The 288,358-nt window shown below is 37.2% G+C and overlaps 2 protein-coding genes and 1 long non-coding RNA gene across 5 annotated transcripts; all 3 read left to right on the forward strand.

Moving 5' to 3' along the window:
• The first annotated feature begins 26,406 nt into the window (after positions 1-26,406).
• On the forward strand, positions 26,407-79,695 carry LOC105483744 (epiphycan). 2 transcript variants are annotated; one of them, XM_011744723.2, is made up of 6 exons: positions 26,407-26,584; positions 65,044-65,218; positions 70,417-70,575; positions 71,381-71,583; positions 73,196-73,291; positions 79,051-79,695. In XM_011744723.2, exons 1-6 carry the CDS (start codon positions 26,420-26,422, stop codon positions 79,219-79,221), a joined length of 969 nt encoding a protein of 322 aa, XP_011743025.2. In that variant the 5' UTR covers positions 26,407-26,419; the 3' UTR covers positions 79,222-79,695. The 2 variants fall into 2 exon arrangements, with proteins under 2 accessions (XP_011743025.2, XP_070926785.1); XM_071070684.1 differs by lacking the exon at positions 26,407-26,584 and adding an exon at positions 37,109-37,222 and having other exon boundaries at positions 79,051-79,622.
• A 24,946-nt stretch (positions 79,696-104,641) lies between these two features.
• On the forward strand, positions 104,642-142,767 carry LOC105483746 (uncharacterized). 2 transcript variants are annotated; one of them, XR_011608982.1, is made up of 3 exons: positions 104,643-104,812; positions 107,061-107,201; positions 141,053-142,767. It is a non-coding gene; the product is annotated as an uncharacterized lncRNA (long non-coding RNA). The 2 variants fall into 2 exon arrangements; XR_988543.2 differs by lacking the exon at positions 141,053-142,767 and having other exon boundaries at positions 104,642-104,812; positions 107,061-107,757.
• On the forward strand, positions 104,766-106,578 carry LOC105483745 (coiled-coil glutamate rich protein 1). Its single transcript, XM_011744724.2, has one exon. It carries the CDS (start codon positions 105,193-105,195, stop codon positions 106,459-106,461), a length of 1,269 nt encoding a protein of 422 aa, XP_011743026.2. The 5' UTR covers positions 104,766-105,192; the 3' UTR covers positions 106,462-106,578.
• Positions 142,768-288,358: the final 145,591 nt, after the last annotated feature.

The raw sequence follows: 288,358 nt of genomic DNA on the forward strand, positions 1-288,358 counted from the left end.
ATATATAATAACTATATATTGATGTTATATATTAGACTCTTATCTATAGGGTATTTTTCCTTTTGTTATAAAGTCTGCATACAATGAAATATGTAAACGTTTAGTTTGCATTTGCTGAATTTTAACATACATATACATCTGTGTATCAAATTATTACTAGGATATAGAATATTAACAACAACCCAGAAATGTCCTTCATTGGTCTTCTCAGTCTCTTGCACTCAATTTCCTATAAACACCCACTCTTCTACTTTTCTTCTATTATAGATTTATTTGTGGTATAGTCTGAATGTGTCCTCCAAAATTTGTATGTTAAAACTCAATTGTCAATGTGATACAGGCTGAGCATCCTTGACGTGATAACTTGAAATTTGAAGTACTCCAAAATCTGAAACTTTTTGAGTACTGACGCATTGCCACAAGTAAAAAATTCGACGCCTAACCTCAAGTGATGGATCACAGTCAACACTGTTTCATACACAAAATTATTAAAAGTATTATATAAAATTGCTGTCTTAGTCCGTTTGCATTTCTATAAATGAATAGTTGAGACTGAATAATTTATGAAGAAAAAGGGTTTATTTGTCTCCCAGTTCTGCAGGCTGTAGAAGAAGCATGACACCAGCATCTGTTTCTGGTGGAGGTCTCAAGGTGCTTCTACTTACAGTGGAAGGGAAAGAGAAGCAGGCATTTTAGTCATCCAACATTTTCTGTTGTATTATTAGGGGTTGCTCTAAGGATTAGAATAGGTAGCCTGGAATTTTTAGAGTTTGTATTGTTGCTGGCTCCATTGTGATAACTCATGTTTGAATAACATATTTTTCTGCTAGCTTGATTATTTGAAGGAGATTTTTCTGAAGGATGCACCAGTGGTATATTTCAGGCTAGTTGGAAATGATTTTTATTCCCTAGGCTGGTGTTTGTGAAACATTTATCAGCTTTTACTTCTCCGAAAATATTGAGGTTAACAAGCGGCAGGCGTCTTACAATGATGTGAAGAATCTCTCAACCCCCCTGGACTAACCTGCCTGTGTGTTGTCTGAAAGATTTTCCACTCCTCATTCTGCATCTTTTCATTCTCAAAACTAAGCCAGCCCTAGAGAAGCACCCCCACTCCCATCAGTCCAGGCACCCTATTGCCAATTTTGCAAACAAGAAACTGTTGCTTTTGAATCTTAGGATTGTGCCAGTTACTTAACAATAAGCCATGCTTATGGCTTTTTAATTAAGTTGTGTAACCACAAGGATGCTTTCTCTATACCCCTATTGGTATGCACTATTTGGACAATCCTTTCTTCTCTTTAATATATTAGAGTTTTTGCTAATACATCTATGCTTTTGTTAATTCATTTTTATAGAAGCGACTTAATGTTTCTATTTCTTATCCCTCATGTCGCCTCTGAATGATTTTCAAGAAGGGAATATTGATTTTACCCAGCCACATTAAATATAAAAATTCACCCTCTCAGTAACTTACTTTCCTCAACCTGTTTTATTTTCTATAGACTATTTCATTATTTAAAATATTCTTTTGTGTATATTATCCCAACTTGAAAAGTAAACTCAATTAAAACAGGAATTTTGACTGCCTCAGTTGTTCTGCACTTACAGTGCATAGGAAAACTAATAACATTATAATTGACAGATATTTATTGAGACAGAATTTAGGAAATATCTGTTTAAAACCTAAATTTTCACTTAAATAAAACTAATGTTTTATCAAAAGTATGGTATACTCCCAATTCATTGTATGAGATACAGATTTAGGTAGTTTACATATATAAGTTTAAAATTTATGTTTTAATGTGATGCCTACACTCACAACATCACCCATGATTTCACATAAATTGTTAGACAGTATGAGGCTAACTTTTCAAAGGAATCAAATTGTATTTGATTTTATAAAAGATTAAGTGATAGAACTGATTTATATGGATATGATGAAAATCACTAAAGTGGTCTGGAAATAGTGAACTTTGGAAAATATTGCATTGATTCACATATTTAAACAAGGCATTACTAAGCCACACTAGTCTGTAACTATAAAATGAGATTACCTTTCTTTATTACTCAGATTGCAACTACCCCAATCTCTTACCTTCCCAAACAGTCTTTTCCCATGGCTTCTCTCTCCAAATATCCTGTAAGACCCCTATCCCTGCCACTGTTTACCTACTATCTTCACCTAAGAAAATAGAAACTCGAATTAATTTTCGTATAAGGAGTAAGGAAAGGATCCAGTTTCAGCTTTCTATTTATGGCTAGCCAATTTTCCCAGCACCATTTATTAAATAGGGAATCCTTTCCCCATTTCTTGTTTCTCTCAGGTTTGTCAAAGATCAGATGGCTGTAGATGTGTGGTATTATTTCTGAGGACTCTGTTCTGTTCCATTGGTCTATATCTCTGTTTTGGTACCAGTACCATGCTGTTTTGGTTACTGTAGCCTTGTAGTATAGTTTGAAGTCAGGTAGCGTGATGCCTCCAGCTTTGTTCTTTTGACTTAGGATTGTCTTGGAGATGCGGGCTCTTTTTTGGTTCCATATGAACTTTAAAGCAGTTTTTTCCAATTCTGTGAAGAAACTCATAGGTAGCTTGATGGGGATGGCATTGAATCTATAAATTACCTTGGGCAGTATGGCCATTTTCACGATATTGATTCTTCCTATCCATGAGCATGGTATGTTCTTCCATTTGTTTGTGTCCTCTTTGATTTCACTGAGCAGTGGTTTGTAGTTCTCCTTGAAGAGGTCCTTTACATCCCTTGTAAGTTGGATTCCTAGGTATTTTATACTCCTTATACGAAAATTAATTCAAGATGGATTAGAGACTTAAATGTTAGACCTAATACCATAAAAATCCTAGAGGAAAACCTAGGTAGTACCATTCAGGACATAGGCATGGGCAAAGACTTCATGTCTAAAACACCAAAAGCAACAGCAGCAAAAGCCAAAATTGACAAATGGGATCTAATTAAACTAAAGAGCTTCTGCACAGCAAAAGAAACTGCCATCAGAGTGAACAGGCAACCTACAGAATGGGAGAAAATTTTTGCAATCTACACATCTGACAAAGGGCTAATATCCAGAACCTACAAAGAACTCAAACAAATTTACAAGAAAAAAACAAACAACCCCATCAAAAAGTGGGCAAAGGATATGAACAGACATTTCTCAAAAGAAGACATTCATACAGCCAACAGACACATGAAAAAATGCTCATCATCACTGGCCATCAGAGAAATGCAAATCAAAACCACAATGAGATACCATCTCACACCAGTTAGAATGGCGATCATTAAAAAGTCAGGAAACAACAGGTGCTGGAGAGGATGTGGAGAAATAGGAACGCTTTTACACTGTTGGTGGGATTGTAAACTAGTTCAACCATTATGGAAAACAGTATGGCAATTCCTCAAGGATCTAGAACTAGATGTACCATATGACCCAGCCATCCCATTACTGGGTATATACCCAAAGGATTATAAATTATGCTGCTATAAAGACACATGCACACGTATGTTTATTGCGGCACTATTCACAATAGCAAAGACTTGGAATCAACCCAAATGTCCATCAGTGACAGATTGGATTAAGAAAATGTGGCACATATACACCATGGAATACTATGCAGCCATAAAAAAGGATGAGTTTGTGTCCTTTGTAGGGACATGGATGCAGCTGGAAACCATCATTCTTAGCAAACTATCACAAGAACAGAAAACCAAACACCGCATGTTCTCACTCATAGGTGGGAACTGAACAATGAGATCACTCGGACTCAGGAAGGGGAACATCACACACTGGGGCCTATCATGGGGAGGGGGGAGGGGGGAGGGATTGCACTGGGAGTTATACCTGATGTAAATGACGAGTTGATGGGTGCAGCACACCAACATGGCACAAGTATACATATGTAACAAACCCGCACGTTATGCACATGTACCCTACAACTTAAAGTATAATAATAATAAATAAATTAAAAAAAAAAAAAAAGAAAATAGGAACTCAGGCCCTCAGCAAGGCAGCTCCACACTGCTGACTTAAAAGAGGGTCTGCAGGAGGAAAAAGGTAAGGATTCTATATGTTAGCTTGTTTTAATTGGATTTAGGGTCTTACAAAAGGAGTGGCCTGTTTGAGGAAGGCAGTGATGAGTTGGGTTTTGAATACATTCTAATTTTACTTATATTCTGCAACTCCTACAGGAACAGGTTGTCTCCTCGTAAGGCTGCTCACAGACATCTCTGCTAAAGGCATGCATCTGAAGCTTCTCCCACACTTTCTTCCATATCTTCTTCTAGCCCTTCCACCCCAAAAGGGTAAATGACCATTCTTCTGAATGGTCACATTTTAGGATGATGACTGAGATTATCCAAAAACCTTACCAAAGATATCAGGAAGCATACAGGCTAATAATAATGCTGTATTTAACTTCTTTCTTCTTGATATTCCTCATATGTGGAACTCCCTGGGAAAATCTACCAGAAAGAGGAATAGTGGTCAAGGCAGGATGTCAGCATCTAGTTTGGTGTAATGGTTAATATTATGTGTCAAATTAACTAGGCTATAAATGTCCAGTAGTTTGGGCAAACACTAGTCTAGATATTGCCAAGGTATTTTGTAAATGTAATTAACATCTACAATCAGTTGACTTTACATAAAGGAGATTAGTCTCGATAACGTAGGTTAGGTTTATCCAATCAGTTGAAGGCCTTGAATGGGAAAACCGAGGTTTGGCGGAGAAGAAGGAATTCTGCCTTAAGACTGTAATCTAGAAATTCTGCCTGAGCTTCCAGCGTGACATCCTGCCCTACAAATTTCAGACTCAAAGCTACATCAACTCCTGCCTGTTTCCAGTTTATTGGCCTGTCCTAGAAATTTGGAATTTGCCAGCCCCCACAATTCTGTGAGCCAATTTCTTAAAATAAATCTCTATGAGATATATGCATACATTCTAATGGTTCTGTTTCTTAGGAGAACCCTGATATAAGGGACATTGACACTTACCCTGAGTTATATCGTATACCTAGCTAACTCTTACAGGAGGATGTTGGTCACAGATCTGCTTAAAATAGACTTTGCTATAACAGAACCCACAAATACCTTATTATGTTACATACTGACTCATACTAGCCGCTGTAAACCACAGAAAATTCTTTACACATACTTTACAGAAATCCTAGGCTCTGCTATGCTTAAAACACATGCCTTTAAGATTTCAGGCTACTTCAAGGATATCACATTAGATTTCAAAGGATTAAAAGGGAGATTTCAAAGGTCAGGGGAGTGGGTCCCTTGACCCACTCCCACTACTCCAAGACTCTACACATATGCTCCCAAATTCTCCTTGATTAAGTTAGATTCAGTTACCTTCAATGAAACTTCATTTGAATTCCCCATGAGAGGTATTAAGTATTGTACATTTGCTTTTGTCAATGAACTTTATGTTCCATGCCATTCTAGAAATTCCAAGATTTGCAAGCTTCTACGAGCAATCTTTTTAGTGAATTGTTAGGGTGTGAAAAAATTTATTTTTCCTCTTTCCTATTCAAGTGCTGAACTAATTAGAGTTGACAGCGAAATGAAGCATGCTCAGTTAATTTGAATTTTAGGTAAGCAATGTGTAATTTTTTTAGTACAAATACATTCCAAATATATCACAGAACATACTTATAATAAAAAAATTGTCATTTATTCAAAATTCAAATTTCACTGGGTATACTGTATTTTTATTTGGTAAGCCTGGTAATACTCAATAGTAACTGAGAAGTACAATTACAGGGTAAATCAGACAAGAGAGTAAAATATTACATTTGCTGTTGATATAAGAATCAACAGCTAGGCATGGTGGCTCATGACTATAATCTCAGCACTTTGGGAGGCTGAAGCAGGTAGACTGAGCCCAGAAGTTCAAGACAAACTTGGGCAACACGGCAAAATGCCATCTCTACCAAAAATAAAAAAATTAGCTGGGCATGGTGGTGCACGCTTGTTGTCCCAGCTACTTGGGAGGCTGAGGCCAGAGGATCAGCTGGGCCTGGGAAGTTGAGGCTGCAGTGAGCCATAATTGCACCACTGCACTCCAGCCTGGGCGACAAAGTGAGGGTCTGTTTCTTAATAATCATCATCATAATCATGAAAAATATTCATAAAATAATTAATACATTCCAGAGATTTTTGACTTTAATACTGATCTGAATACTATAATAAATTATAACCATGAAAACTTCCAGAGCTTTGAATTTTCCAGGTAACATAGTTCAGTAATTTGCTCAGATCTAAAAAGGGTTTAAGGCAGATAACATGTTTTTTTTTAATTTAGGAACTAAAATCTTTGAAAAGTGGAAATTGTATAAAAAATAACTTTTAACATATATCATTTTAATTGTAATTTTAGCACATATAGATAAACATTATTAACCTCTGGGTGTATTTCTCTGTGTGTGTGTGTGTGTGTGTGTGTGTGTGTGTGTGTGCAGGCACGCGTGTATGTATGTACATCTGTACCGAATTTTATATATACATATATATACACATATATGTATATATGTGTGTGTGTTTATATATACATATATATGTACATATGTGTGTGTATATATACATATATAGAATGATGAATTGATATATTCTCTCTTCTGCCTTCTTCCAACCTCTCCAGCTCTGAACTTTTATATTTTCTTATTCATTTTAGATTTCATAATACTGATCAATGACTTATATGTCAACATTCAATAACACTTCTTAAAGGAATAAAGGAAAGGCTATTATAAAAATGATAAATGGGAGAAAAGTTAGGAAAACTAAAAGTGTTTCTCACTGAGTGGCTAGAATGGTACGTCATAAAAACAAGCGTTCAGTAAGTGGTACCAGCTCAAGTGTTCACAAGATGACAAGAAGTGTATCAAATAGTCACCAGTACCAAGTACTGTTTCTAGTCATAGAAGCTGTGAATGTTGGAGGAAACAGGTGATTTGGAAGGTCTTTGCTTGGATCTGATGTACTTCTGCACTAATTCCACTAAATGAAATTGAGTTGAAGCTGATCAGTCTTCTTTCAACAAACACTGATTGGAGCCTTTCCTTGCTCCAGAGACAGAGATGGGAAAGTAAAAACGATTGTTGTCACCATAGAATTCCACTTTGGGGAAATTAAATTAGACAATAAATACCAAATATTCAACAAGTAGTATGTAAAATAAAGCAGGATACTACGGAGGAAAAAACAACAGGAAACATATTTGAGTGGGGAGCAGCTATGAAGGCCTCTCTGAGACATAAATGATCAGTGGTGGTATTTTGAAAGGTGGAAAAGCACATAGAAAACAAAGGGAACAACCTAGACAGGGAAATGGTAGTGAGAAATAATTTGCCTTATTGGAGGAAGTGAAAGACTAGTGTGATTCCACACATGGAAAGTGAGGCAAGTGACATTGTAGCATGAGGTTGGAAAGGCAGGAGGCCATGTTGCAAAATATTTTTTAGGCTACATAAAGGATTCATTATTTAATTCTAAGCACAAGCAAGAGTTATTGGTGCGTCATAAATGACCAACAATATCAATAGAGAAAGTTTAAAAAATAACGGCAGTATAAAATGATGCACTGCAGACAGTTTAAAGAAGCTCAGACTAGACATAATGCATTAAGGAGAAATAAAATTCTGTAGTCTTTACTTGGAAAAATTCCCTGGTTGTCACAAACAAAACATCTAAAATTTCTTTTGCAAAAGAAAAGCATTTCTGATTTTTTTTTGATGTGTTTATTTGGTATCTAAGTTACCTGAGCCATGACATAGTCACTTTTTCAAATATTTAGATAACTATTAATAAACCCACTAAAATCCTACTCTTAATTCTTAGGTATATGTATTTATATTACCTAAGTATTCCTTTTGGTAACAACAATGACAATAATATTTTTTAAAAAGCTAAAGCTTGAGAGAGGAAAAACTTAGTAGCAGCTTGTAAAAACTATACCGAATTCTATCTCAAGTGCAAACGCCAGAGCAAAATCCACAGTTGAGGTGTAGAAAGAGTGAAAGCTGGATGATGTTTTGGAATCAGAATCAAGCTTAAAGCAAAAACCCTATTCACCTACACCAGCTGTGAAAACCAAGATGAAAAACATATCATTTTGTAAACAAGTACATGAATTAGCCTATTTAATTTAGAACGAGTGATTTAACTATGTTAGACAACACAAAGAAACTTCAGCCCAAGAAAGACTAGATACTAATCATAACAGAGCCAACAAATGTCAGAGTTAGAAAACTTGAGAGAAAAGTGTTAAGACTGCTGACATTTATATGCATGTGTAGACCTCAAAAGTTGGAAGCCGGGGAATATGCTGTAGTAAGAACACCATTAATGCAGTGTGTGATACAGTTTCCTGCTCTGGTAAAAGCCTCTTTTGATTTCAAATGTTTTCCTTAACAAAAAATGTTTGCTAAAGGAGACAAAATTTATTGAGTCTATGTAAAATGTACATAGTGTGTGGTTACCCTTGCAGATGAATGTGGCAACCCATCCATAACTAGATGTAGTAACAGTGGGACTGATAGTACACCTAAGAATAATCACTTCATGTTAAGATGTGGTCTATCTTTAATTCAGTATGATATTATATTAGTCTGTGTTTTCATGACACTATTTCCTAAGGGCTTGTGCCCCAAGTACAGTGTCTGAGATATAGCAGGTACTTAACAATTAAGGCAAATTACTGAGTAAATGAATATATTAATCTTTGTTATTGATATAAAATACAAATAGTGAAGTGTTTCAGAAGAATTTTATAGTTGTAGAAAAACAGAAATGGAAGTACAGAGATTCTCAAAATACCCTCCCCCTTCCTGCATAGGCTTCCCTTTTTGTTAGTATTTTGCATTAGTTTGAGACATTGTTTACAACTAATGAACCAATATTAGTACATTACTATTAATGAAAGTCCATAGTTTATATTAAAGTTCACTACTTTTGTTGTACACTTATATGAGCTTTGGCAAATGCATTATGTCATGCGTTCACCACTGCAGTATCAAACACAACAGTTTCATGGTCCTAAAAATGCATAGTGCTTCACTATTCATCCCTACCCACCCCTTCCCAACCACTGGCAACCAGTGATCTCTTTACTGTCTCTAGATTTTTGACTTTTTCAGAATGTCATATGTTTGAAATCATACCATATGTAGGCTTTTCAGATGACTTTCTTTCATTTAGCAATAAGCATTAAATTTTCCTTTGTCTTTTCATGACTTAATAGTTCAGTTATCTTAAATTTCTGAAAAATACTATATTGTATCGATATACTACTACGTGTTTATCCTTCATCCATTGAAGAACATGTTTATTGTTTCCAGTTTTGGACAATAATGAATAAAACTGCTATAAACAAAGTATTCCTGATTCCTCTCCCCCATTCTTTATAGCATTGCCATTTATTTCATTCGTCTATATACAATAATCTCCCAATATGTTGTGACTATTACTATTTTAAAAAACCTGAGAGGAGGAGCTTGCAGTGGGCTGAGATCCGGCCACTGCACTCCAGCCTGGGTGACAGAGCAAGACTCCGTCTCAAAAAAAAAAAAAAAAAAAAAAAAAAAAAAAAAAAAAAAAAAACTATTATTAGATTAATTAAGAATAAGAGAAATAAGACATTTTATTTTCTCTCAATTTATTGCTTCTCCTCTGCTCTTCCATTTTTTATGTGGATCCACATTTCTGACTTATATCATTCTCCTTCCCTCAAAAGAACTTTTAGCGTTTCTTGCAAGCAGACCTGATGGTGACAAATTTCCTCCATTTATGTTTGACTGAATGAGTCTTTATTCCTCCTTCATTTTTGAAAGCTAATCTCAATGAACACATAATTCTAGAATTTGGGTTTCTTTTTTTCAAAACTCAATACTTCACTTTACTGTCTTCTCACTTGCGTGCTTTCTGAGAAATTCAGTGCAATTCTTACATTTATTCCTCTAAAGATAAGGCTCCCACCCATTGGCCTGGATTTTTTCAGACTTTTCTCTTTGTCTTTGGTTTCCTGAAGTTTGCATACAATATTCACAGGTATAGGTTTTTGGTATTTATTCTACTTAGTGTTCTGAGTTTCCTGAATGTGTAGTTTGGTATCTGTTATTAATTTTGAAAAATACTGTATTATTATTTCAAATGTTTCTTCTCTTCCTATCTTTCTTATACTTCTGGTATTTCCACTATGCATATTTTACGTCTTTTGTAATTGTCTTACACTTCTTAGATAATCTGTTCCTTTAAAAAAAAGTTTTATCTTTATATCTCACTTTTGGAAGTTTCCATTGACATATCCTCAAGCTCACTGGTTCTTCCCTTGGCCATGTTCTGTTTACTACAGAGCCCAACAAAAGCATTTTTTATTTATATTATAGTGTCTTTGATTTCTAGAATTTCCTATTGATTCTGTCTTAGAATTTCCATCTTTCTGCTTAAATTACTTATCTGTTTTTGCATTTTGTCTACATTTCATTAATTACTAGCAAATTAGTTGTAATTATTTTAAATTCTCTATCTGATAATTCCAAAATCTGTGTCACACCTGAGTCATTCTGATGCTTGCTTTATCTCTTCAAACTTTTTATCTTGCCTTTTAAAATGCCATATAATTTTTTTGTTGAAAACTTCACATGATGTATTATTTAACAGGCACTAAAGTAAACAGGTATTTGATGTAAAGTTTTATGCTAATCTGGCAGCGTTGGGCTGTGTTGAATGTTTGCAGTAGCTACAGGTGCCAGCACCTTCTGTTTCCAGTAATTTCTTTGTTGGACTTTTTCTTCCTCTTGTCTTTGGGTTTTTCTAAAAACTCCTTATTAAATAGAGTCTGTGTCTTGAACCTCTCTTAGTTGTGAGACATTGATTTTATACAGAAGCCCTGTTGATATAGTGGTAAGGTGCCGGGAGGGTAACCATTCTATAGTCTTATGATTAAATCAATGATTTCAGTATACTTGAGTTCCTGGGCTATGACATTCAGAAGCAATCCTTAGCCCCCTTTTTTCCTTTCCTTATATGAGACAGGAAGTTTAGATGGGGCTAGAGTTGGCTGATTGCCCTTAGTTCACACCAGATAGGGCCCTGTTAGAGTAAGTTTCCATGAAAGGCAGGCCTTTTTTATGCTTTCTTTGGGCATATTTCAAAATATTTGTTAAAATCAGTAGTAGAAAGGCAGGATTCATAAAATGCTAAAACAATAAAACTGACTAGAGAGAAAAATGATAGTGATGGGAAAAAAGCAAAGTAGTTTTTTGCCATAATTGTCTTGTGAATTTCAACACAATATAATTATTATCTCAGAAAATAGATCACAGTGAATTCAGCAGAAATAAAAATTCAAAGGTAAAGTAGAAGAGGTCTGTGTTGAAATTAAACATAACAAACTGAAAACTTTTTAAAAAAGGATATTTTTCTCCAGAAAACATTGGAAACATAAAGTCCCAGTCATCATTTTGTGACGTTACTAAGGTTCAAGGTCTACTAAACATCTTACTAGCCTCCAGAGAGAAACAGCAAGTGACTTAAACAGTGAAAAATAATTAGGCTGGCTTCAGACTTTTCCACTGTAACTGTTAGTGCCAGAAGAAAATGAAGCAATGTCTCAGTGTCCTAAGAAAAATGTTGTCCAACAGTATTCCATTAAACAATTTGTCCCTAGAATAAAATGTTCACAGATATTTTCAAACATGCAAGGACTCAAAGAACATAGTACATATAAGACTTTTTGGAAAAAAATTGTCTGAAAACGAATATAGCTGAAAAGGAAAATTGTATCAAAATCGTGCATTTCAAAAATGAGGCAGAGACAAAAAAATATATATTATTTGTATTAAATAATCCATTTAAATAAACCATTGTTTTATTTATCTAAGGTCAAACAACAGTGTGCATGTATCAAAGGTAAAAAATACAGTGCTGTATAACTGGACAGAGAGAATAGCCTGGATCCACAATTCTGTATTATAATTTCAGCTCTAAAACATTTTAGCTGTATAATCTTGGGCAGGTTAATAGTAGAATTATTTCACAGATTTTTGTGAAGATTAAATGTGCTATAATATATAAATAAAAGTGCAGGAGACATAACTCTTCAAAATATACTAGCTGAAGCAAGCAAACGGTGTGCTTTGAGATATAGGAAAATTTTTGTCAATCTCTGTAAAGTAAAAACATAACAAAAATTGTAGAGTAAAATGTAAATGTAAATATAAGTAAGTGCATTTAACTTGGAAATATTTAAAAAATAATTTTACTCTTAATATTAATCTTTGAATGGATAATTTTTCAAATTATATTTCCTGTAATGAAACATCTATATGACTCTCATCTATTCCTTCAATTACAGTATTTTTCTAATATGAAATATAAGTAGAATTAAATATTTTAAATCAGATATCTTACATTTTGTAATATTATTTACATGTAGCTATATATACCACCTCTGTTTTATCTGTAGATATGCAGAGACAATAATACTTAAGGTGGTAAATAATACTTAAGATGGATTATTTTTCCTTTTACTCAAAATAATTATAGTTCTTGAAATTTTATTTTTACTTACAACTTTTATTTTAGGATTGAGAGGACATACATGTGTAGGTTTGTTACATGAGTAAGTTGTATGTTACTGGGGTTTGGTATACAAATTTCATCCCCCAGCTAGTGAGCAGAGTACCCAATAGGTAGTTTTTCAATCCTCACCCCTCTCCCAAGCTCCACTGTCAAGTAGGCCCTACTGTCTGTTGTTTCCTTCTTTATGTTCATGTGTACTCATTGTTTAGCTCCCATTTATGAGTGATAACATGTGGTATTTGTTTTTCTCTTCCTTCATTTATTATTTAGGATAATGGCCTCTAGCACTATCTGCATTCCTGTAAAGAACGTGATCTCATTCTTCTTTACGACTGCATACTATTCCATCATTTACAGGTACCATTTTCATTATCCATTATCTAGCCCACTGTTTATGGGTTTCTAGGTGGATTCCATGTTTCTGCCTCTGTGAATATTGTTGCAATGAACATATGAGAGTATGTCAATTTATATTTAATTTGGTGTTTACCCAGTAAAGGGATTGTTAGTCAACTGATAGTTCTAAGTTTGGGAGTCTCCAAACTGCTTTTCACAGAGGCTGCACTACTTAGATTCCCACCAGCATTGTATAAGCATTCTCTTTTCTCTACAGCCTTGCTAACATCTGTTATTTTCTGACTTTAATAATACCTATTCTGACTGATATAAGATAGTATCTCATTGTGGTTTTAACTGGAATTTCTGTAATGATTAGTGTTGTGGTGCATCTTATCATAAGCTTGTTGATCATGTGTATGTCTTTTCAAAAGTGTCTATTGATGTACTTTGCCCATTTAATGGGGTTGTCCCTTTTTGCTGTTTAATTTGTTTAAATTCCGTATAGATTCAGATTAGTTTTGTCAGACGCATAGTTTTCAAATATTTTCTCCCATTCTGTAGGTTGTCTGTTTACTCTGTTGATAGTTTACTTTGTTGTGCAGAAGTTCTTCAGTTTAACTAGGTCCTGCTTGTCAATTTTGCTTTTGTTGCAATTGCTTTTGGAGTTTTCATCATGAAATGTTGGCTAGGGTCTGTGTCAAGAATGGTATTTTCTAGGTTTTCTTCTAGAGTTTTTGTAGTTTCAGGTTTTGCATTTAAGTCTTTAGTCCATCTTGAGTTGATTTTTGTGTATGATGAAAGAAAGGGGTTCAGTCTTCTGCATATGGTTTCAGTCTTCTGCATATGGTTAGCCAGTTATCTCAGCACCACTTATTAAATATGAAGTCCTTTCTTCATTATTTGTTTTTTCAGTTTTTTGAAGATCAGATGGTTGTAGGTGTGCACCTTTATTTCTCGGTTCTCTAACCTGTTCCATTGGTCTATGTGTCTGTTTTTGTACCAGTTTCATGCTGTTTTGATTACTGTAGACTTTTATTATAATTTGAAGTTGGCTAGTGTGCTATGCCCAGCTCTGTTATTTTTGCTTAGAATTGCTTTATGTATTCAGGCACTTTCTTGGTTCCATATGAATTTTAGAATAGTTTTGTTTTTTTTTTTCTAATTTTATGAAAAAATATTGTTGGTAGTTTGTGGAAATATAATTAAATCTGTAAATTCCTCTGGGCAATATAGCCACTTAACAATATTGATTCTTCCTATCCATGAGCATGGAATGTTTTTCCATTTGTTAATGTTATCTCTGATTTCTTTCAGCAACGTCTTGTAATTCTCATAGTAGATATATTCTATATCACACACAAAACAATTAGAAAAATTCAAATGATCAACCTAACATCACACCTAGAGGAACGAGAAAATCAAGAGAAAACCAACACCAAAGCTAGCAGGAAAAAAATTAGAGCTGAACTGAATGAAATGGAGATGTGAAAACCCATACAAAAGATAACAAAACTCAAAGCTGGATATTTGAAATAATAAATATGATGGATAGACTGCTAGCTAGACTAATAAAAAAGGGAGAAGATTCAAACAACACAATCAGAAATGGCAGAGGGTACATTATCACTGACCAAATAGAAATACAAAAAACAAAAAAACAAAAAAACACTCAGAGACAATTATAATCACCACTATGTACACAAACTAGAAAATTCAGAATAAATGGATAAATTCCTGGAAACAAAGAACTTCCCATGATGGAACCAAGAAGAAATTAAAACTATGCACAGACCAACAACAACTTCTGAAATTGAAGCAGCAATAAAAAACAACAACAACAAAACAAACAAAACAACAACGACAACAACAACAACCAGAAAAAGTCCTGGACAAGATGGATTCACTGCCAAATTCCACAAGATTTATAAAGAAGAGCTGGTATAAATCCTACTGAAACTATTCCAAAAAAATCAAGGAGGAGGAACTCCTTCCTAACTCATTCTATGAGGTGAGCATCATTCTGATGCCAAAACTTGCAGAGACACAACAACAACAAAAGAAAACTTCAGGCCAATATTGATGACCAACATAGATGCAAAAATCCTCAGCAACCTACTAGCAAACCAAATGTAGCAGCACACCAAAAGTCTAATCCATCACAATCAAGAAGGCCTTATCCATGGGATGCAAGGTTGGTTCAACACATGAAAGTCAATAAATGTGATTCATCACATAAAACTAAAAAACAAAAACCACATGATCATTCCAATAGATGCAGAAAAGCCTTTTAATAAAATTCAACATCCCTTCATATTAAAAATGCTTAACAAACTAGGCATTAAAGGAACATATCTCAAAGTAATAAGCGCCATCTATGAAAAAACCCACAGCCAACATCATACTGAACAGGCAAAAGCTGGATACATTCCCCTTAAGAACTGGAACAACACAAGGATGCCCACTTTCCCCAGTCCATTCAACATAGTTCTGGAAGTCCTAACCAGAGCAATCAGACAGGAGAAAGAAATATAAGAAAAGGCATCCAAATAGAAAGAGAGGATATTAAACTCTCTTTTCAGGTGATATAGTTCTATACCTAGAAAACCGCATAGTCTCTGCACTCTTGCCAAAGGCTCCTAGATGGGATAAAAAGCTTCAGCAAAGTTTCAGGATATAAAATTAATACATAAAAATCGGTGGCACTTCTATACACCAATAACATCCAGGCTGAGGGCCAAATCAAAAATGGAATCCTATTCAAAATAGTCATAAAGAGAATAACATATCTAGTTATTATTCTTTTTATAATGATAAAAGATGTGATGCATACCAAAACTATAAGCTTTTTTTAAAAAATGAAATATAAAAAAGGCAAGTAAAAGAGAAGAATCTGAAGTCCAAATTATAATGATAAAATGAGTATTCATAGTGGTTGACTATAACTAGGATTTTAATTATTACTGATAAAGTATGTGTATTGTGAAAAGTGATATGATATAGTATACCACAAGCTATTCATGAAGCAGAGATTTAATATTACTATAACATATTGTTTATCAATTGAACTATGAATATCTTGCATTCAATTCATTTGGAATGCAGACAAGACTGAGAAATGCACACAAGAGACTTTAGCTTAGCCAAAACAGGTGTCAGAAAGGCCATATGCTTAGGTTCAAAGACTACTGCTACTCATGATCTATTTGCTATTCTTTTGCTAGTCCCTGCTGAGAACCACTCCACCCTTTCTTTAGTTGTCTGAAAACTAAGGGGTGAAAGCATTTGTCCTAAGGTCTAAGTCAGTTCATGTATTTACTTGACAAATACTTGCTGAATGCCTGTTATGTATTATAGGCTGGGAATACAGCAGTAGATAAAATTGATAACCTGTGTTTTCATGGAGATAACATTCTAGTAGATGATATAAATAAACTAATAATTTATGTAATCATGTCATATAGTTTTAAGTGTTATAATGAAGTTGGATCTATGTTAAATGAAGTGGTGAGGGAAGAAGCAACTGAAGAAGTAACATCTGACATTTGAGTAAAGCTTTGAATGACATTAGGATTCAGCAAATTAGGACTTTTAATTCCCCCAACTCCCCCCAGCTTTTTTCTTTCTTTTTTTTTTTTTTTTTTTTTTTTTAGTGATAAGTATGTAGCTTGATCAGAATCGAGTACACAAAGAAAATATTTTGGAGGGCTTTCTAGAATAAATAATTTCTCAATTCTGGATTTCAACATGAAAAAATTATAAGATACAGAGCAGCTGTAGCCATATCTTCCATTTGGAAACCCATCTGAGAATGGTGCTTACCAAAGGAAGCTCTCTGGAAAAAGAGAAACTTGTACTTTTCTGTTACTTGGGCAAATCAATTATCTTTTCCTAAGCCAGTTTGATTTTTGGTTTTCTTAACTTTTAGCCAGTAAGAGTCTTAAGTGCTACAGAAACTCTTTCAGATTCTCATCAAAAGTCCATGCCATGTATCTTTATAGGTGACATAAGAAAGTCTTAGCAGCAAATAAAAGTAAAACCTCACTTCAAGAGGCCCATGGATAGCAGCTTGAAAAGTGTCACTGAACAGTTTGGTCGTTTGCCTAGAAAGAACAGAAAAAAAGTAATTAAAAAAAAAACAGGAAAAGGAATGAATTTAACATGTTGGCCAAGAACCTGTTATCATTGTCATAAATACAAGCAACCTCCTATATATTAGAATAGCTCAAGCAAATCATAATGGTTATTCATTGATTATTTATTAATTCACAATTTCATTAATTGATTAATTCATTCAAAAATACTGAGCATAATCTTTGAGCCAAGGACTATTTTAGACACTGAGAATACAACTGCAAATCTGACCAGTAAAGTATGTTTATTCATAGAGTTTCTACTCACCTTGGACAGACATATTTAAGAATAGAAAAATGTAACAGAATATGGCAAGGGCTATGAAGAAACAAATGTGGAGGGCAGGTAGACTGTAATGGGAAGGAAGAGGGTCTACCCTGGTGTGGAGGGGGTCAGGGAAACCCTCTTTTGAGGGGATATTTATGCAGAAGTTTAAAAAGTGAAGCAGCCATTCTAAAGTGTGGAAACAAATATTAAATGCAGTATTTTGAGGATGCACTGATTTGGCTTCATTCCAGAATAGAAAGGTCATCCATATAACTGAAGTGGAGTGACTGAGGAACAGGTGCTTGACCTAAGCTTGGAAAAGTAGGAAGGATCTAGCTGACAGGGAGCTTTGCAGGCCATGGCTTAAGAGTTTTGATTTTACTCAAAGAGAAATGTGAAGCTATTCAAGTTTGCAAAGAAAAAAAAATGTGGGCGAACGATATGAACAGACACTTCTCAAAAGAAGACATCTATGAGGCCAATAAACCTGTGAAAAAAAGCTCATCATCACTGGTCGTTAGAGAAATGCAAATAGAAACCACAATGTGATACCATCTCACGCCAGTTAGAATTGCAGTCATTGAAAAGTCAGGAAACAACAGATGCTGGAGAGCATGTGAAGAAATAAGAATGCTTTCACACTGTTGGTGGGAGTGTAAATTAGTTCAACCACTGTGGAAGACAGTGTGGCAATTCCTCAAGGATCTAGAACCAGAAATACCATTCGACCCAGCAATCCCATTACTGGGTATAAACCCAAAGAATTATAAATCATACTATTATAAAGACACAGGCACATGTATGTTTATTGCAGCACTGCTTACAATAACAAAGACTTGGAACCCACCCAAATGCCCATCAATGATAGACTGGATAAAGAAAACGTGGCACGTATACACCATGGAATATTATGCAGCCATAAAATGTTCATGTCCTTTGTAGAGACATGAATGAGGCTGGAAACCATCGTTCTCAGCAAACTAACACAGGAACAGAAGACCAAACACCGCATATTCTCACTCATAAGTGGGAATTGAACAACAAGAACACATGGGCACAGGGAGAGGAACATCATAAACCAGGGCCTGTCAGTGGGTCAGGGGCTAGGGGAGGGATAGCATTAGGAGAAATACCTAATGTAGATGACAGGTTGATGGATGCAGCAAACCACCATGGCACGTGTATACCTATGTAACAAACCTGCACGTTCTGCACATGTAACCCAGAACTTAAAGTATAATGAAAAAAAATCAAACAATATAATTTAAAAATAAAATAAAGTAGATAAAACACACAGACAAAAATGTGGAGTTTTATGTATTTTTTTCATTATCTCGCTGGCTCGTGTTTGATGAGTGAATGATAGAAACAGAAAAAAAAGGAAGCAGGAAGACTTGATAATATGCTTTTCTGGTAGTAGAGGAGAGAGATGATTGTGAAATGAGACACTTTTGTAGTAGAATTAATTTCTTTTGGTAGATTGGATGGAGGGGAAACATTAGGAAATATAAGAAATCAATAGCAATTTTACGGCTTTGGGCTGGAGCCAACTAGGGTGATGTGACACCACCTGATCCCTGTGAAGAGGAGACGATCAAAGCTTAGAGTGAGTCTAAAAGCTTTCATATCAGGCGTATTGTGATCTTCTAATTAGACATCCAAGTGAAGATGTCAAGTTCTAAGTAGTCAACGGCATATATGAATCTTTGGCTCAGAATAAAACATGGGGGCTGAGGATGTAAACCTGGACGATTTGCACATAAAATGTTAGTTCAGTGTTGCGGTTAAGAACTTGGGCTTTGCTGCCATGCCAGAGTGCTTCAGTTTTGATTTTGGCTCTGCTTCTTATTTGTTGAAGTCACTTAACCTCCCTGGACCTAGTTTCCTCTTCCATAAATGAGGATAATAAGCAATGTCAGGCTCATAGCATGTATTCAAAACTAGTTACTGTTAACATATTATTGTCTTTGTTGTAATTATAGCATGGAAACAGATGAGGTCACCCACAGAGAAAAGATCACTAGAGAAAAGTTGAATCATATGACTAAAACCTGAGGCATTCTGAAAGTTAGAGGCTGGCTTGAGAAAAAGAAGGCAAACAAAGAAACTGAGAAAGCATAGCTCATGTGGTCAGAGAAAAACCACATCAAGGCCAAGGTAGGCTGCTGGGACACTAACTAAGACGAAACCAGAAAACTATTCACACAGAACCCAACTGCAGTGGAATGATGAGTGAATGGGAACAGAGCAAGCAGAAACAGTCAATGCATACTGTTTATTTGGGAATTTATTTTTCTGAAAAAGGGCACATGAAAAAAAGGACTGTAGCAGATGAAAATGTAGACTTCAAGGGCCATTATTTTGTAAAAAAAAAAAAAAAAAAAGAAAAGAAAAAAAAAGCATAATTGCAGAAACCAAATTTGAAGGATTTATAGACTGAATTAAATCTGCAGATACACTTTTGGATTCTATAGTAATTTTAAATCATTTGATTTTGAATTCCTTTAGACTTAGCACGTTCTCTCTAATTTTCTCCTGTATGTACCACTTTTGATTGACTTTAATTCAGTTCATTTGGTTTATATCGAATACCTGCCTGACCCTGTGCTCAGAGAATGTGTGCATCTACATAGAATGGATCAGCAGAAGCGTGGGATACTTTACTTAGAAGGAGGAGACAACTGAATAAACACAAACCTTGAGAAGAGAAAATGGAATAGGAGCCTAGGAATGGGAATGTATTTTGAACTTCTTGCACTGTTGTAACAGGGAAGTCAAAGAAGATACGAGGACGTGCAGGTGAATTTGATAGTGGAAAGTTAACTATTTCTCTGATGACCTATCTTTTCAGTGCAGAGAAATGGAATATAGGATCTTTGAGGACAGAAGTTATGTTATAAAATATTCATCCTAATGTTGGAAAGGGAATCAATGTCAGAAACACACTAGATCTGCCAACCAAGGTTGAAGCTTATCTGAAAGAACTTGAAGTGAAACCAATTATCATTGTGTGTGATCTTCACTAGTAATATACAGCTTCTCAGATGCAGAATGGGAGACACTTGGAAGTTGTGCTAAACCAAAGTTGAGGTTTTCCCAGGTGAGTATAATAGAAGGGAAAAGAGAAACAGCAAAAGTGTCTGAAAGGAAGTAATTATGATAATGGCCCACGGAATCCAAGGATAAGGAGACAGTGAAGATAGAAGTTTTAATAGATGGTAAAAAAGTGATGAGGTCTACGGAATGAAAGTCTTCTGAGGCAAAAAGACAAATGATGACAATACTCTACTGGTAGGTTATATAATGCCTGGTGATCACAGGCTGATGGGTTCAACAATGATGGTGAGAGGCTGGGTAGGAATGTGGTAATTTCTATATGTGAGAAGACAAAGCAACCACCAGGCCCCCATGATAGATGGATCACACACGGAGGTTCATGGAATTGTGAATGATGATGTGCATGTGTGGAGGGAATGAATGAACCAGTCACAAAAGTAATCAACCATAAAAGAGCTTGACAAGGATGTCTAGCGGTTGATGACAGGGAGGATGCTGTGGGTAACTAAGCCACATGTTATGAGTTTCAGAATGAATAATGTTTTTGAAAAAGTAAAGAGATCATTTAGGAGAGAAAATGTGGAGCCAAAAAAAAAAAAAAACCTCTCCATTCTTGAATTATGCGAGGGAGGAAGAAGAGCCAACCAACCACCACTTTGAAAAGACTGCAGAGGAAAAGCTTTGTCAGGAGACAGCCAGATTCTTTTAAGGTAATGGAAATAAAGGGCCATTTTCTGAAAGAAGCTGAGACAAAGATTGCAGAGAAGGCTTGAAAGATACTGGGAGGAGAAGATTGGATAAAATTAGCATGGTACATACGGGTTTATGGTGATACGACGGCCTGGGGCTTTGGATTTCTGCTGAGTAGGAGGCTTCTGAGACAACATGAGGTTTATCTTAATAGTTCTTTTTTGGAAGATAAGGTAATCACTGCAGTGAATTTCTGTGGCTGTTGTTTTTGTTTTCCCTTATAATTGGTGAGGTGGAATATCTACACCCTCTCATAGCTCTTAATAATGTCACCTTTTGAAGCCAGGGGCAAGAGCAGGCAGCAGGGGGCTGTCCTCACAGCGTCTGCTCACCTTTGCTGCAGAACAAAGAGAAAGTAATCACTGGGAAAAGACTGTGTTTGGTTTAAAATTAATTCTGTTTAAGCAAGTAGGATGATGTTAATTAATTTTGCAAAGAGTTACAGTGAAAAGGTTTTGTAAAGTGCTTTGGGGCTTAAAGGGATAAAGCCGCAAAGCCTCGGTTTCTAGATAACTCCAGGAGTCATAATAACTGATCACCCAAGGGTTTCTAATAACCAAGCTTGGGCACTATTAAGAAAATTGTCATGAGACCAGAAGATATTCACCAAGGATAAGAAAGGCTAGAGCTGGTAACGTATCCTTCCTCACTGCTCAGTGTCGATTAGGTCCTTGAGTAATTGTAACCAATTTGAGTGCTCAGCCTTCAAAATAGATTTTGAAATATTGGAGAGGGTCCCAATAAGATGAAGAGAAATGATTTAAGAAATTAATTATTATAAGGACATGTAAAAATCATATTTATTTGGAGAAAGAAAGGTTCAAGAATGATCATTTCTGCTTTCAACGCTATACAAAGACAAATAGTTTGGCCTTTAAATTGTCATGAAAATCAGACTTCAACTACACAGTGTTCTGAAGCCTAAGGAAGACACAATTCAAACACCAACAGTTCAACAAAGGATAGCATCGAAACAGTATTTCTGGAAATAGTTTTGTAAGTTTAACCAGAGCCCTCCAGAAGGCAAGGGGCTAGGCAGCTCCCACCTCTCTGTCACCTAACAAGGTGCACAGAGTACTAGATCAAATATTGAGGGAAAAGGAAGAAAGTTAGGTATTTTCATAGAGACTCAAGGAATCAGTTGTTTCTTCTAAAACATTCAGCAGAGCCTGAAGCTAGTGACCGGTAAATAGGCTGTGAATCAGAAATCTGTGGAACTGAGCGCTAACACTGCCTTTTTGTGTATACGCATATCCCTCAGACAGGCTCAATCATGTCCAGGGACCCGACACAGAGAAAAGCCAATTTGATTTCCTCTTTCTTTGTGTCACACATGGTGCTGTATCATTTAACATCTGAGTCTCAGTAGTCCCATCTGTGAATATGAATAGTGGTAAGCACTCTGCTTAAGAATGTGTTGAGGCGATTAACAATCATATATGAAATCACCTGACACCCCACATAGACCTTGCTGCTAAAGAGGGCCAGCCTAGAAACTCAGATTCAGGCATCTTTCCAGCACTGCTTCTAAAAGCGGCCTTTATAAGATGGGGTGACACTTTACAGATACCAGAAAGAAGTCCCTGTCTCCAAGATGGCCTCTTCATTTTTTGAGAGGTCTTAGTAGACTTCATACATTATCCATTATCACTGCTTCTGTTCCAAATAAAATGGTTGTTGAGAAAAACAATGCATACTAAGAACAAATCATTTGGAAACAATGATTTTGGAAACAATTTTTTTGGAAAAAAAATTCCAAACAATGATGATGGGGATGACAAATGAGAATGCCCTGAATAGATGGGCAAAGACATTTTGAGGGCAGGGAAGGTGGGAGCAGAGGCAGGAAGGGGAGTGAGAGAATCCTAAAGACAAACCACCTTCTCTCCCATCACTTTGCCCAGGAGTAATCCCGCTTTCAAAATTCAATACATCTATTCACTTGCAGACATGAAGGAAAAGATTCCTGAAGCGTAAGTGAGAACCAAATTCCTAGATTTATCTAAAGCACACCAGAATACAAGAAGCAATTTTCATCTTTCTCTAAGACTTACACAATGTAAAATTGAGGTATGGAAATTTAAAGCATGTTTTTTTCTCTTCATATTTGTATTAAAGTTCAATTTTACAAACCATGGAAGTTAACAAGAGCTTAAAATAAAGCTTCTATTCTAAGGAAAAAAATGTGAAATTTGATTATTTGTCTACGATAGATAAAATAACTTTTTTTAAAAAAAGAGTCCCTTTTCTCCTCAAAACACTCAGATCATATTTATGCGTTACTTCTGGACGTAATTTTTTTAAGTTATGCAAAAGTTTCATTGTTCCCTACTTTGCTATCAAAGCATTCCATGCAATCAAAATAATTGGGATATCTTTTTTTACTTACCCAATATTAAACAGGTAAGATTTCTGCAACATTTACCAAATTTCACTTAACACTAATGAAAAGTGTAGAAAGCAATTCAAGACTTCAAGTTTTGGGAAAATTATTTCTTATTAGAGCCAAAATATCCATCTATAGTATCACTGTATACATGAACTTCATTTCTTAATTGGTAAATTTGTTATAGATGAGGTATGTTAAATCCAACTTTTTCCATTAAAAAATTTTAAGGTGTTACTTTGGCAATTATAACTCCATTAACATAATTTCAAGAATTATATAATATGTGATTTGGATCCCACTGCTTAGTTTGGGTGACTATAAAATAATTTGGGTTTTTTAAAGACTGAGAAGCATTTCTCAATGTTAAGTTTTGCAAACAGAAAGTTGAGTGTTATAAATTCCACCTCCCACAGACCAGAATTCACATCCATTGGTCAGGGGCAAATACCACTAGCTCTGCATCCTCAGTCACTTTGTGCCATTTCATCACGTCAGAGCCAAAGGTAAGTTTTTATACTTGCTTTCTTCTTGGATCAGACTTTTTCCCCTACTATAACAACCTTTAAAAAATAATTCAACTTGCCTTAATATCTTCTGGTGAACTTTGATTCAATGGATTTGGTTTATTTTTGTTATTGACTTTGTATTTGTATTATTCTTGGAAAATCCAAAATTTTGAATTAGCTTAAGAATTAATAACATACAGCAAATAGTTAATCTCAATAGTCACGACAGATGCCAATAAAATTATAGTAGTTTCCAATATATGCCTTAAGTAAAATGTCCTGACACAGACCACATTCTTTGCCAGTATAGACAGGCACTATTGATTGATATTAATTGAAATTTTATGCAAAGGGAGGAAATGGTGAAATTTCAGGAGATTAAAAGTATTGTAATGATGACATGACATTATGCATTTAGAATGTTTTTGAGCTATATATTGAAAGTTTTAAACACATAAATTTAAAAATATTAAGAAATGGTATAAAGTGAACACAAAGTTTTAATTAAGAAACTACATTAAATGCTATTATAATTACTTGCAGAAAGGAATATAAATTTTTAAACCAAACATAGATAGATGCTGTTTATATTTTTACGATTCACACAGACTGCCTTATAGCTGATAGCTCTAGGAGTGATGCAAAATGCAAGTAAATTCTGAGATGTAGCCATATGTAATCAAATATAGTATGAAGTGAGGGAAAAAAAAGGCCAGCAAGTGTATAATTTCTTTGAACAATGGAAGTTGCCAGAAACATATAAGGAAAATATTGTTTTAAGTTGGTAGTGGCTTCGGTTAATGTTTCCAACTTGATTATGGGAGAATGGTTCTTGGAAGATTTGCAAATCCACTGCTTTATTAAGTAGGACTTTGTTGGTAATTGCCTAAAACAGTTCCAAATCTGCAATCCTGCAAAGATTTCTGCAAAGGAAACTGAAAGAGAGGCTTAGTTTATCCAATGTGAACAAGAAATTTATTTGAAGAAAGCATAGGAGAGCTAAGAAGGAGCTCCTTGTACTGCTTCTTATTCTCAGAGGAATTTCATATCCTTCTGCCTAAACCTGGTTCATAAAGACTGTCTTTCAAGTAACTGAAGGTCATTTTGTCTGCCAGTGCATTCAAGTTTAAAAGTAGTATTTATCATGAATTCCCTTTTATATGTATGCATAGGTACTAACACCACAGGTACTGTTCTTAAAGTAAACCCAGGCAGTGTGTCCAAAATATAAAAGCTTCTAAAATTAGATATGGTTGATAAAGAATTTTACAATACTTTGCCTCCTCAATAAAGAATCACCAGTTAACATTTTGATAAGACTAACTTAAATGCTTAAAATTAAACATGAAGATTCTTTTTCTAAACCAAAATGTATTCAAATGAGTATATACAGAACTAAAAAAATTATTTAAATTATAGGATCTTGATTGAATCCTCAAAAAGCATAATAAAAGTTATAATGGAAAATAAGAATTGTGCTTATTAAGGAATTAAAAAAAAAAAGATGGCTATAATCCCATAGGCATACAAGGGAATCATGCTAAATAGTGCCTTTTAAACACGTATTCCTATTGGTTCTGAGTTCAAATCTTAGATAGCTATTAAGAATTAAATAAAATACTGAGGACTAAAGGAAAATTTTTTTTTCTATTCTATTTCATTAGGAACATTTTGGACAATATTGCATGGAATACTGATATACATATTAAATAATGTATGTATTTATATATCCAGACGCTACAAAAAAGTAACAGAAAAAACAAACAAAACTTTGTTACTTTGTTCTGAAAAAGGCCTTAGGCTGCAATGTACAAGAAACAGTTATGAGTCCTATTTTCTTTAAATTATTTTTAAAACCCCAATGCCTAAGCCACACCATGGATCACTAAAATTGGAATTATTTGTGGATGTCCTAGTTGTATTACCAGTCAATTCTGTCTCAGTCTCTTCACCTATAAAATGGTATGACAGTTGCAGTCATCATCACCATCATCATCATTATCCTCATCATCTTCAACTTCATATCCCAGAGTGGATGAAGGATCTTAATGTTTAATAAATGGTAAAACCATTAGATGATGAAAAAGCTTTTGTGAATAAGCTCTGTTGTTTTCTATAAAATAAAATTTTACTGTAATTAAAATATCCACTGTAAAATCAGAGACAGGTTTGTGAATTAATTTGAACATCTGGCGGCAATGGTCCTAGGAAATCAGATGATTTCATGTGTTATGTTTATAAATTATCCATGGAAGGAAAGCTCCCAGCTTGAGTTCTTTGATAATGACACTAATTTATCATTTCTATTTAGTGCAAACTATTCATAAACTATTAATTAAATATTTATGCATTTTAATATTTTATAATTAGGAAAGTTTGAATAATGAAGACATTAGCAATACTTATTCTGGGACTTGTCATCTTTGATGCTGCTGTGACTGCCCCAACTCTAGAGTCCATCAACTATGACTCAGAAACCTATGATGCCACCTTGGAAGACCTGGATAATTTGTACAACTATGAAAACATACCTGTTGATCAAGTTGAGGTAATCGATTCTCCTACTGTTGAACCTTTTAAATGCATGGGATGAGGAATGACTGCGGTCTGTTCTCTTCAAATAGATGGTTGGTTTTTTAATAAGTAGAAAGATTTTTTGTTAATAATTTCATATTAACCTTTTCTCCAAAACATGTTCAATCTTTTGGAGGTTAATACCGGAACAGTCTTTTGCTTTTTTTTTTTTTTTTTGATACAGAGTCTCACTCTGTCTCCCAGGCTGGAGTGCAGTGGTGCAATCTCGGCTCACTGCAACCTCCACCTCCCAGGTTCAAGCAATTCTCCTGCCTCAGCCTCCCAAGTATCTGGGACTACAGGCACGTGCCACCACATGCAGCTAATTTTTGTATTTTTAGTAGAGACGGGGTTTCACCATGTTGGCCAGGATGGTCTTGATCTCTTGACCTCATGATCCACCCCCCTCAGCTTCCCGAAGTGCTGAATTACAGGCGTGAGCCACTGTGCCTGGCCAATCTTTTTCTTTTTTAAAGTTCATGTTATTTCCTTCAAATTTTATTGCCAAATTGAACATAAAGATGCATTTCTGTGAAGTTAGAACAGAGAAAATTAGAAAAAGTTAAGCAAGGAAGAGAGTTAAAATGGTATGCATGCAATGATGAGGAAAATTTGGGGTAAAGGAGAAAGATGTGAGATTGAAATAAACTAGAAGAAACTAGAAGAAAATAAAAATACAGAGAAAGAACAATAGTTTGGAACTCCATTGTAGCTCAAGAGTGAATGTGCTTCCCTAAATAACTGATTGTCTCTCCAGCAGTAATGTAGAAATTGGCAAGGTTGTAGCCCATTCCATAAATTTGACATGACATGTTCCTAATTAAATACAAGGCTTTTAATATAACTAAAGGATACAGGTTAATTTTTATGAATCAGAAAGCAAACAGACCTTGAAATGCTGGAGTGTAACTAATGTGCAACACTGACAAAGACTAATTAGCTATAAATAAACAAAAAGGGAAATTACTTCACCTTTAAAGGATCATAACATATTTTGGGCCGTCTTTAAAGTGCAAATCTTCTTAGAATAACTACTTTTGATAACCAAAGTTAGGAAATATTTAGATGAATTCATATATTTAACTTGTCTTGAACTTAGATATATCTTTACTAAGATACTAAAATTTTTCAATATTGTTTATGTTGCCTTATGAATACAACAGTCAGATTTTCACAATGTGATAGTTTTTAAAAATCTACTCCCCTCTCTCCCTTCTCTCTCTTTCTCTCTTACTTTCACTCTCACCCTCTTTTCACCCTCATTTCATCTTTCCCTCCCATTTTTCCTCTCTTTAATAAAGTTTAGGCTTAATAGCAGATCATTTTTCTTCTGCAAGTTTGATTGTGACTTTATTTTCTAAGTCTTTAATAATATTCACTGTTTGCTTTATTTCACTGTATGGATTCTGTTTGTTAACAGGATTTTCTGTTGAGAATTTATGGTTGTTAACACTGATCTTGCCCTATGTGACTTCTACAGCTCCAATGTGATGCATCAACATAGAATATAAGATGAAAGTTTTTCAGTGGTTAACTCGTCTGCTTTGCTTCTTTTTTCATCTTGCATAAAAACACATTTGTTAAAAAAAAAAAAAAAACCTGTAGTGCATTTCTGAATTTATCTATCAAGTTAAACATTTTAGTTCAAACTTATTTGTCATTTCCCCCCAAACTATTACAGAGGATCAAAGAGACTTGATGATTGCCATAAGTGAATCTTCTATTTTGAGTAGGTTTTGGGAATGGTTTCAAGGGTGCTGTTTATTCCTTTCACAAGACCAAATACACAGTAGAAAAAAAAAAAGCTGTTTGGGATCATGGCTTCTCTAGGCAAAAATGAAAAAAAAATGACTATATCTGCAGAACTCTTTTAACCCATTCCTTACCATCAGGATCATTTTCACTGCCCGTAAAGCTCTAGGCATTCTCATGAGGTTCAGACATTTTTCAGGATATCAAGAAATTTAAGCTAAAAACATATCTATAAAAAGATGATTTAATATACAATATCTCCTTAGTATCTGTGTTTTCTGGAATAACAACTTCCTGTGAAATGCCAAATATAATGTGAAATACCAAATATAAAGCATTGCATCTTTACAAACTTCAGCCTTTAACACATACAAACAACTCTAACTTCACACGGTCCTTTCTGAGCAATTTTACTTGTAACTAAACTTAGAATCCTCAGTGACTGAGGGACCCAGAGAGCCACTAACAATCCCTTGTGGTTGATTGAAATATATTAGTTATCCCTTACTTAACATTCCTTGATGATGAGCTAATCATCAGAAAAACCAGTTTGTAGGTAGATGGTATAGATTTAAATAGGCATATACGTATGCTATAATAACTATAATGCACTTAAAACCTGTAAATAGTTTTTAAAAATATTTATAGGGTAGATCTAGCAACAAGAAATCAACCAACTCAGTCATCCATTACCTAAGAAACAAAGAAATACAAAAAGGAAAATGTATGATAAAGTAAGTAAGATGACATGAGGAACAAAATTTAGAAGAACTTTAGCTCAGATATTAACAAATTAAAATGAATTACTTTTCAAACAAGTGAAAAAACAGTGCATAAGTTCTTATGGGGTGATGTGACGTAAAGATGATAGATCCAGCCATGTGACTAGATTAACTAATAGAGTTACTCATGACATGAATTTCTTCATGCAGTCCTGGAAGTCCAGATTTCAGTCACTCGTGGTAAGCTTATTTATCTCATTTTTGTATATTAAGGTGAGTTGTTCCAAATGTTCTTAATTTCCTATGAAACATTCTGACTAAATACTACTAACATAACCCATATAGGGTACAGTTAAAGAAAAAAATCCATGGTAAATAAAACAATGGAAAATGATAGGATGAAATTCTTCATATTTTTTTTAATCTCCAATGGCGAGGGTAGGGTTCTGCCTGTTTTAGCCTATAATTTATCTCATCTGTAGAACAGAAAACCTTTATCCTAAAATTATAAATGTATAGGATAACTGAACAATGCCTTTAACATATATGCCAGTTTCTTACAAATTATAAGACCTGGCATTTTGTACCAGTGTAATGGACCCTTGGTTTAGGCTTTGGCAGATTAATTCTTAAGGCTTGTGATGTATATTGTGGGCAGAATTCTAAGATGTTCCCTAAAAGGCCCATTCCTAGTATGCCCATGCCCTCTACAATCCTTACTATCATGGGCATTTGGGGATATCACTTCTATAATCGGGCTATGCTACATGGCACAGTTGAATTTAAGAAAGGGAGATTATCTAAAAGGGCCTGACCTAAACTGATGAGCTCTTTAAATCAGCATCTTGATGTCAGAGTCAAAATGTGAAGCATGAGAGAGATTCAAAGCAAAGTGAAGTGTCTGTTGATGACTTAAAAGACAGAAAGACCAATTTGGCAAGGAATGTAGAAGGCCTGTAAATGGTGAGAGAAGCTGATGGCCAGTAAGCATATGTGGTCCTCAGGCCTATAGACACAAGCAACTCTGAGCTCTGCATGAGACCACAGGCCTGGTCATCACCTTGACTTTGACCTTGTGAGACCCTTTGAAGAGAAGCCAGTCAGGTCAGGCCTGAACTTCTGACCTACAGAAACTGTAGGCTAAAAAACTGGGTATGGGTTTACTGAGTTTACGACAATTTGTTATGCAGCAGTAAAAAAAATAATAATAATAAAACAAGATGGAACAACTTAAAAGTTTTTTATCTGAAAATCAAATTTGAATTATTCCACTGTAAGTGTTGCATTTGTGAGTCTGGTGATTTAGGTGGTCAATAAGTCAAACTGCCCCCAAAACCCAGAGGAAGAATCTCAATTGAACTTTCTTGGTTTCTACTGATGGTGGTAGATTTGTTGGCTCCTGAGTTGTTGAGAAAGGGTCATTCAACTATTTGTGTTTGAAAATTGTATTCAGTAATATCATTCCAAACTGATGATTTGTGTGATTTCTTATGATCTAGACTATCTATAGAAGCAAGTTTTAGACCCAACAATGCCATCAGAGTGCTATGTATTACCCAGTACGTAAATGTATTGGTGTGACATAAAATGGTTGCAGCTTTTACTGCACTTTCATTTTACTCTAGTGCTGTGAATAGGAATTGGTTATAGGCTATGTGATCAAAAGGTAGACTTTTGGCTTTCTGATAAACTACAGCTAACCTTAAGTGAGCATTTATTATGTGCTAGGTACTGTTGTAGTCATATTACATATATTACCTCATTTATTTCTCACAACAAAAACTATAAATTACTATTGTTATTCCTATTGAATAGATGAGGATTTTCAGACAAAGAGCAGTTAGGTAAGTAACTTGACTAAGATTAAACAGTTAGTAATTATATATCATAATAGTGATGCTGTCTTCTCATATCACAGAATAATTTCCAAAAGGGTAATAAAAGACTGTTATTCTGCCCCCATTTTCTGTCAAGCTCTACATTGTTCTTTTAACTTGATATTTATTTTAGTTGAACTGAATGCCAAGTACTCCGCAACTCCTAAAAGGAAAAGAAAAGCCTTTTTCTATGGGTAATGTGAACTAGAGGTACCCTTTATAGATAACTGACTCTGTTATCTAGTTCTTGTAAGAAAGAATGGTATGAGACTACTTCTAATTGTAAATATGCATTCTTCAACGTATATCTAAGTTCTGGACTATAATTTTATATTTATCACATATTTACTAGTCTAGGAAAACGTTTTTCTATTTGCCTTAAAGGGTTCATCAGAAAACTGCATTGTTCAAAAGTTGATATTATTTGAGTGGTTTAAATTGAGATAGACTTTTTGATGAAGGTGGTTATTTGATGTCTCCATTTTCATGTTATAAAGTTATTGATATTTCATTTTGCTTAGGTTGGAGGGGGCTTCAACTTGTTTTCTAAGAACAACATGAGCCCTACCTATGAGTAAAGCATTTTTCCAGCAAAGTGCTTGGTAGCAATGTTAAGATTTATAGAGGCTCTATAGAAGGATGTCAGCATCCATTCCTCCAGTAAAATTTTCTTGGCTTCATCCAGATTAATAAACTCCTCCTCACCTGTACTACATTAATTAATGTAGCCTTATATAATTACTTTTACTTTTCCTGTACTATCCCTGTGTATTCAGTAAACACCAAGAAATGTTATACTACAAAGTGCTATAGAGCTGTTAATTGTATTTGCTGTACGATGACCTGGAGGGCATTTACAATGGCACTATGCAATGGGCTTTGTGGGGATGTGTAAGAAAAATTTCTCTCAGGTCTCAGTGTCAGAATGGGTTACTTCTAAAAACAGTTGCTTACTTTCGGGGTTCTGTATTGGTAACTGAGTGTGTTTGTCATTATGGCTTGCCTGCTCAGCAACCTGGGGCCCAATTTTTGTCTCAGTCTTCCCTGGTTTCATATAACTTTGCCTACCTTTATTTTCTTGTCACCTCAACTACGTATGTAGATTTTTTAAAAGTATTACCATATGTTGTTTTAAAACTGTCTCGTATCCTTTGTGGAATGATATGGTATATGCATCCATCAGTAAATAACAGTAGCAATGAAAAAGGAATATCAGTAAAAACTGGTCATAGAAAATTTCTTGCTTGAGAGATGCTTTCCTCGATATTACCCTCCAATGATCTTAAAATTGAGGCAAATTCTCCTCCAAGAACAGATAAAGTGGCTAGATTGTTTAAAATCATTCTTGTAAAGAAAGGCACCATAAAGTATAGTAGTTACAGATGATGAATTCTTTAAAACTCTGGAAGATATTTCAAAGGGATGAAATTATAGTTAGCAAAGTTGTAGGAATGGTAGAGAACTCAATAAAGGCAGTTGCATTAATTAAAACTTGAGGAATTGTTTCTTTTTATTTGTCTTTATTATAGTATGGTGCAATGCAAACTAACCAAGCCTCAGCACCAAGCAATATACCCCTGTGATAAACCTGCACATGTATCCCCTGAACTTGATAAAAATAAAATTTAAAAAAGAGATAATAACTTTAGAATATATGTTGATGCTCTGTAACACCAGAAATTGCTTAAGGAGAATCAAGCTAATTCTGGACAACTTCCAGAAATCAAAGTACATTTTAGATAATGATATATAAAAAGTATCTTAACATTAGTTTTTGTAACCATAATAAATTTGTATAGGACTGCATTAATGTTAAAGGGTAATTAGTCTAGGAAATTGTCTCTGTATTTAGTGAACACAAAGTACTTATATTAGCAATATTTATACTATTCTGGTGGCAAAAGATATGCAATACTTGTCATTATATTTAAAAATATATCCTACTGTGGCCAATTTATACAGTGTATTTGAAAGTTTCATACATATGAAACTTTATGTTGGAAGAAGAAACTTTAACACAATCAGCCTGAATTAAATATCTTTTTCCAGAGTATGTGAAAAATAAAAGCTAATCTCTCTCTTTACTGAAGATGATTTGGAGGAAGGGAGGAAAGAATTTTGCTGATGAGATTTTAATATGGTTGTCTCATTGACTTTCCATAAGACTATTTTAAAAACAGTGTTAAACTATTTAATTCTCATCCTAAGCTATAGTATTTAAGAACCTTAAAAACTTAAGCAACAAAAAATATACAATCATGTAGACTCATTGGGAAAACAAATACTGATAGTCCTTGCCAGTGACTTCTTTATATTTGTATTATATATTATTTATGAGACCACAAACATAAGATAACTCAAATAACTAACCCTAGAAATAAGGTATTATTGTAACCATTAAATAAGGATAGCTGCGGAACAGAATTTTGTCCAGAGTTTTCATCTAGTAAGTTTCTGAGTAAAATTAAATCCAGTCTTTTAATGCCAAAGGAGAGAGACCGTGGCCCTAAAAGTCCCCATTCTTTTTCTGCTTCTTCTGTTTAATCTTTACTTCTTTGAGCTGTGCCCAATATTGAGGTTTATTTTCTCTGAAATTAAGTGATTTGATTATTAAGAATCAGAAAAACAACCATTTTCAAGTGATTACAATTAACACAATATTTCTGTTAAGCTGTCAAAGTGTTTAAAGGGGCAAGAGGTAATATGATCCTTCTGAACTGAAAGATGCTTTGTCAGAAATATGAGGATTGAGCAACCTTTGCCAAATACATTTCTTCCTCATCTATTTTCAAGATAAAATAGAAAGTAAGATACAGCTTCATTGCCAGGTATTCATGATTACAGTCTTTTAGATAATTAATGTAGATCACGGAAACAAATGTGAGCACCAGGCTCATGTTTAAAGCAGAATTCCACTGTGCTTAACGTGTCTACATGTCAGTATGTTAAACCCATAAAAATACATCTTTAGTAACTCAGGCCAAACAGTGCAGGGCCTTTTAAAGCTTTTAGAAGTCAATGGTTGCCATAGCGGTAATACAGAGGAGTTGCTTCAAGATTAATTTATTCAACCGTGTAGAACAAATTAAGAGATAGTTAAATTCAAAATTTAATTTCGTTTAATGAAAACCTTAATTCTGTGCTTGAGTAAAAGTCCAAATATTCTGGATTTCAAATGCATTTTTTTTTTTAAACAAAACAAGGAAGATCAGTCATTTAAATATTATCAGCTGAATATTATCTGCTCTAGGTCTGGGCTTTCTCATTAGTAATTGACTGGTGCAATGGGTATTCTAAATTAAGTGAATAAATAGGTACAAATATTTTCTTTCCAATTTGGCTCTGCTTGAGCACATAACCATTAACACACACACTATAAAGAATAATGGGAGAAACCACTGGTGTTGGGTGTTGCTCATTTCTACACCCATTTCCTCACTGGGAGGCAGCCTTGTCATAATGCTGAATAACACAGGACTTAAAGTCAGACTTCTAGATGTAAGTGCCAGGTCTGTCACACAAACTGTGTAAGCTCGGGCAAGTCATACAACCTCTCTGGGCCTCAGTTTTCTATTTAGAATATAGTTTTGAGGATTAAGTAAGATAAACATGTTAGCTGTTTAATATAGAGGCTGGTACGTAGCAAATGCTTAATAAATGCAACTAACTTTACCATTGGATCACTCACTCAATTAAAAGCCACTGAAGCTTATGTACTGATGATCACAGATGTGTTAAAGGAAGGGATGGGATTTGGGCTATGATGAAGGCTAACTCCCATTGTGCTTGGGTTCACATTAGATCCACTTACCAATCTTTTGCTGAGAGTCAAGAATTGGGGAAGGCAAATTAGACCAAATCTCTTCCTGTGCCTCGACAGTCTCAGGCTAGTAGTCTTACAGTTTCAGTACATTAGAGGAAGTTTAAAAAGATACATATAAGATATATGTATACAAGATCTATAGCTATCTATTGGAATGTAAGTTTTTATGAGTTCACTCACAAAACGCATATGCTGAGAAATTATGTTATTGAATCTGTCATTAGTTTTAAACCTGGCAGCTAATCTGAGATATAAAGTATTTACTTGTTTATCCAACACCTTTTCTTAACAGTATTTAAGTTTACTTACATGAATAAATGCTATAATGTACACACAAATTAACATACAAAGATGAAAACATAAATCTTAGTACAATAACTTTATCTCAAAATATTATATATGTATTATAAGTATATAATTTTCTATTATATTACCTGCTATATCATACCTTGTATTATATATACTACTGATCATGTGTTATGAGGTGACAAATACAAACTAAGAAAGTGAGACAAAGAAAAAATAATAGTTGTGAACATAATACAAAGCCAGGAGTTGGGTAGATATATCAAAATTCACACCTTTTTGTATTAAACTCATAGAGATACATAAAAATAGTAAAGTTTTTCTGGGCAGTAATGCTAAGTTTTAGGGGACTTCTATACTTGCTCCCATTATGTCCTATCTAAATTCAGGATCAGGTGAGAAGGAGAAATGGGATTCACACAAAAATAGAGCTCAAAATGTTCTATTTTATATTGATAAAGGCGAGGTGTACCCCCTGAATTTAATGCATTACTTCAGTGTGAAGCAAGTAAGAGCTCCCTAATACAAAACTCCAGAAATAAACTATGCCATCAGTCACAGGCAGTGCTGGCCAGCCACAAGCCTCAGTACAGAATCTACCCCTGTAAATCTTTTTTCATGGAGGGGCAAAATGAAATGTATGCAATTGACAGTCAGTTCTCCCCAAAAGGGAAAGGGAACCACCTGGTACCAGTTCCTTCTCTCAATCATCAATTACCTTAGGAGTGAGAAAAGGGATCAACAGAGGATCTAAGAAGACTTTTGATTGTTCCTGGAGAGAGTCATAAGATGGAAAACATCTTGGTTTAGCCTCATCCAGATGTTGGTCAGTTTATGTCCCTTGACTCTGGTCTGTAATCTATGTACTCAAACACAATTTGGAGAAATGCCCCACCAAGAGTTAAATTATGACACCACATTTGACTAATATTAGAGCTCTTCTTCTCTAAATGTGGTCCCTGAACTGGCAGCATCAGCATCACCTGGGAGCTAGTCACGAATGCAAATACTCGAGTCCCCCTCCAGACCTAAGGAATCAGAAGCTATATGGAAGGAGTTCAGTGAACAAGCCAGATCATTCTGATGAGCCTATGATTTAAGAAGAATTGAAATCGGAAAATTCTCCCTAATATAATGTTCCTTCTCTCAGAGTAACATTTGAGATCTTTCTGTTTTCTGGCACAGTCTGTAAATATGCAATGGTGGCAGAATCAGTCGTCCAGTCTTACCTGAAGTTTCTCTTTCTTTCTGAAAACTTGAAGGCTTTGAGTTACCCCTTTTTGTGCTAAGACCTGTCTTTCTGGCACCTGATGCTGCATTGCATAGGTGGTCTGTCCTATGACAGACTCTTTAGTGAGCAAGAACCCTCTGGGTTCTCCAGCCTGGATGTTATATGCCCAGTGGCTTCACCCATTCCTCCTGCTATGGATTTCAAGAAGTCTACCTCTCAGAGAGTTTTCTCCATTCCCCATGCTTTTGTCACCTGAAGCAGGAATTTCTAATCCCCTGGCTGTGCAGTTCTTAACAAGCTATGAGGTCTGTCAGGAACCAGGCCACACAGCAGGAGGTGAGCGGCAGGCCAGCCAGCATTACCGCCTGAGCTCCGCCTCCTGTCAGATCAGCAGTGGCATTAGATTCTCATAGGAATGCAAATACTATTGTGAACTGCGCATTCAGGGGATCTGAGTTGCCTGTTCTTACAAGAATCTAATGTCTGATGATCTGAGGTGGAACAGTTTCATCCTGAAACCATCCCCAGTGGATAAACTGTCTTCCACAAAACCAGTCCCTGGCACCAGAAAGGTTGGGGACAGCTGATCTGAAGAATCAACCTCAGCATATTTTTGAACTGAAGTTGCTATTGATATTTTTGAAGTCTATGCCCCCCGGGAACCTAGTAAAAAACAATCCCTTTACCACATTCTCCTCAAGACTTTGTTCAATAGTTCAATGTTCTAGAACTTAGTGTTTCTGTCTCCTACATCCTAGTCTGCATCATAAGTCACTTCTCTGGTGCAGTGATTCTCAACCTTGGTCACATATTTGAATCAGCTCTAGAGCTTTTAAAAATCCCGATGCCTAAGCCATATCTAGGACTACTGAAATTGGAATGATTTGTGGATGACACCCAGGTTTGGTGTTTGACTTTCCTCATCTATACTTTCAGTGTCACATGTAGTTGTTTCTAAAAAATTAATATACTTCTTAATTTTATCTCTTTACTTCTCTAGTACTGTGTTCTTTGGAAAAAGAGCCTTCTTTTTTAGTTAATTTTTATTTTCTTTCTGTTCCACACCTTCGTTTTCTGGCATAGTCCTCTACATTCTGTAAATCAGTAACTTATGAATCTGCTAAAAGTAACACTGTCCAAAACATTTTGGAAATCCTCAGATTCCTGAGTTGGATATTTTTAATTCGATATGTTGTCCCATCAGACTAATTTCTAAGCCAGAATTGGGACTTCACTTGTTATTGTCCTCCCTAGCCCTCCATTAATACGCCCAAGCTTCACTGGATTTTCCCTAATTCCACATTTCTCATTCTCCCTCTTAGGGCAAATTCTAGTAGGCCTTGTCTTGAGTTTTCTAGGGACAGAGAAACTTACCCTTTGTTGGTTAATGTGTACACATATAGGCATGAAAATCCCCTTGCTAATATTCAATGTGGGCTTTAAAGAGTTAAATAACATGTATGTAAATGTATATTATATGCTCCATTCCTTGACATGTTTGAGAAGAACAAAGAAATAGATCTAAAAAATATTGAGACAGGATAAAATCTTTTTGTCAGTGTGTTCTCTCTAGAGTTATAATATCAAAACTCTGATTAAAAACATAAAATTGAAAGAAATTAAATCTAGGCCATTTAAGATAAAATAATTTATTCTACTATAACTACACTAATTCTGTAATGTATAAGAGGATAGAATGAACATTGAAGAGGATCAGTAAATTTTGGAAGTAGAGAGAAAAAAAGAAGATCCCAGAGGCTAATGTTGTCAAGGCCAATAAATCACTATTCGGCAGTCGTCTTTTGGCAGGGTGTTTTTTTATCATGCTAACGACTGCAAAAACTTATGAGAGTTAAGACATTTAAAGAGTTTGATCCCTTGGAAAAGAGTTCTTCTTTTGCCTCATGTTATTATGGAGCTGATTTATCCAGAGTCCTTTGTACTGGTTCTGTGGTCATCAACAATCTTTTGACTATAATTAGCTTCCCAAGTGGGACTACCTACAGAGAATGTGGTGGCACTAAGAGGATGAAGGTTAGCCTTCAGGTTTAATGTGGTCTTTGAACTTGTTTAAGATAATTTTGCCCCAAGAGATAAAGTCAGGTTTCTAAGTTTGTAAAATTTGCAAGAATTTGCCAGTGATAGCGGACAGTAATAAAACATTAACATGTAACGATTATCCCTTTCAAAGGCAGTTGGTGGTTAGCTGGTCCTCTCTGGGATATCCTCTGTAAATACACACTTTTTTTCTTATACGAAATGTCTATAGTTACCCTGTGATAATATATGCATCATTATTATCATCATTGTCATTATGTATAAATAGTAGTTTTATTCAAAAAAGTTCTCCAAATTAAAAGGCATGGATTTATGCCTCAATAAAGGCTGTGTTAGAAGAAACAATTTGCTTTGTGTTACACTGAGAAAGATTGAAACTGAATAAAAAATACTAAATTACTCCATCAGAAATAAAGAGCTAGAGTTTTGAAGGTTCCAAATATCTTGGTTTTCAGTCCAACTTCTTTGTTTTCAATTACTGTGACTGACTTGCTCCCCTCCTCCCATCCTCATGAGATTACTGATTTCAGCCTACATTAAATTGTCTAAATTGTCTTTCTGGCATCCTTACACAGGGAACTAGGGCAATAAGGGGGAAGGGAATATGAACTGACTTTGCTGTTAGATAATGTGTCTAACGTGTTTGCCAAAGTTCCCTACCAATATTATTTGGAGACATTTAATTAGAACTAGATGACACATTTTAAAAACTTATTAAGTTTCTGGAGACTAAGGAGACGATGGTGAATGGAGTCTTGAATAAACTGGGATAAAGCTGAAGTAGAAACTCTTTCTGGTGACTAAAAATGGAATATTGCCATTTTCAGACAATAAGAAAAGGAAATAAGAAGAGAAGTATGTGAGCAAAGAAAAAAATACTAAAGTCCCCAAAGAGACAAAGACTAGAGGGTATGATTAAATGAAACTTTAAAATCAGCTCTTGTTTCTTTGGCATGGAATTTTTCACTTAAACATTGCAATGTGTACGAATAAGCATTATCTTTTAGAGATATGAATCTGTGAAAACTAACTATATATTGGGATAGATTTTTTAAAAAAGCATGTGCATGTTCTAAACTTGATATCCTAGCAAGTCAATACCAAATATAATGATTTTATGATATTTGGTGTAATGAAAAGGCCATTAACTATTTTGATATTTGACTTGCAAATATTCATTCATTACATAACTTTATTAATTTTGACTTCAGTTAGTAAAATACTGAGATTTAACAATAAATAAATGGAAATAATGGTGAATTTACACAAATTTGGTGATATTATATTTCAGTAAGTGCTACAACAAATAAGATCTAAGAACAGTTGTTTATAAAAAAGAAATCAGAGGATAAAGAGACAAAAATATGCTTTTATTTCTTCTAATGTCAATGATATGTACTAGATAAATAAACCTATAATTAGTCATCCCTTAAAATTGACAAGTATGAAAACTTCTATTTAACATTGATATAGGGGGTTTGTAAACTACAATCAGTGTTTGTTATAATTTTTCTTACTTTTATGAGAAGTAAGTATTGTGTCAGACTGAAACTTTAACCTATGTCTACATGATGGGTGAGACAATTCCATGTATTCACCTGTTTCATTTTCCTTCTGGGCATTCAGATAAAACACATTGTTTACTTTTTCTGATTCTATGTTGGCTCATGTGGCTAGTTCTCTTCCCTTAATCTGTCAATGGATAGACAATACCTGTGGACCTTGAAGTCTGAAGCTGAAAATGGTGAAGTCCTAGCAAGAAAGAAATTTGGATCTCTGAGTAATTACATAGAGGAATGTCATAAACTTGTTTACCTGCATTAGAGAGTCATATCAGCAAGATAGAATATTTTATTGTGCTAAACCACTGGGATTTTGGACTAGTTTGTTACAGCTACTAATGTAACTTGCCATAATATAGACATTTTCAACTTTTGCTTTATTATCCATTTCCCAGTTGTATAACGGGAGAAATTTTTAGCATTTTTATAGATGATTTAAGCAGAAATATACGTGGCTGAGTATACAATTTATGCTAGTTATATTCATAATTGCAGAATATTTCATCTGGCCCATGATGAGGTCCAATTAAACCTTTCTTCTCCATGTCGGATATAATCTCTTTAGTGGACTGAATTGTTTGTTTTCAACAAATTCAATATTTCCCTCCTCCAAACAGTGCTGACCATAATAACAAACCATTCTTCTCTGAACCCAGTTTTTCTAGGCTGCCTCCTTAGCTTACTTTCTTTTCTTTAGCTATATCATCATCACTAATCAGCTAGAGTCGAGAATAAAGAAGCTGCTCCTAATGGCTTCAGAAGAATCATTTCCTCTTGTTGGGCATTTTTAATATCACTTTTCTATGATGAGAAAAACTGAAAGTAACTTTAATTGCTTGGCATGGGGACCTTAATGTGACTATCTCTGGCCTTAGGTGTATCTACACTAAAATATGCCTTGTTTTTCCTATTTTAATAGGAACAATGGTATCCTCATAAATATCAATGAATCAATAAGGATCTCAGTGTATACATGTTTTTACTTTCTTCAGGGATTTCCTGGACTCTCTTTATTTACCATTTGCACATACAGGCAAAGGAAAGATTAATAAAACATTATCCTTCCCTGACTAAATTGGGGTTTTGAGTCAAAATTGTAAGGAGTATGATTGAGATAAAGAGGCTATAGAAAAAGAAAAGAGAAACCTAGGTGTGAAGACTGGTTAACTGATCACTTAAGAGTTAATATGTACTCAGGTAAGGCTATTACACTGTACACATCTAGGAAGCACCATTCACATAGAACACCACATAGATAGTGCTTCTCAGAGTTGTGCAATGGAGTGGTTCTACCACTAGATGTATAATTTTTCCATCTTTCCTTCAAATATAGAGCATATATAGCTAAAATTCTTGGCTCAGCAATAGATTCAAAGCTAGTTTCATCTAAAGAAGTTGAAGCACATCTTCTTTAGTTTCCTTTCATAATATGTTAACACATATAATGAATGTCTGTAGGCAGACATGGAGATATCTGAGCCATAACTACTTATTTTCATACTTGCTCTCGCTATGAGATAAATAAGAAAGACACATGAAATGTGGCTTAACAATCAAAGGCAGGTTTATTTTAGAGAAATAAACCTGAGAGGGGCTTCTGACCAATTTTGGTCAGGAGTATTCTTGCTCACAGACTAAGAGTATATATTGGTTTTAGGGTGACGGGGCCCATCGCAATCTTGGAATGTTTCTGCGTAGGGGAAAAGTTTTTGATGGGGTTGGAATGTCTCTGGGTGGAGGGGAGGTTATCTTGGGGCTGACATCTTTCTGGCTGGAGGGGAGGTTATCTCGGGGCTAGCTTGTCTGTGGTCAGGGAGGGGTTTGGAATGTTTCTGGCTGGAGATGTTATTTGTGGTTTATGGGTATGCTGACCTTCGCCATTAGGTTGATGCCCTTTGAATTTAGGCAGTTTTTGATCAAGGTAAATTTTAAAATGGCAGTGCTTGTCCAAGGTGGTGATAATCCTGCTCTGTCACTCTCATGCAACTTTAACCATGTTATATTTTCTTACTCTTATACACAAAACGATCATTTAATGTATCAAAAATTGCCATGATTTACCTGTACTGATTCAACTGTATTTTTCAGAAGGCCTAATAATTGCTAGGCATACTGGAGTAGCAGCTGGGAGTATAATGGGGAAAAAAAAGAAATATGTAGAATTTATCCTCACGGGGAGAGATAGATTAATCAAATACCCACAGATACAATATAAAAATCTGTATCAGCTAGTTTTTGCTGTGTAACAATCAATTCCAAATTTTGGTAACTTAAAACAACAATTTATTTAGCTTACAATTCTGTAGTTCAGATATATGGTCTCTGATGTGCTGCTGGTTCACACTGGGTTGACTCACACTGGGTATATGCTAGGTTGGTACACTGCTGGCTGGACTAGCTTGGCCTCAGTTGAAGTGGCTTTCCTCTCCACCATGTGCTCTCTCATCTTCCAACAGGCTGGCCCAAGCTTGTTTATATGGTTATTAAACAGGGTTCATAGAGGACAAATGAAAGTTTGCAATGTTTCTGGACAACTATCCTCAAAATTAACATGAAATCAGCATATTCTGTTGACTAAACCAAATTAGGGGGCCATTCTAAATTCAATAATCAAAGATAAGGAATTAGGCTCTAAATTGTGATTACAGGAACTGGAAAGTCATATTGCAAAGGGGCATGGATCCAAGGAAGGGAGTAACTGCAACAATTTAAAGAATTGGACACAAATGCAATAGTTGATGTGCCAACAAGAAGTACACAATGCTCTGGGAACAACCAAACATACTTGTCTAAGTCAAGTAGATCACAAAAAATTTTCCTGAGGAAGTGACCCTTGTTCTAAATATGAAGAATACATAAACAGTTGATTAGAAAAGCTGGAGAGAGAAGGGATTTCCAGGCAGAAGACCTAGTGCACACAAATGTTCTACAGGAGAAGGAACATTGAGAGCATAAGAAATTAAAAGTGGCCAGTGTAGCTTAATCAGATAGCAGAAGAGCTCAACTGGTGAGATGGAAGATGATAACACTTAGAAGGGTGAAACTGTCCTATAAGTCAAAAGATTTTGAATTTATTCTAATAATGATAACAACCACTTCTGGGTCACTTACTATATACCTGTCATTATTCTAAATGTTTTATATATATTAGATTTTAATCCTAAAATCATCTGTACTATTTATCCCAGGGTTTTGCAAATAAAAAAAACTGAGGCACACAGTATTGGGAACAGTCCCCCAAATCTGACCATAAACTGGCCCCAAAACTGGCCAGAAACAAAATCTCTGCAGCACTGTGACATGTTTGTGATGGCCATGATGCCTACGCTGAAGGTTGTGTGTTTACTGGAATGAGGGCAAGAAACACCTGGCCCACTGAGGGTGGAAAACCATTTAAAGATATTCCTAAACCACAAACAATGGCATGAGCAATTTGTGCCTTAAGTACATGTTCCTGCTGCAGATAACTAACCAGAGCTCATCCCTTTGTTTTGGCCCATCCCTGTTTCCTATAAGGAATACTTTCAGTTAATCTATAATCTATAGAAATAATGCTTGTCACTGGCTTGCTGTCAATAAATATGTGGGTAAATCTCTGTTTGAGGCTGTCAGCTCTGAAGGTTGTGAGTTCCCTGATTTCCCATTCCACATTCCATATTTCTGTGTGTGTGTCTTTAATTCCTCTAGCGCTGCTGGGTTAGGGTCTCCATGACTGAGCTCAGCACAAGGTCTCAGCACAAGGAGGTAAAGTAACTTGTCCAAGTCTCACAATCAGGCTAGATTCAAACCCACCTAGTCCAAATCCTTCTTTTTAACCAATTTGTAATAGTGTTTCTGCAAGGCCATTATTCTTGTGGTTATTATGAACAAAGTTTTAAAAAAAATTGAAGAATTTTAAACAACTTTCATCTTGTTAAGAGTTCATTTTCCATTAATCATCAAAACATGCAAATCAAAACCACAATGAGATATCACCTCATACCTCTTAGTGTGTCCAGAGTTAGTTCCTTCCAGTGGGTTCTTGGTCTTGCTGACTTCTAAAATGAAGCCGCAGACCTTTGCAGTGATTGTTACAGCTCTCAAAGGTGGCATGGGTCCAAAGAGTGAGCAACAGCAAGGTTTATTGTGAAGAGCCAAAGAACAAAGCTTCCACAGGTGGAAGGGGACCCGAGTGGGCTGCCGTTCCTGGTTGGGGGTGGCCAGCTTTAATTCCTTTATTTGTCCCCACTCACGTCCTGCTGATTGGTCCATTTTACAGAGTGCTGATTGGACCGTTTTACTGAGTGCTGATTGGTCCACTTTACAGAGCACTGATTGGTCCATTTTACAAACCTCTAGCTAGCCACAGAGCACTGATTGGTGCATTTTTACAGAGAACTGATTGGTGCATTTTACAATCCTCTTATAAGACAAAAAAGTTCTCCAAGTCCCCACTCAACCCAGGAAGTCTAGCTGGCTTCACCTCTCAATCCCCACTCTAAACAGGATACCCCAACTGCTGTTGGAAATTGGGCAATGACCACTGTAGCTACTTCCTGCTGGAAAGGGGCAAAGAAGGGGCCCTGCAGTGGCAGTGTGCTCAAGAGGGGAATTCTCTTGACCAGCCAAAGGGTTGGTCCAGGGGTTCTCAGTAGAAATTGTTAGTTGAGCTCATTTGGGGTTCCATTTGTAAGACTATCTGTAGCATGATGGCGTTGATCCTGGAGGAAACAAATTTGACAAAGATGTTAAAAACACAGGGCCTGGAGGCAAGTAATAGCAACATGGCTGTTACGGGACCTAGAAAGGGGAGAAGCAATGTTGCCCAACTCCAGAGGTTGGTATAAGAGTTTGAAAGGCATTGTCTGATTTCAGAAGTATTTTCCTGTAAACACTGGGTGACATCTCATACTATCCCTGACTGGTTAGTGTAAAAGCGACAGTCTTCTCAAGAAGGTACAAAGTCCTCCTTTCTCAGCAGTGAGGAGGTCTAGGCCTCAGCAGTTCTGGAGAGTCACTGCTGCCAAAGAGTCTATTTGGGATTGTAGAGTAAGGATAGATTTTGTTATTTCTTGCAAACTGTATGAGAAATCCGTTGAGAGTGTGTGATAGTAGGATAATATGTTTCACTGCTAACTTCTAGTAAACTTTACTTCTTTTGAAAACCTTGTAAGTTTGGGATTTCAATTATTCTTCACTATTAATAAGACCTCATTCAGTCCATATTAACTGAGAATTGGTATAGATGGCTCCTTCCTGATTCTGTAAGTACATTAAGGTTTGGCTGAGTGCAAACAGTTCACATGTTTGAGCAGACCAATTATTAGGCAATTTTCCTAACTCTTTTTCTGCAAGAGTTTCCTTATCACTTACTGAATACCCATTGTGTCTTTTCCCCTTAATTGCCTTGGAGGAACCATTTATTGTCCTATCATGAAGGGAGTTCCTCCTAGATCTGGTCAGACTTTTGTATGGTAATTAATTAAGATTTAGATCCCCTGTTAGGAAACCTGCTGGGTTAAGGACTTTTGATAGGAAAACTACAGGTTGTCAGTGGCCTCAGTGCTTTCGGGCTACGCCGTTGTTTACACTGACAACAAGGTGGTATTGGAGTGTTATAGGATCATGGAGAAGACCTATAATTATCAATTATAGATTTTAAATTTACCCTGACTTTTAAAGGAATAGGGTACACTGTTTTTTATTTACTATTTCTCTCTTTCTCTTTCTTTCTCTTTGACTTTCTGCTTCTTTCTCTCTCTTTGACTCCTTCTTTGTCTCTGTCTCTTGCTCTCTCTCTTTCCTTCTCTTTGGCTTTCTGTCCCTGTGTCTTCCCCTCTCTCTTTGACTTTCTGTCTTTCTTCTCTACTGGTCTTTCCCCACCTCTGCCAGCCACTTACGCTGCTGTTCTTCCCTATCCTTCCTCCTTTTGATGGCTTCGGCATCCTCTTTGGGTTTTTGCACTGTGTGAAATAACTCCATGATTTCCTTGTGGTATTTAATGTGGGTTCCCCCAGAGGTTAGGAACTCCCTTTGTTTCCACATTGCAGCATGGGCATGTAGGTTTAGATAAGCATACTTGCTATCTGTATACACATTTATTCTTTTTCCCTTTCCCAGTTCTAAGGCTTGGGTAAGTGCCACTAGTTCTGCTAAGTGGGCACTGGTCCCTGGGGAAAGAGGCTTATTTTCAACTGTTACATCACTAACTATGGCATAACCTGCCCTTTGTATCCCATTAATGAACAAATGAACTTTGAAGTCCACAAATGAACTTCCATCGGTATATAGGTTAAGGTCAGGATTAGCTGAGGGGACTTCTAAGAGATCCTCTAGGGCAGTGTAAGTCTCGACTATAATTTGTTTGATAATGGCAGTCATGATGGATTGGTTCCCCATCCTCTGGGAGAAAAGTGGCAGGGTTGGGGGCTGCACACATGCATATCTGAAGCACTGGTCCCTCAAGGAGTAGCACCTCATATCTCAGCAGGCAGTTGTCTGATAGCCATAAACTTCCTTTGGCACCTAGTATGCCATTTGCATCATGAGTGGTACAGACACTGAGATCATTTCCTTGTATTATTTTGATAGCCTCTGATACTAAGGCGGCCACCACCACAAACACCCATAAACAGTGAGGCCAGCCTTTGGCTACTACATCAATTTCCTTACTTAGGTATGCCACTGGTTGTGGGGTTGTCCCATGAGTCTGAGTAAGGACTCCAAGAGCTATTCCTTATCTCTCTGTGAAGTATAAAGAGAAGTTTGGTCCTGTGGGAAGGTTGAAGGCTGGAGCTTGCACTAGAGCCTGCTTTAAGGTTTTGAAGGCTGTTTCTGCCTCTGGTTCCCATTCTACTAGATGAGTATTTGCCCTCTGGGTCTCCTTGATTAGAGTACAGAAGGGCCTGGCTATCTCGCTGTATCCAGGGATTCACAGTCGGCAAAAGTTGGTGATTCCAAGGAACCCCCACAACCGTGTTAACATCTTAGGGCAAGGATAAGCCAGTATAGGCTGTATTAATTCCTTGCTGAGGGTCCTGGTTCCTCTGGCTAAGTTTAGGCCAAGATATTTGCCTTGTTGTAGGCAGAGTAGGGCTTTCAATTTAGATGCCTTGTACCTTTGATTACCTAGACAGTTTAAGAGATCTAGAGTAGTCTGCTGGCATGAGACTTCCAAACTGGTAGCCAAAAGTAAATCATCCACATGTTGAAGGACCAGAGTGCTTGGACTTGAGAAGTGGCCTAGATCTTGGGCCAGTGCCTGACCAAACAGGTGAGGGCTATCCCTAAACCCTTGGGGCAAGACCATCCATGTAAGTTGGGATGTATGGTCTGTGGGATCCTCAAAGGCAAAGAGAAACTGGGAGTCAGATGGCATGGGAATGCAGAAGAAGGCATCCTTGAGGTCCAGAACAGTGAACCATTATGCTTCCTCTGGTATTTGAGAGCAGGGTATAGGGGTTGGGTACAACTGGATATAGAGGAATTACTGGCTCATTGATGAGTCTAAAATCTTTCACTAGTCTACATTGACCATTTGGTTTTTGTACTCCTAGGATTGGGGTTTTGCAGGGACTGCTGCATTTTCTTACTAAGCCTTGAGCTTTTAAATGTCTAACAATATCCTGTAATCCTTTATGAGCTTCAGGCCTTAAGGATATTGCCTTTGATAAGAAAAGTGGTGGGGTCTTTTAGCCTGATTTGGACTGGGCAGGCATTTTTTGCCCTTCTGAATTGTCCTTCCAAAGACCAGACTTCAGGGTTGATTCCCTCTTCAAGCAGGGGACAACAAATGGGTAACTTGTTCCCCATATTCATATAGATAATAGCTTCAGCTTTGGCTAATATATCCCTCCCTAATAAGGGTGTGGGACTTTCAGGCATAACAAGAAAGTCATGTGAAAAGAGTAAAGTCTCCCAATTACAACTGAGGAGGTGGGAGAAATACCTGGTTACAGGCTGTCCCAGGATTCCTCAGATGGTAATGGACCTTGAGGACAGCTGTCCGGGACAGGAGATTAACACTGAGAAAGCCACACCAGTGTCCAGGAGGAAGTCATTTTCCTGGCATTCAATGGTTAAACTTGCCGGGGGCTTGGTGAGTGTGATGACATGAGCTGGCGCTTCCCTCAGGGACCCTCAGTCCTGTTGTTGGATCATCTGGTTAGGGTCTTCTGGCCCAGAGAACCTTTGTCCTCTGGGGCAATGCGTCTTCCAGTGATTGCCTCGGCATAATGGACATGGGTGAGGGGGCAGCTTGTTTCTCATTGGACAATGTTTTTTAAAGTGTCCTTGCAAATGACACAGATAACAAATCCTACCTGGTGATTGGCCTGCTCCATTTTCTGTCCTCTGAACCACCAAGGTTTGTTTGTCTGAGGGCCATGACTAAGGCTGTGACCTTTCTCTGATCTTGCTTTTCCTTTTCAGCCTGTTCCTCTTGGTCCCTATTATAGAACTCCAAGGTTGCCAGGTTTAATAATGCCTCCAGATCTTGTTCAGGGTCCAGGGCTCACTTTTGGAGCTTTCTCCTGATATCTGTGGCTGATTGGGTAATAAACTTTTAGGATCTTTTAGGATCAATTGACCCTTGAGGAAGTCAGGTGACAGGGAAGTATATTTTCTTAAGGCCTCGCATAGTCGCTTGAGGAAGGCAGAAGCATTTTCTTACTTTCCTTGAGTTATGGTGAACATCATTGAATAATTGATGAGCTTTTTCCTAATTCTCCTTAGTCCTTCTGTAAAACAGGTCAGCAGATGTTTACGACTCCAGTCCCCATGATCTGAGTCGAGGTCCTAGTGGGTATCCATACTGGGGACGGCTTGTTGACCAGTAGGAAATTTGTCCCTTTCCAGGTATCTCCAAACTCTCAGGCTGCAGCCAAAGCCACATTCTTTTCAATAAAGGTCAGGGTTTGATCTAACAATAGCATGATATCTCTCCAAGTGAAGTTGAAGGTTTGCCCTAGACTCTGTAGGACATCTATATACCTATGAGGATCATCTGAAAACGTATCCAGGTCTACTTTGATCTCCTTTAAATCAGAGAGGGAGAAGGGGACATGTACCTGGGTTGGGCCAAATTCCCCTCCCCCTACAGCTTGAAGGGGACGTAACTGATAGCCCGGGGTTTTTTTTGTGGTCTCTTGGAGATTTCTTTGCTTGTTTCCTTCTGGTCGTGGGAGATTAGAGGAGGCTTATCATTAATAGGAACAGGAGCTGTAGGAAGGTTAGAATATGGGGGTAAGCTGAGAGGTCTTCCTGTGTGATGTAAATTGCAAGTTTGCATAGTTGCATATTCTCCTTCAATGAAAATAAAGATTGAATATAAGGTATTTCACTCCATTTGCCTTCCGTCTTACAGAAAAGGTCAAGCTGCAGGATAGTATTAAAATTTATACTTCCCTCAGGTGGCCATTTTTCCCCATCAGAGAGAGAATATTGGGACCAGGTCATAGTGCAGAAAAAAATGAGCCGCCTCCTTTTCAGAGTTTGTGGGTCAAATTGGTCTCAATAGCTTAGGATGCGTTTTAAGGGTGAGCCTGTTGATGCCTGAATGTTTTCCATTTGAAAGACAAAACTGCCTACAGTTTTGCTTTGTTTGTCCCCCGCACCCTGGCTGCCCAAGAACCTACAACAGTCCCTGGACCCTGCTGATCAGAATAGTCATGCTCACCGACACAGCAGCAGAAACACTACTTTTCCTCTTAGACCACAAAGAGGATCAAAGAAGGCCGGATTTAGTGGTCCTTACCAATGCATTCTCAAAAACCTGTTAGAGTCCTAAGCGTTTTCCTGTTAGTATTGGGACCTTACCCCTGTCCTATGAAGATGTTATGCCCCAAAAATGAAGTGGAGGGCCATAACCTGAGGGAGGGAAGGGATCTCCAGGGTTGGAAGAGTGATGCCTTTTATCCTCACTTCTCATCATATGAATAGGAAGGATATCATTTCTGGGGCTCTCCATATCTTAGCTTCAGGAACAGCTTTTGTTAGGTCTGCTTGTCTGAAGAGGGATCCTAAAATTCTAGATAGTAACCCCCACAATGGGGCTTTGGGCAAAAATTTTGTCTTTCTGATTAGTGAGTCTGGGTGCCTAAAGAAAGGAACAGAGTCCCGAAATTTATACTAGAAAACATTCTTATAGGAAAAACTAGAAAAGCACCAGAGACAGGGAGTGGTTTTTAGAAGCAGGACTAGAATCAGAGAAGAGAGGTTGGAGGAAGTTTGTCTGACAGGCATTAGGACCCAGGAGCCAAGGGTCAGGATAGATAGGATAGATGGGTGAGTCTTGCTTGGGGGACATGACTTTGAGAGTTCCACTCATGACTGCAGGGTCAACCAACGTTTTTATTTTATTTTTTTAATTATACTTTATGTTCTAGGGTACATGTGCACAACGTGCAGGTTTGTTACATATGTATACACGTGTCATGTTGGTGTGCTGCACCCATTAACTCATCATTTACATTAGGTATATCTCCTAATGCTATCTTACCCCTTCCCCCCACCTCCCAACAGGCCCCGGTGTGTGATGTTCCCTTTCCTGTGTCCAAGTGTTCTCATTGTTCAGTTCCCACCTAAGAGTGAGAACATGCGGTGTTTGGTTTTCTGTTCTTGCAATAGTTTGCTGAGAATGATGGTTTCCAGCTGCATCCGTGTCCCTACAAAGGACATGGCTGCATAGTATTCCATGATGCATATGTGCCACATTTTCTTAATCCAGTCTGTCATTGAACATTTGGGTTGGTTCCAAGTCTTTGCTATTATGAATAGTGCCGCAATAAACATACGTGTGCATGTGTGTTTATAGCAGCATGATTTATAATCCTTTGGATATATACCCAGTAGTGGGATGGCTGGGTCAAATTGTATTTCTAGTTCTAGATCCTTGAGGAATCGCTGCACTGTCTTCCACAATGGTTGAACTAGTTTGCAGTCCCACCAACAGTGTAAAAGTGTTCCTATTTCTCCACATCCTCTCCAGCACCTGTTGTTTCCTTACTTTTTAATGATCACCATTCTAACTGGTGTGAGATGGTATCTCATTGTGGTTTTGATTTGCATTTCTCTGATGACTAGTGATGATGAGCACTTTTTCATGTGTCTGTTGGCTGCATAAATGTCTTCTTTTGAGAAGTATCTGTTCATATCCTTTGTCCACTTTTTGATGGGGTTGTTTGTTTTTTTCTTGTAAATTTGTTTATTTGTATGTTCTGGATATTAGCCCTTTGTCAGACGAGTAGATGGCAAAAAAAATTTTCTCATTCTGTAGGCTGCCTGTTCACTCTGATGGTAGTTTCTTTTGCTGTGCAGAAGCTCTTTAGTTTAATTAGATCCCATTTGTCTAGTTTGGCTTTTGTTGCCATTGCTTTTGGTGTTTTAGACATGAAGTCCTTGCCCATGCCTATGTCCTGAATGGTATTACTTAGGTTTTCTTCTAGGGTTTTTATGGTTTTAGGTCTAACATTTAAGTCTCTAATCCATCTTGAATTTATTTTTGTATAAGGTGTAAGGAAGGGATCCAGTTTCAGCTTTCTACTTATGGCTAGTCAGTTTTCTTAGCAACATTTATTAAATAGGGAATCCTTTCCCCATTTCTTGTTTTTGTCAGGTTTGTCAAAGATCAGATGTTTGTAGATGTGTGGTATTATTTCTGAGGGCTCTGTTCTGTTCCATTGGTCTATATCTCTGTTTTGGTACCAGTAGCATGCTGTTTTGGTTACTGTAGCCTTGTAGTATAGTTTGAAGTCAAGTAGCATGATGCCTCTAGCTTTATTCTTTTGGTTTAGGACTGTCTTGGCAATGTGGGCTCTTTTTTGATTCCATATAAACTTTAAAGTATTTTTTTTTTCCAATTCTGTGAAGAAAGTCATTGGTAGCTTAACGGGGATGGCATTGAATCTATAAATTACCTTGGGCAGTATGACCATTTTCACAATATTGATTCTTCCTATTCACAAGCATGGAATGTTCTTCCATTTGTTTGTATCCTCTTTTATTTCATTGAGCAGTGGTTTGTAGTTCTCCTTGAAAAGGTCCTTCACATCCCTTGTAAGTTGGATTCCTAGGTATTTTATTCTCTTTGAAGCAAGTGTGAATGGGAGTCCATGCATGATTTGGCTCTCTGTTTGTCTGTTATTGGTGTATAAGAATGCTAGTGATTTTTGCACATTGATTTTGTATCCTGAGACTTTGCTGAAGTTGCTTATTAGCTTAAGGAGATTTTGGGCTGAGACAATGGGGTTTTCTAAATAGTCAATCATGTCATCTGCAAACCAAGACAATTTGAATTCCTATTTTCCTAATTGAATACCATTTCTTTCTTTCTCTTGCCTGATTCCCTAGCCAGAACTTCCAACACTACGTTGAATAGGAGTGGTGTGAGAGGGCATCCCTGTCTTGTGCCAGTTTTCAAGGTGAATGTTTCCAGTTTTGGCCCATTCAGTATGATATTGGCTGTGGGTTTGTCATAAATAGCTCTTATTATTTTGAGATACATTCCATCAATACTGAATTTATTGAGAGTTTTTAGCATGAAGGGCTGTTGCATTTTGTCAAAGGCCTTTTCTGCATCTATTGAGATAATCATGTGGTTTTTGTCTTTGGTTCTGTTTATATGCTGGATTATATTTATTGATTTGCATATGTTGAACCAGCCTTGCATCCCAGGGATGAAGCCCACTTGATCATGGTGGATAAGCTTTTTGACGTGCTGCTGGATTCAGTTTGCCAGTATTTTATTGAATATTTTTGCATTGATGTTCATCAGGGATATTGGTATAAAATTCTATTTTTGTTGTTGTTGTTGTTGTTGTTGTGTCTTTGCCAGGCTTTAGTATCAGAATGATGTTTTTGTCGGGACCCCAGAGTTGAATGGCTCTCCTCTCTGTCAACCATCAGCTCAGTCTGGAAGTACACGAAAACCAGAAGCTGGTTCCAGGCAAACAAATGCTCCCAAGTCTGAAGAGTCAGGGCTTGTCAGAGAGCCCTTTCACAGAAAGCCTGACACCCATGTCTTTAGTCTGGCAGTCATGCTAGTTGCTTTTGACTGGCTGACAGGTGCCTGGTGTTTAGCCCCCAAATTCTAAGGAAAAATAGGACAGAATAGCAAGTGAAAGGGGTCCAGTGGTACTCCCTGCTTGACGATATTAGAACTGTTAGCAGTTAGAACTGTAGATAACTTATCTCATGGTAGCCTTTGCTTAGGGAGTATATTATGTGTCCGTGAAACAGTACATCTATTCCAGAGATGAAAAATGCATACCTCACATTGACTACATGGCTACTAAAAGATAAAATGTGTTGGTGAGTTTGTGGAAAAAAGGGAACTCTTGCATACTGTTGTTGGAAACGTAAATCAGTACAACCACTATGAAAAACAGTGTGAAGATTCCTTAAAAAATTACAAATAGAACTACCATAAGATCCAGCAAGCCCACTACTGGGTATATATTCAAAAGAAATGTATCAGTATGTTAAAGATATATCTGTATTCCCATGTTTATTGCAGCACTATTCACAAAGACCAAGACAAGGAATAAACCTCAGTGTCCATCAATGGATGGAAAGATAAATACAATGTGGTTTATACACACAATGGAATTTTATTCAGACATGAAAAGAATGAACTCCTGTCACTTGAGATAGCATGGATGAACTTGGAGAATACTATGTTAGGTGAAATAAGCAAGGCATAGAAAGATAAATACCATATGATCTCAGTGTATGTGGAATCTAAAATAGTTAATTCCCTAGGATAGAGTGGAATGGTGGTTACCAGAGGCTTAGGTAGTTAGGGAAAAGAAGGAAATGGGGAAAGGTTGGTTGGAAGAGACATAATTACGGTTAAAGAGGAGGGAAAAGAAAAGTCCGGAATAGGCAAATATGGAAACAGATTAGGCAAAAGTACAACCACAGAAAGTTGGTAAGTGATTGCCTGGGGCCAGGAGGTTGGAGGGGGGAAGGAGAGAGGATGAGAAGAGAGAAGTTGGAAATGGCTGTTAATAGCTGCAGAGTTTTTTTTTCTGGGTGATGAAAATGCCATAAAATTGATTGGGTGATAGTTGCATAACTGTTACTAAAAAAAATTAGACTATATACTTTAAATGGATGAACTGTATAATATATGAATTGTATCTCCATAAAGTTGTTTTTAAAAGAGTCCATTCTTAGTACATCTACACTAGAGGACAACCTAACTTTATACAAGTAGTCTATTGCTGTATTCCAGCTAAGAGAGGATAGTAATTTAGATAATGGTGATGATGGCAGATAGGGAACAAAAATAATGATATTGATAGATGTTTAGAAAACAGTATTGACAAATCAAGTGAACAGTTGATCATAACTTAAGCATAATGTTTGACATAGACATTTTAGATAAAGATTGGCAAACCTTCCACCATTTACAAATTCACACATTCACCTGGTGATTCTTTTATTTATTCATAAAGGTAGGAATCAAATCTAGTTTATTTGAATTCCTTAACAGCATTTTTTCCAGAACATATATATTACATTATCACTGATTTCCTTATTAGAAACTTAGCTGTAGATTAACTAAAATTAAAAAAATTAAAATACAAAAAAAACCCCACAATATTGAATGGCAGCGAATGGTTTATGATCCCCATAAACAGGTATAATTTATATGTTCAACAAGAAATCTGCACTAAAAGGACTCAGTGGATAATGAAGCAATCAGGAAGATGTATGATTGCTGTTTCTGAACACACCAGTTTTTCATATTTTTACCCTGAAATTAAGACAAAAAAGTAGGCTTAGTGGCAGCAATATAATTATATAGATCATTTAGATGCACTTTTTGCTAAGGGGCAAATGAATTTCATCAAAATTATTGTTAACCAAATCTTATTGTCACTTAAAATGGTTCTGAATGTTTTTCTAGAGATAATCTTCTGTTGACAACAATGGTGATTATTAGAAAATGAAAGCTTTTAATCTTTTGTCATATTTTTAATAATAACACAAATATTGCTAGTAAAAGTCTCAGTTCAATCTGAAACAATAAATGTAATTGGATTATTTTCTTTTTTTTTTTTTTTTTTTTTTTTTTTTTTTTTTTTTTTTTTTGAGACAGAGTCTCGCTCTGTCGCCCAGGCTGGAGTGCAGTGGCACGATCTCGGCTCACTGCAAGCTCCGCCTCCCGGGTTCACGCCATTCTCCTGCCTCAGCCTCCCGAGTAGCTGGGACTACAGGCGCCCACAACCGCGCCCGGCTAATTTTTTTTTTTTGTATTTTTAGTAGAGACGGGGTTTCACCGTGGTCTCGATCTCCTGACCTTGTGATCCGCCCGCCTCGGCCTCCCAAAGTGCTGGGATTACAGGCGTGAGCCACCGCGCCCGGCAATTGGATTATTTTCTATGGAGAGTCTTTATTTCTCCAGGGAGCAGAAACTTAGCCTGAGACACTCCAGGGTCACTTCAACCGCTTTTACCCTGAGATTGGGTTGAGGTGATACATTGCTTACATGGAGTCACGGCTGTGCAGGGTGCAGAGACTGGGACAGGCCTAAGGACTTCTTCTCTTGGTAGTTATCTCTTCATACTGACATCTGCTGATATCTCACTCAGCCTAGGTCACTGTGAACTATCCATTTGTCATCTCTGGAATAGATGTACTGTTTTGTGGATGCAGAATGTACTCCCTAAGCAAAAGCTACCATAATATAAGTTATCTATGTTGGAACCAAACTGTCGATTCCCTCCTGGGCAGGGGTCGCCGCGAAGGATCACCGACACGAGATTCACAGCAGAGAGTTATTTATTACTAGCGCGCTAGGGTCCCAAGCTCTAAGTTGGCCCTGGGACCCCGACTGCTTGTTACAGGCTGTTTATATAGGCAAACACAAGTTCAAACACAGCTTAGGGCGCGAAATTCAAACAAAGCTTTAGGCGCGTGGTAATTGGGTCTGTCTATGGCCTGAGCAAGGTGTCTTGTTCTAATTGGTTAGAGCAGGACCTTATGAGGTTTTTTTCCTGGAGTTGTTGATTCCGGGAACTTCGAGGCAGGGTGGGACCCCCGGAATTGGCAGGGTGGGACCCCATGAGGTTGTTTCCCGGAATTGGCAGGGTGGGACCCTATCAGGGTGGGACCCTATCGAGGCAGGGTGGGACCCTATCCAGAGCCACCTGGTGTTAATTTTTTTTAAGTTCTTTTTTTATGAGGCCTAGTTTCTAAGTTTTATGCGGCCTAGTTTCATTTCCTCCTCTTTTTGTGTCAGAGGCTCAATCTTGAGCCTCTTCTTCAGTCCTGAGGGTCTGGTATTGTTGGGTCAGAACCATAGCATGTACTATGTTTAATCTATTTTTAATAAGGGTGAGTAAGCGGTTGAGTATGCATGGTCCGAAAGTCAGGATGAGCGTGAGCAGGATGAGGGGTCCTAAGATGGTGGAGATTAGGGTGCTAAGCCAAGGGGATTGGTTGTACCAATTTTTAAACTAACTTTGTTGAGATTTTTTTTTTTTTCTCTTGTCTAATCTTTTTCTTAGTTTTGCCATAGAATCTTTAACTACTCCTGAATGATCTGCATAAAAACCACATTGCTCTTTCAGGGCTGCACAGAGCCCGCCCTCTTTTAGAAAGACAATTTCTAGTCCTTGTCGGTCTTGTAATACAACTTCAGACAGAGAAGTCAAGGACTCTTCAAGTTTTGTGATAGATTGTTTTATGGCTCTAAGGTCTTTATCTATGGCTACTCTAAGTTGTTGCAGATGATGGTTACCATGCACTAGGGCTGCTGTCCCGGTCTCAACTCTAGCCGCTACCTTAATTCTTAACATGTCGGGGAGGGTGAGGGAGATTAAGGGCGGGGAGGTGCTTTGAGGAGCTTTTAGTTGGGGCTTCTCCGATATGGAAACCGGGGGCTTCCTAGCTTCTAATAAAACCTGGTTTGGCCTAACTGAAACAGGGGCAGTGTCTGGATTGACTAATAGTCTGATTTGGAGGGGAATTTTAGGCGGGTTGTGCTGGTATAAATAGAGACCTTATATTAACCTTGTTGTTATCTATCTGTTATCAGATTTTGCCGCATTTTCAAACTTGATGCGAACCAGGTTGCAATTTTCCGAATATCGGGTTGTGGTACAGGGCTGGACAAAGGACATGGTTATATACCAAGGTTTTGTGGCCTATTTTTACTTTCCATTATTAGTAGTCACACAGGACCAGCTTTTGCAATACAAGTGAGTCAGATTTTCACAAGTTTTTCTTATTTGTCCTGTCCTGAATCCGGGACAGGCATAAAACCTGTTCCGGCTGATGGACACCTTTCTAGCCTGTCCTTTCCATTCTTGTCCATCCTGAGGAGTCCTTAATAGGACTCCTGTGGGACCAGTAAACCAGGGGCCTGTGTTTTTTATCTTTCCTGCTATTTTTTTTTTTTTAGGTTGAAATAGAGGTCTGGAAACCAAGTCTTTATAGGAGCATTCTCGGAGGTCTTATTTAAGACCTCTTGATTATTAAAATTAATTATCTGTCAGGTCAGGCTAAATGGCCGGTGGGGGTTAGCGTCAAAAACTACACTAGAGACGGCGCAGGGAAGAAGGGCAAACAATAAGCAAGGAGTTAGATACGAGAGAGTCTTATCTTGAGCGGGTCCGCGGAGCGTCGAACTTTCCATGTCTCAAGTGGTGTTGGTCCGGACGTCTCTGGAGCAGCCTTGGCGTGGGATGCGTGGATCCAAGTGGAGATTCCGTCAACCTTTATGGCTGTGGGCGTGGTCAGGAGAACAATGTAGGGTCCTTTCCACCGAGGGTCTAGTCCTTGAGTGCGGTGCCGTCTAACGTAGACAGAGTCTCCCACCTGGAAGGGGTGACTGGTCTGTGGATGTCCTGGTTGGTACAGTTCTGCCAAGGGGGCCCAGATTTGGGCCTGTACTGCTTGGAGTCCTTTTAGCCAAGCCTGTAGGTTAGTTTTAGGATCGGAGGGGGAGAAGGAGTTAAGCAAGGTTGACAAAGGGGGAGGTCCTCCGTAGAGGATTTCATATGGAGTGAGCCTAAAACGGTTAGGCGTATTTCGGGCCCTTAACAGAGCTAAGGATAGGAGGTGTCTCCAATCTTTTAAACCAGTCTCTAAGGTCAATTTAGTAAGGGTCTCTTTTATTGTTTTATTTATTTTTTTTACCTGTCCTGAGCTCTGGGGTCTATAGGCACAATGTAATTTTCAATTAATTCCCAATATCCTGGCGAGCCCCTGACTTACCTGAGAAACGGAGGCTGGCCCGTTATCTGACCTAATTACCTTGGGAAGTCTGAATCTAGGAAAGATTTCTTCCAGAATTTTCTTGGCTACTATGTGTGCCGTTTCTTGCCGGGTGGGGTAGGCTTCTACCCATCCTGAAAAGATATCTATAAACACTAGTAAGTACTTATATCCAGCATAGTGAGGTTTTACTTCAGTGAAGTCTATTTCCTAATAGACTCCTGGGCGATTACCACGAGTTCGTTTCCTTTCTGGCACTCGGGTAGCCCCAGCGTTTACCTGCTGACAGACCTTACAGGCAGATGTCACTTGTTCTACGAGGGTACTTGCCTTTGGGATTAGAAAGTCAGTTTTTTTCAATCAGTAATTTTAGCTTTTCGACTACTCAAGTGTGTCCAGGCATGCATCTGCTGGATCATTGCCAGGGCCTCCTTTTGGGGAAGGACTATTTTTCCTCCTTTTTCTCAGTTTTTAGTGTCTTTGTTCTCTATAGCCCCTATGGCTTTTGCTTCTTCCTGGTCTCCCGGGGTTTAAGTATGTTTAATAGTTATGTGGCTGGTTTCGTCAGGTTCTGTGGCTAGGGTTAGTACTTCCGCCATGGCGGCTTGCCTGGCCACTTGGTCGGCCTGTCTGTTTCTTACTGCGACTGGATCTTGTCCTTTTTGATGCCCGGGGCAGTGAATTATAGCCACTTCTTGAGGAAGAAAAAGGGCTTTTAATAAGGCAATTATTTCAACTTTGTTCTTGATTTCCTTTCCTTCTGAGGTTAGGAGACCTCTTCTTTCATAGATACTTCCATGAGTATGAGCCGTTGCAAAGGCATACCGGCTATCAGTATAAATGTTAGCTTTCTTTCCCTTGGACAGCTCTAGGGCCTTGGTTAGTGCTATTAACTCAGCCTTCTGTGCAGACGTGCCAGGAGGTAGTGATTGTGCTTAAATGGTGTTGTGGCCATCTACTACCGCCGCTCCTGCCCTCCGGGTACCTGAGTCAAGGTAACTGCTGCCGTCTGTGTACCAGGTGTGATCCGTGTCTGGGAGTTCTCAGCCAGTACTTGCCGACAATCGTGTGGGCTTGGTTGGTCTTCTGGTACCGGCAGCAGCGTAGCAGGGTTTAGGGTGACCGGAGGGCCAAACTGGACGCGGTCCGTGTCCAGTAGGAGGGCCTGGTAGTGGGTTAGGCGTGCGTTGGTTATCCACCGGTCCGGGGGCTGCCACACTATGGCCTCTAGAGCATGTGGGGTAATAATAGTTAGTGGCTGCCCAAGGGTTAACTTAGCAGAGTCCTTGACCAGCATAGCAGTGGCTGCCATGATGCGAAGACACGGGGGCCAGCCGGCCGCCTCTGCTTCTCTCCCTCTCTCCCTGGTCCTTTTTCTCTCACAACTGCCGCCAGGATTTTTGTTAAATGCTTATCCCTCACTCGGTCCTTACGATCCTCTCGCTCCATCTCTTCCTTCGCTAACCTGGCTTCCCTTTCCTCAGAGGTTTCTCTCTTATTATACACTTTTTCTGCCTCCTTAACCAATTCCTGTAATCCATAGGTTTGGATTCCATCTAGTCTTTGGAGTTTTCCTTTGATATCTAATGCAGCTTGGTCTATGAATGCCATAGCTATGGTAGCCTTATGTTCTAGGGCCTCTGGGTCTAATGGGGTATACATTTGGAACCCTTCCAGAAGCCTTTCCATGAAGGCTGCCGGGCTTTCATCCCTTTCTTGAGTTATGGTCCTTACCTTGGCCAAATTTGTGCGGCGCTTTCCTGCCCCTTTGAGACCCGCCAACAGAGCCTGGCGATAGATTTGGAGACTCTCCTTACCTGGTGCCGTTTCATAGTCCCAGTCTGGGTGGGTGAGGGGAAATCCCTCGTCTATTTTATTGGGAAGTTGGGTTGGGAGGCCTCCTGGTCCTGGCACATTTTTCCGGGCCTCCAGGAGGACTTGCTGCCTTTCTTCAGTGGTTAGGAGGACCTGCAAGAGTTGCTGGCAATCATCCCAAGTGGGCTGGTGAGTGAGGAGAATGGATTTTATTAACGAGGTTAGGGCCTTGGGGTCTTGGGAAAAGGAAGGGTTATGGGTTTTCTAGTTGTAGAGGTCAGAGGCAGAGAAGGGCCAGTACTGGACCGTGCAATTGACGGTACAGAGGGGAAAAAGGGAGGATTGCCAAGTGGAAGGGCCATCTGGGTCCTCAGTCCGCCGCAAGCGGAGATGAGGAGGTGTCGGTGGCGGCGTCCGAGGGGTGAGTTTGGGCGGGGCTGGAGAAGGAGACGGGGTGGAGGGAGGGGCCGAGGGAGAAGTTGGAGAAAGGGTAGGGGCCGAGGTGGTAGAGGAAAGAGCTGGGGACAAGACAGGGGGCAAGGGTGAAGCGTAAGGTGGAGGTCTCAGAAGGGGGTTTTGAGGTGGAGGAGGCAGGGGGTCAAGAAGGAGGAGATCCCTCTGGGGTTCATCTGGGAGGACTGGCTTATGCGGGTCCGGGTTCTGATTTTTTTGGGGCTTCTAAGGCAAGAAGGGTAGACTGGGGTGGGGAAGGGGAATGGAGGAAGGGTTTCACCCAAGAGGGAGGGTTTCAGACCAGATCCTCCCAAGTAATTATGTAGGCCACCTGGTCTGGGTGTCCGTGTGGCCCAGGATCCATCACTGTTGCTTTAACCTGTAAGATAATTGGGAGGTCAAATGTTCCGTCCCGGGGCCACCCAACATGGAGGGTAGGCCACTCGGACGAGCAGAATTTTTGCCATCGTCCCTTACGGACTTCTATGGAGAGGTTGTGGGCTCGAGCCCGAACGTCAGGGAAGTGAGTCAGGGTCAGAGACAAAGGAGTCATCAACGTCTGTCTTATTTCATCCACGTATAACAAGGACAAAACGAAAGTAACAAAAACAAAGACCAGACAAGTAAGGAGAAGCCGCGCGGCCAGAGAGTGGCGCCACCAGATCATAAAATACTCAGACGGCAGGGGCGACCTGCCTACAGATTTAAGGAGGCTGACTGAGTCGTCAGCCTTCTCCCAGACTACCGCCAGGGCGTCCCCCGGGGCGTAAGTGGGAAGGTGCCGGACACATCTGTCCCCCTTCCCGACTTAATTCAGAAGGAGTACTCCCCAGAGTTCAGAGTTAGCCGGCAAGACAGACAGAACAAAACGAAAGTACCTGGTAGGTCCGTTCAGTCAGCAGTCCGTGGCCCGGGCCAGATGGGTCTCCGCCGGATGGGTCAGGGGTCCTCGGACGACCCCACTTCCCGGCCAACGCACCAAATGTTGGAACCAAACTGTCGATTCCCTCCTGGGCAGGGGTCGCCGCGAAGGATCACCGACACGAGATTCACAGCAGAGAGTTATTTATTACTAGCGCGCTAGGGTCCCAAGCTCTAAGTTGGCCCTGGGACCCCGACTGCTTGTTACAGGCTGTTTATATAGGCAAACACAAGTTCAAACACAGCTTAGGGCGCGAAATTCAAACAAAGCTTTAGGCGCGTGGTAATTGGGTCTGTCTATGGCCTGAGCAAGGTGTCTTGTTCTAATTGGTTAGAGCAGGACCTTATGAGGTTTTTTTCCTGGAGTTGTTGATTCCGGGAACTTCGAGGCAGGGTGGGACCCCCGGAATTGGCAGGGTGGGACCCCATGAGGTTGTTTCCCGGAATTGGCAGGGTGGGACCCTATCAGGGTGGGACCCTATCGAGGCAGGGTGGGACCCTATCCAGAGCCACCTGGTGTTAATTTTTTTTTAAGTTCTTTTTTTATGAGGCCTAGTTTCTAAGTTTGATGCGGCCTAGTTTCATCTACAGTTCTAAGACCAGGTACACAAGAAAATAGAAATAGATAACTTACTGCAAACTGTCAACTCAAAGATGTACCCTGCTGGTACTATGTTAAGAAGACACACAAGTGCAGTGCCTTTGACAGAAATCGAAGTCATATGTAGTAATGACCATTTGTATTATATTTTTAAACTTTAGGGAAATATAATGAACAGATTAAAAAGTTAAAACAGGGCTGGGCGCGGTGGCTCAAGCCTGTAATCCCAGCACTTTGGGAGGCCAAGACGGGTGGATCACGAGGTCAGGAGATCGAGACCATCCTGGCTAACACGGTGAAACCCCGTCTCTACTAAAAAAATACAAAAAACTAGCCGGGCGAGGTGGCGGACGCCTGTAGTCCCAGCTACTCAGGAGGCTGAGGCAGGAGAATGGCGTGAACCCGGGAGGCGGAGCTTGCAGTGAGCTGAGATCCCGCCACTGCACTCCAGCCTGGGCGACAGAGCGAGACTCCGTCTCAAAAAAAAAAAAACAAAAAAAAACAAAACAGGAAGAAGCAATTCAAGTAAAACAAGAGGCCAAAGAAAAACAAATAGAGGAAAACACTGAAAGAATTTATGAGTATTTGTAGAAGAGGCTCAATTATGTTTGCATTCAAGTGTTACCAATTGTAGCTTGAAAAAAAGGGCAGGGATTTTTTTCTGGACATTTGTGTTTATGTTCAAATTTAGTTTTCTGCAACAGAAGCATACAAGTCTGCCACACGGAAGGCCCGGTGGTCTTGTTTCCCTGGACTCATTTTTTTTTTTTTGTATGCATTGCCTCACAACTTCATATCACAGCATGAAGATTGTTGAAGAGGGGGAAAAGATGCCTAAATCACTTCTACTTAATAGTGAAAATAAATGTGTCTACAAAACAAAAGTCTCTCCAGCCACAGTACTTTGAGGTTCTGCAATTTTGCTGATGTGAAAAGGCATTCCTTTTTCTTGGTTTTCAAAGTTGTATTGCATTTATGTTTTATTAGCAAGGAAGCATGAACAAAGCAATTTTTGATAAACGCAAAAAGCTGTTTTGCCTCATTATATTGGATGACAAGTGAGATCTTACAGCTTCACATCAAATCAGTGGAAAAACAATTATCTGTAAAAAGTATGTGCAAACATTTTTCTTACAAAGCTAAGATTCAAGGCAACGTGTCTGGAATTTGTTTCTCCCTTTAGGCTGTCTCCATTCCATGAAACATCTGTCTCAATTTCCGCTCTTCCTGGAGCCTCCTTTTGGTCTCTCTACAAATCCATTCCCTCTGAATCTGCCTCATTCTGACCTACAGATGGAAACCGTATGTCTTTCTGTTTAAGAAAATGTGCCCCATCTTCTCAGCTGGAGTTTTCTGGCCAAGCTTTATTGTATCTTCATGTATTGCTCCTAATGTATCAAAGACAGTATAATCTGTTTTTGTTTTGATTTCATGCTTTAAATAATTTAAAGTAAGTATTAGCACATTCACTGATTCGTCTCAGAAAATCTCTAAACGTAGAGCTGTGAATGAGAGATATTTTGGACAAGCAAAGTTTGAAAAAATTATACTTCAATAAGTACTTGCTGATTGCCTATTATGCTTACAGCCTAGAGGTACACAGATGAAAGAGATGACACGCTTTACCATCCAGCAGGCTTGGATATGCAGAAAACAAATGGAACCAATGCAATACAGCACAGAAAAAGCTGAAAGAGAGAGACTAAGGAAGCACTGAAGGATGCACAATTCAGAAATATAAACTGATAAAATAAAGTTTAGGGTTTCTTCAAAAGAATAATTTTCATTTGTGATTTGCAATGCATTTAAATATATTAAAAATGATATCAAATCATAAGTGTATCTTTAAAATTTTTTGGTTATTCAAACATCTAGAAAATATTTGGTCTGAAAATACACCTGTGTTATAGATGAAAGGAATAGTTTGCACATCATTTGTTATTAAGTAATACAGAAATAATTTATGTGTTTCCTTACTTCTTTAATGAAAGCAAATAAAGGGTGGAAAAAACCAAAAGGCCATATTGGTGTGGTGAAGGGAAAATCTGGGATTTCTGGGGATATCACAAGGACACTGGGCCACAAAGGGTGGGTCCTGGAAGTCGCCATCCCAATTGCCTGGGGCAAATTTTCAACCCAAGATTACAAGGCCATCAGAGAAGTAGATATTTACTAAGTACCACAAAGAAATATACATTCAGACAAAGGAAGAAATCTGAAAGGAAGGTTTCTCCTAAATACAAACAGTATTCTTAAAAGCAATGACTCCATTACTTACAATGTACAAGTTAGATAAGAGCAAAACAGGTATAATCTAAAATACAATATATAAAAAATAATCTTTGAATAATTTTGTAATTTTATAACTGCCTCTTCCTGTCAAAGCTCTCAAAAAAGTCCATTTTAAGATACCTAGATATCATTGGAATATTTGTTATTTTAATAATATTGAAAACACATAAGAAATGGCATATCATCATCAAATCATAGTTTTTATGTCACTATATATTTTATTTTAGTATAAAGGATACTTTTCAGTAAAACGCCATTAGAGAAAGTATAAGTCACTGGTAAGGAACAGAATATTTGAACCTCGGAAATCAAGGATTGAAAGGACAGGATAATATGTATCAATTTCTGCTCAGTTATTACCTTCAAGGGGAGTAGAATGAGGGCTGAATGGTGATGGGGACTTTTCCATTTTACTCTGTACACTTCTGAATTAATGTGAAGCTTTCACAACATTGATACACTCTTGTAATGCTACTTATTATTGGAAAACAATAAATGAGCTTTTTTAAAGAAACTATGAAATGAACAAACATATAAAATGTTAAAGAACAAGAAGACCAAAAAAAAAAAAAAAAAAAAAAAAAGGAAGAATTGGAAACAACTTCTAAGATTTGAGAAACAAAACTAATTAAAAACAACAACAGTTACTAGAACCATGTGTGTTCCTCCAAGCAAGCAGGATGGTCACATTGTTGAACTTTAGAACATGAGTGTCCTCTTGTGGCAAAGATGGGTACATTTTAAATTTGTGTCACTGCCACACAGAGTGACTGAGAAGTTTGCCTGAAGAAATTCTCTCTCTTTTATTTTTTTCAGATTGAAATAGCCACAGTGATGCCCTCAGGGAACCGAGAGCTCCTCACTCCACCCCCACAGCCTGAGGAGGCCCAGGAAGAGGAAGAGGAGGAAGAATCCACTCCCAGGCTGATTGATGGCTCTTCCCCGCAGGAGCCTGAATTCACAGGGGTTCTGGGGCCACACACAAATGAAGGTCAGATACATCAAAGCAGAATTACAACTGAGTCCACATTAACTGCAAAGCTTCAACTCTATAGAGAAACCACATGACATGACCCAAGAAAAAAAGTTTTGGAATAGGCCAGGTTTGAAGTAGATTTATACATAGATTTTACATTCAAATATAAAGCAGTTTTAATAATTCAGCTTTGGTCTCGCTAAAATGATCAAATAACCAAAGATTTGGGATGAAAATATTGTACATCATTACTCAAAACCTGTGTAGTGGAATGTATTTGTAGAACAGAGAGTATTTGATAAGCAGGAAAAAATCTTTGCCTCTGAGATCAGGCCACAGCATTTCAAGGGGATAAGAGATGATGAGGATGAAGATGATGGTAATAGTAATAATATTTTGCACTAATTGAGCATATACTATCTGTGGCCCCTATGCTCAGCACTTCACATTATCTCATTGGATTATTAAAACCTCCCTGTGAGAGTGTTAATATTACTCTTTTCATTATCATGGAAACAACTATAATTCAAAGGGGATAGTAACTTGCCAGATATCACAAAGCTGTTACATAGTGGGTTTGAAGCCAGCCTGTTCAGATTCTTGGCTGTTTATTTATTTAAAAACAGGCTTCTTCTCACTCACTCCTAAGAAGTAACAGAGAGAGGAAATTTGTTGCACAACATCAGACACTATGTTGCCTGGCCTGCAGATGAAACCAGGGCCTTTTAGTTAATGAGAAGGAATTCTTGGTGCTACATGTGATTCTATTATATGTCTATATTTCTTGCTTGAATGTGTCACTATCAACCTTGGGGGTACTCAAGAAGACTCACACTGGAATACTTTTATATATACAGAGAATGGCATAGTTAGGGAGTGTAGAAAAAAAGTAAGGAGAGTTCCCACTGCAAGAGTCAAGTGAGTATAGTGTCTCTGTATTCTAAGTTCTGTAGACACAAAACTTTAAGTAACCACTGTTTTCATGAATATTTCTGCCTAGCACAGGAAGATAGACATACAAACAAATTTAGAGGCAATACTGTATGTATTAATCCATGTTCACACTGCTGATAAAGACATATCCAAGATTGGGTAATTTACAGAGAAAAAAGGGTTTGATGGATTCCCAATTCCACGTGGCTGGGGAGGCCCCAAAATCATGGTGAAAGGCAAAAGGCACATCTTACATGGCAGCAGGAAAGACAGAAAGAGAGCCAAGTGAAAGGTGAAACGCCTTATAAAACCATCAGATCTCGTGAGACTTACTCACTACCACGAGAACAGTATGAAGGAAGCTGCCCCCATGATTCAGTTATCTCCCACCAGGTCCCTCCCACAACATGTGGGAATTATGGGAGCTACAATTCAAGATGAGATTTGGGTGGGGACACAGCCAAACTGTATCACTGTATTACAAGTCTTATGAGAAAAGTGTCCAGAACACACTGGGAGACAAAAAGAGTGGGAGGAGCAATATTACCTAAGGCAAGACTAAAAGCAAAGTACAGGAATCAAAACTGAGAGTTTCTTGGAGAGACAGAGGAGGCAAAATGTATGTATTCAAATCCCAGCACTGTGACTTGTTGGGTTTTTATAGTCTTGAGCAAGGCATTCAATATTTTTGTGCCTTAGTTTTCTCATCTAAAAAACATGGGATAATAAATAATAGAACTTACCTTACAGAGATGCTGTCAGCATTAAATGAATACGTGTAGTTACTGGCCCATAGTAAACATAGTGTTAGTTACGAAAATTCTAATATTGATAAAGGAGTTCATGCACTGTTTTCTCTCTTAACATTTTTAGTGTACAATACATTATTATTAACTATGAATACTATGGTATAGCAGACCTCTAGTACTTATTCATCCTATATAACTGAAATTTTATACCCCTTGAACAACTCCCCATTTCCTGAGGCTCTGGTAATGACCATTTTACTCTTTGCTTCTTTGAGTTTTTAGCTGTTCTTCAATAAGTAATATGAAAAGTTGCCCTTTCATCCAATGCCTTCTATATGCCAGACACTCGAATTGTTTTATCTACATTAACTTTTGGAAGAGTCATAACACTATGTACTGGACACTGATCACTCATTTTTAAAAATAAGAAAACTAAAACTCCAACATACTATAAAATGTGTCCAGTATCACAGAGGTGGTATGTGGAATGCAACATAGACCAATAAATGTTGTCAGTGTCATTAATGAATATATTATATTCTTTCTGTGTAGTTAAATTTCTGTGTAGTAGAACACTCTGCAAGTAGAAAAAAGAAGAGACATAATGAGAAGGAAATGTAAATATCCAGCATAAAGCACCCAAAATAGGAAAATTAAATATCCCTAGAACATTACTTATGTTTAAGTGATTTCAGATCCTTCAAAAGTTGACCAACCTGGTATCAATACCTGTACTCTGGATCTCTCAGCTGAGCCAGTAACCACGGAGGAGCAGAATGCCCAATCCTTTCAAAAGCTTGAGTCAAGTAATGCTTCACTAATGTCAATTTAGAAACATAAAAAAAACTAAGACTTTTAAAGAAAATTTTTGTCTCTAAAGTACTCTGAGGATAAATAATGAAGTTAAAAACTCAAACTCACATTTTAATTTCAAAGAAGAAGCACAGATTCATCAACATTAAATAGTTTAGAAATATTTAGAATAGTAAAAATAAAAATACCATATTTTTACTACTAAAACAAATTTCTAAAACTAACATTCTAAAACCATGTAATGTAGCCTTGAGTTAGGTGTAGAAAAACTTAGAATTAAATTATAACTACTGTGAATATGTAAAAATTACCCTAAGCAATCGTTGCTTAATTATCAAGGTGATAAATATATAGAAGAATCAAATGTCTTAACTCTTAAAATTTTTATGACGAGTATAAAATATTAATTTACAATGATTGGAGAAATTAGCACATATTAAATATTTTACAGCTCCCGCTTAAATATTTTTTCCTGGCTTTCCATTCTTAAAATGGAAATGACTTTTGTATTTAATGATAGTAATAAGACCTTAATAGGTACATTATTAGTTCATGATTACAAACCACAAATGGACCTTTCAACTAGGGTGATCAAATCTCCTGGTGCGTCTGGGTGTGAGGAGTTCCCAAAGCAAGTGTCTTTGAATGTTATAAACAGGAAAGTCTCAGGTAAACCAAGACAAATTGATCATTGAGCAATTTCAGGACATTTCTTCCACCACTTTTCTCTTCTAGTTTATGTCATAGAGATTTCACTTTCTCCATTCATTTCACATCTTACAACCCTTATTTACCTCATCCCTAGACTCCTCAAGCCTGTCAGATAACTTAACTTCCTACTTCACAAAGAAAATGCAATTTCTTAGTCAGCAGATCCTTGGTCTTCCTGTTTCCAGACAAATAATCTACCTACATCTATATCAATGTGCTCTTCTATCTCCCTCTCCTTCTAGCACAACAAAGACACTCTGTCCTTCCACAGGTGGGATGAAAATCTTTCCATGTTCTTTGAGTTCTATTTCCTATTGTCCTTTCATGATCCTTTTTATATTCAACTTCACCTCCTCTGGATCTTTTTCTCCAAATATCTTCCACATTAATCACCCCCTTCATCATACAAACCACAAGCATATTTTATTATAGTTATCACTATGTCTCATCCCTTGCTCTTGACAAACCTCTCTGCATTTTCTACATTTGTGGCAACTTTTCCCTTACTTCCAACTTCTCCCTTAATGGACTGTAATCTGCCTTTCAGCTCCCTCACTTTGCATATCTTGTAACTCTCTGATAACCACTGCAATAACTAATCCAAGAACATTTTTCAGTCCTTAATTTACCTGACATCTCAGGAGGCTTAGGTTGTTGATTATTTCCTTTCCCTTAAAACCCTTTTGTCTAAAACCATCTTTTGTCTACACTACGATTCACTTCCACTTTTTCCAGTTGCCCTGCTTCAGTCTTCCATTACACCTTCCAGCAGACTTAACTCTTACCATGCAAACTGCATCGTATGATACCTCTGTCCATCCTCATGGGAAGAAATAAAAGCTGTAGCACAGCCTACAAGGCCCCTGCATGTTATGTCCCATACATTTCAATGTTCTCTGAGTTTTCACCATATGGACTATCTTTCAGTCCCTCCAAAGTGAAGGCACACGCTGCTTCCTTTGCCTGGCATACTATTCCTTCCTACCTGCATAGTCAATTATTCCTCTTCTGCTGATCTCAGCTCAGCTTTCCCTTCAGAGTTGCCTTCTATGATTTCCAGACTAGGTCAAATCCCCCTATGTTATGTTCAGATGACACTTCATGACATTTGTCGCATTCATAATTTTACTTGTGTGATTAACATTCATGTCACATAGCAGATCATAAAGCACAACTGTGTCTCTTTGTGCTCACCACTGTTTCACCAGCTAGCATGGTGCCATTTACACAGAAAGGATTCAATGATATGTATTGAGCAACTGAATATTAATAATTATTATCTTTTATTTTTCTTGAAGCAGGTGTTTTTTCAGTGAGATGTTTCACTATTAAACCAAAGACTTAATGAAAAATATTACATGTGCTATTTTAACTTTATGAAAAGCACAATAATAATGTTTAAATTTTGAATATAGAATTTCTAATAAATAGAAAAGTACTCAGTAATTTTAAATTATTTTTAAAATGTTACATTGAATATACTAATTGTTCAGACTATTTTTTTTTTTGTTTGTTTGTTTTGTTTTGTTTTGTTTTGTTTTTTGAGACGGAGTCTCGCTCTGTCGCCCAGGCTGGAGTGCAGTGGCTGGATCTCAGCTCACCGCAAGCTCCGCCTCCCGGGTTCACGCCATTCTCCTGCCTCAGCCTCCCGAGTAGCTGGGACTACAGGCGCCCGCCACCTCGCCCGGCTAGTTTTTTGTATATTTTAGTAGAGACGGGGTTTCACCATGTTAGCCAGGATGGTCTCGATCTCCTGACCTCGTGATCCACCCGTCTCGGCCTCTCAAAGTGCTGGGATCACAGGCTTGAGCCACCGTACCTGGCCTGTTGAGACAATTTTAATTGGTATGTTTGACTTGAATATTCTATTTACAGAAAACATTATGAGAAAATATAAAATCTCCTTGGTTAGTGGGAGAGTCTAATCTTGTTTATCAAACATTCCACATTATTTCTTAGAAATTGATTTGGTACTTACAAATAATTTCATTTTCCTTTATCTTTTAGACTTTCCAACCTGTCTTCTGTGTACTTGTATAAGTACCACCGTGTACTGTGATGACCATGAACTTGATGCTATTCCTCCGCTGCCCAAGAACACCGCTTATTTCTATTCCCGCTTTAACAGAATTAAAAAGATCAACAAAAATGACTTTGCAAGCCTAAGTATGGATGACAGCAGTAACAGCGGTTTTCACTGCTTTACAGAATTCCCTAAAATTTTTACATTGTCAAATGTTGGCTGAGAATGCAGCTTGAATGCCAAAGCCTGGTTCATGAATCAATAGTTTTTTGTTATTTAAAAATTTGACAATTTGCTTTAATAATTATAAGAAAAAACAACAAACAAGCAATAGTCATCTCAAAACCACATAGGTGATGTTTTCAAATGAGCAATTTACACTAAATATGCATGATAAACAATTATATTTTACATGCTGGAATGTTTTCTCATGTTCTTATGAGTAAAATGTCATGGTCATATTTATGAGGAGTTGGCTTTTTAAAAATAAACTTCCACTAAAGCATAGTTGCTTTATGATGGATGAATTCTGGCTTTATAGTTGTTGCCAACTTAAAAGAATTTTGGTATGTGTCATAAAATGTTTTAATCATTTGAAGATTTCTTTCTAATGCCTGTATCTTTGACTGTTAGAAAACACAACACTCTTTATCACTGAGGGAAACATTTTAAATGATAAAATCCAGACAAACTTTATGAAGATTATGGAGAGAAGACCAGTTATTTTAAATGTGGTATACCAATTTCTTTGCTAAAGTTATACTCCTAAGTACATAAATATGAATAGTATTTGGGGAAATAATTTTTATAAAAAGAAAGATAATCATTTCATTAACTGTGCATTGCTAAATTCATATTTATATTTGCAAAATAAAGGAAAATTACATTCATATTTTTGTGTGAGCAAAACAAGAATATTTAACTACTTCCTTTATTTTTTTCCTCTAGGTGATTTAAGAAGGATTGATCTGACATCAAATGTAATATCTGAGATTGATGAAGATGCATTCCGAAAACTGCCTCAACTTCGAGAGCTTGTCCTGCGTGACAACAAAATAAGGCAACTCCCAGAATTGCCAACCACTTTGACATTTATTGATATTAGCAACAATAGACTTGGAAGGAAAGGGATAAAGCAAGAAGCATTTAAAGTAAGTTTTAAGTTTGATGTGCGGATTTTTATCTTCCAATTTTATTTGCTGTCATTGACTAGCCTTTTTATTCGTATGGGGAAATTGATTGATTGATTGATTGATTGAGATATGGTCTCACTCTGTCACTCAGGCTTGAGTGCAGTGGTGTGATCACAGCCCACTGCAGCTTCAACCTCCCTGGCCTCAGATGATCCTCCTACCTCAGCCTCCCCAGTAGCTGGGACTACAAGACACGTGTCACCATGCCTGGCTAAATTTTGTATATTTTTGTAGAGACATGGTTTCGCCATATTTCCCAGGCTGGTCTCAAACTCCTGGGCTCCAGTGATCCTCCCGCTTTGATCTCCCAAAGTACTGGGATTATAGGTGTGAGCCACTATGCTCAACTTCTATAAGGGGATTTAATTTAGTGAGACTTTTAACTTTCAAAATAAACTTATCAACTGCATCTATCGTGCTTTTGAGAAATACTATGTTCCAGTACATTGTGAGGGTGATCAATCACCAAGAACAGAAAGCAGGGCTAGAATAAGAAGTTGGTGGCTACCTGAAGCACCGTCTACAGTCTACAGGAGCACCTGGAAGTGACGCAAGCCAGAGAATCTGTATTGATCAGACCCTCCACTCAGAAAGACTATCTGGCTAAAAGGATAGCTACTTGGCAGGAAATGGGCAATATCTTGAAGACAGCAGGCTACTAAATGACCTTATAAAGAGGATGGATTCAGTTAACCTTAGAGATTTTGTTTTCTAAGTGAAGCAAGCAGGTTTGGGGCTACAGGACTTGCTTGGAAAAACAGCATAGGGTCTGAGAACAGCAACGAACTGGCTTTCTTGCCCCCTCTTAGGGCATTCAAGCAGCCCCTCCCAGTGCACATTGAACACATAATTTTAAAATACTCTTTAGAGAGACACCACATTATTCTCAGGAATGGCACAGGGAATAGTGTGGCCTCATTACCACTGAGTGGTGGTGAATACCCTGTCTCTCTACTAGGCCTCCTATGATACCATCAATGGTAGCTACGGGAGTTAGGGCATCTCACTATAGCCAGGCAAGGGTCATAGTTTAGTCTGCCCACTCTGCCTCTGTTGGCACAGGTGGTGATCAGTCACAGTTTATTCTAGGGTGTTTGGCTACAGTAGAACAGCTATTGTCTAAATGTTTTCTGTCTTGCTAGGCTGCCCCTTTCCTGGTACTTGGGCTACCAGGCCATTGCTAGGGAGGAACTATTTGTTCCCATGCCTATAAAATAAAGGAAATGCTTGTTATGTCTCATCAAAATCCTCAAAATCCCACTGCACAATGTCTTTCATAAGAGGAAGCAGCCTTGCTTAAATTGAGAAAATTAGACTGAACAAAACATGGTTCTTCCTAGAGACTGAGAAACACATTGTATTTTCATAAAGAAATATTTGCTTGCAGCCAATTTTTCCAAAACTCATTTGAATTGTCTAATAACTCAGAAAACTAAGCTGCCTCAACTTTACAAAACAAGACCTGAACTGGAACACATTATTTTACAAATATTTGCATGGAGAGGGAATGGGAAACACAACTGTGGCACCTCGAGTTTTTATTGAGTTCCCACATTTGGAATGTTTACAGGACATGTATGACCTCCATCATCTGTACCTCACTGATAACAACTTGGACCACATCCCTCTGCCACTGCCAGAAAATCTACGAGCCCTTCACCTCCAGGTAGGAGTCTACCAGTAAGGTGTGTCCAAGAGCTTCAGAGAAAGCAAAGCCAAGAAGGACATCAGGACACAAGAATTTGTCTGTAATGGCATGTTGACACACTGTGACAACTTTTCTTCTTTTTCTCTTTTCTCATTTATTCTCTCTCTTTATCTGAATATAAAGCTATCTTTATACATTCAACACTCTATTCTAATTGAATTCTGATAACTTTACTCTTTTACTTATTTTCTGAAGCAAAATACACCCTTTTGGTACACAAATCTCTTTAGGAAAAAAACGAAAAACAAAAAACAAACAAACAAAAAACACTGAAAGTTTCACCTGTTGAAGAAAATGTAAAGATTAGAAGTGGAAAAGTAAAGGGAGAAATAAAAATCTAAGTTGATGTTTAGTTGTCAGAGAAAAAAAAATCAATTTTAGCCTGTGATTTTAGGTTTTATGTATTGAATTAAATTCAATCCGAAGGCATTCCTATGTGCTGAGAGATGGCAAGCTCCATCTCTCTGGATAAAGAAAGTGCAGCATTTTTGTTTGTTTGTTTTGTTTTGTTTAAATAAAAAACATATTTGAAAGTTTTGGTGATTTTAAATCCCATTAAGCTACATGTTATCTTTGAAGTATTCAGTTTGATTAGTTTAATGAATGAATAATATTTTATTTTCACCTATGTGATTAAAAAATTTTTCAATCATAATGAATATTTTTGGTTGTTAAACAAATATAAATTATTTCTTATTTCAGTTGTAAATTTTAGCCTGTAGTTATAATCAACATTCTCTAACAAATTGATCTGTTCTGTGGAATAAATAGAGAAAACACCCATTTCATGCTCAAAGCAACAAGGAAACAAAGAAACAACGTCATAGTTTAGCATTATATTTTATGGCAGAAATGTACAAAAAGCGATTTTGCTATGTAAGAGCAGGACATGAATTCCTGTAGTTCCCCTTGTGGATTTTGTGAATATTTACCTTTGTGCCTTTTCTTTTTTCCTATCAATATAAACATTTTCATATTTTCAGTGTCTACATATGTATAAATATATATCTCTATATATACATATATGTATATACACACTATGTATATATGTGTGTATATACATACATGTATGTGTCTTGGATATCTGTCTCTTTTGTGGGTTTGTCTGATTTGTTTACTTGCCTATTGTATATGTATTTTCTAGCCATTTGGCTTGATTTCTGGATGGCTCTCTCTTTTTTTCTGGGGGTGAATTTCTATACATATAAAGATTTCTTTCCTTGTTTATGACTGAAGGAAAGATTTCCAAGGGAGTACTTAAAGAGATTTTGGAATGTGTTTTCCAATTATGAATTAAATTTTATTACTATTATCTGAGATGATACTGATCCTACCAAGAAAGAAGTCTTTGATGTTATATTTAAACATAATTTGTTTGTATATATAACATGAGGGAATTTTTTAAAGTAACTGCTTTTGCATTCCCATTCTAAGCTTTGAAAGTCGGTAAGTGCAACTTAAAAATATTTTCTCCATCACTGTCACCTCACAACATCCAATATACATATATCTGTTTTTCGCTTACATTGTCTTCAATTTCTATATTTTTTAATACGTAAATAAATCCCCTTTTTTATTCATTTGAAAAATATTTGCGTATAGCAATTAAAACTGAAGGCTCTGGCAAAAGCGTATGCCCTGGGCTGAAATTCTAGACCCAAAACTATCTGAAACTCCCTGAATTTCTGTTTTCTCATGTGGATTAAAAGGTGATCTACTATACAGGATGGCTGGGAGGATGAATAAAACAATGTTTATAAAGCATTTAATATAGCTACTGATATATGATAAATACTTAAATATAAGTCACAGTTATTAACAACACATATCTATCACACATCAAAGGGAAGAGCAGAGATAATAGGCACAAAATATGCATTATTCCTCACTGACACTTTATAATGATAAGAGGGTTAATATATCAGGGTCAATACATAGATGATTATAAACATGAGGCAAAAACTGTCAGAAATGAAAGGAGAAATAGGCAGTTCAATAGTAATGAAATATTCCAACTTCTTGTTTTCATTTTTAAATTTACTTTTTTTTTTTTTTTTTTTTACAGAAAGGGTCTTGCTCTGTCACCCAGGCTAGAATGCAGTAGTATGATCATAGCTTACCACAGCCTCAAACACCTGGGCTCAAGCAATTGTCCTACCCCAGTCTCCTGAGTAGCTAGAACTTTAGGGTGTGAACCATTATGCCTGGCTACTTTTTAAATTTTTTATAGAGACCAGGTCTCACTATATTGCCCAGGCTGGTCTTGAACTCCTGGCCTCAAGTGATCCTCCTGAATCAGCCTCCCAAAGTGCTGGGATTACTGGCATGAGCCACTGCACCTGGCCCCGCTTCAATAGTGGATAGAACAACTATCTATAAGATCACTAAGTAAATAGAAAACTTGGACAACACTGAAAACCAATTTGGTGTAACAGTCATCAACAGAACATTCCACCCAACAATTTCAAAATACACATTTTTCTCAAGTGCACAAAGAACATTTCCCAGGTAGACCACATACTAGACCACAAATCAAGTATTAGTAAATTGAAAATAATTAAAATTATACAAAGTATGTTTTCTGATTCCAATGAAATTGCATTAGAAATCAACAAAAAATAAAATTTAAGAAATTCACAAATATGTGGATATGAAATGAAATTTTTCTTAATCACCAATGGGCCAAAATAGAGATCTCAAGAAAGTTAAAAAAAAAAATCAGAGATAAATAAAAACAAAAATAAAACATATTGAAATGTATGGATGGAGCTAAAGCAGCACTTAATGGGAAATTTCAGCTGTAAACACATATATTCAAAAAGAAGATCTCAAATCTATAACCTAGCCTTTCACCTTAAGATAATAGAAAAAGTAGAGGAAACTAACCCAAAGTGAGCAGGATAGAAATAATAAAATTTAAAGCAGAATAAGTAAAATATATAATAGAAAAATAATAGAGAAACAAAACTAAAATTTGGTTTTCTAAAAGATCAACAAATTGACGTATTTTTAGCTGAAGTGACCTAGGAAAAAAGTCACAAATTACTAAAATCAGCAATAAGAAAGGGGACATTACTACCAACCTTATAGGAATAAGAAGGATCATAAGGGATTACTATGAACAAATGTAAACCAACAAATTAAATGAACAAATTTCTAGAAAAATGCAAGCTATTGAAATTGACTAAAGAATGGATAATCTGCATAGAGCTATAATAAGCAAATATATTAACTTAGCAATTTAATATCTTCCAAAAAAGACAACCCACTCCCACATGGATTTACTGGTTGACTTTATCAAACATTTAAAAAAGAATTAATAACAATCTTTCACAAACTATTTCAAATAACAACAAAAAAAAGAGAACATTTCCTTCCTAACCCATTCTGTGAAGCCAATGTTACCCAATAACAATACTCGACAAATAGATCACCAGAAAAGGAAACTACAGGCCAATACCCTTTATAAATATTGATGCGAATAGCCTCAACAAAACACAACAAACTGAATTCAACAACATATAGAAAAGATTACACATCACGACCAAGTGAGATTGCAGAAATATAAGAATAGTTTAACATTTAAAAAGCAACCAATGTAATATATTAATAGAATAAAGGGTTAAAAAACATATGATTCTTTCAATAGATGTCAAAAAAGCATTTGACAAAATCCAACACCATTTTATTATAATATTACTAGAAATATAAAACTAGGAATAGAAGGAACTTCTTCAATCCAATAAAGAACATCTATAAATAACTCAGGCTAACATCATCTTCAATGCAGAAAGACTGAACGCTTTCTTCCTAAGAACGGAAACAAGACTAAAATTGTTTGTCTCACCACTTATATTCAGTATTGAGCCTGGCAGTTACAGCTAGGACTATTAGGAAAAATAAATACATAAAATATAATAAATAAATAAATGGTTTCCAAATTGGAAATGAAGTCATTTTTCTATTTTCAGATGACATGATCTTGCATACGAAAAATCTTAAGGAATCCACTAAAAACTAGTTGAACTAATAAATGAGTTCAGCAATGTGGCAGGTTACAAAATCAATATACAAATATCAATTGTATACAGGATATCTATACACTAGCAATGAACAATCTGAAAAAAAGTTAAGAAAACAATCCTGTTTATAATAGTCACAAAATTTTAAAAGTACCTAAAATAAATTTAACAAAGGCAGTATAAGCTTTGTATACTTAAAGCTACAATACATTGTTGAAATTAAGATCTAAATAAAGAAAAGATAATTCCATATTCATGCATCAGAAGACTTACAACTAAGGTGGAAATGGTCCCCAAATTAATCTATAAATCTTAGGTATAGAAAATCCAAAGGAATCCACTAAAGTATTTGAACTAATAAAAAAGTTCAGCAATGTTACAGGGTATAAAATCAATATAAAATATCAATTATGTTTCAATACACTAACAATGAACAAAAACACAGTGAGATACCAACTCATACTCACTTATTTGGCTAAAATAAAAGATATAATTAGAAGCGTTGCTTAAGATGCAGACAAAATCGTAACCCTCATCCATTATTGGTGGAAGTGTAAAATGGTGCACCTACTTTGGAAAACAGTCTGACAGTTCCTCAAAATATTAGAACATGAAGTTACTATATGACTCAGCAATTCAATGTCTAAGTATATACCCAAGAGAACTGAAAGCATATATACATACAAAATTTGTACACAAATGTTAACAGAAGCATATTCATAAAAGGCATAATTTGCATTTGGAAATAATTCAAATTTCCATTAATTGATGAATAAACAAAAATGTGGTATATCAATACAATGAAATACTATTGGACAATAAAAAAGAATGAAATACCAATACATCCTACAACATGTATGAATTTTGAAAACAATACTAAGTGAAAGAACTCAGTACCAATATATATACATATAATTCCACTTATGTGAAATGTCCAGATAGGAAAATCTATAGAAAAAGAAAACAGATTAGCAGTTGCCAGGGTGGGTGGAGGGGAATGTGTGGTTTTCTTTTGGAAGTGTTGAAAATGCTTTAAAATTAGACAGATGGTTGCAAAGTTCTGTTAATACACTACAAACACTGCACTGTACCATTTAAGTGGGTGAATTTTATGGTATGTGAGATACAGTAAATAAACCTAGGTTTAAAAATCCAGTCCAGGGTCCTGCTTACCTTCTGGATATTTGCTCCCTCCTTCCTTCCCCTCCTTTCAGCCACATTGACTTGAATGTTGAATGCTGAGGGAGGAGCATTCCATGCTAATTCCTCAGGGCTCTAAACCTGATGTTATCTTTGCCTAGAATGTTCTTTCCTTGTTTGTTTGTTTTTTTCCCCACACCTTTTTCTTCTTGTCAATCCAATCTCAGTTCAATTGTTACCTCTAACGATAACTTTTCAGTCATCCTATTTTCTTCACAATACTCATCATTTTTGGAAATAACTTTTCTTTTAGTAGTTTTCTCACCTCAATTTGTATTTCTCTTACTCCTTAAAGATATAAACTCCTTAAAGATAGGAGCATGTCTATTTCCTAATTTATCCCCATTGCTTAGAAAGTGCTTGGCATATACATTAAGTAATTTTGATTGTGGAAAAGAACAAAAGAATAAAAACAAGGGTGAAGCACAATGGACTGTGCTATCAATCAACAAGGATGTGTTGTATCTTGTCATAATTTATTTTCATCTTTTTTAGAATAACAACATTCTGGAGATGCACGAAGATACGTTCTGCAATGTTAAAAATTTGACTTATATTCGTAAGGCACTAGAGGACATTCGATTGGATGGAAACCCTATTAATCTCAGCAAAACTCCTCAAGCATACATGTGTCTGCCTCGTCTGCCTGTTGGGAGCCTTGTCTAATTTCAGATAATGGTTGGCATTAAGATGCCTACTATAAATAAACCATTCTTACTGCTCTCTTCCAAAACAAAACTCAGCATGATACTTTGAGATTGTGTTCTGAGAGATGATATGAGTACATAAAATACAATTTAAAATGCTATAATATAATGAAAATGTAGTAATTTAAGAAAACACCAGAGGAGTTAGGAATAAACCTATAAGATTTACAAAAAGAGCAAAACTAAGTGATAGAAAATATTTCACACATGTTCTTATAGATTGTGTATCACTTGCAAGTTTTAGGAGTTCATATCCTATATAATTTCAAATTAAGCACATAATAAAGTAAAATTTTGAAATGAACACTTTAGGTATTTTTGCCAACATGTAGGTGTTTTTAATTAAACTTTTCTCTTCCTTTTTTTTCCACTAAGGTATGTTTATTCCCCTAATCCACTAAAGAGCATGAAGAATAAAAGTATTAGAAAATTATAATGGCCTTGTGAAATAATCATTATAATCACACCATGCAAATAATCATATTCAACAATAATACACATAACCTCCAGTTGCTGAAATATAACCTTTCATCATCTTAAAAGAGCTGACAACTCATTTTAGATCTTTGATAAACTGGTTAATTATGTAGTGTATTTCTGTGCCTATAAGAAAAATAAAATATAGAAAATGGAAAATATAGAAGATGATATGATAATCATACTAGGGAAGAAGTTAAGTAATACTTTCTAAGGAGAGTTCATCTTTCTAAAATGTATAATCATAATACAGGAACATACATGGTTCAAAACTGAAAGACAATGAAAGAGTATCCAATGAAAGGTAAGTTTCCTTCCAGCTGCAACACCTCCAGGTCTGCTCCCCAGAAATAATGTTTTCTTGATAATTTTATAAAGATTTCCACAAGAAACAAAAACTTGCATATAAGTAACTTTTTCTTTTTTACACAAACACATATGTGCACATGCTACATGTGCATTTCACCAGAATGTGTGTATTATACATAAAATACACATTTTTAAGTACAGAAAATAAACACTATTCTGAACTTTGCTTGTTATTTTAAAATTATTGCTGGATGATCATTCCATATCAGCACATATAGCTGTGGTGATTCTGGAAACCACATATCAGTCCATCACATGGATGCACATTTTTTTCATTTACACCAAACTGCAAAGAATACCCTTGCTTGAACATGAATAAGTTTGTGTACATGTGAGAGTACATGTACTGATAAAATCATGAAAGTAGAATTCTGGGTCAAAGATTATTATTTTAAATTTTAATAAATATTACTAAATTGACCTTCAAAGACAGTGTAACCACTTACACTTTCACCAACAGTGTGGGAAAGTACATAATTCTCTAGAACTTCACTAAGATGGTTTAGTAGCAAATCTTTTCATCACTTCATAGTCTATTTCTGAATTAACATATTAAAAAATGAGACAATTAATTGGCAATATACTTCCTCCAGCATTGAAAAACACTAAATATATTTTTCAACTGTATCTTTCAATCAAATATATTTCTGTCTAAATTATTTGAATTTTTCCCCATTGCTCTACACCATTCCTTGTATGTTGCTAAATATAGATACTACAGTTAAATCAAAAATTTTCAAAATGTAATGACTAGAGAGCATTGCTCTAATATCTTCCACTTTAGGTGCATTAACGTTCCTCTGGTTCAGTTAAAAAGTATAAACACCTCCATGTCTTTAATAACAAAAAAGATCCGTTAATTTGCTTGAGATCTATGGAGAAAAATTAATCATTAATCAAATTTGTATACCCCAAAAGTTGAAAACTTGCAAATAGAATGACCATCTAACCATCAAATGCCACAAACCAGTGACAATTAAAAATTTATTTAGAAGCTTTTCTTTTGGCTTTTTAGATACACTTTGTAATAACTATATGACCATGCACCAGACTAAAAGTAGAATTGTATCTAATGTTGTACATATATATTAGATTTCTACTGTGGCCTGACAAAAATTTCCATAAAATTAGCAACTCAAACAACACCTATTTATTATGTCATATTTGTTCTAAGTTAGAAGTTCCACAAGACTCACCTAGGTTTTCTACTTAGGATTTCAAAAGACCAAAATCCAGTTGTTCTTCCCCAGGTTCTTGCATGAAAGACATAAAAAGCCCACTTCTGGGCTTATCTGGCTTTTTGGAAGAATTTTTTTTCCTTGCAGTTGTAGGTCCCCAATACCTAGCTGTCAGCCAGAGGCTCCCCACATCTTCTGGATGACGCCCACACTCCTCATTACAAGGCCTCCTCCATTTTCAAAGACATGTCAAATGTCTTTGAAATGGCATGTCAAATCCTCCTTCTACTTTCAATCTCTCTGATTTCCTCATCTCCTACTATCCAGATAAAATTCTCCTCTTTTAAAGTACTCTTTCGGTAGGGGCAAGCCCACTCAGGTAACCTCCATATGAACTTAGAAAAGGCCAACTGGTTTGGGGCTTTAATTATATCTGCTTTTTTTTTTTTTTTTTTTTGAGACGGACTCTCGCTCTGTTGACAGGCTGGAGTGCAGTGGCATGGTTTCGGCTCACTGCAACCTCTGCCTCCCGGGTTCAAGCAATTCTCCTGCCTCAGCCTCTCTAGTAGCTGGGACTACAAGTGTGTGCCACTGAAAGGACACAAAGATAGATGTGTACCCGCCCCCCACCCGCTACACCCTTGTTCTGCTCTCTAATCTTTGCACATACCAGAGATTTCGTAAGTTCTGTGAGTACCTGGTTTTCTGCACGTACCAGAGATTTTGTTTTGCACATACCAGAGATTTTGTAAGTTCTGAGGCAAGGTCACAAGACGTGTTTAAGTAAGATAAACTCTTGCTGCCATAAACCTGCTCTCCCGCCTCAAAGTTTGAACCAAAATATCAGAAATGGCGGGAACCAATCATAGTTAGCCAAATCGCCTTGTTCAAACACTAGCCAATCATATATCTGATTTGTATAATAACTCTATGCCCACTTTTCTTAGACTATATAACACTGCTCGGAGCTCAGTGGGGGAGCTCTCCTGCCCATCTCGTTTCACGAGCGAGGGAGAGTTCCAGGTTCGAACCTGTAATAAAGATCCTTGCTGCTTAGCTTTGACTCTGGACTCTGGTGGTCTTCTTCGGGGAATAAACGGTCTGGGCATAACACTACCACATCCAGCTATTTTTTTTTTTCTTGTATTTTTAGTAGGGGGTTTCAGTATGTTGGCCAGGATAGTCTATATCTCCTGAAGTGATCTGCGTGCCTCCCAAAGTGTTGGGATTAAAGGTGTGACCCACCACACCCGGCCCTGTAATTGTTTTTTAACAATACCTAGAAGAATGTTTGAATAACCAGAAGGCAGGAATCTCAGAGACCTATCTTTAAAATTCTACCTAACACAATCTGCAAATCCTAGTAGTATAAGCAAGTGGTGATTCACCACAGATAATGCCCTTCTTTCTCTACTCTTAAATCCTCCTAGAAAGACATAAAAAATAGTGATGATAGCAGTGGGAATAATAAGGAAATATTAGTAACATTTAATGAAAGCTTTTTATTATTGTATCTCTGGGATGGAATAGCTACCCTTTGATGATGTCTCTATGTGGACAAAGAAATACACAATGTCACTGACTTTTCAATTTCTGCTATGCCAGTGAGGTAGCCAAGTGGATGATTTGGTTTTGATTCATTTGTTATAGTTTAACAAAAAGAATTGCAATGATTCTTTGAAAAGTTCAGTTATTTTAAACATATAGACATATTTTTAGATAAAACTACATTCTAATGTTACTTTTGCTTGCATTTGTGGGAAATATAAATGAAAGTAATAAGAGAGAAAGAAAAATCATTTGCTATATCTTATTGTGTATGCATTTTAATGAGGTTAAATGATTAACATTGTCAGTAGACAAACTTGTAGCTCCCAGAGTGTCCATACAGCCACAGGACAACTTTGCTCAACTCTTATTAAAAAAGAAATAAGAGCTACACAACATCACTGCTATGAAATAGAAGAAGCCATATAAGAGTACACCTTAGAGGATAGTGTCAGAACATCATTTTTAGGCCTGGTGTTTAACTTTGAAGCATATTAAATGTAGTTTTAAAGTTAATTCATGTATACACATGTTGTTATAATAGCAACCAACTAAAGGATACAAACTATATGCCAGGCATCCACTAAGGTGTTCAGCATGTATTAATTCACAATATCCTAGGAGCTGGAGACAATCACTATTCCAAGTCACAAATCAGAGAAGAGAGATTAAATAACTTGGCCTGGATCAACAGCCGACTCCTAAATCCTGTGCTATTTGACTCCATTGTTGCACCTCAAGTACTGTTGGAACCGAACTGTCGATTCCCTCCTGGGCAGGGGTCGCCGCGAAGGACCACCGACACGAAATTCACAGCAGAGAGTTATTTATTACTAGCGCGCTAGGGTCCCAAGCTCTAAGTTGGCCCTGGGACCCCGACTGCTTGTTACAGGCTGTTTATATAGGCAAATACAAGTTCAAACACAGCTTAGGGCGCGAAATTCAAACAAAGCTTTAGGCGCGTGGTAATTGGGTCTAGCTATGGCCTGAGCAAGGTGTTTTGTTCTAATTGGTTAGAGCAGGACCTTATGAGGTTTTTTTCTTGGAGTTGCTGATTCCGGGAACTTCGAGGCAGGGTGGGACCCCTGGAATTGGCAGGGTGGGACCCCATGGGGTTGTTTCCCGGAATTGGCAGGGTGGGACCCTATCAGGGTGGGACCCTATCGAGGCAGGGTGGGACCCTATCCAGAGCCACCTGGTGTTAACTTTTTTCTATGTGAGGCCTAGTTTCTAAGTTTTATGAGGCCTAGTTTCATTCCCTCCTCTTTTTGTGTCAGAGGCTCAATCTTGAGCCTCTTCTTCAGTCCTGAGGGTCTGGTATTGTTGGGTCAGAACCATAGCATGTACTATGTTTAATCTATTTTTAATAAGGGTGAGTAAGCGGTTGAGTATGCATGGCCTGAAAGTCAGGATGAGCGTGAGCAGGATGAGGGGTCCTAAGATGGTGGAGATTAGGGTGCTAAGCCAAGGGGATTGGTTGTACCAATTTTCAAACCAATTTTGCTGAGATTCTCTCTCTTTTTTCCTCTTGTCTAATCTTTCTCTCAGTTTTGCCATAGAATCTTTAACTACTCCTGAATGATCTGCATAAAAACAACATTGCTCTTTCAGGGCTGCACAGAGCCCTCCCTCTTTCAGAAAGACAATTTCTAGTCCTCGTCGGTTCTGTAATACAACTTCAGACAGAGAAGTCAAGGACTCTTCAAGTTTTGTGATAGATTGTTCTATGGCTTTAAGGTCTTCATCTATGGTTATTCTAAGTTGTTGCAGATGATGGTTACCATGCACTAGGGCTGCTGTCCCGGTCTTAACTCCAGCCGCTACCCCAATTCTTAACATTACGGCGAGGGTGAGGGAGATAGGTTCTCTCTTTGGTCTAGTATGAGTTTTTTGCTCATACCGGAGATCAAAGGAGTCTCCAGAGTGATAGTATACTCGGGGAACAACTTGTACCAACACGCAATAGTGGGTGCCACTGCTAAAAACGGCTGTGGATATACAGGGGGTGAGCCCAGTGTTGCAAGCCTACCAGTCCGTCTCGGAGGGGACCAGATAGTGATTGGAGCTGGGTACTGTCAAGGTTACATTACAAAGATGCTGATGACTAGGGGGCACCTGGCCTATGCAGGTTCCTGACCCAGAAACTTCAGCCAGGGTTAGTTTTCTTTGTTGTTCCTACGCACATCCAGTAGGATTGGCGGAGTTAGTGAAATTATTAGTGGAGGCGATGCCTTCATAGTAAGGGGGGCCTGTTGCCAGACATAGCCAGCAAGAGGAGGTAAATTCTGGCTTTGTCTGGTTTAAAGCGAAGTAGGAGCCTTTTATGAGATTTAGGAGCCTGTCACCTATTCCTAGGTCAAGGGGCCCGTGGGTGACGTTTTGGGCTGAAGGTGTGTATTTAGAGGAGGTGGAGATTGGAGGCGGGGAAGTGCTTTTAGGAGCTCTTGGTTGGGGCTCTCTCGATGCAGGAACCAGGGGCTTCCCTGTTTCTGATAAAACTTGGTTTGGTCCTACTGCGACAGGGGCTGTGATAGGGTTGACTATTAATTTGATTTGGATGGGGATTCCATACAGTGGCTTTTGGTATAAATATAGGCCCCATATTAACCTGGATATCCAACGGTTATCAGATTTTGCTGCATCTTCAAACTTGATGCGGACCAGATTACAAGTTTTTGAATATCGGGTTCTGGTGCAGCGCTGGACAAAGGACATGGTTATGTACCAGGGTTTCGTGGCCCATTTCCATTCTCCATCATTAGTAGTTATACAGGACCAACTAGCGCAAAACAGGGCATCTATTTCTCCACAAGTTTTTTTCATTTTTCCTGTCCTGAATCCGGGACAGGCATAGAACCCGTTCCGGCTTACGGACACCCTTCTAGCCTGTTTTCTCCATTCTCCCCTTTCCATGTCATCTATCTTTGCTATTTTGTCTAGGTTGAAATAGAGGTCAGGGAACTAAGTCCCCATAGGAGCAATTTTTGAGGTTTTATCTAAGACCTCATGAGTACTAAAATCAATCACCTGCCAGGTCAGGTTATATGGCCGGTGGGGGTTATTACTGCCAGCGACGCAGGGAAGGAGGGCTAGTAACAAGCAAGGGGCTAGATACGAGAGAGTCTTATCTTGAGCGGGTCCTCGGAGCGTCGGAGTTTCTATGTCTCAGGTGGTGTTGGTCCGGGCGTCCCTGGAGCAGCCTTGGCGTGAGATGCGTGGATCCAAGTGGAGATTCCGTCAACCTTTATGGCTGTGGGTGTGGTCAGGAGAACAATGTAGGGTCCTTTCCACCGAGGCTCTAGTCCTTGAGTGCGATGTCGTCTAACGTAGACAGAGTCTCCCACCTGGAAGGGGTGACTGGTCTGTGGATGTCCTGGTTGGTACAGTTCTGCCAAGGGGGCCCAGATTTGGGCCTGTACTGCTTGGAGTCCTTTTAGCCGGGCTTGTAGGTCAGTCTTAGGATCGGAGGGGGAGAAGGAATTAAGCAAGGTTGACAAAGGGGGAGGTCCTCCGTAGAGGATTTCATATGGAGTGAGCCCAAAACGGTTAGGTGTATTCCGGGCCCTTAACAGAGCTAAGGATAGGAGGCGTCTCCAATCTTTTAAACCAGTCTCTAAGGTCAATTTAGTAAGGGTCTCTTTTATTGTTCTATTCATTCTTTCTACCTGTCCTGAGCTCTGGGGTCTATAGGCACAATGTAATTTCCAATTAATCCCCAATATCCTGGCGAGCCCCTGACTTACCTGAGAAACGAAGGCCGGCCCGTTATCTGACCCAATTACCTTGGGAAGTCCGAATCTAGGAAAGATTTCTTCCAAAATTTTCTTGGCTACTATGTGTGCCGTTTCTTGCCGGGTGGGGTAGGCTTCTACCCATCCTGAAAAGGTATCTACAAACACTAGTAAGTACTTATATCCAGCATAGTGAGGTTTTACTTCAGTGAAGTCTATTTCCCAATAGACTCCTGGGCGGTTACCACGAGTTCGTTTTCCTTCTGGCACTCGGGTAGCCCCAGCGTTTACCTGCTGACAGACCTTACAGGCAGATGTCACTTGTTCTACGAGGGTACTTGCCTTTGGGATTAGAAAGTCAGTTTTTTCAATCAGTAATCTTAGCTTTCGATTACTCAAGTGTGTCTAGGCATGCATCTGCTGGATCATTGCCAGGGCCTCCTTTTGGGGAAGGACTATTTTCCCTCCTTTTTCCCAGTTTTTAGTGTCTTTGTTTTCTATAGCCCCTATGGCCTTTGCTTCTTCCTGGTCTTCTGGGGTATAAGTATGTTCAATAGTTATGTGGCTGCTTTCGTCAGGTTCTGTGGCTAGGGTCAGTACTTCCGCCATGGCGGCTTGCCTGGCTACTTGGTCAGCCTGTCTGTTTCCTACTGCGACTGGATCCTGTCCTTTCTGATGCCCGGGGCAGTGAATTATAGCCACTTCTTGAGGAAGAAAAAGGGCTTTCAATAAGGCAATTATTTCAGCTTTGTTCTTGATTTCCTTTCCTTCTGAGGTTAGGAGACCTCTTCTTTCATAGATACTTCCATGAGTATGAGCCGTTGCAAAGGCATACCGGCTATCAGTATAAATGTTAGCTTTCTTTCCCTTGGACAGCTCTAGGGCCTTGGTTAGTGCTATTAACTCAGCCTTCTGTGCAGACGTGCCAGGAGGTAGTGATTGTGCCTAAATGGTGTTGTGGCCATCTACTACCGCCGCTCCCGCCCTCCGGGTACCTGAGTCAAGGTAACTGCTGCCGTCTGTGTACCAGGTGTGATCCGCGTCTGGGAGTTCTTGGTCTTTAAGGTCTTCCCGTGTTCCATGGGTCTCAGCCAGTACTTGCCGACAATCGTGTGGGCTTGGTTGGTCTTCCGGTACCGGCAGCAGCGTAGCAGGGTTTAGGGTGACCGGAGGGCCAAACTGGACGCGGTCCGTGTCCAGTAGGAGGGCCTGGTAGTGGGTTAGGCGTGCGTTGGTTATCCACCGGTCCGGGGGCTGCCGCACTATGGCCTCTAGAGCATGCGGGGTAATAATAGTCAGTCGCTGCCCAAGGGTTAACTTAGCAGAGTCCTTGACCAGCATAGCGGTGGCTGCCATGATACGGAGACACGGGGGCCAGCCAGCCGCTACAGGGTCTAGCTTCTTAGACAGGTATGCTACTGGTCTTTTCCAAGGCCCTAATTTTTGGGTCAAGACCCCTTTGGCAATTCCTTGCCTCTCGTCCAGGAAGAGGGTAAAGGGCTTTGAGGTGTCCGGTAACCCAAGGGCCGGGGCAGACAAGAGTGCTTGTTTTAGTGCCTCAAAAGCCAATTGATGCTCTGTCTGCCAGGTGAAAGGGGTGCTCTCCTTGGTGAGTGCATAAAGGGGGGCGGCCAGTTCAGCAAAACCGGGTATCCATAAGCGACAGAACCTAGCAGTTCCCAAGAATTCACGTACCTCCCTGGGATTTCGTGGTGGTGGAAGGCGAGCCACTGTCTCTATGCGCCCAGGGGTGAGCCACCTTTTCCCTTCACTCAGGATATACCCCAGATATGTTACCTTGGTCTGACAGAGCTGTGCCTTCTTGGCGGATGCCCGGTATCCTTTTTCACCCAGTGCCTGGAGTAGATGCCTGGTACCTTGTATACAGATTTCCTTTGTAGGAGCAGCCAAGAGGAGGTCATCCACATACTGGAGTAGAGTCACGTCTGGATTTTGGGTCCGGAAGTCAGTCAGGTCTCGATGAAGAGCCTCATCGAAGAGAGTGGGAGAGTTCTTGAATCCTTGGGGAAGCCGGGTCCAGGTCAATTGGCCTGAAATTCCTTTCTCAGGATCCTTCCATTCAAAGGCAAAGAGTTCTTGGCTTTGGGGGGCCAGAGGTAAACAGAAGAAAGCATCTTTTAAATCTAATACTGTATACCAGTCATAGCCTGGTTTTAAGGTGCTGAGTAAGTTGTAAGGATTAGGGACCGTGGGATGGATGTCCGTGGTTCTTTTGTTGATTTCTCTCAAGTCTTGGACAGGCCTGTAATCCTGAGTACCAGGCTTTTTTACTGGCAAAAGAGGAGTGTTCCAGGGCGAGTGACAAGGTCGCAACACTCCGAGTTCTAGAAATTTGTTAATGTGCTGCCGAATTCCTATATGAGCCTCTCGGCTCATGGGATATTGCTTGATAGACACGGGCACCGCCGTGGGCTTTAGATCAATTATGATTGGGGCTTGATACTTAGCTAGCCCGAGTCCTCCCGTTTCTGCCCAAGCTTGGGGAAAATCTTGCAACCAAATATCAGGGAGGCTAGTGATAACCGGAGCGTCGAAAAGCCGATGCTCATCTTGCAGAGACACAGTTAAGATTTGGATGGGCTGACCGTCCCGATTTAATACCTGGGCCCCTGTCTCGGAGAAATGGATTTGGGCTCCGAGCTTGGTCAGAAGATCTCGCCCTAGGAGGGGGTAGGGGCATTCAGGTACCACCAAGAAGGAATGTGTCACCATTCCTTGTCCAAGATTAACTGTCCGGTGGTTAGTCCACTTGTGCAATTTTCCCCCTGTTGCCCCCTGGACCCAGGATGTGCGGGAAGACAGGGGCCCGTCTGCCTTTGTCAAAACTGAATGTTGGGCGCCTGTGTCCACCAAGAAGGTGGTGGGTTGCCCCCCTACAGAGAGAGTTAGCCGGGGCTCGGGGGGGGCTCCAGAGCCTTGACACCCCTATTCGCTATCTTCACCTAGGGTGAGGACAGCGGCAGGTTTCTTTTGGTCTTTAGGACGCTTGGGGCAATCTTTAATCCAATGTCCCCGTTCTTTGCAGTAGGCACACTGGTCTTTTTCCACTTTTGGCCGCCTTCGCTTTTCTCCCTCTCTCCCTGGTCCTTTCTCTTTTACAACTGCCGCCAGGATTTTTGTTAAATGCTTATTTCTCACTCAGTCCCTACGATCCTCTCGCTCCATCTGTTCCTTTGCTAACCTGGCTTCCCTTTCCTCAGGGGTTTCTCTCTTATTATATACTTTTTCTGCCTCCCTAACCAATTCCTGTAATCCATAGGTTTGGATTCCATCTAGCCTTTGGAGTTTTCCTTTTATATCTAATGCAGCTTGGTCTATGAATGCCATAGCTACGGTAGCCTTATGTTCTAGGGCCTCTGGATCGAATGGGGTATACATTCGGAACCCTTCCAGAAGCCTTTCCATGAAGGCTGCCGGGCTTTCATCCCTTTCCTGAGTTATGGTCCTTACCTTGGCCAAATTTGTGGGGCGCTTTCCTGCCCCTTTGAGACCCGCCAACAGAGCCTGGCGATAGATTCGGAGACTCTCCCTACCTGGTGCCGTTTCATAGTCCCAGTCTGGGCGGGTGAGGGGAAATCCCTCGTCTATTTCATTGGGAAGTTGGGTTGGGAGGCCTCCTGGTCCTGGCACATTTTTCCGGGCCTCCAGGAGGACTCGCTGCCTTTCTTCAGTGGTTAGGAGGACCTGCAAGAGTTGCTGGCAATCATCCCAAGTGGGCTGGTGAGTGAGGAGAATGGATTCTATTAACGAGGTTAGGGCCTGGGGGTCTTGGGAAAAGGAAGGGTTATGGGTTTTCCAGTTGTAGAGGTCAGAGGCAGAGAAGGGCCAGTACTGGACCGTGCGATTGACGGTACGGAGGGGAAAAAGGGAGGATTGCCAAGTAGAAGGGCCCTCTGGGTCCTCAGTCCGCCGCAAGCGGAGATGAGGAGGTGTCGGCGGCGGCGTCCGAGGGGTGAGTTTGGGCGGGGCTGGAGAAGGAGACGGGGTGGAGGGAGGGGCCGAGGGAGAAGTTGGAGAAAGGGTAGGGGCCGAGGTGGTAGAGGAAAGAGCTGGGGACAAGACAGGGGGCAAGGGTGAAGCGTAAGGTGGAGGTCCCAGAAGGGGGTTCTGAGGTGGAGGAGGCAGGGGGTCAAGAAGGAGGAGATCCCTCTGGGGTTCATCTGGGAGGACTGGCTTAGGCGGGTCTAGATTCCGATTCTTTGGGGCTTCTAAGGCAAGGAGGGTAGATTGGGATGGGGAAGGGGGATGGAGGAAGGGTTTCACCCAAGAGGGAGGATTTTGGACCAGATCCTCCCAAATAATTATGTAGGCCACCTGGTCCGGGTGTCCGAGTGGCCCAGGATCCATCACTTTTGCTTTAACCTGCAAGATAATTGAGAGGTTAAATGTTCCGTCCCGGGGCCATTCCCCATGGAGGGTTGGCCATTCGGACGAGCAGAATGTTTTTTTCCATCGTCCCTTACGGACTTCTACAGAGAGGTGGTGGGCTCGAGCCTGGACGTCAGGGAAGTGAGTCAGGGTTAGAGACAAAGGAGTCGTCAACGTCTGTCCCATTTCGTCCACGTATAATAAGGACAAAACAACAGAAACAAAAACAAAGACCAGACAAGTAAGGAGAAGCCGCGCGGCCAGAGAGTGGCGCCACAAGATCACAAAATATTCAGACGGCAGGGGTGGCCTGCCTACAGATTTGAAGAGGCTAACTGAGTCGTTAGCCTTCTCCCAGACTACCGCCAGGGCGTCCCCCACGGTGCAAGTGGGAAGGTGCTGGACACGTCTGTCCCCCTTCCCCACTTAATTCAGAAGGAGTACTCCCCAGAGTTCAGAGTTAGCCGGCAAGACAGACAGAACAAAACGAAAGTACCTGGTAGGTCCGTTCAGTCAGCAGTCCGTGGCCCGGGCCAGATGGGTCTCCGCCGGATGGGTCGGGGGTCCTTGGACGACCCCACTTCCCGGCCAATGCACCAAATGTTGGAACCGAACTGTCGATTCCCTCCTGGGCAGGGGTCGCCGCGAAGGACCACCGACACGAAATTCACAGCAGAGAGTTATTTATTACTAGCGCGCTAGGGTCCCAAGCTCTAAGTTGGCCCTGGGACCCCGACTGCTTGTTACAGGCTGTTTATATAGGCAAATACAAGTTCAAACACAGCTTAGGGCGCGAAATTCAAACAAAGCTTTAGGCGCGTGGTAATTGGGTCTAGCTATGGCCTGAGCAAGGTGTTTTGTTCTAATTGGTTAGAGCAGGACCTTATGAGGTTTTTTTCTTGGAGTTGCTGATTCCGGGAACTTCGAGGCAGGGTGGGACCCCTGGAATTGGCAGGGTGGGACCCCATGGGGTTGTTTCCCGGAATTGGCAGGGTGGGACCCTATCAGGGTGGGACCCTATCGAGGCAGGGTGGGACCCTATCCAGAGCCACCTGGTGTTAACTTTTTTCTATGTGAGGCCTAGTTTCTAAGTTTTATGAGGCCTAGTTTCAGTACCACAGACATGCCTTTTTCCAGTTTTATAAAATAAAGAAAATGGTGTACAGGTTGGACAAAGATGCAAAGATCAGCACCGGCTTTTTGTATGCAACAGTGACTTCCCACTGGTCTAGTGCCTTATTTCAAGCACCATGGAGAGACCATTTCCTGAGGCCAGAGTAGTCCTCCAAATACTTCAGCCTCTGGAAAATCAGCAAAAAGACGGACTGAGATACTTAGTGCCATCAGGGTAAGAGGAGACTCCCAGCAGACAGTACTGACTTATTCATTAGGTACAGTAGGCACAGTGCCCACAGCTTGCAGGAGTCTTTGGAACATATGAAAATATTTAGTTTCTTTTAAAATAAAGAGAACGTGGTAATAATAATGTATGTGCAATAATCAGTGAAACCTGGATTATATTCTTTTCTGTAGCAATAAGCCATAAAATAGAGTTTATCTAATTTTTTATGAAGAAAGGGGTCCATGGAAGTCTTAATGAGGTCCTGCCTACAAGAACATTATTGATGATAACAGATTTCCCCCACAAATGGCATAGAATAACTTTCTGTCCTCACAGCCTACTCAGCATACAATTATTACAGAATCTGGGGGAAGATGAGTCTTTAGCAAGAAATAAAATGAAATAAACAAAATAAAATACTGGGATAAAAAGGGCAATATTATACAAATGTTATGGTGCTAGCCAACATTCTCACAGGCATTATGACTGCCTCCCAATAAGGTTGCTTTGCAGATATAGTTTTACATGAACCCTAAGACAAAGTGCTTACTATAACTCTTAAAATGTGATGATAATATTTTAGTGATGATGCTAAATGTATCATATTTAAGTGGCCATTTCAAATACCTCACATTCTTATTTGAAAACTCTAAATTTAAAACTGACTTCTGATTAAAACATAACATATTTTTAAGCATCAAATTGCTTTCTTTTCCTATTCAGTTGTTATATATGTTTATTTTTCTCTAAACATTACAGGTTAATTTGCCAAGAAAAAAATGAACACTGCATCCTACTGCCCCAGAATACATTATACTTTAAAACTACTTATAAGCAAACATGACCAGGCTAACAATTCCCATCTAAGTATTTCTGAGTGTTCAGATTTTTCAGATGTGATAACTACAACATGCTGTGTTAATCCTCTGCAAATCTTGAACTGTTATAGGATCAATAATAACTTCAAAAGGTTGTAGCAAATAATACCTACACATAGTACTATGATTTGTAAAACTGGCATTTCTTATTTCTCTGAATCTATAGAAACATTGTCTTTGTCATCACAAAGTTAACTCCCTCTTCAAAATTTGCTTAAAATGACTCGAGGATTTATAAATGGAAAAAAACCACAATGGTGTTCCCTGATGCACAACACACCTCAAAAATCTGCAAACTAACCCCCAAATTTCCCAAATTGTTAAGAGAAAACAATATGTCCCTTTGAATCTCTATCCCACCTTTGAAAAGCTAGAAAGGCTTAATACTTTGTACTCAGACTTTGTGACCACAAGATGGCGTTGACCCTTTGGTTTTAAAATCCTGTTGCGTGGATGTCAGCAATAGGAAAAGGCAAGCCTGACAGAACATATATTTTTAAGCATCAAATTGTTTTTTCTTCTATTCAATGGCTATATATGTTTATTTTTCTCTAAATATTACAGGTTATTTGCCAAGAAAAAAATGAACACTGCATACTACTGCCACAGAATACATTATACTTTAAAACTACTTTAAGCAAACATGCATTCTATTTTTGTATCACATAGCACTGTATTAGTGACATAGATGGATCTAAAAAATATTTGTTGAATTTAATTTATCTGACTGGATTGGGCATATCCAACTTCTCTCTGAAGAATTTTATTTACAAGTTTAATTGGCAGAGGTTTGCTTTTTCAAAGTCAATTGAAAAATGCTAAAGTATAATAAATAAAAGCACCCAATTCTACGCACAAGAATAAAAGGTAATTAATATTGCAACCTGGAATTGTTTAAAAGTTGAATTTATGATAAAACACAAAAATGAGGTGTTTACTTCTCAGTTTGTTTTGTATAGGAACGGTTGCTGACTATATTTTGAATGAGCTACTACTGCCATCAAGTGTTAGAACTCTTCATTTCAAGTCACACAAATGCACAAAAACCAACACCAAAATTGCAATATGTTTTCAACTTAAAAACGTAATGCTCTGCACAACATAAAACATAGCAGAACCTACGCCCCAACCCCTCCACACTGCGTGTCCACGGGGACGTGGGCCTTGCTTCTAACCCACAGAGGATGGCAGAGGTGATAGAAAGCCAAGGATTATGTCAAGGCAAGAATGTCAAGGCCAGGATTACGATAAACAGCCACACATTTTCACACACACACGTGTATATGTCTGTATTTACATCTGCAACTTTCCATCTTGCTAGGAGAAACTACGGAGATTATCTTTGCCAGTTTGATGATGTGAGCAGCCCTGTTGAGGAAGCCCACAGTTCTTGCTGTGGGCAGTGTCTAAACTGCCCTTAGCCTCTAAGACTAGTGGGTGGCCTCAAGTCCTAAAGATGGCCTCCAGCCAACAGACAGCTAAAAGGCAGGGCCATCAGTCTTAGAGCCACAGGGAATAAATTCTGCCAATGCCATAAATGATCTTAGGTGTGAATTTTTCTGAGTTGAGCACATCAACGAGAACTCAAACCATTCAAAACCTTAATTACAGTCTGTAGCAGTCTGTTCTCATGCTGCTAGTAAAGACATACCTGTAACTGCATAATTTATAAAGAAAAAGAGGTTTAATGGACTCACAGTTCTACTCGGCTGGGGAGGCCTCGCACTTATGGCAGAAGATAAAGGAGGAGCAAAATCACATCTTACATGGCAGCAGGCAAGAGAGAATATGAAGCAAGTGAAAGGTGTTTCCCTTAGAATACCATCAGATCTCGTGAGACTTATTCACTACCATGAGAACATTATGGGGAAACCACCCTCATGATTCAATTATCTCCCACCGGGTCCTTCCCATAACATGTGGGAATTATGGGAGTTACAATTCAAGATGAGATTTGGGTAGGGACACAGCCAAACCATATCACAGCCTGTTGAACCCCTGGACAGAGGACCCACTAAGCTATTCCTGGACTCCTGACTCCTGAAAACCTTGAGATAATAAATGTATATTGTTTTAAGGAACCAAGGTTGTGGTCATTTGTTATGCAGCAACAGAAAACTAATACAATATTCAACAACAGGATGAATGTGTTATATTCAATATTGAATCAGAATATTTCATTTCATGGTACTGAAAGAATATGGGTCAATTAAAAATGTGTCCTTACATTGGTCAACAGGTACAAAGTTACAGGTACGGAGAAGGAGTAAGTTTGGTGTTCTAATGCACATCAAGGTGACTACAATGAACACTAATGTCTTGTGTATTTCAAAATAGCCAAGAGAGGATTTTAAATTCTCACCAAAATTAAATGACAAATACTTGAAGTAATAAACTAATTAGCCTAATTTGATCATTCCATAAAGTATATATGTATGGAAACATCACATGGTGCTATATACACACACACACACACACACACACACACAATCATTTGTCATTAAAAAAACTATAAAAGTGTGTCTTTAAAAATTAAATAAGTGTCTGACTTTTTAACATGCTTCAGTGGTAAATTTTCTTGGACGATTTACCAGTACATTCAAAACTTGTATTATAAGTGCAATCTTTGTAAAACTAAAATCATAATCAAAATAATAAATTGCTGCTTCTCTTAAGAAAATTTGGGCAAGGCAATAACGTGTCAATGCTTTTTAGTAGGGAGAATAAATATTCTCACTATGCAAAAAGTATATAATGCCAAGGTTAGCTGTATAAAGGTCACATCAACTGATCAAAAAATGATGTCCTTAATTACCTGTAAAATGAGTTAACCATCTATTTTAAAACAAAAAGAAAGGCCGGGCGCGGTGGCTCAAGCCTGTAATCCCAGCACTTTGGGAGGCCGAGACGGGCAGATCACGAGGTCGGGAGATCGAGACCATCCTGGCTAACACGGTGAAACCCCGTCTCTACTAAAAAAATACAAAAAAATAGCCGGGCGAGGTGGCGGGCGCCTGTAGTCCCAGCTACTTGGGAGGCTGAGGCAGGAGAATGGCGTGAACCTGGGAGGCGGAGCTTGCAGTGAGCTGAGATCCGGCCACTGCACTCCAGCCTGGGCAACAGAGCGAGACTCCGTCTCAAAAAAAAAAAAAAAAAAAAAAAAAAAAAAAAAAAAAAAAAAAAGAAACTGGTTGGAATTCCAATACAGCAACATGGTCCATCTGTAATGCTCTCAATTAAAACCCATTTTTGCATGACACATAGGTCCTTAGAAAAAAATAAATCTGGGCTCTCACCATTCAATTTTGCGTAAGCAGAGCAGGGTCAGAATAACTGCCAAAGGTGAGTCCATATCTAGAAAGGGATACTGCAGGCTAAACATGTCAGCATTCTGTACTTTTGAGTCAAACAGGCTTGTCCTCAGCAAACCCCAGAGCAAATGAAATTAAATGAAGCCTGTGGATTCTACAGGTCTCAGGGCAAATGTTGGAGTCCTGATCCAAAACCCCCTACACTGTTCTCTATTTTCAGCCAGGAATGCATAAATGACCTTTGCTAGCTTCAAGGCTTTCACACATTCTGCTTTTCTGGCATTTAATGGAGCCTTATATAGACCGAAGTTCCTAGCGGTCAGTGTTCCATTTTGTGCAATTCCACTCAGCATAGAAAAGCAATAAAGGGAGAGACACTGAGACAGTTTTCTCTAGGATCGAGTATGGTAGCACTTTTCTTGACGTTTTACAAAAAAGGACAAGAAAAGGACACAAGCCAGGGTCGGGATGCCTATTTTTACATCAAGCACAAGTGTCTTTACATGTACGATATCACCTCTTTTGTAAGTCATTAAGTATTTAAATATAAGGATGACGGTTAACAGTTACTGAGTACTTACAGGGTACCTGCACTAAGTGCTTTAAGGAATTACAGTAAGTCCCTCACTTTGCATCATAGGTTCGTGGAAACTGCTACTTTTAAATGAAAAGACATATACTGAAACGTGGTTTTGTTATGGTTGTTGTTTTGCCTCAGCAATGTTATAAGGAAATGATATTGAGCAAAACATTATTAGAGGACCTGCTATATGCATTTAACTCTTTACACAACTGTATGGAAAAGGTAGTATAATCGGGGGCGGAGCAAGACGGCCAAATAGGAACAGCTCCAGTCTCCAACTCCCAGCACGAGCGACACAGAAGACCGGTGATTTCTGCATTTTCAACTGAGGTACTGGGTTCATCTCACTGGGGAGTGCCGGAGGATCGGTGCTGGTCAGCTGCTGCAGCCCGACCAGCGAGAGCTGAAGCAGGGCGAGGCATTGCCTCACCTGGGAAGCGCAAGGGGGAAGGGAATCCCTTTTCCTAGCCAGGGGAACTGAGACACACAACACCTGGAAAATTGGGTAACTCCCACCCCAATACTGTGCTTTAAGCAAACTGGCACACCAGGAGATCATATCCCACACCTGGCCGGGAGGGTCCCACACCCACGGAGCCTCCCTCATTGCTAGCACAGCAGTCTGTGATCTACTGGCAAGGCAGCAGCGAGGCTGGGGGAGGGGCGCCCGCCATTGCTAAGGCTTAAGTAGGTAAACAAAGCCGCTGGGAAGCTCGAACTGGGTGGAGCTCACAGCAGCTCAAGAAAACCTGCCTGTCTCTGTAGACTCCACCTCTGGGGACAGGGCACAGTAAACAATAACAAACACAGCAGAAAACTCTGCAGACGCAAACGACTCTGTCTGACAGCTTTGAAGAGAGCAGTGGATCTCCCAACACGGAGGCTGAGATCTGAGAAGGGACAGACTCCCTGCTCAAGTGGGTCCCTAACCCCTGAGCAGCCTAACTGGGAGACATCCCCCACTAGGGGCAGTCTGACACCCCACACCTCACAGGGTGGAGTACACCCCTGAGAGGAAGCTTCCAAAGCAAGAATCAGACAGGTACACTCGCTGTTCAGAAATATTCTATCTTCTGCAGCCTCTGCTGCTGATACCCAGGCAAACAGGGTCTGGAGTGGACCTCAAGCAATCTCCAACAGACCTACAGCTGAGGGTCCTGACTGTTAGAAGGAAAACTATCAAACAGGAAGGACACCTACACCAAAACCCCATCAGTACATCACCATCATCAAAGACCAGAGGCAGATAAAACCACAAAGATGGGGAAAAAGCAGGGCAGAAAAGCTGGAAATTCAAAAAATAAGAGCGCATCTCCCCCGGCAAAGGAGCGCAGCTCATCGCCAGCAACAGATCAAAGCTGGATGGAGAATGACTTTGACGAGATGAGAGAAGAAGTCTTCAGTCCATCAAATTTCTCAGAGCTAAAGGAGGAATTACGTACCCAGCGCAAAGAAACTAAAAATCTTGAAAAAAAAGTGGCAGAATTGATGGCTAGAGTAATTAATGCAGAGAAGGTCATAAACGAAATGAAAGAGATGAAAACCATGACACGAGAAATACGTGACAAATGCACAAGCTTCAGTAACCGACTCGATCAACTGGAAGAAAGAGTATCAGCGATTGAGGATCAAATGAATGAAATGAAGCGAGAAGAGAAACCAAAAGAAAAAAGAAGAAAAAGAAATGAACAAAGCCTGCAAGAAGTATGGGATTATGTAAAAAGACCAAATCTACGTCTGATTGGGGTGCCTGAAAGTGAGGGGGAAAATGGAACCAAGTTGGAAAACACTCTTCAGGATATCATCCAGGAGAACTTCCCCAACCTAGTAGGGCAGGCCAACATTCAAATCCAGGAAATACAGAGAACGCCACAAAGATACTCCTCGAGAAGAGCAACTCCAAGACACATAATTGCCAGATTCACCAAAGTTGAAATGAAGGAAAAATTCTTAAGGGCAGCCAGAGAGAAAGGTCGGGTTACCCACAAAGGGAAGCCCATCAGACTAACAGCAGATCTCTCGGCAGAAACTCTCCAAGCCAGAAGAGAGTGGGGGCCAATATTCAACATTCTTAAAGAAAAGAATTTTAAACTCAGAATTTCATATCCAGCCAAACTAAGTTTCATAAGTGAAGGAGAAATAAAATCCTTTACAGATAAGCAAATGCTTAGAGATTTTGTCACCACTAGGCCTGCCTTACAAGAGACCCTGAAGGAAGCACTAAACATGGAAAGGAACAACCAGTACCAGCCATTGCAAAAACATGCCAAAATGTAAAGACCATCGAGGCAAGGAAGAAACTGCATCAACTAACGAGCAAAATAACCAGTTAATATCATAATGGCAGGATCAAGTTCACACATAACAATCTTAACCTTAAATGTAAATGGACTAAATGCTCCAATTAAAAGACATAGACTGGCAAACTGGATAAAGAGTCAAGACCCATCAGTCTGCTGTATTCAGGAGACCCATCTCACACGCAGAGACATACATAGGCTCAAAATAAAGGGATGGAGGAAGATTTACCAAGCAAATGGAGAACAAAAAAAAGTGGGAGTTGCAATACTAGTCTCTGATAAAACAGACTTTAAACCATCAAAGATCAAAAGAGACAAAGAAGGCCATTACATAATGTTAAAGGGATCAATTCAACAGGAAGAGCTAACTATCCTAAATATATATGCACCCAATACAGGAGCACCCAGATTCATAAAGCAAGTCCTTAGAGACTTACAAAGAGACTTAGACTCCCATACAATAATAATGGCAGACTTCAACACTCCACTGTCAACATTAGACAGATCAATGAGACAGAAAGTTAACAAGGATATCCAGGAATTGAACTCATCTCTGCAGCAAGCAGACCTAATAGACATCTATAGAACTCTCCACCCCAAATCAACAGAATATACATTCTTCTCAGCACCACATCGTACTTACTCCAAAATTGACCACGTAATTGGAAGTAAAGCACTCCTCAGCAAATGTACAAGAACAGAAATTATAACAAACTGTCTCTCAGACCACAGTGCAATCAAACTAGAACTCAGGACTAAGAAACTCAATCAAAACCGCTCAACTACATGGAAACTGAACAACCTGCTCCTGAATGACTACTGGATACATAACGAAATGAAGGCAGAAATAAAGATGTTCTTTGAAACCAATGAGAACAAAGATACAACATACCAGAATCTCTGGGACACATTTAAAGCAGTGTGTAGAGGGAAATTTATAGCACTAAATGCCCACAAGAGAAAGCAGGAAAGATCTAAAATTGACACTCTAACATCGCAATTAAAAGAACTAGAGAAGCAAGAGCAAACACATTTGAAAGCTAGCAGAAGGCAAGAAATAACTAAGATTAGAGCAGAACTGAAAGAGATAGAGACACAAAAAACCCTCCAAAAAATCAATGAATCCAGGAGTTGGTTTTTTGAAAAGATCAACAAAATTGATAGACCACTAGCAAGACTAATAAAGAAGAAAAGAGAGAAGAATCAAATCGACACAATTAAAAATGATAAAGGGGATATCACCACCGACCCCACAGAAATACAAACTACCATCAGAGAATACTATAAACACCTCTACGCAAATAAACTGGAAAATCTAGAAGAAATGGATAATTTCCTGGACACTTACACTCTTCCAAGACTAAACCAGGAAGAAGTTGAATCCCTGAATAGACCAATAGCAGGCTCTGAAATTGAGGCAATAATTAATAGCCTACCAACCAAAAAAAGTCCAGGACCAGATGGATTCACAGCTGAATTCTACCAGAGGTACAAGGAGGAGTTGGTACCATTCCTTCTGAAACTATTCCAAGCAATAGAAAAAGAGGGAATCCTCCCTAACTCATTTTATGAGGCCAACATCATCCTGATACCAAAGCCTGGCAGAGACACAACAAAAAAAGAGAATTTTAGACCAATATCCCTGATCAACATCAATGCAAAAATCCTCAATAAAGTACTGGCAAACCGGATTCAGCAACACATCAAAAAGCTTATTCACCATGATCAAGTGGGCTTCATCCCTGGGATGCAAGGCTGGTTCAACATTCGCAAATCAATAAACATAATCCAGCATATAAACAGAACCAAAGACAAGAACCACATGATTATCTCAATAGATGCAGAAAAGGCTTTTGACAAAATTCAACAGCCCTTCATGCTAAAAACGCTCAATAAATTTGGTATTGATGGAACATACCTCAAAATAATAAGAGCTATCTATGACAAACCCACAGCCAATATCATACTGAATGGGCAAAAACTGGAAAAATTCCCTTTGAAAACTGGCACAAGACAGGGATGCCCTCTCTCACCACTCCTATTCAACATAGTGTTGGAAGTTCTGGCTAGGGCAATCAGGCAAGAGAAAGAAATCAAGGGTATTCAGTTAGGAAAAGAAGAAGTCAAATTGTCCCTATTTGCAGATGACATGATTGTATATTTAGAAAACCCCATTGTCTCAGTCCAAAATCTCCTTAAGCTGATAAGCAACTTCAGCAACGTCTCAGGATACAAAATTAATGTGCAAAAATCACAAGCATTCTTATACACCAGTAACAGACAAACAGAGAGCCAAATCAGGAATGAACTTCCATTCACAATTGCTTCAAAGGAATAAAATACCTAGGAATCCAACTTACAAGGGATGTAAAGGACCTCTTCAAGGAGAACTACAAACCACTGCTCAGTGAAATCAAAGAGGACACAAACAAATGGAAGAACATACCATGCTCATGGATAGGAAGAATCAATATTGTGAAAATGGCCATACTGCCCAAGGTAATTTATAGATTCAATGCCATCCCCATCAAGCTACCAACGAGTTTCTTCACAGAATTGGAAAAAACTGCTTTAAAGTTCATATGGAACCAAAAAAGAGCCCACATCTCCAAGACAATCCTAAGTCAAAAGAACAAAGCTGGAGGCATCACGCTACCTGACTTCAAACTATACTACAAGGCTACAGTAACCAAAACAGCATGGTACTGGTACCAAAACAGAGATATAGACCAATGGAACAGAACAGAGTCCTCAGAAATAATACCACACATCTACAGCCATCTGATCTTTGACAAACCTGAGAGAAACAAGAAATGGGGAAAGGATTCCCTATTTAATAAATGGTGCTGGGAAAATTGGCTAGCCATAAGTAGAAAGCTGAAACTGGATCCTTTCCTTACTCCTTATACGAAAATTAATTCAAGATGGACTAGAGACTTAAATGTTAGATCTAATACCATAAAAATCCTAGAGGAAAACCTAGGTAGTACCATTCAGGACATAGGCATGGGCAAAGACTTCATGTCTAAAACACCAAAAGCAACAGCAGCAAAAGCCAAAATTGACAAATGGGATCTAATTAAACTAAAGAGCTTCTGCACAGCAAAAGAAACTACCATCAGAGTGAACAGGCAACCTACAGAATGGGAGAAAATTTTTGCAATCTATTCATCTGACAAAGGGCTAATATCCAGAACCTACAAAGAACTCAAACAAATTTACAAGAAAAAAACAAACAACCCCATCAAAAAGTGGGCAAAGAATATGAACAGACATTTCTCAAAAGAAGACATTCATACAGCCAACAGACACATGAAAAAATGCTCATCATCACTGGCCATCAGAGAAATGCAAATCAAAACCACAATGAGATACCCTCTCACACCAGTTAGAATGGCGATCATTAAAAAGTCAGGAAACAACAGGTGCTGGAGAGGATGTGGAGAAATAGGAACACTTTTACACTGTTGGTGGGATTGTAAACTAGTTCAACCATTATGGAAAACAGTATGGCGATTCCTCAAGGATCTAGAACTAGATGTACCATATGACCCAGCCATCCCATTACTGGGTATATACCCAAAGGATTATAAATTATGCTGCTATAAAGACACATGCACACGTATGTTTATTGCGGCACTATTCACAATAGCAAAGACTTGGAATCAACCCAAATGTCCATCAGTGACAGATTGGATTAAGAAAATGTGGCACATATACACCATGGAATACTATGCAGCCATCAAAAAGGATGAGTTTGTGTCCTTTGTAGGGACATGGATGCAGCTGGAAACCATCATTCTTAGCAAACTATCACAAGAACAGAAAACCAAACACCGCATGTTCTCACTCATAGGTGGGAACTGAACAATGAGATCACTTGGACTCAGGAAGGGGAACATCACACACCGGGGCCTATCATGGGGAGGGGGGAGGGGAGAGGGGGGAGGGATTGCATTGGGAGTTACACCTGATGTAAATGACGAGTTGATGGGTGCAGCACACCAACAAGGCACAAGTATACATATGTAACAAACCTGCATGTTATGCACATGTACCCTACAACTTAAAGTATAATAATAATAAATAAATAAATAAATAAATAAATAAATAAATAAATAAAAGAGAGATACTAAAATAACTGGGCTTATTTGACATATTCAAGTACATGGGCAGCATTGTCAAATAATAAAAGTAATGCCAAATTTTCTTTGAAAAAAAAAAAGCTTATTTTGGTTATAAATGATAATTTAATAAATATATTAGAGAAAAAAAGGTAGTATAATCGTGGTATGGGTAAGGAAACTGAGGCTTACAGAGATAAATAATTGGTGAGTTGAAGTTGAACCCCATTTATTTAAATTAAAACCCATATGCTTAACCACAGTGCTTTAAAGGCTTCCTGTGTACAGACTGTATGGTCAGTGAAGGGACAAAAGGAAAAACAATCTGAATATTCCTCTTCCCAAGGACAAACCTGTGGTATTCATCCTGGTAATAATAATATTTGTTTAATTGAGGTACATATGTATGGTATATTACCGATAACAAAGTACGTTCCCAAATGCATGTCATTTAGTTATCACAAGGGTCCTACTGATGGTTTGGTAGAACATACAGCAATGCCATTAATAATCTAACTTTAGCATCAAACAGGCTTAGGCTTAAATAGTAGCCCGAAAATGTATTAGCCCCACAACCATGGGGAAATTAACCCCTCAGTTCCCTCATCTGTGACAGGTGATAAGATACGCCTACCTCTCAGGGTAGATGACAGGATTATGTGTCAGGAAGCACATGCAATAATAAATGTTTGTGGCCTTGTTTTATGTATTATGAATTCCATTTCCCCGGAGTAAGAAGAGTTGGCACCGGCCAGAAGGTAAGAGGTTGGGCCAAGTTTTCTTTCTCCAGTAATTTTCCATTAATTTTCCATTAATACAAAAGAGGTGATATAGTACATGTAAAGACACTTGTGCTTGATGTAAAAATAGGCATCCCTACCCTGGCTTGTGTCATTTTACCCTCCAAAGGTGTAGAATGTGGGGTTTTCAAAACTCAAGTTCTCCCGCCCCCACCGGGTTCAGATGAAGGCCCATCTTCTAAACCCCTGCCTCAAGGTGACACAAAGCTTTCGGATAAACTGCCTCCAGACGTGCTTGAATTGAGCAGCACAAACCCAGCCTGAGCCCCTCTTCGCCTCCCCCAAACGCTACGTCACAAGCCCCCTGCGAATGTTCACCTAGAGCCTGGTTCCAACCAGAACCCGGTCTTGCACACAGGGAGGACGATTTCGACCCCAATTGGCTGTTGCCCTGGGCGACCAAGGACGCGGTGGGCACGCGGGAGACCACAGCCAGTATTTAAAGGCTGCCGCTGCCCTCGCCACCCCAGTCCTGCCAGGACGGCGACAGTGAAGCACCTGGGTTGAGAGGTAGCAGCAGGTAACTGCGCAACCCCTGCCTCCCCCGGCCCCAGCCCGTGCCTCAGCAGAGCCGGGTGTGGGGGGGACCCGGGAGTGGGTCTCACTGCGTGTCGCCTGCCAACACCTTCCTCCCCCACCATCCTTGCCCAGCCCCAGTCCCACCCAGCACACCTGGGTGAGACAACCCAGGTGCGAAGGACAAGCGATTACTACCGAAGAGCTCGCAAACCAGGAAGAGAGCGGCCTCCTGGAGAGAAAACGTGATCCCAGGGGTAGACACGTGGCACTGCGTGGAGAGACAGGGTGACGAGACGAGGCTCTTCTGACCGTCCTATCTGGCAAAACTTGACGACAGCTTCTGGGTCGCTACCATCTAGACCTCTCAGAGCTCCCCGAACGATGACTCAGACCCTCGACACAAGGGAAGACCCTCTGAACCTGGGCGGCGGTGGCTGGGCACACTCTGCCTCCTTGAGCTCCTGGTCGTCCTGCCATCGAAGGCGCCAGGGCGCTCCAGTGTACAATAGGCCGCACCGCTATAGCCCCAAGACCGAGTATGGGCCCCCAAGGAAGCAGCCGAAGCAACAGCACGGCCCGGGCTTTTGGTTCCAACCACCCGTGTGCTTTAACTGGGGGTGCTGGGGAGGGCCCTGGCGCCCACCCCCTCCAGGATTCCGGAAGTTCCATTGCCCAGTGCAAGTGTTTCGGGTGTATGGCCTGCACCCTCTCTGCTTTTGCTGCTGCTCCTGCTGGAACGGGTCCTGGAACCCTAGCTGGGCGAGGCCCCCAGGCAGGAAGAAGCGCTGGGGCCGCAGGGGTCGCGGCCTGCGCCACCACCCTCGCCGCTCCTCCCCGCGGAGCCCGCCAGCGAATGTGAGCACGCTGCCGCGGCCGGTCAAGCTGTACGAGTGGAGAGAGCCTGGCATGCGAGCGCCGCCCAACACCACCCAATTCATCATGAACCAGATCTACGAGGACATGCGGCAGCAGGAGAAGCTGGAGCGTCAGCAGGAGGCGCTGAGGGCGCAGAAGGCCCCGGTGAGCGGCGAGGCCTCCCCGGCCAGATCCTCCGGAAACGACGCGCCCCCTGGCGGCAGCGAGGAAACCTGGGGACTGCAGGAAGCTCTGTATGGCTTTGTGCAGAATCCCTCTCTAGCATTCAGTCCTAAACCAGAGGAAAACCAGTCTCTTGCCCCGTTGCTGGTGGAGGAAGAGGAGAAGAAAAATGATGATGAGGAGGAGTATGACCAGGAGGTGTGTGATGCAAAGGAGGTGAGCGAGGAGGAGGAAGAAGAGGTTGAAGATGAGGAAGAAGAGGTCGAAGATGAGGAAGAAGAGGTGGAAGATGAGGAAGAGGAAGAGGTCGAAGATGAGGAGGAGGAAGAGGTCGAAGAGGCTGAATATGTGGAGGAGGAGGAGGAGGAGGAGGAGGAGGAGGAGGAGGAGGAGGAGGAAGAGGAGGAGGTAGAAGGGGAAGAGGAGGTCCTGGAGGAGAACGAGCAGAGAGGGGAAGAATTTCATTTGCCTCTGGAAATGCCTTTATCAATCTTCGTAGAGGCTGAAGAAAAGAGAGAGAACTTTATAAGCTGCACTTTTTTAAACCCAGAGCAGATAATTCCCAAAGTGCCACAGGAATCCCTGTTCACTGCACAGGACTTTAACTGTTAGACATCAGAAAAGGGATTGAGGAAAGGGATGGAACTGATTTGAGGCTAAACTGGATTAGCAATTTATTAAAAACTGATTAAAAAGTGAGTTCCATTAATAAACAGATGTAAACACCTTCTTTGGCCATTATAAAATGCTTAAAATTTGATGCGTATGTGTATGACTATGGGTGGTGGTGGGGGAGCTTTCAAATATAATTTTACTGGAACTGATTAAAGGCCAAGTATTTTATTACTACCATTAGAATATTTTCACCTGGTGTTTTCCCCTCTAGAAAACAAAGTTGCTGTTTTTTTTTTAAATCTATAAATGCTGGAAAAGCGTTTGTTTTTGAACAAATTTATACAACTTAGCCACTTAATGAGCTTGGCATGAAGAGATAGTTTGTTACATGCATAAGAAAGCACATTCTAACGCTACTGAATGTTCACCAGTGCTCTTAACATAACTGAAGCCATTTTCAATCCCTGTATTTTTTTTCAACAATATTTTACCTCGTAGATTTTTCCACCATCAGAGTTCATTTTTGAGGGCTGTATTTTGTTAACCCCATTTGCAGTCTCTTGTGGCATCGCTTATTGATATTCCTTGTTCCACAGTGCTATGGATCTTCCTCAGAAAAACATGAAGTTGCTTCTGTGGAACTGGTTATCTGCCATGGCCTCAACAATCCATAATCCAGTCATGGAGAGGATTCCCCATGGTCAGAAGTCAACTTGCACATCTAGTTAAAGTCCAAGGTAACTGCAAACAATGGAACATAGCTTAGGTTTTGAAGCCTCTTTATTGGATAGAGTCTTTATCCTAAGTTCTGAGGAGCCATAAAAAATGTTTTGCAGAATAGATTTTTTTAGAGAAAAAGATTATTGACCTTTTGGGGGTGGAATATCTTATTTCATTTTTCAATTTGTCTTTGTTATAAAGGAGAGTAAAAGATGTGTAAGCGTGAGTCTGTGTGAGCTGATTTCTGATGTCTAAACAGCAATTACTTATGGAGAATACATCATTCAAAATAATAGCTTTTGTTCAAACATTTTTAGGAAGTAATAATACATTTCTTCCTGGACAGTTGATAAAAGTTCCATCCATAGCATATTTCCAGAATATCCCTAGATGATGAATTTAAACATGCCTTCTCAGAAATTACATCTTTTGACTTTGAACCACAAGTTAGCATTTATTTGTCGAAGAGAAGAATGTGTGGTGATGTTTTACCTGAATGTTGATTGTTACTGATACATTGCAGTTTTCAAGGTGATAAACTTGTTATTAAATAATAAAAAGTATTAAATAAAAGTACCTTGCCTCTCATTTCTCATTATTTAAATATCACAAATCCATGCAGCAATGCTTCAGTGGTCAAAAGGATGAATAGAAGAAAGGGGCAAAAACTTAGGAATTTTAAAATTACACCAAACATTCCAAATTGCAGTGGTGAATAACCAAAACTCTAAGAAATCTTTACTTTCTACAAGATGTAATTTCTGAATGACCTATAAAATTAAAAGTAGCCATCCCTATGTGTTTTACTGTTCTAATACATATATGCAGAGGGAAATCAAGAATCCAGCTCCTGAAGCTAGGTAATAAATCCATGCAAGTCATAACCCATAAATACTTTACTCACGACACTTAATCAAAAGGTCAAACTTAGGTATATTCTCACTGGAGAAGACTTTTTTTCATTTAGGATTGAATTTATTCACAATCCCATCTGGATATTTCTCCATTTCTTCCTGCGAAATATTTTAAATTTAAGAATTCACAACATATTAATAGCCTTCATATGCAAAGGTGTTATTCACTAGTTATTTTAAGGGACGTAAACATATGCAATGCCTCAGGAGTCTACATTCTTGCTCATGAACCATTATTCAACAAATATTGAACTACTGGAGGCCAAGCAAAATGAGTTAGATGGATTGCTCATTGCAAGTGGTCTGAAGGAAATGTACCACTATAAAAACATAGATCACTAGCGAACCCAGGAGTAAGGCTGAGGCTGTTTATTGTGGGCAGAGGGACCCCTAAGTCTAAAGGCCAAGAGCTGAGAGGAGCTTGATGCCTTTGAGGAACTGAGGATAGAAAGACCAGCATGTCTGGAAGCAACGGCCAATGACAAGTGAGAGAAGGGTGCAGAAACCATATTATCTACTCACTTTTATGCCATCTGTATCTTCTGAAATGGACACCAGCAAAACATAATGAGAGGAAAAAACTATTAGTCATTGATGATTCTCTACCTGACCTTTTTTTTCTTTTAATAATTAGCCAGATACTGTGATGCTTTACTAATCCTGACGGGTAATATGAAATAATTAAACCATGTTAGGGGTTGAAGGGATTGGTCATCCAGGAACACTCACCATTCTAACCACCCACTATCATGTAATGAGGGGGATATTAGGGTTTCCTGCTCAGCATGATTGGAGCACCACAGTTCTCAACTCCCATGGAGAGCCTCTTGCAAAATTTATTCAGTAAAACTTGATGATCCCATAGCCTTTACAGTGTTTGTATGGCTCTGAAAAACCCAGTCTTTAGTTTTAGAGGTATGTGTACACTTGAAGAGAAAATACAATTTTCCAAAATAAATTCATTATTATTAAAATCATTTCAAACTTTGTCAGGTGAACACAGTGAGGATGAAGTGCCTGTTAGGCATTTCTCTCAAGAATGGAGCTATTTTGCCAATTGTCAGAAGAATAATATTATAAATCATAAAACATGATTATAGGACTTGGACTTGATAAGCATCTTTGCTGTCTATTTTGAGGTTTTGTTTCTCACGTAGAGATTCTGGCATTTTCATCTTCTAGAGACTGACAGCATTTCTTGATTTGTCTTTATTACTTTGTCTCTACAGTAACTTAGAGGAATTTTGTTTTCCATGAAAATATTATCCCTCTAAAGATGCTAAGTACACTTCACATCTAGAGATCAACTCTGAACTCTGAGTATGATTTTATAAAATTGTAGAACATCCTTATATGAGGAAGACAGTAGTTGTAACATATTTAGTTCCATTAAAATAAATGTAAGAGGTGAAATGACCAATCTCCTCCAGCTAACACCAAACCTACAGATCTGGGATATAAATGATACATCTCCCATAGGTGACCTTGGGTTAAGGGAGTCGATAAGACTAACAAAAAGTCCTTGAATTGTATTTTGCTTTTAGCAGCGTAATAAAACGATACATGCAGCCATGTTTTGTATTCAATAAGGTTTATGTTAATGTAAAACAACTGACAATTACTCAATGTTGTCAAAGCACTTTGGCCTTGATTATCTATTTATTAAAATCAAAATCAGAATGTGGCTATCTTAGCTGTTTCAGTAGCTGAGTAGCAGTTTTCTTTATTTAGTTTTAGTTAATTAGTGGAATACACTCCATTGTCAAGGTCAGCTAATGGAAGAGAATAAAAGATTTGGATGTGGCATGGGAAGGCCTGGATGTGTGTTGTCCTGCTGCCTAAGTGACCTGTGGTGGTAGCCACTTGTCTTGGGTTTCTGTTTCCTCAGTATTAGTGATTATACTTTATCACTTAGGTGTATTGTGAAGACAAAATACTCAATATTTAAGAAGAATGTGATTATACTTTATCACTTAGGTATATTGTGAAGACAAAATACTCAATATTTAAGAAGAATTGTGTTATAACTGCAAAACACTGTTGACCGTTATACGTTAAACTACATTTTATAAAGTTATCTCACATAATTTCTGAACATTAGTTCAGTCTAAATTTATTAGCAAGGCCCAGAAAATCTCATAGCAATTCTATGAGGCTGACGTATCAGATATTTCAGTTGTTATTAATATCACAGAACCAAGTATGAACCAACTTGTCCTTGAAATGTAGTTCTGGCTTCAGGTAAAATAGTGTGTAAATGGACACTTCACATGGTCTACTGCCATGATATTTAAAGTGTGGTCTATGAACCAGTAGCACTGACACCCAGGTGTTAGATCCATTGCAGAAGCCTCACGGGAATTTAATGATTAAGATTATGGTTTATGCATTCAAAACTATCATTTTTTACATGTGTGACCTCAGGATTGTTACTGAAATATTGACATCTCATTTTCCTCATCTATACTACCTACCTCATGGATGAAATTAGATTGTAAAGACTAAGTGAGATGATAGTTACCAAGCACTCCAAACAGTGACATTCAATACTTCCTAGTTATAGTAAGTATTCAGTAAATGCACAAATGAAGTCATAGACATATTATTTGGTGTCTAAAAGTTACTTGTTAGTAATGCAAGCAACTACAAATGTAAAATCTCTCAAAATAACAAAATGATTCATTAACTCTGTCCTATTTCCCCCTAGTATAACTGTAATCAGATACATTACCTTTGAGTTGCAGATACTATTATGCAGACTATATGAGAACTAGTTAAATCTCTAGAGTTGGACTCTTTCCCCAGATAATATTCTTTACGCTTTATCTTCCCCTGCGCCTGCCCTTGCCCCAGGTCAGTGATGTTTCCTTTTACGGTTGACGTTAATGCTCTAATGGTTGGTGCTAAGAGTTACCCGTCCTTTTCCATAGAAGCAATGGATAGTTGAATGTATATTTTCAAAATCAAAATCAATGCAACTGTAATACTTGAAAAAAAAGTTCTGTCGGTTAATAGTTTATGAAAGTGATATGATGACAGTGTAACACAGGAATATTTTATGTGTATGTATATCAATATACGCATTTGGTGGGAAAAAAATGCCTGAATGGGAGAAGTTGTTATAAATGTTGCTTTGTTGCTTCTCATCTATAAAGTAAAATCAAAATTTTACTTTAGAAAAATATTCATAAGAATTTATAGGTAACTTTATAGGTGCATAAAATAACTGGATATCATTCCTAATATTACTTTATTGAAGATTCTGTTTTATGCTACACTTAAAGTTAAGCTCATTGTAGATTAAGATACAGATACAGATAGATGAAAATGCCAAACAATATTTAATGCTTGTTGTTAGTCCCTTATGTAGAACAGTTAAACTATCAAAATGTAGACGTTAGATTTCAAAACACATTTGAATACATGTAAGGTAGTTAACATACATGATCACATTTAAACATATAACTACCCTATGAACTAATGCTTTATCTCCCTTTTAATAGATAAAATACCTGAAAATCAAAAGAAATTGTTTCAGGACCCAAGTCCTCTATTTTAGTTAAAAGCTGTAGGTACACTGTTACTTGAACATACTGTTGTTTTATTTCAAACAACCTATCTAGAAACAAAACTTCCTTGAATAAATTTGACCTGAGTCCAAGGAAGGTAGGCACCTAGACAAGAGATACTTAAATCCCTGTTTCAATTATAATTCTTATGCTAGCACACACAAATATCAAGAGTGTGATACGCAAAGTGTAATTCACCCTTGCCAGGCCACTGGGCTGGAATCAGCCATCCTAGAGTATAAGTGCTTTTTTGTGTGTGTGTGTGTGTGTGGTCAGGAGGAATTAGAAGAGAGTTATTTGGAGGATCAAGACACTGAGGAATATATTGCTTGAAAGGTGCTTGTATTGGTTTGAGCCCAGAGAGCCACGCCAACAAACAACACAACACAAGGCGATGTGGAGTAACATGCTATATTTTATTTATTTTATTTTATTTTATTTTATTTATTTTTTTGAGACAGAGTCTCCCTCTTTCGCCCAGGCTGGAGTGCAGTGGCGCTATCTCGGTTCACTGCAAGCTCTGCCTCCCAGGTTCACATCATTCCCCTGCCTTAGCCTCCTGAGTAGCTGGGACTACAGGAGCCCGCCACCGTGCCTGGCTAATTTTTTGTATTTTTAGTAGAGACGGGGTTTCACCGTGTTAGCCAGGATGGTCTCGATCTCCTGACCTCGTATCTGCCTGCCTTGGCCTCCCAAAGTGCTGGGATTACAGGCGTGAGCCACAGCGGGGCCCAACCTGCTGTTTTAATGAGCGCCTGGGTGCAGGCGGGCTGAGGCCTAAAATGGCGTCATCCCCAAGTGAGGATGGGACAGGGGTTCTATAGCTGTCTGTAAACAGGAAGTGTCGCAGTCTGGCGTGACTGCTACTTAGTACCCAGATGTCCTCTTTCTTAATCTTAAGGGATACACGTTTTCCGGCCAGGGTAGGTGTCTTCTGGCCAGGGTAGGTGTTTTCCAGGCAGCTCTCTTCCTGCTTTTGCTATCTTGCTGATGCAGGCTGCTGGCGCAAGTGGTCTTGTGTCTTGGGACTCGGCCTGAGAAGGGAGGAGTTATTCATTCCCTTAAACTTTCAGGCTCTGGGGAGAATCTTTCACTGCTGTACCTACATATTGCTGCATGGTAATATGATGTAGTAGTTCTACTATAAGGGGCAGGGTAGGAGGCAGGGAGGGAGTGTTTGAGACAAATGTATTCCTGGAACAAACTACATTTAAATACTTCTCTGGCATTGCCTCAAATCAAGCATACTTTCATTTCAAAATAAATCAGTCAAGATGGGTATAACAAGTGCAGAATTTAACTTTTAGATGTCAACCATTTTAGAAAATCCGCTTACATATAAATACTTGTATAAATAGAGGTACATAGCAGAGTTTCTGTAACAGAAAAATCCTATATTCAGAAGGATTCCCAAGGGGAGTGACTGACAATTGCCCTCCTTGAATAATGGGCAGTTATAGGATACTACATAATAGAGCTAAAATGTTCTCTGGAACTATGAACACTAGGTCCTAATGCCTTACAACTTTGAGCCCCTGGTGACTTTTGACAACGTGCTAGGGTCATTTCTCCACTGCAGATGCTATAATACCCTAGTAGGTCTACCTTAGTATAACAAAATTATTTCCAACATGTAGACCATGCATGTATTTCTAACTCTGGTTTCCAACTACTAGAGTATCAATAATTATCTCAATTGTTGTAAAATTTAACATACAAGCAATAGCTTTAAATCAAAAGCTTGAAGACTTTGTATGTTAAAAGGTCATCAGCTCAAATCTTTTATTCCTCCCTTCTTTTTACACTGAAAATATATTGTTTTCTATAGGAAGATCACATGCAGAACTGTTTTTTGCAATTTAAAATACATGGTCCTATTTCCCGCAGTAAGAAGTTCTAGTTTTAATTAAAAAAAAAAAAAAAAAAAAAAAAAGTCTGACCCAGTGCAGTGGCTCATGCCTGTAATCCCAGCACTTTGGGATTGTTTGAGCCCAGGAGTTCAAGAGCAGCAGGGGCAACATGGAGAAACCCATCCCCATCAAAAAAAGTAATATTTGTTATCTGAGGCATGGTGGTCCATGGCTGTGGCCTCAGCTACTTGGAAGGCTGAGGTGGAAGGACGGCTTGAGCCCAGGAGATGGAGGTTGCAGTAAGCAGAGATGGAGCCACTGCACTCCAGCATGGGTGATAGAGCAAGACGCTTACCTTGAAAAAAAAAAAAAGGAAGGCTTTTGCTTTTGACCACCAATTCCACCAACTGGTCCTAGTTTTGCATTATAGGAAAATAAACAAAGGTATTATATCTCAAACCAAAAAGGACTTGGCTATATTTGGACTGTCTTTTGGAGAAGCTCACCTACTTATTTACACCATTGTTCGTGTTACATACACTTTGACTTACCGTCTTTCTAGGCTGCTTCCTTCATCCTAAATCTTTTTCCTTTTCTTTTTTGGATGTTGCTTTTAGAATGGTTATTCTCAAGACACTAATCACATACTATCCATGCACTCTTCTCATGAGCTGGACACTATACTTCTATTCAGCTATTAAGTTTGTGCTGCCTAAATTCAATACTGTGATTTCAATAAATAAATGCAATGCAATATTTAGTGAAGCATAGACAGTACCAAGAGTTGTAATAAAATTTTAATGATTACTGCATGTTCTTTTACTTTTTGATTTCTTTCAAATTCTATTGGTGATATTTTATTATCCTGGGAAGGTTACTTTGAGTAAACTTTTAACACCTAAGACTAGAAATCCACATTTCTCTTTAAAAATTTAGATTTGACATTAACTGGCATTTTTAGCTGTTATTTAAGTTATTAATAGTGGCATCTTCTGATGGTTTCAGATGGCATTTGAAATTTTTATGATGATTGATAGTTCTGTTATCATGCATTGTGTATCCTCTCCTATGAATATATTTAGATTTTTAGCATGTCATTTTTAGTCCTAGTAATTTAAGACTCTTAACTAGTGTTAATTTACCATTTCTCACAAAAATTTCTGTTAGACTAGACATTTCATATGACACTTATCATTAAATAGTACTACCAAAAGCAGAATTTTAGTGCTGCCATATATAATTACAGTTTTTATTTTTTCTTGATGTTTTGATTGCAGAATTTCCTTGAACTGGGAGATTATAATATAAGATGGCAAGCTGAGGTCAAGACTAAGTGGTTCTATATGTTCCCCTGGCAACCCCCAGCGAATTTTTCCAAAATCAATGTTCATCTTCTCTTAAAAAAGAATAATGAGTATTTAATGTTTTCCCTTAGTCTTAAACAAATTTGTGAATTTTACATTGTTTCCTGAACAAATATTGAAATACAAAACGGATTTAATAAAATAGCTTACTTTTCTCTCCTTCACTTTCTATTTTGCCTTCTTATGTAGAACTTATGCTCTACAACTATTAATATATAGGTGCCACCTAGTGGCAAAGGCAAAACATTTACATGTAAGCTAATGATTGATGAGCTCTTGTACTATATTCACAGATGCATTTTTTGGAATACATAATACATTAATACAAATGCAAAAAGAGTACTGTAATGGTATTGTGACAAAGCACTAAGAATATCTATCTATTAAGATAGATATTTACATTATTTATTTGAATATGCTGCTATATGGCTTGGTTTTTAAAAGTTAGTATCTTTTTGACCTACAAGACTAAGACATAAACATAAATTACCAAACCGTGTGAAGGAAAGGGGGAAAACATTGGCCCACAAGATTCCTTGTATGTCTATGGATTATTATTTTGATATAGTTAGAATAACTTTATTCCATGAATCATATTTTATCTAAAGGTGTTTCTCTAATACTTCTGTCTATTCAAAGTCTTTTTGACAGTAACATCACTAATTAACATTCACAATCTGTACTGACAGTGTATTTGTTTTCCTTTAAATACTGACAATAGACAAGACAATTATCAAAATTGAAATTGCTAAACTAAATAATGCTTAACTCTTTAATCCCGAGAAGTAAAAATGAGAGTATGTATCCATTGACCTGGTAGTAAAAGCAGGACTTGTGATAGTCAGTCACCTCCTGGGACTCAAACACGGTGTAATCTGTTAATGGTCATGGCCACTAATTAGAGTACATCTTGTTAGGGAAATAAATAAACTTGCTTGTTTGTTGCTCTGGCACCCAGAAGATAATTAATATTTTTATTGCTGCCTGATTCCCAGCTCTTTCCAGCTGCTATTTAGGTCTAGTGGGAGCACAAATGAATGCTACGAGTGGGCTCTGCCTTAGCCTGAGAGGTAGTTTCTACATTTACAACTGCCTTAGTGATGCATTCATCAGTTACTCCACAGTACTTCTAGAAAGAGGTGCTCTGTACTTCTTGCTTTGTACTTCCTTAACACTTCACTTTATTGATACTTCCATTATCCTTTCTAAATTATCGTTAATTACCTGTGGTTCTCTTCTGTCTAGAAAAGGCTGTAGGGCAAGGAATTGATCATCTTTCTAGTTCCAGTGCACAATCTTGCACATAAGAAGCTCTTAATACATAATTTCAATATTAAAAAAGAATAAAATAGAAATAAATCTATGAAGTGATCCATGATTCTTAGGTAGTTCCAACAGAGAAGCATACTGACTTAACCATGTGTGTACTAAAACCTACTTCATTAGGAAAGCAGAAGAAAGAGTAAGTAGAGACTCAACCACATCTCTTGTATGCTAAACTGTGTGGTATAATAGCCCTGTCCTCATGCATAGATTTGCACAAGAATTGAACACAAAATTTTATAATGTAACAAGAAGCTCTTGGTTCCAACTTGCTGGGCCACAGAATCACCATGAGTATAAATAAACCATCTTGAAAATGCTCATGTCAATGTTCCTGTTTCTAAAAGGCACATGAAAATATATTTTTAGACTATTGTAATTTTAAAATTTAGAGTACCTGGTGAAGCTTGACATAGCCAACACTTATTTTATTCTGTTTCATTTTGCTGAGTGTTTACCTTGTGTAGAAGCTGTATTCAGAACATATGCTTAGTTTAGCAGTGAAAAAGCCAATGCTAAGAGCTCTTGACCAACTTACCCAAGATCCCACAGCTAATAGGTGATAGAGGTTGGAAGCCACATAATCTGTTTCCTTATACCATTAAGTCCACTCTGAAATGGAGGGGAGTGTGATGAAATCTTAGATTAAGTTCAGATTATTCAAGGACATAACTTTGAGTCAATAGCCAAAGCCAAACTTTTGCAGTCATACCGCATATCATAATGCTGTCCTGGAAAAAGTGCTGAGTCTCAGTAATTGATGTCCAAAAGTTCTGTGATAAATTATTTATGTGATGAGATGTTTTAAAGAGAGTAAAACAGCAGAGTGCAAAACTGTGCTAGGCTATTCACATCATTAAAGCAGTTCCCTGACCCCTTTTCCGTTTCTTCTGAGGTGAAAGTATAAAGCTCACTCTGATTGCAGAATTCTTAATTCTCTAAATTAGGAATCAGCCTTTACTAATGGAAGTGGGTAGAAATGGAAAACTACTAGCTACTGGCAGGAGAAGAGCCCAAGAGCTGCTATATGGCAGTTACAATTAGGAAAAAAAAAATACAGTATAAAAGCAAAGTAATAGCCACTATCCGGAGGTCAGTCGAAAGAAAATGGATATAATAAAGAATGAAAGTTAAAAGTTGAAAAGATGAGCCATGAAAGTATCAGGAATTTCAGGGTAGGCAAAAATCTAAATAGACAGTATGGATTAGATTTAGTAAGAAATAAGAACTTGTCTAAGAACACTATTACAGGTAAGATATTATAACTCCTATTTCACTAAAAGTACCATCAGATTCAGCCAGAAGTAAAGGAAAAGACAGAGTTTAAATGTTGGTATACCTTAAAACACATCCACCTTGCAAGCTGAAGATAATTAGTGCTTCTTGAATTTAGCATAGCTAAGGAATGTTACAGTTGGATTGCCAAATAATTTAAACAATTTTAATAGGCAGGGTTAAATATCAAGTTTACTTATCCAGGTATATAAGTTCATCTTAGTTCATCGAAGAATCTTTTCTATTCCATGATCAAATATACTACTGATTTCTAAAATTTTATATCTATATATAGATATTCACACAATATATATACATATTGTATATGTATACATACATATATAATATGTTGTGTGTATATATACACACTAAATAATTACATACATATAATTGCATATGACAAAACAATTTCCTTTGGTGTACCACTAGCTCTTGATTATCTATCAAGATGATTGTGGCAGGGATAATCTCAAAAGGGATAGAATAATTTATATTTACCTTTACCTTACAAAGATTAACTATGCCTTCTACAGTAGACTCATTTTTGTGTGTATATGAGAGGGTTATAGATTCCATAAACATATACTTAAAGCAGGGGACAGGCCTAATTTGAGGGTCTATTTATTCATTCATTCACCCATTGTGTCTCATGTCCCTTCTAAATGTTCGGCATTCTTCTAAATGCTATAGATACACCTAGGAGTTATATTCAAATTGTTTAACTACTGGTTCTATGGGCACCAAGTAATCAGAACAGATACTGCTCAAATAGCACCTCAGGAATAATTGTATATAAAAATACTCACTGTCACCAAGAGTTTTTCCACTTAATGGAGAAGACTGAGTTAACAGGCAGTCACTAGACAGTTTGACAACTGTTCTAATAATTGTAAACACAGTATACATAAAACTTTTTCAAATAATCCCTGAAGTTTTTTTCCCTATGAGACTCTTGCCTACTTTATAATCTTGATGCATTAAAATTTATGATCCAAAAGTATCTAATTAACCAAAAATTATCTTCAGAGCATGTGATTTAATTTAAAATTACATTTTGACTTTTTAGAAAGTTGACTTTTGAAATTAGTAGCTTGTTTTTATAAAACAAAACATAAATTTTTCATGGTTGCTAAAGCATCCATTTCAACTTAAAGATAGGTTGCATTCTTTCAGGTTCCCATATCTGCAACATAGCATGTAAAGATTATAACATGGATCATATTTTATGTTAAATGTGCTTTCAGAAAATGCAGTGATTCTCTAAGACATTTATCAAAAATATCAGAAATTGAAGTAAAGAAAAATAATCCATTTTTACTTGAATGAACCAACTAAATTATTTCCCACTTTACTTGCTCTCATTTGGAGATCTAGCTATAAATTCTCAGAAACAAATAAATGAGTTCAAGGAGAAACATCTTTGTTAATTTCTGAGGCTTAATTCAGATAGAAATTCTTTTACATGTAAGAATCTTAACATTTGTACTAATTAAAACTATTATTTTTAATAGTAAAAATTGCCAAAAATATGTTTTGTACTCATAATCAAATGGATATCTATTTTGTAAAAAATCTATATTCTAAAATCTCTCTGGATATGGAGAAAGTCATTAAAATCAAGCCCTAATGAATAAACAAAAGCTACATGCAGTTCTATGTTAGTTAGAAATAACAATAAAATTGTGCCCAAGCACACTTTCTAGGTCTACAAAGTAGTCTATTTTTCCTAGGTGGCCCACCACATTTGCTGAAATATGACACAGTTTTGCATTTTTTTTCCTTAAATACATACGCCATTAGATAATACGCAGCATATGTGGTGCATTGCAGATGTTGCATTAACTCTTGTTAATTTCCCCTAGGTGGCGATCTTTTCAAAGAAGCTGTACAGGCACTTCCATCAAAGAAAATTGAGTTAATATAAATGTATACCACACTCTGGCTATTAATAATGCTACCTTCATCTACACAGAAGGGAAAATACAATTTTTTGGTGGGGACACAATATAAATTTAAAGCCTCTTCTCAAAAATCTTACAAAACTGGATGTATAGATGTTATCTACTTTAAGAACTTAAATATATGTTAGCGAAAAGATATTTCAAAAACATTAGTTCTGGGATATTGGTTAATTATGGATGTAGCATGATAAATCATACTCAAATTTTAGTTTCTGGGCTCATTGCTTACAGCTTTCTTCCTAAAACCCCAACATTGTGATTTAATGAAATAACAATGGGTTTCATCCATCTCTTTAGAGTTATAGTTGTTGTTGCTGTTTTTCATGCTGCCCACAGCTGCTCTTTTGTGACAGCTCCTTTAGGTAGGATATCCCACTGGTGAATGAAACAGGTGACTAGGCAGGGCTAAGCCCGCTTACATCTTAGCATGTTCCTCAATATATTGAAAGATAGGAGGAGACATTAAAATAGAAAAACAGACTACTTAGGTGTAGATAAATGATATGGAGCAGAAAATATTCTAAAATTCAGAAAAAAAAAGACCTTTCTTCCTATGCAGACAGTCTCCTTACTTCTACATTTCTATAGAAGATGTAAACCTTCTGAGACACTCACCCATACACACTTGACATTTACATACATACATAAACTTAGCCTTCCTCTGCTTTGGAACGTCACCTCTTGCTTTTGCTTTGTTTGTTACTTTAAATTTTCCCTTGCTCCACCCTAAGGCTTTAACCATCAAGAGATGTGAGGCTGGCAGTGATGACGCATGACTGCAGCTTCCCTCTCCTAAATGCAGCCACAGAGCAATCGAAGCATCCCGTAAGCCTTCAGAAAAAAACAAACAAAACAAACACAAAAACAAAAAACAGGAGTATAGAATTAAAATAACGATATTTGCTATTTGCAAAGAAACTTTATATTAATGATGTACTTTGACATTTGCAACAGCCCTGAGCATTTAAAAAGCAGGAATCATCATCATCCCCAATTTACAGATAAACCTCAGAGAAGTTAAGGTCTTTCATTAGAGTTAAAAAGCTGGCCACTGGAAACCCAAGACTCAAAGAATTTTCTGATTCCTTTGTAAGTTCACTCATGTTTTGACTGTAATCAGTCTTCATAATGAGACTCATACTATGTCTCCACTGCCTTCCCTTGGCTTCTTCCTGCTCACAAATAACGTGTTTACTCCTGTATTGACTGTCAGGAGTGGTTTCAAATTTGAAGTGAAGTGTCTAAATAGCCCCTGGGAAAGGATTTATTGAAGCAACTTATGAGAACCTCTTAACTCTATGTTTGGTACCCTGAGCAGAAGCCATGGGCAATAAAGCTAAGCACTGGAATTCAGTGTACTTACTAAAATTTTGGCCAGAGTTCCATTTGGATCTTTGACAGACTAACTTCCTGTATCTTCCAAACTTACCCTTGGCCACTTTTCAAAATGTTAAGCTCATCAGCTGCATTATCTCAATGTATGAATCCATCCTCCCATAAAGTCTTGTTGATGTTCCTTTTTCCCAACTCTTCACCATTGCCTTCCTTCTCTACTCTTTCCACCTTTCCACTGTGACCTTTGGAAATCTCCAATCAGAACCAGCTACAAAATTTGTGGAGTCCAGTGCAAAATGTCAATGCAAGGCTTTTTGTACAAAAAGCAGGCCAAAAAAAACCAAACAAACAACAAAAAAGCATTTTCCTTCTGTGATTTATCTCTAAACCAGTTATGTGGCTTTTTTGTTCTTTGGTTTTGTTATTTAATCTCATGCTTTTTGGGGCATGGAAATACATGCGAGGCAAGTGCAAACCATCACAGGCACCTGGGTCCTGCCCACAAACTGTGGGGCTCATATGCCTGACCTTGTCCCTCCCCAGACCCATGCCTAGGCCTCCACTGTGGGTAGCAAGTCACTGGGCAGGTGAGAGGAGCAGATAGCTGTGATTCTGTCCTAGGAAGGTGAGGAGGCAGGAAAGCAGTGGAAAGGCAGTACCACAGGTGAGCCAAGATTCCAAGCTCTGACACATCTACTAATATTCAATCAGATTCCATTTACATAACACAAATTCCAAGATAATCTTGTTAAGAATTTCAAGATAGGGCCGGGCGCGGTGGCTCAAGCCTGTAATCCCAGCACTTTGGGAGGCCGAGACGGGTGGATCACGAGGTCAGGAGATCGAGACCATCCTGGCTAACACGGTGAAACCCCGTCTCTACTAAAAAATACAAAAAACTAGGCAGGCGAGGTGGCGGGCGCCGGTAGTCCCAGCTACTCGGGAGGCTGAGGCAGGAGAATGGCGTGAACCCGGGAGGTGGAGCTTGCAATAAGCTGAGATCCGGCCACTGCACTCCAGCCTGGGCGACAGAGCGAGACTCCATCTCAAAAAAAAAAAAAAAAAAAGAATTTCAAGATAATGTCCACAGAGCATTAAGTCCCAAGAGCAGGGTCCCTTTTGTAGAGTGAGGCTCTATTTGATGGCACTGAGAGCAGTCACGAAATTGTGTCTGTCCCCTCCACAATAAATGGCTTTCCCCATATTCTCAACCATTTTACAGATCAGATCTCTGTCTTACTGAAATCTGGTGCTCTTCAGAGGTGTTTGGTTCATTGGAACCTGCCTGAGCATGCATTGCTTATACTCTCATGCTCATGGGCGCTGGAGGAAAGGGAAGCAGGAAGAATTTTCAGCTTCACAATGCTGACTCACTTATAAAGCATTACTCTTTCCACCTAATGTCAATGAGGTGCATATCCTGACAGTGGTTCCACTACACTCTACTACTTTTCATCAGTCAGCCTCCTGTATTCTATTCCCCCTCTCACTGATTATTTCATTGCCTCTAGAGTACAATATTCTCACCCTCAAACCTTGCGATCCCCCAGCTACATTGACAATCCATGCAACAATCTCTGTCACTGGCCTTTGACCTCAGCCCCATTACTCTTCAACTCCACTTTAATAACTGAATTTTGAAATTATATCTTGCACCTTGACATAGCCATGAGGCACTAGAACTAGGAAATCTTACATTTTAACCTCTTGTTCTTTGACAATTTTCCCCTGTTATGTTCTCTAACCCTTTACTCTCATAACCCTTTACTCTGCTGACACATTATAGGGGAGAGGAAAACATTATTTGGATGCAATAGAGATAGGATTTTATTTTCTCTCAAGGAGATTTTAATTCATTATATATCAAATGCCTGATGTCTTATGTTTTGTATCTTTGTAGTTGATTTCATGTATGTTTGATAATATTGTGTCTGGAATTGGTGGGTTCTTGATCTCGCTGACTTCAAGAATGAAGCTGCGGACCCTTGCAGTGAGTGTTACAGTTATTAAAGATGGTGTGTCCAGAGTTGGTTCTTTTGGATGTTTAGATGTGTCTGGAGTTTCTTCCTTCTGGTGGGTTCGTGGTCTCACCAACTTCAGGAGTGAAGCTGCAGACCTTCGCGGTGAGTGTTATAGCTCTTAAAGGGTGGCAGGGACCCAAAGAGTGAGCAGCAACAAGATTTATTGTGAAGAGCAAAACAACAAAGCTTCCACAGGGTGGAAGGGGACCCAAGTCGGTTGCCACTGCTGGCTCAGGTGGCCTGCTTTTATTCCCTGATCTGGCCCCACCCACATCCTGCTGATTGGTTCATTTTACAGACAACTGATTGGCCCATTTTACAGAGAGCTGATTGGTCCATTTTGAGAGTGCTGATTGGTGCATTTACAATCCTTTAGCTAGCTACAAAGTTCTCCAAGTCCCCACCTGATTAGCTAGACACAGATGACTGATTAGTGCCTTTACAAACCTTTAGCTAGACACAGAGTGCTGATTGGTGCATTTACAATCCTTTAGCTAGACAGAAAAGTTCTCCAAGTCCCCACCCACCCTGAAGCCCAGCCCCTTCACCTCTCACTGACACTCTCCCCGGACTTTGTGGCATCTAGCCCAGGCACTCCATCAGCCCAGAGGGAGTTGTCTCCTGATCAAGCTCAACAGGCACTGGTTAGCCATACCGCGTGTGGGGCCCATGGAGTTAGTACCCACCCAGAACCCTTGCTGGCCCACAAGTGCTGAGGGCAGCCCTGGCGCCTGCCCATGCCTCTCCCTCCACACCTCCCAGCGAGCAGAGGGAGCCAGCTCGGAGAGCAGACACCAAGGCCGAGGAGGCGCCGAGAGTGAGCGAGGGCTGCTAGCACGTTGTCACCTGTCATTATCACATTTCCAACAATTTTATATGCATACTACTGACACACACACATGAACACACACTTCCATTCTGGAAATTCAAGGTGAAGGAGCACAGGCTTTCTGTCTACTCTCCATCCTGCTAACTCTCCAGATAAGTTAACTACAAATTTTCTTTGATATTTTTAAGAGTCTCAGGCCCTCCAGAACTCATTTTTATTTCACTCTGCCAAATTTTTCTGGTTTCACTGTAATCAGTAATATATACATTTCACAATCTTACTCGAATTGCTTTCTTAAAAATATATTATCTCTTGTCTTTCAAAGTATCTTTTCTCTTCTCTTTCCATTGCACCAGTCCAGGAAACCATAAACTCGAAGTCAATAATAATGACAAAAAATAGCACCAAACATTGCATGTTCCATATGCTTTACCTTGGTTTTATCTGATTTAACATTCACAGTGATCTTATGAGGTGAATACAATTATCCCCAATTTACATATAAGGGAATTGTGAATTGACAAATTTCAAAGACTTGTTTATGTTATTTTTGAAGTTAGAATTTGTGACTCTCAAACTTTAGTATGTGAAAATACCATATAAGAAATTAAAAGTGACCTAGAAGTGATCATGGTAGACAGGAGGAAGGACTAGATTACAGCTCAGGGCAGAGCAGCTTGTGGAAGCTCACTTTATGAATTTTAGCTCCAGATCAACTGTGAGAACAAACCAGCAATCCCGAGAGGACCCACAGACCCTCTGAAAGAAGCAGACTGCTCTTGCAGGACCTGGGAAACACCCCAATTATTGTGAGTGCCACAACTACAGAAGTGAGACAGGGAGACCCTCCTCTCCCGAACACACACCCCAACTGGAGAAGCTTAAGGTTTGTTTACAGGACAAGTTTCTGACATTACCTGAAGCTGAGTCAATTTAGAGAGCTGAGGGAAATACAGGGGTAGAGGAAGCAGCAGAAAGGCCCTGGGAGCTTGCTGCATCCCCTGGCAGGCCATTCCTTCCTGGCACCACAGGGACCCATAGGGAGGGTGACTGGAGGAGCAGGGGGTAAAACTCTACAGAGAGAAGGAATTCTTTAGCTGAAATTTGTAACAATTTGAACAGGGTAAGAAGCCTCTTGGCCAGAACTTGGGGAAGGGCACAGATCTAGTGTGCAGACTCCACAGGCATGAGAAGAACTAAGCCCTTTTCTTTCACAGTTGCGAGGCAGGCAGTCTCAGGCAAGTTTTCAAGCCCAACTTGCCCTCCACCTGGAAATAGACTTGGGGCCGTTGTGCGGGGGCACAGTGGGAGTGAGACAGGTCCTTTGGTTTGTGTGGGAACTGGGTGAGGCCTGCAATTGCTCGCTTTTCCCCACTTCCCTGACAACCTGCATGACTCAGCAGAGGCTGCCATAATACTTCTAGGTACACAACTTCAGTGACCTGGGAATCTCATCCCCTTCTCCAACAGCAGCTGCAGCAAGACTCACCCAAGGATAGTCTGAGCTCAGACACGCCTAGCCCTGCCCCCATCTGATGGTCCTTCCCTATCCACCTTGGTAGCAGAAGACAAAGAGCATGTAATCTCAGGAGTTATAGGGCCCCGCCTACCGCCGGTACCTTTCCACATTAATACAGCTGATGCTTTCTGGAAAGCACCAACTCCTGGCAGGAGGCCAACCAGCACACAAAAAGAGAATTCAACCACCAAAGCTAAGAACACTCAGAGTTCATTGAACCCCACCGCTACCTCCACTGGAACAGGTGCTGGTATCCACAGCTGAGAGACCCATGGATGGTTCACATCACAGGACTCTTTGCAGACAGCTCCCAGTACCAGCCCAGAGCCAGGACTCTCTGTGTGACTAGACCCAGAAGAGACACAACAATCACTGCAGTTTGGCTGACAGAAAGCCACATCCACAGGATAAGGGGGAGAGTACTACATCAAGAGAACACCCATGGGACAAAAGAATCTGAACAGCAGCCTTTAGGCCTAGACCTTCCCTTCAACAGAGCCTACCCAAATGAAAAGGAACCAGAAAACCAACCCTGGTAATATGACAAAACAAAGCTCTTTAACACCACCCAAAAATCACATTAGTTCACCAGCAATGGATCCAAACCAAGAAGAAATCCCTGATTTACCTGAAAAAGAATTCAGGAGGTTAGTTATTAAGCTCATCAGGGAGGGATGAGAGAAAGGTAAAGCCCAATGCAAGGAAATTAAAAAAAAAAAAAAATGACGCAAAATGATACAAGAAGTGAAGGGAGAGATATTCAAGGAAATAGATAGTTTAAAGAAAAAACAATTAAAAATTCAGGAAACTTTGGACACAGTTTTAGAAATATGAAACGCTCTGGAAAGTCTCAGCAATAGAATTGAACAAGTAGAAGAAAGAAATTTAGAGCTCAAAGACAAAGACTTCAAATCAACCCAATCCAACAAAGACAAAGAAAAAAATAATGAGAAAATATGAACAAAGTCTCCAAGAAGTCTAGGATTATGTTAAATGACCAAACTTAAGAATAATCAGTGTTTCTGAGGAAGAATAGAATTCTAAAAGCTTGAGAAACGTATTCAGGGTAATAATCGAGGAAAACTTCCATGGCCTTGCTAGAGGCCTAGACATCCAAATACAAGAAGCACAAAGAACACCTGAAAAATTTCATTTCAAAAAGATCTTTGCCTAGGCACATTGTCATCAGATTATCCAAAGTTAAAACAAAGGAAATAATCTTAAGAGCTGTCAGACAGAAGCACTAGGTAACCTATGTAGAAAAACCTATTAGATTAACAGCAGATTTCTCAGGAGAAACTCTACAAGCTAGAAAGGATTTGGGGCCCTATCTTCAGCCTCCAAACAATTAGCCAAGAATTTTGTATCCAGCAAAACTAAGCATCATATAGGAAAGAAACATGCAGTTGTTTTCAGACAAACAAATGCTGAAAGCATTTGACATTACCAAGCCATCACTATGAGCACTGCCAAAAGGAGCTCTAAATCTTGAAACAAATCCTGGAAACACATCAAAACAGAACCTCTTTAAAGCATAAATCACACAGGACATGTAAAACAAAAATAAATTTTGAAAGGCAAAAACATAAAACAAAAATCCCAAGGTACACAGGCAACAAAAAGCACAATGAATGCAATGGTACCTCATATTTCAATACTAATATTGAATGTAAATGGTCTAAATGCTTCAGTTAAAAGATACAGAACTGTAGAATGGATAAGAACTCACCTACCAACTGTCTGTTGCCTTCAGGAGACTCACCTAACACATTAGGACTCACATAAAGTAAAGGGGAGGAAAAAGGCATTTCATGCAAATGGGTGCCAAAAGTTAGCAAGGGTAGCTATTCTTATGTCAGACAAAACAAATTTTAAAGCAACAGTAATTAAAAAGAGACAGAGGGACATTATGTAATGGTAAAAGCCCTTATCTTACAGAAAAAATATCACAATCCTAAACATATACACACCTAACACTGGAGTTCCCAAATTTATAAAGCAATTACTAATAAACCTAAGAAATGAGATAGGCAGCAACACAATAATAGTGGGAGACTTCAGAATCCAATGACACTAGATAGGTCATCAAGACAGAAAGTCAACAAGAAACAATGGATTTAAACTATACCTTGGAACAAATACACTTAGCAGATATATACAGAACATTTTATCCAACAACTGCAGAATATATATTCTGTTCAACAGCACATGGAACTTTCTCCAAGATAGACCATATGATAGGCCATAAAACGAACCTCAATAAATGTAAGAAAATTGAAATTATATCAAGCACTCTCTCAGACCACAGTGGAATAAAGCTGGAAATCATCTCAAAAAGGAACCTTCAGAACCATGCAAACACATGGAAATTAAATAACCTGTTCCTGAATGAGTATTGGGTCAAAAAAAATCAAGATAACAATTTAAAAAGTATTCAAACTGAATGACAATAATGACACAATGATCAAAACATCTAGGATACAGCAAAGGCAATGCTAAGAGGAAAGTTTTGTAGCCCTACGTGCCTACATCAAAGAGACTTAAAGGCCATGAACGGATATTCTGAAGTCACACCTCAAAGAATTAGAGAAACAAGAACAAACCAAATTCAAACCCAGAAGAAGAAAGGAAATTACCAAGATCAGAGCAGAACTCAATGAAATTGAAACAGCAACAACAACAAAAATACAAAAAGATAAATGAAAAGATAAATAAAATTGATAGACCATTGTAAGATTAACAGAGAAAAGAGGAGAGAAAATCCAAATAACCTAACTAAGAAACAAAACAGGAGATATTGCAACTGACACCACTGAAATAGAAAAGATCACTCAGTATTACTATAAACACCTTTATGCACATAAACTAGAAAATCTAGAAGGGATGGATAGATTCCTGGAAAAATATAACCCTCCTAGCTTAAATCAGAAATAATTAGATATTATGAACAGGTCAATAATAAGCAGTGAGATTGAAATGGTAATTTTTAAAATTACCAACAAAATAAAGTCCAGGACCAGATGGATTCACAGTAGAATTCTAGTAGACATTCAAAGAAGAATTTGTACCAATCGTTTTCACAGTATTCCACAGGATAGAGAAAGAAGGAAACTGCCTTAATTCATTGTATGAAGCCAGCATCACCCTAATACTAAAACCAGGAAAGGACATAACCAAAAAATAAAACTGCAGACAGATATCCTTGATGAACATTGATGCTAAAATCCTTAACAACATACTAGCTAACCAAATCCAAAAACATATAAAAAATATCCAACATAATCAAGTGGGTTTCATACCAAGGATGCAGGGATGGTTTAACATATGCAAGTCAATAAATGTGATATACCACATAAAGAGAATTAAAAACAAAAATCACATAATCATCTCAGTAGATGCAGAAAAAGCATTCTAAAAGCCCAGGATCCCTTAGCAAAATCGACAAACAAGGGACATACCTTTATGTAATAAAAACCATCTATGACAAACCCACAGTCAGCATAATACTGAATTGGAAAAAGTTGAAAGCATTCCCTCTGAGAACTGGAACAAGACAAGGGTATCTACTCTTACTACTCCTCTTCAACATACTACTGGAAGTCCTAGCTAGAGCAATCAGACAAGAGAAAGAAATAGAGGGCATGCAAATCAGCAACAAGGAAGTCAAACTATCACTGTTTGCTGATGATATGATCATTTACCTTGAAAACCCTAAGGACTCCTCCAGAAAGCTCCTAGAACTGAAAAAAAGAATTCAGCAAAGTTTCTGGATACAAGATTAATATACACAAATCAATAGCTCTTCTATCCACCAACAGTGACCAAAAAGAGAATCAAATCAAGAACTCAACCCCTTTTACAACAGCTGCAGAAAAAAATCAAATATTTAAGAATATGCCTAACCAAGGAGTTGAAAGACCTCTATAAGGAAAACTACAAAACATTGCTGAAAGAAATCATGGACAACACAAACAAATGTAAACACATCCCATGCTCATAGATGGATAGAATCAATACTGTGAAAATGACCATACTGACAAAAGCAATAAACAAATTCAAAGAAATCTCCATCAAAATATCACCATTATTCTTCATAGAACTAGAAAAAACAATTCTAAAATTCATATGAAACTAAAAAAGAGCCCACATAGCCAAAGTAAGAGAACAAACCTGGAGACATCACACTACCTGATTTCAAAATATACTGTAAGGCCGTGGTAATAAAATCAGCATTGTCCTGGTGTAAAAATAGGTATATAGACCAACGGAACAGAATAGGGAACCCAGAAATAAACCCACATACTTAGGGCCAACTGATCTTTGGCAAAGCAAAGAAAAACATAAAGTGGGGAAAGGACACCCTTTTCAACAAATGGTGCTGGGATAGTGGGCTAGCCACATGTAGGAGAATGAAACCGGATCCTCTTCTCTCACCTTATACAACAATCAACACAAGATGGATTAAGGAGTTAAATCTAAGAACTGAAAGTATAAGAATTCTGGAAGATAACGTTGGAAAAACCCTTCTAGACACTGACTTAGGCAAGGAATTCATGAACAAGAACCCAAAAGCAAATGCAATAAAAACAAAGATAAATAGCTGGGACCTAATTAAACTAAAGAGATTTTGCATGAAAAAAAAAAAAAAAAAAAAAAAAAGAACAGTCAGCAGAGTAAACAGACAACCCACAGAGAGGTAGAAAATCTTTACAATCTATATATCTGACAAAGGAGTAATGTCCATAATCTACAGTGAACTCAAACAAATCAGTAAGAAAAAAACAAACAATCCTTTCAAAAAGTGGTCTAAGGACATGAACAGATAATTCTCAAAAGAAGATATACAAATGGCAAACAAACATAAGAAAAAATGCTCAAAATCACTAATGATCAGGGAAATTCAGATCAAAATCATCATGAGATACCACCTTACCCCTGAAAGAACAGCCATAATAAAAAAAAAATAAAAAAATAAGTAGATGTTGGCACACTTCTACACTGCTGGTGGGAATGTAAACTAGTACAGCCACTGTGTAAAACAGTGGAGATTCCTTAAAGAACTAAAAGTAGAACTACGCTTTGATCCAGAAATCCCCCTACTGTGTTTCTACCCAGAGAAAAATAAGTCATTATTCAAAAAGAATACTTGCACACACGTTTATGGTGTGCATGTGTCTTTAGAGTAGAATGATTTATAATTCTTTGGATATATACCCAGTAGCTGGATTGCTGGGTCAAATGGTATTTCTGGTTCTAGATCCTTGAGAAATCGCCACACTGTCTTCCACAATAGTTGAACTAATTTATACTCCCACCAACAGTGTAAAAGTTTTCCTATTTCTCCACATCCTCTCCAGCATCTGTTGTTTCCTGACTTTTTAATGATTGCCATTCTAACTGGAGTGAGATGGAAAGTCATTGTGGTTTTGATTTGCATTTCTCTAATGACCAGTGATAATGAGCCTTTTTTCATATGTTTGTTGGCTGCATAAATGTCTTCTTTTGAGAAGTGTCTGTTCATATCCTGTTGCGGGAAGTCAGGGACCCCGAATGGAGGGACTGGCTGGAGCTGTGGCAGGGGAACATAAATTGTGAAGATTTCATATCAATATGGACATTTATCATTCCCAAATAATACTTTTATAATTTCTTATGCCTGTCTACTTTACTCTCTAAATCCTGTTATCTTTGTATGCTGAGGATGTACCTCACCTCAGGACCACTGTGATAATTGTGTTAACTGTACAGATTGATTGTAAAACATGTGTGCTTGAACAATATGAAGTCAGTGCATTTTGAAAAAGAACAGAATAACAGCAATTTTTATGGAATGAGGGAAGACAACCATAAGGTCTGACTGCCTGTGGGGTCTGGCAAAAAGAGCCATATTTTTCTTCTTGCAGAGAGCTTATAAATGGACATGGAAGTAGGAAAGATATCTCTAAATTCTTTTCCTAGCAAGGAACGTTAATATTAATACCCAGGGAAAGGAATGTGTTCCTGGGGGGAGGCCTATAAATGACCGCTCTGGAAATGTCTGCTTTATGCAGTTGAGATAAGGACTGAGATACGCCCTGGTCTCCTGCAGAACCCTCAGGCTTACCAGGGTGGGGAAAAACCCTGCCCTGGTAAATTTGTGGTCAAGACCACTTCTCTGCTCTCGAACCCTGTTTTGTCTTGTTTAAGATGTTTATCAAGACAATACGTGCACCACTGAACATAGACCCTTATCAGTTGTTCTGCCTTTGCCCTTTGTCCTATTCCCTCAGAAGCATGTGATTTTTGTTAGACCCTTATTAGTGGTTCTGCTTTTTGCTCGTTGAAGCATGTGATCTTCGTACCTGCTCTCTGTTCTTACACTCCCTCCCCTTTTGAAACCCTTAATAAAAACTTGCTGGTCCGAGACTCAGGTGGGCATCACGGTCCTACTGATATGTGATGTCACCCCCAGCAGCCCAGCTGTAAAATTCCTCTCTTTGTACTCTTTCTCTTTATTTCTCAGCTGGCCAACACTTATGTAAAATAGAAAGAACCTACATTGAGATATTGGGGGTGGGTTCCCCCAATAATATCCTTCACCCACTTTTTGATGGGGTCATTTGTTTTTTCTTGTAATTTTGTTTAATTTCCTTGTAGATTCTGGATATCAGCCCTTTGTCAGATGGATAGATTGTAAAAATTTTCTCCCATTCTGTAAGTTGCCTCTCCACTCTGATGATAGTTTCTTTTGCTGTGCAAAAGCTGTTTAGTTTAATTAGATCCCGTTCGTCAATTTTGGCTTTTGTTGCCATTGCTTTTGTTGTTTTAGTCATGAAGTCTTTGCCTATGCCTGTGTCCTGAATGGTATTATTGCCTAGGTTGTCTTTTAGGGTTTTTGTGGTTTTAGGTCTTACATTTAAATCTTTAATCCATCTTGAGTTAATTTTTGTATAAGGTGTAAAGAAGGGGTCCAGTTTCAATTTTCTGCACATTGCTACCCATTTTTCCCAGCACCATTTATTTAATAGGGAATCCTTTCTCCATTCCTTATTTTTGGCAGCTTTGTCAAAGATTAGATGGTTGTAGATGTGGCATTAATTCAACATCCCTTCATGTGACAAAAACTCTCAATAAGCTAGGTACTGATGGAACATATCTCAAAACAATAAGAGTTATTTATGACAAACTCACAGCCAATAACATACTGAATGGGCAAAAGCTGGAAGCTTCCCGTTTGAAGGCTTTTTATGTATCTATTGAGATAATCATGTGTTTTTTGTGATTGGTTCTGTTTATGTGATGGATTACATTTATTAATTTGCATATGTTGAACCAGCCTTGCATCCCAGGGAAGAAGCCTCTGTTCTGTTCCATTGGTCTATATATTGATTTTGGTACCAGTACCATGCTGTTTTTGTTACTGTAGCCTTGCAGTATAGCTTGAAATCAGGTAATGTGATACCTCCAGCTTTGTTCTTTTTGCTTGGGATTGTCTTGGCTATGCAGGTGATTTTTTTGGTACCATATGAAATTTAAAGTAGTTTTTTCTAATTCTGTGAAGAAAGTCAATGGTAGCTTGATGGGGATAGCATTGAATCTATAAATTACTTTGGGCAGTATGCCCATTTTCACAATATTGATTCTTCCTATCCATGAGCATGGAATGTTTGTCCATTTTTGTGTGTCCTCTCTTATTTCCTTGAGCAGTGATATGCAGTTCTCCTTGAAGAGGTCCTATACATGCCTTGTAAGTTGTATTCCTAGGTATTTTATTCTCTTTGCAACAATTGTGAACGGGAGTTCACTCATGATTTGGCTCTCTGTTTGTCTGTTATTGGTGTATAGGAATGCTTGTGATTTTTGCCTATTGATTTTGTATGTTGAGACTTTGCTGAAGTTGCTTATCAGATGCTTAAGGAGATTTTGGGCTGAGACGATGGGATTTTCTAATTATACAATCATGTCATCTGCAAACAGAGAACATTTGAGTTTCTCTCTTCCTATTTGAATACCTTTTATTTCTTTATCTTGCCTGATTGCCCTGGCCAGAACTTCCAATACTATGTTGAATAGGAGTGGTGAGAGAGGACATCCTTGTCTTGTGCCAGTTTTCAAACAGAATGCTTCCAGCTTTTGCCCATTCAGTATGATATTGGCTATGAGTTTGTCTTAAATAGCTCTTATTGTTTTGAGATACATTCCATCAATACCTAGTTTATTGAGAGTTTTTAGCACGAAAGGATGTTGGAAGGCCTTTTATGCATCCATTGAGATAATCATGTGGTTTTTGTGATTGGTTCTGTTCATGTGATGGATTACATTTATTGATTTACATATGTTGAATCAGACTTCCGTCCCAGAGATGAAGCCAAATTTATCATGTTTATAAGTTTTTTGATGCGCTGCTAGATTCAGTTTGCCAGTATTTATTGAGGATTTTTTGCATCGATGTTCATCAGGGATATTGGCCTGAAATTCCAGTTTTTGTTCTTGTGTCTCTGTTGGGTTTTGGTATCAGGATGATGCTGATAAAATGAGTTAGGGAGGAGTCCCTCTTTTTCTATTGTTTGGAATAGTTACAGAAGACATGTTATTAGCTCCTCTTTGTAACTCTAGTATAATTCACCTGTGAATCCCTCTGGTCCTGGGCCTTTATTTGGTTGGGAGGCTACTAATTACTGCCTCAATTTCAGAACTTATTTTTGGTTTATTCAGGGATTCAACTTCTTCCTGGTTTAGTCCTGGGAGGGTGTGTGTGTCCAGGAATTTATTCATTTCTTCTAGATTTTCTAGTTTATTTGCATAGAGGTGTTTATAGTATTATCTGATGGTAGTTGGTATTTCTGGGAAATCAGTGGTTATAAGCCCTTTATCATTTTTTATCTATTTGATTCTTTTCTCTTTTCTATTAGTCTGGCTAGCAGTCTATCTATTTTGTTAATGTTTTCAGAAAAAAAAAACTCCTGGATTCATTGATTTTTTTTTTTTTTTTTTTGTCTCTCTATCTCCTTCACTTCTGCTCTAATCTTATTTTTTATATTCTGCTAGCTTTTGAATTTGTTTTCACTTGCTTCTCTAGTTACTTTAATTGCGATGTTAGGGTGTCAATTTTAGAGCTTTTCTACTTTCTCCTGTGCACATTTAGTGCTATAATTTTTCCTCTAAACACTGTTTTATCTGTGTCCCAGATATTCTAGTACATTGTGTCTTTGTTCTCAGTGGTATCAAAGAACTTATTTATTTCTGCCTTAATTTCGTTATTTACCCAGTAGTCATTCAGGAACAGGTTGTTCAGTTTCCATGTAGTTGTGCGGCTTTGAGTGAGTTTCTTAATCCCGTGTTCTAATTTGATTGCACTCTGGTCTGAGAGATTGTTCTGATTTCTGTTCTTTTTCATTTGCCGAGGAGCGTTTTACTTCCAATTACGTGGTCAATTTTAGAATAAGTGCGATGTGGTTCTGAGAAGAATGTATATTCTGTTGATTTGGGGTGGAGCGTTCTGTAGACCAACACCATCTAAAATCTTAAGATTTCTAGGTTCCGCCCTAAAGATTCTAATTTTGGAGGGGTGGTTGTGGTATAGGAATTTGTATGTTTAATGAACCTCCAGATGATTCTGATAGTGAGGCTCACTTGGGCCTTTCATAACTCTCCTTTTATTAGGCCTTTATTTGGACTTCCCCAGCAGAAGAGAGACTATCAAGAGGACGTAGACAGCTTGGGGAGTCCTTGTTCTTTCTTTTTGGCCCTGGCTCATTAATTTTGCCTTTTTGTGAGCAAATTAAGATTAGAATTATTTGTGCCTGAAACTAAGTTGACTTTGAAAACTAAGTCATACAACGAATAACACAAAATATTAGCTCTCATGATCAATTATATGAAAAATTGTTTTATTTAAGTTATTGACTCAAATTGAAAGCATAGCATTAGTTATTAGCAAGTCTAATAATACTTTTTTTTTTCTTCTGATTTTTGTGGTAGCGCTCCTCTCACGGGCGCACCAGCTGCGGTGGTTCTCTCCCTTGCAGACCCTTGACCCAGTGACCGATGATTAAAGGACACTCGCACACAGATATTCCACTTTGCCAGTCCAGCTGAGTGTGTCTGAGCCACTTACAGACTCCAGCAGAGTCCTGTAAACAGTTGTGACTTGGCCTCAATCAGTGAGACTTACATTTATTTAGTAAAGATTAAACGATTGTGAGTAAACACCACTAGAGGGTAAAGATGAAAGGCCAGGTCCTGAGGCCTAAAGAAAACACCATTGGTGGGTAATAAACTTCTGCCCACCCCGCAGCAGGAGGCAGTTAAGCACCTGTGGTAGGACAAAGGTTAGTCTTGGCCTATATAAGATCACTACCACGGTTGGTGCCTGGTGTGAGGAGCCCTACCACAGATTTTGACCATTGTGACCTTCAATAAATTTGTTTTAGTGAGCAATATTACCAACAGAATGCTGCAGTACTTCTAGGTCTAACCAGGAGCAAGTATAACACACAGAGACATGCACTGGTACTCTGCAGAATTATTCACATAGTGAACAAAAGTTAGATGAACAAAATTATAAATCTTGTTATAATAAAAGCTTATATAAGAATCTTTTTTAAAAACACATTATTTTAAATGTGTCAATAGCTGAAAAAACTGAGATTTTGTTTTTAATAATCTGTGATATTTCTAGTTCATTAATAATGTATTCATTGTAGATAGTATTGCCTTTGAAAGTCTTAGATACTACATGCCTTGTAGAGACTTTCACTCTTCCATAATTCCTATACTTATATTTTAACTTGATTTAATGGCATTCATATTATTCAAAAGTCCCCAGTGTATCTGAAAAACCTCTGAAATGTTATATTCCATTTTTCTCCCCCTTATGTCAGTGGTTGCTTTATTAGATATAGACAGCTGGGATAGCATATGTTTCTTTAAAAGAAACCTTTAAAATTTAAAATTTGGAGAGCACTCTTTTAAAATCCACCAGGGTGAATTTTGTTTCTTCTGAGATATCTGAAAGGATTCAAAGATCAACATGTAAGAAATCTCACTCTACACTTGAATGTACACTGCATGGGGAGTTAAGTCCAGAGATGTTTTCATTATCTTTTGATGCAATTTTACATAAATCATTTAAATTAATGGTATTGATTGCCTTATTTATAAATCAAGGTTGATTTGGTATTTTAGAATATTGTACCTTAGAGTATTTTCTTTTGAAGGTATTATTAAGGTACTCTGGTACCTTAGAGTATTTTTTTTTTAAGACCACATGTAATGATGAAAGAAAAAGCACAGTGAAAAATATAGGAGCCACAAAATAGGAGAGAAAGTCGTGTTTATTGGACATCTGCTGTGTTTCAGGCATAATGCCAAGCACATCACATATATTTTCCATTTAAGCCTCACAATCTGCTCTGTAGAATGGACATATTATCCCTATTTTTAAGGAAAGGATTCTAAGGCTCTAAGAAATTAGCTAGTTTGCTTAAGGCTAAACAGTAAATTGTCGCGCTGTGATTAGCAAATTCTGTTGATTCCATCTTCTAAATGCATCCAGAATCTAACTACTTCTCACCACCTTCACGATTACCGCTTTGGCACAAGCTACCACCAATTCTTGCCTGAACTATTCCAATAGTTCAACTCATACTTTATTTTTGCTGTCTCCTTGGAGTCTGTTCTTAACACATAAGAGGGAGTCCTCTAAAATTTGTCAGATCATTCAAACCCCTCTCAAACCTCTCAAACGACTTCCTTCATTCAGAAAAAAACAGCAAAGTCCTTAATGTGTCATAGAGTTCCTGCATTATTTAGGCTTCTATCTCTTATTATTTGTTCGACTTTTATCTCTTAGCATTCTGTTTTTACAGGCTGTTATCCACACTGGTCAGCTGACCTTCTTGCAGTGCTTCAACCATTCTAGGCACGCTCCCTCTAGGAGTGTGTGCATGGGGCTGTTTTCCCCATCAACAATGATCTTCCCCCATATGTACTAGTGTATCTCCTCCTCATCTCTTTCAAATCTGCTCAAATGTCACCTTCTCGATGAAGCTTTACTTAAGTTTTATCATACTCACCCCTTTCCCTTTGAACTACCTCTTCCCTTCTTTTTCTCCTTACAACATATCACCATCTGCCATAGGAAAAATACAAAACAACACACTTATTAATTGGTCTTTTCTCCAATTTCCCCACTAGTAAATAAGCATCATGAGGGTAGGTACTCTTCTGTTTCGGTGCATTGTGGTATCCACTTGGGAGTCGGCCCACAGTTGAATCTCTTTCCTGTAAAGGTCCTTGGCCAAATAGGATATGCCTCACCAAGATATGTGCTCCCCCTGGGAGAAGCCACCATTCCATGACTGGTTGATGACAGTACAAAGGCCCAGACTTCTTGCCACATTTAAGGACACCTTTCAAGGTGCATGGAGCTCGAGCTCATGAGTTCAGTTCAAAGATGGAAGTCTTTTTCGCAACTGTGCTGTGATTCAGCTCTCCCTCCACCAACATCTGCTTCTTTCACTTCCCTCTAAATGTTGTTCCTGAGAGAATTCCTCAATAAACTTCCTGCAGGCAAACCATCTCAGCCTTTGTTTCCTGGGGAACCCAATCTATACCCTTGCACCTGTAAAAACCATGATGTGCAGTTGATGCTTCAATAAATACTTTTTGAATAAATGGATGAATAGAGAATAAAATAGAATAAAAAAGAATGGACTAGAATAGAAAATGTTAAGAAGTTTTCTTCTGGAGTCAAAAAAAATCTATATTGCAGTCTAAACTCTTTCTCTGAATTTAGACTAATTTAGTTAAAATTATCCACGGAAGAGATTACAATAGTACCTTTCTCAGATTATTTTAGGATTAAAGGAGATAAAGCATATAAAGCCAGAATCATAGGGCCTGGAAATTACATTCTTAATAGATACTATAAAAATAATTATTTTTTCTATTTATACAAGAGATATAGTCTACTTTCCCAATCAAGATTTCTTTCTTTTCTGTAGGTTGGTTCAAATATTTTACAAGGTGAGAATAAGGAGAAGAAAGTAAATGAAGACACTTTTTTTCTATCACGCTTAGGAAAATTTATATCAGAGAGCATATTAGTCCATTTTCATGCTGCTGATAAAGACATATCTGAGACTGGACAATTGACAAAACAAAGAGGTTTAATGAACTTACAGTTCCACATGGTTGAGGAGACCTCACAATCATGGTGGAAGATAAAAGGCACGTCTCATATGGCAACAGACAAAAAAGAGAGCTTGTCCAGGGAAATTCCCGTTTTTAAAACCATCAGATCACATGAGACTTATTCACTATCATGAGAACAGCACGGGAAAGACTTGATCCCATGATTAAATTACCTTCCACCAGGTTCCTTCCATGACACATGGGAATTGTGGGAATTACAATTCAAGATGACATTTGAGTGGGGACACAACCAAACCACATCAGAGAGAAAATGAGAAATATGAAAATAGTTATGGTACAAACAGGTTAAATTGATTAAATAAAACTATAGTAAGAGATTTTTAGATATACCAATCAGCATTATCATTCTGAAAGAGTTGTTAAAAGGGCAACTAGCCCAGCTCTCTGTTTCTAGGCTGAACTTATGCCATTCAAAGCAGTTTATTACCTAAATGATTCTAATTGATATGGATGCAGAAATATTTCATGATTTCTACTGAAGTTTTTGTTCCAGTGTTTAATTACTTGGTATCATCAGGAGATTCTCCTTCAAATAACTTTTAATCTATTTCTTGAATTTTAATATATGTCATGCGGTTTTGGCCACCATGCTAAGGTAGGACTACTGATCTTTGCCCTTTGAGCCTCAATTTAAGTACTTAATCAAAAAGTTTCTTATTGAGTTTTGTGCCCAGTATTGGGCTGGGCTTGATGACAAGTTTTAATTCATGATCTTTCTTGCTGTACTCTGCCCTGCTTGGAGTCCTGGAGTCCCTTTCATCTTTTCTAATAGTCTTATTTTCATTTTTGTTGATCTTCTTTGAATGTGCTCCAATTTCTCTACAACTTTCATAAATACTTTAGGAAAGGCTTGATTATTGCCAAATATGGAAGAAAGATTACTACTCACTCATGATAAGCTAGTCATACTGCTATTAATATATTCCAGCATAATGTTTCCTTTATAAAAAATTGCTTTATGCAGCTGACTCATCTGATTTGTATTATATGATGAGTGTAAATCATTTTTTCTCAGTACTTGAGCATACAAAATCTTTCCTTTCTTAAATCAATCAAATTTGTCCTTTGTTCCTCACTGTAATATTTTATTTAAATTTATTTAATTCAGTCCTAGGTTTTTTTACATATTTAAGTTGAATTCTCATCCTTTTATACATTAACAGTTTTTTTCCAATGCTTTTCCTCATTCAGCTCAGTTCAATTCAAGTCAATATTTGTCACCTATTATCAGCCAGGCATTGTGCTAGATATTAAGGCTACAAAATGGTAAATACAGGCCTTATTAAGAAGTTCTCAATACAGAGGTGACAGAATATCTGTTAAATTCCAATTGAGAAAATAGAGGAATGCAAAAATTCAGAGTTCCCTTGGTCAGCTTGGAAGTAGGCTTCCTGGAGGAGATTATGCTGAATTGAGCTTTAAAGATTGCATGAAAATTAAATAATGAAAGAAAATAGGACTACAACATTCCAGGCAGAGGGAGCCACGCAATCAAAACTTTAGAGGCTTGTAAGAATAAATATATCTGGAAACTGTAAACAGCTTCTTACCACTAGTGTAAAATGCAAGCTGAAAAATGGCGAAAAAGTTAAAAACATTATTTCCAACCTCACTAAAGAATGAATATTAGGTTGGTGCAAAAGTAATTGCAATTTTTGCCATTCAAAGTAATGGCAGGGCTGGGCACAGTGGCTCACGCCTGTAATCCCAGCACTTTGGGAGGTGGAGGCACGTGGATTACTTGAGGTCAGGAGTTCAATACCATCCTGGTCAACATGGAAAAAACCCGTCTCTACTAAAAAAAGATACAAAAATTAGTTGAGTGTGGTGGCACGTGACTGTAGTCCCAGCTCCCAGGAGGCTGAGGCATGAGAATTGCTTGAACCTGGGAGGCATGGTTTCAGTGAACTGAGATCACGCCACTGCACCCCAGCCTGGGTGATAGTGTGAAACTCTGTCTCTAAATAAATAAATGCAAGCAAAGGAGAGAGGCCTTAGAGGATACGCATAAAAACAAAATAAAAGAAAACAAAAACCAGTACTAGCAAAGACTACAATTACTTTTGCACCAACCTAATAACATTTGTAATCTTTGGTGTCTCATGGTTGAATTGTCTTTAGTACAGTAAATCCTCATTATCATAAATTCCGTATTTGTAAGTTCACTTACATACGTAATTCCCCAATCAATACTGCCAGCACTTTTGTGGGAATTCGTGTACATGGTGCATAGTGGTGAAAAATCTGATTACCCAACTTGCACGTTCCCATCAGACGTTAGATGAGGCAATGCTCCATCTTCTTATTCTAGCTCTCAGACCGTAAACAAGTATCCTTTTCAAGGCCTTTTTTGTGCCATACATTTTGCATTTTTGTACTTTTTATTGGTTATTTATTTATGTATTTATTTATTTGCTTAAAATGGCCCTAAAGTATAGTGCAGAAGTGCTGTTTAGCATTCGTAAGCACAAGAAGAAAAGCGCTTTATGGAGAAAATGTGTATGTTAGACAAGCTTCCATTGGGCCTGAGTTAAGACACTGTTGGGTGTGACTTTAATTTTAATAAATCAACAATATACATTAAATTTAGTTGCCTTTGAACAGAAACATATGTAAAACAAAGTTATGTATTGATCGGTTGCCAAAAATCTTGTGACCAGAGTTTGCAAAAACCTAATTTTGTATTTCCCCTAATTTTGTATTTCCCCTAGGAGCAATAGTTCAGCAGTTGCTGATTCAGTGTTTTCAGCAATGTGATAGAATATAACTACCATGAATAAGGAGAATCAACTGCATATTGTGCAATATACCAGCTGGTAACAACAACAACAACAACAACAAAACAACAACAATTACCAACAACAATTACAAAGGCTACACTAACAAGAACTGAGCTGCATCTCCAAACAAAAGCATTGCAGTGCCTAAACTTCTAAATTCCATCAATATGAGGGGTACCTGAAGATATTTCATGATTTAAATGCATTGTCAATATTGCCAAACCATGCTTAACTTTGGCCATCACAGTCAATGAAGTTCTGGAGTGGAAGTTGTTATTTGCATTGAATCTCTGCTAACTACATACAAGTCTACTAAAATAGGAAAGTCTTGCATTTGTATTAATTCAATGAATCTTTGTTGATCATGAACATAATGGTGGTGATGTTGACAATGAAAGACAAAAAGGTGCATGAGCGAATGTTGCATGTTCAACCAAAATAGAGCAGCTGCAGCAAGGCTGTGAAAATATGTGCTTTGAGGGCATGTCCAGTAGAATTAAGTAAATATAAATATGATGTGTTTTGAACTGCTTCTGCATGCATGTCTCTGTGCTAGTATTAACTATGGACAACTGTCTCTTCCCACAAAAAGTTTATAATGTAGTGAATTTTTTATGTTAAGACAATTACTTACCAAGACGTAAATTAAGGTAGAAAACTTAAAGAGAATGAATTAAAGTACAATGAACTTTTAATGGTGACTGAAACCCTATTTGGTAGTGGGAAGAAGAATATCACAAAAAAATCTTCATATGGAGATGATATTCCACCAAACCTTAGAAAGAGCATATCCAAAGTCAGGAAAACCCAAGGCATCAAATTCAGTGAAGAAGCCATCCAGTTTGGCTTTATTATAAACTTTTCTAAGGCAAGAAGCAAGAATTGTGACTAGAAAAGCAGGTTGCACTTTTAAATGCAATTAGAGGTTCTTGAGCAGGTGACTAATTGTGAGCAGAACTTTAGGAAGTTTCATCTTATTAGGCAGTGTGCAGGAGGAAGCCCATCAAACAAGTAAATGGTTCTGGATATAGTTCCTAAGAGAGATTTTGTGGCCTATGTAATGGTGGTGGATTTAAAAATGAAAAAGAGGACAGGTGTGAAGCTTTGCAGAGGTTGCATACATAGTCAGTTAGACTGTCCAGTCTGAGTTACTAGAAGAATGGATGCACCACTCATGGTCATAGGAACTTCAGAAGCAACTGACTGAGTTTCATGCTACACAAATTAAGTTTCAGGGGCTAAAAAACATTAAAGTGAAAACATTTAAATGGACAGTTGGTAAATATGTATCATGAGAGTGGTTGGAATGGGATTATTTTAAAGACACCTTCTTAAAAATAATACTAAATCATAAAAAATGAAAGCAACTGAACTATGTTATATATGTAGATATGCATATGTAAAATAGTTTATGTGTGTTAGTATATATGTTCAAATGTGCTCTTTCATTGGATTCTCAGTGTGATACTGTGGGTCAGGAGCCACAGAATTTAAAAGAAGACAAGAACTCTTAGAAGTTGGAAAGGAAAGAATAATAATGAAGTATGTACTCTCTCCCTCTAAACAAATACGAATGTGAAGGATGAAAATGGACCTGGAGGGTGGTGGAAATGGTTATTAAATTCAAAAGAATCTTTTCCTGACTTTTGCCTAAATTCAGTTGTCTATTAATTTTTACCTGGATTGGTAGTATAGGATTCTAACTGACTTTCCTGTTTTCCAGCTCACTGATGCTCCATTCAGAGACCAGTCTGATCTTTTATAACTTTAGATGTAACCTTTTTCCCTTCTGTTTAAACACCTCTGTTGGTCCATCCTTTCTTATTAAAATATTTAAAGTCTCATCTAATTTCATTCTCACCAACTTGGACTCCAAACTCACTTCAGAGCACTTGGCATTTCCCAGGTTTACCAAAGTGTGTTTAGACCTGTGGAAATCTTCTGGTGTCTGTCCAAGAGCCTACCTTACCAAACACTCCTAACAAAATCTTACTGAAATCTACAACTTCCAGATCAAATGCTACTGCCTGAGACCCTTTGCTCTCTCCATCCTCTAAGTAGATGTTCAGTCCTGTGTTGCCCAAGTAGCCAGCCCAGGAAGATGTTAGATTAATAATATAGTTGAATACTGGTGTTCATGGGAGCCTATCAACTCTGATTCTTTGGAGGGTATTGCATAACAGGAATGAGATAACTGTTTCCCTTTGTTTTTATCAAAAGTATTAGTGTTAGAGTAGGCAGATAGATATACGTGGGCAGGAGAGGAAGCCCTGATTAAAGAAGGTCTGGGAAGCCTCACTCACGCCCAGGGACCACCCAAAATCTACATGTTAATAGTATCTCTAATAATGAAGTGGGTGGGCAATTAGTCAAATGTAAGCAAGGAAAAGAGAAAATACCTATGCAAAAAGGAACATCCGTTAAGATGCCCAGTAACCGCTCACTGTGCAGTCAAATCGTCAAAATATAGCTAGCTACATACTGATACGGAGGAGAAAGGGCAAAGGAGAATTTCCTAAGAAATGCACATGTGCAATAAGTATAGATTTATCAGCTACATAACCTTCCTTGGGTAGCGGTAATGAGCAAGGCAACCATTACCTAAAATTTGTAGTCAACACAAGCCGAAGCATGTTCATTAACCAACAGTAAGGGAGAGTCCCACAAACCTGGGATGGGAACTATGTGGAGAAAGGTAGAAAAGGAAAAACTAGACAAAAGAAGCCCAGACAGAGGCAGAAACTTTAAAAAAAGACTCTGACATAATAAAAATCCCAATGCAGAACTCTCCGGAGGGTTGCTAGCTCACTCTCTTTCAGCAACCAGCTGCGCCTCATCTTTCAAAGTGTGCTGTGTCTTTAAATAAACTCTGCTCTCTATTTTCCTTCAATAAATTCTCTTTTATGGCTAAATTGTCTCTTGGCCAAATTCTTTCTCCAAAGAAAGACAAAGGACCCAGGATTTCCGCACTTTCCAGTAACATTAGGATATTTGAAATTTGAAGTCATGTCTATGTTAATACCATCAGAGTGGATTTCATTGAATCTTGCTCTGCTATATATGAAACATATCAAAATGCAACCACTGTTTTTGCATTCTGCACAACATAAACCTGTTCAGACATGAAGAAAATCATGAAGAATGTTAGCATCAGCACAAATTTCCTGCAAACAAAAGTCTGCTTTAATCTCAATTTATTATGGAAAAGATTGTAAAGTACGGTAATTTAATTAGACTCTTTATTACTTACTCACACAGTCAGATTATGAATACTGTCCATAAAGTTATTTCTGATTTGAAACAACTATATCAATATTAGTTTTTAGAATAATAATAGTATTGTTTGATTCTTCTGTGGTAAAACTTAATACGCAATTTCAATCTCATGGATTGAACTTTTTATTATTACTCAATAGGTATGAACCCTGAGCAAGTTGGTTAACTGCCTACCAATTGAATTATCTAAATTGACAAAAAGAATTCTGTATTAATGAAAACACAATACATGCCAGAAAAATTGTTAGAATTACCAACTGTTCTATTGCATTTAATTTTTGTCCTTTTAAAATATTTATATGAGATCAAGCATATACTATCTTAATCAGAGTAAAAATGACTTTCTAGGCTCTCCTACAAAGCAATAGTTTTATGATATAGACAGATTATGACGCAAAAATGTATAAAAATAGCTAAACTACTGAAGACAATTTGTATGTTGCACTTTCTAGGAATTTTTCCAAGATAGGCAAGAACAAAAGATGAAGTAGATTGTTGTCGTTGTTGTTACAGAACTGGGCAAAATTAAATAGATTTGATGATTTGGGGAAATATACTTTCCAGAAACAATTAATTAAAACATTGGTGAACACTGAAGAAATTTTTATAAGCATGAGTTCTGCATTAGAAAAAAGTTCTACTTCACACATTAATAGAATCTACTCCACCTTTTGTTCTTCCAATATTCAAACACCCTCGCCCCTTGGCTCTGTATAAAAGCATTTCCAGTAATCCCCAAAATAACTACTGCTTTTGTCTCACATTTTGTGTCCACCTCAAGTCTTTTGTCGTTTCTATTATGAAAATAAGCAACCCAATTATAACTTTGCTACTTAAATAACACCTGCAGTGATTCATGATTCACCTCACCTTATTTCTACTGTCTCTATTTCATAGCAGGTTGGAAAAAAAAAACCTCTCAAATCTATTCTCATCTTTCTCTTCAATTACTATTACTGTTTTTCTGGACATTAGAAAGGCCATATATAGATACATGTTTATATGTGATAAAGCCTATGTTTTCTTTTGGATCATTCTTTTAGAACACTATTGGCACTACCGCCTCACATGTTTCTCCTCAGCCTGTTCATTGCATCAGTTTTATATATTCTAGCCTCCAATTTTTATAAGCCTGCTTAACCCCCGCAGGACTTCATTCTCATGGCACATGATGTTGGAAGTAGCCAATCAAGGTGTTTTGTCTTCTCTGAGATCTCCAGCTCAGCATCTTTTTTAACTTAATTACTTTCAACTTAATACTCTCATTCAACTGTTTTATAATTAAATAAGAAAAAATATATAATGAAAACATATTGAATCATAGAAAGCAGTTAGAGATCTCTGCAGCAGTAACCCCTTAACTTTTCTACCTTTTGACTCAGTTACTTCAGGACTTGCAAAGTCAATATCCTTACCTTCCTGAACCTTTCTAAACCATCTATTTCAATTTCAAACCAGAATTCCTTCCTTCTAACCACTGCCTCAGCTCTCCTAACAAGCTATCCTAGTCAGGGTAGCTATAACAAATTATCATAGACTTGGTGGCTTAAACAATAAACATTTATTACTCTGTTCTGGAGGCCAGGAGGCCCAAGATCAAGGTGCCAAAAGATTCTTTGTCTGCGGAGGTTCCTCTTTCTGGTTTGGAGATAGCTGTCTTCTTGCTTTATTCTCACATGAAAGAGAACCAAGAGAGAAAGTAAATTATGTCCTGTCTCTTCTTATAAGGGCCCTTATTGCATCATGAAGTTTCCACTCCCATAAGCAAAGTACCTCTCAACGATGCCACCAGATAATATCATGCCATTTGGAGTTAGGGTTTGATATTGTTAGGCTTTGTGTCCCCCACCAAAATCTCATCTTGAATTATAATCCCCACAATTCCCACATATCAAAGGAGAGACGAGTTGGAGGTAATTGAATCATGGGGACAGTTTCCCCCATGCTGTTATCATGATAGCAAGTGAGTTCTCATGAGATTTGATAGTTTTGTAAGGGGCTCTTCCCCACTTTGCTCAGCACTTCTCCTTCCTGCTGCCTTGTAAAGAAGGTCCCTTGCTTCTGCTTTACCTTCTGCCATGATTGTAAGTTTCCGGAGGCCTCCCCAGCAGCGCTGAACTGTGAGTCAATTACATCTCTTTCCTTTAGAAATTACCCAGTCTCAGGAAGTTCTTAATAGCAGTATGAAAGTGAACTAATAGAGTAAATTGGTACCACATAGAGTGGAGTGCTGCTAAAAAGATACCCAAAAATGTGGAAGCAACTTTGGAACTGGGTAACAGGCAGAGGTGGAACAGTTTGGAGGGCTCAGAAGAAGATAGGAAAATGTGGGAAAGTTTGGAACTTCCTAGAGACTTGTTGAATGGGTTTGACCACAATGCTGATAGTGATATGGACAATGAAGTCCAGGCTGAGATGGTCTCAGATGGAGTTGAGGAACTCATTGGGAACTGGATTAAAGTGACTCTTGCTATGCTTTACCAAAGAGACTTGTGGCATTTTTCTCCTGTCTCAGAAATCTGCAGAACTTTGAACTTGAGAGAAATGATGTAGGGTATCTGGCAGAATAAATTTCTAAGCAGCAAAGCATTCAAGAAGTGACTTGTGTGCTCTTAAAAGCATTCAGCTTTATGCAGTCACAAAGAGAGGGTTTGGAATGGAAACATGTTTAAAAATGAAGCTGAGAATAAAAGTTTAGAAAATTTGCAGGCTGACAATGTGATAGAAAAACAAAATCCATTTTCTGAGGAGAAATTCAAGCCAGCTGCAGAAATTTGCATAAGTAAAAAGCAGTCAAATATTAATCACCAAGCCAAATGGAGAAAACGTCTTCAGGGCATGTCAGAGGTTTTCATGGCAGCCCCTCCCATCACAGGCCCAGAGGCCTAGGAGGAAAAAATTGTTTCATGGACCTGGCCCAGGACTTTGTTGCTTTATGTGGTCTCAGGACTTGGTGCCGTGTATCCCAGCTGCTCCAGCTCTGGTCCTGAGGGGCCAAGGTACAGCACAGGATGTTGTTTCAGAGGATGCAATCCCCTTGGTGGCCTCCATATGATGTTGGGACTATGGGTACGCAGAAGTCAAGAATTGAAGTTTGGGAAACTCCTCCTAGATTTCAGAAGATGTGTGGAAACACCTTGATGTCAGGCAGAAGTTTGCTGCAGGGGTGGAATCCTCATAGAGAACTTCTGCTAGGGCAGAAGTTTGCTGCAGGGGTGGAGTCCTCATGGAGAACTTCTGCTAGGGCAGTGTGGAAGGGAAATGTGCAATTGGAGTGGAGCCTCCACACAGAGTCCCCACTGGAGCACGGACCAGTGGAGCAGTGAGAAAAAGACCACCTTCCTCCAGACCTCTGACTGGTAGATTTAGTGACAGCTTGTACCATGCACCTGGAAAAGCTGCAGAAACTCAATGCCAGCTCATGAAAGAAGCCAGGAGCAGGGCTGTACCCTGCAAAGCCGCAGTAGCAGAGCTGTCTAAGACCATGGGAACCCCTCTCTAGCATCAGGTCCTGGATGTGAGACATGGAATCAAGGAGATCATTTGGGAGCTTTAAAATTTTGGACTTGCATGGGCCCTATAGTTCGTTTGTTTTGTCCAATTTCTCCCATTTGGAACAGGTATATTTGCCCAATGCCTATACCCCCATTGTATCTAGGAAGTAACTAACTTGCTTTTGATTTTATGGGCTCATAGACAGAAGAAACTTGCCTGTTTTTCAGATGAAACTATGGATTTGGACTTTTTGATTAATGCTGGGATGAATTAATACTTTGAGGAACTGCTGGGAAATCATGATTAGTTTTGAAATGTGAAAGGGACATGAGATTTAGGAGAAGTCAGAGGTGGAATGATATGGCTAAGTTTTGTGTCCCAACCTAAATTTCATCTTGAATTGTAACCCCTGTAATCTCCACATATCAAGTGAGAGACCAGTTGGAGGTAATTGAATCATGGGGGCTGTTTACCCCATGATGTTTTCATAATAGTGCATGAGTTATCATGAGATCTAATGGTTTTATAAGGGGCTCTTCTCCCTTCACTCAGCACTTCTCCTTCCTGCCACATTTTGAAAAAAGTGCCTTTCTTCCCCTTCACCTTCCACCATGATCGTAAGTTTCCTGAGGCCTCCCAAGCCACACTGAACTGTGAATCAATTACCTCTTTCCTTTATAAACCACCCAGTCTCAGGCAGTTATTTATGGAAGTATAAAAATAGACTAATACAGGGTTTCAACATATGAATTTTGGAGAGACACAAACTTACAGTCCACAATGCAAGCCCACATGCCAATCCTTAGTAAAAATAAAAAATAACGAAGATCTAAACAACCAGAATGTGTGCCTTCTATTTTCAACTGGTCATTGCCACTGCCTGGTTCTCTTTTATTCATGTCTTCTTTATTCCCCAGTGAATTTTCCATACATTCCATTCCATGTCTTCCAAAGCACCATCGGAAGTTCTTTTTCCTGACTCCTTGGATCTTTATAGTTGACGTTTAGATCTGTTTTATAGAGATGGATTATTTGGCACATGCAGTGAACACTGAGACTTTTGATGGTACTTTATAAAACTAAAGTAGTGTGGGACTAGAATGCATGTCTCACTACAAGATTCTAACTCGTGATCACAGTGTAGGAAACAAGGGTCATGACTCCAATGCAGTTCATGAAGGCCTTAAGAACTTTCAGCTCAGGCTCCAAGAGTGTGAAAGTATTCTAGGTCATCAGTTCAGTGAAATGGGTTTGGAGGGTAAAATAGGTCCACCTTCAGGGACTTGATGAGAATCTCACAAGCCATAGCATGGGGACTTGACAACATGGGTTGGGGACCAAGGAAAGGAAGCTTCATTACTGATATCCAGAGAAAGTGACTGCATTATTAAGCACAGACTGAACAGAAATATAAGGCTCAGAAGCAAGAATAGTCTTGATGCCAAATAAAGTCTTTTGGGAACACAGTCTTGGAGCTAAACCAGTCCAGGAGGTAGGGGGCGAATTAGATCCACTATAAGAATAGAAATAATCCTGTGATGGGAGCTAGTAGGAGAGATGATAAGAGTGGAGCAATAAAGAGCATGAAGCCAAATGGCATCTGGGCATGGATTCATTTATCCTCTTTTCCTCATGTCTTTACTCCAACATATGTTTGTATCTTCTTCAAAAATTCTTCAGATTCTCAAGAGACATATTCTCTAGAGATAACAGTTTAATGTTATCTTTTATATACAAGCACAAACTTGGATCTTCAAGAATCCATGGAGGTTTTTTAAAAGTATTTTTATTTTCTCTTCTTAAGAGCTGTGTCTTACACTGGCACAAACTCATTATGATCTCAGTTATCCACATACGGTATTTTAAGTGTCAAATTCCAAAGAAGACCACCACAATTTTACAGAACATGCCATCATAAAATCATCATTGTTAATGACTTATGATGAGTGAGGATGGTCTCAATTTAGATTCATTAATAGCTTTTATCCTGAGAACTGCTGTGATTTTATATAATTCTCATGTTTTATTTTTTTGATTTTTAATATTGTACACCATGCACTTGGGTTAGAATATCAAAACTACTTAGGAAATTAAGAGGCTTTTTGGAAAATAATTAATAGTAAAATAAGATCAAAATTGTAGGGTGATGTTTCATCTCTAGCAACTGAGGCTTAACATCTAGTACATAACTAACCTTCATTTGTATAACCCACAATATTCTATTCAGAAAAATATAGATAGCCATTTCACCCAGATTGTGAACCAAATGTGTTTAAACTTTTTAAAAAATTTATCTACATTTTAGGGGTACACACGCAGTTTTGTTACATGGATATACTGAACAGTGGTTGTACCCATTAAGAAATTTCTCATCATCCACTCCCCTCCCATTCCCACACCCTTCCAAGTCTCCAATGTCTACTATTCCACTCTCTGTCTGGTGTACACATTATTTAGCTCCCAGCCATATGTGCAACATGCAGTGTTGATCTGTTTATCAGTTATTCCACTTAAGATAATAGCCTCCAGTTCCATCCATGTTGCTCAGAAGACATGATTTCAATCTTTCTTGTGGCTGAGTAGTATTCTATTGTGTACATAGGCCACATTTTCTTTATCTAATCCATCGATGGACATTTAGATTTGTTGATTACATATCTTTGCTATTATGAATAGTGTCACAATCAATGATAAACATACACATATCTTTTTCATATGCTGATTTGTTTTTTTTCCTTTGGAAGATATCAAGTGTGAGATTGCTTGATTCAATGATAGTTCTATTTTTAGTTCTTTGTGAAATTTCCATACTGTTTCCCATGAAGGCTGTACTAATTACATTCTTACCAACAGTAAGTAAATGTTCTTTTTCTCTGCATCCTCGTCAGTATTTTTTTTTTTTTCATTTTGACTGCTGTAATGTGATATCTCCTTATGGTTTTAATTTGCATTTATCTGATGATTAGTAAAGTAGAGAATTTTTTTGTATATGCTTGTTGGACCTTTGTATGTTTTCTTTTGAATGTCTGCTCATGTTCTTTGCCTGCTTTTTAACGGAGTTGTTTTTTGTTGTTGTTGAATAGACTTCTTTATAAATTATGGATATTCGTGTTCTGTTGAATGCATAGTTTGCAAATATTTTCTCCCTTTCTGAAGGTTGTTTGCTCACTCTGTTATTTTGTTTGCTGTGCAGAAGCTTTTTAGTTTAATTAAGCCCCTTTTGTCTATTTGTGTTGCTTGTGTTTTTGAGGTGTTAGTCGTGAATTATTTGCCTAGACCAATGTGCAGAAGAGAGTCTCATAGAAACTAAAGTTTCTTCTAATATTTATACAGGTTTTAGTCTTACATTTAAGTTTTTAATCCATCTTGGGTTAATTTTTGTACATGGTGTGTGAGAGAAAGTTCCAATTTTATTCCCCTGCATATGTCAATCCAATTTTCCCAAGACTGTTTATTGAAGAGGGTGTCTATTCTCCAGTGCATGTTTTTGTCAACTCCATCAAAGATCAGTGAGCACATACGTGGTTTTATTTCTGGTTCTCTATTCTGTTCCATTAATCTTTGTCTATTTTTAGACCAGTACTATGTTGTTCTGATTACTAGAACTTTGTGGTACAATATGAATTCAGATAATGTGATGTCTCCAGCTTTGTTCTTTTTGCTAAGAATTGCTTTGGCTATTTGGGTTCTTTTTTGGTTCCATATTAATTTTACGATTGCTTTTTCTAGTTCCACGATAAACTGGTATTTTGATAACGATTGTATTGAATTTGTAGATTGCTTTGGGCAGTATGGTCATCTTAATTTATATATATATACACACACACATATATATATGTGTGTGTGTGTATAGATATAATTTTTCTTCTTTTTAATTTTTTTTGAGATGGAGTCTCCGTCATCCAGGCTGGAGTGCAGCAGTGCAATCTTGGCTCACTGCAACCTCCGCCTCCTGGGTTCAAGTGATTCTCCTGCCTCAGCCTGCCAAGTAGCTGGAATTACAAGCGTATGCGCCACCATGCCTGGTTAAGTTTTGTACTTTTAGTAGAGACGGGGTTTCACAAGTTGACTAGGCTGGTCACGAACCCCGATCTCAAGTGATCTGCCTACCTCAGCCTCCCAAAGTGCTAGGATTACAGGAATGATCCATTGTGCCCGGCCAACTTACTGACATGAATTCTTCTAATTCATGAGCATGGGATATTTCTTCAAGTGTTTATGGCATCCACAATTATTTCATTAGTGTTTAGTTTTCCTTGTAGAGGTCTTTCCCGTTCTTGCTTAGATATATCCCTAGGTATTTTTTTTTTTTCACAGCTGTTGTAAATGGGATTGCCTTCTTGATTCAGTTCTCAGCTTAATCATTATTGGTGTTTAGGAACACCAATATATTGATTTTTATACATTGATTTTGTTTCTTTAAAGTTTAATTTATTAATTTATCAAATCTAAGAGTTTTTTGGTGGAGTCTTTAGGGTTTTCTAGATATAAGATCATACAATCAACAAAAAGAGGTAATTGGACTTCCTATTTTCCAATTTGTATGTCTTTAATTTTTTTTCTTGGTTGATTGCTGTGGCTAAGACTTCTATTATTATGCTCAATAGGAATGGTGAATGTAGTTATCCTTGTCTTATTCTAATTAGTAGAGGAAATGGTTTCCACCTTTACCTGTTCAGTATATTGGCTGTAGCACAAAAATCCTCAACAAAATACTAGCAAACTAAATCCAACAACACATCAAAAAGATAATACTTCATGCACAAGTAAGATTTATCCTAGGGATGCAACAATGGTTCAACATATTCACATCAATAAATGTGATTCATCAAATACACAGAATGAAGAACAAAAGGCAATGATCATCTCAAATGATACAGGAAAACATTTGATAAAAATCCAGCGTCTCTTTATGATAAAAAAAAACCCTTAACTAAGTAGGCATAAAAGGAAAATACCTCCATATAATAAAGGCAATATACAAAAAACCCACAGGCAGCATCTTTACACTGTCTTCTAGAAACTTAGTCTCACAGTGATCGTTTGAGCAATCCCAAATGGGTTTCTATTCTTCTGCCTTCAATATTCTCTTTCTCTGTCATTCTACAAAAGTAAATGATTTCTTTTTTTACTTGACTCTGCTTCCCTTTTTACTTTCCTTGAGTTTCTCTGGTAGTTTTTAAGTCAAGTACCTGCCATCATCAGAATGACCTTGAAGAAGGCAGAATGACATTTGGTCCTCCCTTTTTAATATAAAAAAGTTATGCTAATAATCTCTAAATTCTACCTTGTAATACATTTTTATAATTCTAAAATAAAACTTTTTACAGAATTATAATTGTAGATAATTTTCAGAACTGAAAATTACATGAGATAGTAGCTTGATTAAACTCCATTTTACAAAGAATAAATTATTGTTTAAATAATTAATTAATGTTTAAATATTATTATGTGCTTCAATAATATAGTTTTTTCTCAGTTATTTATAATTTTCCAAACCATAACATTAATATATAATAGGTGTATTACTAAATAGGGATCATTACCTGATACTTTCAAGAAAATTAAGTATAGTTGTATAAGTATATATAGTGTAATACCATTCTATCAATATTATACTTTTGTTCAGTATACCTGACATTTAATACACATCGTAATTGTTATATTGAAGTCTCAGCTGAGAAATATGAATGCATATTGTGGATATTATGGCAGCAGATATAAACTATTTTAACTTATTTATCACATCACTAGGTAGAACAGGGGACCAAAAAATGTCTTAAAAATACCCAACATGTATATAGCACTTATTGTGTGTCAGACACTGTCCTAATCACTTAATATAAATCAATGTATTTGATCTTCATAACAACCCTATGAGACACCTATATTAGAAATGAATAACTTAAGACTCACAGAGGTTAAGTACATTGCCCAAGTTTTGTAGAAAATTTGGAATTTGAATCTGAGCAGTGCGGCCCATGTTTTAGCTTTTAACATTGCTTTCTTCCACCTTTCATCAAAATCTTCAATCTCTATCCACCTCACAGGTTGGCATATCCCTTCTTCATTTGATTCACACACTATCTCTCTCCTCAATTCAACAAGATAACCACCAGCATTCCCACAGAAAGACAGAGTCTCCTCTCACCTCCCAGTGAAAAGGTTCAGGAGGGAATATAGTCAGTACAGCTTGGTTACTGTGGTCAAGGAAAAAGCAATGTTGTGATTGGCTGGGTTTCAGTCATGTGGCAACTCTTTAGCCATGATTGATCCCACTAAAACTATTTTATGATAAATATTAGGATATCGCCAAATTTTAAATATAGCAATCTTTGAAGTAGAATCTTTGAGAAACAAACTAAGCCCAAGTCACTAGGCTTTTTTTTTTTTTTCCTTGATTAATGTAATTCAAACCCAAAATTTGAGAACAAAAGGAAAGCTTAGCGAGACCCCTTAGGTTCTCAGTTAGCTGACACAAACGCTTTAGGTCTGGTTCCAGAAGTTCTTATGGCCCCCAATCTTTCAAATCTTAAGGAAATATCTTAGTAGGATGTTCATGCCCTTAAAGATATTGAAGGGGAGAGAGATGGGAAAGAAAGATTATTGGTAGGCCTTATGAAGTATTTTCACCTTTTGCTGTTTTGAAAAAAAAATCTAGTAAAGAGTGACATTTTTTCTCTAAAACAAATGTTTCTTTAAATGAGAATTTAAAAAAAGACAGGACGAGAAAACAATTTGGCTTTATACATATTATTGATATACTGTATAGTTTACTAAATTATGTTTGCTCAGAAATAGTATGGCTATTTAATGAAATAATGTATATAAAGAATCTAGACAATAAAGAATCAATATGGGTCCTTTCCCTTTTCTATAAGATTAGAGACGGCTGTAAACCCCGTCTCTACTAAAAATACAAAATTTAGCTGGGCGTGGTGGCAGGCACCTATAATTCCAGCTACTCAGGAGGCTGAGGCAGGAGAATCGCTTAACACAGGGGGTGGAGATTGCAGTGAGCCAAGACTGGGCCACTTCACTCCAGCCTGGGTGAAAAAGAGAAACTCCATCTCAAAAAATAAAATAAAATAAAAGTATCAACATCAGCATTTCTTTTCTATTCATTTTCCAATTTGATATATATGAACACCACTTCCTCATTCTCATAAGTTTAAAAAAATCGTAAGTCCAACATTTTGCATGACCTATAAGGCAATGGTTAGCAAAATGTATTTTCCCAAATCAGCACCATTAGCATTACCCGTGAATTTGGAAATGCAAACTCTGGAGCTCAAACTCAGACCACTGAATCAGAAACATGAGAGGTGGGGGTCCAGCCATCTGTGTTTTAACAAGCCCTCCTCATGATGCTGATGTTCACTGACGTTAAAAACCACTGGCATAAAGACTTTCTCACTATCGTTTGTAGGATCTCCTAACATAGCCTAGGAAATAAATTAGTTTCTAGACAGAAATTTATGGAAGTGATTTAACATAACAAATCCCATATGATTTTCTTCCTAAACATAGAATGCATACCCAAGTCTTCAACAAAGTGATGGAAAAGTATTTCATGACTTAGCTATTTTGTCTTTGCCAATGATATTCTCATTTGACATCAGTGATATTTCCCTCATGTTTTGTTCATGGCATAAAGTGTTCATCCCTTTGGGGAATACTGTGGTCTGCTTCAGTGGCTTGTCTGTAAATTCATTGGGATTCTTTTTACAGTTTGATTTCTCACTGAGTGAAGCTCCCACAGTCCCTCCTCCTACTACTCATGTGGAATATGAACACCAAAATATTGAAACATACTATTGAGAGTCATTTTTGTTGAGTCCTCAGGGAAACTCTTAGGAATGCTCTATGAAGATACTACTTATCATTTTTCTCTGACAATATATTTCTAGCATATTATTCATAAATGTTTGATTAACTCCCAGGCTAGAAATTGCCTGGTAGATGATATAATGTAATCTGTCATCTGTTTGTACCAACCAGCCGGATTATCACCCATAATAATATGCTTACACTCTTCCATTGACACAATTTATTCTGCTTAGAATCAATGTATCACAAAGACCCATGGTAGGCAGGTATGTTTTATTGATTTAGGTAGGGTTAGCTTGGTTATAACAGTTGAAGTGATGCCTCAGCATGCATATACTCTTGTAAGCCATTCAACATTCTATACATTTCTAGTGTAAATGACAGGCATAAGCCTAAAATTTGCATCGGGTCCATGTAGGTCTACCTACATCCAGCTGTCTGGGCTGGGTATTAGTCTGTTCTCACACTTTTAATAAAGACATACCTATGACTGGGTAATTTATACAAGAAAGAGGTTTAACTGACTCACAGTTCCACATGGCTGGGGAAGTCTCACAATCATGGTGGAAGGTGAATGAGGAGCAAAGTCATGGCTTACATGGTGGCAGGCAAGAGAGCGTGTGCAGGGGAACTCCCATTTATAAAGCCATCAGATCTCAGGAGATTTATTCACTACCACAAGAAAAGTATGAGGAATCCACCCCCATGATTCAATTATCTCCACTTGCCCCCACCCTTGACACATGGGGTTTATTCCAATTCAAGGTGAGATTTGGGTGGGGACACAGCCAAACCATATCAGGCTACAAATAACACTTAATTGAGTTACTCCAAGAAAAATGTTTGTTGTTAAGTCTAAGTATCCATTTTCAATTGTCTTAGGTAAGATGTCATAGTACTTTTATTTCATTCCTTAAATACTGGTATGGAAGTTCCTTTTAACTGTCTGCTTAAGGTCTAGAGGTCCCTGTTGATCTTACAGCTCATGAAGCCAGCTTTTGAGAAGCATTTAATTACTTTCCAGGTATTGGTAGACCTGAGGCGATACTGCAGGGAAGTATCCCAAGGGAAAATCAAAAGTGGCATGGATTTGACATTATATCTGACTCATACCTGAATGCAGGTGGTTTGAAGTCTGAAAACACTGAAAATCAGTGACTGCTGAGTTTGACATCCCTATTCACATGATGATAAGGCAGTCCCCTAATGAGGACTTGGCTCCCACACAGCTTCTGGGCATCCAGATAACTCTTCATTGCCTGATACCTTCTGTACTTCATCTTCACTCGAGTTTGTTCTCTAAGCTTGTGGCTCCTACCTGGCATGTGGGCTTTTCTCCTTTCTTCCTCCTTGTTCTTTTCTTCCCAGAGTGTTGTGGATTTTGTATACACATTGCCTTTTTATGCTTCTATTCGAAAGCCCTCTTCTTTCCTTTTTCTCACACGGTTATTTGTGAGCAATAAAGTGGATCCCATTTATCCAAACTTCAACCCCAATTATTAGCAGTGAAACTGCTGCATCTTCCACTCCCACTAGAGGGCAGTGAGACCTGAATCTTCCTAAAGAAAATTACTTGGTATCCATGTGGATAGCCATGGGACTTTGGGGGCGCTTTAATCAGAGGCTTATTCTAGAAAGGGTTTCAGAAAAGGCGTGGAGGATGTCAGGGAGTAGGGAGCAGATGCAGTATAAACCTTCCTCAATTTGGAGAAATAACTTATTTCTAAGATATAGTCAATGGGTTTTTCTACCTGCAATGTCCTGTGTATGAACAAATAAAGGTATGGATGGAGTGAGGATACTATCAAAGAGTTCTGAGAACATTATATAAAACTTTGGCCACTGTGCTACATAGATATTGGCTGAAACACCATCTCTGACCACACTCACTTCTAAAAGTAAGTGAGTCTGTGACAACCCTGGCTGCCCAAACTGTAATTATGTAACAAATGGTTCCTTCACTATGAGCTGACCAAGCAACAGTGATCTCTGTGAACTGACTTGAAAAGATGACTCAGGCCTGGCAGATTCTTGCTTCTGTAAGATTACATTTGGAATAAGAAAAACATTAAATGTCTTCTACTTAACGTTGGGAGTTTAAAGTGAAAAGATATGACATAGAGAAAAGGCCTAAATAAGCCATAGAAAAACTGAAGTTATGACAGAGCAGAAAATAATGAGAAAGCTGACGTGCAGAGAAAAGCAGACATGACCCGAAGGAGGACAGATCAGGTGATCCCCATTATAAGCTATTTACAGTTTTTCACTTTTAATACATACAGATTTTTATGTAGCAGTGTATGCATTGTCAATCAGTTTTGATTTTTAAAAACCCTCAAATTTTAAAAAATATATTTTAAAGAATGATTTAATCCTTCTTGGAACATTCTCTACCAGGTTTCCCTTTCCTCTTTTTCCTTACACTGTTTGGAGATTTATCAATGTTCTTATTCTGCCAAATGCTTTTCCTCAATAATTAGAATTAAAGTATTTTGAAGACACCTTCCCTGTATCGCTGGTGATAGCACCACCTTCCCAACACTCTGCTGATGGCCTTTGCCAAATGGCCTCTCTTCAGAAGTTAGAATGACTTCTTTACACCACAGAAATTCGAGGATTAGATTGGCCTATCTTAAGAGGATCTCTTGAACTGGTTATTCTGCAGCTGGGAATTTCTGAGTTCTCTGCTACTGGCTTCTACAATGGTCTTCTCTTTAAGGTTACTTTGCTCTGAGGAGTCCATCAGCAATCAAATGCTTGCTTCTCAGGTCTTTCATTAGCTTGCCAAGAACTATAGACATTTTACTTCACTTCTTTCCACAGGAAGATAAATTAGCCACTTGTTCCTGCAGGTTCAAGATTAACAACACATCCCTACATCCTTAACTTTGAATACATTAACTAAACCCAGGATTTTTGTTATTATTACTGTTATTATTTCAATAGTTTTGAGGGAACAGGTGGTGTTTGGTTACATGGATACATTCTTCCCGTGTGATTTCCGAGATTTTGGTGCATCCTTTAACTGAGCAGTGTACACTGCACCCAATATGTCATCCTTTATCCCTCACTGTCCTCCCACCTTTCCCGCCAAGTCCCTAGAGTCCATTATATCATTCTTATGCCTTTGCCTCCTTATAGCTTAGCTCCCACTTGTAAGTGAGAACATACGATGTTTGGTTTTCCGTTCCTAATTTACTTCACTTAGAATAATGGTGTCCAACTCCATCCAGGTTGTTGCAAATGCTATTATTTCATTCCATTTTATGGCTGAGCAGTATTCCATGGTGTATGTGTGCATATGTGTGTGTATATATATATTCACACACACGCACACCATATTTTCTTTGTCCGCTTGTTGGTTGATGGGCATTTAGGCTAGTTCCATATTTTTGTATTTGCGAATTGTGCTGCTAAAAACGTGTGTGTGCAAATGTCTTTTTCATAGAATGACTTCTTTTCCTCTGGGTAGATACTCAGTGGTGGGATTGCTGGATCAAATGATAGATCTACTTTTAGTTCTTTAAGGAACCACCATACTGTTTATGCTAGTTTACATTCCCACCAGCAGTATAAAAGTGTTTCCTTTTCACTGCATCCATGCTAACATCTCTTATTTTTATTTTTTATTTTTTATTTATGACCATTCTTGCAGGAGTAGGGTGTAAACCCAGGATTAATAATCTCTAAGGCATTCTCGTTACTTTTCACTTGTGCATTTCTAACGACTTTGAGGTCCATTACAGAGAAATTACAGACAGAGGGTACCCACGCATGGGTCATGACTCCTCCACATCCTTTGTCCTAGAGGTCAAGTGCATAAAGTTCAATTCTCCATTCACATAGAAGCCTTATACTAAAATACTATTGCAATTCGCCATTTAATTTTATGCTTATTGACCCATGATTACATTATGTCTGCTTTGTAGAATTATTTTCACTGAACACTAGGATATAGCCACATGTTATGTATTTGGCTTGTTTTATTTCTTCCAGTTTTACACTGTAGCATTGGTGGTACGAGATGTAGAATAACTAACTGATAGAGTGTGCCATGGTAAAATGTGTCGTGTGTTGAGATAAAGAAGAGCTCCCATGATAAGTAAAATCTCAAGTCAGAAATAAATTAAAATGAGACCAGTAAATCTTCACTATATTAAGCTGGTGCAAACGTAATTGCAGTTTTGCCATTCCTTTTAATGTGTGTTTTCTTTATTCATCACTATGACTTGACAAAATGATATATGTCTTCCTCCCAAAGGGCCCAACATTTCTTATTTATCTTTGTATCTCCAGTTGAGTACCTTGCACATTGTTTTGAACACTGTGACTCATTGAAGGACTTGTTCTGATGAAAGAGAAAAAGACAGTGTTCAGCTGTCAGTACTCTGAGGAATAGACTTAGCTGTAGAAAACCACCTTGGTCAAGATCATGTCCCTTTCATGGGTTCCTCATCCAGTGAATAGTCAATAAAAGGGTATAAATCCCTGATCATTTTGCTTCAACTTGAGGGAACTCTAAGGGCAGACTTAGCTTTAGAGCTCCCTGTGGTATTATCTGAAGCTGTCACTGGGTGTGCAATGCTTTTTAATTTTCCCCATGACTAAGCTTTTTTCGTTACTCTTTCTTATACAGTTGTTGATAACAAAACACTGCTTACTGATCTCCATGAGACACTCCATCTCGGAGTCTACTTCCTGCAGAACTCAACAAGTAACAACTGGTACTAGGAACGATCCAAAGAAGCAGTTCGAAAATATGCTTATTCACCATCTGGCTAGCAATAGGAACCTAATATTTAATTTGATGGGTTCAGATAGACTCTGGTACAAAATTGCAGTCTAGTTGTTAAAACTTCCACTAGTGTGTATTGGAATGGTGTATAGTGGTGGGAAAGAATGCACTGGCTGGTGCGTTATGTCAATGGTTTGATAAACATGAAAAAAAAAAAGCAGTTAATTATAAGGTCAATGGAATTGAGTGGTTCTTGCTAAGCTAAATTGACACTTTAGAAAATAACAAGTGGAAAACAATTATTCACCAACTGAAAGCTAATATAAATATCGGAGGGCCTCTTTGGTAGCATACAGGGAAGTTCTCATCTCCTGTAGAAGGAGGGCATGCAATACTGAGGACCAGAAACTGAGGATTAGAGACTTAATCTTTAGAATAATTGAGCTAGAAAAAAGTTTAAGTGCCCTAACAGAAAAGGCCTACTATAAAAGTCAGGGCCCTTGCTGGGGAGGAGTGATGCCATAAGACATGCTCTAACACATGGCATAGGGACATTTGGGTTGACACTCTGCCTGAATTTTGAATCCATAGTTTCCCCTAAAGTATCTGAGCCTCAAGAAATGGTCCACCTCTCCTTAACAAAGTCTAGGTCTCTCCCTTCTCCTGGAGGCAATACAGAGACTCTTTCACAGAAGACATTTGCACTGTTCCCCTCCAACCACCATACGGCTCCACATCCTTTCTTAGCTACTTAGTCTATTACTAGTGTTAAGTCACAGAATAACCAAGCAAGGACCTATTGGGGCTGATAAGGCATAAAAAAGACTATACCCTAAAGAAGGTTAAGGACCTAGCAAAAGCCAGAGAGTACATGTGGGACTAGATTTTCTAGGTGTTTAATCAAAGGGACTGGAACATAGTTTGATAAGAGAGTTTGTGATTTGGGAATATTTGCCCAAGATACAGGATTTACTACTTTGGAAAGAACTCCAGAAGATGGTGCAAACTCATTAATAGAATGGCTCCTAGGCAAAAAAATGATGGACTACATTAAGTGAAGCTGAATGCTAGAATTGCCACAGCAGATGATGGGAGATGGGATTAAAATGCTTGGGGAAGTGGGCATGCAAGAATATATATATATATCTCTCTCCTTTGTCCAGCATATACTATGTCCAGCTAAAAGACCCTCCAGATGATTATGAGTGACCATGGGACTTAAAATTTAAGATGATCATAAGGAATTCTCTGATGAACAAGGCACAAGCATTACTCAGAAGTTCAGTGGCAATTCTCTGAGATCAGGTGTGACAGTGGCCTACAGCAATTGTCCACTTTCTATACCTGAGCCAGAGTTAAAACCAAACCTTACTATCTGAAGAAGAGGCAGGATTGCCAAGAGGGAAGATCTTGCACTGCTTTGACAAATAAACATTGTAATAATTTCTCCAACTATTTCTAAAGGTAACTATACTCATTTACTCAGATAAATGTGCATTGGGAAAAGTGCAATATTCATACCTTCAAAGAACTACTAAACATACCAATCATGGCCCTTCTGTTTGAGTATGGACATACAGAGTCGGTCAAGTACTAAATGGAGTTCAGGCCAATAAACATATCCAATGGATTCATTGAGTCCATGTGTATGAATGGTGGTTATTTATCAACTCTCCCTATGTATAATTGATATAGACATATTTGGTAATTGGGATAACCTTCATTAACATTAAGTTCCTGTAATTGGGATAAGAGCTATCATAATGGGAAAGGCCAACTAGAAGCCTCTAAAATTTTCTCCCTCCAAAATAGCAAATAAAAAAATACTATATTTCCAGACAGATGGTGGAAATAAATACTAGTCTTAAAAATTTAAAAGATGCAAACTTGGTTGTCAGTCATATCTCCATTTAATTTATCAAACATAACTAACAGTAGTCCAATTTGCATATAGTACTGTGCTTAAAGTATCTTTGTTAGAGCACATTAGAAGAATACTAAGTACATCCTATGAGACTATTGATTTAGTGGATATTTTCATTTCTGACTCTGTAAATAAAGAAGTAAAAGGTGGCATTTGCATGAAACAGAGAATAAGTTACAGTTAGAGTCTTGCCCCAGGACTATGTTAATTCTCTATCCTCTGTCATAATATGATACAAAGGGAACTTGACATCTGGTTATCCTGAAAATCATCAAACTTATTTTATTGATGACAGACATCATGCTAATTAGACCTATGGAGCAAAACGTGATTAGTTCATTAGGGGCCTTGATAAGACATACCCACTCCAGAGAAGGGAGGATAAAATGAACGAAAATTCAGAGGTCTGGCGAATACGTCAAATTTTTAAGGAGTACAGTAGTTTGAAACATTTCACAAGGAAGAAAGCACAATGTCTGGTAGGCTATCAGTTTTGAGTTGACACATGACCCTGACCCAGCAGAGTATTTATAGTATTATACATGGGAAAAATACTCTGTAGAGTTTATGGCAAGTCCTAAAAACAAAATCACAAAACCGACCTTTAGGATTCTGGGGTAAGGTGATACCTTCTACAATTGCATACTATTTGACAATTAAATACTATTTGAAAATCAAATCCTGAAGAGCTACTGAGCCCTGGTAAAGTTGGAAAACCTGACCATGTGATAACAAGTGGTTATGAGCTGCATGTTGTCAGACCTACCAGGTCATAAGATTTAGCAGACCCAGAAATAGTCCATTCATTGGAAGAATGGAAGTGACACATCCATGATAAAGTATAAGTAAGAAAAGATTATAAGCAAACTGCATGAGCGGGTAGCCCAGACTACCATTTTATTCACCACTGTTGTAATAATGCCCTTCCCCAGGTGACCCATATGGCCTTATGAGGCAACTTTTATTATCAGATGCAGGTGAAAGAAAAACATCCAGTTTGGATTATGGATTGATAGTCCAAGTATGTGTTTACAAGTTAAAAATGTTTGACACTCGGGGGTGGCTTTGATAGAAAAGAGCAATAGAAAAACATTCCAATTGGCAAAATTTTGGATGGTGCACGTGGCCCTCTACTTCGTGTGGAAAGAGAACCGACTGAGGTTATAGTCACACTCATGAGCAATGGTGAATGGCTCAGCTGGCTGGACATAACTGAAAGAGGAAAGACTGAAATATTAGAAACAAGTGGACCAGGATTAAAGGTGAGTGGATGGATATATGATAGTGAACAAAAAGTTTAAAAGTCTTTCTATTACATGCTGATGCCTTCCAAAGAGCATAAGAGCAGTATCATCCATTGAAATGGCACAATAAAAAAAGTAGATAAAATAAGCTAACCAGCTGTTGCTTCTCAGATTTGGTCATTAAGCAGCCCAGTTTTGACACCATCCATCCCCTACTTCTGGCCATAGTGTTAGTGATGGAAGCTATGTCTGGGCCCAGTAGCATAGGCTTCCATTCACTGATCCCAATCTAGCAAATGCTGGCATCAAATGCCAACCTGCCAGCAACACAGACTAATGCTAAATCTCTGATGTAAAACCATCTCTCAAGGAGATGAACTAGCTACATGGTGGCAAATTGATTGCATTTTGCTCCTTTACTCTGAAAGGCTGAGCAATTTATTCTAACAGAAATATGCAGTAATTTGGGGTATGGATTTTCCTTTCTCACCTGTAGAGCCTCAGTATAAGGCTCATAGAATGTCTGATGCACACGCACAAGTTCCCACATGTCATTTTATGAGATAAGGGCAGTGCATTTTATATCAAAGAAGAAGAAGGAGTAGGCTGATTCCTATGAGAACTACTATAGTCGTATCACATATCAAACTACCCAGATACTGCAGCCTGATAGAACACTGGAAATCCCTATTAAAGGGACAGCTGAAGGTCCAGCTATCGTAGGTATGCATTCCACGGGATGCCCTAATCATCATCCTAAACCTTAAACGTCATTTCAGTGCCTCTTCAACACACCAACCCACAACACAAATACTAGCTACTCAACCAACGTTTGTTGAAATGCACATAGGTAAAGTTCTCTCATAATCTGATACTGATATACTCTGTAGCAAACATTATGCCTGACTCCCCAGTATGCATCCCTCCCATACCAGTGATCCAGTTAGACCAGCAGAGTTAGTCCACTCTGTATCCCTCCCATATCAATGATTCATTTAGACCATCAGAGTTAGTCCACTCCCTTTGCTGGAGTCAGTCCTTTCACTACTCTGACAATCTATTCCCAGCCCCAACAACTTCCTGTGAAGCAGTTCACTGTGCACTGGCATCAATTCTGGGGGCTATGGGGGAAAGGGATTGTGAACACCTCATCTGGCACACGTTGAGTTGCACCAATTTCTGTCACTTGCATGAGTCTGATGAGACAGAGCACTCACATACAGCAAGTTAAGTGAAACAAGTTTATTAATTACAAAAAAATCCAGCAAGTTACATTAGAAGCCTAGGATTGATGATGTGCTGGTTCCCCAAAGTTCAGGAAAGTTGCATAGAAAAGATGGAATCTCATTTACACGTGCTCCACTTGCACTGCAGCTAAGAGACTCGGGAAAGCATCCTGCTCTTGGTTTCATACTCTAGAGCAGCATGATACACTATGATAAAGGATTTCAGGGACTGGAACGGAGCCTGGGCTATTCTACCAGTTCCCCCTCACCTCAGGATGATGCATTCCCGGAACATTCTACAGTTTTTCTTGACAACTACTAAGGAGAAAGGGATGAGAACTATATTGGTCCAAGGCCACCCAGAGATCTGTCCTGAACTTCTGACCTTCATCAGTATCATCTTACTTCAATCACACTATTCTTTTACCTGTACTTCTACTGTAGCCTCTTATCTTTGCTTCTGCACTTGCCTCCTACAGTCTGTTCTCTGCAGGCAGAACGAACTTTTTTTTCAAAATGTAAATCAGATCATGCCTGTCTATTCTGCAATGCCCTCCTATCTCCTTTAGAATAAAATAAAGCATCCTTACCAAGACCTGTAAGACCCTTCACAGTCTCTTCTTCTTGCTGACTTTCTGACCTCAGCTCCTTACATACTCTATTTTCTCATTCTTTTTTAGCCACTCGGCCTTCCACAATGTTTCTGGGACATACCAAGCTCATTCCTGTCCTAAGGCTTTGGACTTGTTGTTCTCCCTGTATAAAAACAGCTTTCCTCAAATATTCAAATGGCTCCCTCCCCCATTTTCCTAAGGTCTTTACTTAAAAGTCCCTCTCTCAAAGAGTCCTTCTCTGACACCTGTATCTATCCACCCAACTTAAAATCCCTTCCTGGTATTACATTTATTCTTTTTTTAAATCTTGTACTCTACTTTGATTTTGTTCATAGAATTTGTCATAATATGACATTATACTTTTTTGTTCATTTATGTATTTTCAATTTATCCAATTGGAGTATAAGCTGCATGACTGCAAGTGTTTATTTAGTTTAATGCTGTATTAAAAGTGCCTAGAGCTATGCTTTGCACATTGTATGAGCTCACTCAATGCTTGTTAAATAGATAAGCCACTCAGGAATCATGGTACAGATCTGGTCTATGACACGTGGGAGGAAGTGTTTTAAGATTTTTCTGAAAAAGCTTCACCATACCTAAGACAGACCCACAGGAAGAAACAATAATCCCTCTTTTTCCTCTAGATGCAGTTATGTTAAAATTATGAGACCTAGGATTTCAGCAGTCATGATTGAACCAGGTCTAGGAGGAAATCTACACAAAGACCAAGGAAAGTGGAGAGGTGGAAAGAACTTGGGTCCTTGATTATATCACTGAGCTGCTGACTCATCTCTACTCATCCCTACTATGGGTATATAAGTGTAACGTAGAGTAAATATCTAATTGCTTAGGTCAGTGTTCTTTGGAATATCATTTCATTTATGGTTTTATTCCTCGCAGCCAAAAGTAATCTGATGGATACATGAACCTTCTCCAGCCCCTCCTACTGCACAATTCCATCTCACTCTTTAAACACATTGAAACTCCAAATGTCCACCCAACTGTCCATCTGTGCTTTAGTTCAGGTATTCCTTCAACCTCTTGCTTCTACACATGTAACATTCTATTCAGTCCTAATATTCCTTTTTGTGACCCAACTCCAAAGTCCTCTGTGTCATGGCTTCCCGGCACATTGCTGCTGCATTACAGTCAACGTTCCTGCTGCAGTCCTACAACTGATTGCTTATTTTCCTCCTGGCTCCTATTAACTCAGGCTTCACACTACAGTAATTTTCTCCCATTCCCACCTTTATCCACTCATTTATGCTTCATTCAACAATATTTATTATTTATTGCCAGGCTCTATCCATGTGTTAGTAAACAAAACATATCAAAGTCTCTGTCCTATATTCAAATGTGTGTTTGCATATATATATACACACACACACACACATTTGAGAGAGATAGATACTATACAAAGATATAATATATTGAGATATATTTTATATATTGAGATATACAAACAATATATAGATATATAATACAGATATATTATAAAAAGTAAACTTTTTGTTTTTTTCACTAATCCATAGACTATGTCATTGACTAACTGTAACTGGTAAGCTTATCAAGAAGACAAAACATATTTTAAAGAAGTTGTATGACATTATATTTGAAAGAAGTTGCACGTATGAGGAAAATTTATCATAATGTTATTTTAAATTTTTATTTACGTGAAGTCAAGCTCGTATGTGCCACTTTGTCCAGAGACAGTAATGGATACAACTCCATATTAAAGTCACTCTGCACAAACTAGTTTTATCAGATATATTGTGCTAGTTTGAAGTTATTGCAAACTAGTTTATTGCATGAGATATAAATTCTGTAACTAGTTGTTATTAACTTTTTAGGAAAACTCCCCAAACTGAATATAGATGATTGACAGATGCATCTTGATACAGATAGAAATATAAGTGATCTACATAGATATACACACATATGTATTTGTACATTATATCAAGATTTATTGAGTACGTAGACTATAGGTAGGTGCTGCTCTAAGTAAAAGGGGTACAGTGGTAAACAAAACAAAGTCCATTCCTTCATAAAGCTTTTACTCTATTCAGGATGAAAGACAATAAATATATAAACAAGTAGTTTAGGAGATTAATGAATTGGTAGGGGTGCTACTTTCATTAATGTGGTCAGGGAATTAGTATAAGAAGATGATATTCAAACTTGGGCCTATTCGTTGAAAATAATTCAGGGACATGAATATCTTAGAGCGATTTCAAAAAACACAGAATTCATTTACAGATATCATCACATTGAGGAAGCTTTAACTGCATAAGTGCTTTCAAATTAAGTAAATATACTGTCAAATTTACCCCTAATTGTGTTTTTCAAGAAAGTTCATCCTTAGAATATGATTATAAAATTCTCAGTAAAACCTGTTCATCTCATTTCCTATTGTTCTTTTGTAGTAGACACTATTTTGTATATTTTGATGATGATCCAAACTCTACTCTCTGTGGCCTCTTTTTCAGAGGTGTCCATGTGACACAGCTCTGACCAATAAAATGTTAACAAAAGCAAACTGGATGTGGCTTCCTGGAAGCCTTTTACTTTTCTGATTAAGCAGCTTTTTCTCCTTTGCTCTGTGCTCTATTTTAGGTAGATGACTAAAGCTCCAAGAAGTATGGGAAAAAGCTAAGAGAATCCTACTGATTCTGGGTATTGCTGGGTTGAAGAACCAGCACCAGTAGTTGATGACCTTCAGATTTCATATTATGTATAAAAATGTATTTACACTATTATTACCTGAGTATTCTATTGCTTGCAACTGAAAACATTTCTAACTGATACAAGCATGGGCTGCATTCAGACATGCAGACATTTTCTTATGACTTCTATTCATTCCTCCTTGGTTACACCCTCTCTTCAATCAAGCAGTTTATTCTTCAGTGAGAAGAAACTAAATATTAGGGGAAAGTAATTAACTTTATACTTCTCTTGCACACTCAGATTTGTTAGTCCTGCTTCTTTATGAATGGTTTCTAAAATTGTATTTGTTAAAATATTCCTTTGTGTTATTTCTACAAAGAAAATAATAAGCATCATGCTTATTTTATTTTTTTATAGGTGTAGTGTTGACTAACTCTTAGAACTCATACATACAACTTTATAATCTTTCAGAATTGGAGTTTGGGAAAACCTTTCTCTAGAGTTCACAAAATAATGCCTTTGGTTGGGTTTCCCATCTTTGTTGAAAAAATTCTATTTTCCTACAACTTGTTGTTCAGGAAGGATGATTGAGTCTAGAAAGAAAAGAGGGAGGTGAGTCATCCTTTCCATCCCTACACAGAGTAAATAAGTCATTGAATTAAGCATTTTTATTTGATGTTCCCAAAGCATTGACTTTCTTGGTGTTTTTTTAAAATTTACATTTTAAAATAAAATTAAATAACAAATCATATTAAAAATACATCCACTTCATCTGTTATATTTTTTTGGGAAAAAACTTAAAATATTCCTAGTTTTGTCAGATATAACCATTTTATATTTCTTCTTCAGAGAGACTATTGTTAACAAAGATTACTAAATCCAAAAGTTTCAAACGTGTTTCTGTATTTAAGTTTGTTAGGGTAGGAGGAAACTCAAGGGTGAGAGAATAAATACATTGGTGAAGCTGTGATCTAAGGTCAAACTTTTTTCTTTCTTTCTTTCTTTCTTTTTTTTTTTTTTAGATAACCTCAGACCAATAGTTTCACCCTCCATTCAACTTGTGTTAAACATGGCCATTTTGATTTGTCTTCTACCAGACCTCCTCATTTAATGACTTATTTATTACAAACCTAGAAAAATGCTATGCCAGCTTCTGTGGAGGAAATTTAAAATATGTGTGTATGTGTGCATATATTTGTATGTGCGTGTGTGTGTAAAATACCTTCTTTTAGGTATTTTACAGTCTAGAGAGTGAATAAAGTCTATGTAAGGAATTCTATGCTCTGTTTCCCTCTTTTGTGAGTGGTACTTACCAGAATAACTGTAGGAAATCATAAAGATCCCTTCCTATCAGGTGATCAGGAAAGACTTCACGGAGTGGGTGTGTTTTGAGCTTTGATCTTGACACTTTTGAAGTCAATAAGAGCATGAATTCTTGAATAAGATTGCTTCTGTCCAAACTTCAGCTTATCTAGAAAATGTGCTTATGTATCTTTAGACACAATAGTATCTACTTTATAGATCTCATTAAATACTTTAAAAAGTTAATATACGGGAAAGCTCAGAATAGTGTCTTTTATACTGTATGTGCTTCAAAATGTTAGCTATCATTTTAGTAGGTGTAAAGATATGGTGAGAAATCCAGAAAGAGAAACCCTGTCAAGCAAGCGATATCTGCAAGAACACATATCTTCATGAAGGCTAAGTTGACTTACTGTATTGGTTTCCTAGGAATGTCACAACTCATTACCACAAATTGGATGACTTAAAACAAGAGACATTTATTCCCTCACATTTCTGAAGGCTATATGTCCTAAATCAAGGCATCAGCAGGGCACACTACATCCAAAGGCTTTAGTGGAGGATCCTTCTTTGCCTCTTCCAGCTTCTGGTGTCTCCTGGCATTCCTTGGTTTGGGTAACTCCAATCTCTTTCTCTAGCTTCACCTGGCTGTCTCCTCTGTGTCTTTCCCCCTTTTCTTCATTTATAAGAACACTGGTCATTGGATGTAGAGTTCACCATAATTCAGAACATCTCCATCTCAAGATCTTTAACGTAATTACATCTGCAAAGATCCCATTTACAAATAACTTCATATTAATAGGTTCCAGGTTGACATACCTTTTAGGAGGCCACTATTCAAAATAACACTTTTTATTTTTGGAATTAAAAAGTACATAAAGAGAAACTTTGGAATATAATTAGAATATAAAAAGTAGCTTTCAATACCTAAGGACAAACTTAATAATTCATTTTACAGACATTGGTAAACCATTGAAAATTTGAGTGACAAGAAGAGGACTATGGTTTTAAAAGATTAATCTGGTTGCAAAAGGCAGAATTTGCTGAATAGGGAAGACACTGGAGACAAAAGACCAGTAGGAGATATGTGTGGAAGATCATGGAGAAGGTAAGACTTGGTCCAGTGTCATGATGCTAGACCAGTGTCATGATGCTAGAAATGAGAAAAATATTAGGAAGCAGAATTTTAATAACTGAGTTTAAAAAATGAATGTGAGTCGTTAAGGATATGGGATAAGTTAAGGGTGTCTCTCAGAATTAAGTCCAGAAAGGAAGTTGTTTTTGGAGAAAGTGATTTTTTTGTGTGTTGGAGATCCAGGACATATGTCAATAAATCATATACATATATATCTCAAGTCTATATATATGTATGTATACATACACACATATATACACATATACATACATATATATGGAGAGAGAGAGAGACTAATTTTAATCTCATTGTTTCAAGTATTAAAATTATAAAAATTCAGTATTTTGAGAAACACTAAATTAGAGACAGTCCTCTGAGTATACACTTGCTGGTAAGTGTTCTTCAGGCAAAACTTCCTGTTATTAAAAATTATGATAGTTGAAACAATGAGATTAAGTGCTTACAGCCAGCCAGGCTCGGTGGCTCATGCCTGTAATCCCAGCACTGTGGGAGGCCGAGGCGGGTGGATCACGAGGTCAGGAAATCGAGACCATCCTGGCTAACACGGCCCCGTCTCTGCTAAAAATACCAAAAATTAGCCGGGCGTGGTGGCGGGCGCCTGTAGTCCCAGCTACTCAGGAGGCTGAGACAGGAGAATAGGAGAATGGCGTGAACCTGGGAGGTGGAGCTTGCAGTGAGCCAAGGTTGTGCCACTGCCTCCAGCCTGGGTGACAAGCAAGACTCCATCTCAAAAAAAAAAAAAAAAAAAAAAAAGACCTTACAGCCCAGCGGTTTTGAGAGACTCTATCCAGAGATAGTCCTTAAAATGCCACATATAGTAATGTTGTTATTTGGGAACCTAGGTAATACAGTAGAGAAGCTTAACTCCTATTCAACCATACAGTCAAAAGTCATCCACATAAGATAAAATAAATGTAACAACTTGCCTCTCTATATTTAGAAGGCAGATGGCCTAATTTTATTCAATCAGCTTTGTTACTGAGCTGTAATTACTTCAATTTACTGTGGTATCCGGTTATCTGGGCAAAAGTATTCTTTCAACGTTTTGGGTCATTTCAATCTACCATCTTGATGTAGGTCAAACCAGACCAAAAATAAAAGAATTGTTTTTGTGTCTACTTCACCAACATGTATGTTCTTCAGTTTTTGGAGATGGAAAGTGTTGATATAGCATATTAATATGACAGCTGAAACCAACTTCACAAACCCTCTCATATTAATAGCATGAAGATATGCTTTGCCAAGACCATAATGATTCTTTTAATGAAGAATTCTACTCTCTCATCTGCCACATTGTTTTCAAAAGCTGTATCATTAGAGATTAAAAAAATACTATGTAGTGTACAGAAAGAAATGGCAAATAATACATTGGTAATTAAAATAATGTCAACAAGTTGACAAAAGAAGGGAAAGAAACTCAGGTAAATATGATCAAAAAGATGTAGAGATACAGGAAATTTTACATGAGGAATTCTTACCAGCAAGTGTATACTCAGAGGACTGTCTCCAATTTACTGTTTCTCAAAATGTGATTCATGGGCCATCACTATCAAAATCAACTTAAGAGCATTATAGAAAAGTAGATAACTGAGCCCTCATACCGGAGATGATAGTGATGATGATGATGATTTTTTTTGTGGGATTCCTATCTGCTCTGGAACTGTAGAAAGATTCCCCTAAAGCCCTTACAAGAAGTCAGTGAAGAAAGAACCCTGGCTACCCTACAGTCACCAGTTGCCTGAAGTAGGCAGAGAAGTTTGCAATCTCTCCTGTCCTCAGGAGATTCTCCATTGAGGAGAAGCCCAACCTGATGGGACACAAGAACTTCCTTTCAGGACAGTCACCTTCAAAAAGAATTAAGTGAATTTTTCCTGCCAAGGCAACTGAATCATTCTAATATGCTTTTCTAATCCACAGCTCATCTGAAATCTGAAATGCTTTCAGCAAATTAGAATTCTACTAACTCTTTGAAGTCACAAGGAGATACAAAACTGTTTAAAACAAATATATCTTACCTTAGGCAAGCATTTGTTGTTAAATCATTTTGTCAAAGTGTGAATTCGATTGCATAAAATAAGGATAAATAAGTTTGCATGTGCATAGAGGGGGCAGTGAAGAGATCTGAAAGGCAACAGATAACCAACTCAGGACGGAAGGGAGAAAATGGGCATTAGAATGAGACATGGGTTCAACTCTAAACTCCCAAGATATAGAAAAAAAACTTCATCCTTATGGACCCTTAGTTTCACAACCTGTGAAATAGAGATTATCATCATCTCCATTAGGGTTGCTGCAAGGATTAAATGTGACAATATTGTTCTGGCACAGTATAGGTAATCAATGAAAAATGTTCCCTTTTTCTTTCCTGGATTTGGGAACATTTTTTTCCTCAAGGGAGACAAATGGTTCAGAAAGTAGAGAATATGATATAATCCCACTTTTAAAGCTTCACATTTCACTCAAATGTATGGAACACATTTGCAACATGGAGAATGGGGCATGGAGAATTTGCAACATAGTGGGAATGATACAACTGAGACTTTGAATATAACCTACTCCCATGCATTAGCATTATGACCCAGATCTTGAGTATTATCCAGCAAATAACATTAAATAGCCAGTTTTAGGGAAGAAGTCTTGACTTGGTGGTTTTTAATGGCCAGCCTCACCAATTTTCTTATTCCTTTCACACTTACTTTTTGATATATTGACTTTTAAATCATGCTCCTGATCTAGGATGTGTAATTAGACTCCCTTTCCTCTATGAAGATCAATCAAATTCCTTACTCTGTTCACTCAGTTTTAGCATCTACTCTGTATATCTCCTCAATCCATATAGCTCCCTCTCATAGCAGGGCAGGGATACTGGTATCAAGTGAAATGCCTTACAACTCAATTTTTCTATAATTTTTATCAATAATTTCAGTGTTATCAATGTGCAAGTTGGATATGTTTTCTTATCATTTTAAAGCCTGAAATATTTTTTTCACATATTTTATGATTTTTTAAAATAAGACTTATTTAAAAAATAACTTATTTTTTAAAATGAGATTTTTTTCACATATTTTATGATTTTTTTAAATAATCTTATTTTTAAAAATAAGATTTTTAAAAATAAAATCATAAAATAAGACATATTTTATGATTTTTTTAAATAAGACTTTTTTAAAATGGAGAAAGATTTGGGCTTTAGGTTAGTAGATTAACAACAGAGGCTTCTCTGTATACTTCTTGAGATGCCCAGCTTTTCCTCTTGCTTCCAGCCAAATGCAATAGTTGAAATAAAATGTGTTCTCACTTGAGGTCAATAAATCAAATACATGCTTAAGAAAGGTTCAGCTGCTTGTGAATATAATGTGGCAAATGTCTCAAAGGTATTTAAGGGTGGTTTCTAATTTCTTATATGTGGTTAGGCCATAATTTTAAATATGTATAGCGGTCAACTATTGGCCAACCTAGCCACAAACAAAAAAGGCTAAGTGCTATTAAAATATGTAATAGGTAACATTGTTTTAGTTTTGCGAGTTACTCATGACTTCCTGAAAGAGTACTGATTGAGCAGAAATCTGAAATATGAGTCAACTCAGATATGGAATTGGGAGTTTTAAGCAAAGCGAAGGCAGCATATACAAGGGTCCTAAGATGCATAGGGCCATAATACATGCTAATTGACCTGCAAGAAGTTGGATGGGGAGGTAGGAACTGAGTACTAACTGGAAAGACAGGCAAAGATAACTAGTATATAAAGGCTTACACTCCATTTAACGGATTTAGGTCTCTCTCTTAAGAGCAAAGGGAAGCCACAAAAAAGTTTTAATCAGAAAGTTGACACGATCAGATTTCTATTTTAAAAATACCACTCTTTTGAAAGAGGATTTATTAGAAAGGCAAAAGTAGATAGTGGGAGATCAGATAGAAAGTCTTTTGGGAGTCCATAAACAAGGAGCTAGCATCACTGATGGTGGCGAGAAGAGTCCTATGAGTAGATGTAGGGGTAGTGGTGAGATTCACACTTTAGTTAGAGAGAAGGGACTACATTTTAGAATATTTATAATAGAATATAACAATAATTTATTACATTGGAGGAGTGAAAGGGAGAGGGAGCATTCTATGATAACTCTAGAGCTTTGGTTTCTGGCTTGTTCATCTAGTGGACAGTGAGTGTCTTAGTTATGGTTAAGAGCTTTGACTCTGGTGACACGTGTGGGGATAAACGGATGAATCATGGGTAGGTAAGCAGGCAGATAGATAGATTTTACATTGCAGATGTTATTATTCCAAACATACTAACAAGAAGGAATATAGTAAGAGCTTGGGCAACCTCTTGACACTCTAGGATAAAGGATCTTTATTTTTGGTTGTTGGGAGCTGATATTCCTTTCAGCAAGTCGTAACAGATATAAAAATGATATTGTGCTCAAGTAACATGTTTATGTCCATTGTGGTTCTTATCAGTAGCAACAAATATGACAAAGTATTTCTTTTGCCCATCCATTTCAATGTAATACATTCACAATTCAAACCAATACTTGCACGTGTCAGTGAGGCAGTATGATAAAATAATTATCATGTGCATTTCAGGACAGAATTTACTGATGTGCAAATCCTTATTTTGATATTAGGGCCTTAGAAAACCTATGTATTTCTTTGTATGGTAGTTTTCTATAAGAATGAAAAAATATAAAACCTACTCTATGAAGTTATTGTGAGAAGTAAATACATTAAAAATGGATAGAAAAATGCCTGCCCTTAGACATACAACTTTTCTACTTAGCATTTCTGCTGAATGTCTTAAGAGAGTCTTGTAGAAGATGCTAAGAAAAAATTTGGATCAAACATATTTTATTATAATATTTTACAGTTGCGCTAAAACAAAGCTAGAGGAAGACAGGGTTTCAGAGAGAAAATCACCATTTCCATTTTTGGCATGTTTATTTTTAGCTTGCTATGAGGTATCCAAGTGAACATTGTATACATCTGTGCAGTAAATCATCTGGAGTTTCGAGGTCATCTGGGCTAGAGATACATATTAATGATTGTCAGTATACAGATGGGGGAAAAAACTATTAAGATGGATGAAAATTACCTATGGAGACAGTATGCAACAGCACTGAACTTTGAGTTCCCCAGGAAATGAGACTCTGCGGAGGAGATTAACATACTAGCAGTTTATTAGAAAGTGTTTATAGGATCAAAATAAATGAAAAAGAAGGAGGCAGGATTGGGCAGCAGGAGAAAAAAGACTATGGTGAAATATCAACAAAGACTTCAGATGATCCAACAGGGAAACTGAAACCAAGACAAATCTTCAGAACGGTCAAAGTTAAGGGATGTTTTGACGTCTTTATTGTATTCTGCTGACCAGTCATTACATGTAGACTGTCCCAATGATTAGGGCTATCTGCTACCAGCATGCCCAGTGACTGACTGAAAGGGTACTTCCATGATGCTTTTGAGAAGTGCATGACAGCATCCACCACAAATGAAAGAAAAGAGTGTAAGGCTGACTCTTGAGATCATCTCCCAGCTTTTAAAGGTCCAGAAGATGATGATAAGCCAGAAAAGAAGAATTAGAAGAGGAAGCCCTACAAGCAGAAAAAATGAATAATGTCGGGTAGTGGACACTAAGAAAGAATGTAGTAAAGGATGAAGTACTTCAAAGTATCAAATGTTGCTGAGTTCAAAATTTAAAAATCCACTGTAAAGAGCAAGCTACACTCAAAGCAAGGAGATTGAATAAAATATTTAAAATTAGAGTGAAAATAAAGAAACTAAAAAATAGAAAAATAATAAAGAATAAAAATGAAACCAATTTTTTTGAAAACAATTAACAAAATTGACAAAGTGTGAGCAATACTGACCAAGAAAAAAAAAAAGACAAGACTCGAGTAACTTAAATCAAGAAGGAAAGAGGAGATATCACTAATCCTATTGAAATAAAAAGGCTTGTAAGAGAATACTATGAGCAACTACACACCAAGAAATTAGATAATATAGATGAAATGAGAAAATTCATAGAAGGACACAAACTACCATGACTGACTCAAGAAGAAATTGGATAGCTGATTAGATATATAATAAATAAAATGATTAAATTAGCAATTTGAAATCTTTCCACAAAGAAAATCTCAAGACTTAATTGTTTTACTGGTGAATTCTATAAAAAGCTTAAAAAGGAATGAATATAAATCCTTATCAAACTCTTTCAAAACATGGAAGAGAAACACATTCCTTTTTATTCTCTGAAGTTAGTATTAATCCAATAATAAAACCAGAAAGAATACATTACAAGGAAAAACTTACAGACCATTATTACTTATATAGATAGATGCAAATATTGAATCTACCAGCATCTAAACATTTTTACATATTATGACCAATTGGGATTTATCCCAGTATTACATGGTTGTTTTAATACTTTAAAAATCAATCAGTTTTCACAAAGTATTAATAAAGTAAAAACAAAAACATGATTATTACCATAGATGCAAAAAAGCATTCGACAAAATCCAACAGCTTTTAATGTTTTTGTTGTTGTTGTTGTTGTTGCTGATGTTGTTTAAAAAAAACAAAAAACAAAAAAAACAAAAAAAAACCTCAACAAATTAGGAATAGAAGAAAACATCCTTAACTTAATAATGAATATTTATAAAAATCCTACAGTTTCTATCATACTTCCTGGTGAAAAAATGAATGCTGTTTTCCATAACATAGCTATACTGAATGTTCTAGTGAGGGTAATTAGGCAAGAAACAAAAGTTAACTAGACTAAAATAAAGTTGCAAATCTATTTCTACTTTCGGATGATGCAATCTTGTATGTAGAAAATCCTAAGTAATCCATTGAAAGACAATTAGAATTAATACATGAATTCATCAAAGCTACAATATAAAAGATTGATATACAAAAATAAATTATATTCCGATATACTAGCAATTTACTATCTAAAAATGAAATTAAGAAAATTTTATCTTCAATAGCATCAAAAAGAATAAACTATTTAGGGAAATTTTAACAAAAAAGTACATAACTTGTAGAGTAAAAGCTATATAAAACATTATTGAAACAAAATAAAGACTTAAATAAATAAAAAAAGATATTCCAGATTAGAAGACTTAGTGTTGGTTAAATGGCAATATTCCCCAAATAGATCTACAGATGCAACATGATTACTATCAAGATCCAGAGGGTCTAGTTTCAGAAATCGACAAGCTGATTCTAAAATTTATGAGGAAAAAAAAACAAGAATAGCCAAAAAAATCTTTTTTTTTTTTTTAAAAGAACAAAGTTATAGGACTCTACATAATCTGATTTTAAAATTTACTCCAAAGCCTTAGTAATCACGAAAGAGACTGTAATGCTATTTTAAGGAAATACATACAGGTCAGTGAAATCGAATTGACAGCCCCAAAATAAACATTTACATTTATGATAGTTGCCCTTGACAAAGTTTTCAAAACAATATAATGCTGGGAAAAGAAATGTGTTTTCAACACACGATACTGGGACAACTGGATAGCCTCAAGAAAAAAATAGACACTTTATCCCACACCATATAGAAATACTAATTCAAAATGAATTGCACACTGTAATGCAAGAGCTAAAACTATAAAACTATTAGAAACAGAGGAGCAAATCTTTGTGACCTTGGATTAGGCAACAGTTCCTCAACATGACAACAGAGTACAAGTAATGAAAGAAAAATTGATAAATTGGACTTATTTGAATTATTTTGAAAATGTGCTTCAAAAGGACTCCAACAAGAAACATTATATGAAAGAAATTGAGGTTACTTAGAAGAAAAGTCTATCATATTTACCTAGATAAAGGTCATTTCTGACTTTATCAAAAGTTATTTTTGCTTGAATGGTGGAATTATAAGTCAGAATGCAATACATTGACAAGCAGATAGTAAAGATGTGGGTGCAGAATGAATGGATAACACTTTCAATATGTTGGGCTATGAATGTGTTAAAAACTGTGTTGTAGTTGTTTCTGTGAGGTAAAATGCAATAAAGGGAGAGATTTTATTTCATGATGGAGACATAAAAATGTTTAAATGATAATAGGAAGGGGCTAGTACAATGGAGAGATTAATAGGAGAGAGAACAGATTATGGAGAAAACTGTCTGGCAAAGTACGAGAAGAGACAGTATCCAGAGTACATTGTGGAAGGAGATGTCCTCATGGGACTTATATTTATTGGGTTAAAGAGTATACATCTGAAAATATCATAGCTAATAGACAAAGGACAAATAAACTCAAATTATATAGTTTTAAATTTCGGGTATACATGAGATAATTCTGGGCTAATGTATTTTGGTAAATTTTGCATATTATATGAATAGACTACATCCCAGAACCAACAACTTAAAAATATCACTAGCTTTACTAAATTAAATTTTATTTCTTACTCACGTAATAGTTTGTTGTGGATATTTGAAAATTAGCTCCTTAGGGCATTGGAGTCTTGCATTAGATCCTTGAAATCTGGCCTGCAGATAGAAAAGAAGGAAAACCACATTTCGCAAAGAATATTTTTATGACTCAAACTTGGAAAAGGCTTACATAACTTCTGCTCTCTTTTCATTGGTTAAAACTTAGTTACATGGTCTGACTTAACTGCCAGCCTGAAGGTCCATCCAGTCACTGCATCTAGTTCAAACTCGAGGATCTCCCAATGATCCAAAGTGCTTTCTGTCAGTTTTGGATTTGACTCCTCTTGGTCTGGGGTTCTATAAACTAAAAAACAAAGCAAAACATACAAATGACTTATTTGACACCCACCCATCCCACCAAGTAAACAAAGATGGACCAAGTATAGAAAAACTGCAATTTTACATAGAGAAGGAAAAACAATAAGATATACACAGTCATTACTATCCAATAGCAATTTTTAATTTCTGCAGGGTGAGCATTGAGAAAGTCTCCTACATACACGACGCGCGCACACACACACACACCCCACACACATTTTTCAGCTATCCAGTCTCAGAATTCAGTATCTTCATTGCCTGCTTCTACCAGACTGCTAGGCTAGTCCCAAACATTTTAGGTTTATTTTATGAGAAAAACCGTCTTCAAGTACATCACTTTCTAATTAGGGTTAACACTCACTGCTATAACCTAAAAATCCCCAAATCTCAGCAGATTTTAACACAATATGAGTAACACAATATAACTGGAAAAACACAATATAACTTGTGTTATAATTCAATATATAACTTGTTCTATATATAACTTATGAAATATATTTATATGTACATATCACATTATATATAACTTGTGTTATAACACAGTATTACTTGCATGACAATTCAATGTGGGTGTTTGGCAAATGACCACACGTTTAGATCCTTATAACTTACCTTTCTGTCATTCCATACGGCTTGGGAATCATCTACTGGATCCTCTAAAGTTGCAAGGTGACAGGGGAAGAGTATGGAGGATCCCCTTTAAGTTTTTAGGGATAGACATATGTATTAATTTCCTGAGGCTGCTGTAACAAACTACCACAATGAATTACCCAGCATTGGGCAGTCCATTTTCACACTGCAATAAAGAACTGCCCAAGAATGGGCAATGCATAAAGGAAAGAGGTTTAATTGACTCACAGTTCCATATGGCTGTGGAGGCCTCAGGAAACTTACAATCATGGTGGAATGTGCAGGGGAGGGTCTGTGAGTGAGAACTGACCCAAAACAAAGTGATCGGACAAAAGAGAGTGCATGCGCTCAGGAGGCAGATCTTGAGCAGAACATTCATTGGAGGTACTGTCTGTGCAAGATGACATCCTTCCATGGAACAATGGTAGCAGAATCTTGACTGAGGTGATGTACAAAGCTGTTAAAAATGCTAAAACCTTGGTTGAGACACATGTATAGAAAGGAAAGTCAAGATTAGATGTTGATATAGCCAGATTGCTCACTGAAAGCTGAACAAGCCATGTAAAATGAAGCCAGTGGACATTAATGAACCACTATGCATTTTTGAAGATAAATTGTATAATAAAATTCTTTGAGGGAAATGAATGATGTTTTATAGAGAGTAGTGGTAATGATGGTAGTGTTGACAGAGTAAGTTAATAGGAAAATCTATTAGTACATATTTGAATGAGTATGGTACAGTAAGGGACTTGGATTGGGGCCACAGCGGTGGAGACACATTCAATGCTTTGTTCATCAAACACGGATTTAGTAGTTTCTTGGAATGAAAAGTAGACAAATCAAAGTCTCTGCCTACATGAAGTTTGCATTCTAGATAAAAAGCAGATTACAAATAATTAAAGAGTTATGTGAAATAATGTCAGAAGATGAAAGGTGTTATATGTAAAAGTAAAGTCATTTAAGGGAACCGTTAAATAGGTTGCTATTTTAGATAGGGTGGGATCACTGTTGGCCTCTTAGGAGATACAGTGTTTAAGTGGATGTTTAGTTAAAGTAAAGGATTGATCCGTTATGCTTGCCAGGGTAGAGGCTTCCAGGCAGAAAAAAACTTCATGTACAAGAACCCTGAGCAAAGGTAGGGAAAGGAGTAAGTGATGAGAGATTAGATACCAAGTAGAAAACTGAGGCCAGGCGTTGTGGTTCACACCTATAATCCCAGCAATTTGGGAGGCCGAGGCAGGAGGATCACCTGAGGTCAGGAGTTCGAGACCAGCCTGGCCAACATGGTGAAACCTCGTCTCTACTAAAAATACAAAAATTAGCGAGGCTTGGTGGTGTGTGCCTGTAATTTCAGCTACCCAGGAGGCTGAGGTAGGAGACTTGCTGGAACCTGGGAGGCAGAGGCTGCAGTGAACCGAGATCACGGCATTGCACTCTAGCCTGGGCGACAGAGCAAGACTCCATCTCAAAAAAAGAGAGAGAGAAAAAAAAAAACTGATAGAAGTTGAAGTCAATGGAATACTCACAGTTAAGTCATATAGGACATGGTAAGATTTTAATTCTTTTGAAAATGTTGACTTTAAGGCATTTATTGGACAATCAAATGAGAATATTGCTCAGCCATGTGGATTTACTAGTTTGGAGTTTAGGAGAAACTTGAAGCATAATGGTGTACATATTGTACACATTAGCATATATAACATATTTAAAGCTAGAAGACTGGAAATGATGCAAATTTGAACATTATAGAATCTATGAAAATGATTTACTCAGTAGATGCTTTATTAGATATATTGGGGTTCAAGAGATGAGTGTATTTTGCAGCATAGCAGACTATGATTATAATAAAACTAAAAAAATTACGTGGGAAGTTGCATTTTAAAGAGAATTAGTGACTTTGATTTCAGCTATGTTATGTTTAGAAGACATAAGACAAATCTTATAAAAATGTAGCATAGGTAACTAGAGAAGAGGGAGCAGAATTTGGAAGAGAGAAAAGGCAAAAATGTAAAGATTTTGGTGTTCTCAGCCAAGAAATGACACCTGAAGTTAAAAAAATAGGATATAGCCTGGGCGCGGTGGCTCAAGCCTGTAATCCCAGCACTTTGGGAGGCCGAGACGGGCGAATCACGAGGTCAGGAGATCGAGACCATTCTGGTTAACCCGGTGAAACCCCCTCTCTACGAAAAAATGCAAAAAAACTAGCCGGGCGAGGCGGCGGGCGCCTGTAGTCCCAGCTACTCCGGAGGCTGAGGCAGGAGAATGGCGTAAACCCAGGAGGCGGAGCTTGCGGTGAGCTGAGATCCAGCCACTGCACTCCAGCCTGGGCGACAGAGACAGACTCCATCTTAAAAAAAAAAAAAAAGAAAGAAAAGATTCCTTGAATTGTAATTTTTTATATATAGATTTCTATTAAGTTTTATTCTTGGTATATAAATGTACATAGTATAAATCTGAAAAATTTCATCAATAAGTTATCAATAGTTCCAAGAATGCTTATGGGAAGAGACTAAAATTTAATATATAGAAGCATTGTAGAGAAACACTTTAAATGAATTTCTATATAGAAAAATTAACCATAAAACAATATAATGAGAAGCTTGTAAATAGTGGTGTTAACAGGAAAGTAGGAATCTGTCTTAACTAGATATGCAACTGAAATATATCAACAGGTGAAAAATAAAATCAATAATAAACATGTATTACATTTACTGCTTGCCTGTTACACACTTACACCTGATGGCTTGAGCTACACAATGAACAAGATATCATAGCTCCTCCATTTTTTTTTTTTAACCAATAGTTTTAGGTTTACAGGAAAATTAAGAAGAATTGTACAGAATGTCCCCATATACCCCTGATATATTTTTCCATATTATTGACATCTTACATTAGCATGGCACATTTGTTACAACTAATGAACCAATCTTGATATATTATTGTTAAGTCCATATTTTTCAGATTTATTTAGTTTTATCCTCATGTTCTTTATCTGTTCCAGGGTCCCATATGACATTTAACTGCCATGTCTCCTTAGGCTCCTCTTGGCTATGAATGTTTCTCAGATTTTCTTTATATTTTGATGACCTTGATAATTTTGAGGTGTACTGGAGTATTTTGCAGAACTCACCTACAGTGGGATATATGGAATTTGTCTGAACATCTTTCCGTGAGTAGACTGAAGTCATGGGTTTTGGGAGGAATGTGGCAGAGAGAAATTTCTCTTTCCATCATATATCATGTGTATAAAATGTCAACATGACTACGGATACTGTCCTCAATCACCTGGCTGAGGTTGTGTTTGACAGATTTTGTTGCTGTAAAGTTATTCTTCCACCACCTACCTCTTTCTATGATGTATTATTTGGAAGGAAGTCACTATGTTCAGTCCATACTTTAGAAATGGAAAGTTATGCTCCACCTTCATTTGTGTCTACATAAATTATTTGGAATTTTTATGCATGCGAGATTTGCCTCTTCTCCCCATTTATTACTTTATTCAATCATTTTTTTATTTTAATTTTTTTGATTTTTAATTTTGGGGAGTACATAGTAGGTATACATATTTCTGAGGTACATGAGATGTTTTGGTACAGGCAGGCAATATGAAATAAGGACATTATATGGAGAACGGGGTATCCATCCCCTCCAGCAGCTATCCTCTGACTTACAATCAACCCAATTACACTCTAAATTATTTTAAAATATACAATTAAGTTATTGACTATAGTCACCTGTTTGTGCTATAAAACAGTAGGTCTTATTCATTCTTTCTATTGTTTGTATCTTTTAACCATCCCCACCTACTTCTTATTTGTGGGTTTAAAAAAATCAAATCAATCATTTATTTAGATCAGTATAGACTCATGAATATTTATTTTATACTTTGGATTATTATCCAATATTACTTTATTTATTCTGTTGCTCCAATTATTCCAACTTTAGCCATTAGGAGTTCTTTCTGTTATTCCTTATGTCCCATTGACATTCTCCATTAATGTGTGTGTGTGTGTTTTAACAGTTTATTACTTTTTGGTGATCCGAGATGCTTCAGGGTCACCTTTCCCACCCTGGCTCTAGAATAACCAATTTCTCTGAGAAGCCATGCTTCCTTTTATCAGAGAATAGTATTAGATACCAAGATCTCTGTGCTAGGTGTGTTTGTTGCTACTTGGGCAATTTTTAAAGTACTTTCAGCTGACAGAACAAGGAAATATATATGTTTATTTTACTCTTGTGTATATACACATATCTGTAAGTATTTTTGTAAGTAAACTGTATCTATGTTAATCTGAGCATGAGTTTTTATTGATGTCTCCAACTGTAATCCTTCATTACATGGACCTTTCTAGACTTCTCTTTTTCTTAAATTTAAATTCTCACTCCAACAGTGAGAAACCTGGCTCCCACCACTCTTCCCCCATTTACTTAATTCTTCACTTCCAATATATATGTGTAGCAGTATCAGAATTGTTAACCTTGTATCCCATCCTACACTTTCTTAGCAAGTTTCTCGGGTGATTTTTGTATACATGAAAATGATATGGTGTGTCAACTCCATTGAATAATTAATTTCTGGTTTTAATTATATTCAATTTTTCTCACACTATGAGATTAAAAAAATTAATCTTAATTAGGACCACAATTTTCAAATTTTGTATTTTACATATTATATATTAAATATTAAAATTATAAATTGTCTATTTACCTTTAATTTATAGACTTATCAGTAATAAAAGTAAGCATAGCAAAAATCAAACAAAATAAATTTGTTTCCACATTTAATCTCTTTTTGCTAATAATAAGTGATAGATTCCTCACTTTGAATGTAATTAGGTAATATCATCCACCTCTGCAGGCTTTCCTTATTAATAATAGCAGATGTAATTCATTAGGAAACATAAAAATGAAACCAGTTAACTGCCTACCAGAAGAAACACCTTAGTCAAGATTTAGGATGTAGTTAGCAGTGACCTACATAAACTTGCTTAAGGGGAAAAACAGAGTGGAGGTGGCTTAGATTAGAGCTTTCTAATGGGAACACAGGGGACACAGGCAGGTCACAGAAATATGCAACAATGAGGAACTGCCAAGCCATATAAACTTTTGTTTTCATATCTTTGTTCTGTGTACCTTTTTAAATTTTTCCCACTTAGCCTCTCTGGTTCATATGTCTGATAGAAGATGGTCATCCATGCCTCTTAAAGTTGTGTTTCACTAGTTCACCCACTCAAAACAAAGGTCTTTTCTATGGAGTGTATTAGTCAGGGTAAAACTGACTAGTAAAACACACACACACACACACACACACACACACATATATATATATTAGCATACTAGGATATATATACACACACACACATATATATGAGTTTATTAAATATTAAATATTAACTTATACCATCACAAGGTCCCACAATAGGCTGTCTGCAAGCTTCAGGAGCAAGAAGAGCCAGTCCAAGTCTCAAAACTGAAGAACTTAGAGTCTGATGTTTGAGGGCAGGGAGCATCCAGTACAGAGAAAGATGTAGACTGGGAGGCTAGGCCAGTCTGAGATCACACATAATCTTCAAATAAAAACAATAATAAGGTCATAATTACACCTAATATAATACAACTATCCTTTGTACAACTGGAAATGCATCAATCCCCAACCCAAATACTATTACATAAAGTTAGCAATACTTAAATGCTGATATGAAGTCAATAAGTCATCTGTCACATGATAAAGAAAAAGGAAATAAAGAAATTGTTTTAGTACAAGTGTATACATACACAAACATATTTTTAACCAAAGAAGGAGGAAATATTCATGACAGTTACAAGCCTCATTTCTGCAGCTGGTCACATGGTCACAGCTAGTCATATGATCATTGCTGGTATTAATGACTACCTTCTTCTACTACCCATTCTGTATTCCCTTTGCCTTCAGCAAGCACCTCAGCAGGTCGTGTTTTTGTTTGTTTGTTTCGTTTGTTTGTTTCCTGGGGGAGTGACCCAAACCTTAATTCCTGAGGGGTCTAGACCATATGTAGTCCTGCCTGAATTGTGTCATTGTAGTTTCCCATTGACCTTAATCACAGGGCATGGTGATACTAAGAGATGCCCTAATGGATCTCTTGTAGTCCGTGCATACTCTTCCTTACCTCCATTACAGAGTAGGAGACTGATTTCATTTTAATAGACTGATTTCATCTTTGGGTCAATCACCCCAGCCAACACTGTAACTCCCTTCTTAGCCTGTTGACTTAAATGTAGGAGGAGCCCAAAGTGTTCAGGCGACAATCTTAACTTCTAGTTTAATGGAATCATTGTTGTTTCTCTTGGTGGCAGCATTCCTTCCTCTGGAACTAAGACCTCAAGGCCAGCAGAACATAATGTCGTGGGAACAGGAAGCAAAAATTTTGGTAGTGGATCACTAGGGGAGATGTGAGCAGTGCCACTTCTACTTCAGTCCCCTGATTCCTGGACCCATGAATTCTTTCTATGGGAGAAACAGTGCCATATATTGGATGCTGATTCAGAGCACCCAGGATCTTCTGGAGAACTTTGCTCTAGTCCTGCAAAGTATTGTCACCTAGTTGGCAGTGTAATTGTGACTTCAAAAGACCATTCCACGATTCTATCAATCCAGCTTCTTCCAGATAATGGGGAACATGGTAAGACCAGTGAATTTCATGCACATGAGCCCACTGCTGCACTTCTTTAGCCATAAAGTAAGTGCCTTGGTCAGAGCCAATGCTGTGTGGAATAACATGATGGTGAATAAGGAGTTTCATGAGTACATGGATGGTAGTCTTGGCAGATGCATTGCGTGCATGGTAGGCAAACCCATATCCAGAGTAAATGTCTATTCCAGTGAGGAAAGATCTCTGCCCTTTCCATGATGGAAGAGGTCCAATATAATCAACCTGCCACCAGGTAGCTGTCTGATCACCACGGGGATTGGTGCCATATCGAAGGGTCAGTGTTGATCTCTGCTGCAGGCAAATTGGGCACTCAGAAGTGGCAGTAACCAGGTCAGCCTTGGTGACTGGAAGTCCATATTGCTGAGCCCATGCATCACCTCCATCCCTGCCACCATGGCCACTTTGTTCATGAGTCCATTGGGCAAGGGCAGGGTGGCTAGGGAAAGATGCTGAGTCCAGAACGCATTATTCTATCCACTTGATTGTTAAAATCCTCCTCTGCTGAGGTCACCCATTGATGAGCACTCACATGGTATATAAATATCTTCATAGTTTTTGACCACTTAGAGAGGTCAATCCCCATACCTCTTCCCCAAATTTCTTTGTCACCAATTTTCCAATCATGCTTCTTCCAAGTTTTCTGACCATCCAGCCAAACCATTTGCTAAAGCCCATGAATCGGTATATAATCGCACATCTGGCCATTTCTCTTTCGATGCAAAGTGCACAGCTAGGTGCACTGCTTGAAGTTTTGCCCACTGGTAAGATTTCCTTTCACTGTTGTCCTTCAGGGAGGTCCTAGAAAAGGCTTGTAGAGCTGCAGCTGTCCACTTTCAAGTGGTCCCTGCATATCGTGCAGAATCATCTGTGAACCAGGCTGTAGTCTTCTCTTCCTCTGTTAACTGATCATAGGGAACTCCCCATGAGGCCATTGGTGTAGACTAGGGGAGACAAGGCAGGGTGGCAGGAGTGGAGACCATGGGCATTTGAGCCACTTCCTCATGTAACTTACTTGTGCCTTCAGGACCTGCTTGAGCCCTATCACGCATATACCACTTCCATTTGATGATGAAATGTTTCTGTGCACGACCCACTTTATGGCTAGCTGGGTAATAGAGCATCCAGTTCCTGATAGGCAATTCAGGTCACACAGTGACTTTACAACCCATATTCAAATGTTCAGTTTTCACCCATATTCAAATGTTCAGTTTTCACCAAAGTCTAGTAACAGGACAAGAGCTGTCTCTCAAAAGGAGAGTAGTTATCTGCAGAAGATGGCAGGGCCTTGCTCCAAAATCCTAGAGGCCTCCACTGTGATTCATCTGTGGGGACCTAACAAAGGCTCCAAACGGCATCCTTATCTGCCACTGACACCTAAAGGACCATTGGATCTCCTGGGTCATAGGGCTCAAGTGGCAGAGCAGCTTGCACAGCAGCCTGGACCTTTTGCAAAGCCTTCTCCTGTTCTGGACCCTAAACAAAACTGGCAGTCTTTCAAGTCACTAGATAAATGGGCCAGAGTAACATGCCCAAATGAGGAATGTGTTGCCTCTGAAAAACAAATAGGCCCACTAGATGTTGTGCCTCTTTCTTGGTTGTAGAAGGGGCCAAATGCATCAACCTATCCTTTACCTTAGAAGGAATATCTCGACAGGTTCCACACCACTGAACCCCTAGAAATTTTACTGAGTTAGAAGGTCTCTGAATTATAGTCAGATTTATTTCCCATCTGCTTCTGGTGGGCCTTATGGACAGGAATAGAGAAAAAGGCATTTGTCAAGTCAATGGCTGCATATCGGGTACCATGAGATGTGTTAATTTGCTCAAGCAGTGAAACCACATCTGGTACAGCAGCTGAAATTGGAGTCACCACTTGGTTAAGCTTAGGATAATACACTGTCATTCTCCAAGATCCGTCTGTTTTCTGCACAGGCCAAATGGGAGAGATGAAAGGGGATGTGGTGGGAATCCCACCCCTGTGTCTTTCAAGTCCTTGATGGTGGCACTAATCTCTGCAATCCCTTCAGGGATGTGATATTGTTTTTGATTTACTATTTTTCTAGGTAGCTCTGATGGCTTCCATTTGGCCTTTCCCACCATAATAGCCCTCACCTACCAGTCAGGGAGCCAGTGTGGGGGTTCTGCCAGCTGCTATGTATGTCTATGCCAATTATGCATTCTGGCACTGGGGAAATCACAGGATGAATCTGGGGACACACCGGACTCACTGTAAGTTCGACCTGAGCTAAAACTCCATTAATTACCTGATCTCCATAAGCCCCTACTTTAACTGGAGGAACACAATGACATTTTGGTTCCCCTGGAGTCATGGTCAGCTCAGAGCCAGTATCTAGTAGTCCCAGAAGTACCTGATCATTTCCCTTTCCCTAGTGCACAGTTATCCTGGTAAAAGGCTGGAGGTCTCCTTGGGGATGGATGGGAGAAAGATTCACTGCATAAATTGTCAGTAATGTATTGGGATCCCTCCTCAAGGGGACTCGGCCTCCCCTTCATTCAAGGGGTGCTGGGTCTGTAAACTAACTCAAGTCTGGAAATTAGTTGAGATGCAGTGATTCTCTGTTTTTATAATTCAACCTTGACTCCAGGGGAACCAAAAAGTCATTGTGGTCCTCCAGTTAAAGTAGGGGCTTATGGAGGTCATTTTCTTTCATCACTTTTTCCACTGAACTTAGGAGCACCCAACCAGCTTCATTATGTTCCTTGGCTCTCCACATATGGTCAAAGGTATTATGTATAGTGTCACTGAGCTCCTTGCCTCTCACAAGTGGTGAATCAGGAATGTCAAATGCATTTATTTTGCGTAGTCTCTAAACAGTTCACACCAAGGACTGTCAGTATTTTGCATACCATTAGAAGTAGAGTCTTTAGCATTTTGGGGTCTAATCATATTAAGCATCCAACTCCAGAAACCCCAAAACCAATGAAGGAACTCCATCCTTAATATTCGGTTCCTCTAGAACCACTCCTGGTACCAAAATCTATATTAATTAGGGTTCTCTACAGGGACAGAACTAATAGGTTTCATATATATATATATGGAGTTTATTAAGTATGACTTCCATGATCACAAGTTCCCACAATAGACTGTCTGCAAACGTGAGGAGAAGGAGAGCCTGTTTGAGTCTCAAAACTGAAGAACTTGGAGTCCAGCATTTGAGGGCAGGGAGCATCCAGCATGGGAGAAAGATATAGGCTGGGAGGCTAGGCCAGTCTCCCTTTTCATGTTTTTCTGCCTTCTTTATATTCACTAGTGGCTGATTCGATTGTGCCCACCAGACTAAGGGTGGGTCTGCCTTCCCCAACCCACTGACTCAAATGTTAATTTCCTTTGACAACACCATCACACACACACCCAGGATCAATACTTTGCATCCTTCAATCTGGTCAAGTTGATGCTCATATTAACCATCACAGACAATGAGAGACTCTTATTGGCCTCTGATTTAGCCAAGCAAAGCCTTAAGGACAGGAGACACGTTGTCTAAATGGCTGGTCTAATCATGGTAGGGAAGCTGGGCACTAAATAACTGGTGTCTGCGACTGGGCAGTAGCTTCACAATGTGAGCTACAAAATTAAAAAGACATTGAATATCAATAAAGTAGCACGTCTACTTAGATTAAAATGATTTTAGGTTAGTGGGCCTACAGTGTTGCCTGAACCATTTCTCTGGTATATTATTTCATCTAATATCTTTTATATAATTTCTAAAACACTACATTCATTTATTCATTTTTTTTCCTTTCAAATAAACTTTCTTTTCTTTTCTTTTTTTTTTTTTTTTTTTTTGAGATGGAGTCTCGCTCGTCGCCCAGGCTGGAGTGCAGTGGCAATATCTCGGCTCACTGCAAGCTCTGCCTCCCGGGTTCATGCCATTCTCCTGCCTCAGTCTCCAGAGTAGCTGGGACTACAGGCGCCTGCCACCACGCCCAGCTAATTTTTTGTATTTTTGGTAGAGACAGGGTTTCACCGTGTTAGCCAGCATGGTCTCGATCTCCTGACCTTGTGATCTGCCCACCTCGGCCTCCCAAAGTGCTGGGATTACAGGCATGAGCCACCGCGCCAGGCCAAACTTTACTTTTTAATGAAGTTTTAGGTTCACAAAAATATTGGGCAGAAAGTACAGAAATTTTTCAAATACTCGTACTTCTTGCCCCCACACATGCATAACCTCCCCCACTGCAAACATCCCCCGCCAGAGTGGTACATTTGTTACAATTGAAGAACCTACATTAACACATCATTACCACACAAAGTACATGGTTTACAGTAGGATTCATTGCTGGTTTTTATGTTCTATGGGTTTTCAGAAAATGTATAATGGCAGGTATCCATCATTGTGTTATCATACAAAATGGTTTCACTGCCCTAAAATCCCTGTGGTCTGCCTAGTCATCCTTCTCTCCCCTCAGCTCTGGCAACTGCTGATCTTTTTACTCTCTCCACAGTTTCAACTTGTCCAGAATTCCCTGTACTTGGAATCATGTAGTACGTATCCTTTTCCTATTGGCTTCTTTCACTTAGCAATATATGTTTAAGGTTGTACCCCACAAATATGTACACCTACTATGTACCCACAAAAACTGAAAATAAAAAAAATTTAAAAAGGTTCCTCCATGTCTTTTCACGGCTTGTTAGCTCATTTCTTATTTCTCTTTTTTTTCTAATTTGTTGGAGACAGGATCTGACTCTGTCACCCAGGCTGGAGTGCAGTGGTGGGATCTTGGCTCACTCCGACCTCTGCCTCCTGACTCGCTGGGATTACAGGCACGCCATCACACCTGGCTAATTTTTGTATTTTTTTTGTAGAGATGGAGGTTTCACCATGTTGACCAGGCTGGTCTCAAACTCCTGGGCTCAAGCAATCCACTCACCTCTACCTCCCAAAATGTTGGGATTATAGGCAAGAGCCACTGCTCATGGCTCCTCTCTTTTTAGTGCTGAATAATATTCCCATTCATTCACTCTTGATCAGTCATATCCAGAGTCCTCACCTCCATAAGAATTAAGTTACTATTCCCAGTCGTGTATTTAGGAGTGGGAGTTGTTCATGTCAAAGTTCCGATAAACGAATAAATCTCCCAGTAAAAGAGATTCATCGTTGTTTGCCTTATTCCAAGAGATGAATATCCCAGCTTTCCTAAGTTTCTCAAAACTCATGTTTTCCACTAATAACCGTTTACTGATCATAAAATTGCTAGTATTCTAACACCTCAGAGACTCAGAGAACCCAGCTGAACTCAGTGAATATCTAAAAAGAATAAAATAAAGGTCAACAAAGACACAGCCCAGCACCTATGCAAATACACCTTCAAAATTACTTTTCTCACTCGAGGCAATGTTCTATAATTAAATTCCTCAAGTGAGAAAGATTAGCCTGAGTGGTTTAAAGTTAAAGTGTGTACTTTATGAGTTAATAAAATGTGAGGAACACATATAATTTTCCAGGAGATGATAAAAAATATTTGTACTGTCCAATCAAAAGATAATGAAAACTTTTCTTCCTATGTCCCACTTGACTTAAAAAAATTCAGTGCTATAGAAGTTATAAGATGTATCCTTATGTTCCTAAAATGATATCACTTTTTACCATCTTTTCTTCTTTAACTTCTGGAGTTTACCTGGTCTCCAAGTGAATAAGAAGTTTCCAAGTAAGAGGGCATACTTACTATTTGATAACAGAGCTGTTTTATTAAGCCATAAATGCCCAGTTTTCTGATGTCAGACACACAGTGGCACAGTCTTATACAGCAAGTTTTCCCCAGTGACTCCTTCCAAGACGCTAACATTATTTTTGAACACTGGATTCCATCAAGAATTGCTCATGTAATGTCAAGTTAATTATTAATTTCATAATTTATTCTCATGGACAAGGCTCCCTAAGAATGATACTTCCTTAAAATGAACCTTAGATTAATTTTACGGATATACAGCCACCAAAATGTAAACAACCTAATACCAACCAGAAACTAACTGCTGAGAGAGAGAGACTAGACAATTTTCTTTCTGAAATAACAAGAGTTTAAAATCTACACATGGAATATATTACTTACATTCATTTTTAAGTCTGAAAACAGTGAATCACATGGATGGATGGTTTTGCTGGCAGCAAATACGAAGAAGGCCTTAAGGCAGCAAGTATATATTAAGTATTAGGTCCTAGGGGGATACTATAATAGTTGCATATAGCCACTAGCCTTAAGAATGTTATAATGACATTAAAAGCAATGCCAATTTTTAAAAATTAATATCCATTAAATTAAATTTATTTTGCAAAGTATTGTTTAATGTGAGAGCCAAAACAAGCATATTAGAAAATAAAAATAAAAATAAAAATATATTTCTAACTATATTTATAGGGTTCCTGAATAGTACAGAAATGGAATATGGTAAAAGTGGGAAAATTTCTATTTTAGGCATATGTGAATATATTATGTAACTTCTGCAGGATTCTTCTGCAGGATTCAAATTTTTGATTTGCATATGGTGTCACTTGCCAGAAGCAGATATTTTATGCATAACCACAGATGGGAGCTGTTAACTAGGATTTTGTCTTTAGCTCATCATCATTAGATATTAATTGGAATGGATCAGTACCTACCTGCAGGCTCTTACAAGCAGAAAAAAAAAGCAAAGTTAATCAGTTTGAAGATCACAGCTCAACTGGCTAGAAGGAAAGCATCACAAATTATGGAAAAGATTTTGGCATGTATTCTTCAAATTTAAATTGGTTATACTTGATTAATTGTAGAGTGTTTAAAAGGAAAATCTGATACTCTAAAAAGTCTAGGTCAGGATGGTGAAAGAAAGGAGAGTTCAACATTCCCTTGTACTAGTTCTGAGACAATACTCCTGAAAATCTATCAAAATAGAGGAAAGAGTGTAAAATTGATGCAACATTTCAATACAGTTTCCCTTTAAATTTTAGCAAGTTTGAAAATGCTTATATCAATGAAATTTACAAATATGCTTTATCAAGTTATTGTTCATATTATAATACATATTTGTTTCATTCACATAATAGAGGACAATGACTTTTTTAGAAGATTTCTCTATGTCTTATGTCTTGTACCCTCAGAATGTTTAGTATCTCTTATTGATTATCTCATATTTAAACAACCCGAGTATAATGGGAAACATATTTAAGGACAAAAAGTTAAAGACAATTCAAAAGAAGCAAGTAGGGAAGAAAGGTTATGTTACTATTATTTGGCTTCTTGTTTTACATTGTTACTTCAAGAAATTTTCTTTGGGATGTGTGAATTTTTAATTTTATAGTATTCTTTTTTATTTTTTAGGAACTAGTCTTGCTCTGTCACCCAGGCTAGCATGCAGTGGCACAAGCATAGCTCACTGCAGCCTTGAACCTTGAATTCTTGGGCTCAAGTGATCCTCCAGCCAACCTTAGCTTCCCAAAGTCTGGGAATACAGGCATGAGCCACTACACCCAGCCTGGATTCTCATCTCAGCTCTGTCACTCTAAAGTTCAATTTCATTTCTTTGTGTGACATTCAGATGCTAAAGTCTATATTTATTTCACGAGCTTCTTAGGAGGCTTGAATAAGACCATAAGCTCCAGAGCACCATTCAGATTACACATTAAAAAATCATTTCCAGAGCCTTGTGCAAGGATGGGAGAAGAGATAGGAGAGAAAAATATATTCAGAGTGAGAAGAACTATTCCAGATGAATTGATAGGGGAAGGAGAGGTGAAACAAAAAAGAGAACACTCACGTAGCATTTCCCATCAAACTGCCATTTTCTCCAATTGTTTTTTATTTCTTTTTTCTTTTTTCTTCTGGCAGGGGTTGGCAACCTCTGAACAGGTAAGCCAGATTTTATTTTTTATTTCTTTGAGAGTAGTTGTGAAAGAAGGCAGTTCCTAAAGAGAAAGGGCAGAGATGTGTTTCTGATACACTATGTTTAGGAAGCTCCTCTGGTCACATGTGTTTACTGGGAGAAAGAAATGAAAAGTTTTGACAATTCTGTACACTTCTCAAATATTACTTATTTGATAAAGCAACGGGTCCCTTTATACAATAACATTAATAATTGTCATCTGATTTTTTCTAAGTTTAAATTTTTGAGCAATGGCCTTATTAAGTAAACCCAGAAGTATCAAATGTGTTTTAGATATTGTTGTAAGTGAGAGAGAGACTAGTGGAGATTAATTACAAGACTTTCCTTGAAGAATTTGCAATTTGGTTTAGAAAATAAGACAAGTATACAAACAATAAACAAAGAGAAAGCCATACAAAGTTAAATATATTGCTTTCCAAGCACCAGATTATAGGACATTAGGTATGAAATGCTGTAGGAAATCAGTAAAGAAAGGGTAAGTTAAGGAAAAACACTCTACAGTTCTATGCAACTTTTGAACAGAACTTATAAATCACATATGTAGACCCTTGTCTTATATACAAACAGACTTCGAGCTCAAACAGGTAATGTGGCTTAAGTTAGAGGTGGCGTGAGAACTAAAATCTTAATTTTCAACCTCCTAGTCTCCTTGTATTAAACAAAAAGACACTGGCAGTGGAGGCTGAGCAGGCTTTGGATAAGGGGAGTTAGTGTTTTAGGCAAGCAGTTGGGTAAACTATAAAACGAATAGCTTTAGGAGCTGGCTATATTTTATTATAGCAATAGATCCTTTATGAAACTAGTTATTAATTTATAGGATTAATCACATTAACAAAGAACTTTGTTTCATACATTGCAGAGCCATCAAATAAACATGTGCCGAATATAAAAGCATAAAAATACTTGATTTATGCAATGGAATCTATTTTATATTCTTTTCTTTACAGTTCTAGAAGAATGGATGACAGAAACAATAGTAACCTCACAATGAATGTTTTTGACTAGGAAATAGTGATTGTGAATTTAATATTTGGAGATTAAATTTCCAGCCCTTCATCTACCACGAATTAGTTGAACACCTTTATATTTTCAACTGAAAGGGAAAAGAAAGTAATCTGATATTCCCTTTCTGAGTCATCATTCAGATTTTAAAATGAAAATTTGTTTGGGTGATGGACAAACATCATTTGTGAACTAATACTTGAAAAAAACAATGCAATAGAAGTCTTAAATGCTTCCATTATATATGTGAGAGTAGTTTTTTCTTTGATTTCTAATTGTTTAAAATTCCTATTATAATTTTGAACCTATTTTAGTGATTTTTTAATTCACTTTAAATAAATTAACAATTATTTAGTGCATATTCTGTGTCAAATACTATGTTTGGTGCTAAAAATATGAAGATGGAATGGCAATTCCTTTGCTAAATAAAATGATAATTAAGGTATACTATAGTGAGACATACTTTAGAATCCATTACACCTAAGGTATTTTAAATATGCTACATAATTTAATTTTTATAAAAATATATAAATTATCCCATTTATAAAAGAGAAATAGAAATATTGCCTAGCATAAAGTAAAACCCACAAAAAATTAGGCAGAAAAATGTATAACATCTTATTAATTACAAATAGAAAATGTTTTTCTATTTAGAAAACTTCTAAAAAATATTATCTCTATTTTCCAGTCTTTGAATTTAAACTTATAAAATTTACAAATGCAATTCAGATTTTTCAAAAATAACTATTGAAAATGGTTTACATACTGAAATGTTTACATTTAAATGAATTATCTGAAAATAATAAAATATTTTACTTATTCTCTCAATTGTTTTTGAGGAGACGTCTGCTTGGGAGATGATTAAGCTTTTACAGTGCAGTGAATAAATGTAAACTATTCCTTTATATATCCTAAAAACACAAAAGAAAATAGTGGCTGTAATTAATTAGCACAAAAACTATTTTGCCTTTATTCCCAGTGCTCTGACTGGCAAACTTTAATAATCATTTAAGACTTATTTCATATGCCCCTCTTATTCAATTATTAACACATTTTATTATTAGTTATATGTTCTGTTAGATGATGCAAAAAATAAGAAAATACAGGTCCTATAACCTCAGGATGCTACCAACCGATTAAAGAGACAGACATCAAGAAAATAATTAAAATATAATCAAAAAGTTGCTTATGTCTATTTATCAATCAAATAAAAAAAGTCAGTTTTAATTATTTAAGTTCTAAGTTTTAATATAAAGAAATAGAAGCTTAAACAATTGTTGCAAGGTGTGGTAGAAATGAAAGGGCTTCATGCCATTCCCCCTCAAAGGATTTCTGCAGGTATTTTAGTCAGCAGATGGTTTCCAGCTGTTTGCTTTTTAAAGATTTGCTTCAGCTACAACATCTTCCTTCATTCATGGTAACACCATTCCTGGAGCAACTCACATCTGGTGACAGCCAAGAGTGGTTATAAACCCAAGCCATTTTAACGAAGTATAGAGCAATGTTAATAGCAATCATCACTCCATATCTCCGTGTCAAATTGACTGAAATTTTTCAGGTCTGCATCATGGTTTGACCTTTTTCCCCCCTATCTAGTTCTTCCACCTTGCTTTCACAGTGGATCCCTGATAAACATCTTGCATCCTAAATATGGTCTCAACGCCTTGTTCTGGAAAATGCCAAACTGAATAGAAGAGCTGGGACACCCCAAGTCAGGAAAGTTGCCAATCTGTTCTTACACAGGAAAATCTCAATCTGTTCTTACACTGCTCTAAACAATTATCTGAGACTGGGCAATTTATAAAGAAAAGAGGTTAAACTGACTCATGTTCTGCATGTTATACAAGAGTATGGCTGGGATGGCCATACGCAGGTATGGCTGGGGCGGCCTCAGGAAACTTACAATCATGGGAGAAGGCAAAGGGGAAGCAGGCACATATTTACATGGCCAGCGAGAGAGAGAGAGAGGGTGAGAGAGAGGTGCTGCACACTCTTTCTTTCTTTCTTTCTTTCTTTCTTTCTTTCTTTCTTTCTTTCTTTCTTTCTTTCTTTCTTTCTTTCTTTCTTTCTTTCTTTCTTTCTTTCTTTCTTTCCCTTCCTTCCTTCCTTCCTTCCTTCCTTCCTTCCTTCCTTCCTTCCTTCCTTCCTTCCTTCCTTCCTTCCTTCCTTCCTTCCTTCCTTCCTTCCTTCCTTCCTTCCTTCCTTCCTTTCTTTTTGAGACAGAATCTCACTCTGTTGCCCAGACTGGAATGCAGTGGCCTGATCTCAGCTCACTGCAACCTCTGCCTCCTGGGTTCAAGCGATTCTCCTGCCTCAGCCTACTGAGTAGCTGGGACTAAAGGTGTATACCACCACACCTGGCTAATTTTTGTATTTTTAGTAGAAACAGGGTTTCACCGTGTTGACCAGGCTGGTCTCAATCTCCTGACCTCATGATCCACCCGCCTTGGCCTCCCAAAGTGCTAGGATTACAGGCGTGAGCCACTGCACCAGGCCTAGAGAGATGCTACAAACTTTTAAACAACTAGATCTCCTGAGAATTCTACAGTGAGACAGCACTAGGGGATGGTGCTAAACCATTAGAAACAACCCACATGATCCAATCACCTCCCACCATGTCCCATCTCCAACACTGGGGATTACAATTCAACGTGAGATTTGGGTGGTGACAAACAGCCAAACCATATCAGTTGGCAACACCAAAGCCTGTCTTTCTATCTTCATCTCCCCATCAAAACTATTTTCACAAATGTTATTAATGTTTCCTTGTTGCTGAAACCAATGAGCTTCTTTCAGACCTTTATTTGACATGCAGGAACTGATGATGATAGCCACTCTTTCTCTCAGGCTTGTTTCTTCTCTTGTCCAGATGGCGATTAAGAGCTTCAACTCAGGCTCTGAATCCCATGTCTACCATCAATTAGCTGTGAGACCTTAAGAACATTACCTCGCCTCTCTGTGCCTCACTTTCCAGTCTGTAATATGGTGATAATCATTATATCTACTTGTCAAGACTGTGGTAATGATTAAATCTGTGTATGTATGTAAAGTGTTTAGAATAGTGCCTGCTACATAATAATCACTATATGTGTGCCTTGTATGTTCATCCTGTTGTCCCACTTTATCTTGTTTTTCCTTCTTTCTGACAGTTCCTTCTAAACCTGTTCACTTTATCTCCCTTTGTATCCCAGTTGCTGCCTTAAATTTTGATGCTGTCTTTTCTTGACTCTTTCCTCGTGTTTCTCTAAACCATTTGACACATATCTAGTTTAAAACAGGCCTTATTTCTAAGTAGTAGACCCAAGTTTTTAACTTTCTACTGAATACCTACATCTTAGTATCTCATAGGAATTGAAATGCAACATATCTTCATACGGATTATTTTTCTTCCCCATCTCCTCCCAAAAAGAGCACAAAACAAAACCCAGTGAATGGTACTACTTAGGTTATGTATATTCAGTTGCCTAAGTCAAAGTACAGACTGAGATCTCCCTAACCCATATTTGTCACATCCCTAGAGCATACAACAAAAGTGATTAGCAGCAGTAATATGTATATATTCCATAGCACTCTTTGAATTTCTTACCTCCTTTCTACACCCATTGCCACTACCTTAGTTTAGGCTTTTTTTTTTTCCCAGCATTTCCAGCTCCTAACTGGCCATTCTAAAGTTCAATCACATTCTCCAACCCATTTTCCATACTACAGTCAGTCAGCATGACTTTTGTAAAATGAACGTCTCTTTACAGCTCCTCTTGCTTAAAGCTCTCTGCTTATTTCCCTCCATCCTTCAAGAACTCTTAAATCTTTTGTGTGATATACAATGACTGGCATAATCTATCCCATATTACTTGTTCTACATCATTTCTAGCTAATCTCACATTATATCCCAACTTTATGCCCCAATCTATCTGAAGAGTCTATAGTTTTCCAAGTGTTATTTAATCTTGTACACATGTTCTTCTATTTGCCTAAAATGCCGCCTCTATCACAGAAGTTTCTGCTTTGCAATTGCTGCTTATCAAACAACCACAAAATGTGAGTCATGTCTATGTACACAGTTGGGATTCAGCTGGCTGGTCAGCTTATTTAGGCTGGACTTTGCTGGAAGTGTCTCTCATCTTCCCCTTAGAGCCAGTGGCCTATCCTGGGCATGTTAGTTCCATGGTGATGGTAGAGGTGCAAGAGGGAATGTGAAAATATGCAAGATCTCTTAAGGCCCAGTCACAAAACTAGACAACTATCACTTCTGCCTAATAATTGGCCAAACCAAATGACACATGTCTGTTCTGAATAAAAAAGAGGGGAAATATGTCCTCCTTCTTTTGTGGGAGGGACTGCAAGATCATACGGTAAAAGTGTGAGTACAGTGAAGAAAGTATTAGAACCAGTAATACAGTCTACAACCTCCTATCCTTTGCCTTCCCTAATGATTCTGTAGGTTTCATTTCAGTCACTACTTCTTCTAGATACATTGGCCTGGCTTTCAGTCTAATGTTGGTGTTCCTATGTGCTTTCCTAGTAGCTGGAACAGTCTATTTTGTCATTATGAGCACATTTATAATTGTTATTTGCCAGGACCGTTATTTTTTCTTTCCATTGTACTAAATGTTCTTTTAGAGTAACAATTGTGTTTTGATTTTATCCCACTCAGCAACCTAGAACATAGGATGTATACTCACTAATTGTTTGGGATATTGTTGAATAAATGGATACATAAATACAAGAGTAATTGAGTGAAAGAATGAATGCATGAGTGTTGCAAAGAGAAGATGATAAATACCTGAACCAGGGCAGTAATGACTAGAATAGAAGGGAGGTAATCAATGTAAGCCATGTTTAGGAGATAGAATTGGCAGGTCTTGGTGGTGATTGATTGTAGGGGAAAGGGAAGTAGAAATAAGCAAGATATTTAGGATGTCTCTCAGGTATATGTCTAGAGCAGTTGAGATAATTAAGGACCATTCACCTGAATAAGAAAAAAAGGAGGTAAGAAAATACTGGAGAGGAAAAAAAAATAAAGATTTTAAGATAGTACATAGCTCTTCATTTCAAAATGAATGCTACAATTAAACAATTAGTTACTAGAAATGTATATTTGGATAAAAACTCTTTACATTAGTATGGTGTAATGTATGTGGATATACATTTCAGAAGTTACTCACATACTGAGATAAAGGAAAGACAATTCTGCATAAAATCTTACGCTTAAAATTCAAGACCTCAAGACTGCCACCTGTCCTTAAGAGTCATGGAAAATTGGACAACTATGAACACTCTCAACTTCAGTTTCAAAATCTGCAAAATGGGGACAAAATCTAGATCACCGAGATGTCATGGGTTAAAATAAGACAATGTACTGGAAAACACAGCCTTGCAAATAACAAATAAACATAAGTATTTTTATAACATTCTGTTTCAGGGTTTCTCAAACCTGATTGACATTTTGAGCCGGATGATTCTTCATTAGGGTGAGGAGTGAGAGTTGTCCTGTGCATTTTAGCACGTTTAGTAGCATCCTGGCCACTATCCACCAGATGCCAGTAGCATCCCCTAGTGTTATAACCAAAAATATCTCCAGGCATTGCCAGACGACTGCGTTGGGATGGCAAGTGTGTATATCAAATCACTACTCCCCACTCCTTTTGACAACAGCAAGTAATGGTACCAGCCCAATAGAACGGCAATTATTAAAAAGTCCAGAAACAGCAGATGCTGGCAAGGTTGCAGAGAAAAAGGATTGCTTTTACACTGTTTATGGGAGTGTAAATTAGATAGACCATTGTGGAAGGCAGTGTGGCAGATCCTCAAAGATCTACAGGCAGAAATATCATTTGACCCAGCAACTCCATTACTGGGTATATACCCAAAGGAATATAAATCATTCTATTATAAAAATATATGCACGCATATGTTCATTGCAGCATTATTCACAATAACAAAGACATGGAATCAACCCAGATGTCCATCAATGATAGACTGGATAAAGAAAATGTGGTACATGTACACTATGGAATACAGTGCAGCATAAAAAGGAAGGAAATCATGTCCTTTGTGGAGACATGGATGGAGCTAGAAGCCATTATCCTTAGCGAACTAACACAGGAATAGAAAACCAAACACCACATGTTCTCACTTCTAAGTGAGAGCTGAACAATGAGAATACATGCACACATGGGTGGGAATAACACACACTGGGGCCTGTCAGGGGTGGAGTTGGGAGAAGGAGAGCATCAGGAAGAATAGCTAAAGGATACTGGGCTTAATATGTAGGTATTGGGTTGATTGTGCAGCAAACCACCAAGGTCAACATTTATCTATGTAACATAGCTGCATATCCTGCACATGTACCCACAAACTAAGGAAGGAAACAAAAAGTGGTCTAAGTATCCAAAGCATAAAGTAGGTAGTATATCCTTCCACTTCTCCCATTTCTAACTCTATGTCATGAATTCAATTGCTATCATCCATATGTTCTGTGTCCAGGTTATTCTTTAAAGCTAATATTCATCTCCAAGCTTCCTTTGGTCATTTTCCCCCAGGATCTGTAAAAGTCGGTTCTCCAATTTTCCAAGCCTGAACTCTATTCTCCACTATCTCGTTCCAAAAAATTTATCTCTTAGATATATCTTACTCTATGTAAGGTAATTTTGCACACTTGCTAGATATTAGCAGAAGTTCTGATTTGTTTGCATAATTGATGACATTTCTAATGTAATAATTGGAATTCTTTCATGGACTTATAGGTTATAGAAAATCAGAGGTCTCTTTAAAATGGAAGATGGAAGAAGGACTATAAGAGATGGGAAATTAGAAAAGTTTGAAATGAATGAATTTTTCAAAATAAAGATATATTTCTTTTGAAAATTCAAAGATATAAAAAGAAGAAAAATATGCTTAAAGCACAGGTGGATCATGCTAATATTTAATGTTCAGATAGAATTTTTATGATTAAACATTTTGTGAATTGGAGACAAATAGCTTGATCTGGTCAGAGAAACATATTTTTAACCTTAAATTACCTGTCACTCTAAATCAGATAAAAATAGTTGGACCAATAAAATATTGATTTTCACTCCCTAGACTGGGTTTTAAGTGGAAATAAGTCAATGAAAAATAAGCTCCCACTTAGAAGATATTTTCTAGGGAGAAGGATCCAAGAAAGACAGGTGTACTCTGATAGTCAGGACCTGGAGTTGATGACCATGAGTACACAAAGGAACCCTGAGTCCCAACCAAGGGGTGAGAAGAATACATAAGATGGGTTGCTCCCTCAGATTATGCTCTGATATCAAATCTACTGCTCAGGTCTCCTTTTCTTCTGTAAGAACAAATCCAAAATACACTTTAATCCCCAAGTACCCAAGTCCTAGCATAAGAAGGTCATCACTATCTGTCCTTTGCCCAGTGTCCATCTTGAGTACAAAAGCCCAGACAAGGAATATCCTCCATTTGAAACCAGGACGAAGACCATGGATAGCTCATGTGTTTTATAGAACAACTATAAAAGTTATCCTTTTTTTTCCCCTATTTCAGCCAATAAATAAGTCTTCTTGCCTTGTACAGAAAAACTTCAGAATAATTTGAGTTTTGCCCAGGGGACATCTATATGGGAATGCAAGTATATAAGTAAATATTTGAACCCTGAACCCACTAAGAGTCTTGGCTAAAGATAAATATTTGGAAGCAGTGAATCAATAGGCAGTAATTGTAACCATGTGGACATACATATGGATTATTTATGTATGTATGATGGATGAGTTTGCTCAGGCTTTCAAGTTAGTTATTTCCTTTTATGGGTCACTAAAGTGATTTGTCTATACACTATTAAAACATGCTACATTCTGTGTCTGTTTCCATGTTTATTTCCTCTATAGACACAGGAACTCCTGTGGACAGCTTGCATATATTAATATTTCTGGTGTCAAATGTTTAATAAGTAATTGAAGAAAAGTTACAGAGAAAGCTTTAAAAGATACTCACATTGAGTATGATGTTCTTGATCTGAAAGTTCACTCAGAGCCAGTAATGATGTGTTTTTTCTCCAGAGTTTGGTGGGCTTTCATAAACTTATTTATATAATCTAACTCAGATTCCCTTTCATTGCCATGTATTAAAGGAAAGGGCATTAAAATTGCAAGCTGTTGTTTCAGAAGAAAGTTCTCGGTGTGCAATTACCAAATATGTCCGTTAGCTGTATGTACTCTGCTTTCCCTAAACAATCCCAATCAGTAGATGATATAAATGAAATAGTATTTATAACAAAAAGTTTCTAAAATTTTGATTTGTTGAAATTCTGTGTTTTCCAAATGTTAAAAGCTTAAGCAGAAAATGTTTAATAATATTATCAAATGAAGAGTAATGAAATAAAAGGTATGAATTTGTAGCCAAGAATATTGAACAAGAGGACTCTGAAACAATTATTGTAATAAAAAATTTTAATAAGCACAACTTTCAATATTTTTCCCTCCCCCATTTTTGTTTGCTCACGTGCAAATAAAACAAATGAAGCAAAATTTCTGTCTATAGATGACATGGCTTGTGTTTGTCTTTTTCTAATGTAGTATTTCTTGTATTCATGCAAAAAAGTAATTATTATTACCAAAGGATTAGAGAAACATAAATTATAGTTAGAAAAAAGGGTAATAAATAGACATAAAAGTAACATTTTCACAGGAACTCAACAAATAAAAATACATTAATTAACCTCTTAAAAGCAACATTCACTTATAAAATTCTATCATGTAACTTAGAGCTAGTTTCTGCAGAACTCTTTGGCAAGCCATCAATTTGATAGAGAAGAAAAGGATAAACATCAGTTAGGTAAACAGTTAAGGCTGGTCCTCAGAGAAGCACCCTGCCTGAAAAATCACAGCTACCAGCAAAAATAGAGCAGCCTGGGGAAAACTCGGGCTGCACCTGCACAGATAAGCAGGCAAGGCAGGCATGGTCCAACACAGAAGCCTTTTGTTCTGTATGTAATTGGCAGGCAACCAGGCAAAGTTTCCTCCCCTTCTCAGACATGTACACGATGGGAACTTGCACAGGGAGGAGAGGGGCTTACCTAAAACAAACCCACAGTTATACAAACAAAAGAAGTGCACACTGTGCCTGCCTAGAGACATATCCATAACCTCGTAGGCAAGGGGGACTTATGCAGACAGCTTTATGGATAAGAGAAGTTACTCAAACAGCTATAGAGATGAGAGGAGTTTCTCATAAAAGCTTTTGGATTCAACTGTAAAAACAGCAACCCACTGGGTTCACCTCTCTGCTGAGGAAAGATTTTTTCTTTCACTTATTAAACTTTTGCTCCAGCCTCACTCTTTGTGTCCTTAATTGTCTCAGTCATGAGACAACAAGATCAGATAACACCTTAGATGAGACCAGTGACCTGCTGTTTCACATTAACATTGTAATCTGAAATACCTGTTTGAATATAATTTTAGTTTTTTTAAAATCACTATGAAGTTAATATCCCTGCATAATTATTTCAATGTAAAGCAGTGTCATATACATCCACATCATGTATCTTTGGACCTTTAGGTTGTGGACTCAAGCCTTGGAATTTATTTCTTTACCCCAAACCTGATAGTTCTCTTAAAGTCCAAGTTTTGCTTTCAATACATATGTAGCACATTCAGGGTAAACCATGTCACCTTGGAAATTGTTATAAGATTTTTAACTGCATTCGACTTCGTGCAGTTTAGACTAGAGTGTTCCATCTTAATTTCTGAATCTCATGTGATTATTAAGACAATAGAAAAGCAGGGAGTGGTGATTGTGAATTCAGGTTGCAGAATTTCAAATTTTTGTTTAGTTGCTTCCTTATGACTAACGAAATCAGCATACAATACTGCTCATTTTGGGGTAACTCTGACCTATGAAGTGGAGGAATGTATATACATATATGTATACTGCATGCATATAATAGCATATACAATTATGAATATATACTGCAAATATATGTATATCTTTTTTTAAAGAGATATTCTGAAGTCAAAAATGAAGTGGAGGAATTTAGAAATATTTAAAAATCAATTCTAACTTTGTATCAAATAGCAGGTTGATAGAGCTAAAAGATGTAGTAGCAGTGAGATTCCTGAGTCCTTTGTATCATTTAGGCAGAACCACTCTACAACCAAAGGCTTTCTTTATTCTAAAAACTGGTAATTTATTCTTGAAGCATACACCTAACACTTTTGTTTGAGTACATAAAACAGCACACAATGTTTGAGTGTTTTATCAATCGTTTTACCTACATTTTTCCTCTCTCATGATAAAGAGACTTTTAGAAATAAAATTCAGATGAACTAAGTAACAATCACAGAGTCAGTGACCAAAAACCCCAATTAAAATGGAGAACTTAGAAACTACTCAATGAATTCAATTCCTTAAAGTATATCACTTCTTCACAAGACAAGTAACCAGCCTGCCCTCCTTTTCCCTAACTTATAATTTCCCTACTCCCATCTTTGCCCCAAATAATCTTATTGCCAGATTCATTTTTCTTAAATAATAATAATAATAATAATTCAACACCATCTACCTAGCTCTTAAAATGTAAAACTTCCTGTGCAGAAGCACTTGGCATAGTCTGTCTCTTCTAATCCTTTAAATAAATGTAGAGTTATGTAGTATTTTACAAACAGGAAAACGGATTCAGAGACTAGACATATCTGAATTAAAGGCACACAGGTACTAAGTAACAGAGCCAGGATTCTATTTAGGTTAGTCTGTTTGCTCCATCTTTGATGGTGTTAACTACCAATCTATAAGGCATCCTTGAAGGATCAGGACTCAGGAGGCCTAAAAAGTTAGATAGAAATCTCTAACTTAAAATTTTACAACCTAAAATAATGCATGGTTTCCCCTTTCAGCATTTATGTGCATTACTATGGGTGTGTTTTATTGTAGCCCCAACTGTATGCATGGCATTGATGACCTTACCAAGTATTTTTAACTGCTAAAATAATTTTCCATTGTATAATAATATTACATTAGACAAAAATTTTCTGCATTTTTAGGTTGGCACAAAAGTAATTGAGGTTTTCGCCATTGAAAGTCAATGTATGCCAACGTAATATTATTTCGTTTTGGAATAGAACGCATTTTCTGTCTTTCAATCTTCTTTCTTCATTCTTAATAACATTTCTAGAATGTATCCTAAAGTTTATACTGAGAAAAAACTCAGGTATCTAATATATGGTCAAGATTCAAATACATAGAAATGTGTGTGTGTATGCAAATGTATATACATATAAGTATAATGCATGCATATAATAGCATATACGTTTACGAATATATACACTGCAAATATAGGTATACTTTTTTATTTAAAGAAATATTCGTAAGTCAAAAGAGCATTAAATATTATAAAACTAAGTGAAAATTAGAGAACTAATATTCTTTAACACCATTCTAGGCATTAAAATAGGTAGGGGCAAATGAATTCTGACCAGCAGAATCTTAAGTGAAACTGAAAAAGATGCTATGTTACTGCCATGAAATTAACATGAACGTAACTTGTCTCTACCTGCTGGTGTTAAGTGTGATATTTCTTTGTTTTTGCAGTGAAGTACAATAAGTATCACAACTCTTAACTGTACACAATAAAATAAATTTTGGTTGCAAAAGATTCATCTAATTGTGTATTTGACTTTTACAATATCATGGTACTTTAATCCTGATTATCAACCTGGATATTCTCCTTCAGAAAAGAAAAGAAAAAAAGAAAAATGAAGATCTTAGCAACTCCAAGTAAATTACTGAAAAGTGATCTGTTTTATCTCTGCTTGCCTTGAAGAATTATTTTGCTCTAAAAGGTTTTCATGTAAACAGGACACATTGACTCTTTTCTTTCTCCCTCCTTCTTTTTTGTTATCCGTCTCATTTTTCTCCCTTTCCTTTTCCCACCCTCCCTCCCTCCTTCCCTCCCTCTTTCTCTCCCTCTCTCCCTCCCTCCCTCCCTCCCTCCCTTCCTTCCTTCCTTTCTTCCTTCCTTCCTTCCAACTAACTTGTTCATTTTGAGTCAATGCTGTCCCCACTAACTGCCATGGTTTTTGCAACAGAATATTGTGGAGTGAATAAGCACACATACTGTCTAATTTCCCATTTCTCGTAGACAGCACTAATCCCAGAGCTCTGAAACCATACTTTAGTCAGAGGTTGAATTGTTAAAATATTGTTTTCAGTTATTACACAAATATAGATTACTTCTACTGTAGCAAAAATTTTTGATTTTGTTTTGTTTTGTTTTTTAAATGGGTGGAGCTGTAGGTGCAGTGGCTCACAGCTGTGATCTCAGCACTTTGGGAGGCCAAGGCAGGAGGATCACTTGAGCCCAAGAGTCCAAGACCAGCCTGGGCAACATAGGGAGATCCCATTTCTACAAATTTTTTTTTTTTTTTTTTTTTTTTTTGCTAGGTGTGGTGGCATGTGCCTGTAGTTCAGGCTACTTGGGAGGCTGAGGCGGGAGTATCCCTTGGGCCCGGGAGGTTGAAGTTGTAGTGAGTCCTGATTGCACCACTGCACTGTAGCCTGAGCAGCAGAGCTAGACCCTATTTCAAAAATAAATAAATAAATAAACAAACAAACAAACAAATAAATAAATAAAAAGAAAAGGGGGAAAAAAGAAAGGAAGGAAAAGGAAACTCAAGGGGAGAGAGCTGCTGATTCATTTTTGGATATTTGTCATTAAGTTATGAAAATGAGTCCTAGACTCACCTTAGTGCCAGGGGAGCTGTGACATCCTCCTTCTTAAAAAGACCACTGTTTGTTATGGCCAAGAACCAAATAAGGTCTAGTGGATGGTATAAAATGTATTATTTGTAACACCTTCAATATTAAGGGGGTTTTCTCAGCAGGATTATCTGTCCAGAAACATCAGGAAGGTTTGCTAAGAGGATGACAATGCTGGAGGTAACTGCACTTGCTCTTCAGTCTGAAATCACAGGCTTTTCTGTCCATCACAGAAACATTATAACAATGGAGCACTCCCTTTTGAAGACAATGCCGGGGCTCCGGTAAGAGGGGGCTTGCTGAAAAGAATTACGGTGCAATGGAGAGAGACGTTTCAGGGCTTGCAGAACTTTGTGCTATGACTCATTTGCAACCTTTTGCAAAACTTAATGTGGCAAAAGTACTGCGTTATTATGATGTACCATGTGGTATCCCAATTTGTCATCTTCACTTGACATAGCTTTTATTGAGGGGTACAAGAAGAAACCCCACATTGGCTGAGGAAAATTTCTCTACTTACATCCCACACGGAGATTTAAAAATATATTCCTAGAATATGGCATTTACAGGAACATGTTTCACTTTAGTACTTCTGAAAGAAGACAGCTTTTTTTACCCTTTGAGTGGAAGAAACTATGATTCTAACACATCACCACTAGAGGGCCAATGGAACACACCTTATTTGGTAAATGGTGGTGGGTCTGGGCGATGCAGTCTCCAAACGTTTGAGTTTACTTTGCATCTTTTATCTTTTTGCAGTATTGACTGTTTTATTATTTAAAATGATATTCTAAATTTCTTTTTTCTTGTCACTTTACTGTTTGTGATTTCAGAAAATATTATGTCCGTTATTTCAAGCACTGAGTCGGGAGCAAATTAGATATTTTATTCTGCAGAGAAAAAAATATTGCATGGAAGACTATTCCTTCTCAAGCCCCATTATTTTCCAATGCAGTCACTTAATTTAGTTTATAATATCGTTGTTATAATGACATGCAATGTGGGAAGCTGAAAAAGGAAAATATAAAAACCTTCACAATGTAACAATGATTGGAAAAGGCATCTCATTTCTTTCATTGAAAAAATGGAATACTTTCCATGAGATAGCTCATAAATGAGAACATCATGTAATGTAGAGGTTCTGGAATGTACAGAAGTTAAACTTTATAAAGACAAATATAAATATATCTTAAGCAAAACGTCTGCCTAAAGTAATCAGTAGCAAATGTCTTCATATATTTATTACTAGACTATTCTAATTTCAGATAATAATAGTCTGTTATTTAAAGCATAAGACGATAGCATTTCTGGTTTCAGAGACTAACTTTTATGAATGATAATGTATAGAGATGACAGAAATAATGGGTTATGAAGTTTTCAATGCTAACTTTGTTCAAAATCATTGCTTATAATGTTACGGAACATCATATTTCTTGAGTGCAATGAAGGTGTCAGAGATGACCCCAATATAAAAGACTTATATTACTTTCTGGGTTTTATCAAACTTTACTTGGTTTGATTTTCAACTGAACATTTGAATCAAGTAATTATACAATGATTTCTATACAATGAAAATATGGTGACCTGACTTGCAAGCATGCTTAAAATGAATGAATGAGTATATGTGTATATATATATATTTTCTCTCTCTCTATAAAACATGTACTCCTAATAACAGATTCCCTCTCGTATTTCCTTTAATAATACTTATATATATGAGTGTATATATATATATATGTCTTTATGACATATATATGTAGTTTTTCACATATATGTGGGTTTTCATATATATGCAGTGATTTTAGAAATATTTGTAGTTTTTCATCTTCTACTAAAAAATTAATTATATATTATCCTATCATTCTTTACCTATTTTTGTTATAGTAACTGCCACATTGCATAAGATTATGTGCCCAAATGTTAGTTGCTCCTACTCTTCCATGAACTCTCTGAGAGGCAAGACAGTGTATATTATTCATCGCCAAATCATCACATCTATTTATGGTTTGGTCCTTAATAGAAATTCAGCAACGTTAATTAGACTTCTTTTAGTGATGGTAAATTTGGGAATACATGAAATACTTACTTTTTATTTTTTATTTTTTTCTCTCCAGTCTCCTGTGTGCAGATATTTATTGTTCTTTGTAGATGACTTATAACCTCAACTCCAAAGCACTGCTAATTAACACTCTATGATGTGTAATGTGCACTGGTGTCAGACAGAACAGATTCTAATCGTTGCTTCACTACTTAGTAATAGTGATAGTAATGGGAGCTAACATGCTGAACATTTGCTGTATGTCAGGTGGTCTTGAAAATACTTGATGCATTCTTTAACTCAATAAATGCCTTGATAAAATTTGGCAAAATGCCTATTTACAAAAAAAATCTTTAAACTTGAAGTATCCGTATGTCTTTGTCTAGAGTTAATGATATACCGAATATAAAGCACCTGCCATAATTAGCTTTCCTACTAATAACAGGTATCCTCCCCTCTTTCCTTTAATGAAACTTTTTTGTTCATCGATGATCATGATTCCAATGTTCCCTGCTTCTACCACTGACTGAACACTTGCATTGAGGCAGTAAATCACTAGGTATTTCATGTAAGTATCTTGTCTCATTTTTAAAATAACCACATGTAGTTGCTAGTATCTTTTTTAATACACTAGGAAAAGGAGACAGAAAAAGAGTAATGTATAACTTGCCTATTGACTCTATAAAAGAGCAATGCATAATTTACCTACTGACCCTATAACCATTTGGGGATTTAAGCACAGTCACAGTCTGATACTTGCTTGTTACCCTCTATGTGATACTGTTCCCTAAATCCACGAAAACAGAGTTCATCATTGATCTGTAGTGCTTCAATAAATGACTTCTGGACCAGCTTTATATACTGGTACCTTTTTGTTTACACTATATTGACTCCTTATTTTGTTACTGTTTTCTGTGGCAACCCACTTGAATTTTTTTCTCATGTTCTTTTTTTGGAATTTTAATTTTAATTGACAAATAATAATTCCAAATATTTGTAGGGTACAGTGTGATATTTTGGTATATATTTACAATGTGAATAATTAAATCAGGCTAATTCACAAACTTTTTATTTCAAATGACATTATTCGATTTAGCATTCACTTAGGTTATTAGTTAGAATGTAGACCGATTAGGTGTTCTTCCTCTACCTATCTCTTCATCTGTCATGCATAGTCGATTATATTCTCTCTGTCTCATAAGGTTGTAAGAATAAAATGAGGCCCGGCCAGTGGCTCATGACTGTAATCCCAGCACTTTGGGAGGCGGAGGCGGTGGATCACGAGGTCAGGAGATCGAGACCATCCTGGCGAATATGGTGAAACTCTGTCTCTACTAAATAATACAAAAAAAAAAAAAAAAAAAAATTAGCCGGGCATGGTGGTGGTCGCCTGTAGTCCCAACTACTCGGGAGGCTGAGGCAGGAGAATGTGGCGAACCCGGGAGGCGGAGCTTGCAGTGAGCCGGGATGGCGCCACTGCACTCCAGCCTGGGAGACACAGCAAGACTCCGTCAAAAATAAAATAAAATAAAATAAAATAAAATGAAAACAAAAACAGGTGAGAAGTTAAGGAAATAACTTCAATTAATTATCACCACTTATATTTGATTTTAAAGAAGAGATTTAGAATATCTTTAAATCTTTGTTCACAGAAACGTTACACAACGTGATACCACATCAGGTCACAATATTTTCAATGTAAAACTGCTGCCTCAATACAACCAAAAAATCAATCTCATTACTGGTTTAAGAATTAAAATAGATTTTATATCATTATGCTCTTTAATCAAGATATTTACTTGAGACTGAAGGCTGAATTGAGACTTACATTGACTTTGTTTGATATCCAAGCAATTGTTTCAAAAATATGCTGCTCTTTTTCGTTACCTTTATTAACAAGCAAGTAGCCCTTGTAAGCTATTGCATGAAATACAATTTGAATTAGAATATCCACATATATCTAGTTCACAAAAATTTAATTTTGCACATACATATTATATTATATACATTTTTGTGTTTATAATAATTTATGAGGGTTTGAATATTGGTATTTAACATATGATGTGAAATAATTTGTAGTGAACTTGCTGTTTACTAATATTGATTATCTTGGAATGTTATAAGATTATTTTGTAAAATGTAATTTGCATAAACATAAGCAAAATCCCACTTAGTTATGGGCCATATGCAGCCAGAAGAAAAGTAAAAGGTGTAAAGATTCAGGATTAAGAGTGAGGAATTGGGCCGGGTGTGGTGGTTCATGTCTGTAATCCCAGCACTTTGGGAGGCTGAGGCAGGGGGATCACGAGGTCAGGAGATTGAGACCATCCTGGCCAACATGGTGAAAGCCGGTCTCTACTAAAAATACAAAAATCACCTGGGTGTGGTGACACACACCTGTAGTCCCAGCTACTTGGGAGACTGAGGCAGGAGAATCACTGGAACCAGGGAGGCGAAGATTGCAGTCAGCCGAGATTGTGTCACTGCACTCCAGTACGGTGATAGAGCAAGACTCCATGTCAAAATAATGATAATAATAATAATACAAATAAAAGACAGTGAGGAATCGACTGTCAAAACCAAAATGGTTCAAATTCTAACTCTTCCTTAATAATCCTGTCACAATGAGCAAATCATGTAAATTAATTCTGCCTCAATTTTCTTATTTGTAAACTGGAATAATAAACTATACTTACCTTATAATTTATTAAACTTTTAATTTTGAGATCATTGTAGATTCACATGCAGTTGTAAGAAAAAGTACAGTGAGATTCCAAGTACTCTTCACCTTGTTTTTCTCAATGGTATTGTCTTGCAAAATTATAGTACAGCTTCACAATCAGGATATTGACATTGATACACTCAAGATACAGAACATTTCCATCAGAATCCCTCATGTACACTTTTATAGCCACATTTATTTCCCTCCCATTTCTACACTTTCCTCAATTCCTGCTGGTAAAAATAAATACATTTTAGAGTCTATTTGTGCATTCAGAGATTCATGAATCCAGGCAATACCAGTTCTCAAGTGGCTAGCACTCTGCTGGGAAAGGCGAAAGGGGAAATTTTTATAAAATCTTTGTTGAAGCAAGAAAAACAGAGTAGTTTTGATTGGTTAGAGTGGAAAGTTTCTAATTACAGGTTAGTTGGTGGTTTCTTACTGATGCAGTTGCTAGTTTCAATTTACTATTGACATTGCACTTTGGTCTGCTTAAATAGGAATTTAAAGTGAGACCAATGGCTTCCCAATTAGATTTTTAAAAAAATAATTCCCTCCTTTTGATGAGCCTTTATTTATGAGAGATTGACCATTTTGGGCATGAGAGTCAGTCTGTGTGATCATCATGACAGAGCTGTCTTTGTCTCTGTGGAACTCATAAGTCAAGGCATCAGGCTTGTTGAAGAAATTCCCTTTGTTGTTCATTTTATTTTTGTTGCTCTGATCACAGTGAGACCATCTGGCACACTGTCGATGTCTGCAAACAGACATTTAAGACCCTTGAGAAAATATAACATGCGAGGGAGATTATAATGATGACTATCAGGAGGATAGTACCAAGAGAGTGGAGTATCCCCCTTAGCCAAGGTCACCATGAACCAAATCAACTAATATTTCTAAAGAAACAGAAGAAAAGCAAAGGTCAATGATGAAAATAAACCAAAAATTCAGCTCTGAGTCCAGAGGGTAATTAGTCAAGAAGATTTCTAGATTTTAGCTCAAGACATATGTTCCGGTTTGCAGTTTGAGTGTCCCTGCTTATGGCATTGGACATTTCAGGCAAATTCCTGAGTGGCCCACATGTCAGGCATGAGGGATATCCTCTGAAGTTACATCAAGTTGTTGATCTACAGCTTGTAGTGTTTCAGAAACAGAGCAGTTTTTAGTGATTACAAGTCAAGAAAGTGGGAGAAAATTGGATTGTAGGAATCTATACGAAATCAAGATCCAGTTTAATCTATAGGTAAATAATAAAACTCAAAAGCAATGATTAGAGCTTTGATCTAATAACAGGTGTACTATAGTTTCTTCTGAAACATAGTTTTTCTCTCTATAGTCATCTGAATTTTTACTGAAGATAATCAGAGTAAGACTGATTTGATTACTAAATAAATGTAGTCTCATGAAACTTGGCCTAGTTATATAAGTGCAGCAAGACAGTAAGAATAGTGATTGGCCATATAGGTGGGTTTTTTTTTTTTTTTCTATTTTTGTTGTTGCTGTTGTTGAGATGGAATTTCTCTCTGTCATCCAGGCTGGAGTGAAGTGGCACAACCTCAGCTCACTGCAACCTCTGCTTCCCAGGTTCAAGCAGTTCTCCCACCTCAGCCTTTCAAGTAGCTGGGACTATAGGCATGCACCGCCACACCCAGCTTATATATAAATATATATATATTTGTATTTTTAGTAGAGATGGAGTTTCACCATGTTGCCCAGGCTGGTCTCAACTCCTGACCTCAAGTGATCCACCCAACTCAGCCTCCCAAGGTCCTGGGATTACGAGCATAAACCATGGTGCCCGGTCTGAGGCTCTTTTTAAGCTTGCTTTGGTGAAACTTTTGATACAAAACCTCAGATCAGACTTCTAAAAATCCTCTCCAGGGTTAGAAGCCAAGCCGAAGACTCACTATCAAGCTGTGCCTCTAATACCTATAGACTCGAATCAACTTCTCAAAGTCTCTAGAATATTTAGAGATTCTTGGGATTGCCAGGAAGTGGCATTCTTAACTCACTGTAAGGTAAGGAAACCATGTTATGTACCTGATACATTCAAGGTACCAGGTCAGTTTTTCCAGGGGGCTTTTATTGTCTGTATAAAGTCAATCTCAGTTTCTTATAGTTGTTTGGTTACATCTGGTTATATGCTCATTCTTCTATACGGCATTCCAGTCAAAACATTGGTAATACGAACAGTTTTTCTAATTGTCTTGTCACAAAAAGAGAAGATTCTTACTGAACTTAGGCAAATAACTATATAGCCACAAAAATAACAATACTCACAAATAGTTTCCAAATTTTGGGGGGATCAGGTAGATAGAAAAAAGTAATCTTTTTTTTTCAAAAGTATAATTTGTCAAATTGCTGTAAGTTATAGGTAGCTTTAAAGAAAAAGAAAATTATTCCTTAAATCTGAAGAGTAAAGCATTAAAGAACTGGCAAAGTTTCAAATAAAAAAATCATAAAAACATTGTCCTCATCAGTTATTCAGTCCCATGCAATTAAGACTTGTTCTGCTTGATCTTGGTTAGCAGTTTCATGAACACAGTTTATTAGAGTCCTGGAAATTCTTACCTAGTCCGATAGAAACAATTTTGGACTGTGGCTGAGTGCAAATGCTTTTGAGAAAAATCAAAACAATAACTGTCTATGAATGACAAAGAATGGCCATGGTTAAAAATCTGAGAAGAGTTCATTATAATAAAAACACAATTGGCAAGTAAAAGTAGCTCCTTTCTGTGTCATACAGCATTTTAACATAATAATCAAAATTATGACTGATAACATCAGATTTCTAAAAATTTCATACAGTTTCTGGAATACATATTAGCAATGTATTGATACAGGTTAATATATAACTCAAAGAAGGTTAAATATCATTTCTCATTTGGCAATGCTTCCCATATAATTTAACATATCAAATGAACCTTAATAAGCTTTATATACTAGTCCCCACCTGTCATGGGGGATATGTTCTAAGACTCCCAGTAAATATCTGAAACCATGGATGGGACTATGATTTTTTCTATGCATATAAACCCAGGGTTAGGTATAATTTATAAATTAGTAATAGATTAACAATAATACCTAATAATAAACTAGAACAATTTTAATCGTGTAAGTGTGCTCTCTCTCTCTCACTTGCAAAATATTTTGTTGTCCTACACTCACTTAATATCAGACCACTGTTAACTGTGAGTAACTATAAAACCTTGGAAAGAGAAAAACAGATACACGGAGGGCTACTGTATCTCTCTTTTAAAGATTCTTTCAAATATTACAGGAATGCTTTAGTATGTTCCAAAGTTAGTTTGAGGACAAACAGACTTAAATTAGAGTTTTATTTTGAAAAGTTTGTAAAAATATCAAAAAGTCTAGAACACTGGATTAAACAGAATTGTCAGTTATTCTGAAACAAAGGCAAGTACAGGAAGGTTGCAGAGTTGTACAAAAAAACTTAGGTCTTCTAATACTGAGAAGACTGGCTTTTTTCAGTTATGAAAATCCTAATAAAAGACAACATGAAGCACAAGAAATTATGTTGATAAAACACAACTCCTTGTTTCCTGGGCCAATGACTTAAAGGTAAGGAAAACGTTTTACCAAGTAAACTTTAGCTTTTCTAACAGTGAAAAATCCAGCTTTTAGTTTTGTGCCAATGTACTTTTGATTTTATGGCTCATTTTTTGAAGCAATTCTTATAAATTCACTCAATTATAGCTAGCTTCATTGCACATGAGATTATTCTTCCAAATTTTCTTTTTTAGAAACCTTCCATAACTTTCTTATGACAATTCAGTTTGTCCTATATTCTTTATCTTTTTAATTGTGGAGCAGTTAGTCACTCTAGGACAAAAACTACTCTCTTTTTTTCCTTAACCAAAACACATCCTCATACTTCTTTCTCTATAAAACATGGCTACTTCCCTTGCATACAGAGTTGTTCCCTTATTGTTTCTAGAAGTTTGTATTACATATAATAATCAGAATTTTTAACTTTTGTTAACTTTAACTTTTACTAAAAACTAGTAAGCATTGTTAACTGCTTTAGATTAGCATTTTATAGATAAACATCCTCTCATAGTAAAATTTTTATGTCTTTGATTAATGGATTTATACACATTTAACTTCTCTATTCCTTATAGAAAACTAGATGTCAAAATATATATACTTTAAACTTATGCTCAGCAATTAATGCTAAAGTATTTTAACTTAGAAATAACTCAGACATTTAACGACAATCTGTTGTCATTAACAGTTGTTTATAAATGTGTAGCACTTCCCCCTTTGTTCTCTCTCTCCTGCTCTGCTATGTGAAGATGTGCCTGCTTCCCCTTCACCTTCCACCATGATTGTAAGTTTCTCAAGGCTTCCTCATCCATGCTTCCTGTACAGCCTGCAGAACTGTGAGTCAATTAAACCTCTTTTTTTTCATGAACTCTCCAATCTCAGGTAGTTGGTTACAGCAATGTGAGAATGGACTAACATATTCTCCATGTGGGCTTTGAAATCAGTAGCAATTTATCCCACTTTTCCCTGCAGGTCCAGTTGATTGACCAGTCAGTGTGAACAGGAAACACTTTAGGAATGCCTTTCAAAAGACTATTTGTGTCTGTGTGTGTGTGTGTTTCTTTTTCTGATTCATACATGGGCCAAATGGGGGTTTGTGATCACTAATATACTCAAGGCAATACCATTCTGACCCTTGTGTCCAATTTGAGCTTCTCTGGGTCCTATCAACATGGATTTAACTAAATTACTAAGTTTAGGGTGAAACTCATTAATGCATAGGACAGACAAAGCCTTTCCTATGCCAACAGGGATACCTTTCATTATTGCTCTGAGCCCCAAGATTTTAACCAATGCATAAGGGTGGCTAAAAGCAGACCTGGACAGGGCATGGTGGTTCATGCCTGTAATCCCAGTACTTTGGGAGGCCAGAGCAGGAGGATCATTTGAGTCCAGGAGTTCAAGACCAGGCTGGGGATCATAGTGAGGTCCTGTTTCTACGAAATAAATGAATAAGTAAGTAAGTCAACAAATAAATAAATAGCCAGGTGTGGTGGTACATGATTATAGACCCACTACTTTATAGGTTAATGTGAGAGGATTGCTTGAGCCTGGGAGATCAAGGCTGTAGTGAGCGGAGAACATAGTACCACTGCACTCCATCCTGGTTGACAAAGCAAGATCCTGTCTCAAAAGAAGCATACCTGGTTGATCTTAGGAACCTGTCATTAGCAATCACTTATCTAGCTGTTTCACCAGCTCTTTGTTGGGGGGAGGCAAGCAAACCAGTAAAAATGTCAGCAGATTCAGAGTACAGAGGAGGATAGAGAGACAGAGCGCTTAGAAGCATCTATATGCCAATCCAAAATACATCCCCTTGTTTCTGAGGCATTCACGATTTTTCTTTGTTTGTTTGTTTGTTTTCCCAGTAGATGAGCAATTTGGTTTGGGTTACAACTTCTTCGTGATCCAAAAAGTTCTAAATTTTGGTAACATTTACCTAATTTTCTAGAGGTTCTGATATGGAGTCTCAGACTCCTTGCATTTAAAGAAATCCGTTATGTGCTATCTTTCTGGAACTTTTTTTTTTACCAGAGGTCTTTCATTAAACCCCTTTCGGTTTCTGTCTGACCCAGTCAGAAATCTGAAGCCTCCCCACCGGACCCAGTCTTATTTCTGTTGCAACTTTCAAACCCAGTTGAGATAAAAAATGCTCAAGTAAACTTGGAGAAACAATAGAAGCTGTGGGGCTCTTGTATCCTACAGGGATTCCCAGTGATGACTTCCAAATGTGCAGCAAGAAGCAGTGAGCATGAGGTCAGTAGGGGGTCTACACCTGCCTGCTTGTTGCTCCCGGATGTCTTCATTGGGTACTGTCCTTCAGATTCTCACTTCTGATACCAGATATAATAAAAGAAAAACTCAAGCACATTTAAATTTTAAAGAGTTTATTTGATCACTAATTCTTTAAAATTTAAATATTCTTGCGTTTTTATTTTATCATTGCCAATCACTAATTTTTTTCTTCATGTCTCTAATTTTATTGTTTCAATAATGATATATAAATGAAATCATAAAGTACAAAAATTTTTTGGATTGATTCCTTTTTACTTAGTATAATTATCTGGAGATTAATCTACGTAGTAGACTGGATCAAAAGTTTGTTCCTTTTTATTGTCTAGTAATATTCCATGATATGTACTACAGTTAACCATATACCTATTGAATGATAGCTGTGTTGTTTCCAGTTAAGAGCTATTGCAAATAAAGTTTCCATAAACATTTGTGTACAGGTTTTGTATAAAAGTAAGTTTTCATTTTTCTGGGATAAATACCCAGAATGCAATTTCTAGGTTATATAATACGCATTTTTTTTTTTCTTAAAGAAACCTCCAAATTGTTTTCCAGAGCAGCAGTTACATTGCCACCAGCTGTGTATAAGCAACTCAGCTCCTCAGCTTCCCCACCAGCATTTAGTGTTGTCACAGTTTTTGTTTAGTCATTCTGATAGATGAAGAGTAGCATCTCATTGTAGTATTAATTTGCATTTCCCTAATGGCTGATGATGTTGAATATCTTTTTATGTGCAAATTTTCCACCGTGTATACTGTTTGGTGAAATGTCTTTTCTTGCCTTTACTTGTTTTGTAATTAATTGGATAGTCTTTCTACTGTTCCGTTTTGAGGTATGTATATTATATTCCATGTATGATATGAATAAATGATATTCCACATATAATATTGGATATATAGATATATATTTTAGATACAGTATTTCTGATATATGCGTTCTGCACATATTGCCTCCAACCCTGTATCTTCTCTTCTTTATATTTTTAACAGGGTATTTCATGGAGCAAAAGGATATAATTTTGATGAGCTCTAATTTATGAATTTTTCTGTCAGAAATCATGTTTTTGGTGTCAAGTTTAATAACTCTTTGCCTAGTCCTAGATTCCAAAGATTTTCCTCTTATTTATAAATGTTTCATAGTTTTACATTTTGCACTTAAGTCCATAATCCATTTTGAGTTGAAAGTGTTTTTGATTTCCTTGAGACTTCCTCTTTGGTTCTTGGATTATTCAGAAATGTGTTGTTTAGTTTCCAAGAGGTTGAAGATTTCTCTATTTTCTTTCTGTTATTGATTTCCAGTTTGATTCTATTTTGTTCAGCGAACACACTCTGTATGGTTTCAATTTTTAATATTTTTTATTATTTTATGGTCCAGTGTTTGGTCTTTGTATGTTACATGGGTACTTAAAAAGATTAGCTCTCTATTATGCCAATATAGAAGTCCGATTCTGAATATATTTAACACAAACATAAATATATTTTGTCAAAATTTCTCAATTTATTGAAAAAACTCCTTTTAAGCAACTGTATAGTAGAAAGAGTATTAATTATACTACTAGATAACTTGTTTCTCTCTGGCAGTTCTTTCAGCCAAAAAATTAAGCTAAGAAATTCAAGGCATAAATGCACTTCATTCATTCATTTGACAAATGTTATGAAATGTTTATTAACTAGGTTTTGAGACACCAGTGTCAGTCGGACCCCCAGTCTGGTGAATGAGACAGGCATTAACAAATAATCATGGTAGTGGATCTAAAAATCCCAGTTCCAAGAGAACATGTAACAAGTAAATTTCCACTAGTCAGGAGAGTTTTGCTAAGCAGTATCTGCAGAATAAGCAGGAGATGAGTTTTGGTATAACTAACCTACAAGGAGAAATTTGCTAAATTCTGAGCACCAGTTCTCAAAGTGGACATAAGACAGTAGGTTATTATTGGGGACAACAGTGTGACTTTGATGAAAGATAGGAAACCACTGTAATAACACAACATGAAATATGTCTTTAGCATTTGTTTCAGTGTTCGTTGACCAGTTTTCTCCAAATAAATATCCAATAAGCACTTCCTTCGTGTTTCTTCCATTTGGCCAACAGTTAGCTCATATCCTTATGATGTATTTTTTTTCCTCAGGATACTCTTGAGATGATTTAATACATTATGAATATTTCCTCTGTATTCCACCTTTTCATTAGTTCATCATTTCTGATTTTTTTAAATGAGTGTTTCTATATATTATGGAATCTATGTGATTATTTTTTGGATATATGTGTATGTATATGATGGGGTAATATTTATCATAGAGGACAGAATAACCTTATTACAGATAAGAGGCTTGTTGATAGGGGTAGGAATGGGATAAGAAGTTACAATCAGTAAAGAAAAAAACAGTGCACAAATATAGATCATTAGATTCAACCTTTGATGTTCTTATATTTCTCTTTCCACAATATGTTTCCACAATCTTTTCTCACTAAGGATGTATCATATGTATTCATAATCTCTCTCAAGCAGCGTTTTATTGAATTATTCTTTCAAAACCCAAAGGATTTCTCTTAGTTTAGGACTTTTGATGTTAAACTGCAGAAACTTTTCTTCAAAGATGAAAAGAATTTTCATTTCAATTTCCACCTTCACTTGTTTACAACATTCAAGATATTTGCTTGCAATTGAAATGTTAGCCTTGGTCTTATGAGAAACATTTCATTTGTTTATTATTTTTAAAATTTTATTTTATTTTATTTTAAGTCCTGGGATACCTGTGCAGGACATACAGGTTTGTTATTTTTTCATTTGTTCCACATCTCATCACTACCGTGCCTCTCCCAATGGCCTCACTTTAGAAAGAGTAAATTAAATTGGCTCAGTTATTTTTAAGATACGAGACAGTGAAAAATATATTTTTCCTCTGCTTAAAAATTGCTTGAAGCTTTATTTGTGCTGATTTAACTCAAGAGTACATATAAAATTCATACTTGGCAGTATTACACAAGGGAACAAAAATAAAGCCAAACTAAAAAAAAATCCTATATGATTTAAACCTTAAAACATATAACAAATATTTTATTCCTAATTTTTGTTATCCAAATACAATATGCGCATTTTCAGGTAACAATACAAGTATCAAAGGAGAATATTATAATTTTGTTTATTTTGCATAAACAATCATCGACTATCTGCTACATAAAATGTATTCAGAAACCAGGAGAAAATAGAGGTGAGCAAGGTTTAGTTTCTGCTACCGAAAGAGTCTAAAATGGGAGTACAGGATTGTTCTAGTACAAAAAAAGGGGTATAAACAAAGTATTACTGGAATTCAGAAGAGGAAGAGATCCCAGACATCCTGAAATTCCACCACAACGATCCTGTTTCAAGAAGCCATCATCTGCTGTTTGGATCAAAGCAATAGTCTTCTGATTTGTCACTCTGATTTCACTCCTGTTTCCCTTTAATTCATTCTCTCCAAGTGCCCAGATTGACTTTTTAAAAAATGTAAATCCAATCATACCACTCCTTTGCTTAAAATCCTCTAGTTGTTTCCTACTGCACTCCAAAGTCTTCACTAAACCCACCAGGTCCCGCATGATCCAGACCCTGCCACCCTCTCTTTCAGTTCTGTAAATGCGTCAAACTCCTGCCTGCCTTGGCCCTTGATCCTCCATGAGCTTGGAATCTTTCCTCCAAAATCTTGCCTTGACTTGCTTCCTTACATAGTTCACGTCCTAGGTCAAGCATGCATGTAAAGTGCTCACGAATACCTGCCACTCCTATGAGGCTAATTATGCCTTATGGAAGTGTTTGCTGGAGACGACCACGTGATCTCACATAATCTTTCCTTTGCTTTTTTTTTTTTTTTTCTTTTCAGGAAGATATTATTTGGTGTTATCTCTTAACGCACTGTAATACAGGACATATGTTTTTATTTATTTTGCTGGCTTATAATTTATCTCCCCTTACTAGTATATAAGCTCTGTGGGCAAAAACTATGTGTTTTGCTTTCAACTGGATTTCCAGGGCCTAGATTAGTGCCAACTATCTTGTGGACATTTAATAAAAAATATGCCACAGGAATTTTTTTGAACAAAACATTCCTTTCATAAAAATTTAATTGTCTCAGTTTGGTTTAAAATTAGGAATCCTCTTTAGACAAGGTGAGTGTGCATGTGATTTTTCTTGGCTCTAAAACTATGTGTTAGGAGTGGAATTAAATGAGAGAGTTTTTTTAGGCTGGGAAGGATGTCATGATGTTACGGTGAAGACCACTCCTCCTCATAATTTCTCATCAGAGCGTCCCCCAACCTCTATACTATTATGATGGTTTGTCTCTGAGACCTGAAAGCTTTAGGAAGGTTAAGATTTTAATTCTTATGTACATTCCACAAAGCCAGGGATGATACTTTTACTGACCATGAAATTGATTTTCAGCAGTGCTTGCTGAAAGAACCTTCTTTCTGCATCATACCATGGCAATAGGGCAAGAGCCATGCCAGGCACATAGTAGTAGCTCAATAAATATTTGCAGAATGATTGAAGCAACTAACATCTTGAAGGAATTAGAGGAGCTAATAAATGAGTCAGGCAATAGGTTCTTAGGTCCAAGCAATAGACACCTTTTTCCTCGGGAAGAGATTAGAGAATATTACAGACTGAACAGCATAGTAATTCATCCACAAACTTGGGTGACAGATGTGGCAAAGTTTGTTATTGATGACACTGGGGACTTATTCAACAAGTATGTCACTACAACTTGTGACTTTTATGACAAAGCGATCCTAATTCATTCAGTGGGAATACCTTCAAGATGGCTTTGGTAACTTTTCAGTTATAGGCCTGTATTTTATATTGTTAGTGATTGCTATGTTGATTACAAATATATCTTTAATGTTTCATAGCCTACACAGAGTTAGTATTAAACTCTTAAATATTAAATATTAAAATATAAGAACCTTGCAACCGTATAGCTCTATTTATATTGCCCTCCATCCTTTATGTTACAGTGTCTTATGTATTACCTGTACACACATTATAAATCCCACAAAACAAAGTTACATTTTTTTTTGCTTTCAACAGTCCTACATATTTTTTAAAAATTGGGAGGAAAAATTATGTTTTCCCAAATATTTGCTATTTCTGATACTCTTTTGTCTTCCATGAAGATCCAAATTTCCCTTTAGTCTCATATTCTTTTCACTTAAGCAATTTCCTTTAGGCATTTCTTATAGTGTAAATCTACGGTGATGAATTCTCCAAGTTTGCTCGTATCTAAAAATGTCTTCGAGTTGCTTTTATTCTTGTTGTGGACTGAATGCAAATGTTGCCCTGCCCCTCTCAGCCCCCAACACACACCCAAATTCAAATGGTGATGCCCTGACCCCTAGTGAGGCAGTATTTGGAATAAGAAAGTAACTAATATTAATGAGGTCATAAGAGTAAGGCCCTGATCCAATAGAGCTAATGTCCTTTCAAGAAGAAACCACACAGACATCTCTCTCTCTCTCTCTCTGTCTCTCTTGCGCCGTCTCTTTCTCTCTCTCCCCAACTGCATGCGTCAGGGAAAGGCCATACCAGCACACAGCAAGAAGGTAGCCATCTATAACCCAAGAGGAGAGCGCTCACCAGACACCAACCCTAAGGACATCTTAACCTTGGACTTTCAGTCTCCAGGACTGTGAAAAATAAAGTTCTGTAACTTGAGCCACCCAGTCTGTACTAATTTGTTATGGCAGCCTGAGAAAATTAATACAGTTTTGAAAGGATATTTTGCTGGATATTGATCTCTGGGTCAAAGTTTCGTTTTGTGTGTGTGTGTGTGTTTTTTTCTTTCAGCACTTTAAACATATTTTTGGTCTCTATAGTTCTATCGTTTCTGATGAGAAATCAGTCGTTTTTCAAATTGTTGCATTCCTATATGTAATGAGATGATTTTCTCTGGGTGCTTTCAAAATTTTCTCTATATCTTTGTTAATCAGCAGTTTTACTATGAGATAAGAAGGTTTGGTTTTCTTTGTATTTATCCTGTTTACTGTATACTAGCTTCTTGCATTTATAAATTAACATATTACATCAATTTTGAAAAGTTTTAGGCCATTATTTTCTCAATTATTTATTTGTCTTGTATTTTCTTCTCCTCTCAGTATTTCAAGTAAAGATATGTTGGATCTTTTGACATTATTTCTCATATCCCTTGCATGTTCATTTCTTTTTTTTTCAACATTTTTCTCTGTTCTTTATATCGAATCACTTATATTCATCAATTTTTATACCCATGGACTTTTTCCCCTGACACCTCAATATGCCCATTCAATGAATTTTTATTGGTTTTTCTTTTAGCATTTTTCAGTTCTAGTATTTTTAACTGTCTTTTATAGTTTCCTTTTTTTTTCCTGCTGAGATTTCTTACCTTTTCACTTATTCTGAGAAAATTTAACTTTACCTGATCAAGCAGAGTTATAATATCTTCTTTGAAAATCCTCATATACTCAAGAAAACATCTGGATTATTTCAGGGTAGATATCTGGTGATTGTCTTTTCTCTTGAGAATGAGTCAGATTTTCCTGGGTTCTTTGCATGTTGGCTAATTTAAGATTGCAGTCTGGATATTATGTTGTAGATTCTGTTATATTTTTCTAAAGAGAACTGATTTTTTTGTTTGTTATAGTAGGCAATTTAAACTTGGTTGGATGCAAATTGTAAACTCTATTTTAGGAAGACAGCTCAAATTTTCATCAGTTCTTTTATGTTATGCTGGAGTTTGTCCTTATATTTATTGAGAGTCAGCCAGGACTTCTGGTAGGTTTTGTCAACAGAATTTTGGTAGGTAGTCTAATAAAATATTGCTAAAACAGGTGTTAATCGGGGGTTATAAAATAACATTAAGGGCCTACGTTTGTCAGATCATGGCAGGCAAGTATATACAGAACCACATAGTATCCTGTTACTAATTATGGACCAGAATGAGTCATTTGAGCAGTTGGCTTTTCATGTCTTCTATATGGATGTGGGTCTTCTACTGAAAGCTACCTCAGGGAATATCAAGCAGATAGACACGTTCCTACACCTTGAGACTTTGCCATGCCACTTTTCTTGTCCCATAGGGGCTATCTAGTATATTTTCAATGGTTAAGGTTACTCAAAAGCTGCCAGAATCAATGGGCTGGGTACTTGATGTAGAGTGCTTTTCAGGGTATGGAAGGTAAAATATCTAGGGTCTGCACTTGACTTGGACAGTGTAACATTAAACCCCACCTTTAATAACCCCTATCACCTCATAACCAGGTGGAAGACCAGAATATGATATTTTGAATAGCTCTGTGATTTTAGACAAGTCACTCTAACCTCTCTAAGTCATAGTTTACTTGTTTACAAATTGAAGGTAATAATATCTACCTTTAAGAGTTATTATTAGAAAAAGATGACTTCTGTAAAAAAACAAAAACCAAAAACCTGGCACATAGCATGTACTTTAAAAATGGCAATATTTTATCACAAAAAATTCAACAAGTAGTTCATGCTATCTCAAAAGTGATCCTGTTCAAAGGACAATCAATAACTAGGTGCCATACTTTTCTACTTCTTTTGTTAAAATGTTTATATTTAGTTCATTTACTTTTTATTTATTTTTTATTTTATTTTATTTTTTTGAAACAGAGTCTCACTCTGTCACCCAGAATGGAGTACAGTGGTACTGATCTTGGCTCACTGCAACCTCTGCCTCCCGGGTTTATGTGATTCTCCTGCCTCAACCTCCCCAGTAGCTGGGACTACAGGTGCATGCCACTACTCCCAATTAATTTTTGTATTTTTAATAGAGACAAGATTCCACTATGTTGGCCAGTCTCGTCTTGAACTCCTGATCTCAAGAGATTCATCTGCCTCAGCCTCCCAAAGTGCTGATATTTTAGACATGAACCACCACCTGGCCTGAATTCATTTATTCTTTAATTAATTCATCAAATATTTATTTCTGTGTCCAAGACACTCTGATAAACACATGGGACACAGAAGAATGACTGCAAACATTGTCCTGTTTTTATGGACCTTACAATATAGCACAACAGACATCAAAAGTGAATTAATAATCATTAATTACGATTGTGAGATATATTGCAAAGGTGATAAGACAAGCCTTGCAGTTCACATTTGGAGTTTTGGAACTTTCCCTTTGGAGCCTTTAATTTCTTTGTAAGAAGTTTGACTCCCTGGTTGGAGAGTGCGGGTGTAGAGACTGTGAGACCACATTAAAAGAAGGAAGAGCCCAGCTGAGCCCAGTCTTCTGCTTGTTTCCAGCAAGATGCCAGGCATTTGAGTAAAACCTTAAGCATTAAGCACCCTGCAGACCAGAACAGACATTAATTGGAAACGAATCCCTAGTTGATATCATATGGCACCAAATTACTCAGTCAGATCTAACCAAATTCCTGTCCAAAATAGTGAGATAGGATAAAATGGTAGTAGTGATTATTTCAGCCCTAAGATTTGGGGTGATGTGTTATGCAGCTATATATACTAAGACAGATGTTGATTTTTATTAAGAGAAAGAATTATGCCCAATTTATTTTTTAACATTATAAGAAACATTTATAGATAAGTAAATAAACAGATAAACAAGAAAATGCACGTGAGTACGAGATTTGTTTTATTGGAAAAAGCTGAGGTGATAGTCTTCCTGCTCCAAGACCACTGCTGTAACGTTCCTTGAGATGAGTGGAAGAACCATGTTAGATGTGGCATTTTCTATCATTGAATGAGGCCTGTTGTATTTCTGGCAGAGGTCACTTTCAAGAAAATACTGTCAAACAGGCAGTCTAGGAAGCAAGCATGTTGATATAAAGCAGATATTCTTTCCCTGGCTCTGTGCAGTGCTTGAACTGCTGATTTCAGATAACAGTCTTGTTGACAGGCCTGCAGAAGAACCACAGTGTAGCACAGACAGAGCGCCAATAGCTTCATGCATCCAACACTTTTGCAATGAAATTCTAATCATCCGATTTTTGGTTTGGTTCTGTTTATCACAGTGCTCCATGTGTCTACACAGACAGGGGCTCCGTGTGATCACAAAGATACAAGGATATCAGGAGTCAGAAAAACTTGGCTGGTGATCTGTGCTCTACCACTTACCAACCCTGTGGCTTTGCAAAAGCTACTACAACGCTCCTCCACAGTTTCCTCAACTGTAAAATGGGAACAACAATATCTGCCTCATAAAGATGGAGTTCAAATGAGTTAGTCTACATGTGAGTGCTTTATTGAAAGTAAAGTAACAAGCATTTTCTTTTTAAATATCCCCAACTCCTTTACCATTTAGTCTCACACATAATATGTTAGCAGTGCTTTCAGAAAGTCAGTCTACACTATAATTGCCTATTTTGATAATTAGCAATTTTGTAATAACTTTTCTCTTTGCTGCTGATTGCTCATCTAGATGGCTGTGCTTGCTTTTTAATTGTATGAGTGTCTATTAAAGTGAGGGAAGAGCATTTTGCTTTTGAAAATAAAGAACCTTAGTTCTTTCAGAGCTATTCAGCAGTTTAAAAAATCCATTGAAATGTTCACTAAGTAAAATAGGGAAAATCAAATGCTTATGCCACTTCATTAAGATACTTTCAAATCAAAATCACAAAATCAAGGCAGTTTACAGCCATTTTTCACTACGTTTTAAGATATATTTTGAGTTCTAAGAGGTAGTAAAATTGAGAGCATGGAAAAGTATTTATTTTTATTATTTCTAGCAGAAAATTTGAGGCTTTTGTGGTATTTATTTATCTAGAAGTCACATAATGTAAACTACCTATTTTACTGGAACCTTAAAGTCCTCATGTATAATAATTTTATAAGACTTAAAAAGGATGAAGTTATATAGTTCATTTTCTTAAACTATTGTATCTGTGCAACGTGCAGATACAATAAAGTTTACTAAAATTTGACTTAAAATATCAATGACTTTGCTAATGAATTTGCTAATCTATGGGCTAAGATAACTTTTTTGCAAGCTGTAAATTAATTATTTTCAAATTAATTTTCTTATCAATTTAAAGATAAAATATCTGGTAGTTGATATTAATACTTTTCTCATTGCAATTCCAATAATAGAAATATAACTGTTCTGTCCAATTATAAACCTCGAAAATCTGAGACAGGTCTCAGTTAATTTAGAAAGTTTATTTTTGCCAAGGTGCATGCCCGTGACACAGCCTCAGGAAGTCCTGACAACGTGTGCCCAAGGTGATAGGGTCACAGCGTGGTTTTATACATTTTAGGGAGACATGAGACACCAATCAATATATGTAAGATGTACTTTGGTTCAGTTTGACAAGGTGGGACAACTGGAGGCAAAGGCAGAATGATTCAAAGTGGGGAGGGGCTTCCAGGTCATAGGTAGATAAGAGACATATGGTTGCATTCTTTTGAGTTTCTGGTGAGCCCACTCCAAATGAGGCAATCAGATATGCATCTATCTAGGTAAGCGGAGGGGTAACTGAATAGAATGAGAGGCAGGTTTGCCCTAAGCAGTTCCCAGCTTGACTTTTCCCTTTAGCGCAGTGATTTTGGGCCCCGAGATTTATATTTCTTCCACAAAATAATACTATTTAATAGACGTGAAAGATATATGTTGCATTTAGTGAAAATTTTGCTATCAGTCAATAATCGAGTGTTTTTAAAAATGAAGGCAGTAATTATGATTGTTGGATATTTTATTCAAGTTCTATTGAAAAAGGGAAAAATAATACTTCAATCGTAATGCTTTGGTATACCCTCTTTTAATATTAAAGAAAAAAGAAAAAATTACAAATATCAAAATTACTCCAGATTTTCAGATAAGGCTTATAATGTGATCAAAGGCATTTGTAAATGCCTTTATTAATATTTATATTATTTAATAATACATCTAAGGGGAGAGAGTACTCTGATATATAATAGTTAACTCATCCTAGGAATAGTTGTATTAAGAAGAATTTTTCTAGTTTTTCTTCAATTTGTGGTACTATGCTTATTGAAAGCTTGTGTTCTTTATGCAGGAGGGGCTAAGATGATAGTTACAAAGGTTTGAATTAGAAGTAATGCAGGGACTAAAGTGGTGACATATTGTGACATTATTTAGGATATTATCATAAATAAGCTATTGCAGAGCCTGATATCCGATTCAATTCCTATGATGAAACAGATGTTTTCCCCATATTTACGTACTCTTTTCCCCTATTTGTTTTCATCTTGAAGAATGTGTTTGATTTGTGGACAATCTAGTGGCAAAAACATTTGTACAAAATAGTTTTCAGTACTTTAGTTGTTAAAAGAATCATTAGGTTTTAAATAAAACAATCTTCAAGTAACCTCGGACTTGCTCAAACTGTGTAAAATATTCAAAAAAGGCCAGAAAAGAAGAGACAACTATACAAGGCAGATACTACAATACGCTTCATATTTCATTTCAACTTAATTCTGTAGTCTGGTTATGGGGATTTTCTTCTATCCCATATTCCTTCCTGAACATAAAATATTATCATACCAAGATTAAGAACAGAGGATACTAGGTTCTTTTTCTAAAATTATTCTTTATATACACACAGCTAAGTATAAATTTAAAACTGATAATATAGCCTCTTCTATGACTCAAGTAATAAAAAATTCAATTTAAGAAAAAAAATTGAGTATGTTCTCTACATGATACTCTAAATTACTTAGTGAAGTATGATAACTTTAAAAGAAAATATTTTTTTTCTGAGGAAGTCTGCAGTCTATTCAAGGATACCAGGAATAAATATATATGGAGTTAAAATAATGGAATAGGCAGAAAACACATAGCACAGAATAGTTCATCATTAAATTGCTGGTTACTCTAACATTAAGGAGCATCCCTCAGACTCTCCAGTATTTCAATCAGGTCTGAGAGCTTAACCCTGTTAAAAGGTCAAAATAAGCACCTCAGCCACATTCCCATTTATAATAGTTAAAACAAGAGGTGTTTGCCTTTGAGTCCATCTCTTCCCATACTTGACGCATCTCTTCTGATCTGACTCAATCTGTCATAAAGAAAAGGAAAAGTCTCTCTCTTCAAACTTTATCTCCCCATCCTTTTGAGCTCTAAGTCTATAATCAGTGAACATCTTTAAATTATTACTCTTTTCTCTGATTGTTCCCTTCATGTCTGTGTTTTTACTGAAATTGAGCTGTCCCCTGAGGTAGCTGCTTCTCTTCAAATGGAATCAAAGTTGTTTTTCTTTTCTCTTTTATACCATGTTCCTCAGGGCCAGGAGGGGAAGTGAACTTCCTTCCGGCCCACACAGTTTCCAAGTGTAACAACCTGTTCCTTTTGCAAACCCTTGCTCATTTGAAGCATGTGCTATCAGGTTATTTTACCTACTCTTTTGCCTCCCTAATTATCCTCTCCTTTGCCTCCTACCAATCTTGTCAAGCTCTCCAGGCATTCAAAGTTTTAAGTCTGGCTTGTCTGCTCAGAAGTCCTCAATATAATTACTTTTTATTGCTGTTCTCACCAAAACCTCTCATCTGCTGACTGACTACTTTCTTATTATTCATCAGCTTTCACCTATCTTCACTTTCATCATTGTCTAGCATATATTTCATAACCCATGGTAATATGACAGTAACAATATTTGATGTTTATTAAATACTTTGTGAGTACCAGACATACTGTGTAAAGAGTTGTACCTGCTTTACATTCAACTCACCCAACTGTATGAGGTAAGATCTATTATCCCCATTTCAAAATGAAGAAATCAAAGATCAATCATTCAAATATATATATGCAAATGATCCCCGATTTCCTCACTTGCTTCCTTCTTGCCATTGTTCTAAGCTTGCACAACCTTAATCCTGAAGTAACCTAACCGTGTTTCCTCTTATTTGGACACAGACAGGTGAACTTTGTTGGAATAAATAACACAGTTATTCAGACCAATTGTACTTTATGTTCTCAAATGAAGACTCAGTACTACTGACAAGCATATGTATGTTTTTCTGTGGGGCTAACTTCCCATTCTTTGGGATAACTACTTCTTATAGGGTCTCTTCTCATACGTCACACACCTCCGTCGCCACCCTTCCCTCTCACCTGATGACCTCATTTCAAATGTTGTTTAGAAGTAAGATGGCATTGACAAGGAAACTCCCTCATTTTCATACTAATTCATCTGTGAACATACCTGCCCCTGCCACCTTTTGTCCCTTCCTGCTGCTGATGGACCTTTTCTTCCTCCTGTTGAAGGCCAGTGCTGCACTTCTGAGCTGAATCTCGCTTCTCAAATATCGTGTTTCCTTCTCTCTTTGGAGTTTTTAACATTCCTTTAAGTCTAAGCTGTCATAAAATATAGGTTATGCCATTACTTTATGTACATTTATTTTCTTTTCTTTAATTTTGGTAAAATATACAAAACACAGAACTTACTGTGTAAACCATTTTTAAGTGTGCAGTTCAGTGACAACAAGAACATTCACATTGTTGTATGATCATCATCCATCCCCAGAACTTCTTTCACCTTCCCAAATAGCAATGACACACCCCTTAAACAATTACTCCCCATTCTCCCCTACCCCTACCTCCCTTGCCCTAGCACCACCATTCTGCTTTCTGTCTCTATAAATTTGACCTCATGAGATACATTTTGAGGTATCTTTAGGTATCTCAGATTATGAAGATTATGTTTTCTTCATCACTGAGTGATTTCACTTAGCATAATGTCGTTAAGGCCCACCTGTGCTATATAGCATGTGTCAGAATGTTCTTCCTTTTTAGGGCTGATTATTCTCTGTCATATGTACGTACCACATTTTGTTTATCCAGTCACCTGTTGATGGACACTTGGGAATATTCTACCTTTTGACTACTGTGAATAATAGTGCTATAAACATGGGTGTGCCTTCAATTCTTTTAAATAGATACCTAGTAGTAGAATTGCTGCATCATATAGTAATTTTATGTTTAATTTTTTGGAGACCTACTGTAATATTTTCCATAGAGACTGCAGCATTTTACATACCCACCAGCAATGCAGAAGGATTTTGATTGTTTTTATTCACATCCTCATCAACATTTCTTAATTCATTTTTTGTTTCCACTTTTGTAATAGCCTTTATCTGCATTTCATAGAGATAAAAATTATATGCTTCAAGACAGGAAAGCTAATAAAAAATTCCCAAATACTTGAACATCAAAAGCCTTCATCTTCAATGTAAGGATATGTGAGGACAATAGCCTACTAGGCAGAAAGGGAAAGCAGTGGAATGTGCCAATTTTAACCTTGACACCGAATGAAAAGAGGAGGGAGAAATGGCCCAGGAATTGAACACAAGCAAGCTTCAAAGACCTCAAGTGGAAAATTTAATCTAAAAAGGATTTTGGTGAATATTGCCTCAAGATGACTCGTAGACGCTAATGCCAATCCTCTATACTTCATTTAATGGATTATGAAACATATTTCAGAATCATTAAAATGTGAAAAAAAACCCTATATTTTAGAATTGAAGAAATATGGTATTTCTACTCAGAAAATCATTCCCGATTAGCATATACACAGTGTCCTTCATCTTAAAAAATATAACAAACCTGAACCCCTATTTTCCTCAGCTATTACTCAATTTCTTTGATTGTCTTTGTTGGTACAGGTTTTTCAAAAGTAATCTCTGCAAGGCTATATCTGCTTTCTTTACCATGATTCACAGATTTTTAAAAACGCTTTTTTTCTTTTTAAATAATATAAATAATATGTAAGTACATTACCATTGTATAAGGCAAAAAATGCAAGTTTTAAACCATTCTCTAATGCCTCCTTCCCTTCACAGTGTGTGTATATATATACATACATATATTGGGGGCTTTTTTTTTTTCTTTTTTTTGAGATGGAGTCTCGCTCTTGTCACCCAGGCTGGAGCACAGTGGCACAATCTCAGCTCTCTGCAACCTCTGTCTCCTGGGTTCCAGCAATTCTCCTGTCTCAGCCTCCTGAGTAGCTGTGATTACAGGCACGCACCACCATGCCTGGCCAGTTTTCGTATTTTCAGTAGAGATGGGGTTTTATCATGTTGGCCAGGCTGGTCTCAAAGTCCTGACCTCAGGCAATCTGCCAGCCTTGGCCTCCCAAAGTTCTAGGATTACAGTCATGAGCCACCACGCCTGGGCGTATTTATTCTTTCAAATCTTGATTTAAAAAAAATAATTCACTAAGAATATGTCTTGGACAACTGTCCTTGTTAGTACATTTAAGGTTACCTCAGTGTTTTTATTGGTTGTCTATCCTAGAGCAGAGATGCACACTTCCATTACTGAGAGAAATTTAAATTATTTCTAATCTTCACATTTCAATGCTGCTAAGAATAGATTCCTAGAAGTAAAATCTCTGGCTCTCAAGGGTGCATTTTACATTTTGACAGACATCACTAGTTGATGCTACAAAAAATACTTCCATGACTTACATTCTGAATGAAAGTTTAACAGAGAGCCAGGAGTTGCGGCTCACACCTGTAATCCCAGCACTTTAGAAGGCCGAGGTATGTGGATCACTTGAGCCTAGAAGTTCAAGACCAACCTGCGAAAGATGGTGAAACCCCATCTCTACAAAAAGACAAACAACAATAACAAAAACTTCAGTAGAGTACCCATCTCATCACATCACTAACTCCATACCACTTCAACTTTTGTTAAGAACGAATCCTTCAAGCTGTCAAATTCACAAGCACTGTTCTGTTCTGTTCTTGCTTGGCACTTCTGCCATTTTTAATAAAACTCACTGATTGATTCCTGCTGAAAAGAGTGAGAGCTGAACTTTGAACAAAGTTTATGGAGAAAAATCAGCAAAAGTATTCCCAGAATTCCCTCAGAATTCTTATCTCGTTATTCAGGACTGAGTTTTATGCCCATATCAGCTGCAAGTGAACCTGGAAATTTGGGTAAGATCATTTCTATGTTGGTTTAGATCAATCCTAATTTATATTCTTTTATATCTTTACTTAAATGTATGTTAAACCCTTAACTAAAGATAACTGAAGTCATTTTACCAATCAGGGGTTACTGACGAGAAGTCAGCATTACAATATTAATAAAGGAAAATCATATATAATTGCCACATGGCATATTACCATATAGTTATACAAGTTACACAAATTTGGTATCAAAAGGTATGGATTTGGTCTCAGTTCTCTCATTAGCTACGTAATTTTGAGTATGTCGGTAAGCTTCCTATTTTTTCATCTGTTAAGTGAGGTTGATATAACCACCTTAACTACTTCTCAGAGGTGCTAAAGGAATTAAAATGAGATAGTAGATGTGAAAGTCACTCACAAATACTTACGAATCATATAGAGTGGTCTTTATTACACACACATATATATACGCACACATATATAAACTTTAATTTTGTTGATGGAAAATACTAGTATTCTAAGTTTAAACAAGGAGTATGACAGCTTTATATTTGAAAATGAATATGTCTGACACACAGAAACTTTAAACAACTACAAAAGAAAAATTTATAATTATTAAAATTACTACATGGGGAAATGGAAACAATTGTATTTAAAAGACATACACACACGAAATACACAGAAACAAATTTTTAAAAAGCCTTTGTATATAACACTTCCTACATGCCAGGTGCAATCCCTAGTCTTTTACAAATATTGACTTCTACCTCATTAAATCAATTTGAAGTAGTAAATACCATTTAAGTTTCACATATGGTGAAACTAAGGCAAAGAGGGTTGGGAAACTCGCTCAACATTATAAAGCCAACCAGTGGCAGGACTGGGATTTGAAGCCAGATTTTCTGCTCCAGAATCTGCACTCTGCTGCCGTACACGGTGCTCTATTATTATACAAGTTGGGATCAGGCTTAACGGCAAGAATACTGTGAATCATGAATTACATAAATAGGAAGTTATTTATTCTATAACTTGAAGTCTGGAAGTGGGCCATGGTGGCTTGACTATATAGAAAAATGGCATTAGGGACCCAGGTTTTTTTCTATTTTGTTTATTACCATCCCACGTTAAGATGGTTTCCCTATACTCACAAACACATTCAAACAAGAGAGTCAAATGTAGGGATACAATGCTTAGAATCTGTCTCCTTCCTGCTCAGATCTAGGCTAATGTGGTTTCTTTGCTTTGCAGCTAGTAGGTGGAGAGTCAGCATGGGGCAATAGGGATAAAATGGGTTTGCATATCAAACTAACCAGGGTTCAAGTTGTTCTGCCTTTTTTGTTCTGTGACCTGGAACAAGTTATTTTTAACCTCTCTGAACATCACTTCTCTGTTCTTTATAGTGGAGACAATAGTTCCTTTCTTTCAGGTTTGTTGTACAGAATAGAAATTATATGTATAGAGCAGTGACCTTGAGCCAAGTGACTACCTCTTTAACCTACAAGGGGCCATCTCTTAATATCTGAATTGAAAAGGCCCTAGTATGATCCTGAATGGGCCTTGCCAGTCACTGGATTTATTTTTTCGCATTTTGAGGTGAGATTAGCGGAATGAACCTATACTAACTCAAACTAGCCCTGCTGCTAAGTAGTATTTAGCCTGTCTTGTTTATTTAGCTTAATCACCACCTCACAATTTCTTTGTGGCACTAGCCTCATTCTATTCTTAACTGCCTTTTCCCTATATCTTCCCTTGCAAAACCTGGGTAAGAGAATTAGAAACATCTTTTTTTCTTGAAGACACTACCCTATTGCTCCCTGAGATCACAATTATTCTGAAATAACTATCCTCAGATATCTTCCTGGAATACCCATTCCCTGAGCCCCTGAAGCCTGAACTTCCTCTGAAATAAAGAAGTTAACTTTTAACTTTGCCTTGTGTAGACCTTGAGTCCCACTGTTATCACCTATGTGTCCCTTCGTCTTCCTCTACAGAGTTTAAGGAGAAAAATACAATAATTAAAAAAGAGGACAGACAGGAATCTTTGAGCACACAGCTATTTTTCTTTCCTTGCAGCAGAAAAGCCCCTTGAATTTTCAAAAGTGGCCAATTCTGGGATTATAGAGTAACAGGAAAGCTCCAGGGCTATTCTTGGCATCAGCATCAAGCCAGAGATGGAAAGACAGAGTGAAACTGAAAAGAGAAATAATGCAGAGGCTACTTCCTGTGTTCTTCATGAGGAATGAGCAGATGGGATGGAGCCAAGACTTAACCAGGAGCCACTTTAGACAGCTATGTTAGCAAGAAGCTCAGGTATTCCACACAACCACAGTTCTAAATTCTTTTGCACCCTTTGAGCAAAAAGCCCTCTTCTTGAGAACATGCTTACTTACATTGAATTGGTTTTTTGTGTGCAGAACATGTTTCTATTATGAAAAAGTTGCTAGGGTACTTTAAAGGGTCACCTTGACAGATGACCTGATTATTTACTGGGTTCAGAGACTGTAGACAGGAACTTAAATGGGGGATCTAATACGATTAAAATGTAAGAGAAATGAGTCTGCTGCAGGGTGTTGGAAACTGCCAATAGAAAGCAAATAGGTTCTAGCCATAATGGTGCCTGCCACAGGATCGCAAGTGAGACTGAAACCAGAGGCTGAAGAAAATAGGGAAAGAAAGAAAGCTTATTCTAAAGGAAGAATCAGCTTTAACTCTGGTTAGTGATCATGCCTCAAAGAAATTCAACAGATCCAAAAACACTTGGACAAATATGAGTTTTAGGGACTCAGTCCTTTAACCCTCCAAGACTGGCATAAGAAGTAATTTATATATTAGCTCTGGACGGTCCTCTTTCTCATTTAGGGATCAATGACTATCATATATGTCAATGTCTTTCCCACTCATGATACTCTTAACCTACCTATCTCTTGACAGTTTTCCTGAAGCCCATAGACACTAATTGGGATCCTGACCACTCAGATCCATGTTGCTAACATGCATATGCAATATTTTATGTCACTCACTGAATTGACTCTCCCTTTTCCCACATATATCAAACATAAGAATGGTGCCGCTGATTGAGTCATATGAACACTATATATTGGAGTATCCAGTTGCCTTCTTTGCAATCAGTATCAGTTGAACATATTGCTAGTACCTAAGCATGTCAATCATGATTTTAGTAAGTTCGATTAAGATAGGAATTAGGCCTGTATCATTGGCCATGTAGTCCCACCTACAACTTATTAGGTGTTCAATGAATGAATGAATCAGGCTAACAGCATGTATGATGCATTTCTGACTATTTTTTCAACCAACATATTATTATGAGTGATGGATTCAATATCATTTGTATATTAGTTACATCACGCACATTCTGGATCTTATGGCCTAACCTGGGTGCCCAACTGACACGTAAAACATTGTTTCTGTGGAGGAATGCATCCCCATTTTGAAACAACTCATCGGCAAATGAACTTTTAGAACACGCACCATATTGGAGACTGTATGTCTTTAAATTTATTTATTGAGTCATTTTTTCACCATTTCAAATTTTTTGCCTCACAGGATGTGTCTTAACATGTTGCGCTGAGCTTTTTCTTTCCTTTTGTTCCTATTTTTTCCTTTAAAAATCAATCCTCTGAAGGTCTTGGCCACGTGTCAGTGCTATATTCACAAGGATTAAGGATCAGCAGGGCTGCTGTGCAGCAATTCAGAAATTGAGTACATCCTGTGGATTGGCAGCACATAGCCTGCTATTGTGCAGGAGGTACTAGTGTTCCAGTAAAGGCATGTTAAATTTAGCAGCTGTCTTGTATTTGTCACTGGGGATAGGGTGGAGGCAGTTGACTGTAATATAGATCCATCTGGAAATTTTACTTGAAAGTTTACTTTAAAGGATTTATCTGACGGAGAACATATTTCATCTAGAATTATTTTCTGTAAATTGTAACAACTCTGCTCTGAAAACACACACACACACACACACGCGCGTGTACTGCGCAACCTATATTCTTTGTGGTTAATATCTTCCTTGTTGTAAGGATTCTATTGAATTTCATATAAACTTCCAGGCCTTTCAGTGAGAGCTTATGGAGGCCATCATTCTGGTTATTTTTATTCATATTCCAAGTCTGTTTATGACAGAGGAATAAATCATTTTGGAAAGCAGCGAGAGAGGGTAACAAAGGAGTTAGCAGTGAATCAATGGTCAGGATGACAGGTGGGCTTTTTATTTTCTTCTTCTGCTGCTTAATAGACACTCAGGTGGGTGGGCAATGATGCTAAACTCATTTATTTTTTAGTCCCTCCTTACCCCATCTATAGTCTATGCTAAACTATGATAGGCTCAAGGAAACTTCAAAATGGAAGTCAGTCTTGGAAATTATCTAAATGAAGCTTTTATTTTACTGCAAAGAAGACTGAGGTACAGAGGAAGGATGCAGGAATTAGAATAAGGCAGTTACAGCATACATGAGAACAAGATATTTGATTTCTAGTCTGGTGCTAATTTTACTGCTTAACAATAATTAAGGGATGGGATAAAACCTTTCTCTACATCAAGCGATGAGAACTGGGTCTTTACCTTCTTGAAACCTGCAGAAGCACAAAACATTTCTGGAATTGGTTCTCTTATGGTCCCTCACTAGGCCTTTCAATGGATAGAAAAAGGCACTGGCCAGGTGAGGTGACTTTCGCCTGTAATCCCAGCACTTGGGGAGGCTGAGAGGAAAAGATCACTTGAGCCCAGGAGTTCGAGACCAGTCTGGGCAACACAGTTAGACTCTAAAAAAAGAAAAAAAAAGAAAGAACAAAATTAGCTGTTCATGCTGGCACATGCATGTAGTCCAAGCTACTTGGGAGGCTGAGGCGGGAGATTCACATGTGTCTGGGAAGTTGAGGCTACAGTGAGCTGAGATTGTGCCACTGCACTCCAGCCTGGGCAACAAAGTGAGATCATGTCTAAAAAAAAGAAGAAAAAGCAGAACAAAGTAAAAAGTATCGACCCCAAACATCATCCTCACAGTGTTCAAGCTGTTGGCATTCAATGCTATACGCAGAGTGAGGAAAAAGAGATGCCAGAAAAAGAGGGAAGTAGAAACCATAACCCTAACAAACAATCTAAGTGTCGAGTATGCATTCTACTCCATGTACCATGTAGTTTAAAATGTGTTTACATAAAGTAATAATTTGGAAGTTTCTGATTTAGGCTAAGGTAGTTTAACAGGGATGATCAAGCATTCTAAAGAAATACAATGTGAATAACTTCAGTCTTAATGTGGGCCGAGGAAAGAATGAGCAAAGCTGGTGGTGGAGGCACCTAAAGCCATTCCATGCACTTACAGAGCACAAACCAATTTTTTCTTCTTAAAAAACTCATTGAGAATCACAAGCTCTTCTTTTAAAATACTTCTGTTCCTGAAGTATTTTTATAGATCAAGCATTTCACTCTTTGGGGTAAATTTTTCAGATCACATAATCCACCATAAATGAGACAAAGCATTCAATATTCAAAGAAATGCAATACACATAATGTGCTAATTATGAAGCTTTGGAGATTCAAAAATGAAGAAGGCACATCCCTTGTCCTTATGGAACTCATGATTTTCCTGTCCCATCTGCAGTATTATTTACTTTGGATTTTTTTCTGACTCCAATTTAAATTGAGTTTTTAAACTTTTTTTTAACTTAGTTTAATTCTTCTTTTTTTTTTTTTTTGGACAGCATCTCACTCTGTCGCCCAGGTTGTAGTGCCGTGGCACAATGTCAGCTCACTGCAACCTCCGCCTCCCAGGTTCAAGTGATTCTCCTGCCTCAGTCTCCTGAGTAGCTGGGACTACAGGCACGCGCCACCACGCCCAACTAATTTCTGTATTTTTAGTAGAGACAGGATTTCATCATACTGGCCAGGCTGGTCTCGAACTCCTAACCTCGTGATCCACCTCCTTCGGCCTCCCAAAGTGCTGGGATTACAGGCGTGAGCCACCGCGCCTGGCCAACTTAGTTTAATTCTAAGCAATTTTATGCCCGAAAATCATGAGTTTCAAGTGCACAATATATTTCTCCTGTCATACATTAAAATACACATACAACTATTAACGTAACATAGCACATTTATTGATGTCTCATCTAGAGTCACTCATACCATTAATGTTATATACACTCTGTTTAGGAAAATATGTTTTTAGAGGTAAAAGCCCATAAAGAAGTACTACATTTTCTCAATTCCATAACACCAGTGTAAAAACACAATTGATACAGTCACATCAATTAAACACATTAAATGTACGATTAAATTCAAATACTACTAATTTTTTTAAAAAATGTGCATTTTAGAATCACTAACACAGAATGATAGATAAATTTATGGAGTAGGTGTAGTAATATCACAAAACAAGGCATGAATTACTTTAAAGATGACATTCTGATTTTAAGGAGAATTAGAGACAGGGAGAGATAAATTTGAAATGGACACCACGTGTGATGAAGGGAAGTGCTGGGTGATATTTTGCCTTTGAGATTATATTTTGAAAGGGCCAGAGGGCTGCCCGAGAGCACTGAGTCCTCATATGAATGAGATCTTATAAAAGAAAGAATGCTCCAGGATGTTGGGAAGGTAAAAGGGAGTTTTTTGTTGTTGTTGTTTTGAGATGGAGTCTCCCTCTGTCACCCGTGCTGGAGTGCAGTGGCGCGATCTCGGCTCACTGAAAGCTCCGCCCCCCGGGTTCACGCCATTCTCCTGCCTCAGCCTCCTGAGTAGCTGGGACTATAGGCGCCCGCCATTACGCCCGGTTAATGTTTTGTATTTTTAGTAGAGACGGGGTTACACCGTGTTAGTCAGGATGGTCTCGATCTCTTGACCTCGTGATCCGCCTGCCTCGGCCTCCCAAAGTGCCAGGATTACGGCATGAGCCGCCGCGCCCGGCCTAAAAGGGAGTTTTATCTAGGATGTTAAAGGCTGGGATCCAAGTGCTGGTGATGTTCACAACCACAGTTGGTTCACTGCTGACACCAGTCCTGTAGAATTGCTGAAGTTTGTCTTATAATTTATTCATCTGGGAACTTTGGGGGCTTTAGCTTTTCAGCAAAGAGGGAAAATTTTTTTCTTACTCTTAAAACTGTTTTTTTCTTTCTTTCTTTTTTTTTTTTCTGTAGCTGATTTTCTTTCTTTTTTAATGATTAACGTGTTTGTGTCAATGATGTTAAAGTTAGGCCTTAACATAGTTCTAGATTATGAAGTCTCTAAGAAAAAAATAGTCTAGAAATCACCCATCATCTTTAGGATTTCACATGTTGGTTAAACTGTATCTAAATTACGATATCACATATCTAATACAAAAAATCCCCAACTTGCAATGATTTGACTTAACGATTTGGGACTTCACAATGGTGCTAAATTGACAGGCATTCAGTAAGCGCCTCAATTTATGATGGGTTTACATCTGGAAGCACTCATCATACATACAAAATACTCTAAGCGAAACATACTTTTAATTCACAATACTTTCAAATTGCAATAGGTTTATTGGGACATAAACCTGTCATAAATCGAAGAACATCTGTAGTAAGTCTTTGTTTTTGTTGTTGCTTTGGTTCTGCCTTTTCATTTTAAGATATGCTATTTAAAAAAGAATCTGAAATCTCTTTCCATTAAACAAAAAATATTAGTAGTTGTTAAGATGGCAGATATTAGAAAAACCAAACCATTTTAAAATTTTCTTTTTGAGTGAATTTGATCACATCTAAACAAAATGGAAATTCAAAGATTATAGCTGAAAGGCCAGATTCTTATTTTAGTCTTAAACTTGAACCAATCCATTATGATAAGTTCCAAAGTTTAATAAATTTACTTAAAGTTCTAATTTATTTTAAAAAAATTTAAATTGGAATCATCCTTCAACCCACTGAGAAAGATACCTAACAATCATTTTGAAAGGGAAATGTGATATACTGAAATTCAGTGTGTGTGGGTGTGATATGAAATCATGTAATAGAATTCTGACTTTCAATGGCTATACAGACTTTCATTCATATTACTCTGTCCAGTTAAGTACTAATTCTGTGATTTTGAGAACATTTTAAAGCATTTGTTCATTTGATTAGGTGACAGCAGATATTTTTGTTGTTGTTAACCTGGACTATGTTTCCATAGTTATAATGCACATTAGTTCAGCTGGGGTGGGACATAACATGCTTGCCAGAAGGTCATAAAAGATATGCAATAATTAGAAACTCAAAATATAAATATGAAATGCCAAGTGAACTGTAATCAATTTTGAGAGCTCCTCTTAGAAAAATAATTTAAATTAATTTCAACAAAGTCAATATAACAAATTACAGAAAGGAAATCATTTAGATTATTGAATGATGACTTTTTCAAATCAATTTTGTTTCTCTGACTCATAAAAATAAACCTGGAGCTGACGTACTTGAATTATAAAATAGACCACTAAGTAACCATTTGGATTTCAACTACCTGGATATTTAATATAAAAGATCGACTTATATACTTCTGGCTGATTTTTAAAATCAAGTGAGTGGCAAAGATGGCCTTTTGGCTAGTCTTCATCTTCATTGTATATCAGAATGAAATCATTTTGACTACCTTAATTTTGGCAAAATGACATTTATTTTCTACGTAAGAGCACCCCAACCCCCAATGCAATGCATTCATGTCCACTGATGCTTTTTTTCCCCACTTTGATTTGTGATCTCTTTTTTCATCCTCACTTGTAGCATGGAATAATGGATTATATCCCTCACATGTATTTACATCATTTTGGTTGATTTTCACTCATATGCAAAAGGCAATATAAATGGAGCTAAATAGGGCTGTAAAGCAATAAGATGTTGACAGCAAGTAGTCAAAAGAATTTGTATGCAAGGCAGTTTCATTTATCCCCATCAATTTTCAGTGCAAACAAGAATATGCAGCTCAGTTAACTGTACTATGAATATTCATGCTCGATTGACTGTATTTAGAATCCAAAGAACTATGAGCATATTTTCACATAATGTTGCATTAACATATGTTTGTTTATATAATTTTGTTTTTCTTTGAATAAAAATAAATAAATGAATACATTACAAGATTGGCAAGATGAAAACAGTAATGGGGATTTAGCAGAGGGTTTATAGTTCTCAACTCTGGTTAATGGTCAGAATCCCCTTCAAGGCCTTTAAAAACTAGGACTCCACCTTGTACCCAGTAAAGAAGGTCTACAGGACAATAGAGATATCTCTTCTCTGCCCAGCCACTTCTTCCCGGGATGTGTAAGATAACCAACAAATTTTAATGAAGATAAACAAGGCTCCCTTTTTATCATCAGTAATACCAGCTCCAAGTTGTCAGAATGTCATCATCCTTGCTGAAATAAATTATGGAGTCAGTGGACATTGTAGATTAGACAATTGAGCAAATAAGCTGTAAATATCTTCCTTCCAATATTCTGAACTAACTATGATCTCTAGGTGCTTTGCTTTGCTCAAGCTAGGCCAGAAACCACCATTGTACTCAGATTAAATGTCCTATTGGTTAGAGGCATGGTGACTTCCAAAAGTTAAGTGAATCAGATTTATAATAGCATTTAAAACTGAATTACTTAGTGCTAAATTAATAAAATATGTGTAACATTTTTATGCTCAAAACTATAAAATATTGATGAGAAAGTAAATAGCAACTAAATAAATTGAGTGATATAATATATTCGTGCTTTAAAAAAATTATCATTAAGGCATCAATTTCATTCAAGTTGATCTCCAAATACCAATAAATATCCTAGATTTTTGTAGAAATTGATATGCTGAATCTAGAAAAGCATAGAAACTAGAATAGTCAAATAATTTTTAAGAAGAAGAAGAACATGAGAAGACTCACACTACATGATTTTATTATATACTGTGATGTGATCACAATGAAAACAGTGTCGTACTGGTGTGAGAACAGACATGGAGATCAATGGAACTGAATAGAGCACCCAGAAATAAACTGACATACAAAGTGGTCAACTGAGTCTTCAAAAAAGATGCCAAGATGATTCAATGAAAAAAGAAAAGTCTTTTCAAAAAATGATGCTGGAACAATTGGTTATTTATACACCAAACAAGCAAACAAAAAAAGGCAAATTGAAATGGAACATATACCTAAAACCTACTCCAATAAAACTTCTAGGAGAAAACATAAAATAAATTCCTAGTGACACCGGCTAAGTAATGATTTGTTAGAACACAAAAGTCATGAACCACAGGAAAATTTATATACTCAACTTCACAAAATTACAAAAAAACCTACCTTGCCTTCAAAGATACTGTTAAGAAAACAAAAAGTTAAGCCAAACACTGAAATAAATCTTTACAAAATATATTTGATAGAAGACTTGTATTTAGTATACACTAAAACTCTTAACTCTCTGTACTCAGAAAAAAATACAACTTAAAAAAATGGACAAAAGATTTGAAAATTCACTTCACCACAGATAAGATACTAATGTCATGTAAGCTCACGAAAACATGCTCAACATAACTAATCATTAGATAAATACATGTAAATTCCAAAGTGAGATACTACTACATATGTACGATAATGGCTAAACCTAAAACAAATACAACTGCTGTTGAAGATAAAAAGTAACTGGCACTCTCATACATTCTGGTAGAAATGCAAGGTGGTACAGATATTTTGGAAAACAGCTTGGCAGTTTTTTATAGAGTTAAACCTACATATATATCACATAGTCCTGCAATCCCACTTCCAGCTATTTTTTGAAATAGAAAGAATATGTATAGCCATGAAAATAACTGTATGTGAATGATTTTTAAGATATTTCTTCATAATATCCTAAAATTGGAAATAACCCATTGTTCACCAAATGAGGAATAGTTAAACAAATTGTGATATATATGTATATAATTCTCAGTAATAAAAAAGAACAAACTACTACTATACACAAGAACACAGATGAATCTACATAGAATTATGCTAAGTGAATGAAGTCACACTCAACAGACTTCATTCTTTATGTCACATCGGGGAAAGGTAAAACTATGGTGACTGAAATCAAATCAGTACTTTCCAGGAGCAGATGGCAGTAGAGGATTGATGACAAAGGAACATGAAAGAATTTTTGAGGGGGGGATGGTTATACTCTATGTCTTGATTGTTGTGATGGTTAGATGATTATATACATACAAAATAAAAATAGCAATTCAGAAGAAAAATGTAAATCTAGAATGGAATTAGACTCAGATACAATTTTAAATTTCTCTGCTCTTACCTGATGGATTCAAAGAAGCTATCAGCAAGAATATAAAGCTGCAGCAAGGTTGGGAACTGAAGATGGTTCCAGTGTGGCTTTATAGCACAAGATGTAGTCCAGTCTTGAAGACAACTTCATCTGGAGGATTATCATAACAGAGCTGTAGGACTGCACTGTAGGACAATTCATAAGTTACTATGGGACTCTATAGCTCCTATTTCTGGAATCACCCAGTCAGTTCTATAGCTTCACTTTATCTCCTGGCCATTGTATATTAAGATGAACTACAGAAGGGTGGTAACAAGAACAGGGAAACAAGAAAACATATTTGTTATGTAAATTGGATTTGAATTCCTTATTATTTCTAGATTTAAATTGTTCTCATCTATAAAATGAGAGTATTTGAATCCACTTCACAGGGTTGTCTAATAAATAGAATGATGCATGTGGAAGCATTATGTAAGCCACACAACTTTACTCAAATAACATTAGTAGTAGTGTGAAAGTTACCCTTACAAAGTCTTGAAATTGTTCCACTATGTTCTACATTAGTCATCCACAGAGTATTGTGTCAGTTTTCAATAGTTTTAGGAAGAGAAAAAGAATCTGGTGAATAATAAAATGAGTCAGGGTGTGGAGGAGACACTATGAAGGAAGGTTAAAGTGGTGGGAGGGAGTTAATCTGAAGAAAATATAATTATTTGAATTGGCTCCATTACTGTTTTCATACAGAGAATGGAAGTCAGTTGTTAGTCATCAAAGAGTCATAAACAAGACTGAATAGGCACACCTTGACCAATTGGAGCAAACACAATAGAGCATAACAACTTCTTGAACATAATGACAATTACATCCTGGAACACCCTTCAAAAGGAAGCTTTACTTTACTGGAGATAGGTTAAAAAGCCATCGGTAAAATGATTTAGAATTCATATGCACAGTGAATGTGTGGGCCAAGTCATTTGCTGAGGTGGCATCTACCTATCTGCTTTGACAGTGAGCACAAATATAAATGCTTATGTGCTAAAGGTAACTACACAGGATTGTCTGAGAGCTCAAACTTGACTCCATTTTCAGGGTTGCTTCTCATAGTCTGGTCTATGCACTAGTACTATCCAAATCACTCTGGTTTATTTTTCTGTTAAAAATAGCAGATACCTGGATGTTGCCAAACCAGTGCTACTCAATCAGATTCCCAGAGAGTCAAACACAAAATTTAAATCTGATAAATACTGAAAGTGATGTTTAATACACAATAAAGATGGTTAACCATCGTTTTAAACAAGTGACCTAATCAATTTGCCACGACTCTTTTCATATAAAAGTATATGTTTTAAACTTAAATGTATTTTCCAGATAAAGATTCCCTAGCTCTCATCTGGATTAGTTAACCTCCATAATATTTTAATTGCTAATTAATATTTCAATCATATTTATAAGCCAAAAATAAATGTTGCTTATATTTCATTTGGTTCTTTAATTGTCGAGTTAAGGGAGCAATGTCTCCCCACAAACAAGCATACACTTTTCTATACATGCCATATCTGACTGGCTTTTCTAAAGACAGTAGGAAAAAAAGTGTTAGTTAAAGTAAATATGTGTTAAAGGCATAATAAAATTTTAACAGGACATACAGTTACTTTAGTTTTTTTTTGTAAGATTATAAGCAGGGAAGTTTTGAGACTGTAATAGTAGATACATGTCATTACACATTTGTCCAACCACAAAGTCAAGTTGACTATACAAGATTGACACAAAGAGTGAACTGTAATATACACTATGGTCTTTAGTTAATAATAATAAATCAATATTGACTTATCAATTATAACATGACAATTATAGGAAAAACTGTATGGAGAGAGGGTAGATGATGCATAAAAACTCTCTGTATTTTCTGCTCTTTGGTGTTTTTGTTTGTTTGTTTTTGAGACATGCAATGGCATGATCTCAGCTCACTGCAACCTCTGCCTCCTGAGTTGAAGCAATTCTCTCACCTCAAGCCTCCCAAGTACCTGGAATTGCAGGTGGGTGCCACCATGCCCGGCTAATATTTGTATTTTTAGTAGAGACAGGGTGTCACCATGTTGACCAGGCTGGTCTTGAACTCCTGACCTCAAGTGATCCACCCTCCTTGGCATCCTATGGGATTATAGGCATGAGCCAACGCGCCTGGCACAATTTTTCTATAAACCTAACACTTCTTCAAAAAAATAAAGTCTAATAAATGTAGTCTATTATAAATTAAATCTATTTAAAAAGAAAAACATTGATATTTTAGGCTATTACTGATGCTATGAAAATTTATATCACTAAATGTCATTTCTTAAAAGTTTACTTGTTATTTTACTAGAAAATATGACTTTTTTCTAAAGTCATGCAGAAATTATAAAACTTGCAAACAAAAATAGTTTAATATTGCATGCCTATAATACATATTTTGATTACATTTTCTTCACAAATAAATCTCTTGTTGTTCAAAAATATTGTGTGGTAAGCTAAAGTTAATAATGACTTGCATATTTTGTTAATGTCATTTTAAGACTGTAAATTGCAAAAATAATTGAAATGAAAAACTAGTAACTCTCCTAGTTTATGACAAAGAAATAAGACTCATTTTAAGATTAAGTATACTGTCTTTCCTAACATTTTTCTCTACATTAATGCACAACTTTTAATTCATATCGAAAAGCCAAGAATTAAAGTCTGGTTGAAATAAATAGTTTACTCTTGAACGACACAGAAGTTAGGACTGCTGACACCTGCATAGTTGAAAATTCACATATAATTTTTGCTTCTCCAAAATCTTAACCACTAATAGCCTACTGTTGACCAGAAGCCTTACCAATGACATAAACTATCAACACATATTTTGTATCTTATTTACATCACATACTATATTCATACAGTAAAGTAAGCTAGAGAATAGAGAATGTTATTGAGAAAATCATAAGAAAGAGAAAAATATATTTACTCCTTGTTAAGCAGAAGTGGATCATCATAAATTTATTCCTTAAGTAGCCTGAAGAGGAGGAGGAAGAAAAGAGGTTGGTCTTGCTGTCTCAGGTGTGGCAGGAATGGAAGAAAACCAGAGTATAAGTAGACCCATGAAGTGCAAACTCCTGTTGTTCAAAGGTTAATTGTACTTCAGTTTAAATGAATTTGTATTTCTAGAAGAGGTAAAACAGTTAAGCTAAAGAAAACAAGACTGCCTTCTTCTCTGACTGGATCTTATGAGATAATAAGGCTTGATACATTTTTATTTCTGATTTATTATACTTGGGAAGAGGAGACCAGTGAAAGTGGTGGTCAATGGAATGCCCGATACAAACGTTGAGCCCCGGTAACAGACCAGTGCTGTTGTTGTTACATTCTGTCCGTTTGATTGATGCTGAGGTTCATTCCTTTACATCTAGCTCAGGCTTTTGCAGAAAGTTTCCCCCAACTCTGTTTATGTTAGTTGCTTCTCTATCATATTCACTTGCACTCCCAAAAGTGGAAGCATCTGTGCCAGTCTCTTTCAAATCCCTGCTTTCCTGGAGCTTATGTTCTGGTCGGGGAAGACTGACATAAAACAAGATCATGATGGAGAGGAAATACAAGCTACTTAATATAGTCAAATGTCACCACGTGCAATGGTATGAACACCAGGGAAAAGAGACAGGTAGTGTGTATGAAAGGATACTCAGTTTTGAAAGAGGACTCGTAATGCCACATTAAAATATGACATTTCATGGAAAAGAAATTGGAGGACATGAAGGAGTAATCCCTGTGGATCTTTGAGGTAAGATTATTCCAGACTGAGGAAAGATCCGGTGCAAAGACCTTGAAGCCCTGGTATGATGGGCGCATCCCAGGAAGAGCTGGAGTATAGTAAGCCAGGGACAGAGTGGTAGGTAATAAAATAAGAGAGTCAGTGGAACAGGAGGGTTAATTGAGGGGGACGGTAGTTTGCAGCAGAGTTTAGCAACAGACAAGGATTATACCCAAAACTAAAAACATTAGAACAAAGAAGAAAGAAATTAAATACTCTTATTGCATACTTCCAGATACCAGAAATATTTGTGGGCATATCTTCTCTTACTAGATCTTAAGTCCTTTGAATATGAGTTACTTAGTCCTATACATCTTTAATTCCTCTGGAAATTGGGAGAACTGCTTCCACAGAATAAGCACCAAATGTAAACTTCTTGAATAAACAAATGCCTGATTAGATGAACTGAGCAAATGAAATGTGTTATAAATAAATAAATAAACAAATATATTATCTTGTTTTTTATTATTATTATACTTTAAGTTCTAGGGTACATGTGCACAACGTGCAGGTTTGTTACATATGTATACATGTGCCATGTTGGTGTGCTGCACCCATTAACTCATCATTTACATTAGGTGTATCTCCTAATGCTATCCCTCCCTCCTACCCCCTCCCCACAATAGGACCCGGTGTGTGATGCTCCCCTTCCTGTGTCCAAGTGATCTCATTGTTCAATTCCCACCTATGAGTGAGAACATGTGGTATTTGGCTTTCTGTTCTTGCGATAGTTTGCTGAGAATGATGGTTTCCAGCTGCATTCATGTCCCTACAGAGGACACAAACTCATCCTTTGTTATGGCTGCATAGTATTCCATGGTGTATATGTGACACATTTTCTTAATCCAGTCTGTCACTGATGGACATTTGGGTTGATTCCAAGTCTTTGCTATTGTGAATAGTGGCGCAATAAACATACGTGTGCATGTGTCTTTATAGCAGCATGACTTATAATCCTTTGGGTATATCCCCAGTAATGGGACGGCTGGGTCAAATGGTATTTCTAGTTCTAGATCCTTGAGGAATAGCCACAATGTTTTCCACAATGGTTGAACTAGTTTACAGTCCCACCAACAGTGTAAAAGCATTCCTATTTCTCCACATCCTCTCCAGCACCTGTTGTTTCCTGATTTTTTAATGATTGCCATTCTAACTGGTGTGAGACGGTATCTCATTGTGGTTTTGATTTGCATTTCTCTGATGGCGAGTGATGATGAGCATTTTTTCATGTATCTGTTGGCTTTATGAAGTCTTCTTTTGAGAACTGTCTGTTCATATCCTTTGCCCACTTTTTGATGGGGTTGTTCGTTTTTTTCTTGTAAATTTGATTGAGTTCTTTACAGGTTCTGGATATTAGCCCTTTGTCTGATGAGTAGATTGCAAAAATTTTCTGCTCTTGGTGTATAAGAATGCTTGTGATTTTTGCACACTGATTTTGTATCTTGAGACTTTGCTGAAGTTGCTTATCAGCTTAAGGAGATTTTGGGCTGAGATGACGGGGTTTTCTAAATAGCCAATCATGTCATCTGCAAACAGGGACAATTTGATTTCTTCTTTTCTTAATTGAATATCCTTTGTTTCTTTCTCTTGCCTGATTGCCCTAGCCAGAACTTCCAACACTATGTTGAATAGGAGTGGTGAGAGAAGGCATCCCTGTCTTGTGCCAGTTTTCAAAGGGAATGCTTCCAGTTTTTGCCCGTTCAGTATGATATCAGCTGTGTGTTTGTCATAAATAGCTCTTATTATTTTGAGATACATTCCATCAATACCGAATTTATTGAGAGTTTTTAGCATGAAGGACTGTTGAATTTTGTCAAAGGCCTTTTCTGCATCTATTGAGATAATCATGTGGTTTTTGTCTTTGGTTCTGTTTCTAAGCTGGATTACATTTATTGATTTGCATATGTTGAACCAGCCTTGCATCCCAGGGATGAAGCCCACTTAATTGTGGTGGATAAGCTTTTTGATGTGCTGCTGGATTTGGTTTGCCAGTATTTTATTGAGGATTTTTGCATCGATGTTCATCAGGAATATTGGTCTAAAATTCTCTTTTTTTGTTGTATCTCTGTCAGGCTTTGGTATCACGATGATGTTGGCCTCGTAAAATGAGTTAGGGAGGATTCCCTCCTTTTCTATTGATTGGAATAGTTTCAGAAGGAATGGTACCAACTCCTCCTTGTACCTCTGGTAGAATTCGGCTGTGATTCTGACTGGTCCTGGACTTTTTTTGGTTGGTAGGCTATTAATTATTGCCTCAATTTCATAGCCTACTATTGGTCTATTCAGGGATTCAACTTCTTCCTTGTTTAGTCTTGGGAGAGTGTAAGTGTCCAGGAAATTATCCATTTCTTCTAGGTTTTCTAGTTTATTTGCGTAGAGGTGTTTATAGTATTCTCTGATGGTAGTTTGTATTTCTTTGGGGTCGGTGGTGATATCCCCTTTATCATTTTTTACTGTGTCTATTTGATTCTTCTCTGTTTTCTTCTTTATTAATCTTGCTAGTGGTCTATCAATTTTGTTGATCTTTTCAAAAAACCAACTCCTGGATTCATTGATTTTTTGGAGGGTTTTTTGTGTCTCTATCTCCTTCAGTTCTGCTCTGATCTTAGTTATTTCTTGCCTTCTGCTAGCTTTTGAATGTGTTTGCTCTTGCTTCTCTAGTTCTTTTAATTGTGATGTTAGAGGGTCAATTTTAGATCTTTCCTGCTTTCTCTTGTGGGCATTTAGTGCTATAAATTTCCCTCTACACACTGCTTTAAATGTGTCCCAGAGATTCTGGTATGTTGTATCTTTGTTCTCATTGGTTTCAAATAACATCTTTATTTCTGCCTTCATTTCGTTATGTACCCAGTATTCATTCAGGAGCAGGTTGTTCAGTTTCCATGTAGTTGAGCAGTTTTGGATTGAGTTTCTTAGTTCTGAGTTCTAGTTTAATTGCACTGTGGTCTGAGAGACAGTTTGTTATAATTTTTGTTCTTGTACATTTGCTAAGAAGTGCTTTACTTCCAACTATGTAGTCAATTTTAGAATAAGTGCAATGTGGTGCTGAAAAGAATGTATATTCTGTTGATTTGGAGTGGAGAGTTCTATAGATGTCTATTAGGTCTGCTTGGTGCAGAGTTGAGTTCAATTCCTGGATATCCTTGTTAACTTTCTGTCTCGTTGATCTGTCTAATGTTGACAGTAGGGTGTTAAAGTATCCGATTATTATTGTATGGGAGTCTAAGTCTCTTTGTAAGTCTCGAAGGACTAGCTTTATGAATCTGGGTGCTCCTGTATTGGGTGCATATATATTTAGGATAGTTAGCTCTTCCTGATGAATTGATCCCTTTACCATTATGTAATGGCCTTCTTTGTCTCTTTTGATCTTTGATGGTTTAAAGTCTGTTTTATCAGAGACTAGGATTTCAACCCCTGCTTTTTTTTTTGTTTTCCATTTGCTTGGTAGATCTTCCTCCATCCCTTTATTTTGAGCCTATGTGTGTCTCTGCATGTGAAATGGGTCTCTTGAATACAGCAAACTGATGGGTCTTGACTCTTTATCCAATTTGCCAGTCTGTGTCTTTTAATTGGACCATTGAGTCCATTTACATTTAAGGTTAATATTGTTATGTGTGAACTTGATCCTGTCATTATGATATTAGCTGGTTATTTTGCTCGCTAGTTGATGCAGTTTCTTCCTAGCATCGATGGACTTTACATTTTGGCATGTTTTTGCAATGGCTGGTACCGGTTGTTCCTTTCCATGTTTAGTGCTTCCTTCAGGATCTCTTGTAGGGCAGGCCTCATGGTGACAAAATCTCTAAGCATTTGCTTGTCTGTAAGGGATTTTATTTCTCCTTCACTTATGAAACTTAGTTTGGCTGGGTATGAAATCATGGGTTGAAAATTCTTTTCTTTAAGAATGTTGAATATTGGCCCCACTCTCTTCTGGCTTGAAGAGTTTCTGCCGAGAGATCTGCTGTTAGTCTGATGGGCATCACTTTGTGTGTAACCTGACCTTACTTTCTGGCTGCCCTTAACATGTTTTCCTTCATTTCAACTTTGGTGAATCTGACAATTATGTGTCTTGGAGTTGCTCTTCTCAAGGAGTATCTTTGTGGCATTCTCTGTATTTCCTGAATTTGAACATTGGCCTGCCTTACTAGGTTAGGGAAGTTCTCCTGGATGATATCCTGCAGAGTGTTTTCCAACCTGGTTCCATTTTCCCCGTCACTTTCAGGTACACCAATCAGATGTAAATTTGGTCTTTTCACATAATCCCATACTTCTTGGAGGCTTTGTTTATTTATTTTTACTCTTTTTTTCCACACTTCTCTTCTTGCTTCATTTCATTCATTTGATCATCAATCGCTGCTACTCCTTCTTCCAGTTGATTACTGAAGCTTGTGCTTTTGTCACGTAGTTCTCATGTTATGGTTTTCATCTCTATCAGTTCTTTTAGGGTCTTCTCTGCATTGATTATTCTAGTTATCCATTCATCCATTCTTTTTTCAAGGTTTTTAGTTTCTTTGTGCTGGTCACATAGTTCCTCCTTTAGCTCTGAGAAGTTTGATCGACTGAAGCCTTCTTCTCTCAACTTGTCAAAGTCATTCTCTGTCCAGCTTTGTTCCATTGCTGGCGATGAGCTGCGTTCCTTTGGAGGGGGAGATGCGCTCTGATTTTTTGAATTTCCAGCTTTTCTGCACTGCTTTTTCCCCATCTTTGTGGTTCTATCTGCCTTTGGTCTTTGACAATGGTGACATACTGATGGGGTTTTGGTGTGGGTGTCTTTCTGTTAGTTAGTTTTCCTTCTAACAGTCAGGACCCTCAGCTGTAGGTCTGTTGGAGTTTGCTTGAGGTCCACTCCACTTAATACCTGTTTGCCTGGGTGTCAGCAGCAGAGGCTGCAGAGGATAGAATATTGTTGAACAGCGAGTGTTGCTGTCTGATTCTTGCTCTGGAAGCTTCGTCTCAGGGGTGTACCCCATCGTGTGAGGTGCAAGGTGTCAGTCTGCACCTAGTGGGGGATGTCTCCCAGTTAGGCTACTCACGGGTCAGGGACCCACTTGAGCAGGCAGTCTGTCTGTTTCCAGATTTCAACCTCCGTGCTGGGAGATCCACTGCTCTCTTCAAAGCTATCAGACAGGGGCATTTACCTCTGCTGAGGTTTCTGCTGCTTTTTGTTTAGCTATGCCCTGTCCCCAGAGGAGGAGTCTACAGAGGCAGTCTGGCCTCCTTGAGCTGCAGTGGGCTCCACCCAATTTGAGCTTCCTGGTGACTTTGTTTATCCACTTAAGCCTCAGCAATGGTGGGTGCCCCTCCCCCAGCCTTGCTGAAGCCTTGCAGTTAGATCTCAGACTGCTGTGCTAGCAGTGAGGGAGGCTCCATGGGCATGGGACCCTCTGGGCCAGGTGTGGGATATGATCTCCTGGTGTGCCTTTTGCTAAGACCCTTGGTAAAGCACAGTATTAGGGTGGGAGTTACCCGATTTTCCAGGTGTTGTGTGTCTCAGTTTCCCTTGGCTAGGAAAAGGGATTCCCTTCCCCCTTGCACTTCCCACCTGAGGTGATGCCTCGCCCTGCTTCAGCTCTCGCTGGTCGGGCTGCACCAGCTGACCAGCACTGATTGTCCAGCACTGCCCAGTGAGATGAACCCGGTACCTCAGTTGAAAATGCAGAAATTACCCATCTTCTGTGTAACTCATGCTGGGAGCTGGAGGCTGGAGCTCTTTCTATTCGGTCATCTTAGGCATGCCCCCAACATTATCTTAAACAGAGTGGGAGTCTGTTGGTCTGTTGAGTTGCTTCGTTGAGAAGTCTAGTATCTGGGGTTGGTTTCTAAAACTAAAAGAGCACCAGAGCCTGATTCGTTTCCTACCTGCTCTCAGTTTTACTCTGTTCCCTGTATTGGCTCAATTCCCAGTTTTTATGTAGTGAAAGTAATAAACGAATAGATGTTATTTTTTAAGAACAGTTTTTGCTTTGTGGGCAAAAAATGAAGCAGAAAGTTCCATATGCCCTTCCCATATCTGTGTTTTTCCTATTTTTAACATCTTTCCTTAGTATATTATCTTTGTTACAGTCAATGAGCCAATATTGCTACAGTACTATTAATTAAAGTCCATAGCTCCAGCCTGCATACTTTTAGATTCAAGACTACAGAAAAAAATTTACAGAGAGATAGAGAAGAGAAAGTTTATTCTCTCCCTTACCATTGAAGTGGGCCTTTGACATGGTTATTACGGGCCGAAATTGAGTGAACTAATCATTGTAGCCAGGAAGGAGGATTATGAGGTTTGACTAATTGACTAATCAGGTCCCACATCTAGTTCTAGTTCCTCAAGAAAATTCAATTCATATTTTACAAAGAGAAGAGCTAGATGCAGAGTAGTAACATAGCAGATGTTAACTAGAAAGAGAAATTAAAATTAATCTTAAATCTGTGGATCTCAATTTTATTTTCATTTTTGCAGGATCAGACACTATGAAATCACAGAGGACTTGATCATCTTCCAAATTAGTTCTAAAATGAACTCTACTAATATGGCAGCACATCTTAGTGGTTAAATAGAAGGAAGTATTACCATTAATGGTATAATGTGCACAAAGATCAAAGTTTAAAATAACACATAAAATCATTTTCTCCAACGTTAGGAACAAATAAATAATCTAGTAAAGATTCTGGTTATTAAGAATTGGCTATTCAGCTGCTCATTTTGGATCATTAATTGTTGAACTTTTGTGTAATATTTAATTAAAATAATACTTTATTATTAAGATCTTGTGAAGATGAACCTTGCTGTATTAGCCTTCCACTGTTGAATAAAAAATTACCCCTAAACTTAGTGGCTTAAAATATCAAATATGTATCTCACAGTTTATGTCTATTAAGTTTCTGGGTTTGGCTTAGCTAGATTCCTCTGGCTCAAGACAAGTTCTCTCATAGCTGAGAGTGTTGACTGAAGCTGGGTTATTGATTATCTCCAGGCTCAATTGTGGCAGGCTTTGAAGCCAAATGGATGAAGCTGTTGTAAGGCTTCAAGGTGGATCTTCAATGACTAGTCATAGACATCAGTTCCTTGTCAAGGGGTTCTTTCCACAGGGCAACTCGCAACATGGCAGCTGACTTAACTCAGAGAGAGGGCTCTCAGAGAATATGAGCAAGAGAGAGTGTCCAAGATAGCAGACAGTGTCCTTTTAAAATTTCATCTTAGAAGTGACACCCGTGGCTTTTGCACTGAGTTATTTGTTAGAAGCAAGTCACTAGGTCAAACTCACACTCAATGGAAAGGAATGTTAGAAGAACATCAATGTCAGGAATCAGAAATCATCTTAAGGCTATCTACCACAATTTTGGCATATCACCTATCTATGAAGTAATTCGCAAAAGGAAGCCCATAATAAATGCTTATTAGTTGATGGGTGTTTCTTAAAAACTTGATATCTTCATAGAAAAATGAAACATTTTTTTCTCAGAACTTCATCTAACAATTTAACTTTAGAAAGGTTCATATATGTCTTCAAAAGGCTTTGGTATCACTTCATGAAGATAGTGGCATTAATGTATTTAGGTATGTATTCATTATGTTATATATAATTTGGATGTAATATAGGCAAAATTAGGTGATACTTCTTTTTGAAAATATTCTATTGACAGGTTTTTGCTCTTTCCAATTGAATTCTCTGATTTGAAATGCTGTAGTATATTTGTTCTTCTCTTAGGTTTATTTTATCCTTAAAGTATCTAACATTTGTAAAGCTAACACAAATATCATTGGCATTTACTTTGAGATTCTCTGAATTCCTGGAAAATAGACTTTCTGAATTTTTATTTCACATTAGAGTTATGATCTGTATAGAAAAGTGGTCGAGTGCTATTAAAATTAGAATTAGCCTTTCAGTATACTTTCAAATCACAAATTTCTTAATTTGTTACATAGAGACATGACTAGAAAATATTATATTAAAACTGGATCATTATATAGATTCCATTTCAGGTTATAATAAATCATTTCAAATACAGCAGTAATTGTATTTGAAAATCTTTGGGAATTCTCTGAAGACATAGTATTTTTTTTGTAATATACATGGACACTGAGGATGTTAAAAATTTAGGAATCAGTATTGACTTAAGAAAATTATTTCTTCTCAACTATGTTAACAAAAGACAATATTTTGTCACTCATTAAAAATCAAACTTTTCCAATTGTTTGAGAAAGAGAAAATAATTTAATCATTCATTTACTTATATAATAACAATATATCCATTATAACACATGGTCATCATAAGAGATTGTATTAGTCAGCTTTTTCTGAGGTGACAAACAGCCCACTAAATGAAAATGGTTTACAAAAATAAACATCAATTTATTTCTCATGTATGAAGCCTGAAATTTGTCTGTGGCTCCGCTATAGGTCTATGGGTTGACTAAAGGTCTGCTTCACTTGAAATTCCATTCTGTGAGTCAGGTTAAAGGAACAGCTCCTGTCTGGAATATTCTATTCCTATAGGAGAGGGAAGAAGCACAAGACAGATCAAGCTGAAATAGCTGATTTGCATTAAAGCTTTTATTATACATGTGTGAGCCTCAAAAATCTGAGACAGGTCTCAGTTAATTTAGAAAATTTATTTTGCCAAGGTTGAAGATGCAGGTTTGGGACATAGCCTCAGGAGGTTCTGATGACATGTGTCCAAAGTGGTAGGGTCACAGCTTGGTTTTATACATTTTAGGGAGACATGAGACATCAATCAATATGTGTAAGATGTACATTGGTTCAGTCTAGAAAGGTAGGACAACTCGAGGTGAAGGTGGGACAACTGGAATCAGGGATGGTGCTTCCAGATCATAGCTAGATAAGAGACAAATGGTTGCATTCTTTTGAGTTTCGGATTAGCCACTCCAAATGATGCAATCAGACCTGAATTTATCTCAGTGAGCAGAGGGGTGAGTTTGAACAAAATGGGAGGCAGATTTGCCCTAAGGAAATTTATATTTTGTTTTGCTTTACCTGTTTCTGCCCAGCTTCAAATGAAGTAGTGCTCTTTTTGTCCAAAGCCAACCCAGGCATTTGTATTTTGAACTTCATTCTTCTTCTGTCTTTGCAAATTTTCATCTTGATTCCTTTTGCTTTATCAATTTTCCCTCCATTCTCTCTTCAATCTCTTTATTCTGTCTATCACCTCTTGCCATTCAAACTAAAAAAGTTGATATTTTTCAGTCTGAGCTTAAAAAGTTGATATTTTTTAGTCTGATATTTACTAGCATGAACTAAGTAAAGACAAACATGCCAAAACCAAAATTATACAACTAAGTAGAACTCTTTCTAATGACCTCCCAATTATGAAACCCAATTTTATTTGTTTATTTATGTATTTATGTATGTATGTATGTATGTATGTATGTATGTATGCATGTATTTTTGTCTTTAATTTATTGTGCTTCTTGGCACTCAGTCTCTGTTGATATTTCTAATCCCCTGGATTTTCAATGCAACTCTCTCTTGGTTTCCTTCACAACTTTCTGGTTAGTCCTTCTATTTATCTCTTCCAAGATTTTGCCTTCTCTGTTTGTCCCTGAGAACTGAAGTTTCCTATGATTCTGTCTGTAGAGTACTGAAGTTATCACATGTTCACTGTAGATGAACTTATAGTTTGTATGTTGTTTTAAATATGCATTTTTTGTTTTGTCTTGAGTGTCTGAAAACCTAGAGGTTAATAATTGCAAATTTGAGAGTCAGATTATGAATTAAGCTTGCCTCTTCTATTTATGTACAAGCTTCTGAAATCCTCTTCTATCCTGGGCTTAGATAGATATTTCTATTCTGGGTTGGGTCGGCCTCTATTCTTCTGAATTCTAATTAATATTGTGATTATATGTATAATTAATATTGTGATTATACACTTGGGTCTCCCTCAATTCCATTAGGCCATGAGAATGTGTATGGGAGAGACACAAGAACTTCATTCTATTTATGTGTGTATCTTCAACAAATAGCACAATGACTAGAACATGGTTGTATGAAGCCTTCAACAGCATTAACAAATGGCTTTTTAATGAATTTAACTTTAAATAAATAGTTTGTAAAATGATTTGCTCAAAGAAAGTCATTGAGGCACTGGAGGAAAATAAGGTTGTGGGTTCACAAGGCTGCTGCTGGTCAACTTGGCACTTTTGTGTGAATTACAAATCAGTTTCTCTTCCTGCAGGCAGATGCAACTGCACAACAAGTCTTATAGCTTAGTAAGCAGTATATAACTGTCCCAGTCTTCCTCTTGGGAATAGATTTGGAGTGAGTAAAACCTATACGCATTTATGGGATGTCTCTGAATGTTCAAAAACACTTTGCTGATGAGTAATTATTTTCTAGCCTTGAGCAAATATTGACAATTTTCAAAGTAATTCTGGATTACTACAGTTTAAACTGTAAGTCATCAGTACTGATCATTATTTCTAGATAACATGACTTACTTCCTTACTAGTAAATAATCAGAAATATATAGACAAAAATAGTTTTTTTTTTAGTGATCATGCACACAATAACCTCATTTAGAACTAGTGTATAAATTACCTAAGTTCAATAGGTTTAATTTTTTGTGTATATGGTGAAATAATACAGAATGATAATTTATATTTATATAAACTATAAGGACTTATTATGAGTCAAGCACTCTTCAAGATGTTTTACATGAATTATTATTTTTTCCTCAGAATAAGGCAGGTACTCCTATGGACATGGTTATCCACAGAAGAGGGAAATGAAGCACTTAACTTGTCTAAGAGCACATGCCTACTAAAAGAAGAATTCTATGAATATTTAAAGAGCAATTTATGAAGTTGACCTTGATTCAACTTAAGATGACTACAAAACTTGTTTGAGTAATATAGCCCATTAGAATTATATGTGCACTACCATGAAAGACAATTACTTTATCATCTAATAGCTTATTTGCTCATTCACTTAATAAAAAACTATACTTATTAAGGGCTTACAATATGCTGGTCATTTTCTAGACACAGAGGATAGAACTATGAAATTATTTCAAATCCCAAAACCTCATATATCTCAGTAGGGGTGGGGTCTTAAGGAGCATTTTCTTTCCAAAATTAATAAAATAAGAGTGAAGCTATTGCTCCCTTCTCAACCTACACTCTAAAATCTTAAAGGAAGGGAAAAAAAGGTTTTCAGTTTTCTATTCTGCTTTGTTTTGTCTTACACATTTGATGTTCCCTGTGTAGTTATTTATATGCCTGGAAGGGGTTATGTATATATATATTTTAGATCATTTAACTTTTTTAAAAAAAGGCTGCAGGGTTGAAAAATGTGAAACTAATGTTATTTCCATTCTGATGCTCTTCGCTTTTACCATTTTATCCACCCACCTTATATTATCTCTGATCCTGCAGAGTCTTTCAAGTCTCAACTTGAAAATTCACTTTGAATGCTACTGTGTTTGGTTAAAATCAACACACTGTGACACTAAGCAAAGTGGATATTAAACACAAAAGAGAAATATTTTCAAATAACAATTTAAATTCCTGTGATGAAATTCAGTTTCCTATCATTTTACCTTCTGAACCAATATATACGTTGATTAAACCAAATAGTGAGTAATTTTTTGGTGAACAGAATTCTGACAGCTTCAAGCATCTAGAACACGAATGTAAAATGGGAAGTGAACAACAGTAGTAAAATCTATTTACCCAATATCTAGAATAGCACATTTGTTACAAAAGCTGATGGATTTTATTTTGTGAGTGAATAATATAGCAATTGATGACTAAACTGTCAGATATTTTAGGTTTATAAAAGATTTGTCTCTGTTTTCTTCTGTACCTTAAGTCCTTAGTAGAACGGCAAAAGACAGAATATTAGAAGCAATGATAGAAACAATTAAGACTCATCAGTATAGTTATTCTGACAAGTGAAAGAAAGAAGGAGAAGAATAGTCAAAGTCATGATGTGCTGGAAAACAGCCTGGAATCATTAGGTACAGGAGAAAATAACCTTTCACAGCTCAGTAACTCCTAAGGGCATTACTGTTCAACATTATAGGATGGTAAATTCAAATGATCAGGTATTACTCACTCTACTTAAACATTCAAGAAAGTGAGTAATACAGAACTCTAATGGCAATACAACTAGAATCCACATTCTGTGACATTAACATTATAAAATATATACCATAAAATGAAAGTTAGACTTTAGAACTGGACAAATCTGTATGTTTTATATGACTATTTCATGCTCTAATCATTCTTGAACATTTGTTTCTAAAGGTATAATTCTCCTCCAAGACTAACGATGTTCTCAGACAGCAGCTGCATCCATGTTAATGTGAGCTCATTATACTTTGATGAGCTGGTAATGTAATTCCTCATAGGGGAAGAGAAAATGATATTTTTAAGTTAACGGACTATTGTATGGTCTTTTAAACAACCAGACAACGTTTTGTATCTTATACATCTATGTGATTTCTATAGTAGATTAAAAAAGATTTAAAATGAAACTACTGATGTCATTAATCAAAATCCAATATGGGATACTAACTTTCAGAAAAAAGAAAAACCTATAAAATGAATAGGATTCTTGATGAAAAGAACATTATTTTATATTAAAGTTCAGATAACATCTACTAAATATAAATGTAATTTAGAGGAGTGTGGAACATAGGCAAACATCAAATCATTCTATAATGTTATGCCACAATCTATTTCTCAGGCAAAAGAAATTTTAGTACTGATATGTGGATTTTAAAATTTTTACTTTCAGAGTTTCCCTGGTTAAACAAATTGATGAATGTCAAACACTAAAATTGTTGGTATCCTACTTCTGATCATTTATGTTACAATGAATTACTACTGTAATATATCTGGTTTGGATTTTTAATACTTGATATGGCTAATTAAAACCGCTTCTCTTGTCTCAGTAGTAGCTCAATATGCCTGTTACTCTGCCATCTTATTCAATAATTAAAATATGTTCTTTTGAAATAATTACTTGGATACCTGAATATAGGTGGAAAAATGTGATTATTTGATCCCATTGTCATCATCACCATGGCACATAGCTTAGAAACAACGTGATTATGATTACATAAAACATTCTTAAGCATATAAAATAAATAAAACTACCATTCTCGTAACTCTCCTATTGTTTAAAATAATGTGATCATGTTTGCATAACGTATCTTTTGGTACTTTTTTCTTTGTTTCATACATTATCACTGCTGGAAAAATAGCATAAAAGTTAAAAAATGTCTTAATCAAAAGCCACGCTAACGAAAACGTTAAAGATATTTCTACTTCGTGGTAAATTTTGCTTATAGAATCAACAAAGCTTTCCTTTTTAAAAAGCATTGTAAGGATTTGCCAATATATGAAATGGTATCTTGAAGCTATGTAAACATAAAACAGACATTCTACAATAAAAAGGTATATTTTCAGTAATCACACTGGAATAAATTTACAAAACTACTACTTTGTTGAAAGTCAGCATTGCCTAAACAAAATTTTATTTGATTGATTATAAATAGGTCAGATTTGTATTCGGCCTTAAACTTTACACAAAAACTGGTTTTTTGTTTTTTTTTTTACAGTTAATTATAAGCCCACATAATTCCCACATGCTTCCTATAACTCTCTAATTGAATAGGCTCATAATGTATATCACTGAGGGCATTTTTTGGGATTAAGGTATTTTATGAAGTCTTCCGTTAAACCCAACACCCAAGCCCAGTCAAATAAAAGACAATTAAAATATTTTAAAATTGATACATAATAATTGTATGTATGTATGAGGTACATATCATATTTTGATACATTATACAATGTGTAATGATCAAATCAGGGTAATTAAGGTATCTATCACCTAAAACTTATCATTTCTTTGTGTTGGAAACATTCCAAATCTTTTCTAGCTCTTTTGAAATAGACAATAAATTACTGTTAACCAACACTTGGCAAAAACACATAAAATGGAACTCAAACTATGTCACAGACTTAAAACTAGAAGATAAAATCATAAAACTTCTAAAAGGGAACAGAGGAAAAATATGGGTAACTTTGGGTTAGGCAAAGATTTCTTAGATACTACACAAAAAGCACAAACTATAAAAGAAAAGATAGATAAATGTGATTTCATCAAAATTAAATCTTCTGTTCTTAGAAAACTTCTATGAGAATGAAAAGGTAAGACACAGACTAAAGAAAATATTTGCAAAATAGTCTTTTATGCTTAATAAAAGACCTGAATCTAGAGTACATAAGAATTTTTTACATTCAACAACATGAAGATAAAAAATGCAACTTACAAATGAGCAGAAATATTTGAGCAGGTAATTCATAATGTATATGAATGCTAAATGACAAGAAAAGATACTTAGTATCAGTAGTCATTAAGAACATGAAATTTAAAGCAGATACTTCTACCTACACACTAGAAAGGCTGAAAAAAAAAAAGAAAGAAAAACTATACTAACAAACAACCAGACAATGCCAATTATTGGTAATGATGTGGAACAGCTAGATATTCATGCATTGCTGGTGGAAATGTATAATGATGTAGCCACTTTGACAGTTTGCAAGATTTTAATAAAGTTACAAATACACTTATAACCTAACCTAAGTATTTATCCAAGGGAAATAATATGTACATATAAATAGTTATATGCTAATTTTCATTGAAAGTTTTTTTTTTTAATATAATAATAGCCAAACACAAGAAGAGTTCCCAAATTCCATTAACTGGAGATAGATAAACAAATTGTGGTACATCTATTAAGCAGAATACCATGCAGCAATGAGAAGGAATGAATGCTGAGATATTTGACAAAATGGATGAATGTCAAAAGCATTATGCCAAGTAAAAGAAACTAAACACAAAAGTCTGTATAGTATGTGATTCCATTGATTTGACACTTGAGAAGAGATAAAACTATAGGGACAGGAAACAGGTTAATAATTGACAAGACTTTAATTGGAGAGAAGGTATTAACTGCAAAGTGATCCAAAGAAATTTTTCAGGTTTATAGCATATTTTATATTTTGATTTAAATGATATTTGCATAATCACATAGAGTTGTCAAAAACTCATCCAACTATAAATGTAAAATGGATACATTTTATCCTATGTATTATATGTCTTAATAAACTTGACTAAAAAATGTGCAATAGGGCAGGAGTGGTGGCTTGCCCTGTAATCCCAGCACTTCAGGAAGCCAAGGCGGGAGGACCACTTGAGGCCAGGAGTCTGAGACCAGCCTGGGCAACACAGTGAGGCCCCATTTCTACAAAGAATAAAAATAAAAAATTGGTTGGGCATGGGGACACATACCCATAGTCCCAGCTATTTAGGAGGTTGAGATGGGAGTAGGGCTTGAGTCCAGGAGTTTGGGGTTACAGTGAGCTATGATCACTCCCACTGCACCCCAGCCTAGGTGACAGGCGAAACTCTGAGTCGGAAAAAAAGGGAAAAAAAAGTGAAAATAAAAATCTTACCAGTTCATTCCCTTTCATGCCAATGTTACTGTATCATTCCACAATTTACACTTTGAGGCTTCATAGGATTGGCGTTCCCAGACCACTAATCTAGAGTATAAATACAGAATATAATTGAAGGGGCCTAGCGCAGTGGCTCACGCCTGTAATCCCAGCACTTTGGGCAGCCGAGGCATGCAGATCACTGGAAATCAAGGCGAGGCAGGAGAATAGGGTCTGGAGGCAGGGAACCTAAGGCTGTTTCATGCCGACATTCTATAAATAAATTGAAAAGAAAATCCTAACTTTCCACTCTAAGTAATAAAAGGACCAGAGGCTACTCGCTTTGACCCTTTCTGCACGGCAGATGGGAGACTGTCTGTCTGCAACGAATCATGCTGAGTGCCGGTGAGTTTTGGTTTGCAACTTTGTAACTTCACTCTAGCCTCTGAATGGCTGCTGTCTGCAACCAATCAGACTGATTGAGGGCTACTACTTCAGTTACCTGAGGTGAGCATGAAGTGGCCAATGGGAAACGTCTAGGGGGTATTTGGACCCAAGAAGATACTGTATCCAGGCCCTTGAGCTGCTGCTCGTGTCTGCACCCACACTGTGGAGTGTACTTTCCTTTTCAACAAATCCCTACTTTCATTCTTTTGTGGCTTCATACTTTGTTTGCTTTGCTGGGTGTTCTGTCCAATTCTTTATTCAAAACGCCAAGAACTTGGACACCTTGCAGTCGCGACCCTCTACCAGTGACAAGGAGTTCAAGACCAGCCTTGCCAACATGGTGAAACCCGGCGCCTGTAATCCCAACTACCCCGTAGACTAGCAGGAAAACCGCTTGAACCCAGGAGGCAGAGGTTGCAGTGAGTCAAGATCGTGCCGCTGCATTCCAGCCTGGAGGACAGAGCCAGACTTGGTCTCAAAAAAAAAAAAAAAAAAAAAAAAAAAAAAAAAAAAAAAAAGCCCCCCAAACAATAATCATGGCAGGGAGCGGTAGCTCACGCCTGTAATCCTAGCACTTTGGGAAGATGAAGTGGGCAAAACACTTGAGGTCAGGAGTTCGACACCAGGCTGGTCAATATGGTGAAACCCTGTCTCCACAAAAGAAAATATAAAAATTAGCCCTGCATGCTGGGGTGCACTTGTAATCCCAGCCACTTGAAAGGCTGAGGCAGAAAAATCACTTGAACCCAGGAGGCGGAGGTTGCAGTTAGCCATGATCTCACCACTGGCACTCCAGCCTGGGCGGACAGAGGGAGATTCCGTCTCGACAACAAACAACAACAACAAAACCCACAGTAATCATTAGATGGAAAACCTTAAAGATATCATTGACAATACAGGATACGAGGTTAGGAACTACCAACAGTAAAATAGATGGAAAATGATCAATGCCATCTGGAGAACATAAATAAAATTAGTGTGCTGAGAGATCATTACTGGGTATTGATAAAATTGCAGGTGACCTGGTAAAGATTAAATTGGTAGTTACTAAAAAAACACAATGTTGAAAAGACACAAATATGCAATCATTGCTTGTTTTTATTTTCCACTTGCTAGCTATCATTAAACAGGGATCAAAGGCTGTGCGAGAGTGCATCATATAATAGGCATGATTTAGTGTGAAGAGTGAGTCAGGAAATAACTGTAAAATGAGAGTCAGCCATGGAAGCCCAAGTTGGCTCAAAGGAGGTCCTGAGAGGCAAGAGGCTGACTAAAGATGCTTCTCTAGGGAAGTGGCACAAATATGACAAAACAAACGTGTAAAAGGGATTCGCATATTTCATTTTACGGTTTCATGCTTTCTATATATTCATTGTTAAAAACATATGAAAAATGCCTTAAAAAGGCTAAGTGTAGAACACCTATTATTTTAGATACATTGTATCTATCTGATGTGGTTTGGATCTGTGTCCTCATCCAAATCTAGATGTAATCGCTAATGCTAGATGTGAGGCCTGGTAGGAAGTGATTGCATCAAGCGGGTGGTTACTAATGGTTTAGCACCAGCCCCTGAGTGCTGTTCTCTTGACAACATTCTCACAAGATCTGGATGTTTCAAAGCGTGGAGCACCTCCCCCCCGCCTTCTCTCTCTTCCTCCTTTTCTGGCCATGTGAAGATGTGCCCGCTTCCTCTTGGCTTTCTACCATAATTGCAAGTTTCCTGAGGCCTCCGGGCCATGCTTTCTGTACAGCTTGCTGAACCATGAGCCAATTAAATCTCTTTTCTTTATAAATTACTCACTCTTAGGTATTTCTTTATAGTAGTGTGAGAATGGACTAATATACTATCTCTATAGCTACTTATCTATGTAAAACCTATGATATAAAACATATGGTAATTGATACAAAACATATGATCTATGACATACAGTATAAAATTGATATAAATGTATGATCTAAAACATATGATATGAAAACATGGTAATATTGCATACTTATAAAACACTATCTTATGTTCATAATCTATTTTTATCTGTTCTTGCATTTTCTCAAGAATTATGTTAAAAATAAAGTGAATATTCACATATTCTATTACAATAATTACAAATGTCTTGTTTGTAATTGAGACCTTAAACTTTTTAAAATTAGGTGTTTTGAAATTTCACAGTCAACATTAAATTCCGAGCAATCGGCAATAAAATTTGCTTTTCCACCCCAAAGACTCAACATTTTGAGTCACCTTACTGGTTTAGCTGACTCATTTACTGAGTAGCACTTGTGTCACAATAATTGTTTTAAACAACATCTTTTTTTTTTAATACTTTAAGTTCTAGGGTACATGTGCACTATGTGCAGGTTTGTTACATATGTATACATGTGCCATGTTGGTGTGCTGCACCCATTAACTCGTCATTTACATTAGGTATATCTCCTAATGCTATCCCTGCCCCCTCCCTCCACCCCACGACAGGCCCTGATGTGTGATGTTCCCCACCCTGTGTCCCAGTGTTCTCATTGTTCAATTCCCACCTATAAGTGAGAACATGCAGTGTTTGGTTTTCTGTCCTTGCAATAGTTTCCTGAGAATGATGGTTTCCAGCTTCATCCATGTCCCTACAAAGGACATGAACTTATCCCTTCTTATGGCTGCATAGTATTCCATGGTGTATATGTCCCACATTTTCCTAACCCAGTCTATCATTGATGAACATTTGTGTTGGTTCCAAGTCTTTGCTATTGTGAATAGTGCCACAATAAACACATGTGTGTTTGTGTCTTTATAGCAGCATGATTTATAATCTTTTGGGTATATACCCAGTAATGGGATGGCTGGGGCAAATGGTATTTCTAGTTCTAGATCCTTGAGGAATCGAAACACTGTCTTCCACAATGGTTGAACTAGTTTACAGTCTCACCAACAGTGTAAAAGTGTTCCTATTTCCTCATGTCCTCTCCAGCATCTGTTGTTTCCTGACTTTCTAATGATCGCCATTCTAACTGGTGTGAGATGGTATCTCATTGTGGTTTTGATTTGCATTTCTCTGATGACCAGTGATGATGAGCTTTAGCAGACTAGGTCTGAAAATAAAGACATTACATACTCGTTTTCATGAACATCTCTGTTAGCTGTGTTGTTATTTTTCAAAAAATCAATCTAAATAATTATCTTTTAACCAAAAAATATTGCATTAAGGCTGGATTTTTTTAATCATTATATGGATAAGTATTAGTTTGATTACTAAAATTGCTAATGATATGTTGAGTTATATGTAAAGATAAATCCCATGAACTCAGGTTTTTAGGTACTAAAATCAATCAACAAGGCTAGAACCAGCATGGAGTTAATATACCAGAGTCAGAAATACATAAGCTGGAATAGGAGAGAAAATAGCAAAGTCAAAGTGGGATCTAAAGTTTTGATAAATGAAGCAGGTAAAGAACAGCTCCAAAAAAGAAAAAAAAAAAAAAGACATGTTTAGTTTCAAGCAGACCTTGGATTTCGATCTGACTCTGTCTGTGGAGCTGATTTTGATATTTTTAGCCTGACTGCTTCCTAGCTCAACTTCAACATATTTAGTCATTTATTTTTTTCTTGCTCTCTCCTGCTTTCTTGCTGTCTTTTTTGCTGTCTTTCTTTCCTCAGTTGACAAATATTTAATGAGCACTTACTATGCTAGGACACTTGACCCACAAATGCACTGAGATAATAAATGTGTATGTTTTAAGTTGCTAAGTTTGTAGTAATATTTTACTGCAGCAGCAAAAACCAATAGTAATAGATTAATAAAGTCAATTGTATATGGAAAAATTAATATTATATGGAAAGTAGGTAAATAAAAAAAGTTGATGATTAGGGAATTTTAGAAAGAAAACTGGGTCGGGTTTGGTGGCTCACGTCTGTAATCCCAGCACTTTGGGAGGCCAAGGGGGCCTGATCACGAGTTCGGGAGATTGAGACTATCCTGGCTAACATGGTGAAAACCCATCTCTACTAAAAATACAAATAATTAGCTTGACTGGTGGCGGGCGCCTGTAGTCCCAGCTACTCTGGAGGCTGACAAAGGAGAATGGCATGTACCCGGGAGGCCGAGCTTGCAGTGAGCCAAGATCGCGCTACTGCACTCCAGCCTGGGCTACAGAGCAAGACTCCATCTCAAAGAAAAAAAAAGAAAAAGAAAGAAAGAAAAAAAAACTGAATAAAGTCTTACAGATGCATGTGTTCTTTATTTTGTAATGCTCTTGGTTCATTTCAAGGTTTTTTTATTCAGAAAGTATATATACATAAAATATATATATAATATATGTATACTTATATATAAGATATAATATATATGCTTATATATTATGTATTATATATACTTATATATTATAATGTATATATAAAATAAACCTTTATCTCTGTGAATTGTGACTTGTCTTAGAACATAAAAATCTAGATTATAAACATTAATATCCAAATTCCTTATACATCTTCTGGGATTCAGTGTTGCAGATACGAACCAGATATTTCCCATTGTCAGTGACCACTTTTATAATTTAGTATTTTTCATATGTTTACATATTTCTTTATTATTGTTTGGCCTAATTTTGTCTCTCTTCTTGTTAATTTTATTTATATGTTATAAGCTGTATTTCCATTCTATTTTCAAGCTTAGAAAAGTATTTTCTTAATACATATTTTTATTATTTTTGTTTTTTTTTTTTCCGTTTGAGAACATACATACTTTTTATGTTGATTTTGGATTATTTTGCCTCCATCCTCCTTCGATATCTATCATCTAATCTATCATCATGTTTGTCTTCTACTCTTGTCTAAATTGCATCTTTTGTTTTAGTGATTGAATTTTCCAGTGTTAACCTTGTTCTTTGGGTTTACCTGTGCCAACTTCTCACTTAAACCAACTCGAACGTTATTTTGAACTTTGTCTCAGCCTGTTCGGTCCCTGCAGTTTGTTTCCAGACCTCCCAGAATCTGTGCTGTCTTATACCCTGAAGGGACAACCTTTGGGTTGTTCCAAAACAAACAAAAATATACTCTTTTCTCTCTTAGCTCATGGCTGCACAGGTGCAGACTACATTTCCCAAAAATGTAACTTGATGTGACCATGTTATTTTATTCCAGCAAAAAGATTAGAGTAAGTAGGAGTTTCCACTTCCATGTAATTTCTAAAATATACATAATTCACTTTCCTTGGGCCTTGTCTTTCCTACCTTCCTGCAGTCTGCAGTGTGAACATAGCAATGGCCTTCAACCATGGAACCAAGTATAACAATGGCAGAGCAACAAGATGGCAGAAACCTGGGTTCCTAAATAACCCTGTGGAAGATTGCTGACTCCTGCTGTAGATTGGCTGTACTGTCACATCAGAAAAAAACCCTCATTTTAATTATTGTGCATCAGAGATTTACAGTTACAGGAGCTGAGGCTTTGCTCAAAACAATACCATTGCCAATTTATTTCTTAAATAATTTCTTCTGTTTATGTATGAAATAATTTTTGGAGGTAGTCCTCTACATTTTCGGGATTGTTTTATTTTATATTTTTCTTTTAGAAGAAAATGATTTTTAGAGGCCCTACATAAGTCTTTCTTTTCTTTAGGACTCAGACTTGCTGAAACAAAGAGTTCTCCCAGTCTCATTGTTGCTCAAAATTTAGGATATGTAGCTTGTGCTTGGCCCTGATCCCTGAACTAGTCCTCTCATATAGTATCAGAGGAAAGGCTGAGAAGGAAGCAGACAGGGAGCAAAACGAAAGATAGAAAATCCCAGAGACGGCATGGGCCAGTGAATACAAGAAACATTATTGCATAGCCTTATTTTCTATATAAACAGCTCAAATGGCAGAATGTTCAATTTAAAAGCAAATCCCTAGAAACACCACAATCAGTATTAATAAAACCCGCCTCTTCTGTTGATCCCTGTAGAACTGAAGAAAAGTTCCAGCCTTTATCCCCATGTTTAGTGTTTCATAACCATTCCCTTCCTGTAGCTCCATTGGGTTGCAATATCATCTTCACTCACTCTATTATTTATTTATAAAACTTTGAAATGATGAAATAAAAGGGAGAATATATTTTACAAGATGCAGTACTGTTCATTCTTTCCCTCTCCTTAGATATATTGCTTATTTGGTGTCTTCATCAATTGGAATTGCTCTAACAATGTGGCATTGACTGGGTGGCTTATAAATAAAAGAAAATTATTTCTCACACTTCTGTAGACTAGAAGTCCAAGACCAGGGTGCCAGCATGGCGAGGGCCCTCTTTACAGTTGCAGATTACTAACTTCTTGTTGCATTCTCCTATGGTGTAAAGGGGGAGAGATAACTCTGAAGTTCTTTTTATAAGAGCACTAACCCCATTCATGGGGACTCCACCTCATGACCTAATTACCTCCCATTGCCTAATACCATCACATCGGGAGTTAGAATGTCAACATTTGAAAAGTGGGGAGACACAAACATTTATTTGGTTGCACTTGTGCACCATCTACTAAGATGTGATGTGAAGCTGTTATTTCTCCTACTCCTGAGGTATTCATTATTTGCACTAAGATTTTTGGAAAATAGGAATATAAAAGTACAATGTGATCATGCGTATTTTTGGGGGGTGTGGAAGATTAGGGGATGTATTCCTGCTGCCTCATAAATTGAAATCAATATGATGTAGAGAAGATTGCTCTATTGTCTTTTTTTTTTTTTTTTTTTTTTTTGAGACAGAGTCTCGCTCCGTCGCCCAGGCTGGAGTGCAGTGGCCGCATCTCAGCTCACTGCAAGCTCCGCCTCCCGGGTTTACGCCATTCTCCTGCCTCGGCCTCGCGAGTAGCTGGGACTACAGGTGCCTGCCGCCTTGCCGGGCTAGTATTTTTTTTGTATTTTTTTAGTAGAGACGGGGTTTCACCGTGTTAGCCAGGATGGTCTTGATCTCCTGACCTCGTGATCTGCCCGTCTCCGCCTCCCAAAGTGCTGGGATTACAGGCTTGAGCCACCGCGCCCGGCCCATTGTCTTGATTATGCAATCCGTGGACCCACAATCAGGAAGAAAAAGTGTAAGAAAACATCTCCTGGCATCTCTCAGACAAATGAGTCTGTTTGCTTTCCAAGGGTAATTTTTTTCAGTTTTAACTCACAAAATGATTCGTGTTTTTCACTTTGTAGGCCGTATAATTAGTGCAAACTGTCTGAAGTTAGATTGTTGTCACTCTTACCTTCATATGTTGTTATAACTGTGGGTTGTCATACTTTTGTTAAGTCCTCATATGTATCCTGAATGGAATTTTGGAGATAATGAGCCAGCTTAAATAGGAAGGATGGTTATTACCATATATAGTATCGATATAATTTTTAATTATTTGGGTAGAAAGCATTAATAATTAAAAGAAAACTTTTAAGAATAAAGTTTGGGAGTTATATCATTAACATTGTACTTTTAGCACTTCATTGAAATTAGCTAGCTATTTAATCAGCTATAATGTATCAATTAAAATCAGTTATGTATTACAGTTAGTTTCTACTGCTCCTGCCATGGGCCAAGATATATTTTTGTCACACGTATTTTACATTTGGGGAGCAGTAGACATGGGGAATGAAATTCTGCAGACTCGCTTAATACCATTTTAATTCTCAACCTGGGTATGTTTAAAATGTTTTTTTTCTCAGTTGCCCATGGATTTTTTTTTTCAAGACAGATTGAGGCAAGAGAATATGTACACATATTCATTTGAGTTTATCTATACAAGCTACAGGTAGATTCTTTATTCTGTAGAGATGAAAGAAAATCTAAAAATCCTTGGTATGACTGTTAATATCTAGAATACTGTACTATATGTTAAGTAGCCTGAATATCTATCAACAGCAGGCTAATGACAACATTAAACATAACGTGGAGCGAGATCATCTGTTTAAATGATAATGTGTACTTTTTTTCTCAGTCCTATAAGAAACTCAAAATAACAAAAAGCGATTTCTGCATGCGAAAATATCCACCAGACTCCACACTAAAGAGAGCCAAAAGCTTGTCTCAGGTTTTGTGAGTCCTAAAAATTAATTTTGAGGGCCCTCTTTAAGAAAAATAATACAAAATTATGAATTCAAAATAAAGTATGAAAACGAACATTCACTTAGACTAAGAAAACAAATCATAATACATTACAAATTTTAAAAAGTCAGGAAACAACAGATGCTGGAGAGTATGTGGAGAAATAGGAATGCTTTTACGCCGTTGGTGGGAGTGTAAATTAGTTCAACCATTGTGGAAGACAGTGTGATTACTCCTCAATGATCTAGAACCAGAAATTCCATTTGACCCAGCCATTCCATTACTGGGTATATACCCAAAGGATTATAAATTATTCTACTATAAAGACACATGCACATGTATGTTTATTGCAGCACTGTTCACAAAAGCAAAGTCTTTGAACCAACCCCAATGCCCATCGATGTTAGACTGGATAAAGATAATGTGGCACATATACACCATGGAATACTATGCAGCCATGAAAAAGGATGAGTTCATGTCCTTTGCACGGATTTGGATGAAGCTGGAAACCATCATTCTCAGCAAACTAACACAGGAACAGAAAACAAAACCCTGTATGTTCTCACTCATAAGTGGAAGTTGAACAGGGAGAACACATGGACACAGGGAGGGGAACATCACATACTGGGACCTGTTGGGGGGTGGGGGGCTAGAGGGGGGATAGCATTAGGAGAAATACCTAATGTACATGACAGGTTGATGAGCACAGCAAACCACCATGGCACATGTATACTTATGTAACAAACCTGTACGTTCTCCACATGTATACCAGAACTTATAACAACAACAACAACAACAAAAAAAAAAAACCAGAAAAAAAAATCACAAAATACTGAAAAAATGCATAATTTACTACCTAACCCATCTCCATAATGCTATTGGTTCCTTTATGCTTTTCTTGTATACCGTTTGATCCTTTTTACATAAAATGACTCTACAATATCATTTATAGAAAGAAAATGGTAATTCAGTTGTCATCTAGCAAAGCTGGTCACAATTTACTCTTATTAGTAGTAATTTAGAAAGCTTTGCCGGGCGCGGTGGCTCACGCCTGTAATCCCAGCACTTTGGGAGGCCGAGGCGGGCGGATCACAAGGTCAGGAGATCGAGACCACGGTGAAACCCCGTCTCTACTAAAAATACAAAAAAATTAGCCGGGCGCGGTTGTGGGCGCCTGTAGTCCCAGCTACTCCGGAGGCTGAGGCAGGAGAATGGCGTGAACCCGGGAGGCGGAGCTTGCAGTGAGCCGAGATCGCGCCACTGCACTCCAGCCTGGGCGACAGAGGGAGACTCCGTCTCAAAAAAAAAAAAAAAAAAAAAAAAAAAAGAAAGCTTTTAGCTTTGCAACTATCCCACTCCCTAGCCTGTGAAACCGTGCTAGCAATATATCTGGAAGTCCTGCAATCCAATAAATATATCCCACTCCACCAAACTTAACTCCTTTACCAAATTTCTAAAATACTATCATCTACTCTAATGTTCCTCTGTCAACCCCTGCAACCTTCACATCCCCACATACGTGAAGAAAATCTATCTAGAAGTTCATAGAGGAAAGGATAGTAGTTTAACCAAATGTGATTAAATTTCTTTACTTTTGTAAATTTTGCAGAAACATATGACTGCCACATGAACAAATTGCTAAGGTCTTTCCAGGGATTTGGACGGGACTCAGAAAAGTGAAGTTCTGAAGCTTAACCTTCTTTCACTTCTCAGTATACCTGCTCCTGATGTTATTATGGATCCTCCTACATTCTCCAAACACACACATAAACACACATATACCCTGAGATTAACAATGTGGTATGAAGAAAACATCCTAAAAGTCTTATTTTGGAATGTTTGTTTTTTTGGTTTGGGTTTTGTTGTGTCTTATCAAGAAAAGGACTGGAATTGCCACAGATAAGCAGCAGGAAAATGAATCAAAGATGGTGGTCCTATGAGGAATGGTTCTATAGGGAAGAAGTTCTCCAGAGGCTGAAAGAATAGATACTGCTGCCAATTATACCAATAATGGGAATTTAAGTCCCGGCCAAATGTAGTATCTCTCAGACAGTCATGACTAAATATGAACCAGATGTTAGACGCTATACATAAGAAACTTTGGATAAAACCTATGGACGTAGTATGGAAAGACTGAAGAAAGGATTTTTAAATGGGCCATCTTGTCATGCCCAAGGAGTAACAGGAGACAAGTGATGGCAAAAATGATAATGATTGAATTTCGCAACCAGCTGGTGAACAGATACTATTCCAGAGTTAATTTGCTTAAGGAAAATCAAGGAAAATGACTTTTATTTTTTAACCTCAGAATCTTTGCAGCAGATTCATACTTGTTACAAATACTTTGCATATTCATAATTACCAGTGGCATTTAAAAATAGATCTGTAATCACATGAACTTCTTCATCCCTTAACTTGTAAATATTAAATCATTAGGAAAATACATCTAAAACTTAGAAACAGGCAAAAAGGATCACTGTTTATTCTGTCAGGGTCATGCAGTGACACTTCATGCCTCTAGGTGAATGTGCCTTGGTTTAATTTCCCATTTACCATTTATGAATATATTTTACAGCTCTAAAGTAAAGATGCTAATTTGTAGATAAGTAAAAAGTATGCAAATAATACTTGTCCTGTAGCAATGATGACTCCTCTCTCACAGCTTTGCAAATGAATTTTATTTGGTGGAGATTCAAATTATATCAGCAAAATTATGACTTTAATGTCCTATAGGACGTTAACCAGCTTTGATTCCATATTAGCAATCTAATTGTAGCGTCCTGTTTTTCTGCCATAATTACTTGCGCTCTCTCCAATTCACTTTGGACCTGCCTTACCAAGTTGCTCTTCCTTCATTAACGAATTAAGGAAATCTTTGACATATGCTCACTTTATTTGTACCACAATGAAACTCTAAAGTTTTGGAAATTATACATCAAAACTACACATATTTGAAAGAGAATGTTCTGGTACTCTGAATCATGGGCTAGAAATGGGGATGTTGCTTCCTGCTAAACTGTCTGCCAAAATTAACTACTCCTGAAAGGAAACCATATATAATTCTCCTTGTTAGCCATGCTTCCACATATTTTTAAATAACAAAATATCTATAAATGAAAACAGAAAATTGGAAATTGCATAACCAAAAAGATAATGATGATTTTTATTGCAAATAATAACTTTGGCTATAAGCCTTTAGAAAATTAAATGAAGAAGAAAAAGCATAGAGTGAGCACATATTTATTTAAAAATATTACTTAGAGTGAGAGTATATAACCATAAAAGATATGTGACAGTGTCTTGATTTCTTTGATTTTTATGTTTTTTCTTATTTTTCTATAATAGGCAAGAGCTTGATATAAATTAAAATATTTAAAACAAGATTTTTGTCTTAGACTTTTTTCTTATTTCTCTGTTTTGCTTGTTTTAGACTTAATTTTTTAGAACACTGTAGGTTCACGGCAAAGGAGAAGAAGGTTCAAAGATACCCCATATACTCTCTCCCCGCCACATGCCTAGTGTCCCCAATTATCAATATTCCCCGCCAGAGTGGTACATTTGTTAGAGTCAATGAACAAACATTGACACAGCATTAACAACAAAGTTCATAGTTCATATTGGGGTTTATACTTGGTGTTTTACAGTCTATGGATTTGCACAAATGTATGATGACAGGTTTCCAATATGATAGTATCATTTAGATTATTTTCACTGCCCTAAATATCCACTCTGCTCTGCTAATTCATTTGTCCTTATTCATTCCTCGCTCCCCGCAACACCTGGGAACCACTAATATTTTCACTGTCTCAATAGTTTTGCCTTTTCTAGACTGTCATGTAGTTGAAATCATACAGTATTAGTCTTTTCATATTGACTTCTGTCACCAATATGAATTTAAGTTTCCTCTATATCTATTTGTGGCTATATACATCATTTATTTTCATCACCTAATAATATTTCTTTTTTTTTTCTTTTTTTTTTCTTTTTTTTGAGACAGTTTCCCTCTGTTGCCCAGGCTGGAGTGCAGTGGCGTGATCTCGGCTCGGCTCACTGCAACCTCCACTTCCTGGATTCATGTAATTCTGCTGCCTCAGTCTCCTGAGTAGCTGGGATTCTAGGTGCCCATCACCACACCCAGCTAATTTTGTATTTTTTGTAGAGATGAGGTTTCACCATATTGGCCAGGCTGGTCTCAAACTCCTGACCTCAAGTGATCCCCTGCCTCAGCCTCCCAATATGCTGAGATTACAGACGTGAGCTACTGTGCCCGGCATCATCTAATTATATTTCATTATTTGGATGTACCACAGTTTGTCCATTCACCACCTGAAGGAGATCTTTGGTGATATCCAAGTTTTGGAAATTATGAATAAAACTGACATCTGTGTGCAAGTGTTTGTGTGGACTTAAGTTTTTAACTCCGTTGGGTCAATATCAAGAAGTGCAATTGTTAGTTCATATGGTAAACCTATTTTACTTTTTATCATATATATATATTTTAGGTCAAACTTTCCAGTTTTTTACTACAAAGGAAGTTGAGCCACCAAACTATACCCCCAAAATTGTGCCAAGTTCTCAGATGGTATAAAATAATAGGTATTTTATTAAAATTGTACTAATTTTGTTATGCATACTATGTTAATTTTCTAAGTTTCTTTAAAGTGGAGATTTATTTAGACTAGAGTACATCTGAGCCTTTGAGAAATCAAAAGTGATAGTGTGTTTATGCTCATTTTGTTCATGTTGGTTCAAAATTTTGTTAGCTTCAACAAATTGGCTTATTATTTTTGTTTCATGGCATTTTGTTGATCTTATCTGTTAAGACTGTAGACCTCAAATATTACAGCTTTCTGTGGGAAATAATTTATGAGATCAATATTTACATTTTAATATAGCTTTAATTCCATATGTCACATTTAATGGTTTTATTTCTCATATGGCAAAAAAGAAGAGACTGCCTGAATACATTTTCATATACTATGCTATGGGCATAAATTTTTAGTTCCTATTACACAATCAGTTTTGAAGTAATTTGAATTACTGATTCCTTCAAAATTATTATGTTAGATTTGATTTTGTTTTCTTTGAACAAGGAAGTGAGATGTAACATTAAGCATCAGTCCAGACATGCTTTTCTTCTTGTCCATAAAGAATCTATTTTAATTATATTACTTAGTCAAAGATATTCAGAGCATTAGGTGTTGGTGTTTTATTTAAATGGAATGTTTCCAAAATGGGGTAATTTACCCTGATTTGATTATTAGATTGTACGCATATATTGAACTATCATACTGTACCTCATAAATATGTACAATTCTTATGTGATAGTTAAATGTAGTAATAAAAGCACAAACAGTGCTTTTATTTGAACACTTGAACAGGTACCATACAAGTAACTAAAATTTCTTTATCTTGACACTGTAGTGCCTACTTATTACTTTTCTAAAACTATCATTTATAGTTAAAAGTTAAAGTCAAAAAAATTGACTTTTTCCTTTGACATAAAATTCTGTGAGTCCTAACAGATGCATAGCTTTATGCAACTACTACCAAAATAAGGATACAAAATTGTCTCATTACTTCAAAAAAATTCGTCTGTTGCCCCCTTGAGTTACTACTTTCCCCTATAACTCTTGGCTGTCAATGATTTGTTCTCCATCTTCATACTTTTACCCTTACCTGAATGTTATATAAATAATGTTTTACTGTCTGTTAATTTTTGGGACAGGCTTCTTTTGCTGTACTTCACTTGAAATTCTTCCACATTGTGCATATTCAATCATTTGTTCCTCTTTATTGCCGAGTAGTATTCTATTGCACGAACATGCCATAGTTGATCTATTCATTCATTAAAGAACATTTAGGTTGTGTCAAGTTTTTAGTAAACGTAAATAGAGCTGCCATAAACATTCGTATACAGGGGATTTTTGAAGATGTTTTCATATTTTTAGGGTAAGTATCCCAAAGTGGAATTGCTGTGTTATTTATAAAAGTAGATTTTACTTTACAAGAAAGTGCCAAACTGCTTTTCAGGGTGATTGTGGAATTTTTCACTTTCATTCCCAACAGAAATATATCAGAGTTCCAGCTTCTGCTCCACATCCTTGCCAACACTTGCTAATATTTGCATATGTGTGTGCGTGTTCCTTGCTAATAATAGTTTAGTGATGTCTCACTGTGGTTTAAATTTGTATTTTGCTAATGGTTATGTTCAACATCTTTTCGTTTGATGCCTCCTTGCCATCTTTTAAAAATTTGTTGTTGATTTTTGTTTACTGCTGAATTTTGACAGTACTTTATAAATTCTGTATAGAAGAAATTTTCAGGTAAATAATTTGCATATATTTTTCCCCACATGTATCTTGTTATTTCATTCTCAACATACAATTTATCAATGTTTTGTTTCATGCATCACGTTTTCAGTGTCATGTAGTATCTGAGAACTCTGCTTAATCCCAGGTCTCAAAGATTTCTTCCAATAATTTCTTATGATTTAATACTGTACCTTAAGATCTATGATTCATTTTGAGTTAACTTAAAATAAGATGTGAAGCTTGAGGTTCACTTGTTGTTGCCTATGTACAGTTTGCCAATGGTTCCAGCACCATCTGTTGGAGACTAATTTTTGCATATTTGTCAAAATCAATGGGCCATAGTAGTGTTTATTTTCAGAGTCTGTCTTCTATTGTGGCCCATTGATCTATATACATATCCTTTCACCCCTACCACACTGTATTTATTACTGTCTCAACAACCATCTAGAGTAAGTCTTCTAACTTTATACTTCTTTACATATAATTTTTATACAACTGTTTGGTTTTTAATATTTCATTCACTTTCTGTATACATTTTAGAATCAGCTTGTTGATATCTACTAAAATTCTGCTGGAATTTTGATTGTAATGGCATTAAATCTATAGACCAATTATGGGAGAATTGCCAACTTAACATTATCTATCTTTGAAAATCATGAACATAATATATCTATCAATATCTTTGGTTCTTGTTTCATGTCATCAGCATTTTAGCTTTCAGCATACAAATCCTGTAGATATTTTCAGAATTATACTCAAGTATTTCATTTTATGTAAGCTACTATAAAATGGTATTACATTTTTAATTTGCTTTCCCGTTGTATACTGCTAGCATAAAGAAACTTATTTTGTATGTTGACTTTCAACCTATGGTATTAACCTCAGTTTTATTAGTTCTCGTGTGGCCAGAATTGGTGGGTTCTTCTCTGACTTCAAGAATGAAGCCCAGACCCACGTGGTGAGTGTTACAGTTCCTAAAGATGGTGTGTCCCGAGTTTGTTCCTTCTGATGTTTGGACATGTCCAGAGTTTCTTCCTTCTGGTGGATTCCTGGTCTCACTGGCTTCAGGAGTGAAGCACTCACCTCTGTGGTGAGTGTTACAGCTCATAAAGGTGGCACATCCAGAGTTGTTGGTTCCTCCCGGTAGGTTCATAGTCTTGCTGACTTCAGGAGTGAAGCTGCAGACCTTCACAGTGAGCTGTTACACTTCATAAAGGCCACGCTGACCCAAAGAGTGAGCAGCAGCAAGATTTATTGCACAGAGTGAAAGAACACACCTTCCATAGCCAGGAAGGGGACCCAAGCGGGTTGAGCCCTGCCTCTGTAAGCCAGCTTTTATTCCCTTATTTGGCCCCTCTCACATCCTGCTGATAGGTCCATTTTACAGAGCACTGATTGGTCCATTTTACAGAGTGCTGATTGGTCCATTTTATGGAGTGCTGATTGGTCTGTTTTACAGAGTCCTGATTGGTGTGTTTACAATCCTTTAGCTAGACACAGAGTGATGATTGGTGCATTTACAATTCTTTAGCTAGACACAAAAGTTCTCTAGATCCCCTCCTGATTAGCTAGACACAGAGGCTGATTGGTGTGTTTACAAACCTTTAGCTAGACACAGAGTGCTGATTGGTGCATTTACAGTCCCTTAGCTAGACACAAAAGTTCTCCAAGTCCCCACCTGAGGAGAAGCCCAGTTGGTTTCACCTCTCACTAAGAGTGAGTTTATTGGTTTGTTTGAAAGATTATTTGGGATTTTCTACATAGGCAATCATGTGGTCTGTAAGTAGGATCAATTTTATTTTTTTTAGATTTATTTATTTATTTATTTATTTTTGAGACGGAGTCTTGCTGTATTGCTCAGGCTCATGTGCAGTAGTGCAATCTCGGCTCACTGCAAGCTCCGCCTCCCGGGTTCACACCTTTCTCGTGCCTCAGCATTTGGAATACCTGAGACTACAGGTGCTTGCCACCAAGCCCAGCTAAATTTTTTTGTATTTTTAGTAAAGATGGGGTTTCATCATGTTAACCAGGATGGTCTTGATCTCCTTACCTAGTGATCCTCCTGCCTTGGCCTCCCAAAGTGCTGTGATTACAGGTGTGAGCCACTGTGCCTGGCCTAAATAGGATCAATTTTATTTCAAATTTTCTATCAGAATTATTTTTATCTTTCTTGCCTTATTGCTTTGACTAAGACTTCCAGCAGGACCTTGAATAGAAGTTGGGGCAATGAACATCCTTGCCTTATATTCCCCACTGTGTTTAAGTTTTCTTGCCGTATAAGTAATTATCAATGCCTTGGCAGCTTCAAGCAACACAGATTTTTTTAATCACAAAGCTTCCATGGGCCAGGAGTCTGAATATGGCTTAGCTGGTTCGCCTGCTCAGTATATGACTATGCTGAAATTATAGATTTGACTGGGGCTAGAATTTCATTTCAGGTGCAGTGTTCTCTTTCAAACTCACATAGCTGTTGCCAGAATTTTGTCTCTTGAGGTTGTGTGATTGAAGTCCCCGGTTCTTGTTAGGTGTCTGCTTAAGATTGCTCTCAGTTTCTAGAACCTGTTCTCAAATTCTTGCCACATGGCCCCTTCCATCCTTGCTGTCTCAGAATGCCACTTTACTTCTTCAAGGCAAGGAAAATAACTCTCCGACTCCCCACCTTCATTGAAAGGGCTCCTGATTAGGTCAGGACCTGCTAAGCTAATCTCCTTTTTGATAAACTCAGTTAACTAATAGTAATGTAATCACAGGAGTGATGTGCCATTATATTGCCTGTTCTCACCCACCCTCCACGGCAGTAGAATATTTAAGGAGTGTACAGCAGGGAACAGGAATCTCAAAGGCCATTTTAGATTTCTATCTACTACATCAAAATCTTAGGAAGAAACCATTTAGACTTTCATCATGAGATGTGATGTTACCTATGGTTTTATTTTAGATGCCTTTTATCAGGCTAAAGAAGTTCCTTTTTATTTCTAGTTTGTTGAGTTCCTTTTGTTTTGCTTGTTTTGTTTTGGTGAATAGATGTTGAATTTTGTCAAATGCTTTTTCTGCATCAATTGATACAATCACATGGTTTGATCTTTAATCTGCAGATGTGATGGATTACATTGAGTTATTTTTAAATACAGAGCTAATCTTGTTTTTCCTGGATAAATTGCACATGGGCATGGTATATTATTTCTTACATATATTCTTAGATTTTATATACTAGTGTTATGTTGAGAATAATTTGCATATAGATTCAAAAGAAATATTTGGCTAGAGTTCTCTTTCCTTGTGCTGTCTGGGTAGTAATAACCTCATAAAATGAATTGTGAATATTCACTCTAATTCTATTATCTGGAAGAGATTGGATAGCATGGATGCTATTCCTTATTTAAATGTATGTTTATTTCTTATTTAAATGTTCCCGTGAAACAACTTAGGGCTACAAATCGTCATTTTCAGAATGTTTTGAACTACAATTTAAATTCCTGTAATTATTATACAACTATTGACCTTATCTATTTCTTTATAAGTTAATTTTCATATTTGGGACTTTCAAGTAATTGGTTCGTTACATATAACTTGTATTTATGTGTTTATATTTTTCATATTATTCTTTTTTTTTTAATTACATGTTTGTAGGGTCTGCACTGATAGCCCTCTTCTACTTCTGCTATTGGTTGTTTGTGTCTTTACTATTTTTTCTTTGTCAGTTTAATTAAAGGTTTTTCAAATATATTGATATTTGCAAATATAAATAGCATATATCGCACAGAATATGAAATTTTCTGAATCATGATACATTTGTTGATTGGTAGATATACATACAGATATTCATTATAAATATGATGAGAACAAAACACTATACTGTATCTACCAAATTCCACTAAAATATTTATTTTTCTCACACTCATTAACATGATTTCCACATAGTATAATCTAATGAATTTAGAAATGATCCAAAGTGCTATGTTTATTATCATTCTATATATTCTGGTGTTCATAAAAATTGAAATAAATAATAATTGGCTCTAATTGTCAAATATTGAATTTCAATTTAGATTTTATGGAAAGACACATGGTTATTCACTGAGAATACAAAAGCAGGATTAATATTAAAAGCAGCAAAAAATAATATGGGCACTGTCTTTGATTTAGCTATGAATATAAATTTACTTTTTTATGTGGTCAAGGTTGACAATATATAGAAAGTACAAGAATTCTAAATAATTATTTAAAAATATCATTTGAAGCTTTTACTCAGAATAAATGCTGATGAGTCTTGCCAAAAATAAGACTCATTAGTTTTGAAATATTGCATTAAAGAAAACAGGCATTCTTTTAGGGGCAGGGAGTGATGGTGAAATTTTATATTACATTTCAATAAGCTAATAAATATAATGGCTAGAATTAATAACTTCTCATCATTCAGGCTTTGAAAATTAAACATTTATATCAAGAAAGAAGTAGATCAGAATATTTTGTTAAGTTACTCAGTCTCTTATATATAACTGTCCTTTACTTTGAAAATAAATAGTGCTTTCCAAAAACTCATTTTTTTTGTTGTTGTTTAGGAAGCATTAAACTGTACCCTTTAAAAATACTGCTTTCTTCAAGTCTGTCAAGCTTAATGACAGTGACACATAACATATTGAAGAATAAACAAAATAGCACAGCATAATTTTTCTTCTAATGCTGTCTAAGCAGTTTCTCTACTTGTTAAAAATTGTTTTGCCCTCCTAAAGTTCACTTGTCAAAATGATAAAAAATAAAAGTTGATTTCATGCTTCAAATTATGCTAGCCTTAGGTAAAATATCTTTTAAAGCCCACTGCTTCTTTATTTTCCAGTAGAAAAGGTTACTAGCTATATGGAGATACATTAAAAAGTCACTTTTCTAATATTGTAGAAACTTGGGGAAAGGATCCATGAAGTAGTAACTTGTATACTAAGTAGAAGTCATACACCAAGGGAGATGGCACTTATTTTTTAATATGTAAATATTTTTTTTAATTTTTTAAGTACTAATAATAAAATCCAAGCTACAAATTAAATAATTTTTATTAAGGCCACCAACAGAGCATTGACAAGTCATTATAATTTCTTTCTCATTGTAAGTTTGAATATAAATTATATAAAAGGTAAACAATTAATTAGATTTATAACAACCTTGAAAATAATTTCTATCTGGTATTATTATGATGAGATTTGTTTAGTATCAAATCCAACATCACACCATATACAGTCTATAAAAGTAAGTTGAAGAGTTCTTAGTTATTCACATGTTCTGGTAATTAGCTGAAACATTCTCTCCAGCCATCGATCTGTGGGTATCTAGTGGTATAATTAGATGTGAAACATTCTGAAAGTTGTTTTCCAAATCAAACACAAACCGAGAAGATTGTTTTAAGTGCCTGGATTTGTAGAGAAGGAACACTCTTTAATGAACAGGGACGGATATCTTTACAGAAGTAAATGAGAGGTTGATAACAGAGAGTAATTGCATCACTTTGATGAAAATATTCATTTCCATAAGGGTATGACAGAGCTGTAAGAAGAAGGTTTTAAAATGCAGATATATTCTTAGTTTGCCCTGGGATATTCAGAAATTATGAATAAATGTAGCAGAAGTTCATTCTACTAGGATGTCTTTACTCAGGGAATGTGCATCATACATGTTTGTATATCATCAATCAATAAATATCATTCAACACCCTACTCAGGCATATATAGTAGTCTAGGAACTATGTACACAGCAGTAAACTAGACAAGGTCCACTCCTTTCAGAAGGTTGAAGCTCATTGGTCTGATTTAGGGCCATCAGTACTCACTATAGTCTATGTTTTGGTTTTAGAACACAACCCAGTGTCTTGCCAAAGTGGTGTTATTGCCAGCCTCCCAGGTAATAGAACAACTCTTTGCTCTCTCTCCACGATGGGGCTACATCTGAAAGACTTTGAATCTTACTCTGTTCTTGTGGCACAGAGGACTCTGCCTACTGTAGCCTTGGATCATCATAGTGTTGATTTTCAGTAACACTCAATGCCATATGAATTAATTTACCTTACCCTGGACTAATTACCTACAAAGGCAGATATAGGCATTTAAGGAGGAAGAGTCTGGGTGATATTGTGATAAACAGCCTTTCCCATTGTTTGGGAAAATCTATTTTGATGGTTTAAAACTGAGGGGCAGCAAAAGCCATTATTGATGCAGACATAAGTAGTATTTGTGATGGATGCAAAGTTTGAAATTGACAAAAGATGAGAAAATTCCCTTACTTTCTGTGACACAATTACCAAGGAGCTCAGGTTGGAGAAATGATGGATGAGAGAGGTCTAAAACATCCATGGAACTCCCCAAATCTCTAAATATCCTTGAACGTTCAGGGCTTTCCAAATGGGACCACTATCAGGCTGATGCCTTAATTAGGTAGGAATTCCTCCTGTTGAATTTCAGTAGACATTAATAGACATTTCCTGGAGCTGGGCTGGAGATGGTACTGTGGCAGTAGCATTTACCTAGTTCAGAGATTAACGAGTCATCTATCTAGTACATTTTAATGAAACTTCCAATCAGTAGGTCATATATGGTCCCAATTAACCTACTCCTGTTTTAGCTACATGAACGATTTTCTGAAAGGAGGAAACCAAAATCTTCAAAGGGTGTTTTAGGGAATGCTTATACAGTACAATGTTAAAAATTGTATTTTAAGGAGAAATAAAGTTGTTACCCATTGATATAATTGATATAATTTTAATCTTTTAAGACATATTATTGGAATAAAGGAACCTGAAGAAATAATTTTATATCCGCTTTTAACATTGTAATTTATCTCTAATTGTAAATTAAGTTTAAAGTTACAGAATAGTGTGTTCCAGTTTTGTATCTGAAGAAGGGATGTTTGTGGTATTTGGAGAAGTTGGGCTATAAATGCATTATGCTGGTGTTTATGGGATAATATGGCATATAAAAATCCTCCATTAGTGCATTGCTTTCGTTACCATGTATTTGACTATATTACCCACCCATCAGCAATTATAAGGCATCTGGTAGTTAAGGTTTTTTTTTTTTTTTTAGATGGATTCTCACCCTGTCACCCAGGCTGGAGTGCATCAGTGCAATCTCGGCAGACTGCAATCTCTGCCTCCCGGGTTCAAGTGATTCTCCTGTCTCAGCCTCCCAAGTAGCTGGAAATACAGGTATCTGCCACCACACCTGGCCAATTTTTTGTATATTTAGTAGAGATGGGGTTTCACCATGTTGGCCAGGCTGGTCTCGAACTCCTGACCTTGTGATTCGCCCGCCTAGGTCTCCCATAGTGCTGGGATTATAGGAGTGAGCCACTGCACTGGCCTAAGGCACATATTTTAATATCATAATTATTTTATGAATTATTAGTAGCCTGGATCTATCCTATTCACTTTACTAACTACACTATCAATGTATTTTATTAAATGTGTCAGAGAATGTTTCAGCAAAACTTACTGATATTGGATCTGGTTAAACATAACATGGTGGTAACTCACTCAAATTGTAGACAAACTACTCAAGTGAAATAAATATGCTTTTCATTCTTAAATTTGAAAAGCAAACCTATAAAACAAAGGCAGATTTCTTATGTAGTTATGCCTATAAATGTTTTCATAAATGACGCAGATGGAAATGAATCATTAACAGCTACGTATTGCAAGACAAATAAGGTCCAGAGGTGTCAAGGTCAAGCTTAGCTAAAGAGTAATGAGATGTACATGATTAAAGGGGATATTGTTAGATATATAAACGAAGTGAGGTAATGAGATATTCCAACAGGGAGGCAATTGGAGAACCACACATATGTGTGGTAATGAGATGCCAAAGCCTTTGAAAAGTTAGATTTTAAGAAGAAAGAGCCACAGACCTGCCCAAGGCAACACATTTTAATCTTTGCTACTGTAGGTAACCACAAGGAAAGGCTCTTCTCATCCCCAAATCCCAAGTATGTTCCTCACCTTGCCCCCAGCAAATCACTTTCTGATCTTGTTTTGCAATATTGTTTGCATTTCTGTAATAGCACCTCCTAGCAGGGTAAGGTGACGTGGGCAAGAGGTGGCCGATGCAATTGAATTAATTAAAACTGCACTTTAATTGAGGTAATTCTGTGTGAACATTTTTGCATTTAAATGACAAGTGGATCTAAATGTCACTGCCCATAATGAAAAATGAAATAAAAACTATAGGCTGTTTCTACTGAATCAAATTACAAATGAGCATTTTATTTCAATAGAAAAATTTTTGAAA

Source organism: Macaca nemestrina, chromosome 10, assembly GCF_043159975.1.
Source record: "Macaca nemestrina isolate mMacNem1 chromosome 10, mMacNem.hap1, whole genome shotgun sequence".
NCBI lineage: Eukaryota > Metazoa > Chordata > Mammalia > Primates > Cercopithecidae > Macaca > Macaca nemestrina.

Bases quoted from the DNA above. Each gene is read 5' to 3' on its own strand.
- LOC105483744 (XM_011744723.2), top strand. From the start codon at position 26,420: ATGAAGACATTAGCAATACTTATTCTGGGACTTGTCATCTTTGATGCT. The intron at 70,576-71,380 runs GTATGGATGACA...TTTTTCCTCTAG, and splicing joins AAATGACTTTGCAAGCCTAA to GTGATTTAAGAAGGATTGAT. The intron at 71,584-73,195 runs GTAAGTTTTAAG...GAATGTTTACAG, and splicing joins TAAAGCAAGAAGCATTTAAA to GACATGTATGACCTCCATCA.
- LOC105483745 (XM_011744724.2), top strand. From the start codon at position 105,193: ATGACTCAGACCCTCGACACAAGGGAAGACCCTCTGAACCTGGGCGGC.